General features: G+C 47.4%; 7 protein-coding genes and 1 long non-coding RNA gene across 10 annotated transcripts in view; 3 read left to right on the top strand and 5 right to left on the bottom strand.

The window, feature by feature from the left end:
* LOC119407113 (claspin) overlaps window positions 1-14,086 on the bottom strand; it is a 28,962-nt gene extending 14,876 nt beyond the window's left edge. Inside the window, exons 1-8 of the mRNA XM_037673971.2 lie at window positions 12,688-14,086; window positions 11,061-11,205; window positions 9,530-9,898; window positions 8,458-8,522; window positions 7,172-7,387; window positions 5,098-5,355; window positions 1,186-1,343; window positions 237-352 (exon numbers count right to left, since the gene is read on the bottom strand). Coding sequence (XP_037529899.1) covers window positions 237-352; window positions 1,186-1,343; window positions 5,098-5,355; window positions 7,172-7,387; window positions 8,458-8,522; window positions 9,530-9,898; window positions 11,061-11,205; window positions 12,688-13,786 — 2,426 coding nt within the window. The 5' untranslated portion in view covers window positions 13,787-14,086. The remainder of the gene's footprint in view (window positions 1-236; window positions 353-1,185; window positions 1,344-5,097; window positions 5,356-7,171; window positions 7,388-8,457; window positions 8,523-9,529; window positions 9,899-11,060; window positions 11,206-12,687) is intronic.
* Window positions 14,087-14,348: 262 nt separating this feature from the next.
* LOC119407112 (mRNA export factor) lies at window positions 14,349-23,010 on the top strand. The gene is made up of 9 exons (XM_037673969.2): window positions 14,349-14,731; window positions 14,854-14,946; window positions 15,663-15,749; window positions 15,832-15,918; window positions 18,356-18,427; window positions 18,595-18,702; window positions 18,941-19,117; window positions 19,875-20,069; window positions 22,714-23,010. The coding sequence occupies exons 1-9, from the start codon at window positions 14,534-14,536 to the stop codon at window positions 22,798-22,800; spliced, it is 1,104 nt and encodes a 367-aa protein (XP_037529897.1). The 5' UTR covers window positions 14,349-14,533; the 3' UTR covers window positions 22,801-23,010.
* LOC119407111 (serine/threonine-protein kinase Sgk2) lies at window positions 22,866-44,594 on the bottom strand. 3 transcript variants are annotated; one of them, XM_037673967.2, is made up of 17 exons: window positions 44,366-44,594; window positions 43,563-43,858; window positions 42,063-42,193; window positions 38,925-39,008; window positions 36,584-36,732; window positions 34,781-34,883; window positions 34,050-34,078; window positions 31,989-32,094; window positions 31,355-31,522; window positions 30,530-30,642; window positions 30,407-30,443; window positions 29,833-29,919; window positions 29,037-29,132; window positions 28,509-28,616; window positions 27,347-27,484; window positions 27,151-27,208; window positions 22,866-25,057 (listed from the first exon to the last, which is right to left on the bottom strand). In XM_037673967.2, exons 3-17 carry the CDS (start codon window positions 42,183-42,185, stop codon window positions 24,954-24,956), a joined length of 1,503 nt encoding a protein of 500 aa, XP_037529895.1. In that variant the 5' UTR covers window positions 42,186-42,193; window positions 43,563-43,858; window positions 44,366-44,594; the 3' UTR covers window positions 22,866-24,953. The 3 variants fall into 3 exon arrangements, with proteins under 3 accessions (XP_037529895.1, XP_049275723.1, XP_037529894.1); XM_049419766.1 differs by lacking the exon at window positions 44,366-44,594 and having other exon boundaries at window positions 43,563-44,015; XM_037673966.2 differs by lacking the exons at window positions 43,563-43,858; window positions 44,366-44,594 and adding an exon at window positions 43,309-43,422.
* A 38,678-nt stretch (window positions 44,595-83,272) lies between these two features.
* Window positions 83,273-215,469, top strand: LOC119407109 (homeobox protein TGIF2). Its single transcript, XM_037673965.2, has 4 exons — window positions 83,273-83,649; window positions 210,718-210,893; window positions 211,861-212,052; window positions 213,054-215,469. The coding sequence occupies exons 1-4, from the start codon at window positions 83,634-83,636 to the stop codon at window positions 213,585-213,587; spliced, it is 918 nt and encodes a 305-aa protein (XP_037529893.1). The 5' UTR covers window positions 83,273-83,633; the 3' UTR covers window positions 213,588-215,469.
* LOC119407110 (uncharacterized) lies at window positions 151,083-152,145 on the bottom strand. Its single transcript, XR_005186626.2, has 2 exons — window positions 151,985-152,145; window positions 151,083-151,390 (listed from the first exon to the last, which is right to left on the bottom strand). It is a non-coding gene; the product is annotated as an uncharacterized LOC119407110 (long non-coding RNA).
* A 13,528-nt stretch (window positions 215,470-228,997) lies between the features above and the next one.
* Window positions 228,998-251,828, top strand: LOC119407108 (neurofilament heavy polypeptide). The gene is made up of 9 exons (XM_037673964.2): window positions 228,998-229,312; window positions 232,597-232,722; window positions 234,054-234,177; window positions 237,616-237,732; window positions 239,718-239,851; window positions 242,128-242,224; window positions 244,330-244,464; window positions 247,935-248,039; window positions 249,764-251,828. The coding sequence occupies exons 1-9, from the start codon at window positions 229,130-229,132 to the stop codon at window positions 249,817-249,819; spliced, it is 1,077 nt and encodes a 358-aa protein (XP_037529892.1). The 5' UTR covers window positions 228,998-229,129; the 3' UTR covers window positions 249,820-251,828.
* On the bottom strand, window positions 251,589-264,615 carry LOC119407107 (intraflagellar transport protein 52 homolog). Its single transcript, XM_037673960.2, has 10 exons — window positions 264,459-264,615; window positions 264,267-264,354; window positions 262,928-263,057; window positions 262,478-262,613; window positions 262,014-262,143; window positions 259,685-259,771; window positions 259,043-259,266; window positions 256,468-256,555; window positions 252,725-252,967; window positions 251,589-251,978 (listed from the first exon to the last, which is right to left on the bottom strand). The coding sequence occupies exons 1-10, from the start codon at window positions 264,572-264,574 to the stop codon at window positions 251,913-251,915; spliced, it is 1,308 nt and encodes a 435-aa protein (XP_037529888.1). The 5' UTR covers window positions 264,575-264,615; the 3' UTR covers window positions 251,589-251,912.
* Window positions 264,616-268,667: 4,052 nt separating this feature from the next.
* Window positions 268,668-282,418, bottom strand: LOC119407106 (serine/threonine-protein phosphatase 4 regulatory subunit 2). The gene is made up of 8 exons (XM_037673958.2): window positions 282,170-282,418; window positions 281,865-281,946; window positions 280,516-280,686; window positions 278,538-278,672; window positions 275,472-275,689; window positions 273,318-273,740; window positions 272,033-272,322; window positions 268,668-270,232 (listed from the first exon to the last, which is right to left on the bottom strand). The coding sequence occupies exons 1-8, from the start codon at window positions 282,207-282,209 to the stop codon at window positions 270,086-270,088; spliced, it is 1,506 nt and encodes a 501-aa protein (XP_037529886.1). The 5' UTR covers window positions 282,210-282,418; the 3' UTR covers window positions 268,668-270,085.
* Between the last annotated feature and the right edge of the window lie 5,940 nt (window positions 282,419-288,358).

The following is a 288,358-nucleotide window of genomic DNA, read 5'->3' as shown; positions in this document are numbered from 1 at the left end:
TTTCAATTGTTGTGTTTAACAAAGATACGTGCCTTTGGAACATTCCCTTCTTTTGTACTTATGCAACCTTTTGCCCTTAAGAGACACACTTTGGTTTTTTCGCTAATCGTTTGCAGCTGCTGCTTTCAACATGCTCTGAAAGTGGCGGGCTTTTTGATGCATACCAATTGTTCATTTTAGCTGACCTTCAACAGATTCCTGTTTGAAGTAAAGAAATCACTTCAAGATCGGCTTACCCAGCAGTTCCAGCCAAGGGAGAAAAGGCCAGGGACAGTGGTCGTGAAATACTTGAGCCCATGGGACTCTCTTGAAAGCTGCTTGATGCCGAAGCACTTCCCTGCTGCGGAGTATTCTGCACAATTATGCGACAGTACTATTAGCATACACCACATAACCCATATAACAAAAGAAGTTTATGTAAAGTCATGCTTTCTATTATCCAAGCTGAACTGACCTTCTATAAAACCGAACGTCAAAGAAAACTTTAGCAAATAAAATTCTAAATGATGTACCAAACGTTACGTGCTAAGCAAACACAACATATAACCTGAAATCTTATGCCATCCTCTGGATGCTTTGCATTGTCTTTGGCATGGATTTCGCATCATCAGTAAGTTAGCTGAATTTGACCACATGTATCTCCTGCTCTTGACTTAGGATGATGTAGCATTTCAACTTTTCAAAGCTTCTGCAACTGCGGCATGTAGAACTTTTATTAAACATTGCCCCACACTTTCACAGCATCATAAGTTTGTTGCAGCGGTAATTTGCCGTGTTAAATTCTCTTGGACTTTGATGGGGAGTAAATAAAACTCCATTCTGGTTAAAATTTCATTGAACTGGTACTTTTCATGTAGCAATTTGAACAAAGATAAAAACAAGGCTTTGTCAGTGGCCGGTCCACAGATCTATGCTGGAAGTTCTTATAGCCACAGGCCTCATCGTCCACACTGCTTTAGTAGCAAGTTATAATATCAATCACACTGTTAACCTCCATTTTAGGCAGTGTTTGTGAGCTTGCTCCCCTTGCATCATATAATTTAGTGCTTCTTCAATAAGACATAACATGACGATGGTGTAATAATGACGATGGTGATACAACAGCCACTCTACAACTACGACAACAAAGCAACTACAGTGCTAATGAGTGAATGGCAGTTATAAACAGCCCATGACAGTGCTCACCATTTTTGACTGTGTCCTAGGAAGCCCCGTGAGGGGGCTGAACAGCTCCGCTTCGTCACACTGAAAACCGCGTACTGCCCTGCTTTTCTGAATCAGCGGTGTTCGTGCATTGCTCTGACTGTTTGCAACTTGCGAGGAATCCAAGAAGCTTTCAGCACCTTAAACGAGAATGCAAACACGCGAGCCAGTGTTGAGCACCTCAGCGAAATGCAAAAGGCAAAGGCATAAACTTGCTACAGGATTCAAAACTAAAAGCATATTCCTGTCTCAGAAACTTTGGCAGCTATGGTTAAGATAAGAAATAAAAATGCTTCCCTGCACAGGCATGTTTGCAACGGAAAGTGCACAGTTTAAATATTAACCTTAACCTGGTTGACTTTAGATGTAAAATGAAATCACATGACCAATACTAGTCTGCTGCCCATAGTTGTTTCGAAGTTATCACAATAAAATTCCTTAATATACATTATGCCATTGCATTATAGTTATCCTCTTTGAGCAACGTGTATACACGGATGTTTAAAGATTACACACTTAATACAGCACATAACACCAATGGTCGAAAGCTGAGAAGAATGCTAGGTAGTTGCTCAAATGCGCTGTACAAGTTGCGTTGCCCTGTAAAACCAATTAGAGTGCTAGCATACCCTAACAATTTTTGAAGAGGTACCAAAATGTATTCAAAACCTGAAATGTATCCAAAATGTAAAATAACTGACACATAAGATAGTAAGGCTTGTCGATTTGAGGTCATCTTCAAGAAGCCAAGTTAGCAGACAACTGCCACAAGAACAGCCATTTCACATTCTTTGGCTGTTAACTGGCTTACTTACGAAAAGTAACCAGCGCGAACATTATCTCTTGACCCCTTCTTGACTCAATTACCAGCTGTACTTTAAGATGATTGGGGGAAAAAAAGGCCTTATAGAAGTAACCCAAACTCGTTAAAAGCTTCTTGTACAAAATCATCATCATCAGCATGACCACGCCCAATGCAGGGCAAAGGCCTTTTTCAAGTTTGGCCAATCAACCCAGTCCTGCACTTGCTGTGGCCACGTTATTCCTGTGCACCTAACTTTCTGCCTCCCCTGCGCGTGTTTGCCTTCTCTTGGAATCCAGTCAGTCACTCTTAATGACCTGCGGTTATCTTGCCTATGCGCTATACATGCCCTGCTCATGCGCATTTCTCCTTCTTGATTTTTAAGGGAGTATAGTAGGGTACATTGACCAAAAAAGCGAGTTTTTTATTTGATTACTAAAAAATAATACGCACTGCAAGGCGCAAAATCTTGCCTTGGTGAGCGCCTAGGAGCTCTTGAAGCCATTTAGATATGGCGCCAAAAACTGTGCCTCCCGATGGATGCAAGGGTTTGTTTACATGTTGTTTTCCATCATTGTTTCTGCATGTATGCATTTTTTTATAATGAATATGGCTATACTGGTTAAATATATTCATTTCTTACCATTTTGATAAGTTGTGATTGCAAATTTTCCCAGCAGTAATGCTTTTGTAGCGTAGTCATTGGTTTATGTTGTGAGCGCTTTCCGCATGTGTTTTTAAACATAATGGCGCGTTTTTCTCACAATCAACTTTTTGATAATTTTCGAAACTTGGTGTACCTTTTCTTGAAAACTATCCGACCGATTTCACTGAAATTATCTCAGACTATACGTAAGTCCCTCCCAAATAGTCTGAATGTAAAATTTTGAAAATCCGTGTGAGTTATAATTAAAGGGGCCCTGCAACACTTTTTGAGCAGGGTCAAAAAGCGCTGCCAATCGGTAGTCGAGGCTCCCGAGAACACGCGAGCCAAATATTATAGCGAAGCGAGCGGCCTGGAATTCACAATAAATTCTCAAAGTCAGCTGAGAATCGCTCCCTCTTCTCTCGACAGATGATGTATTAGTCCGCAATATATGACGCGATTGTCGGCAGTTCCACCATTGGCTGATGTTATAATCACGATAACACCCTCATTATTACCTTAGTTGTTAATTTTGAGTTCAATAAGTAGATAATATGTATGTTTATATTGTGTTATGCCGTTAAAACACCGAACAAACATCATATTAGCACTTCCGGTCTCACCGACAGCTCGTCTGCTCGTAGTTGCGTGGTTGCGTTTTCTTCACCATGTGCAGTGCCAAAATCGTGAATATTTCTGTGCTTTTGACCATCGCCGGTTGCCGTTGAGAGTGGCAGCCGTTCGAGTGTTGCCTCGTCAGCTGGAAACTGCATCATCGGCACGTTCTCACGACCGACCGAGGCAGCGGTGCAGCATTTCTCCGATAACAATGCTGGCGCCGGCTAGCTTAGGACATTTGTGTTCGCTGTATGGCGAGAGTCCCGTTCGCTGTCTGTTCAGTATGCCATCGAGCCGTACCTCGGCGTATCCTCCCCGTAGTCTCAGGTTCCCGAGAAACCGCGACACAGCAACCAAGCAGACTCGCATTTTCACGGTAGCTGCAGACAGCCGGGGGATGGGTCCGCGCCGGCCCGATGCCCCACGATCCTTTCTTCTAGTCCTTAGTTCTTTGTTGTCAGCCCGCACTCGCTGTGCGCCCGCATTCGAAGAGCAAACAGCATCGAAGTACCGCCACTGGGAGAAGGGTGCACGCAGCTTTGCCGTGTTGAATACGATTCAAGCGTGAGCAGTGCGACGAGGCGGTGTATCGGAGTGTGGGTCGAAACCCATCTCAGCTGTCATTCGTTCCAAACACGCACGCAAGTTTGCGTCCATGGTTGGCAGAGCGATGAAAACACTACGGCAGTTCGAGGTGCACAACCAACATTACCAAACCGACTCGCAGTTTTCAAGCACGCGCGATACACGGTGCCATGGGCTCCGCCGCTCGACGACGACCGCGCGAGCCGACCGGAAGTGGCGCCACAGACCACGTGGTTGCGCCGAGGCGCCAGAGAGAAAAAAATGAAGAAGAAAAAATGCCGCCGGCGCTGACGTCGCCTCCTCGCACCTCCGCCCTCCCTCCCTTCATGCCGCGCGCAGCTTTCCGCGCGCTCGCTGCGTTGAGTTGAGGGAGAAAGCTGCGTAACGTGATCTCTATAATTTGGTAACACCACTTAGACTTGACGGATTTGAAATATTTTTGCGGCATATGACTCGTGAAGAGTCATACGTCAATAATGAGACTATTCCAATATAACTAAGAAAGGTTTTGCAGGGCCCCTTTAAGAAAAAAATGATTAATTGGAAAATCTCTCTTATGGCACGAGGCATGTGAGGACAATATATTTTTTTTTTCTTGTGAGGTAGACGTAGGAACCCGGTTTTAGAGCTAGGGGTCAATGCCACTACCATGTGGAATTAGCGCGGCAGATTTCACGGTCATACTGTTTTTCGTTTCTGAGAAAAGGTACATTTAATTTTACACCCGAGTATAAAATTTGGTACTTACGATATACAAAATAGTAACAAATGCTACAGGATTGAAATCACACAAAGTGAAGGCCAAAAACTTTCTTATAGAGCATGCAAAATTTCACAATAAAATATGGAAGTTTTTGAGATACAAAGCTGAAACCAAAATGACCCATTTACACTACCATACCCACTTAACACCCGTTTGTGCCCTGACCCACTCTGCTCTTTTCTTGTCCCTTAAGGTTACACCTATCATTTTTCCCTCCAAGGCTCGCTGCGTCGTCCCCAATTGAAGTGGAACCCTTTTCGTAAGCCTCAAGGTTTCTGCCCCGTAGGCAAGTACCGGTAAGCTGCAGCTGTGATATATACCTTTCTCTTGAGGAATAGTGTTAAACTAGCATTCATGATTTGAGAATGCCTGCCAAATGCCCTCCACCCCATTCTTATTCTTCTAGTTACTCCAGTCTCATAGTTCGGAATATTGCTCATAGAGAATATGAAGCCAACAACTCAAGAAAGTGTAACTCACCAGTCTCATCACCCATTTCCGGCTGGTCGAGGTTATCCTCGGTGTCGAGAAAGGCAGGCATCTCCAAATGGAGCTCTCCGATGGAGTCCTCGTCTTCATCTTCAACGATTCCCACTAAAGTCTTTTTAGTCTCTTCGGCATCTTCTGGATCTTCATCGTCGGAGAGTGGGTTTATTCTCTTTGCCCGCTTTTTGTGCTTGAGAACCACGTCGTCATCGTCCGAGTTGTTCCCATCTTCTTCTTTCTCTTCTTCCCCACCTGTTGAGTGAAGTATCATACTCAACTTGAAACAAAGTACACGACAAACTTAGATAACAAATTAATCAAATAACCTGAAAGGTATCTTTCAAGTGCGTGGCTTCTACAATGAAACAAAATGTAAAGTGTTAAATGAAATTTGAAGAGTTGCCAAAATTGACCAGCATTTTGATTAGTCAGATTAAAAAAGCTTTGCAGTTTAGGTGCACTGCACATAGATTTAGGTGCACGTTAAAGAACCCCAGGTGGTCGAAATTTCCGGAGCTCTCCGCTAGGGCGTCCCTCATAATCATATCGTGGTTTTGGGACGTTAAACCCCAGATATTATTACAGTAGAACCCCGCTGATACGTTTTTGAAGGGACCGTAGGAAATAAACGTAAGAGACGGGAAACGTAAGAGCCGAAAAACAGGAAAAACGGCAAAATATTTAGTGGTACAGAATTTTATTTCAATTCTTACGAGCAGCACGAAAATTGGCGCGCTCAGCCGCGATCTAGTCGATGGATAGAAACGCGGAGCTTAGGACGGCCTCATCCACAGAAATGTAATCAACGTATGTGATTTTTTTAACACCAACAGCTGTAGGTATGAAAGAACTAAGCACACGCAATCACGACCGGCGCGGCGAGTCCGACCGCGAGCCGCACGCACGACCATGCGAGCTCCAACCAGCTCGAACTCCTCCCGTTCTTTGACAAATAACGATGATGATGAGTCTACGCCAACGCGATGGCAGAAGTGAATGCCAATCTCGAAGGCCTTGCTTTCGCAAGCAATTACGTCATACACGCCATGTTTGTGCAATGCAAATCTCAGAGGCTATGCTTTTGTCAATAGTAAATGCCAATCTCGAAGGCCTTGCTTACGCGAGCAGTTACGTCATAGACGCCATGTTTGCAATTTGAATCTCGAAGGCCATGCTTTTGTTTGCATCAATTGAAAGATTCTGTTGTTTGCGCCTCTCATGCGGCTAATATTACGGTCAAACGAGGCCAAGCTGCGTGAAAATGCGCCATGGCCGCTCTCTTTGGTAGTCACTCGGTCGGCTCCGGGCGCACTTCGCGACGTATCATACGGGAACGGTCCGACAGTTACGACGAAACAGCGGGGTTCCCAATACATTGTATCCTATGGGAGCTATGCCGGGACCGGCGGAAAACGACGTAACAGCCGGGAAAACGCAGCAGTGAGGAACGTAACAGCGGGGTTCTACTGTATTATTAGGATCAGCCCAGAAGCAAGGTGCATGGTACATGACGTTTTGTCGAGTAAAACCCAATTGTGATGTTTACCATTCTGTTTCAACATGCATGCTACAAGAGGCACCACAGCGAAGGAGCACACTTCAAAAAGCGTGCTCCTCAACATCGTTGAAGTTTGGATGGATGTGATCATATGTCATGTCTGTTGCAATCACCACGGTGGGGTGCAATTCTAGTGGTTTTGAGCGGGTGCTTAGGAGGGACACCAGAGTCGATCATAACTATTGACACTAGTTATAATAATATGTCACTTTAGAGTATTTAAAGATTAATTTCGTGATTATCAGAAAGCATATAAGTCATCAACAAAAATTTTGGCTGTCTGTGGCTGTTTATTAAAGAAAGGAATTAAAATGAATTACAGTGGAACCTTGTTCATATGGTTAAAAAAAAAAACATAGTATAGGGAAGACGTACAATCCGAAATCACTAAGACATCGCAAACTAAAGCATTATAACGACATCACAAATATTGGCCCTAGGAAATTGTACAAAACGGGAACATATCAATTAGGTTATACTGTAATATGAAGAAGTAGCAATCACACAAACCAGATGACGTGTCGTTATCAGAGAAGTCATTCTCTTCTTCAAATTCATCAGCGAGTGCCAGTGGAGACTTCGGTGCGTCATCTGGCTGAATTGCGTCGGGCAGAAGTTCTTCGTTGTTGAGACATTGCTGTAGGTAGCGTTGCTCCCGAGAACGGTTGCGCTGCTCTCGAACTTTGGTCAAGAGCCTCTCCTTCAGGACAGAGAGTTGGCTTACACCTGAAAGAAATTTACAGGGCGTTAGATAAAAAATTAGGCTTTCTTTTTCTTTTCTTCTTTTATTATCATCTTTTTTTTAACTTGCTTTCACTAGGCCGAGGTCCAGACTCGAATTAATTACGCATTGTGCCGTTTTTTGTTAGAATGTGTATCGATGCTTGCAACAACGTATTTTTAACATGAAGAAAGTGTAGAGAGCACTTCCTGCCACAAACAGCTCGGGAAAGAGACGGGATACACAGAACAGTGGATAAGGTATAATCATCATCAAAAGTTTAGAGACCACGCGACACAAGAAAAAGCTGAATATTCCCGCTGCTTCGGAAGGCGGCCTTGATTTTAGAATTCCGGCCCGTTACAAAACGCGCTAACAACATGTACTGTGCATTTAGACCAAATACAGTCACAAATTGCTGAGAAATTCAGTTTTCTCAGACCTAGTGGTCTCTAAACTATTGACACCGACTGTACTTCCAGTCTGCTGACCTGGATGGGGGTAGGGGGGTGTTGGGATAAAATGAGAACAGAAGGGAAGAGAAAGAGGATGTGACAATGGTTTAGCTGTCATTATGTGGTATCCCCGTGCCCAAAATAGTGCAACGCGCTTGACAAGTCCAGTACGGTCCAATGCTAAAGAGAAGACTCGAATGAGCAAATTTCATATTACTGGCCCCCAAACTGCTAGTGCACGTGGATACATTCTTTCTGCATGGCACTAGTCTGCCAAAAGGAGTCAAAACTGTCAACCACCAGAAGTCTTATGCAAATCTAAGCCAGTACGCTTCTGCGAGAGAGAAAAATGTCGACATGCCCTGCGCGCAAGTGTTTCCTTTAACAGTGTAGCCGTCTGTACATGCAGACTTAGTGCAGAGTGCAGGATCTCTGCATAAGCATCTTAGCTGTACTTGCAAACTTGCAATATAGAATGAACATTAGCATGCAGATGCATTGTACTTCCCTGACATAGCAACTAAAAGACAAACTTTTCTCACTTTTTTTTAGTACAACTGTACATTGGTTATGCACCCTTGCTTGATCAGTAAATAAAGTGGGAGAGGCCAGGCACAAACCTTTCTGTGAAATTGGGCACTCCTCTATAATTCCAGGTACCACGATGGCAGTTGCTTTGATAGACCTGAAACCAGGAATCCATAACTGTCCCTCGAGAAACTCTCGTAAACAGTCATAACTTCAACAAGTGCTATTTGATTTTCACTGAGTAATTGAATGTGTTTTTTAACAATTTCGCTCTTGAATTCAGAACTGGCTATAGTCATGCAAAAGTTGTGTAGGTTAAAACAATAACGGTTATAACAAAAAAAATTTAAGCATGCAGCAAAATACCATAGAAGTGCATGCTATTTCTTTGCATGCTTAAATTTTTTTCATAACTTGATCACTGCTATAGCAGCTACATTTGCCTGGTTCAACTTTGCAAAACCACCATGGCTGTTTTTGTTTACACACCCGACAACCTCGTATTCCGCTAACACTATAAGGTTTGCGGACAGGCTAATACTCTCTGTTATCCCATTATCAACGATAAAAGACAACTCAAAAGATCCCCTACGCATTCGGCTAAGACGAATCGTAGGTGAAAGCCATCGTTTTTTGCTTTTTCTTCTTAGTAGACGCATTAATCCTTCCCCGCCCCCTTCCGAAAGCTCTCTGAACCTAACGTGGTTTTGCACTGTCTCCAGGATCAGAGGTCCATTGCAAGTTTTCTGCATCTCACCCAGTTTTGCACTGCCTCCGTGATCGACCCACCCTTGACCAAGTGACGAGTGTCATGTGATAACATCACCATGTGACGTCACAGTCACATCATGATGACATCCCAGATTTTAGTGCTATGTGACATCACGATGACGTCATTGATTTTGGTGCTATGTGACATCACGATGACGTCATTGATTTTGGTGCTATGTGACATCAAGATGACGTCATCATGAGATGATTTTTTGCATCACTCGTGTTGATTCCGATGCCACGGGACACCGACGGTCAATTTCAATTTTCGCACTTGATGAGGCATCTAAGGCTTTTGCCTTAATGAAGTGCTACACTCACTGCAGCTCAAGTGAATTGGAGGTGAAAAAAAAAAATGCTTCTTCAATCACGTCTCTTGGATAGAAAACTTACTCTTTCTTTTTCTTAGCGTCATCCACCTTGGCATGTTTCACCAGCCGTTCCAGCAAATGATCAACGCCCTTCGGATGGTCATTGCTGTCGTCTGCCAGGAGAATCACAGGTTCCTGGCTCAGACGGGGCACTACGCCGGCAGCGATGGCTTCCAAGTTCCGTCGTCGTCTGGCCGACAAATGTAGCAACTGTACTCTCTCACTGCCACTTGACAGTGAGCTGCTCTCGACAGGCTGTTTTTCAGCAGGCGGTGTCTCAGCAGGCGTCGTCTCTGTCATCACGGGTTCCCCGGAACATTTCTCATCATCTGCACTGTTGGGTGTATCGAGGACTGCCGGCAAGTCGTCAAGCAGCGGGTCCTTGCTGCTGCTGTCAAGAAGAATTAAGAAAGCGAAAGCACAAACATGGCACAGATGTGACGCTTATAATATTGCAAATTTGGGCTTGTTGGTTTAGCATTGTGAATCAAACAGTGCACATAAACGACCAGGACACAGCGAGTTTCAGTTTCAGTACTGACATATTCACTGAAGAATTGCGTGTACGTTGCTAGAAATAGCTGAAACTAATGCGCCAATGCTGCAACAAACAAATGCACTATCTTATTTGTTTGTCTCATCGATCTTTCAATAAAATTTACTGCAAGTTATGCAGATGTGGTGAAACAGTTTGCCAAGCTGTTCAGGTGAAGCGATGTGATAATACACATCATGCATCTATGAATGTTTATTTCGCATACTTACATGTAGGTTAATGAATGTTTACCTTTAGCCTTAACTGCATTTCTTAATACAAAAGCGAGTCTGCTGTGGACCATGTGGTTGAGTACGTTGTGTTGCTTGGCACAGCTCAATGCGTTTTGCTCCATCATGTGGCATTGACATTGCATTCCCGGAACATGTTGTGTGTTCCCATTCTGTGTCCTGGTCATTTACGTGCACTGTTTGATTTGTGGCGTAACGCTACAAAGTAAAAAACGCCAGGCCTGCGCGGAAAGCAAAGCACAGTCACAGCGAGAGCTGGAAGAGCGGCATTTCTGGAGGCCGTTGTAAACTTTCTTGGAGCTACCAATACAAGTACACTTGCAAGGTACCCACTACGCCATAAATCATAATTTTTGTCAAGTTGCGCTACCCACTCATAGCGCAATTCACATTGTGTGATGGCTGGTTATAGAATTCGCGCTGTGTGATGCCTGGTTGTTATTTTACTCTTCTACAACTAAACAAAGTAAAGTCTTAGTGAAATTGTAATTACTCTTCTGCGAACAGTTGCAGTGTTGCAATCCCAACAAAATTGCTTGTGCAACACCAAACGGACGTTGTCCGCTTGGTGTTGCCCACAATACCAAGCGGACAACCAAGTGCCCACAATACTTTGCTTCCTGCAATGCACAAGTTTGAGCTAACAGAAATAACACATTTCACTTAAGCGTTTCGTTAAGAATAGTGGCATTCTTCTATTCGTGTGAACTTTATTGGACTTTCCGAATAAACACTGAAGAACATTCAATGGCTGAAAGGAGGCATACCCTGAACTTGGAATCGGTGTAGCAGTAGTTTCTTCTTCCTTCTTGCAGGTTGAGCTAGACTGCGATCCAGCACTCCGTCTTTGCTGAAGAAAATCCTTCAAGCTCAGCCTCTCTGGCTCATGGTAAGGCAGTGACATTTGCCTTTCTGCAACAAAAGCAGCATAGCAGCCAGTTAAAGTACAAAGAAGCCTGGACGGAGTGGAACTCGGTAACTTCAAGGATGAATTATTGTTATGTGCATTAACAGCTGCATTGCCTCAATACGTACAGGGAACAAATATGGTAACAGAGATCACAAAATTTATGAGCCAGTTTCAATAAGAAATGTGCCTACGTACATGTGTACCCTTGCATACCTGACTGAACCCCGCGCGCAACGCAAGTCACACACTGTATCGTCAGACACTACTGTATTGTGCTGTCACGAATGCAGAACAAAACAAAACTGAAACAATTAACAGTGAAGAAATGGATGTACAATTAAAACAGAAAGTCATATTTTACGAGTGGTGTCGCAGTAAAGAAAAGAATAATTCTGACTAGTGAGTGTGAAACACAGTTTTAGAAGTTGATATTGAAAACATTGAAATGTTTATTAAAGCTGGTGTCACACAGGGGCTTACAATTGTGATCAGGGCCGATGCGGATCAAATAACTTCATCACAATCAACAATGGTTGCTGCTACACTGTCCAAACTAATCTGGATCGAGTTTGGCGCAGCCGTCAGCCAAATCGTGATCTGGGAGCCAGATTGAGATGTGCTGATCTTGATCCGATTTGATCCCGATCGGGCCTGACCAAAGATGACCGTGTAGCAGCACCTGATCCGGACCGAGCCTAATTCAGATCAGCCCTGATTGCAATCAAAAGCGCCCGTGTAACGTCAGCATAAGAACCAATAACACAAAATGACTAGTTATTGGAGGCACCTAGCCGCAAGGTGAGTGCAAGCACAGCCTGTCTAGTGGTAATTTTTAATGGTCAGCTACTCAGCAAAGTTCATCAGTAAATACTCCATTGTAGTAACCTCTTTCCAACGGTAGCATTTTGGTTCAATTGGTGAGGCATTATCAACCAAAGACAGCACAAAAAATTACAGGACTGGTAGACAATGCAGTAACTGTTGTGTCAACGTTGGCTCCAGCAACATTCCTTGTTTAACAATCTCTGATCACATATATGATCATGTCATTCTCCTGCGCTGTCACGTGAAGGCTTTCACGTGACGTCATGGACGCAGCTTCTGAATGTACTGGCTCTCCACAATGGTGGCTCTGACGACAAACAGGTTGCGGTTAACCTGCTTCAATAAGATAACGACAGGGCAGAAACGCCTCTGTGCATGAATAAAGAACGGACCTGCATGTGATGCTTTGGTAACGTTAATGTGACATTGCAAACATCGTGTCCCTCCATGCTGGTGCTCCAACACGGCGGTTTTCAGTGACGTTAATGCAAGCCATCAATGTCATCTCTGTTCTGAATGCTTGCCCAGAAACAGAGCTGCTTATTGTTCACTAAAATACTATATATAGCTCACTAAGTGTCCCACTAGAGTAACCATCTCTTTGTCACTATAAGAGGGATGCATTAGACAATAAACAAAAGGCAACAGGTGGCTCTTACCACGTGCCATTCTTTGACTCGTGCTGTAGATTTGCTTGAGTTCCTCCATCGCTTTCTTGGCCGACTTGCGACCTCCTCTCTCTTTCTTTTGGACGTCTTCTGTGGCCTCGCCGTCCCTTTCGGGTTCACAAGGACCGCTAGTGTTTTCATCGTCACCAATCGAGTCCCTACTGACATCATCCACTGCTTCGTCGTCTGAGCTGTCACAGATCCGGCGGCACGCTTCTAAGAGGGACTGTCCCGCCTCTGCTTCACTTTCGTCACCGCGCACAGCGTCCGAATTGGACGCGGGTTCGACACCCTGGGGTTTGGGCTCGCTCGTAGAGTCGTCTTCGTCGTCCGAGTCGTCTAGTACTCGTATCCTTCTAGGTTTTTTAGCGGTGTCATCCTCCGGCGCACTCGGTGGCACTTCGAGACTGTCCTCGTTTAGATTCGACGCGTCAGGGAAGGCACCGTCTCCTTCTTGTTGGACGTCGGTACGAGACTTGATCGACTCGGGAAGTTTCGAGTCACTCAGCGAATCTTCGTCGTCCGAATCGTCCAGCAATCGAACCCTCCTCCTTTGATGCGTGCTCTCACCTAGCGCGCTGCCAGGCAATTCGACGCTGTGGTTAGATGCGTCGTCGTCAATCAAGGTATTACTGTTTCGTCGTTTGGAATAAATATCAGAGTCTTCAGCGTTTATATCCGAATTATCATCGTTTACTTCGTGACACTCTGTGTCCTCTCTTGCGATGTTCTCGACGGTAGATTTGTCGCCCTCCCGCTCACTGCCGATAGCGAAGTCTCTTTGAACATCGGATGCAGCGCTGTCCGGGAGTTTAGATTGTGGGCTTTCGGGGACGCATGGTTCCGTTAATCCGCCTTCTTGAGGAGACGACTCTTCCGTTTCAGGGATTACCTGGAGGCGTTCGTCTGTAGTTTCGTCGATCAGGCGCTGCGAAGCTTGACTGGTGTGTACGAGTTTCTGCGTGGTCTCTCCGATGGATGGTGTATCCGCTGGCGAGCTTGTCGAGTACGCTTCTGAGATCGTGTCCGTTTTCTGCGAGAACAGAGACTGATCGGAGGCCTGTTCAGACTGACTGAAAAGCAAATCCATCGTGGAGTCAAGAAGTAGTGTTCTGAAAAGGTTACCCTACAAGCCCGCCTAACCTAAAGCACACGAAGAGAAGTTACGAGCGACTTCACCGCCCATTCTATCTGACCGACATTTCGAGGGGATTGTAGCGCACAGCTATGCAAGAAATTTGGCAAATCCCTGAAGGCTACACACTCCTCTAGCAGTAAGAGTTTGTATGCTTGCAATCTTAACAAGGGCCCAAGGACCACATGACGGATTAAAGTGCTCGCTTCACCAACTTTCCCGCGAAAACATTTCCCGCCATCTCCAGCTGACGAGAGCACGGAACACTTGAGACTGTAACTTGAGTGCGCTGCTAGCGCGTTGTTTTTAAAGTCCCTGAAATTAATTGTTTTATTCGTAAGAATCGCACCAGCGGTGCCTAGCAAGCTCACAATGACTTTCCTTTGCCTTACAGACAAATCTATCAAACGATGGTCCTACCGTAAATTATATGCGACAGAAGTTTTGTACAAAATCTTCACATGTGCAGTTGCTACCGCTAGACCACAAGCCGCACAATCACGGACATCACCACGTGTTTATTGCTTCGACAACATGGCGCTCTCCAATGCTATGTCAGTGTGTTGAAGCGATTAAACATTTTTTAGCTGTCAAAGCGTGATTCGCGCAACGTGTAGAAAGGAATCTGAGATCCGATTCGATAACCTTCGCTTACGATAGCCCTGCTTTATAGTAGGCCAAATCGCGGCGACATCGCGAGGCATGTTTGGGTCGGCAGGCACGTCAGTAAACTTCGGCGGCGGAGTCGGCATGTTTTCAGGAGCGGCGGCAACCGGCACGCACAATCCGATGAAGGATTTCGAAGTCGTCTCTCCTCCGGAGGACTCCATCAGTAGTATGGCGTTCAGTCCGGCATCCCTGCCTCAAAACTTCCTCGTTGCTGGGAGCTGGGACAATCAGGTTCATATTCCACTCTAAAATCCTCGATTCAAGTGTACCGCTCGCGCGTTAGCAGCGTTTTGGCTTTGTTACGATGTGTTCTTACGTGCGTTTCATTTTCTTTCTTTCTTACGTCGTGATAGATCAGGTGTTGGGAGGTGCAGAGCACGGGACAGACCATTCCCAAAGCACAACAGACGCATCAGGGACCCATTCTCGACGTAGCTTGGAGCGACGTAAGCATCACAACTTTCCTTTCCGCTTCGACGTTGACGTTCGGGCACGCAGTTAGAACGTATCAAAAGCGCAGATGAGTCATACTGGGCACTAGGAAGTTTATTTGCATCTCATGTTGTGCACCGTCCAGTAAATTACGGCTCCTTGTGGCGCCATGAGTGCATGAACGCCGGTGAGATTAATTTAATGCAATTTCTTTAATGTCACTCAGACGTTTTCCTGTGGTCTTCAGTATACCATCTAAACATCTTGTGCGCGGTTGATCTCATTTTCTCTGACCTTCTGCATTGGCTAGCACTAATTTTTCGCTCCAATGAACTGGCAGCCCGCATATGACAAATATTGGAAAGATTTAGTTTCATTACCGTTACTTTGAAAAAACACTTTGAAAGATATTAGTTCATTTGGCAATCAGTGGAATTCTCGAGACCCTACGCCAGCACCGTAGTTCAAAAGAAGCTGACTCTTTTTTTTTTCTTTCCTAGATACACTAGTTCCATGACTCGCATCCGTACTTCACCCCAGGAAATACCAGGATCTTAATGAGACTTGTTCTAGCTTTAAGGATAACATCTTTATCCTTGAAACTACATCTTGGTGCAATTGAAAAGTTACAGTTTAGTCTGTTGCTCCGTTGGTGTTTCTTATTTACACGCAATCGAGTGCCTTGCACGAGCACTCGCTCCAATCCCCTCTCTTTTTTTTTTTCTCTCAGGATGGAAGCAAGGTCTTCTCCGCCTCCTGTGACAAAACTGTCAAGATGTGGGATCTGAACAGCAATCAGGCCATGTCAATAGCTCAGGTCTGTGCAAATTACATGTGTTACAGGTTAAACGTGCTGGTACTTTGTGGCCAGATGTTGATAACTACAAACTTTCTTGCAGCACGATGCGCCGGTGAAAACGGTGCACTGGGTGAAAGCCCCGAATTACAGCTGCATCATGACAGGAAGCTGGGACAAGACGCTCAAGGTGAGAGCCATCATGCGATTCGCCATAGTCGGGTGCGACTCTAGAAGGCAGCGGCATTTCCACTTCAAAGGCGGATGCGCACAAACCTGCACCAGTGAGCACATACTTTAGACTGTTGTCATGCGTCGCACAGTTGGTGACCCCGCCGTAGGAAAAAGTCATCATCAGCCTGACTATTCTCACTGCAGGACAGAGGCCTCTCCCAGGTTTCTCCAGTTAACCCGGTCCTGTGCTTGCTGCAGCCATGTTGTCTCCACAGATTTCTGAATCTCACCTGCCCACCTAACTTTCTGCCTCCCCATCGCATGCTTGCCTTCTCTTGGAATCCATTTTGTTACTCTTAGCGACCCGCAGTTATCTTGCCTACGCGCCACATGCCCTGCCCGTGCCCATGCCAATTTCTTCTTGATTTCGACTTAAATGTCCTTAACACCCATTGGTTCCCCGACCCCCTCTGCTCTCTTCTTGTCGCTTAAGTTTACACCCATCGTTTTTCTTTACATGGCTCACCGTGTCATCCTCATTTTAAAGGAGCACTGACGTGAAAATTTTGCATCTTGTTTTATCTGTTGCAATAAGTAGCTAACGACCCACTTATCACGACTAGAAAGCTCGAGCGCGCGGCGGTTATTTATTTGGAGACGGTTTTATAGAGCCCAGGTGCAGTTTCGGTTTCATAAAGCACTGACTAAAGTGGGACCCAGAGTGGTTTTTGTGTAAACATAGCCAACTATGTGAACACACAAAAGCTCGTGCACATGAGCACCACGTTGACAACTCTTTTCAAAGAAGGCTTCCTGGGTGCTGCTATATTCCACTCTGAGGTGTTATAAAGATGCGCGACCCCCCTAAAAATGCTCTGCCGAGGCAAGGACCTTTGTACTCCTGTCTCTTTCTGTTGAAAAGGTCTGCTAGGAGAGAGCACTTCCAAGGATCGTGGCAACCAACATAAATTCGTGATGCAGGGGTGCGGTTAGTTGTTTACACGAAAACCGAAGGCGTATTTCGCGTGCAGTGGCGCGACACGCACTTTAAAGTTCATTTTAAATATGTTATAGGCTAATTACCTATTGATATTTTGTAGATGATGCGTGTGTGTCCACACTAATCTTTCCCACAAGTTATCTCGCTTTCAGAATTTTGTCAGTACTCTTTTAAGTTAGAGAACATCACCAAGTAAATGAGTAGGACTATTTCTCTAGTTGCGGAGGCACTCGGTTGCCATGCTTTGTTCATCTGAACGGTGCCTTTCTGGCCTTCTGAGGGGGACACTGAAACGGTTTTTGAAATTTTGTCAGCGTTTAGGGTACATCATCATCAAATCATTCGCACCACAAATTAAGCGACGCACCGTGTATCAAGGCAGCCATGGATAATTATATCTGTACCCTGCTTCTCACCACTGCCTTGCCTCCTCAACTCGTGAAACACACAGACGTCGCTGGCGACTGAAGTGCACTCGATCAAATGTGCTCGGCAGCGCACGCTGTCGGGCAACGGAGATACAGTGGCTGTAACAGAAATGAAGCGCGCGGAGTGATTGAGGTCTGCTTCGCCAGGGGCAGCCACTCCACCAGCCGTTCTTATTTCATTCTCCTGTATGGCAACAATCTGCAAAGGCATATGGACGAACAAAAAGGTATTTGCGAACGATCACCAATAAGTGTAAACTCAGTCATTGTGTCTTCAGGGGTGAAGTTAAAGCCGCAGACGCTGCAGACGCGTAGATCCTGGCGTTGACCGTATAGCGCAAACTCAACGCCTACTGCAACGATGAGCTGAAGTGACTCCGCTCGCCAGATACCTTACAAGCCTTACACGATGTCGCAGCTTTACAAGTCACCAATCGCTAGATTTGCGGCATACAACTCAGCAAGGAAAATTCATGTTGTCCGAGTAAAGAAACCCCGAGATAAACACTGTCGCGCAGCTCACGTCAGCACGGAGGACGTTGTGACACAGGCAGACGGCGCTCGCCGCCCATCAGAGGTGTAGTGATGTAGACTGGACAAATCCAATCAGATCAGTTGGCGGTGCTGTGCATAACATGGAACAGTGCTACATAGAAAGGGGGTGAGAAGTTGAAAACTCGTTTGGCTGTGCCGCTGCGATCTGTAGTGATCCACAATTTTAAAGTGTTGTAGTAAATTACACAGCTGACGCAGAGAGCTTAAATCGGTCTGCAAATGATTCTTGGGGCATGCTTCGCCGGCTCAGTACGTTTATACAAAATTGTCAAAACTATTTCAGGTCCCTTTAAGTTGTGTCCGACCATAATCTGGTGTTGTGATTGTTTGAGCACCACGGAAACAAACAAAAATAATGCAGGGCTTGTATTGAGATTTGTTGACTTGTGAAGTTGTGAAGGAGGTTTAAATCCTCTGCCTCTGCAAAATTAACGTTTTTTTCAAACAGTTTGTCTCCTCTTTCCTTGTAGTTCTGGGACACGAGGACGCCTACGCCAATGCTCACCATTAACCTTCCAGAACGTTGCTACTGCGCTGACGTTGTGAGTACACTAGCGACGCTGTCGGTCTCGGTCCTTTCTTCTGGCACTCTTGTGTAGTTAAGGCCCACGTTTTTGCATAACGGAGCCGTGATCATCCCCAACCAGGCAAGCGTTCATCAAACTCGGCTCGATGTGCTCCAATGCGAGTGCTTTGACGCTGTGCACAGGTGTACCCCATGGCTGTCGTCAGCACGGCGGGCAGGCACATCATAATCTACCAGCTCGAGGGCCAGCCCCAAGAGTACAAAAAGATCGAGTCGCCGCTCAAGTACCAGGTTCGTGTGTGACAATGTACTGCTCTTTTCTGCCTCTTCGGAAAAAGTACTAGTGAATGTATATGTTGGTGTTAGTAAATGGGAGTTAGTGCTAGTGAGCTTGAATGAGTGTTGCAGTAACTGGTGATGTTCCACGTGTTTGTATGTTTTCCGTACTGCCTACCCTCGACAGAACGTGCTTTGCCTCGTTAACGGATGGCTCGTGAATGCTAGATTGCATTTTTGCCTCTCTTTGCAGCATCGGTGTGTTTCCATATTCCAAGACAAAAAGGCTCAGCCCAATGGCTTCGCCCTTGGAAGTGTTGAGGGCCGCGTGGCCATTCAGTACGTGAACCCCCAGAACCCCAAGGACAACTTCACGTTCAAGTGTCACCGTGCCAACGGCACGACAAATGGCTTCCAGGAGATCTTTGCGGTAAGCCTGCAGTACATTTGCACAATTCTCTTAGATGTGGCTGGCAGTACGTTTGTACAGTCGTCGTCAAAAGTTTGAGACCACTAGGTCTGAGAAGATTTGAAATTTACCAGCAATTTATGACTGCATTTGGTTGAATTGCACAGTACATCTTGTTAGCACGTATGGGAACAGGCCCGAAATCTAAATTCAGGGCTTCCTGCTGAAGCAGCTGGAATATTCAACTTTTTTCTTGTATCTAGTGGTCCCTAAACCTGTGACGCTGACTGTCTCTTATAGGTAGTTGAAATGGCTGGTTAAGGACAACTTACATAAAATTCCACATTATCCTTGTTATAAACAAGCAGTATGCACTGTTAAAGGCCATTCTTCTTGTTAAAGGCCGTGTAAAACGCCCGTTCTTCCTATATTGCACAAACTACACAATTGGCTCAAGTTGTAACGAAACGCTCTTGCTGTGGTGTGTTAAATGAGTTGTCATACCCTGCATAACTATCGTAGTATGATAAGCTAGCTCTCATACCATCACCATACGATCTTCAAGGACTTGCTGCTTTGTCACACATGCCCTTGCGTCAAGTGCAAGTGTCTACTTTACGCAAGCGTTGTTAGTCTTTCTGGTAACGCTTGCAGAAACCAAAACGACGCCAGGTAGCCAGCTACACCTGCAAACTGCTTTACGTTACATCAGTTTCCACAGGTCATTGCATCCGCATAATTCTTTTAAGAATGTTTTCTCTTTCGTTGTTGTTAACAGGTCAATGACATCGCATTCCACCCCGTTCACATGACGCTAGCCACGGTAGGCTCAGACGGCAAGTTCAGCTTCTGGGACAAGGACGCCCGCACCAAGCTGAAGACGTCCGAACAGATGGAGCAGCCGATCACCCGCTGCTGCTTCAATGCGCGGGGTGAAATATTTGCCTACGCGGTCAGCTACGACTGGTCAAAGGTCAGTTCTTGTCACGTGGCAGATATGTATAACCTACTGTTTTACTTTCGTGAAAACAAGCTGATAATGAAGCCGAGGAAGGTTCATTGTAGTGTTTAAAGTCTATTGTAGTAATTGTGTTACAGATGTGAAGAAAGTCGAGTGGACGCAAAGACAACTTGCAGGTGGTAAATTGTCTTTTCGTCTACTTTTACATGAAGCATTAAAAAAATCATTGGCCTAAATTTAGTTAAATGGGGTTATATTTTAATAATATTACTGGCTCATTCAGAAAATCAACAGCAGAGCGAAACTGCTGTAAGCTCTGGTAAATGATGACCTTGAAGGAACCGTGAAGATGTGATCAGAATCGTATCTTGACAGCAGCAGTCCACAAAACTGCAGGCTCTCGTACTGGTGTGCCCTACATAGATGCAATGGAAAATAACTCAACAGCATTAAAACTCAAAATGCAGACCCGAGAAGGGACACTTCGTGGATTTGCACAATAGTGTACTGTCTTACGCACTTTTACCTCAGAAATTGTCACTGGTGCTCATCAAAGGTGGTTATTTCATCTAGCTTGCTTCAATCTTCTTCGGGGCCTTTGTAATGTTGGGGAAAAAAAAAGAAAGAGCTGCACCAAAGTGGTCAGCATTACCAGCCACATTATAAATACTGCTGGTCCTCATATCCACTGATCAAACTACAAGAGACACCTCTTAAAGCTTTCAGTACTGCCTGCTGTGCAGGTTTTTATGTAATAATCATCAATGCTGGCATGCCATTCATGTCCACAGAAACGTTTTGAGTCTTGTGCAGCTGGTAGGAGTGAGAGACTCAGTGGCAGGAATTGGAGGCAACTGTGCAAGTTTAGCATAACGCTATTGCCAGATTTTCGCTTGGTTTATGGGAAACCAATCAAATGTTTGCAGAGTTCCTAAAATCTGAAAATTCATGGTAACTGCAGTCATAGGCGGAGAGTACAGGGGGGCTGGGGGGCAGAGCCCCCCCCTGGCGCCGGCCCAGGGTATTTCTTAGAGCTTGGCTTAGGTCCCCGGGTCGTCCTGTCTGGCACCTATTTCACAGGAGGCTGTTTATGCCCGCTTCTTTTTCATTCAGCCATTTAAAGTTCGGCACATGGGCCAGTGACAAGTCAAACATTCAATGGAAAAATGCCCCTCAAACTGATTTTTACGTGCAGAATATGTTGTGCTGATGAACAACCGAAGCCACAACTTAAGCTATGACAAATTAAAAAATTCACTGGCGATTACGATACTGCCCAATTCGCTGAGCGCAGCCTCGTGTTCGGGCAACGCCAGCTTTGTTTGAAGTTTTGATTATCCGCAGTTGTAGCAATGTAACATTCGTTACATATTGCCACAGAAACTGCCAGCGCTCGAGTGCTATGCACACTATATACTCTGTGCATTGCAGCTGTCGCGAACCAAGTGAAACGCCCACAGCCCCGCTACGACAAGCGAAGCCAGCCGCAGTGCACGTGCCAGCCCTGCATGCACACGAGCGACAGAGGAAGAAAGCGAGGTTAGAGGCCAGTATCTCGCGATATCGACAGACTCCGCGTTCGCTCTCTTTCGTCCTCGTTCGCGCTATCGGTTACGCCGCCGACGCCAACGGCGATGCCACTCAACGCAGGAACGGACGCCTAAGAGCTGCGCTCTAATTGTCTTGAACCCCGTAGTGAATGGTTTTGAGAACACAAAAATGATACTGAGAATACAAGGCAATCCCGACAGTCAGTGAACGCTTTTGCACAAACTTACTCACCAATAAAAAAAACGGGTAATTTCTTGGTTGCCTACATATTGTACCCTTCGACATGCCTGCTTATAAAAGTGCCGAGAAAAGATTGTACGCAGTTTTGACTTAATAAAGGGTTTTACTAAAAGTTCGGCCACCAATGAGCAACTCCATTACTCGTCCAGATTCATAACCGCAGCTTCGCACAAGGTGTGGTAGCAAATGGTATTTGCTACCATCTCAGAATTACTTTCGGCCATCTTGAATTGAACTCACTGGCATATAATTAAAGCTTCCCGTGATAGCATTAGCCTACTCTCTCCTGTGTGACGCATGTTTTAACAAACTAAAGCCTAACCCCATATATATATATATATATATATATATATATATATATATATATATATATATATATATATATATATATATATGGGGTTAGGCTTTAGTTTGTTAAAACATGCGTCACACAGGAGAAAGTGGGCTATATATATATATATATATATATGGGGTTAGGCTTTAGTTTGTTAAAACATGCGTCACACAGGAGAAAGTGGGCTATATATATATATATATATATATATATATATATATATATATATATATATATATATGGAGAGTGAGAGAGAAATGTGGAAGAGCAAGTCAGGCCACCGCTCCCTCCGGTAAAATGAAAACTCTCCGCCTATGACTGCAGTAGATTCAGTGTTATAGGTAGTCGACGCATAACACTTGGAACTGCACCAGTTACGCGTCATGAAGGCAGGAATGTCTGTTCTTGTCTCGTGCATCAGCGTATGCACTGCTTTCATGATGAATCCCAACGAACTAGCTCGCCTTTGCGTTCCGAACCACTTGTGCAAGCCATAGCGGAGATGTTCAAATGACTGTTTTTTCTTTCTAGGGCTACGAATTTCACAACCCTCAGAAGAAAAACTATATTTTCCTGCATTCCTGCTTTGAGGAACTCAAGCCAAGGGTCAAAAAGTGATTGCCTTCAATCAGTCTCCCCGGCAAAACATGTGTTCTCAAATAAACAGTCCAATCAGACAAACCTGTGCTGACCGAAATTCACAACTTTTTAATAATCGTGTAAAAACAACAAAATACTTCACAGAAAAACAAGTTTCCAGCAATATAAAGGGTGTGTACATAATATATCTGTTCTGTGGTATCAAATAACTGTACAAAAATTTTTTTTCTCTCTCAACACAGCACAAACAAAAGAAACACAACTGCAACCAAATATGGCACTCCTTCCGCATACTCGATAAGAATGTAAGGCACGACGTGCACATTCTCGACGACAGCTTGAAACAGCGTCTGAGGCAGCAACAAGGTTCGTGTACGTACTAGATTCATCATTCACGGCAATGAAGCCTTCCAGACTGCATTGATTAAAAAAATTGTGCAGCTAACACATAGCACGGAAAATTTATCTGAAGTTGAAACGTCTTCAATACGCACAAAAAAAGTTGGAAAGACTCTAAGCATTTCATCGGTTCTTATCCTACTTGCCTCTAAGCACTGTTGCAAGTGCATGCCCAGAAGAAAAAAAAATCTGAGTAAAGATTTGTGTCAAGCTGAACAGGTAGTCTCCTGCGACTTTCTTCATGCGTTAGCAGAAACCTGCTCAATCAACTCGTAAATAACTTCGAACGAGTGAGGCACGGGCATTTCGAAGCAAAAAAAAAATGCTCGCCTTCCGAGGCTGTTCCACAGTCTAGTTCGAGGACAGACTAGTTCGCCTGCCACCCAATAGACTTGTGATGAAATATGAAATCAATCTGTAACAACTCCAATTGGGCACGGGCACGCAATGTTGCACTAAAGTTAACCGTTTCGTTAAAAACTGCAGCAAAATTCACCAAACGCGTTTCAGGCTGACATCTGAGGCCCAGAAAATTCAGGTATTGCCACCGCACTTGTAGGTGGATGTCAGGACAGACCCTCGCAAGGGCACGACATAAAAACAAATGATTCACTCTCAACACACAAGGAATATACTTAAATTAACAAAAGCTCGCGCCTTTGCATCCGACGGCCGATGCAAAACTCCATAAGTGAATGGAAGACTAGCCAAGGCTCTAAAGAAATAGATCACTAGCCAAGCACGGCTGCACGCAGACAGGCCGCCAAGGCGGACGATGCTGGTCCCCAACAATTTTGGTCAGTTAGATAGAAAAAAAATTCGTTGGTCCTTAAAGTACAGGTCGCCAGGCAAACTGCCCTTAAGACTGACACAGTAATCACAGCTTCAAAGGTGAGTGTTCCCAAAATGTCGCATGGGAACATGGCAGTTCGTCACCTCCTGGTTAATCAGATTCTGTGGAACATCTCGACGCTTGGTTGACGTAGTACTTTGATGTGACACGAAATGAAATACAACGAAAAAAAAATAATAAAGCAATGCAAGAGGGTGGCATGGCAGAGGCCAGGACCATCCTGGCCTTTTTTCTTTCGCCGCTCAATATCGCGTTGTGACGAACTTACGCTTTCTCAAATCTTTAAAAGCTGCGTTACACGTGAAACAACTGCTCACCCATACACGCACTGCAATCTATACCTATATAGATGCGAACAGTCGGCTGCTCTACTTGAAGAATATAGTGATGAAACATGTTTCTCAAAGCCTTGAGTATGACAGGAACATGGGTACAACATGAACATCAATGTGGTACAAGGAAGGCATAAGAAACGCACTCAACAGCCTTTCTGACCCGATGCATTATGTAAAAAAGACAAAAGGTGTTGGCAGCAGAATGACGCATCACGTTTCCGTGGGCTCGCAAAACGCACCACCCTTAAAGTCAGGAAAGCACTCGGGATTATACATTCTATCAGGACTGATAGCAATCAGCTGCTGATAACAGTGCAGTTGACAGTGCACAAAAGGCAGCGCCACCGACGCACTGCTATTTTCGCGCGTATTCGGCGCTACAACATTAAGTATTGCAAGAACGGCAGCAGTCTTTCGTGGCAGTCGAGCAAAGGCGGGGCACCGGGCGACGCAGCGGTGTGCATTTCGCAAACAAAATTGACGCGCAAGCGACGGAACGCAAGAGGAAGGCACTGCAAAGCACAACGGTAGGAATTCCGTTCGTCAAAGACGAGTCCTTGGCAGTCTGAGCGCACGACTCCCCTTCAGCAGGCGTTGATGTCCAACGGAGGTGCGTACGAGAAACCGATGAACGCTGTGTCCGCATCCTGGACACTGGCACTGAGCGTTTGAGACTTGCCGACGGAAGCTGAAAGCATAAAATTACGGCATTTTGTTAATGAACACACAACCACAGCACAGCAAGTGTTTGCCATGCGTTTTTGCCTTAGTGTAAATTTCATGTTGGAAAATTGCCTACGGCGCACGATTTTAACAAAATCGAGTTGTGAAATGCACTGTAGTGTAGGGCTACAAATTAAAACTGACTGACTGCCTGCAGTTCTTCAATGTTAACCTTAATCTATGGTAAGTTACAAGGCTTTCGCAGTTTGCCTTTGAAAGGTGGCCATCACGCTGGTGAGTCAAACCTACAACCTTGTCTTCAATAGAATGCTGTTATCTATTGAGTGGTTCGAGTACCAGTTACTGATAGATTGTGCACCTTGTCTCCAGGTGTCTATCGCAGTGTTCTCTGCTGGAAATCATTTTCATAATGTGCCCTCAACAAGCATTCTCAAATTGTTGCATAGTGCCAGTACACTGACTGCAGAATGTGCTGCAAATTGTTTGATCCATCAGACAAACCTGTCATTTTTCAAAGGCAAAATGCAGAAATGCTTGTTGTACTTTAAAATATATAGATGGCATTTAGGACTCGCTAGACATGAATTAGCAACATGGAACACCCTCTTCCGTACCTTTATACAAGGCCATACTTGAAGCATCCCACAGATATCTTGCTTGTGCTAAAGGCACTGTACTAAAACTACACACACTCGCAAATTTTACATTCGAGAGATTTGAGTGAAAGGTGGTTAAAAACTCGCGGCAATCTCAAGATGCATGAATGTGCATTGATTTACAGCACAGTAATCAGAGCCGATTTCATTGTCCAATTCTACTTGCGCACTATTGCCAGTACACACAATAAAAATGATGCTTCTATGCCATATGTCAACTACAGTAAAACCCCGTTAATTCGGACTTCACGGGACCAGAGAGAATGTCCGAATTAACCGAGGGTTCGAATTATCGCGAGTACGATCAAAACACTAGAAAAATGTTTCCGCCACCACCAGACTTTTATTTCTTAAAGAAGTCGGTGATCGCGGTTTGCTTCGCGGAGGCAACGTGCAAGGAAATCACAATTTTGCTAAGTTCCTGAAGATGGCTGTCCGCGCACACTGTGCCGCAAAGCGGCGGTCTAGCTGACGCAGCCAGGCTTGAAATATTTCGGCCGTCATCCAAGCCTTTCTATTAAAGCGGTAGTCGACAGGCAGCTGCTTAATGTTCTTAAAACATCTTGGCTTCGCAGCCTTTCCAATCACCAGCAGCGGCAGCTACTCTGTGCCGGTCATGTTCGTAACCAGAAGAACCGTCACCCGCTCTCTACTCCGTTTCCCGCCGACGCACGGGTCCCCCTTAAACACGATCGTCTTCTCAGGCAGAGCCTTAAAGAACAGCGCTGTCTCGTCAGTGTTGATAATGTTGCACGGCTCGTACGTAGAAAGGCGTGCGGAAAGTCCGGAACGCCAGGCCTGCACAACGCTTCACCGCGCACGTTGCGGAACACCAGGGGTGCTATCGCGGAACGATGCCTTATGCCATATTCTATGCTATTCTTATCATCCACCACTCGTGGCTAAAGCCCCTCGTGGCTGGCTGATCGCGTTGATAACGCGGACGGACCGTCGCCATGTTGCCTGTTGCTGATGACAGTAGCGATGCACTGCCTTTCATTGTGTATGTGCCTCCGAGATGCAAAGCTCGTTTTAAATCTCGGAGGCCATAATCCGATCTCGTTACCTCGTTTTAAATCTCGGGATCTGATCTCGAAGTGTTAGATGCGCCGTCGATTTCGGCTGCGAATCCGAATTATATCCGAACCGCGGCCGTGGTGGTATCCGCTGCTGCTTCCCCGTCTCGACCAGACCTCGGTCGGGAGTTCGAATTAACCGAAGCGCGGTCGAATCTGTCCAAATTAATGAGAGTTCTCAGCCATAGAACAATGCACATTTTGGACGGGACCAGACGCCGCGTCCGAATTAACGGGGGTCGAATTAACGAGATTTTACTGTACAACTGTGCACTGCAGTGCGTCATCAACGATGACAACAAACTTGGCAGCATTAGAAAAAACAGCCTTTCTTTGCATCTCAGAGAAGGCACGTCTAGGCTTACCAGGTATTGGCTCCTTGACAAAATCTGGATCAATGTTCTTCATGTCCATTATTCCAGACTGCAACAAAAAAAAAATGCAGGAACAGACGTTTACTGTGTGATCCAGTATTGAGAACGTTTATTGCGCACAACCAACAGTCGTGCACGTTAAGTGAACAAAAGAGAACGCAACGCGATGAAGAAACTGTTTGCCTACCAGACTCGGCTTGTAGGGAGGAGGTATTCGCTTGGCTTCCAAGTCCTGCCAGTTGATCGGGTTGAAGAAGTCGTGTCGCTTCACCTCGTTGCCGTCGTCCGCGTTACCCAGGCGCAACCGCTTCTCTTTCTGCAAAAGCTGAATGTGCAGAAGGAAGCAGTATAGCATTTGGCGCTGTTGTGTGTAATGCTTGAGATCGGCAATTAGTGCACAAAGGCTAGAATGAGCTGCTCAGGCATCCAAGGTATCAGATATTTCGAATATGGAACTTCCGTGCCGCAAGTACAATCACCAAGCGAAATTTCTGCAGCCTTTTCAATGTTGCCCTCTATGTATGAAATAAAGGTGAGCAGTGCAATATGATGTATTACCATTGTGCATACATACATATCACTAATTCAAGCGAAGCTTGTACTACCTCGCAAGTGTCGTTGGCATTGTAGGTGTGAAGACGAGAGAACCTGCCACCCGCGATTGTGCAGAAATGCGGGTGTACCCAAGTGAGCCCCACAAAGGTGCGCTGGTGACGTGCGTATTTGTATGCGCCGTTTTCCAATAATCGATGCTTTCTCAATCGTCGGCTTGTCAGTGATCAGCCGTTTCTGATATGGCAATCTGATCTTTTATCGAGGTTACTTTGTCATTTCACGTGGCAACGCTTCATTGTTGCCTGGGCATGAACACATGAATGTCGTTGTTGCCTGCAGCAAGTGAAGCGTTGCGCTGTTAAACACGTGAACGACAGTCCAATTCCCGACATGAAGGAAGGAAACAGGAGAGAGCATTGCACAATGCAAAAGAAAGAAAGGAAACTAGTGCATCAGACGTGCAAACGCCAAGCTTTGCTTGCCCCAATTTTCCCAATAGGAGAAGGGCTCCTCACTTCTATGTATAAAATAAAGTTGAGCAATGTAATATGGTGCATTACCATTGCGCATACGTACATATGGCTTCTCATTCTGTTTCTCATTTACTCTATTTACCCGAGTACATACAAGAAAGAACAGTGTGTGTACGTGCTGCATAAAAGCTGTGGCCGAGACACGGAGCACTTATTGCAGGACATATTCAAGTCACGTTGTCATGTTTGAGGCTAGAAAGAGAGCGCTGAATTACTTGAAAAATGTGGCTTTCGCCACAGCACGAAAATGCGCCAACTCACCTTTTCGAGGATGTCTCGCGCCGCTGCAGAGATGTTCGTACGCAGTCGCAACTGCTTGTGGAGGATGTTGTCGTACATTTCCACCGTATCCCGGCTGTAAAATGGTGGCTGCGTAGCACACATAGTAACGACTTTCAAACGTACGGCAAACAATTTCATCAAACAGCTTGACTTTCAAGAAATGCTGTTTACGCTGCTGGAAACTTCAGGTCATGTATACATACATGGCATACATGGCAAGTCAAGACTCAAAGAAAAAAGGTAACACATACTCTTTTTTTTTTTCTTGGAGAGTAGCGCACACTGAAATGCCTGTCACAATGACATGTCTATCAACAGTGTCTATAGACCTTTTGACAGGATAAGGCACACACACAAACACGGAAACTAGAAGAAAGATGCAAACAACAAATAGCGATGCTGCTGTCTATAGACCACGTAATATTTGCGGAAAGAAGTGCACAGAACACTAGCTGTAGTGCTTGCTGCAGTACCACAGAATCTCACACTCCTATTTGAACTACTCACCAGGCCGTAAAGCATTTCGTACAGCACGGCTCCCAAACACCACCAGTCTACTGTGCGGTCGTAAGCTTCCTTCCGTAGGACCTCCGGGGCCAGGTACTGCGCAGAAATTGTCACAACTGTTGCAGCTAGCTGCCCAAGTGATCAGAACAAATGATGTCACAGGTTCAACTAAACCAACCTACCGAGAAACAAAATGCTACATTCCCCATTCCGTTTCACAGTCGCATGAGATATTTAGCCGAACGTCTCTACAATGAAATGACCTGTATAACAGTACTATTACATAATTATATCCAATGTCCTATTGTTCGCATGTGTACTATGGAAACCTCTAAGGTGACAACAGCTACAACAAATTTGCCTTTGCAATGAAGGGGGTTAGATGTGGCTGAGAGCTATTCTATTGCATTACAATGAATGTAGAGGCTACAGTGCGAAGTTGAAACGATGGGACAGCACAGACAAAGACAAGCGGTCATACCTGTTGGCACTGTCCTGTCCTATATACTTTACCACCCTTACATACATCCTTACCTTTATACACCCCTATATACACCCTACATCTTTACACACCCTAACATACAATACATTACTAGCTATCCCAAGCTACCACATTTCTCATTAATGAACGCACGCAGTGATGCCATCGCTGCCCTTTGCAGCTACCACTAAGCTGTGGGACACATTAGGAACACAGGTCTACAGCATTGCGGTATGAAAACTGAGCAAGTCATTTATAGTAGTAATGGATACGACTTCAGAGTGGCTTGGCCCAGTGGATATGTGGGAAACTAACCTCGGGCGTTCCGCAGAACGTGTTCGTCGTCTCCTTTTCCCTGATACCTTCTTTGCAGAGGCCAAAGTCGGTGAGCACCACATGACCCTGAAAGTCAAAAGGCACGCACTCACATCAGTTGCCGTCTGAAAGCATCTCGCTATCTGTTTCTTTTTTCAGTGCATAAAAACCCAAGTGCATAAACACCCAACTAGTTGTTTTAAATGAACTAATTCAGAATGGTCATCAGCAAATGCCATTTGCTAACAATCATTGCAAGGCCTTTAGCTTGTTCTGAAGTTGTCTTATCTTCCATGTACTAATAAAATCAACTGATTGCATAGCTTTCGAAAACACAAAACAAGTGATGTTAGGTTAGGTTTGGCCAGGCTCAGGCCTCGAGTGCACCTTCCATATGCGCATCAAGTCATCTTTATTCACGCACATTTCAATACTAGTTAACGACATCAAACCCCATTAGCTGAACTAATCACAGTAAAACTGAGCAAGTAATTCCAGCACCTTTCACGCTTGTTGCAATCGCCACAATGCACACTTCCGATTTGCCGATCGTAACCAAGGAGGAGGGGCTTACCTGTGCGTCGAGCAAGATGTTTTCTGGTTTCAGATCTCTATAAAAACAGATAATCGCCACCAATTAACTGCTGGGCTACTGCATAACTATTAATGGCAATCAGCAACCTCTTGCCTTTCTTACCTGTACACTATACCTTGAGAATGTAAGTACGAAAGAGCACTCGTAATTTCGGCAGCGTAAAACCGAGCTCTGGGCTCTGCAAACGTCCTCTCCTTCTGAAGATGAAAGAAGAGCTGGAAGAAAGAAAAGCCGCATTTCAGAACCAAGTCTTTTGTGGCAGTGAGCATCTTCTTTGCAAAAAAAAATTAGATGCAAGCAAAAAATACAGCACCAACTGAATGTATTATGCTAATCCTCGCAACACGCAGCAGGAAAAAAATGTCAAAGTCATACAAGAACTGTGGTTGCAATAATGCGTTACTTTGTATACGTTTTGGTAGTGAAATGGCCTTTGACTTGCAAGGTCTTCCACAAGGTAGGCATTTAATATATTAGATGTATAACGCAGTATAGAGTTAATAAAAAGTTACTCAGCAGTGTCTAGTACGTATAAAGCAGAGTATATAATGATAACGAAAAAAACACGACTTGAAAAACACACACACAAAGAAAGAGAGACAGTAAAAACAACTCAGGCCTCTGGCCTTAATGCATGTACCAAGCAATGGCAGCAAGCAGGAACGCTGCAATCGCATGCTACCAACAGAAACGTGTTTGGTATTGTAGAAGGTGAATCAAATGGTTCTTTTGCTCGTTTCATATTCAATTCAGTGGCTTTTGAGAGTAGCTAACATGTTGATCTCATGATATTGCCATCTGTTAAAGGAATACTGAAGTGAAACAGTAAATCAGTTCAAAAAGATAAATTACTCTCCGAGTCGAGTCAAGTTTGGACGCAAACAACCAATTTCATCGCAATGAGAACGGGCGGAAGAGCAGGCCCACCTCTCCGCCGTTGACGTAATCCAGGACGAAGTAGAGTTTGACGGGCGTCTGGAAAGAGTAGTGCAGTCCCACGAGGAACGGGTGGTCCAGGTTCTTCAGGAGCACATTCCGCTCGGACATTATGTGGTTGCGTTCGTTTCGCTTGAGGATCATCTTCTTCTGCAGCACCTGGTTGGGACAAGATGAACGAGCATCAAGAGCAGGCGTTACACCCGGTCTATTTCAAAGGCTAGGAAAGGAAAATGATAGGTGTAACCTTAAGGGGCAAGAAGACAGCAAAGCGGGTCGGCGAACAAACCGATGTTAAGGATATCTCAGTCGAAATCAAGAAGAAATGGGCATAGGCAGGGCATGTAGCACGAAGGCAAGATAACCTTTGGTCATTAATAGAAATGGATTGGATTCCAAGAGAAGGCAAGCACGCAAGGGGGAGGCAGAAAGTTAAGGGGGCAGACGAGATTAAGAAGTTTGCAAAGATAGCGTGGCAGCAGCAAGCACAGGACCAGGTTGATTGGCAAACATGGGAGAGGCCTTTGCCCTGCAGTGGGCGTAGACAGGCTAATGATGACAACTTCACAGGGCCCCTCGCCACACCGCGAGCCCTGCAGTGTTATAAAAGTTCGGGACACTTTACCTTGATGGCGTAAAACTGCTTCTCCACTTTGTGCCTCGCCAACAGAACTCGCCCGAAGCTGCCTTTGCCGATCACTTTGAGGAATTCGAAATCGCTTGGCTTTACGCTGGAATGGAAGCAAACGCAACGTTAGGTCAACAGCACAACTACGATCCAACAATAGCAATGAATTAGCAGGGACAGTTGGGCGAGTTGGTTGAAGTTCATCTTTAAAAGGCGCGAAAAAAACCACAACGGACAGGTAGGAAGGAGACAGGACGACGCGCTTCTAGCAACTGAAGCTTTAATCAAAAAGCGAAAGAAGATATACACACACATTACAAAAACAAGAAAAAGAACCAGACCACCGCAGAATGAATATGCATATAAAAGATAAAACACCGGGCACGTTTTTTGTCACCAGCTTAAGTTATATCAAGGTAATCTACCTCTCGGCTTGATAGCGCTACGGACGGACAGCTTATGCAAGAAACACCCGATTTAGAAATATAGGCGGCTTCCACAATTTCACGAGTCCTTTGAACTCGGTTCGAAAACAAAATAGCTGCTTCTTTAAACAAAGGAAGACACCCACAAGCATGACAATGCGCAGATAAGTGTGAAAGCTTGTCGGTCTTCAACGACCTTTCATGTTCACGCAAGCGTATGTTTATACACCGTCCAGTTTGTCCTATGTATGTCCGTTTGCAAGTTGTAGGTATGTTATATACTACGCCAACGCGGCAGGGCACATAGGTATTCACATGTTTTACACGGCAACGACCGTATTCAGAGCATCTCCTATCAACCATCCTCTCCACAGCAGGGCAAACACGCGAGAGCTTGTTAGGCGCACTGAAAACAACGTCAACATCATAACGCTTCGCAACCTTTTTTAACCGGTGCGCGGTCTTGTGCATATAAGGCACAACTGCGACCTTCGCCTTTTCCGCCTTGTTACTGTGAGGCACTGAAGTGCACCCCGATTTAACCCATCTGACAAGCTTCTCGCAGGTAGAGCCCAACAGGTTATCAGGGAACCCTGCTGCTTTTAGCCTGCTGATCTGTAGAGCAAAGCTAGCTAGGTCTACTAAACCACTCCTCCAGTATGGATCAGCCCACTCGAGAATTGTAAAAAATGGCATAGCGCTTTCGTGTATTAAGTCTGCCCTCTCAAAATCATGTCCTCATTCTGTTAGTGCTAGCTTTGCTCTACAGATCAGCAGGCTAAAAGCAGCAGGGTTCCCTGATAACCTGTTGGGCTCTACCTGCGAGAAGCTTGTCAGATGGGTTAAATCGGGGTGCACTTCAGTGCCTCACAGTAACAAGGCGGAAAAGGCGAAGGTCGCAGTTGTGCCTTATATGCACAAGACCGCGCACCGGTTAAAAAAGGTTGCGAAGCGTTATGATGTTGACGTTGTTTTCAGTGCGCCTAACAAGCTCTCGCGTGTTTGCCCTGCTGTGGAGAGGATGGTTGATAGGAGATGCTCTGAATACGGTCGTTGCCGTGTAAAACATGTGAATACCTATGTGCCCTGCCGCGTTGGCGTAGTATATAACATACCTACAACTTGCAAACGGACATACATAGGACAAACTGGACGGTGTATAAACATACGCTTGCGTGAACATGAAAGGTCGTTGAAGACCGACAAGCTTTCACACTTATCTGCGCATTGTCATGCTTGTGGGTGTCTTCCTTTGTTTAAAGAAGCAGCTATTTTGTTTTCGAACCGAGTTCAAAGGACTCGTGAAATTGTGGAAGCCGCCTATATTTCTAAATCGGGTGTTTCTTGCATAAGCTGTCCGTCCGTAGCGCTATCAAGCCGAGAGGTAGATTACCTTGATATAACTTAAGCTGGTGACAAAAAACGTGCCCGGTGTTTTATCTTTTATATGCATATTCATTCTGCGGTGGTCTGGTTCTTTTTCTTGTTTTTGTAATGTGTGTGTATATCTTCTTTCGCTTTTTGATTAAAGCTTCAGTTGCTAGAAGCGCGTCGTCCTGTCTCCTTCCTACCTGTCCGTTGTGGTTTTTTTCGCGCCTTTTAAAGATGAATAGCAATGAAAGCAGAGACTTACTGAGGTTTTTCTGTAGAGCCAAGGTCAACCTGTAAGAAAAACATTTGGCAGATGACTTAAGTCAATGAATTGAGTGTCACTGAACACAATCTTGGCATTGTAACAGTAGAAAGCCAATGCTAGCCAACAGTTGGCCTGGTAGTACGCGAGTAAATACAGCGAATGAATATGGCAAGAAAATTATATTGTGGATACCATAGCACATAAAGAGCGTGGAACAGGTCCACATAGACACTACCTTCAAAAACAAACCAGTCACAGCAAATTTTTAAAGGGAAACTTAAAGGGAAATATTAAGTTGAGCTTGACTGAAAGATTAGGCCTGCGTAATAACTAATTCACCATTCCTGGCGAGAGCAGAGCATTTGGAAGCGAGGAAACAACGAAATTGAGAAACGCAGTGGCGCCCCCTGTCGTGCTCTGTGGGTACCTCAGTAAATGACGTCAGATCATCTATTTTGACTACTCAACAGCTCACAGATGAAAAGTGAATTGCATAAATTTTGATAATAAACAAGCGTGCAGTAATCCAGAGTTGCTGCTACATATGACGCTCATGGAGCTCTCAGACGCCCGCTGATTCACAGAAATAGTCAGTCGAGACGGTGACGTCACGTCCTCCATTTGGCATGGGACATTCAAATCGAGCAGTGGCATTATGGACTTTTGGCGGATTTTTTGACGCAACTGTGCGATAATGCATCGACTATAAAAGCGCCCTGACAACGTACCGGCTCGGGAGCCTCGGCACCTTGCCCACTGTTTTCCTCTTCCTCGGCCGCTTCTTTCATGCTCAAGTTCTTGTCAACATTGAGAAAGGCCCTGACGTCTTGGCTGAAAAGATATGGCAGGATGCCAGCAAGAAATCCTTGAGTATCCAGACACCTTGGCCCCACTACAGGCCGCGATAACAAAACGCTGAGCAATCGTGATAGCGGCGTCTGTCAGTCATTCTTCTCGAAATAAACACTACAGCAAAAACACAAGCTCATACTACTGCACGCAGCTTTACTACGGTAGGCTCTCAGTGAATTGAAATCCCTTAAATCAATCAATCAATCAAATCAATCAAATCAATCAAATCTTTATTTCCAACTAGAGTTGGGGGTCCCTCAGGCGAAAAGCGGTTAAAAAAACCACTTGAAAGTGCCTGAAAAACCACTTGAAAGTGCACTTGAAATGGAACAGCTGTCTCTAATATGATTGGTTTCGTACTTGTATTCTGCACCCCTGGTCATCTCTCAGTAAACGGAACTCCTGTTAAATGAAACAAACACCCGCATATAACCTGTATTTCCACTTAAATAGGCACATTTTCCCGTTTTTTGGTGCGGGATATATGCGAGAAAATACGGTATTTTCCTGGCCCCTTCAGGTTCCGTTTGATAAGAGTCTACCGTTTGATAAGAGAACCGCTAAAAGCACACTACAGCAGAGCGTATCAAGGATGGTGAACATTTGAGTGGAGGTCAAGTTTACAGAATATGGACTCTGCATGAGAACTCTTTGCAGGAATGTCAGGTATGAGGAAAAAAAAGTAATTGCCTGCCCAAAGTAGTTGGAAAGCACCAATTCAGACACCTGAAAAGTATGCCTGATGTAAAACGAGATCTGAACGAATGAAAAAAAAACTGACCCCATTACATGGCAACATACTGACACAGAGAATAAGTTCATACTTTAACCATCCAACTCCTTTCACTAGAAGACCTTGGAAACATTAAAAATTTCCAGCAAAGTCCGATCGGAAGTGCCTCAGGATCTCCTCAGTGTTGAGACCATTGGCGTGCATGCATTGTCGCGAAGAATTTTGAAAACTTCACAAATTTCTTTTTTGTAGAAAAGGGAACACTGGAAGACGTAAGCTGTTTAAAAAGCAGCCATTGATCCCTTCTTGGCATCCTTCGTAACTATTGCACTGATCACGCATTGATTATCTAAGCCTATTAAAACATTAACTAAACTAAAGTACTTCTCTAAAGTGAAGAAGGTAACTAATGTGACAATGCCCATAAACATACAGTGACTGTTGTCCATGTAATGCCATTTTATTATTATTTTTTTTAAGTTCTTGGTATCTTCAGCAATTTTTTGCTTCACAGCACAATTTTAAGAACAAGCAACATTTCTGAAAACCTTTTTTTCCCTATTCCATCAGGCAGTTAGCAGGCTATCAATGCAAGAAGCAACATTGCCTGGTGAAGGCATTGGGGATCTTTAACAAGCCCGGTATTCTGGTACATGCCAGGGCATTAGTACCATACCCGTTTATAGGCCACTGGTAGCAACACCTCACGATTCTTGACCTAACCAAAATCGTACTTCGTTTGTACATGTTTAAAGTGTTCCTTGCAAAAAAAAAAGAAAAAGATGTATACAAGGGCAACATGTTTACACCAGCAGCGAAGCAGTGTGCGCTTGGTTACAACAATAATGGCTGTGTTCAACTGGTTGAGCTTTCCGCCCCCAGGTGGTGCCACCACCTGCAGCTCTTTGCATTTACTTTTTGTTAACATCAGTCTCCGTCAACTCACTTCTGCATCAGCTTCTCATCTGTGACAAGCTTCTGGATGAACTCGTCCAGTCCTTGACGCCTGCTCCGGATGAAGTCGGGGCTGAAGTTGTTCCCAAAGAGCTTCTTGCCGGGAAGCTTGAGATGGCAGCCGGGAAACTGCTTCTTGATCTAAAAGGAGCATTTTGTACACGACTCTCGTAGCATTTATTTTCTACACAAAACCCAACTATGAAAGTGATGGATGACATAAAAGTTGTACGACAAGTATCGCGTTCTCGCAGCTTTACCATAAAAGTGTACCAACAAAATAGTTTGCTAGTTCTTTTGTATAGCAATACAGGTGTCGGGAAGAAACAGGCTAACTTGCATTCTTGAAGAAGCAAGAAATTGGTAGGGCTAATTAAAGCAGTGTTTGGCAGCATAGTCGTTGTATGACCCAGAACACTTCACTAGGCGGACTCACAGCCTCCTTAAAGGGACACTAAAGTCCAACAATAAATTAGTTCATACCGATAAATTATACTCTGAAAACTCCAGTGTCATTGATTTCACCACCATAGGTTTCTTAATGGATGAGAAAATTAATGTCAAATGTATCACTTTTAAATTTCCCACCGAAATCTTGGATGATGACATCACAGGTTTCAATGTGTTTCTTCATATTTCAGCCACATTTACTTCACGAAATTTTGTAAAACTTGTTATGTTAAGTCTCTGTCTTGCCTGGAAGACAACGTAGTTAATTTGTACCAATTAGGAACCACATAGGCCCTAGCAGACAATGTCAACATCTGTGACGTCGCACCGACTAGTGCGGGAGCTTCAAGGTGGTGTCGCCACACACATTTTGTTTTTGCCCGTTTTCTTACTTACCAAGGGTATCTGCGCGTCAAGTGTGGTATTTTTGGCATCGTGAAAGAGTAATTTACTGATACAAGGGAAATTTCTTCTCTCTTTAGTGTTCCTTTACGTTTCTCTCTAATGCCACGTGACTACCACTTCTGCTGATGTCATCAGTCTTATTTTTCATAGTTGAAGATAACAAGCTTACAATTCACTAGTGGAGCAATAGGAAAACTCTCGACAACTCCAAAATCCACCATCACGATTCAGTCCTGAAGAGCGAACACCACCCCCCCCCTCAAAAAAAAAAAAAAGAAAACTAGCAAGAAAGAGTCAAGACCAATAGCCAGCTCACCTTAAACTCCTAGCTACATGTCACACAGAACAACCGAGACGAACACTTCCCTTTACATTGCCCATACTAATAATAAAAAATCAGCTTCCGTACATTTACAACACAGATTCTACCAAACACCAACGAAAATATAACACATGCAAAAAAAGACACAAAGGCACAAATAATGGCACAATAGCTGTCGTTCATGCTTTCGTGTCTTTCTTTCGTGCCTCTTGTATTTTAACCACCGTCTACAATAATCGTGAACTGCCCCCGATTTAAACTCTTCTACGACATAGACTTGGCCTACTTCCCTACAGAATTCTCGACTCTTCCTGCATAAAAATCTGTTGCTGACATGCGACCAGTTTCCCTCCACATATTCTGTTAGGTGATGGAGCTTTGCATACGTACTTAAGCCATCACATACGTGCACCTTTTTTACGTTCACATCCATAAGCATAAATTGTTGTCAATTGCATCTACATTCACAAAACCTCCTGCGATACAGTTCCTGAATTTGTGGAACTGCTGACCAAAACTGCCTCTTGTGGGAGTAGCCACCCCCGTTAAGCTGTCTAGTTCAGCAGCTTTTGTGCTGTGCTCCTTCTTTTTTTAATGCAAATTTATTTAACCTGAACGTTAAAGGAAAGCTCTGTTTAGCAATTCGATACTGACAACAGCTGAATTTGTGCATGAATATACACTTTTCTTTTTATTAATACATGTCTGCCTAATGTATTCTTTCTCATTTATGCATTGACAAATTAGTAAAATTACTCTATTCACCATCAGCTAGGCAACTCCTTTAACAGTACTTCATACTCTAGTATGTTCTATCAAGCCCACGTCTACACTCAAACCTCGATATAACGAACATGGATATAACGAATTATCGGTTATAACGAAGTAAATGAAGAATAGTCTTGTCATAGCTACAGTGTTACAAATAAATGTCTATAACGAATTTTCGGATATAACGAAGTTATTTTTGTGGCAGATGTGACTTTGTTATAATGAGGTTTGAGTGTATTTCTAAATTATCATACAGCGCACTGTCTCTCTTCACGAAGCTTCTACATAATTTTCGAATGCAGCTGGATGAACCGTGTTCGTGAGGGCACGAACAATAATAAATTGAGAGCAAGCAGAGCAGCAGTAGTATGACATGTGGACTTACAATGTCCAGAAGCTTGCTGAAGTCATTGTACCTCCTGAGCACGAACCACGAATGCCCGTCGACGGTCACTACGACTTTGTACACCTGAAAAGTCGCACGTGATGCGAGGTCGCAAAAATTGGAGGCAACCTTAATTCTTGAAACAACAGAGAGCTGAGCTAGTTGGTACATATTCACGTTAAAGGACAGGGCGTGCAACCATGGACACAACAGAGAAGTCAAGAGACCACAAACGCGGACTAACAACTGAAAAGGCACACAGCGGCGGAAAAGAAATTGGGCACAAAAACTTATTTGCGCATGCCCAGGCAAGAGGCAATGCCTATCAATCCGGCACGCATGGGGGCATGCGGCATTTGTGGTGTCTAGACTTCTCTCTTGCCTCTGTGTTTGCACGCCCCGTCTTCTACTCCTTGACTTAAGTGTCTACCGTATTTATTCGAAAATAGGTCGGGCACGAATATAGGTCGACCCCTACTTATAGCACTCTACGAGAAATAAAAAAAAATATTCGAAAATAGGTCGACCCGTTTTTTTTTTTTAGAAACAGGAAAATTGAAACATAGCACACCTTTATTTACAATTAACTTAGCGCCCTAGTCGCTGCCGGGAGTGTCATGTTCGTCAGATGTGCAAGGAAGGTTGTCGGATTCTTCGCAGGCATCCTCGGCATCCCAAATGACGTCGACTTCGCTGCCATCGATTGCGTTGGAAATGCAGCACTTTTTAAAGCCATCCACGATAATTTCCGCTGGCAAGTCTTTCCGCGCGTCCTTCACCCACGTCGCAACTTCATTGAGGGAAGCCCTTCTCGCGGCGTCCCGTCGGTGTCATTGCAGCATCCTCCTTCAAGCCACTCTTTGTAACTCTTCGCCACCCGGTCCTTAATGTAGCCGGGACGTCATACCTAGCGGTATGACGACCAGGTCTGTTGGCCTTCTGCAGGGCCTCCTTGACGCCCGGAGCCTCAGTTCTTTTTCAAGGGCGTCATGCCTGCCAGTTGCTGGGCCGCGAAAAGCACGACGCTATCCATTGCACGCGAACAGTCGGTCCCGCTGCTTCCGCCAACCCCTAATCAACTTTTACGTCGAACTCACGCTGAGCGGCACAATTGCTGGAATTCTCGGCAAAAAGTATCACTTGACGCTTGCAGTCAGCTGTGTAGCTCTACCGACGTGACACCGTCGCAACCGTGCATTTGCAAATGCGAACCGTCACGTCAGATCAAACAACAAAGAGTGAGGCCTTAGGCCAGTGCCAGTGCGGCTGCGCGTCGGCAGGCAGCACGGCTAGGGGGCTAGGGACTTCACGGCCTACCTAGGGAAATCACGGGTTCCAGCGCAAACATGGCGGAGCGGCTGCATTTCGCGGGGGCTTTGAAAAGGCGGTGTGCAGCTATTGCACAAATAACTTTTTTTTTCTTAGTTACTTAGTCGGAAAAGGCGAACGGGTACGGTTTTTATACCAGATTTTATGGTATATAATGTGCGTATGTAGCAGGAACTGCTTGAAGAACAGCAGGCGCGGCAGTTGAACGCCATAGGTGCGGTGCTTTTGGTCGCCTTGATCGCAAATATAGGTCGAGATTCTTTGGTCACGAATATAGGTCGATAGCTGATTATGGGCAACATTTTTGGGAAAAAAAGGTCGACCTATATTCGAATAAATACGGTAGTAGTGGCTCGCGCGCGTCAACGTTTGCATGGCCTGGTGTGTTCCTCAGGTTAACACAGTGTTCCAACATGTTTCTGAAGGGGATCTCAGAGGCCAACTGTTAACTTGAACCAGAAGCATCGATATTGCACCAGTTCTTATTTTTTTTTAAGACAATTTTTTTTTAATATTTGGAAAATCGGAAGTAAGTGCTCAACTGTAAGTGCTTGGAATAGAAACAAGGAGTCACTTGGTGCTCGTGCCACTAAGACAGTTTAAATTACGCTAGCGCAAACAGGATCAGAAAATACAAAAACAACGAAGAGGATAGAAAACTGGGCCAGTTGGTATCGGTCCACGGCCAAAAAAAAAAAAAAGATTGCACACTGAGTCTGCGTCACGTCTACTCTGCCGTCTCCGTTGCCGGTGCGCTGTTTTTACTAGCCATGAACAAAAACAATTGTTTCAATGTTGGCTTTCGCAAATGTAACTCGTGAAATAAAACGCATTTTCCCGAAACCTTCAGGTTCCAATTAAAAAGAGTCTACCGTAGATGGAGTTCCACATTCCAGTAATGGACAGCACAACCACTAATTGAAGACACTGAAACCATCACTGAAATCGTATGTCTCATGCATTCATTTCCAATTAAAAATGCACAAAGACTTAATGGGCAGCAGCAAAATAATCATGGTTAAACAATAAGGCTAGAAGTAGTATAATGCAAGTCGAATAGACTTGGCACAAAGCCAAGTAACAGCATGGTAGCACAAAGCAGAAAAATTATGCCACATGCAAAAATATGAAGCACACACAGTTGAAAACTGTTACAACAATGTCGCATCCAACCCAAGACTGCCTTCCTTATATGCAATATTTCTTATATTCTCTATTCATGCTGTTCTTGAATATGTTACCGGCTCATAGCTGTTATAAACGTTTTACTTTTACTTTTCTACATGCCATAATTTGCTATACCTAGGTACAAGAGTACTACTACACCCTTGATGCTTGCAACAGGAAGTCTATTCACTACATTTTTCTGTAAGCAGATCCTAGAGGTACGATTTTAACAACTACATAGCCTTACATGACCCTGCACTTGGATGCTAAGCTGATTAGTACATTACAGTGGCAAGCCAATTGCTGCTGCAACCCACTAATCAGCATGAAAGTGTTTTATCACTCCGGGGAAGGCTAGATCATATCTAGGTAACGTCTAAGCATCACATCAGAATCACTTAAGTTCAGTGGAAATCTCTGCAAGCTTCCAGTAAACATGATGCCAAAAACCAGTCCGCCTCTATAACTTATAGACGACGTAAACCTTGAGGTGTATGCTCTATGCTGTTCACTTGCTTAACTTGACACCAAGTATATGCTAAAGAAAAGTGCCAGTATCAAAGATGCCCACAATCATGGTTTACGATGTCAGCATTGATAGTCAACAAACAAAAGTGCGCAGAGTGCAGAGTTTCGGCATACCGTGAATTTTTTGTTCTTTTCCTGTATCTCCGAGTTGGTGACCGAAGCAGTTGTGTGCGGTGGCGGCGTGGAACCGTTGTGGTGGATACGAAGCAGTTTTGGCTCCGCTAGCGCGTCCGACATTCTGTATCCTGCAACCACATCATTTTATTCTTTCCGTCACCACTAAGTAAGGCACGACACTGTCAACTAATGTGAAAACCAACACACGGGCAAAATGACACTTCACCAAACAGCATCCCAATGGAGACGACCACATGAAGCATGACTAATAGGCCCCATTATACGCCCAGTTATTCGACTATATAAACAACACATTTTTTATATAGTTTATATAGTTGATATAGTTGAAACAACACTTGATCAAGAACACTATACCTTATGCAGAAATGGCATACGGGTGGACAAGGAAAACATACTTTCATCAAAGATCATCAACTAATGCAACACAAGGTCAAGCTTATTAACAAAGAATTTTATCGTGGAAGTTTCTTATAATATTCCAGCAGCGTGCATTTGCTTTCAGATGGGATGCCCCTGTGGAAATTTTTCAACATAAGGAACAACAGCTGCAGATTAAAAGGAAAACAATGCACAGGATATCTTATCACACACGGTTCAGAACAAAATATTGCTTTGCTCTCTTTTTGTTCGCCGCGTGACGCCTTCGATAAACTGTAGAAAACGGGTTTGATAGGCTGAAGGTCAAAATTCAGCGAATTGCAAATCCGAATGAAACAGCCAGAATGGTAATGTATTACTTTTAGAAACTAAGGCTGACCAAATCAACTGTAAAATGGTAAAAACACAAACCACAGCCCGAACATCTTCTACCCGCAGTCATGTGCTTTCAAACAAGCTTCCTTAATGAGTGATGGGGTTCGATTCAGCGACAATTTGGTAACGAGTATTGACCCATCAGAGATAGAGACAAATTCAGAAGAGCACAAAGTTGGGCTACTTGGCTGACGTTCAGTTTGTAATGGTTTAACTGCCCTCTAACAAGGACAACAGAAGAAAAGAGGACAGCACGTGCACAAGCGCCGTCTTTTCTTTTGTTGCCATGGTTATAGCACATTTAAACCATTACAAATAGATATACAATTCACAGACCACAGCAACCATCATGTTGGCATGTCGTACAAATGGTGCTTCGCCTTTCACAAAGCGTCACAGTTAATGTGAAACAGCCAAAGTTCTCGTGTTTGTGCACAGGTCATCCATTGCGGCGGCCTGTCACACTTACTCCTGCCCGTCACTTCAACGCAACCACTCGTGGAAGTCCAGAATCGACCCATGTCAACTGTCTCGCGGAATATCTCCAACATGACTGGCGGAGGGGCTAGCCCGCCGACGGCACGCGAGCTTGAGACAACCCCCTCCAGTAAATTGCCGGCTGTAAAGGCATAAAAACCCTAACAGGCCACTGTGCCGGCGGCTTCCGTCATAATACTGGGGAGATTTTTCGTCGGACCACCGCAAGGAGGAGTTACTACCTACCGTGGTAATTAAGAAGTCTTCTGGGAGTCGCGGCCCTCTGAGAGAGTCCAGGGAAAGGGGCGAAGTAGACGTCGTCACTCGTAGCTTCGCCGTCACCGCACCGCAACAGTTGAGGTCTCCTCCGTGCCGCTCATGATGTCGGGGGGGTTGGTTTTCTGCGACGTAGGCCCGTTCGGCCGATAAGGTGGTCGCGCGCAGAGCTCGTGCCGATAAGACCGCACGGCCCTCTTCCCAAGGACAGAGGAGGCTGCCCGATGATCGAGGTCCTCTCTCTCTCAGGAGCACGACCGCTGCTGCTGCAATACGCGAGAGCGCACAGTGAATTCACGGCTTGCTACAGGGCGAGCGGGCAGGTTTCGAAAGCCAATGTCCCGCAAAGAAAAAAAGTGCATATCGTAAGAGCGGCGCAGCTGTCAAGGTGAAGCGCGTCGCAATCGGTTCGTCTGCCGACGAACGGGGAGTGACTGGCCTCCCGTGTCCGATGATTGATCTCTGCTCGCTCTTTACGGGGCAGTACTGAGGCGCGCGTGCTATTTGACTAGAGCAGCAGTTTCTACCCTCGGCTACGACTAGGCGCGTGCGAGTGAGTCCTTTCAAAACGCTGTGTCATCGACGTCCACCTCAGGTGCGGTCAGCGGATTCTTTCATTACTCAGCGTTGAGTAAGAGCGCGAAACGCACCTGCTGTGTGGTTACGTAGGCGCGCTGGTTTGTTCATGCTTCGCATTTTTTGTGTGCGAGTGCGCGTTTCGAAACCTCTGCGCTCGCGCGCTCGTTCCGATTGCTTTGAAAGAAGGAACTCACCATGTTCTTTTAGCTCTCGGACGCAGCGAATAAGTTCCTGTTCTTTGTTTCGCTTTTGAAGACCGATCCTGTGGCTTGGTCGTGTGGTTGTCAAAACGTTCCTTGGCGGGATCCCCTTGAGAGGGTCGTTCCACGGCCCCTTATTACTCACGCTGTGACGCCAACTTATTGTGTGCGCGCGAGCAATACGCCCCCCTCTGAAATCAAGTATCGCACAGAGCAAAACGGCGCAGAGGCACGTGCGAAAACAAAACAAACGAAGGCAAAAAAGAAAGGCAAAACAATCGCTGGTACGACGCTCCCGCCTAGCGGCGAACTGCGACGGCTGAAAAACAACTCGCAAAATATAGTATCTTTGCTTTAAACGTAAACCAATAAATACCTTGTTTTAAGCTCTGTTGTTTGAGTGGGTTCCATTGATTTAAAGCTTGATTTAAAACGTGTGGTTTCAGTTTCGGTATCTTGCTGTACCGTACATGTGGCAATTTATTTTTTATTTTATTGATTAGTTTGGTATTATTATTTTTCAGTTTTGCTTTCATACTTTCTCTGCCGAAGTGAAATTTGTACAAAAACAAACCGGGAAGCTTCATTTTTTGACGGCACAATGTAATAGCACAAACGGCGCGCAGATTTGAATCGAAGAGTTGAAGGCGACATCGCAGATCTATGTGCGGCATTTCGCGCTCGATGATCGAACCCTGAAGCTTGTGTTCACTGTTCAACAGCAGAAAGACGCAGAATCTGGACCACCTTTGTTGTTTTGTTTTTCTCTTCATCGCCATTGAACATATGTGGGTGAACGTCTAACCGAACAGGAATATATAAATGGTTTATCTATCCCGCTTGCTGCACATAACAAGCCGAGTTTAGACGAGACCACTTAGATGCTACCTCACTTTTTGTATTATTATCTCGTATAGCACCTCCGCAACATCAACAAACCGAGCGCGATACAGTCAGTGGTGTCATAACTGAGATAGATAGATAGATAGATAGATAGATAGATAGATAGATAGATAGATAGATAGATAGATAGATAGATAGATAGATAGATAGATAGATAGATAGATAGATAGATAGATAGATAGATAGATAGCAGGGGCGCAGCCAGGGGGGGTTGGGGGGTTCACCCCCCCCCCCCCCGAAGTTTTTCAGTTTTGCTTGCGTATATATACACGCGCACATACAAACGCACGCACGAACATGCATAAAGTATGGTTGACCCCCCCCCCCCCCCCCGGAAAAAAATTTCTGGCTACGCCCCTGATAGATAGATAGATTCGACTCGCTGTTATTCTGTGCCTCTCACGTGAGCATCTGTTAAAGGGCGTCGTGGTGCGCGCACTCTTCCGTCGTGTTCGGCAATGCGGATGCGTGATCATCGATCCGTGTACGTCATGGTCCCATTGACGAAGCCACACGTGCGCGTGCTCGCGATTGCAACATGCCCACTCGCGCGGACAATACGAGCCGCTTTAGTTTAGTTTTTTTTTTTTTCATCAAACATTTCGGGACAAACAAAGCAGCTAGGTAATGGGAAGCTGCTTTAGTGCAGCTTTTACTCGCCGCCATCATTCATGTACTAAACATGAAAATAAAGATTGAATTCACGTTTGAAGAGCTCTGCAATCTGCTATGTTACGATCTCGGCCGGCTTTGAAGCATCATTGGATTAGGCAGCGTTTGTGCAGGGGGTGGGGGGGCGGAGGGGGCGTCTAAGTGCATATCTCATATTTGTACACCGTGGTTCTAACATACGAAGCTGCAGCTCGGAAAGGTTGGCATATGACGCTGCAGTTTAGTTCACTGTAACTGCAGCTCGGGATGATCGGACCACGGTTTGTGCTCGTGTTGCGGCGCCGCCTGGCAAGCCAGACGCCGCAGTCAAAATGCATGTCAAAATGTTATGATGCTTCGAACCTCGGTCAACTATGGCTCAGCAGGCCTCGCTGCGTCGCCATGTTTTGTCGACGACAGACACTTTTGATTGGCTGCTTAAGATGACGTGAGCCGTAGAGTTGAGGGGAACGCGGGCTAGGAAATCGGAATTGTGCTTCTGTAGCTATTGAATGAACCCGGACGACGAAACGAGTCAAGTTATATTATTGAATGGATGGTCAGGATCCCGAATACACACGTAGTTGAAAATTCTAGGAAAACGTTTCGCGACTCCTTTAATGAGAACCAACAGACGATCAAGCCAAGGAAAGTATAGGGGACGTTATTTGTACTAGTTATGTTATAAATGTGAAGAAATTACTAAAGCGCGACGCTGACTAACACTCCCAGGTTTAAATGATTGATAGAACATCGGAAGAGTTATTCGAAGGCTGCAGATTCGGTCCCTGCCGGCGGCAATACCATAATTAATACAGATAATGCCCCTTTTACTTCTTTCATTCGCCTCTAAACGTCGTCACAGTTCGAATTCGAAGGAAGACCGCGGAGACATACGTGCCGTTACTACCGTAATGTGTCGTCCTTCGTAAGCTCCTAATATATTAGTCGATCGGGTGACTGGAATATACGCGTATATCGACCGCTTTGCGGGACAGACCTCACTATAACGAACTTTATGGAAGTTTATTCCTGTGTGTTTCCCTTTTCTTGCATGCAGGCGTTCTGTATTTTTCTTTTATTGTGTCTGATCAGCTTGCAGAAACAACTAGACAACGAAGCGTGCGACTTCGAAAAAAAAAAGTATCCGCGTGGTTCTATTCCTGCGAACACGAACGGCAGTAACACCGAGGGTTCGACCCGAGGGTCTACAATATATAGTGTGAAAGTCGTTTACGAAGAGTGGCAGAGCGAGCTTGGTAACGCGCTAGAATATGTTATCGCGCCGGAAGCTACATGGGAACAACGGAATGCACTGATAAGAGAAAACGCCCATTGAGAAATAGATCTTTTGTCGTCTCGCTCTCTAGAAACTGCGACATGTATTCTTCTGATAATTTATGCCTGAGGGCCGAGGCCCATATCTGTACGTACCAAGCCATTCACCTATGGAGTCAGAACGTTCGTCGCGGCCTTGTTGCCGTATTCGATTCCACCACGTTCCGTATGTGAGACGTTGAAGTAATGCTTTTAATTTTTCGAGTACTATGCAATCAATGCTCTTTCCATTTTTGTACATATGAGTTTACAGCTGATGGGAAGTGTGTGTGTGTGGAGGGGGGGGGTCAGCTTATCAGAGGACCTGATAGGCCCCCTTCCTAATATAATATCGTGGTTTTAGGTCCCAAAACCACGATATGATTATGAGAGACGCCGCAGTGGAGGGCTCCAGAAATTTTGACCACCCGGTGTTCTTTGACTTGCACTCACATCGCATAGTACACGGGCCTCTACCATGATTCGCCTCCGCCGAAATGCGACCGCCGCAGCCGGGATCGAACCGGCGACCTTCTAGTCAGCAGTCGAGAAACCACTGCTCCACCGCGGCGGACTATATAGGCCCTCTTCTTCGGGTTATACATTCAACCATCGTACACTTCCCGTTCACTGTAGTCCACTTTGTTTTGTTTTGCTTTGTTTTGTTTTGTCACCTAAAGGAGACTGGCTTCCACTGTTCACGGAGCAAGAAAGCGCACATCCTTCTCGTTTTGAATACCAGAGAACTGAGCTAGTTGGTAGGTATTCATGTTAAAAAGACAGGGCGCGCAAACACGGACACAAGAGAGAAGTGGACACCACAAACGCCGACTAACAACTGAAAAAGGCGCACAGCGGTGGAAAAGAAGGTAGAAACAAAACCTAATCTGCGCATGCCCATGCAAAGAGGCGATACCTACCAATCCGGCACGTGTGGTGGTCTACATGAGAGATAACTGTTCGGGTACTTGATTTCTTCTTTATGCGAGTTAATCGACGGTTGGCTCCCGCTTGCGTTACCACCAGGCCCGTAGCCCGGGGCGGGGGTGGGGGGCTAGGGGCCTGACCTTCCCCCCCCCCCCCCGCTCGCCGAAATTTTAATGGAGGGGGTGTATTACCGAACATAAATACTGGAAATAGGTGTTTTTCTCGAATAATGAAAGCCGTCAACCCGTGCCCGACCCCCCCCCCCCCTCCTCGCAAAAAATTCCTGGCTACGGGCCTGCACTATTTTCAATTTTTCAATATGCCTCGCCGCGACTTTCTTCATTCCTGTGCCTGTACAAAACTGCTCGTTCATCGAATTTTGGCGTGCACTTACACTCTCGACAATGTATAAAGATAGATTAGATGGTGAACCTGCGGTTAGCGATCTCTTATGTTTCATTAATCTCGTGTTAACACAGCGACCCATCTGCCCTACGTAGAAGCGGCCGCAGCTGAAAACGAAATCTTATACACCACACCCGTACGGCAATCAGTAAATTTGTTGGCATGTTTTACAAAACAGGTGTCAGTCCGTCTCTTGTGTATTACCCGCTCGCTCTTTCTCTGCACGACGGCACATATCTTACCCAGCTTATTGGCAGCCGTAAAAACAACATTAACACCGTATCTCTAAAAATTTCGTTATTTTAATATATTAGTAAGACATCATACAAATTGACGACTGCCGACAACAGGTAGATATTAACCTTGTCCTTCAAAGTAAACAGATTGAAATCGGTGCCGCGAAAACTGATCTTTCCCTGACTACGTATTCGGATATGAGCTCACGAAACTGAAGCCCCCTTTCAAGACCGACGCAGTTTTGAGTTCTGAATTACTTTATTAAATGACTCGAAATATATATATATATATATATATATATATATATATATATATATATATATCTCCCGACTAGCATAGACGTGCGCACGAGGGGGGCAGGGGGGTGGGCGACCGCACCCCCCCTCCCCCCGAGTCACATTATAGTGGTGCGCATAGTCTGCCCCATATTTCGGTTCAGTAGCACCTGTCCCGTCATAGTTTAAAGAGTAGGGTGATGGTCAGGCAGGTTTTTGACGATAGTGGCGGCCGATGGCCCTTGGTTGTATTCCAAGAACTGTTTACCTCCCATCTTTACTCCCAGAAAGCCAAGGACCAAAGACAGGCCATTGTAAGAAGGACATCATCTCTTAATTTTCATTTTTTTTTCATTCGTTTTTAAGCATGTTGTCTTTTGAATGGGGGGGGGGGGGGGTCAGATGAAACTTTGCCCCCACCCCCACCCCCCTTTTACGGGGAACCCTGCGCACGCCTATACCGACGTGCGATTCGGTGCGACATGTAATGGTAGAAGTCACCTTGCGGCACGTGTACTGGGACATCGACAGGTAGACCGTAGAACCCTCCCGCCACGCTGGTCGAGTCCACGGTGTAAGAAAAATACTCTTGCACCGTGCTCGAGTCCGAAATAAAACGAGCTCCGCAGTGAATGCAAAAACGAGAATGGAGCCATGACGCGCTTCTCACAAGGGCCTGCCATTGGTTCACGGCTTTCCGGGGTAAAGGCGGGAACTAAACAGATCTTGGAATACATCAGGGTTCCTCGGTCGCCAGTATTATCATAGGCGTGCGCAGGGGGGGGGGGGGCGAGAAGGGGGGGCGCAAGGTCAGCCCTATACATTGTAGGGGGGGGGGGGCGAGAAGAGGGGCGCAAAGGCAGCCGCATACTTTGACATAATAGGGAGGGGGGCGCTGAGACCAACCTTCGGCCCCCCTCAAGGGGAACCCTGCGCACGTTTATGAGTATTATATATATAAAAAAAAAACATGTGTTGCCATAACCCTGCGCATTAAGAAATGACATGAAAAGTCCGACTGAATAAAGGTATGGAGCAGAATTGGCGTCCCCTTTCGATGATTAGAGGGGAGCACCCCCCCCCCCCCCCTTTCCCCCTCGCGCGCACGCCTATGCAGACAGCGACCATACTCAAAGCTTCTTTCAACGTCCGTAAGACACATATGCAGTCAATAGATAGCAGAAAGAATATGCGTACAATATATTTCAGTGAAAAAAGAGCATGAGCGTAATCGTGTGTACGCTTTAAACTGCACATGACGCACGTTTTCTACCAGAAAACGTGTCGAGTAAACCTCCATCACAGCACGAAAGCTTTCATTTCATAATGAAACGACGTCTTCATGCGAAAACGACCGAAACTACATTCACCAACTTTCGCGTGCAGCCATTTCATTGAATGGCGTTATTTCGTTACATACGCATGTCAACCAAGCCGCGAATTTCAAACGAAACCCCTCAAAATCTTGATTACTAGCTCACGAACTCATCGAGGGTTACGTTTCGCGTTCAAGTGTCACTGACCCCTTTGTATGCCAATTGTGCGTATATGCGGTTATAGTATTTTCCATAACCATCACTCGACACACATGGAGCAGCGAGCCAGGCGATAAACCATGTCAAACATCTCCGAATTTATTATAAAAGTTTGCTAGCTATCTAAGCGCAGCAAGAATTTAAAATCGAAGCAGGGGCCAACGAAAGGACAACCGAACGAATCATTGGATAACCGTTGCCAAAAGTAGATACAAAATTTCCCTAGATTAATGCTTTCTTCAAAAAACAAAAGGCGGCGATCTCATTGGGTCTTGGGCTTTGGCCGTTATGCCTGCCTTGTACAGGTCCGGCACGGCGCCAGTCGGTTCGAGCCAAGCGAGTGAGGCGGGTGCGTTTTATTACGCTCAGTGTTTTTTTTTTTTTTTTTTTTTTCTTGATCAAGCCCTAATACCGTGCTTTAGCTTGTCAATCGGTGATCGCCGTGTTTCAAACGGAAAGCGCGAATCACGCAGTGTCATATTGAGGCGGCGCGCGCGTTAGTGACCGAGATAAGTTCGATGAGAGCAGTTAGCGCTGGCATCAAAAAGCGTCGCTTCCCGCCTTTTTCTCTATAGCCGGTGCGCGGATGTGATTGTAAGCTCCAGATATTCTTTCATCTCAGTGAGTGTTACTTCGGGTCACCGTGTTTGTGTTTTGTGCTCCACTTGACGACACGGAGTGGACAACTTCGTTGTGCTGCGCGGCAGGGCTGTGGTGATTGAACTGTGGTTTATTTCGTTCCTGCAATCGAAGCGACAAGCCTCGTCCGTCTGCTCTGGTCATGATGCCGCCATCTTTCGACGGGTGAGTGATGATACTTCGCGCTTCATGCTCTAATGCTCTAATCACACGCTACAATTCGTGCAAGTAATGTCTCCATCTGATCGTATACTTTGAACGCCATGCAGAATTCATAACGTCTCCGTAATTCTTGCGTGATTCGTTACGTTATGACGTTGAAAGGTTTTTTTTTTATGAATGTCGTTTATGCAGTGCGGGTCTTGGCGATTACGTAAGGTCAATGCCGGTAAGGTTCGCAGGCTTACGCTTGCTGTGCGCGTACTGGACTTTGCGTTCGCACCGTTACGTCGGGTATTCTTCCGCGAGTTTTACATGGTGTGTTCTGCGTGAATCGAATACGCGCAGTCGTGTAGCTTCCCGCGATCGTTTTTTGTCAACGATGTTCACTACTGTCGCGGCTTCAACAAGAAATCTTAGCAAAAAAAAAAAAAAAAAGAAAGGGAGGAACCAGCGCCAGCAGGGCGACGGTTCGCCACTTCTTCCCGCCAGCTTGTCGCACCATGTTTTCGCGCCAATTGTTTTTTCGGTCCATTTTCTCCGTATGTATGTATGTATGTATGTATGTATGTATGTATGTATGTATGTATGTATGTATGTATGTATGTATGTATGTATGTATGTATGTATGTATGTATGTATGTATGTATGTATGTATGTATGTATGTGTTACAGCATGTATTATAACACCAACTCACTCAACCAAGGTAGATTTCTGCAGCGTCATCAGAGCTCTACTGCGGGGAAATGAGTCTTCCTTGATGTCGATCATATCAAATGCACTCAGTAAAATTTTGAGATCGACGTCGTACTATCTTATTTAGATCCTTTAGCTGAATCGCTAGTTTTAAAGAAATTGTTTAATTATCGGGTTTATATCGTTCGCTACAGCCATTTATGACTATCTGCGAAATAGCTTAAAATAGGTAGACTGCATTATTTTTGCAGCTTCAGCTGCTGTTATCTACGAGATCATGGCAGGGTCCGTAAACAGGACTGGGACCCGTCGCGGTGGTCTAGTGATTACGGTGCTTGACTACTGGCCCGAAGGTCGCGGGATCGAATCCCGGCTGCATTTCGACGGAGGCAAAATGCTAGGGGCCTGTGTGGTTAGATTTAGATGCACGTTAAAAGAATCCCAGGTGGTGTAAATTTCCGGAGCCCTCCACTACGGCTTCTCTCATAATCATACCATGGTTTTGGGACATAAAACCTGACAATTATTATTATTAAACAGGACTGGGTTTAAGAAGGTGGAGGGGCAAGGCGTGCCCGATACCCGCTTTATGTGTCCACAACATGCTTGTCCTTTGATGTTTGAGTGCAGAAGCATTAGTTGAAGCGGGGGGGGGGGGGGGCTAGAATTCTGGGCTCACTACCCCACCCCCCACCCCTTAGCGGTGCGGGCGGTGCCCTGTACCTTAGCAGCCAGAATTACCGGTCGAATTTTGTCCTAGACGACAGTGGCGTAGCCAGGGTGGGGCACACCGGGCCTGTGCCCCCCCCCCCCCGAAATTTTTTTCTCCCATGGGATAGAGCACAAAATGACACTAGACCACACTTCCCTGCCTGACCCTCATTCAGATCAAGGAGGTGCCCCCCCCCCCCCGAAAAAAATTTCTGCCTACGCCCTGCTAGACGAGTATAGTATACCACTGGAATGAAGCTTACGTATACAAGGTTATAAAATTTTGGCTTCAACCATAACAGATCTATTTTGTGTACCTCAACCAACGGGCCTTTTTTGTTTGTATTTCTTCACGCGTCCACTGTGTCCATTTCTACTTCGTTCAAGTGTTTCTGTTTGTTTGTTTATTTATTTATTTATTTATTTATTTATTTATTTATTTATTTATTTATTTATTTTGCTGGAAGATGTATCATACCGCAATTCGAAACCAACTAGCCCAGTTGCCTGTGCTTCTGGACTCAAACTTATTTTCGACTTCGGAAATTGTTATAAATGTAACGCAATTAACCGCGGTGGTTAGGAACGTATACGTACTCAGCATATCACATTCTATTTTATATTAGTTTATGTTTCCTTATTTGTTCAGAATTTCACTTGCCAAATGAAGGGTTTGACGAACCGACTATCTGGCACAAGTTTATAGGCATAGGTGTGTGCACAGGGGGGGGGGGGTAGGGGGGGCGCCTCCCTTCCTCCCCCACCTTGCCGCCTAATAGGGGGGCGCGAAGTCTGCCCCATACTTTTACTCGACCTGTCACGTCATTGTTTAAGGCCACGCAGGATTGGCCACGCAGGCTTTTGACGATAATGGCGACCGAAGAAGGCCCTTGATCTTGGATTCCAAGAACTGTTTACTTCTCGCATTCTAGAAATTCCAGGGACTAAAGGCAAGCCATTGTGGGAAACATGTCGTCGCTTCATTTTCTTATTTTTATTTTCAATCATTGTGACGCATGTTGTCATTCGGACTCGACCAACGGAGTGAAGGGGGCGCTGTACCGATCCTTTCCCTATTGGGAAACCCTGCATAATGGGGAAGAAACAATAAAGAATTAGTGTCTGGTAGTGGCTGTCGCACGTCGGCGTTGCTGTGCCCTGGTGTATTCTTTTGGTCAGCTTTGTGTATCGTCGCGCTGTCGAAGCTGATCTCAGAGGCCACGTAAAAAGAAGCACGTGGTTGAGATCTGCTTCGCCAGGTGCCGCGACGATCCCAGCTGCTTGCAAGAACTGCTCTTTCAGTTCAATTCTTTCAATCCCCAGTTCAATTATTTTCGTTAACTACCCGGACAGTTCAGTGGCCCTTCAGTAACGTTACGCTGCGATATCGTATTCATCCGATATAACTCTTTACTTGAGCCGGAAGCGTCGATTTCGTGCAAGTTTTATTACTTATAAAACTTTTGCTAAATCAGGGGTCTCAAACAGGCTGCCCGCGCAACTTTCGCTAGCGGCCCGGCCACCACGCGACTGTGTCTTTGTCCCATATGTTTTTTTAACAAGTATGTTCATGAGCTACACAGACGTGACTGGTCTCAAGCATTTTTTTTCGTGACGCACCCCATCCACTCACCATGTGTTAAAACATAACTCACCATGTGTTAAACATAATAAAAGACGCTCCATATTTGAGAATCGGCGTCCTCACTTTAGTCGATCATTCGGGATATCAGTAGCGATATGTTTACAGAAGCGTGGTGTCAAATACCCTTCATATTTGAGATGTGGGAAATGCGCCTTCTAAATTGCAATGTCAGCTGAAATCTTGCTCATACTACCCCCCCCCCTTACAACCCCTCTAGCACCAACCTTCTTCACCACACCCTGCCCATCGGCAGACTAAATTTCGTGATGGCGGCCCATTAGCTGGGGTAGGGTCCCTAGATGGGGTGAGATTGAGACCCCTGCACCGGAAGTGCCTGGAAGAGAAAAGAAGAGCGTCACTCGGTGCCCGTGTCACTAAAAAAATTAAGGTACCTACGCACCAGGGGAGCCAAGCCTGAAGGAAGTGCGGAGGACATTCAGGACATTATGCATCCTTCAGGACATTATGCAGCCTGCAGTGGCGTCTGTGGTGTCGCACGTAACCAGGGGCGTAGCCAGAAATTTTTTTCGGGGGGGGGGGTGGGTTCAACCATACCTTATGTATGTTCGTGCGTGCGTTTGTATGTGTGCGTGTATATATAGGCAAGCAAAACTGAAAAATTTCGGGGAGGGGGGGGTTTGAACCCCCAACCCCCCCCCCCCCCCTTGGCTACGCCTCTGCACGTAACGGTTGAAACAACTTCGCACGAATCACCTGCAGCGGCGTTCTTCGCCGCCTGCATTTTACGGCGCTCAAACAGTACAGATTTTGTCGCTGATTGCTGCATAAAACCATGGCCCAATAACATGTTTGGCGCCCAGTCGGGGTTCGTTTCACCGAAAAACTAAGAGGGCCTCCCGAAAACCAACGCGCGATCGCTGTGGTCAATTCGGTGCTTCAGGTTTAGACAAAAATTGACCCTCGCGCATAACTCCGTGGTGATGCACTCGGCGAAAAGGTGAGGAGATACGGAAGCATAACTAACGACTTATCTTTTCGTCCACTCTACTTTCTTCACATTTATATCCCAATTATTACAAATAAAGTCTCTTATACTTTTCTTGGCATTATGTCTGTTAGTTCTCATTATTATTATGTCTAACAAAGAAAAACGAGCCCTGAAAAGTCATCTTGTTGCCTGTTACAGTGAAGCCTGTTATTAAGTTTTCTATTTTAAATGCGAAGCATTTCTTAGCGAACTTCTGCGACTTTGAGCGTATCTATCTATCTAGCCGCCTACGACTTTGGTCGTTTTTTATTGCGATAGCAATTATATGGACAGTCTCGGCTAGAAAATGTCCGTCCCCGTCGCTGTCATTCACCGCATATGTATAAGTATGTATATATATAGAAAAGCCATAAAGAAAAATATTTGAGAAATTCTTTCCGACGCGCGGAATCGAACGGGCGACCTCTCGCTTTGCAGCCGGCCGCGTTACACGTTAGGCCACGGCAGCACTTTTTTTTCCCTTTATTACCAATTAGGCCACGGCAGCACCGTCTTTCAGCCTGCTAACGGCGAGCTATTTATATACACCATGTAATTCAGCATGCTTTCTTAGTGGCCACATAGATGGCGCGACGAGCGCGCGTGTGGCGCGCTTTAAAGATCGTCGCCCCGCCCCTGCGAACGCCGTTGCTCTTCGCTCCACAGGGCGTGGTCGCTTTCGTGCGCTTATCTCGAGGAAAGAATGGGTGGCCGGTGGGGTGCTTCGCCTCGCTCGCTGCAGCGGCCGCGTTTGCGAAAGGAGCACGCTGTTCAAACAGAAATAAGTAACAACTGTGACAATTAGTTCGCGCTCGTCTTGTGTGTACCTGTTCGTTCGTTTCGTGCGTCCTGCTTTATGTTTGAGCAGTGCGCTTCAAGTGTCGAGCTGTGACGCATTAGTTCGCGCTCGTCCTGTGTGCGTTCTCTTCGTGCGTCCATTGGGCTCGAGCGACGCGCTGGCAATTTCGAGCTGCTTTCCGTTCTTCGCGTTACATTTCAATTTATTGCTATCGCATTCATTGCTTTTTTACTATTCATTTACACTACGCGTGCAGCAGCCAAATAACGCACAAATCGCCGTTGCGATGTGCAGCGTTGACGCAAAATGCGAGAGCCGCACAGCTTGAGTCGGTGTAGTCTGCTGCCATGTGCTCGGTAATGGCGGCGCACGCCGCGAAATCGTATTCCAAAGTTCCGTAGTGTGACGTACTTGCAAGTTATGTATACGTGGTTTTGCTTGCGTTACGCCAAGCGACGACAGCATATACGACAACCCTGGCCCCTAAAGCGATCCGCACTTGATATCATCGTGAAGGCGGCTCGAAGAACGGGAGGAAGAATACATTCCCTTGGCACAAATGCGCGCTCAATATGCTACAGATGGCCATGCTGTACGCGGTTGATATCATCATGAAGGCGCTCGAAGAACAGGAGGAAGAATACTTCTCCTTGGCGCGAGCGCACGCTGAATATGCTACAGATGGCCATGCTGTACGCGGTTGATATCATCATGAAGGCGCTCGAAGAACAAGAGGATGAAGACTTCTCCTTGGCGCGAGCGCGCGCTCAATATGCTACAGTGGGTCGCGCTGTACGCGGTTGATATGATCAAGGTACTCGAAGAGCAAGAGGAAGAAGACTTCTCTTTGGCGCGAGCGCGCGCTCACTATGCTATATACAGATGGCCATGCTGTACGCAGTTGATATTATCATGAAGGCGCTTTAAGAAGCAGGGGAAGAAGACCTCCCTGGCGCGAGCGCGCGCTCAATATGCTACAGTGGGTCGCGCTGTACGCGGTTGATATGATCAAGGTACTCGAAGAGCAAGAGGAAGAAGACTTCTCTTTGGCGCGAGCGCGCGCTCACTATGCTATATACAGATGGCCATGCTGTACGCAGTTGATATTATCATGAAGGCGCTTTAAGAAGCAGGGGAAGAAGACCTCCCTGGCGCGAGCGCGCGCTCGATATGCTACAGATGACCATGCTGTACGTGGTTGATATCATGAAGGCGCTCGAAGAACAAGAGGAAGAAGACTTCGCCTTGGCGCGAGCGCACGCTGAATATGCTACAGATGGCCATGCTGTACGCGGTTGATATCATCATGAAGGTGCTCGAAGAACAAGAGGATGAAGACTTCTCCTTGGCGCGAGCGCGCGCTCAATATACTACAGTGGGTCGCGCTGTACGCGGTTGATATGATCAAGGTACTCGAAGAGCAAGAGGAAGAAGACTTCTCTTTGGCGCGAGCGCGCGCTCACTATGCTATATACAGATGGCCATGCTGTACGCAGTTGATATTATCATGAAGGCGCTTTAAGAAGCAGGGGAAGAAGACCTCCCTGGCGCGAGCGCGCGCTCGATATGCTACAGATGACCATGCTGTACGTGGTTGATATCATGAAGGCACTCGAAGAACAAGAGGAAGAAGACTTCGCCTTGGCGCGAGCGCGCGCTCAATATAATACAGATGGCCATGCTGTATGCGAATGATATCATCATGAAGGCGCTCGAAGAACAAGAGGAAGACGACTTCTCGGCGCGAGCGCGCGCTCGATATTCTACAGATGGCCATGCTGTGCGCGGTTGATATCATCATTAAGGCGCTGGAAGAAGCAGCGGAAGACCTCCCTGGCGCGAGCGCGTGCTCAATATGCTACAGATGGCCATGCTGTACGTGGTTTATATCATCATGAAAGCACTCGAAGACCAAGAGGAAGAATACCTCCTTGGCGCGAGCGCGCGATCATTATGATACAGATGGCCATGCTGTACGTGGTTATATCATCATGAAGGTGCATAAAGAAGCAGAGGAAGAAGTCTTCTCCTTGGTGCGAGCGCGCGCTCGATATGCTACAGGTGGCCATGCTGTACGTGGTTTATATCATCATGAAAGCACTCGAAGACCAAGAGGAATACCTCCTTGGCGCGAGCGCGCGATCATTATGCTACAGATGGCCATGCTGTACGTGGTTATATCATCATGAAGGTGCATAAAGAAGCAGAGGAAGAAGTCTTCTCCTTGGTGCGAGCGCGCGCTCGATATGCTACAGGTGGCCATGCTGTACGTGGTTTATATCATCATGAAAGCACTCGAAGACCAAGAGGAAGAATACCTCCTTGGCGCGAGCGCGCGATCATTATGCTACAGATGGCCATGCTGTACGTGGTTATATCATCATGAAGGTGCATAAAGAAGCAGAGGAAGAAGTCTTCTCCTTGGTGCGAGCGCGCGCTCGATATGCTACAGGTGGCCATGCTGTACGTGGTTTATATCATCATGAAAGCACTCGAAGACCAAGAGGAATACCTCCTTGGCGCGAGCGCGCGATCATTATGCTACAGATGGCCATGCTGTACGTGGTTATATCATCATGAAGGTGCATAAAGAAGCAGAGGAAGAAGTCTTCTCCTTGGTGCGAGCGCGCGCTCGATATGCTACAGGTGGCCATGCTGTACGTGGTTTATATCATCATGAAAGCACTCGAAGACCAAGAGGAAGAATACCTCCTTGGCGCGAGCGCGCGATCATTATGCTACAGATGGCCATGCTGTACGTGGTTATATCATCATGAAGGTGCATAAAGAAGCAGAGGAAGAAGTCTTCTCCTTGGTGCGAGCGCGCGCTCGATATGCTACAGGTGGCCATGCTGTACGTGGTTTATATCATCATGAAAGCACTCGAAGACCAAGAGGAATACCTCCTTGGCGCGAGCGCGCGATCATTATGCTACAGATGGCCATGCTGTACGTGGTTATATCATCATGAAGGTGCATAAAGAAGCAGAGGAAGAAGTCTTCTCCTTGGTGCGAGCGCGCGCTCGATATGCTACAGGTGGCCATGCTGTACGTGGTTTATATCATCATGAAAGCACTCGAAGACCAAGAGGAAGAATACCTCCTTGGCGCGAGCGCGCGATCATTATGCTACAGATGGCCATGCTGTACGTGGTTATATCATCATGAAGGTGCATAAAGAAGCAGAGGAAGAAGTCTTCTCCTTGGTGCGAGCGCGCGCTCGATATGCTACAGGTGGCCATGCTGTACGTGGTTTATATCATCATGAAAGCACTCGAAGACCAAGAGGAAGAATACCTCCTTGGCGCGAGCGCGCGATCATTATGCTACAGATGGCCATGCTGTACGTGGTTATATCATCATGAAGGTGCATAAAGAAGCAGAGGAAGAAGTCTTCTCCTTGGTGCGAGCGCGCGCTCGATATGCTACAGGTGGCCATGCTGTACGTGGTTTATATCATCATGAAAGCACTCGAAGACCAAGAGGAATACCTCCTTGGCGCGAGCGCGCGATCATTATGCTACAGATGGCCATGCTGTATGCGAATGATATCATCATGAAGGCGCTCGAAGAACAAGAGGAAGACGACTTCTCGGCGCGAGCGCGCGCTCGATATTCTACAGATGGCCATGCTGTGCGCGGTTGATATCATCATTAAGGCGCTGGAAGAAGCAGCGGAAGACCTCCCTGGCGCGAGCGCGTGCTCAATATGCTACAGATGGCCATGCTGTACGTGGTTTATATCATCATGAAAGCACTCGAAGACCAAGAGGAAGAATACCTCCTTGGCGCGAGCGCGCGATCATTATGATACAGATGGCCATGCTGTACGTGGTTATATCATCATGAAGGTGCATAAAGAAGCAGAGGAAGAAGTCTTCTCCTTGGTGCGAGCGCGCGCTCGATATGCTACAGGTGGCCATGCTGTACGTGGTTTATATCATCATGAAAGCACTCGAAGACCAAGAGGAATACCTCCTTGGCGCGAGCGCGCGATCATTATGCTACAGATGGCCATGCTGTACGTGGTTATATCATCATGAAGGTGCATAAAGAAGCAGAGGAAGAAGTCTTCTCCTTGGTGCGAGCGCGCGCTCGATATGCTACAGGTGGCCATGCTGTACGTGGTTTATATCATCATGAAAGCACTCGAAGACCAAGAGGAATACCTCCTTGGCGCGAGCGCGCGATCATTATGCTACAGATGGCCATGCTGTACGTGGTTATATCATCATGAAGGTGCATAAAGAAGCAGAGGAAGAAGTCTTCTCCTTGGTGCGAGCGCGCGCTCGATATGCTACAGGTGGCCATGCTGTACGTGGTTTATATCATCATGAAAGCACTCGAAGACCAAGAGGAATACCTCCTTGGCGCGAGCGCGCGATCATTATGCTACAGATGGCCATGCTGTACGTGGTTATATCATCATGAAGGTGCATAAAGAAGCAGAGGAAGAAGTCTTCTCCTTGGTGCGAGCGCGCGCTCGATATGCTACAGGTGGCCATGCTGTACGTGGTTTATATCATCATGAAAGCACTCGAAGACCAAGAGGAATACCTCCTTGGCGCGAGCGCGCGATCATTATGCTACAGATGGCCATGCTGTACGTGGTTATATCATCATGAAGGTGCATAAAGAAGCAGAGGAAGAAGTCTTCTCCTTGGTGCGAGCGCGCGCTCGATATGCTACAGGTGGCCATGCTGTAGGTGGTTGATATGAAGTCGCTCGAAGTACAAGAGGAAGAAGACTTTTCCTTGGCACGAGCGCGTGCTCGATATGCTACAGATGGCCATGCTGTACGCGGTTGATATGAAGTCGCTCGAAGTACAAGAGGAAGAAGACTTTTCCTTGGCACGAGCGCGCGATCGATATGCTACAGATGGCCATGCTGTACGCGGTTGATATGAAGTCGCTCGAAGTACAAGAGGAAGAAGACTTTTCCTTGGCACGAGCGCGCGATCGTTATGCTGCAGATGGCCATGCTGTACGTGGTTGTTATCATCATGAAGGCGCTTGAAGAAGCAGAGGAAGAAGACTTCACCTTGGCGCGAGTGCGCGCTCGATATGCTACAGGTGGCCATGCTGTACGCTGTTGATATCATGAAGGCGCTCGAAGAACAAGAGGAAGAAGACTTCTTTCTGGCGCCAGCACGCGTTCGATATGCTACAGATGGCCATGCTGTACGCGGTTGATATCATCATGAAAGCGCTCGAAGAACAAGAGGAAGAGGCTTCTCCTTGGCGCGAGCGCGCGCGCATGTACTTCAGATGGCCCTACTGTACGTGGTTATCATGAAGGCGCTCGAAGAACAAGAGGAAGAAGTCTTTTCCTTGGCGCGAGCGCGGGATCATTATGCTACAGATGGCCATGCTGTACGTGGTTGTTATCATCATGAAGGCGTTCGAAGAACAAGAGGAAGAAGACCTCCTTGGCGCGAGCGCGCGCTCCATATGCTACAGATGGCCATGCTGTAGGCGAGTGGTATGAAGTCGCTCGAAGAACAAGAGGAAGGAGACTTCTCGGCGCGAGCGCGCGCTCAATATGCTACAGATGGCCATGCTGTACGAGGTTGATGTCATCATGAAGGCGCTCGAAGAACAAGAGGAAGAAGACTTCTCCTTGGCGCGAGCGCGCGCTCAGTATGCTACAGATGGTCATGCTGTACGCGGCTGATATCACGAAAGCGCTCGAAGAACAAGAGGAAGAAGCTTCTCCTTGGCTTGAGCGCCCGCTCAATATCCTACAGATGGCTATTCTTTACGCGGTTGATATCATCATGAAGGCGCTGGAAGAACAAGAGGAAGACGACTTCTCCTTGGCGCGAGCGCGCGCTAAATATGCTACAGATGGCCATGCTGTACACGGTTGATATCATGAAAGCGCTCGAAGAACAAGAGGAAGAAGACTTCTCCTTGGCGTGAGCGACCGCTCACTATGCTACAGATGGGCATGCGGTACGCGGTTGATATCATCATGAAAGCGCTCGAAGAACAAGAGGAAGAGGCTTCTCCTTGGCGCGAGCGCGCGCTCAATATGCTACAGATGGCCCTACTGTACGTGGTTATCATGAAGGCGCTCGAAGAACAAGAGGAAGAAGACTTTTCGTTGGCGCGAGCGCGCGCTCAATATGCTACAGATGGCCATGCTGTACACGGTTGATATCATGAAAGTGCTCGAAGAACAAGAGGAAGAAGACTTCTCCTTGGCGTGAGCGACCGCTCACTATGCTACAGATGGCCATGCGGTACGCGGTTGATATCATCATGAAAGCGCTCGAAGAACAAGAGGAAGAGGCTTCTCCTTGGCGCGAGCGCGCGCTCAATATGCTACAGATGGCCCTACTGTACGTGGTTATCATGAAGGCGCTCGAAGAACAAGAGGAAGAAGACTTTTCCTTGGCGCGAGCGCGCGCTCAATATGCTACAGATGGCCATGCTGTACGCGGTTGATATCATCATGAAGGCGCTGGAAGAAGCAGGGGAAGACCTCTTTGGCGCGAGCGCGCGTTCAGTATGCTACAGATGGCCATGCTGTACGCGGTTGATATCATGAAGGCGCTCGAAGAACAAGAGGAAGAAGTCTTTTCCTTGGCGCGAGCGCGCGATCATTATGCTACAGATGGTCATGGTGTACGTTGTTATATCATCATGAAGGCGTTGGAAGAAGCAGAGGAAGAAGACTTCTCCTTCGCGCGAGCGCGCGCTCAATATGCTACAGTATGGCCATGCTGTACGCTGTTGATATCATCATGAAGGGGCTTAAAGAAGCAGAGGAAGAAGACTTCTCGTTGGCGCGAGCGCTCCATATGCTACAGGTGGCCATGCTGTACGCGGTTGATATCATGAAGGCGCTCCAAGAACAAGAGGAAGAAGACTTCTTTTTGGCTCGAGCACGCGCTCAATGTGCTACAGATGACCACTCCGTATGCGTTTGATATAATCACGAAGGCGCTCCAAGAACAAGAGGAAGAAGACTTCTTTATGGCTCGAGCACGCGCTGAATATGCTACAGATGGCCATGCTGTACGCGGTTGATATAATGAAGGTGCTCGAAGAACAAGAGTAAGAAGGCTTTTTCTTGTCGCGAGCGCGCGATCATTATGCTACAGATGGCAATGATGTACGCGGTTGATATCATCATGAAAGCGCTCGAAGAACAAGAGGAAGGAGGCTTCTTGTTGGCGCGAGCGCGCGCTCAATATGCTACAGATGGCCCTGCTGTACGTGGTTATCATGAAGGCGCTCGAAGAACAAGAGGAGGAACACTTTTCCTTGGCGCGAGCGCGCGATCAGTATGACAGATGGCCATGCTGTACGCGGTTGATATCATCATGAAGGCGCGCGAAGAACAAGAGGAAGGAGGCTTCTTGTTGGCGCGAGCGCGCGCTCAATATGCTACAGATGGCCCTGCTGTACGCGGTTGATATAATGAAGGTGCTCGAAGAACAAGAGTAAGAAGGCTTTTTCTTGTTGCGAGCGCGCGATCATTATGCTACAGATGGCAATGATGTACGCGGTTGATATCATCATGAAAGCGCTCGAAGAACAAGAGGAATAAGACTTCTCCTTGGCGCGAGCGCGCGCTCAATATGCTACAGATGGCCATGCTGTACGCGGTTGATATCATGAAGGTGCTCGAAGAACAAGAGTAAGAAGGCTTTTTCTTGTCGCGAGCGCGCGATCATTATGCTACAGATGGCAATGATGTACGCGGTTGATATCAACATGAAAGCGCTCGAAGAACAAGAGGAATAAGACTTCTCCTTGGCGCGAGCGCGCGCTCAATATGCTACAGATGGCCATGCTGTACGCGGTTGATATCATGAAGGTGCTCGAAGAACAAGAGTAAGAAGGCTTTTTCTTGTCGCGAGCGCGCGATCATTATGCTACAGATGGCCATGCTGTACGCGGTTGATATCATCATGAAAGCGCTCGAAGAACAAGAGGAAGGAGGCTTCTTGTTGGCGCGAGCGTGCGCTCAATATGCTACAGATGGCCCTGCTGTACGTGGTTATCATGAAGGCGCTCGAAGAACAAGAGGAAAAAGACTTTTCCTTGGCGCGAGCGCGGGATCATTATGGCAATGCTGTACGCGGTTGATATCATCATGAAGGCGCTGGAAGAAGCAGGGGAATAAGACTTCTCCTTGGCGCGAGCGCGCGCTCAATATGCTACAGATGGCCATGCTGTACGCGGTTGATATAATGAAGGTGCTCGAAGAACAAGAGTAAGAAGGCTTTTTCTTGTCGCGAGCGCGCGATCATTATGCTACAGATGGCAATGATGTACGCGGTTGATATCATCATGAAGGCGCTGGAAGAAGCAGAGGAATAAGACTTCTCCTTGGCGCGAGCGCGCGCTCAATATGCTACAGATGGCCATGCTGTACGCGGTTGATATCATGAAGGTGCTCGAAGAACAAGAGTAAGAAGGCTTTTTCTTGTCGCGAGCGCGCGATCATTATGCTACAGATGGCCATGCTGTACGCGGTTGATATCATCATGAAAGCGCTCGAAGAACAAGAGGAAGGACGCTTCTTGTTGGCGCGAGCGCGCGCTCAATATGCTACAGATGGCCCTGCTGTACGTGGTTATCATGAAGGCGCTCGAAGAACAAGAGGAGGAACACTTTTCCTTGGCGCGAGCGCGCGATCAGTATGACAGATGGCCATGCTGTACGCGGTTGATATCATCATGAAGGCGCTGGAAGAAGCAGAGGAAGACTTCTCCTTGGAGCGAGCGCGCGCTCAATATGCTACAGATGGCCATGCTGTACGCAGTTGATAACCTCATGAAGGCGCTCGGAGAACAAGAGGAAGAAGGATTCTCCTATTGGCGCGAGCGCGCGCTCAGTAGGGTCCGGATGGCTATGTTCTACGTGGTTTTGGCTTTTGCACCGAGCTACATGAGACGACGACAGCATAGAGAGCCCGGTCCCCTAAGGTGCCCCGCACTTAAAGTAACGGTTGCCGAGAGATTTGAAGGTTGTAAGATGAGTCGTCGTTGAACGTAGAAAAGGTGAAGGCAGAGTCATGTTTGTCGAGGCGGGCGTAGAAGAGATACGAAGTACTGCGTTATTAAAAGGGGCTCACGAACTCTCTGAAAAATGACTCTTTCTGAGCCTTTCCCATAGCGGCTCATCTGTTCGCATATTTCAACGATGTGTGAACATGGAGCAGACGCCGCAAGGGCCTGCGCGGCGAGGTCATTTGTCATGCCTTGGACTTAAGCTGGAGACCTTACATTTTTTGGTGGTAATATTCAACATCCTTTCCTTTTATTAATTTAGTTTTTTTTTTAAACTTAACGTCTCGAGACAGCTTGAAGGCCTTGAGAGAAGCCATGCTTCCGCGGTCCGGACTAATTTTTGCTGAGCAACTTTATTATCTTTTTATCGCGAAAGAAAATTTAAGGCGAACGTGTTTTTTATTGCTTTTTTTTTCTAATTCGGTCACCGCGCCGGTCAACCAAAAAGCCCAAGCTACACGTGTTTTTTTTTTCTTTATTTGGAAAGTTTCATGTTCCTTAAACATGAAACATCTGCTATGTGAAATGAAATTGTGTGTTCTCTGTTATATTGTATTTTCTGTTTTTTTGCGCCGACTTGTAACCTTGGTTCTTAAGGATTTCTGTAAAAGCCCGATTTCTTCCGAAATATAAGCTCGAAAAAAAAAAAAAGATTGTTACAACTAACCCTTCCCCGCTTAAAAAAACAAGCAAAAGCGTTGTGTCCAATGTTTAATGAAAAATGTGCAATAGGGATGGTATTTCAATGCGAATTACATTATTAAGTAAAAAGAAATCCGCTTATTTGATGTTTGCTACGGTGTTTGCGATTCCGAGGATTAATTAAGCAAGTTGCCATGATTCTGTTCTTCGTAAAGCATCACTTCTGGAGCTTGGCCGGCTAATCTTCATTGCCGTGTCCCGCTGCGTGTCGTGCTCTAACACTTAATGCATTAAGTAGAGGTGGGCGAATCGTGAATTCTGGAACCGAATCGAATACAAATCGAATAGCGATGACACCGAATCGAATACGAATACTAATCGAATAGTTTTTCAGTAGTAAGACGATCATTTTCAAAAGAATCATAGAACTCCACAATATTTAATTTTAAATAAAAATTCACAGACTTGGAAAGAAAAGTACGGTTGCTTTTAACCGACTCAAAATACCGTAATTATAAAAAATTCACCGCCATATACACGAAGTGAATGATGTTAGAGGAGCTTGCTCGGAGATGATCGGGTAACCCGCGAATGCTCCGTGCACATTCCTCTACCATCATATATAGACGTGACAACGTTGTTATACATACATTACATCCACAGTTTTTTTTTTTTAAATTTACGGTTGGATGCACTATATACATTTTGATGAAGTATATATACATTTGGATGAACTATAAGCATTATATATACACAGGAGATGTTGTTTTACCTACCAAGTTCAAGAAGGGCGTCCCTCGATGAGTTGGGGGACTGGTTTCCCTTTAAAGATGATTGCTTTATGATGGTTGAACTATATGCATACATATACACAAGAGATGTTCTTTGTAAAGTACAAGAAGGGCGTCCCTCGATGAGCTTGGGGACTCGTTTCCCTTTAAAGATAATTGCTTTATGATCAGTAAAGTATGTTGCCAAGGGGTCATGGATGATGGGACGCAATGGAAATTTCTAGAAGGCAACATCGATACAAGTGCCCCTGATGGTGGTGGGACGTTTGCAGTCGTACGATACGCATCGGGGAGCGTAACGTGACATCATGTGTTGGCTAGTTATTGGCAAGGCGAAATCTTCCCGAGCTGCTGCTGCGTTGCGAGCCCGTCGCGCTGCTGCTGTTCATGCTGCGGAGCGGCAACGAAGAGAGTTCACTTAATGAGCTCCCGGCGAAGAGAAAGGAAGCCAGCGAAACGAGCGGTGCGGCCAGCGAGCAGTCACCTAACTAGCGCTTGCGCCGAGCGGTCTAGAGGCGCGCGCTCGCTCCTTAGCGAGCGAGCGCCTCCAGACCGGCCGTGGTGGTGTGTGCCGCCTTGAGCGGCGGCGCCATCTAGTGAGCATTCTTGAAATCACCGGAGAGAGCGCAGCTGCGCTGCTGCGCCGAGCATGGTGTGTGCCGCCGCGCCGACGGTCACAGAGGTGAGGACAAGGCGCGAGCATAAGAAGCTTGGCGAGCAAGCTCCTAAAACTGAGGCAAGCTCGTATACAGCAGGAACCAGTGCCTTCGAAATACCTTGCAACTGTAGGATGGAATACAGCAGTGACTAGAGTAATCGAGGTGACACCTTGTCACCTGCTTTTAAATAAAATTGAGACATAGAAACTAAACACTTTTGAAGCGCTCATACATACCGCTAAAGATGTAATGAAACAGATAAACCTGTCATCACAACATGGGCCTCGGCACCGAAAGCACGCAAACATCAGCGTTGAAACATCAGCTGTATCTGCCAGAACAATTTACACAAACACAACACTTGCGTCTGTTGTCAGTCGTGAAGATGAATGCTGTCGTAGTCCCCGCCTTGAGTTATGACAAAATGAAAACAGGAACTGATTGATGCGATACAACTTCAGCGTAGTAAAATCTAAGAGAGGAGTTTTCAAAATAAACGCCTTCATCCATTGATCAATATAATAATAATAATAATAATAATAATAATAATAATAATAATAATAATAATAATAATAATAATAATAATAATAATAATAATAATAATAATAATAATTTTATTCCCACCAATACAGTGTTGATGGACCGGATGGGAAAAAAAGTGACTAGCCGCTTGACCTCACCCTCCAGTTACATCAGGCAGAGGTAGTGGTGGCGATAGGACACACAATAAAATGGTTTCCACATGTTTACGGGAAAACGCTGCTGCAAGAACACCTGGGCGCTCGTAGCAACACTCCAGTTGGTGAAAGTCGCAAGTGGTGCGAGATGAAACTCGCTTTGGCGGGAAGTGATCGGAAGCAGGCTTCACGGCAGCGCACGAGTGCAAGTGGCAAATGCGCCTTACAAGCTCGCGTTCCGCTAATCACCTGGAGAGAAGTAGAGGTAGGCAGGTAGTGAACTTTATTCGGGTCCGGAAGAATCTTCACCCCGTTTCTGTAGGGGCAAGACTGCGGGCCGCTCCCACGTTGGGATATGGAGGAGACCAGGCCTCACCGCCGCGTCGTGGGCCTTCTGGACAGCCCGGAGTTGATCAAACCAGTGGTGGCTCTTAATTGAGCAGCGAATAAAATGCTTCCTTTAGGGAAAGGCTGCGATGTGTGCGATGTGTCAGCGGTTGGCTACCCTTTCTTTGTGGGTGGGGGTGGACAAGCCCACGCTCCCTTACGCATTTGCCTAAGCCGGTCGGAAGGCGAAAGCCCTCTTCTTCTTCTCAGTCGACTGTGTGATCGCGGCCGAAAGCATTCCGCAGAGAACGTGGTTTTGTACTGCCTCCGAGATCGGAGGAATTTAAAGCTTTCTGTACCTCACGTGGTTTCGCACTGCATCTGTGACCGGCCAACCTTTGACCAAGCGATTATGTCGTGTGATGACGTCATCATGTGACGTCACAGTGACGTCATGACGACGGGTCAGCGATTGGGGGATTGACGACGTCGTGATGACGTCATCACGCCATGATTATTTTTTGCATCACTCGTGTTGACGCGGACGGTCAATTTTCGCGTTTGATGAGGCATCTAAGGCTTACGCCTTAAAGGAGCCCTGCAACGCCTGCACAGGTAACCATCGACTGGCTTCATTACAGGAGTTTATTGCCACCGCAAAAATTTTCGGAATCCTTCAAGTACGAGCGGAGTCACGAAGATTTGTCGCACGCTGTAATTGCTTTCACTCTTCTCTCGTCCCGACGAGCGCGCTAAAAGCTAAGGATGGCACGGGGGAAATAAGTTACGTAACGCGCGCGTGTCATGACCCTGAGCACTCTTTTTTTTTCTTCGAACGCGCGGTTTACTTTCAGTGTGATCCCGAGCGGAGGCACGTGGCGGCCTCCCGCGGCGGTCGCGGTAACTACGCAGCTCACGATGCTCAAATCAGCCAATGGCCGTGTATTTGGGTATATGGCGCGGTCATTTGGGTATATGTCGTCATTTGTAGAAATAAGAGGGAACGATTTCTAGCTGAGTTTGAGAATTAACTGTGAATTCCAGGCCGCGTGCTGCGCTATAATGTTTGGCTCGCGTGTTCTCGGGAGCCTCGACTACCGATCGGCAGCGTTTTCTGACCTAGCTGAAAAAGTGTTGAAAGGTCCCTTTAATATTCCTCACGAACAAAAACACTTGCGAATTCGGCCCCTGGTTCTTTCTTGTGTCCACGCGTCCATATATATGCGTGCGGAGGGGGGGGGGAGGCAGAGGGGGGCGTAGTCATCTAAGAGGGTGGGGTGGCGCAAAGTCTGCCCCATACATTGACTTAATAGGGAGGGGGCCGCTGCGATAAACCTTCGCCCGCCTTCGCCCCCCCCCCCCCCCCCGCCTAAGGGGAACCCTGCGCACGCCCATGCACGTGTCGTACGCCTGCCTTCCGTGTATAGTACTACCACGAGGCTTCTGGGTCGTCAGGAAGACGCACCACCGTGGGGTACGCGTCGTCGCTGTCGTCAGGGCCGCATTCATCGTCGTCTTCGCAGCTGGAGACACTGCAGCGACGAACGGCGGCGTCGATCAACCTGCGTGCGCGCGACGGAAGAATGGGGGAGGAAGGTAGGCTGCATTGTTTGTGCCCGCTGCGAGAAGTCTTCGTTGTCGTCGAACCGCCTGTGACAAGCGCCATCGCGAACATCTGCTAATGGCGGTGCCGTCGTCGTCTGCTGCTGCTGCACGCCGTCTGCTCGCACACGCTGCCATGCCTCTGCGTAGCGCGCTAGGCCTAACGTGGCGGGAAACGTTGAAAGTGTTTCAGACGTATTCAACTCAGAAATATGGGTTGGTGGCAACTGAGCTTATACGTCTTAACAGCGCAAAGCAACAATCGCACAAGGAAGAGACCCGTCCTGTTTACGTGTCCCTGCCTTACACTGGCGTAGCCGGAATGGGGAGGGGTGTTAACCCCTCCCCCCCTAATAAAATTATGGCTACGCTACTGCTGCCATGTGTATAAGTTTGTGTGCTGCCTTGTGTGCCTTATGTATAAGTTTCGCTGATATGTATAAGGTGCATAAGTTCATACGTATCGACATGCGCAACGGTTCGACCATGGGGCCATGAGCCCTCCAGAGGAGTTCAGGGGGACAGGGGAGGGCCAATTCCGTCTTGCAACCTTTATCTTGCAATCAGCTCATGCAGGGAAGCGCAAATATCTCGGTTGGAATTATGTCGAAGAATCCCGAATGCATTTTAATTAAAATGTGCGAATGGTACCGCCAGCGGGAAATGTATGCGTCGGTTGGTTTTCGTGAGAAATACTAAACTGCGTGTCCAATTTCGTTACACACCTACTCAGAAAAGCGCTTAGCTGCAGCTTCGACTTCGGCACTGAATTTAGTGCCGAAGCCAAAGCTCATCAGGCATGAATCACTTTAGTGATTCGCGCCTGATGACGTCATCACGCCCCACATTGTCGTCATCGTTATCACCATCGTCCGTTTCTGCGATCGCTGCCTCAACGACAGGGTGAGTGCGTGAGCAGAAGATAACGCGGGCGACAGAAAGAAAACCTCACTTGCACAAACTGCGCAATCGATTCCCAGTGAAACATGGACATTAGCTCGCATATATCTTGCGGCCCTTAAAACGCTCTACTCGAAAACTGTGTATGGTTATGGACACTGCCAAATGCCGCGATCGTGTCACTTTGAGCCAGTTAGAGAGAGAGAGAGCCCTTAGCAGTCCACGTGAGTCAGCGAAGCCTATCAACATATGTCAGTATACAGGGTGTTTCAAGAAATGCGTCCAACCTTCTAAAAAAATCAGGAAAATGCGATGTTTGATTGCTGCCTTAAGAATTGGTTTTTCTGTAGTGGCAGAGATTTTAAGATGGTTAAAGAAATTATTTGGGACTGTAATTAAAAAAGTTAAATTAATTAACTTTTTAATTAGTGGAGTTAAGTGGTTGTGTCAAATGGGAGATTTGAAGTTCTTCATGCCAGAAACCCAACCCAACTTTGAGATTTCGAAAAAGTGGCATCTAGTAATAATTACGAAGTAATGAAATTCAACCAAATTCAATGGCGAAACCTAAACAGAAACATGGAAGAACGCAACTGCCATATTCCTCTGAAACGTCCAAAATGAGTGAATGACTTTTTCTGTAGCGCTAGCCATTTTAAGATGGTTAGAGGCATGACTTGAGACAGTAATTAAGAAAGTTACATTATTAACTTTTTAATTAGTGGAGATAAGTGACTGTGTCAAATTGGGGAATTGAAGTTCTTCTTGCCAGAAACCCATCCCAACTTTGAGATTTCGAAAAAGCGGCCTCTAGTAATAAATACGTAGTAATGAAATTCAACCGAGTTCGAAGGCTTTCGCTGTTGAAAGGCATTGCATTTCGTTGAATTTCATTACGCCACAACAATACTAGAGGACGCTTTTTCGAAATCTCAAAGCCCGGATGGGTTCCTCGCATGAAGAACTTCAATTCTCCCATTTGAAACAATCAGCTAACTCCACTAATTAAAAAGGTAATAAATGCAACTTCCTAATTACTGTCCTGAATGATGTCCTTAACTACCTTAAGACTCCTGCCGCTACAGAAAAAGCAATTCTGAAAGCCCCGAGCAAATATCGCATTTTCGTGATTTTTTTAGAAGGTTGGACACATTTCTTGAAACACCCTGTATATGTCAATCCGTCAGTATGGCGGAGTTGGGAAATATGCAAGAGACCGCCCTCGTTTCGCAAAAACAAGTGCAGTAGTGGATCTAGGGCTCTCTATTGGCAGATATGGCTTTTGTCGCTATGGCTCGGAGCGTATAGACCTACGTATGAAGTGAAAGGGAAGTTGAAAATGTCATGTGAGCAGTATTCTAAGGAATCTGTTCTCCTTTGCATAAATGACTTCTGCCGGGTCACTAACCTAAACTAACAGAACTACTGCCAATTTTTTTTTTTTTTTTTTGCTTAAGGAGAATGAGACTGACGTCTCTTCGCTGTTTCGAAAGAATCATGTGGGGGCTTTGAGAACGGTTTCTCAATGGAGTGTGGGTTGACACGTGCGTTAGAACAATGGGCTACTCCGGTATATATATTCATTTTATTTTATTTTTACTAGCTGTCTTCGACTTTTTTTGCCGCTTTTTATTTTTTTAAACATTTCTCGACCGTATGACTTGTCATTTTTATAATATTTGCATACCTTTGAAGTATTCGCTGCCTTGTGGCCTATCTATTCCGTTGTTGGCGATGTGCCCCAAATAACTATTTAAAACATTCGAAACAGTGTTTCCGAGGGGGGAAAAAAGTTTCTTTGGCCGAATACTCTCAGGTGCGGCTGAACATCCATAAATATTAAAATCTCGCGAACCAAAGGTTTCACTAATTAACTTGGTAATTAAGGCCTTTATAGCACACAATAAAATTTACGGTTCGTGTCCAGTAAGCTGGCGAGGACATCATCCTCGTAGACTACTCCTCTGGCGTGGGTTTATTTTGTTTTTTTCGCTTTCGTGCAGTTCCGTACACGGACGCACGCTATAGCCACATTTATACTCGTTTACCGTAAAGTTTATTTTTTATTGAAATGATGAACAAGAGAGCCGGTGCCACTATTGATGAACAATAGTGGCACCGGCTACTCCTTCTCTCTTGGCAGGCGAAATACGCATTAAAAATAATAACGGCACAATATGTGATACAATAAACACAAAATGTGCAAACACAGTACGATCGGACAGCACATGAGTCACACGGTGTTCTAGATTCCGTATAATCAAATTTCAACTCTGTCGCCATGCTCATAGTGGTATTTTAGAGAAGCGCACTTTATACCCTGCCCTACATGTTAGTGTACCATATATGCATATTGCTGGTCGAGTTTCGCTCTGCAAAGTTCAAAGTAGTCCTGCGACAGCGCTCGAATGTCAACGCCTAACATTTTTTATTCCACGACGCTTTCTTTAAACATCGTCACTTGCGCCCGTTCACATTTGGCCTCGAAGGGGGCGAAAGAGAATAAAACAAGTCACATGGTCTCATGTGCATTCGCCTAAAGGGCCAGACAGACGGTACGATTTTTCATGCGATTCGACGTCCGACACGGCGAAGGGGAAACCGGAATGGTGACCTTTCATAGCATCGCACAGCCACCATTCCCTCTCCCCCACCGCCGTGTCGGCCGTCGGATCGCATGGAAAATCGGACCGTCTGTCCCCCGCTTAAGACGACTCCAAGGCGGAAGCCATCTCCGTCTTGTTGTTGTTTTGCTTCTTTTTCTTGCTCTCAGTCGATTGTATTGATCCTCCCTCGGCGCCCTCCGAAAGCTATCTGCACCCAACGTGGCTTTGCACTGCCTTCAAGATTGGCTCACGTTTGACGAAGCGACTGTGTCGTGTGATGATACCATCATGCGACGTCGCGTTATCTGACGTCACAGCTACGTCTCGATGACGTCATAAGGACGTCATCACACGATGATTTTTTTTTGCATCACCTCGTCTTGACGCCAACGCCGCCGACGACGGTCACTTTTTGCATTTGCTGTGCTATTTAAGGCTTTCGCCATAAAAAAAAAAAAAACACTCACCAAAAATCCGCTTGCTTCGCCGCCTATGTAGGCGGAAAATCAGGCGGCGAGTTCGGTCGATCACGGTCCGATTTTTTTTCGCCAGAGCGAAAAGCGGAACGTTCCTCCACTTTACCGGAAGCTGCGCTTTGGCTGCACTAGGATGTAAACATCCGGTTGCAATTTCAAAGTGGCGGCCATAGAGTCGCTGTGAGTCTTATCGACGCAATCACAAATCACCCCCTGCTGCCCGACAAAACTCGTTCAAGAGCCTGATTTGTGTGAAGATCACCGAGGACGCCGTAATTCGACAAAGGTACGGCAGCAGTGCGTTAGCGCGTCCCTACATATCCCGCCTTTGCTGAGCCGAATACATCTATACCGCCGCCATCACCGGGATGTCCGCTTGTTTAGCTTCCAGTGTCGGTATACGTCTTCAGGACATGCTCAAAAAGAGCAAACATATTTCTTCTGTGTTCAGCTAAAATACGGTACTGAATGAGAAGCTGACAGAGGAGTCAAGGTGGCATGCATTCAGAGCAACCCAAGAAATACGAGCTATGCGCACGCATATTGGCGGTTCGCCCAGTGCTACAGCTCTCACTTTCGTTCGGAGCGCAAGTATTTGTCTTTTTCTGCGCTATAGTGTAGATATAAGGCACGTTGCAAAATAAGAGTACGTCGTTTCTGACCTAAATATTGTTTTTTCGCTGAGTAGTGATATCGGGATACTTGACAAAATTTTTGACGGACGCTCAGCTATATATATTGTATAAAACCAGCGACACACGCGCGTATCTGTCTGGCAAATATCTTAAACAGGCACAACTGATTGACATCACGCTGGTAAACATATTTCATGGTATATTTGGTGGAAAACAGCAGGGGCTGTTTGGGTTTAGTTTGCACACTTGGCCAGAAGCATAGGTCGGTAAAAAATGTTGGAGCTCACTCAGGCTCAATCAAGAAATATATTTTGCTCTGAGGGCTCACTCGAACTCAGACTCACCAAATTTTCCTCAACTGGACTCACTCGTACTCAAACTTTCCAAAATATTCCTCACCCGGACTCACTCAGAATCACTCACGGCCCGAGTTTGTCGACCTATGGTCACAAGTCAGCTTGCACGTATTGTGGCGACGAGCGACGCTGCTCAGCGCAAACGTGCCACCAGCATCAAAGAGCCACCTACCTCGCGCTCCAGAAAGAGCATCTCATTTCGTGGAGTTACCTTGATGAGAGACTGCAAAAACACGAAGAGGCTTTCCTTCGACGATGGCACACGCTTTTCCTTGGATTAAGGAAGGGATAGCGGGAGCCTCCAGGATCGGAGGCATTGCAAGCTTTCTGCACGTCACCTGGTTTTGCACTGCCTCCGTGATCGGCACACCTTACACCAAGCGACGTCATGTGACGTCTCGTTATGCAACGTCATGATGACGTCATCACGTGATGATTTCTTTGCACCACTCGTGCTGACACCGCTGACGGTCCATTTGTGCGTTTGGTGAGTCATCTAAGGCTTTCGCCTTCAATAATATATTATCTGCTGTTTTACGTGCCAAAACCACGATATGATTGAAGCACGCCGTAGTCGAGGGCTCCGGAAATTTTCACCATCTGGTGTTCTTTAGCGTGCACTGACGTCGCACAGTACATGATCCTCTAGCATATTGCCTGCATCAAAATGCAACCGCTGCGGCCGGGGTCCAACGCGCGACTTTCGGGTCAGCAGCCGAGCACCGTAACCACTGCTCCACCGCGGCGGACGGAACTACCAGCAGATCCGTACTAGGCATACGTTACAACTGACAATGTTCGATATGTGTATTTTTTGTTCCAGTTTATTGTTTCTTTAATTTGTCTGCTTCTGAATGTACAGTGGTTAACCAGTGTGTTAGTTTCCATCTGTTACACGTATACACTGCACCTCCTTTTTAACGCGATAGCGTTAAAGAGCTCGTATCGCAGAAATTGCGCTGTCGGCGTCGGGGCCGTTGGTTGTGAGCGAAAAATCATCATCATGTCCGTGACCGAAAAATCGAAAAAGCTGCAAATAAAATAAATAATAAAAATGTTGGGTCCGAATGAGAATCGAACCCAGGCCGTCTGCGCGGCAAGCAGGTGTTCACCACAGAGCCACGCCTCTGCTTGGAGCTGCACTGAAAGTAACTTTCATGCTTCCCAAAAATACGCGTCCTGTATACAGGTGTCACAGTACGAGATGTAATATGGCAGTAATATTGCGTGGTACAAGTGTACATTGCCATAGGGCGTCACACCATGCCAATATCATAACGACTTCGTGGTTTAAAGACAGCCACCCATTACAAAAGGCGCACACATTAGTGCGCGTATTCCCTTAAGACCACGTAGTGGATGCATCGCAACTTCGAAGAAGTTTCTCGCGCATAATTGCTCCTGGTTTAAAGCATGCTACCCATTACATAAGGCACACGCCTTAGTGGGCGCATTCTGTTAAACCCTCGTAGTGTTCGAACTGCGCAGTAGGAACAGAATATCGCTATCGCGTTCAGCTCTTAAAGGCGAAGCTTAAGCGTCCCCCAATTTTTTTTCATTGCTTGTTTGTTTGTGTACCAGTTACGCGTACAGTAAAACTGTCCCTTTTCATTGACGTCACGAAAACGAGCGAACGTAATTGAATGGAACGTATGCGTACAGCTCTCCCCATACTAGAATGCGTACTGTTGTTGCGTGAACGAAGCGCAAGCGCGCGACGGTTTTATGAGACGCTTCCGCACTCACTGCGATAGTAATGATGCTAAGATCCCGAAAAAACAATGGGAGGAAAATTTTTCGAACCTCTGCGAAACAACCTGAATCTAAACGCCGGTACTTTTAAGAAAAATAATGGCGACCCTCATCATTCACTGAGGTGTCTGGTAGTGGAATTCCTCGGGTTAACTTTGACGTAACCTTAACGAAAACCAGCAGATAACGAAGCCAAGGATGGTATAGGAGATGTTAATTGTGTTGTTTTAGGTGTAGTATAACAATTGTGATATAGATTTGAAGAAAGTAAAGTGGACGAAAAGGCAACTTGCCGCCGGTAGGGACTGAACCTGCATCCGAAGGTTGCAGGTTCGGTCCCTGCAGGCGGCAAGTCGTCCTTTCGTCCACTTTACTTTCTTCACGTCTGTATCACAATTAGTGCAATGCATTTAAAACATCATAATTAACATTCATTGGCTTCATTATCTACTGGTTTTTATTAAGGTTACGTCAAACAAAGTAAACGAGCCCTCAAAAATTCTCTTCCTTCATTCATTCGGGTAAACTTTGTTTCGTCGTGCTACCGACGTGGATCTCAGAGGCCACACAGAAAGGAGCGCGTGGTTGAGATTTGCTCCGCCAGGTGTCGCAACGATCCAAGCTCCTCACAAGAAAAGCGTCTGCTCTTTCAGTGAATTCGTTCAATTAATCTTCGTTAATTATCCCGACAGTTAATTGGCACTTATCCTAAGTAAACATCATACGTATCCACTCATAACTTGGACCACAACCGTCGATTTCGTACCAATCCTATTTTTCAAAACACATTTTCTGAATATATTTAAAACCGGAAGTAAGTTCTCGACCGGAAGTGCTTGACAAAGAAACAGGAGTGTCAGTAAGAGCTCGTGCCACGAAATAGAGCTACTCAACCACAAGTTGGCTTCCTTACGTGGCTGAGTTGCACGAGTGGTGGCATGCTTCTCATGTGGCAAAGCTCGCTTGCAGCTTCGCAGTTATGACTTGTCAAGTTGCCATTGGCGGTAAATGTTCTTTCTTTCTTTCTTTCTTTCTTTCTTTCTTTCTTTCTTTCTTTCTTTCTTTCTTTCTTTCTTTCTTTGTTTCTTTCTTTCTTTCTTTCTTTCTTTCTTTGTTTCTTTCTTTCTTTTTCTTTGTTTCTTTCTTTCTTTCTTTCTTTGTTTCTTTCTTTCTTTCTTTCTTTGTTTCTTTCTTTCTTTGTTTGTTTGTTTCTTTCTTTCTTTGTTTCTTTCTTTCTTTCTTTCTTTCTTTGTTTCTTTCTTTCTTTGTTTCTTTCTTTCTTTGTTTCTTTCTTTCTCTTTCTTTGTTTCTTTCTTTCACGGAAAAGCAAGTTGGCAAATAAGACGGCGCGTTCTTTGTTTCTTTGTTTCAGGAAAAGTTTCTCGCGAGAACGCGCGCTTTCTTTGTTTCTTTCTTTCTTTGCGAGACAACGCCTTTCTTTCTTTGTTTCTTTGTTTCTTTCTTCTTCAAGTTTCTTTCTTTGTTTCTTTCTTTCTTTGTTTCAAATAAGACGGCGCGTTCTTTGTTTCTTTCAGGAAAAGCTTTCTTTCTTTCTTTGTTTCTTTGTTTCTTTCTTTGTTTCTTTCTTTCTTTCTTTGTTTCTTCTTTCTTTCTTTGTTTCTTTCTTTCTTTAGCAATGAGAGGACTTTGCTTTCTTCTTTCTTTCATTGCTGTCGACGCGTCTTTCTTTCACTGGGACACACCGGTTTGCTTCGCACTTTCTTTCTTTCTTTCTTTCAGTTTTTTGTCAATGGAGCTTTCTTGTTTCATAGAGTTTCCTACAATTCTTTCTAGAGGGAACTTGTTTCTTTCTTTCTTTGTTTCTTTCTTTTGCTTTCTTTCTTCTTTCTTTCTTTGTTTCTTTGTTTCTGCAGCCAGCATTCTTTCTTTGTTTCTTTCTTTCTTTGTTTGTTCTTTCTTTCTTTCTTTCTTTGTTTCTTTCTTTCTTTGTTTGTTTCTTTCTTTCTTTGTTTCTTTCTTTGTTTCTTTCTTTCTTCGTTTCTTTCTTTGTTTCTTTCTTTCTTTGTTTCTTTCTTTCTTTCTTTCTTTGTTTCTTTGTTTCTTTCTTTCTTTCTTTGTTTCTTTCTTTCTTTCTTTCTTTCTTTGTTTCTTTCTTTGTTTCTTTGTTTCTTTCTTTGTTTCTTTCTTTCTTTCTTTGTTTCTTTCTTTCTTTCTTTCTTTCTTTGTGCGAAGCACCTTATGCGCTCGGGCTGTCGGCGTCTCCTGTCGTCGCAGCCCGTCACGGTGTCTCCTCTCGTCGCCCTTCACGGAAAAGCAAGTGGCAAATAAGACGACGCGTTCGCTCAGGAAAAGCCCCGTTTCTGCGACGCTGTCTGTAGCAATGAGAGGACGCTGTCCTCTCATTGCTATCGACGCGTCCCACTGGGACACACCGGTGCTTCGCACCTCCCCAGTTTTCATGTCAATGGAGCTGTCTTGTATAGTATAGTATAGTATAGTATAGTATAGTATAGTATAGTATAGTATAGTATAGTATAGTATAGTATAGTATAGTATAGTATAGTATAGTATAGTATAGTATAGTATAATATAGCAAGGGGCGGGAAAAGGAAGTGAGGGTGAGAAAGAGGCAAAGAGGAGGGCAGCGCCACCAGCTGCGCTGCTTCTTTAAGGATCATTCACACCTGCGACTAGCACCGGTAGCGCGACCATTTGCGACTGGAAGTCAAAAAGCGACTCAAAGCGACCGATGTTCACACCTGCGTGCGAGTTACAACCGTCGCCGTACAGAATTCACGTCTGCTCGCATCCTAGCTCGTATTGCCATTGCCCCGTAAAACAAGGTGACGTCCTGTTCCTGCGCATGTGATTGGCTCAGTGGTTGTCGCGCGACTGAAAGATCAAGCAGCGAGCGACTGAGCCACAGCAGTCGCTTTGCGACCAAAACGGCCATTTGCGACCATTTACGACCAGTCGCGCGACCGTTGCTAGTCACCGGTGTGAACGAGCCTTTAAGGCCTGAACACACGTACGCGTTGCAGCGTGTCAGCGCGTGACCTTCTGACGCGGCGCCGCACCCTTTCCCTATGGGGAGAGAGGGCGCGCAGCTTCGCGTAGCCGCACCCTCTCTTCCCATAGGGAGAGGGCGCGACGCCGCGTCAAAAGGTCACGCGCTGACACGCTGCAACGCGTACACACGTACCACGTACACACGTACACAGGCCTTTAGTCTTCGGCGTTACTAGTTCGTAGCTGCCCCAATTTTTTTTAAGTGACATGAGTATCCCTTGTACCTGGTCACCACAACGAAGAACTGCGCGAAAAAAACTGGGACAAGCAAGACACGAACTGAAGTAACGTAGCGTACTGGGCGAGTTGGTATAGATTCATGTCGACATGAAGTAAGACACGCGCACAAGCGCAGTCATTCTAAATTATATTGCCTGGTCATGGCTACATCATGTACCTGGTTAAGTCCTGGCGAATGTTGAAAGCAAGTTAACGGAAGCTAGTGGCAGTACCTGGAACATGTGTAATTAATACGCATTTATTTTTACCCCTAGAAAAGATTCTTAGGTAAATTTCGTTTTAGGGTAATTAAGGTAATTAAGGCTTACGTTCTTCGGAGCTGGAAAAAAACAGAAACTGTGTAATCCTGCGTAAAACCTGTCGCATTCATACCTTCCATCGCCACCGATCCAACGTTGTAGGTGGGCTTGTCCGCATAACATAACGGAACTTTTGTTGTGCGGAAAAGCCTTCTTGCGGTCAGCGTGCGGTGGCTGGGCCACTAAGCTGTCCCACAAAGCTTTGAACTTACTTCCCTGATCACTGCTAAGCTTAGGGTTACTATCCTCTCTCACGTTTTGCGCTCACGAGTCTTTCGATGACCTTGCACAGGCGCAGACTCCTTCCCCAAGCGTCATCAACTTTGAGGAAAGCCAAGTTTGTGCCCATTGCAGAAACCGCTGGGTGACCGGGTGCAGCGGGAACCGAACCCGCGACCTCCAACAGCCGGAGCAAGTATTTTACCGCGAGGTCACTACTGCGTGATAGCATTAATTACTAAGCAGATCGTGCTAATTTACTGGCTACTGTTTTATTTTGTTTAGGTATCGCTCGAATTACTTTGCTCGAAATTCTAGCATGCTCTCCTACTACTCGAGCTGCTCAGCGTTTCTTGAAGTTGCTCATGCGCAGTGACAGGTTAGATGATTGCACTGCTGAAAGACTACATGAGGAAGTGCGCCTTCGTTACTGTCATGTATGCATTGAGCTCAAGAAATATTGAATAGCTTCAGTGTTATTATGTTTATTGCACAGAACAAGGACTGCGTCATACAAAGTTCAAATCGGTTTGGCGACAACACTGATGATGACGCAGCGTTCCCTTTGAAACTAACAGTTAACGCTTTCAGCCCCTAATGTATTTGATGAAGACTTTCCAGATTAAACCTTTATATATCCATCTTGAACAAACGTGGCCGCCAGTCTATGTAAGCCCTAGCACAATGTTTAGAATGACGCAATACGTCGCTTGCAATTGTTACTACCGAGCTCTGGGAACACGTTGCTATACACTGCAGCGAACTATACCGATGTTTCGATTTATACGCTTTCATGTACTCTGAAACAGTGCAAAAGATTAATTGCAGTGCGCTCCGGCGCATAGTTTGAGTGTTTATTTCTCGAGCGACGTTCAAGACACACAGTTTATCGAAAATAAAATTGATATTTTCGTACAGGCTGATTCACTCGCGGTGGTGGCTTAGCTATAGGCTCGAGGACGCGGGTTCGATTCCCTGACACGGCGACCGGATTTAGATGGGGTAGACTTGCGAGAGGAACCTATATAGATTTAGGTCCTCGTTAAATAACCCCAGTGGTCAAAGTTAGTAATAACGTACTTATTATAGTTAAGAACTTAAAATATGGCTAAATAATATTCATATTCTCAGTTATCGTGACGATTGTGTGTGTGTGCGTGCGTGCGTGCGTGCGTGTGTGTGTGTGTGTGCGTGTGTGTGTGTGTGTGTGTGTGTGTGTGTGTGTGTGTGTGTGTGTGTGTGTGTGTGTGTGTGTGTGTGTGTGTGTGTGTGTGTGTTTTGACGTCACAAAGCTTGGTTAGTAAAAATTATCGTTGTGTCTCGAATGTTGTATTTTTAAGAATCTAAAACTGGTGTATGCAGCGTCTTAGTTTTGGTCGCGTTAATATTTTTGAAGTATTTCAAAATCTCACGCTTGCGCAATCAGTTTCGGTAACACACGGTAGAGAATACCAAAGTATTCGTATTTATTGGAAAGCTCTGCATAGGGAATCGCGCTTACATTTAAAAAGGCGCAGCGCTAACAAATCATAAGCGGACGTTACCCCAGTTACCATTATTGAGATTGTCTAAGCAAGCGTAGAATCACGATACCGGAATCTGCTGTCGTCCACTACTTTTTTCTTTTTATTGAACGGAGGAGATTATTTGTTCTGTATCCCCGACCAGGACAGCCTCCGGGAAATGCCGTGTCGGCCTTCCTAGCGAAGCGGTTATCTGACCTATATTATAGCACCGTGACGTCACAAATGTGAGCGAACAACTTTCACGTGGCGCGCACGCGACGCGAGAGCAAGCTAAGCGTGTCCGCTGACACACATAAAACGTTGGCGTTGGTTTGTCGTCTGCTTCATTGGTTTGTTGGTCTGTCGTCTGTCTTCGGTAGCGCGAAGCAGACGCCCATGTTGCTCAAGCAAGCGGGATGTGAGTTCCTGTTTTAGATAACCTTTTTTCACTTCCCTTCAAAGTATACGAGTGGGGAATACCGTACGTACACAATTCACAGTTTTTGTATTTAGTAAATAAATTTTGTCAAGGTGTTCTTACAGAATAAGGTGACAAGTTCTCTTGTTGCGTACACTCAAGTTTAACCATGGATACCGGACTATGCGAATGCGACAATTCTTGATGTTCGCAGCTGTGCTGTCATGACGCACGTCACATACGGAATGATTGTCTTAATGACACCGATACGTACAAATGGCAGGGCTAAAAATAACACATTATGTTTATACACTACCCGACGAAGTTCACAAATCATTTGACGTTATCTATAACGCACCTTTTTTTTTTTGGACCGCTGCCGCAGTTAGACAAGGTTGTCGCTGACGCGCGAACGTAACAACTCGGCTTCACTGATCGACTGTGATGACGTACGAAAAAGAGACACACAGAATGCCGTTGTTGTTGCCGCTGTCACGGTGTTTCGGTGATGAAAGCAACACTGTCGCAGTGGCGGTACGCAACGCTGCAGCGTGCATCGCCGACCTCGTTCAAAGCGTAACACGAGTAATACTAGATTCGCAGGCGAGAAGCGGATCCAGAAAGTAGGCTTTTCCGTCGGCATATTCCGTTGCCAACGGCGCAGGTAGGGGCGGCCGCGTCGTCTGCTACGTGCGCACCTGTTGCGAATCGTCTGCTGCCGCTGCGGCGGTGGCGCTGCAGGCGTCGTTAGGCTTCGCTGATGTCGTCTGCTTTCGCTGTCGTCTGCTGCAGCGGATGGGAGAGGCGAGGCGTTTTTTTCCCCCAGCAACGGTCTACTGGGACGCTGCAGCGAAGCCGGCTTCGCCGCTGGCGCTGTGTGTATGTGCGACGGCGCTCTCGGCGCTTGAAGCACGAGGGAAGCCGCGCGAACCGAGCCGCACTTTTGGCGCAACGCCGCCGCCGTTGCCGCTGCAACCGCCGCGAGCGCAGCAGACGACGCCAGGCGCCGCTCGACGACCGTTAACGCGCCCCGCGCTCTGAGATCTCGCGTGTGCCGCCCTGGATTGGCAGAAGAGTCGTCGCAGCGACAGCAGGAGCTGAGCAGCGCGCCACTTCAACATGGGAATAGTAGCTGGAACAACGAGCCCGTGACTCTTGTGTGGGGGAGTGTGCTTTTTTTTTTTTTTATTTGCCTCGACGACTGCACCCTGAGGATGAAGTCCAAGAGAGGTGAGTGAATCTTTTCGGCAAAAGAAGTGTTCTCGCGGAACTCCGGTCTGGCCTCGATGCGACCACGTGCTGCCGTGTCAAGTTCGAAACGTCGGCCGTCTGTTCTCGGGCTTTCCCGCGCGCTTCGAGATCAAAAAGGAACGAATACGTTTAAGCAGACGGCAGGTAATTCGTCTGCAACCGTCCTTCTGGATGTGGTCTGAGCAGACGAAACGTTATCGTCTGCAACCGTCCCTCTCTTAGTTGAAGCAGACGATATGTGTTCGTCTGCAACTGTCTCTCCTTATGTGCCTCTCTTTTGTTTTTCGAAATAACCGTGCCAACGTTGTAACAGTTAAGAGACAAATACATTGCCGAGCGGCCGCCAAATGTCAAACCGCCGTTTTGACACTTGACATTAGCGCGTTTGACGGCTGCTGTGGAGCCGCCACGAAGGAGGCAGCGGCGGCGTGTCGTTTTTGTTCTTCCTCCTAGCGACGAATATCGACAAAATGGCATGTCTCTACCTCAGATCCTCGGCAGTTCTGCTTCTGGCATTCAAATACGCTGCGTTCTTTTACCAACCTCTTCTCCTTATGTTCTCGTGCCCCCCCTTCCTGAGGCTTCATGCACACGTTTCTACTACTGCGCATTTCTTAACACGTGCTCGCAAGCGAGATACGGCAGTACCCGTTTGAATATGTATATAAACCATTAACACGTTCGCTTTTCTTACTTTGTCCGCTTCGTGATGACTTCCCGGTTTTGCGGCTAGGGAGGCGCTCGTTCAATAAATACCCGCCGTTTGCGAGTTGGATGAGCGCGTCGTTTGACGTATGTACCATAATACCGCCTCGTGCGCAAGAGATTCGCTTTCAAGGTCCTTTCCTTAGCGACGTTTCGGCAGCCAGAAAGAAAGAGAAAGGGGAAAAGCGGCGCGCTTTTCTTTTTGTGACCCCGATTTCTCTGTCGTCGATTCCGTTGCACACCAGGGAAGTTTGACACGCGGGAGACGAGAGCACTTCCCTTTTCCGCGTTTTAGCGTTTCTTTGCTTTTCCGCTCTGTCGGTTGGTACGAGTCGCGACCGCGTGCTGACATTCTGCCAGAACCTCCTACCCGCCCCCCCCCCCCCTCCGCCCCCAGCGTCGCCCTTGACAGCTCCAGTACACGCGGCATGGAGTGTCGGCCGGTGTCTGTGACGCAAAAAGGAGGGGAGTTCGCTATCTCCCGCCCCGACAGCGGCAGCCACAAAATGCCGGTGAATTTCGCGCCTCCTGTGAGCCAGAGACAGAGGGACATCTGTCGCACATGCGTCGTTCAGTCGTCACGATTTGACATAATTGCTTTCTGTACAGATTATTCATCTGCCACAGGGGGTGCGATAGTTCGCAGATCTATCTATCTATCTATCTATCTATCTATCTATCTATCTATCTATCTATCTATCTATCTATCTATCTATCTATCTATCTATCTATCTATCTATCTATCTATCTATCTATCTATCTATCTGTCTGTCTGTCTGTCTGTCTGTCTGTCTGTACTTGTCTGTCTGTATATGTCTGTGTCTGTCTGTCTGTACGGTCGCAACCGCGTGCTGACGTTCTGCCAGAAACCCCCGACCCCCCCTCCTAGCGTCGCCCTTGACAGCTCCAGTACACGCCGCGTGGAGTGTCGGTCGGTCGGTCGGTCGGCCGGTGCCTGTGACGCAAAGAGGAGAGTTCGCTATCTCCCGCGCCCGACAGCGGCAGCCACAAAATGCCGGCGTGCGCAACACTTATACTACGCCACCTAGATCCACTTTTTTCTGTGGCGCCGTCGCGCTGTTATCTCGTGCGAGCCGTTGCAGTTATTTAATGTAATGACACTGCGGCCGTCGCGAAAAACAGCTCGCGCTTCAAAACTCTGGCCCGACGGTTGTCTCTCTTCCACGGCGATCCCGTCATTCTTTTCTTTTTTTTTTTGCGTTTTCGTCATTTTATTGTGGCTTGCGGAAGTTCGCTCCTCGTGCGAGCGAAATACGAAAGAGGGGGCGGGGGGACATCTGTCGCGCATGCGTCGTTCAGTCGTGGCGATTTGACATCATTTGACAGTGCGTTCTATTAACCTTATTCATCTGCCACGCGAGGTGCTATAGCACGCATATCTATCTATCTATCTATCTATCTATCTATCTATCTATCTATCTATCTATCTATCTATCTATCTATCTATCTATCTATCTATCTATCTATCTATCTATCTATCTATCTATCTATCTATCTATCTATCTATCTATCTATCTATCTATCTGTCTGTCTGTCTGTCTGTCTGTCTGTCTGTCTGTCTGTCTGTCTGTCTGTCTGTCTGTCTGTCTGTCTGTCTGTCTGTCTGTCTGTTCATTTCTCAGTCTACTCACAGATCTACATACCGATCTACATATCTGTGTATATACCTGTATATCGTTCTGCACATCTATCTACCTTCATATATATCTACCTACGCACCTCTTTTTGTCTGGAAGATATAGCGTGGTTCTCTTTCCAAGCATGTCCTCTTCAAGATTTTTCACAACTGATAACGACGAGCGGATGATAACCCTGAGCAGGTAGCGTGGTTGAAGAGGCCGCCGTCTATTAAAACGGGAACGAGCGAATAACAGTGAAAAACGTCGACTCTTGAAAGTGCACGGCGGCGGTTTTGCGGCAACGAAACGTCCTTTATAAAATAAAATAGAAATAAAAAAGACTTGCCGAGTTAGTAGGAAACCGAAGACCCTTTTTCGTTGTCTTTTTATTCTCGTTAGAACCGGATAAAGTGACGGTGAAGTGAGGTTTGCATAAGCGTCGGACGGTAACGCAACGTTCGCAGAAACGGCGTGTCCTTGTGCTGGCGAGCGCCGCGGCACTGCACGCATCTTGCGAGGGGTCACGGTTGTTTACACTGTTACGCGTCGCCTCCTTTAAGCAGGAAGAAAGAACGAGTGGAGTGGACGAGGCAAAGAAAAAACGGTGCAGCGGTCATCGCTTCTGTAGTGTCTGCACTTGTTCCTTTCCCTTTTTCTCTTATGACGCGTTTGCGTTGACACCTTGAAAACGAAAGCATTCTTGCAATGTTCTTGACCGTCGGCAGTGACCGATGTTTTTATATGTATTTATTTTTACGGCTGCATTAGTTCGAGAAATAATACCACGATTGCTGAACGAAGCTGAGATCAATAAAATTTAGAAGCACTTAATTGTTCACAATTATTAATGACATCAGTGAGTACACTATAGTGCAAAATGTTTGAAATATTCGATGCGAAACCAATCAAGTAAACATTTCATTAAAATGCATGCAATTGAATGGGTTCTCGAACTATCTACGACTTAAACCTCTCCTCTGCTTATCGGAACTTCTGCTAAATGTTATAATTTCATTTCCCGGCGCTCAGATAAGAATTTTGATCTATATATAAGAAACCCACCGCAGCGTAATTGATACGTTGTACATGATTACGTATAGTTAACGTAGTGATCATAGTTAGCCGAGGGTGGTGATGAATGCTGGTTTGATTAGTGCGGTGGCTGTTCGCGACGTCGTGCAGTCGTTCGGTGCTTCCCGATTTAACCTTTCAAGTTCGCAGGAAATCGACCGTATTAAGGGAGGCTTACTTAAAATGTTCATCGGTTTTGATTAACTCCGGCTTTGCAAGGAAACACACGAAAGCCGTCGTCTGCACGTTTCTTCTACACTGCTGCTGTAGGTGTCGTTTGTTCAGTACCAAGATTGAAACGCGACGTTGTTTTTTTTTTTATTTTATTATAACGACTGCTATGAGCAATTGCTCGTGATAAGCGCGCCATGACGCTGCAAATATGGCCGCTAAAGGTAATGTTTGCTCTGAGGCAACTGTTCGAGTCAAAGTTACGACGATATAACACGAACTGTACACGCTAGAAACGAAAGTACGTGCATTACTTAGCCCTAATTTTTCACGTTTCAATCCATGAGTACTGTATGTGTTGTTTGCTAGCGTGTTACTATAGTACCTCCATATTTGTCCTGACACTAACAGTGATATAGTTTGCCTAACAATGAAGCTATAGTTTAACCGTTTCCATGGCGATCAGAGTTGTCTTTTCGGGAACTTGCGGGCAGTGCTGTTGTCGTCTGCTGCGACATTTTTTTTCCTTCTGTCTCGTAAAAACAGAAGGCTTTCAAGAGCTGTCGTCTGCAACCGCACTGCTCTTGTTCAATTCGATATTTTCGCGGTTTTCTGATTGTCTCGCTGGTTTTCGATGTTTCGGGCCATGAAGTTAGGATGCTTGAAGGACCTTTGGGCTGCTGTAGGCGTCTGCGTTGATAGTTAAGTCACTAAGAGTTAACGTTCTTGGCGTGATCGCAGTGACCTTCTTCAAGAAGTCGCGAGAGCTGCCGACGTCGTCTGCCGCGACTTCTGCTACACGACGCAACGCGACTCCGTTATTTTGTTGCCGATTAGTATGCAGAAAAAACAGCTTCTTCCGAAGCCCCATTGTTCGCATGCACCGCTTTTGTGCGGTATAATCAATAACAGGACAATGTTCGCAATGTTGTATGTGTGTGTGGAAGGGGCGCACACTATTTCTGGTTTTAAGTCGTGGCAGAATTCACTGCCGCTTTGTGTGTATATAATGCCTGTGGGGCGGCCGCAGCCGCCATTGCTCGGGTTGTTGTGACGTCCGTGTGCGCGACTCCGTGGCTTCTGTCTTTCTCGCCGGTCAGATCGCCGGCTTTCGCGACCGCCACGCCGCGGAGACTTTTCTGCTTTTTTTTTTCGTTTTCTTTTGTTTCGCGCTTCCGGCAAGGATTAGCCGATCTGCAAGCGACGCGCGCGCATCTGGACGTTTGTTTGTTGCGTGCACGTAAGGCTCGTTGACGCGTCCGCTCGGCCCACGCGCTCTTATACGGGAAGTGCGCTAGACTTGCCGAAGTCACCGATCTATAGACTTCCCCAAGCTTGATTTTATTGCCTGAGCTTAATTGTCTCAACGCCTGGTCGCTTTTGGGCCGCTGCTCTCTATTTTTCATGGTTTTCGTGCCGCCACTCTATTGCGTCGCTGTCGGTGCTGTTTATCATCGCTGTGTCACTTTATTCGAAGTCGTTGCTGCTGTCATTGATGTGTTTCACTGCTATCGGTGTCGTTGATATACAGAGCTGTCGCTGCGTATGTCGTTGTCGCAGCTTGTTGCTGACGTTATTACGTCTGTGACATTGCTGTCGTCGCTCCTGCTGCCATCCTTGCCGCTGTGTCAATGCAGTTGAAGTTGTTGCTAGTACCGTCGTTGCTCTAGTATTCGCTTCTCTCGATGTCGTTGTTACAGCCGCGCCACTGCAGATTACATTGCTGCATCCATCGCTTCGCTGTCATTGCTTATAGTTCTTCGACGAGGAGCAACTTTAGCGCCGGCCGAAAGAAAATCTTTTTTTTTTTCTGTACTCATTTAGAAGTTTGTTTACAACTGTCTCAGAGGAAACGCAGCTGTTATTACCGAGCGAAATATGTACGTGCGCGCCTTTCGCATAGCGTGACATTTCGCTCGATCCGCTGTCAATGCGCGAATGCGTGATTACGTTTCTCCGCTTGGTCTTTAGATGGACAACGCGAGCGCGTTTGTCCGGGGGAAAACGCTAAATCCACTTGACGATATGCGTGCGTCAGTGGGGTCGCGTGAGCACGCGGTTGGTGTGCCTTTCCCATTAGCTGTGTATTAGCGCGCAGTCCGTCATGGCCAGAAGTCGCCACGACTCTTTCAGTGATCCTGTACAAGGATTGCTGACGTCAGTGCCAATATCTTAGCCATGCTTCCGCTTTAGCAAAGCCGAAGGGTGGTTGTTTCGTACTGTGTAATATCAACACGAAAATACGAGTGGAAACGAGGGAAATGAAAAAGAAGGGGGAGGGGTGGGGTGGTATGCACTATGCAGCACTCAGAAAATTTCGGGGGGTGTTCTGACGCCGGCTAGAGGCCCGTGTGCTTAAGATTTAGGTGCGCGTAAAAAAGCACCAGGCGTTCGAAATTTCCGGAGACCTCCGCTATACGGCGTCTCTCATAATCTTCTTTTTATTGGCGCCATAATCATACAGGGTTTTGGGACGTAAAACCCCAGCAGTTATTATTATTATTATTATTATTATTATTATTATTATTATTATTATTATTATTATTATTATTATTATTATTATTATCATTATTATTATTATTATTATTACTATTATTATTATTATTATTATTATTATTATTATTATTAATCACATAGGCGTTCGCAGTGCTCCCCGCCCCCGATAATCGAGTCCAAAAGACAACATGCTTCACAGTGGATGGAAGAATGAAAACTGAAGCGTCACGACGTGCATCTCACGATGGCCTGCCTTTGGTCCCCGGCTGTCTGGAAGTCAACGCTGGAAGTAAACAGTTATAGGAATGCAACGCCAGAGGTATTCCGCCGCCATTATCGTCAAGATCCTCCGTTAACCCTGCTCTTGTTAAAATAATACGGGGCAGACTTCGTGCCCCCCCCCCCCCCCCCCATATGCACTAAGATTAATCATATCGTGGTTTTGACGCGTAAAATCCCGGATACTGTTACGATTACCCTTACTGTAAAATGTTTCAGGTTTCCGTCTGTGTAGCCTCCTATAGGTAGGTGTAGGCGAAATCTGGTTGGTCACTTTCCATATGCGCCGTCTGCATACGCCGACTGTCACGCATAGACAAGCGTCGTTCCCAAGAGGCCTCTCGGCGCACGCATACATGCGCTTGTTGCGGCTGCAGCGGCGCCGGCGGCTCTCTTGTGTGATACAAGTTGTCACGACGTGCATATTCTTCGGGCTCGCGGCTGCACCGTTTAGAAAAGGGCACGCCGCCTGCTTCTTCTTCTAAGGCCGCGTATTGACGTCTCGCGTGCGTTTGTTTCCGAGCGCCGCGCGTCGCCGAGGTGGCATTATATCGCCCGCGTTCCGAGGAACCTCGCGCGTGTCATGTGCGCGCGCCGGAACGTCGAAGGGCACTGCGTGGAGATTGTTGCTCCCGCAAGGAAAGAATTAAATAGAGAGGGAGAAAGAAAGAATGATTTCAACCCACAGATGGCCGAATAAAATGACAGAGAAATCGGTTTGCATGGCGGGAACCGAGTGTTCCTGTTAGTCAGTCCCCTCTGCGTCAGCAGCAGAAAAAAAATAACAAGAGAAAAAAAAAACACGAAAACCGATTCAAGCTGTTTCACACTCTGAAATGGCGACAGATGAATGTCGCCAACGGCGCGGAATGCGCAGTTGATTGTTTCAGTGTACCTGACACTTGGAAGCATTACAGGCGCTACATAGCTCGACCAATATTTCTGATAACAATTTGTGCTGTTTTACGCCCCAAAATCGCGATATGATCATGAGAGGCGCCGTAGTATAGACGCCGTCTATATTTACTCTTCCCGAGACGATAGCTTCTGGGCTTAAAAATTCTGACGCTTATTTATGAACGGCTCATTCCTAATGCATAATAATTATTTACGCATATAGTACATTCCAATAGCGTGCATGTAAAGAACGTATTTCACGGGGTACTTCGAGGCGCCTAAGCTTTGCGGTCGAGGGGGGGGGGGTGTTCTCGACCCCCCCCCCCCCCGCCCCAAGCTCGTTAATGATGACACTGCCTTAGCGGACACCGTTACTGTCTCCGTACCCAGTTTCGCGTCGTTGATGCTTTTCGGCACACATCTGAGCCAATAACGAGGCGAGGTGCACTCTGGATCGACGTTGCTCTGGATGACATAGCCTCGGAGACAAGCGCACTTGCGTGTTTACCGCACCTGAACAGCGTTACGGCTCTTTGCTGACGTCAACCGACAAACGTTGAACCAATCTGAGGAAGCGCTCTCTTTACGGACGGATGGATAGATGCTGTGAGCGTCCCCTTCATATCGGGGCGGCGACCTGTGCGCCAGCAAGCTGCTTGACAGGAGTGTTAGGCACGCCACCTGTAATTTGCTGCCCGTTCTGAACACGATAACGAAGACGCAGATGCCCGTGTGCTTAGATTTAGGTGCATGTTAAAGAACCCCAGGTGGTCGAAATTTCCGTAGCCCTCCACTCTACTATGGCATGTCTCATAATCGTGTCGTGGTTTTGGGACCTTAAACCCCAACGATTAAATCAATTAATAATAGAAGACGCAGTTGCTTCGGTGTGTATGCCCGAGAAAAACGGTGGCAGCGGTGTAAGTACGCAGTTCTCATGGTGGGTCTTGCAGAGAAGCAGCTACAAGCGCGCGCGTTATTTACAGCCCTAAGCGCTTATCTTTTCGGGCTTCCACTCGAGAAAGAGTTTAGCGATGTGGCGTGTATACTTCCCCCTCGGGTTCCTGGCATCCCTCCAGGTATGTCGAACCTCTTTTTTTTTCCGCGCTGGTTGTCCTCATGAAGCTGACGGGCAGGGAAAGGAGGCGAGGAAGGAGAGAGAGAAACTAGACTTGCAAACAAACCGTGGTATAGCTTACGGCTGGCCGCGAGTTTCTTTCGATATTGCGTGCGCGGGACATGCACAGGGTGGCGTTAGGACGGTCCTCCTCGTCATGCTTAAAGATAGCTCGCCTTAAAGATAGCCCGTCACGCTTAAAGTTAGCGGCCTTCGCCCTAGGCATGCGCGTACAGTGTGATACACTGTTGAGAGGGAACGAGTCTAACCTGAGAATAAATAGATTTTAGAGGAGGATACATTTCTTCGACTTTGTCGCTTAAAGAGGTACTGACACGAACATTTTCAGTTCTTTTCTTGCGTCAAATGAAATGTCATGCACTCGAGAGCCTAGAAAATGTACTGGTAAGCGTGAGTGCACCCTGCAATAAATAACTTGTTAAAAGCTAGTTTCAGTTACTCCCTGACGTCACAACGCGGTGTGACCTTCTCGTCACGTGCTCACGCGAGATATCGTGACGTTTCAGCGACCGCACCGCTCCGTGGCTCCGTTGGTGACGCACAAGCGGCCATATTAAATGTTTTGGTACCTGACGTCATCGCAACCAGTCATACTGGTGCCTGAAGTCAGCAGAGTTGATACTGCAGCCTGACTTCACGAAATTGTCGATGTCGGTAGGTGCGCCTCATGCGGACGTCGACTTTAATGTCAAAATGAAACATCATCATTTGCGGAGCTTCACATGTGTTCAAAGCTCTCTCTGTATTGAGATTTGTATGGCAAACTCGGCTTCGAAAATTGGTGTCAGTGCAGCTTTAAAAAAGGCGGCTCGTATATGTGACGCTTTAGGCTAAGATGTATGAACTGCAACAATTACAACGAGTAATAACAATAATACTGTACCCGAATTAAACGCATCCGCTTTGTGATGCGTCAACGAACAGCTCATGCACGCTGCGTTGAAAGTTACCGTGCATCTTCGATTCCAGGTTTGTGGGGATGAATACCACATTACGTGAACGACAGTTAGGTGTTCTCTTTAGGATTTGACAATAATGTATTTCAAAAAACTTGTGTTGAGAAGTTTATTCTAGACGGTCTGTAGGTTTCCTGAGGCATCAAGCACATTACTTCGTCCTTTGTGTAGCGTTGCCATTTATAAAATTTATGCCGAATACGTAGTCACAAGTGTTTAGAGTAAAAAAAATTTTTGGCCTTTAGACTCGCACTGGTTGTCTGCACAGAACGCTTGTAGCAATAAAAAAGTTTAAGTTCATGCTCACGCACAGGCTTTCTATTGGTGGTCTATACTGGTACAACAAAGAGAAAGAAAAAAGGTATATGGATCGCAGAATCCGCAAAAGCACGTCAAAGATGGCGACAGCATAAATGCGATGCAGCCGACGCAACAAGAGCGGTTTATCTAAGCCGAAAACATGCACTCATGTTCGCTCTGAATTACCTCTGGTCCCATTTTTTTTTTGCTTCTTCTTTACCGCACGTTTCAGTCGTTAAAGTAGATTACACTACGTATGGAGAACAAATGCGGACAAAGGTTTTAGAACATCCAGCTGTCATTCGTGTGAGCTCTCTCGCGTTGTTTTGTTCACCGATTTTATGTTCATCGTTTCCGTTTCCTCAGTTCGCTTCTTTTTCTGTGGCGCCAAGCCGTGGCGTGCTTCCACGGGGTTCATCGCGACAGGATATTTCAGCGAAGCTTTAGTATGGCCAGGTTTTGGCGGATGCGGACAAAATGACGCGTAGAACAACTTTCGCCGCCCTCAGCACCCCTCGCCACCGCCGTTGCCCCTTTCACAAGTGTCACGATACTCGGCGGCGGCACGTCCCTCCAACCGTTGTGCCCCGTTGTATCGTGACGTAGAGATCGCGTTAGCTCTGTTATCAGCAGTTGCCCTTCGTACTCGCTATGGCACAAAACGACGCGTAGAACAATTGTTGGCGCCCCTCGCCATCGCCGATGCCTTTTTCACAAGTGTCGCGATACTCGGCGGCGGCACTTCCCTCCAACCGTCGTGCCCCGTTGTATCGTGACGTAGAGATCGCGCTAGCTCTGTTGTCAACAGTTGCCCTTCAGACTCGCTATGGCACAAAACGACGCGTAGAACAATTTTTCGCGCCCCTCGCCACCTCACCACCGTCGATGTCTCTTTCACAAGTGTCGCGATACTCGGAGGTGGCATTTCCCACTCTCGTTGTGCCCCTTTGTCCTGTGACGTAGAGATCGCGCTAGCGCTGTTATCAGCAGTTGTCCTCTGGGCTCGCTGTGATTAGACGGACGCGTGTCGCTCGCTCGGAGGAAATGCGGGAAATGAAGGAATTGCTCCAAAGCGCGAATATGCGCAAGAACTAAATGGGGCGAAAGTATTTGAGGCCCGTGCACTAAGATTTAGGTGCACGTTAAAGAACCCCAGGTGGTCGAAATTTCCGGAGCCCTCCACTACGGCATCCCTCATAATCATATCGTGGTTTTGGGACGTAAAACCCCACATATTATTATTAGGAACGAAATCAAGCCGCTATCGCAGAACGTGCAGTCGCAGCCGCTGGCTTTCATCTTCACAGTAGTGAAGGGCTCTGAATTTTTAATGCGAAAGCGTTACGTGCCCCGTAAATCGGAAAATACGGCGTCCGTACGGCGCTGACATTGGATGGTAACGAAGCCCACGTGATCAAGTGATGACGTCACTTTGCAGTGTCAGCTAAAACCGACCGGACCCACACACGAAAATATGTGACTTGGCCCGATTCGAAGATGTTAGAACGGGGTAAATTCGATAATTCGAAGTCGGCAATGAAGTCGTGAGATATGAAGGCTATCTATTCTGCGGTCAAAAGCAAGATGGCAGCTCCTGGGCGCCGGCCTGAAAGCTGGTTCATAAGGTCGGGCGAGCGTAAGGAAATGTCACGCTTTGTTAGGCGCTTAATGCGGCCGCCGTTGCGTCTTTTCATAGGTTAACTCGCATAAATGTTAAAGTACCGAGATAACATTCAATGTTTCGCAGCTTTTCCTTGTTTATTATTTTTTCTTGTTGCTATGAGGTGAGGCCATGTTGCAGAGATGTACGTTCCAAGTGTACTTAACATCACTTTCCTGTCTTCGAGCTTTTATTCTCAGCCGTTAAGTTGGCTGCTGTCAGTACTGGCTAGAATTTGGAGCGCACTTATACTGTATCAAACAGTTTCACTTGGCACGTGATGATGATGTTGCGAAAGTCCCCCTTAAAACTTAGTCTCCTTCGAAACCTTATTGGTGTCGTCTTCGAATGCTCCATCCGCTGTTCTCCAATACAGGTGTTCTGGTCGAATGTTTCCTCTTTGCCTACGTAATATAGTCGCCAGTTTGTTTACACAAGCGTGCGATATTGTCTATTGAGCGAACCACAGTCGCCCTCAGCATTCTTAATTAGGGTGAGCACCTCCCTCCCCTGCCCCGGTCGACTGAAAGAAATCTAGCCTCGCGGTGTATGCGAAATCTAAAATGAAAGCCGCCATTATCGTCAAAAACCTGCGCGGCCATCACCCTGCGCTTTCCAGAGGGACTAGACAATACCGACTGCGTAAATGTATGGGCTAACTGGTGCTCCCCTCAGATGACCCAAAAGGGGGGGCCGCCTCCCCCCCCCCCTTCCATCGTGTGCACACCGCGGTCTTCAGAAAAGAACGAAGTGGTTTTCTGCGTGAGGTTGCGTACCCTTTAACTCATCCTTGTTCATTCAGGAACACGGTTCTATACCGTTCGATCCCTCTCAAGCGTACACGATTACGCGCGCGTTTACGAATTCCCCGTCTTTTGCGATCGGAGCTCCGTCCTTCAAGGGCCTGCCGCTTGCTTATCGCGGAGTGGGCATTAACGAGCTCCAACGCGCGGTCACGCATTCGAGTTCGCCGACGCTTATATCTATGGCTGTACTACCTATAATGCGAGGTTAGAATGGGGAAGGAACGGGGCTGGCGCTCGTCGTTAGTTGACAGGTATGCGCACCTGCACCCCTGCTCCCGAGGCCGCGTTTAGTCGTCTCTTCATGCGGCTGTCACACGCGCGGGAGATGATATGGCAGCCGGAGGACCGCATGTATTGCGGCAGGGCCATGCATGGAGCGCGTACGTTGCACGGACACGGCGCGGTGCTCAGTGTCAGACGATCTGTAAAGCCGCGTGTTTGCCTGTAACGCTTTCACAAAAAAAATGTTGTTATGCGTTCATGGTTGCATCTGTCTGTCTGTGCGTCTGTGTGCACGGGTTTGTGTCTATGTGTGCATGTGTGTATACATACATACATACATACATACATACATACATACATACATACATACATACATACATACATACATACATACATACATACATACATACATACATACATACATACATACATACATACATACCTTACTTACGGATTGAAACGCGACATCAGTTCTTTAGTTTAAAGATTGCTATGAGCAAATGCTCGCGATAAAACTTCTTTGCAGACTAGTTGGTTCATACTTGTAAACTCGACTTGCTGCGCAACCAGCAGGCACGTTTCTTGAAGAAGCCACAGGCTGCTATGGCTTGCATTGACGTTGTCGCACAGTCCATTTGCATGTCTCGATATCTCTCCTACTGCATGAAGAAGAAATTTGTACCTATCGAGGTGAGAGTTCTTTTCGGCGCTCTTGAGCCATCTTGGGGCCACGCCAAGAGAGTTTGCACTGTGCTCTTTCCTGTCTCCCTCCTTCATTCCTGCTGGTTGCGCAGCAAGTCGAGCTCGCGATAACCGCGTCGTGTCGATGCGAATCTGGCTGACGTAACGGTTCAAGTCAAAATTGCGCCGATATGACGCGAACTGCAGATACTAGAAACGAAATTACGAGCATTATACCTAGTCCTAAATTCTTTGCGTTTCAATCCGTGAGTACTGCACATACGTATAGTAAGCTTGATGCACCTATCTGTCTTCCTGTCTGCGTTGCGAATGACAGCAGCGTCAAAAGTGTGACGCCTCCTCATTCGAAGGCACATCGAGACCAGAATGCTGCACTATCGCTTATTGTGTGTGTGTGTGTGTGTGTGTGTGTGTGTGTGTGTGTGGTGTGTGTGTGTGTGTGTGTGTGTGTGTGTGTGTGTGTGTGTGTGTGTGTGTGTGTGTGTGTGTGTGTGTGTGTGTGTGTGTGTGTGTGTGTGTGTGTGTGTGTGTGTGTGTGTGTGTGTGTGTGTGTGTGTGTGTGTGTGTGTGTGTGTGTGTGTGTGTGTGTGTGTGTGTGTGTGTGTGTGTGTGTGTGTGTGTGTGTGTGTGTGTGTGTGTGTGTGTGTGTGTGTGTGTGTGTGTGTGTGTGTGTGAATCGCAGCAAGATCTGCGCACGGCCGCACATATACTCGGCATGGTACTGCAGCATCAACAGGATGTCGCAGGTGCGGTGTCAGGCAGGCAGCGCAGTCCCCCGAGGCCGTCTCGTTGTCACACACAGCAGACGTGTGTGTCAGCGGCGACGCGATCCCATCGAGGCCTACTTTTCTAAAATTATTTTATTTTTTCGTGCTCTTTTTCTTTTCTTCTCGTAGAATGACGCTTTGATTGCGTGTGCCTGAATGAGAGTTTATATCTGTTGCGATCGAGTGTGCGTTCACGTGCTCGACGTACTGTCGCTTTCATAACAGTCGCGTCCGGTTTGTTTCGATTGCAACATCGGCCCGGAGACGTTTATAGCAGGGCTGTTACGATTTTTGACGGGCCTCTTCGCAGTCACATCCCACCGCTGCTAGCATTCGTAACGACTTTCTGCGAGGCTCGGAGGGTCATCTCACGGCTGCGTTGCACCTCCAGTCGACAAAGTGACATTCCTCAACTCTCATCTGAAGAAAAGCAAGAAAATAGCGTTAGACCTCCCCAAACGTCATAGCAGTGCATATTCCCGCCGAGGGCAAGTTCTGTATGGCCAGATGTATAGTGGTGTGTAGTCATATGCGTGCGCATGGGGGAGGGGGGGCACTAATCATCTAGGGGAGTTGGGGGAGGGGGGCAGAGTGTGCCCCATGTCATTACTCTATCGGACCTGCCCCGCCATTGGTTGAAGATCATGGGTTGTATCCAGGCACGTTTTTGAAGATAATGGCCGGTGAAGACCAATCGTGTTAAATTCCAAGAACTCTTTTCTTCCTGTATTTACTCCAGGAAATCCACGTACGAAATGCGGGCGATTGTGAGAGAAGCATCTTCATGGCTTCATTTTCGTCTTTGCATCCGTTATGAAGACCTCCCCCCCCCCCCTCTTTAATGGAGAACTCTGCGCGCGCCTGTGTGTATAGGGGGAAGGGGGGCATCACTGACGTCATAGAAGGTGCCATATTGTTATTCATCCAGCACAGTGAAGAGAAGATATGCGTTTTATCTTGATCTGCTTATATACAGAAGCACGGTGGAAGCTGTGATTCCTACTATGACGTATACGTTGACGCCACGTGCATATATAGTCTATTCTCTGCTGCCTTAACAGCAGCGAAACCTTTTCTTCATTTCGCCCCCGCTGAAATGCATGGACGGGCATCGCACCCGCGTGCTCGATCTCAGCGGCGCAACATCTTTCAATGTTTCAAAATTTATTTAACGCGAGGCACGTGTATGATTACACAAAACGCAGGAACCCGACAAATCTCTTAAAGGGTTCCTACCGATTGTTATCAGGAAAAAACAAAAACAAACAAAAAAAGATTACCCGTTATGATGTATATACCACGGCCGGTATTGTGGCTCCGTAAAAAAAACCAGATTACAATTAATTTCGCTTTCTACGTGACACGCAGTGATTTCATTACCGACTCAACGATGGCGTCGGCAATGTTCGGCGCGTCGCGTGTCTTGCTGCTAGAAAGCCGGCGAAGGCATACGTGCGTTTGCCTCGAGAGCTTTGGAAACGGGTTAAATAAAGCAGAGAGAGAGGCGGGAGAGTGGAAAGGGTGTAAAAGCAGCGCGCGGGCATTGTTCGGAGCCTGCATGACGCCATGTGTCATACGGCGCGCACGTTCATCTGACAGCTGCTAGAAAGATATTCGCGCGATGCGTAATATATATATATATATATATATAGCGCGAGGGCCTTGGCGTGTGGGACCAGAGTTACGTAGAAGTCATGGCGTGAAACATCTAGAGCTATTCTTTTCGTTTCAAGATGTATGTTACAAATTTCGGCAGCAGCGGCGGCGGCGTTGTGCCGGTTGTACGCGAAAAACCCGGCACCGGCGAGCGCACGTGTGTGTGTGTGTGTGTGTGTGTGTGTGTGTGTGTGTGTGTGTGTGTGTGTGTGTGTGTGTGTGTGTGTGTGTGTGTGTGTGTGTGTGTGTGTGTGTGTGTGTGTGTGTGTGTGTGTGTGTGGCCCTCGAAGGTGCGCCGGTCACATGCATTTTTTTTTTGTATGCGCCGTTTTCCAATAATTGATGCTTCTCTCGATCGTTGGCTTGTCAGCGATCAGCCGTTTCTGATACGGCACTCTGCATTCCAAGTAAACACGGAGGCGTGGCGTTACATCCAGCCGCATGCGAATGGCCCATGTGAACCGCGACAGACGTCACGGCCCTGCATTGACCAATCGCGTGCGGTCACGTGCGGCTGGATGTAATGCCACGCCTCCGTGTTTATTTTGGAACGCGTACAAGATTGCAGCACTGACCTTTTATATCGAGGTCACTTGTAATTTGATGTTGCCACGTTTCATTGTTGACTGGGTGTGAACGCATGACCGTCGTTGTTGCCTGTGGCAACTGAAGTGTTGCGCTGCTGAGCACGAGGATGAAGGTCCGATTCCCGGCATGGAGGAAGGAAGCAGTTAGGAGGGAGCATTGCACAATGAGAAAGAAAGAAAGAAAGAAAGAAAGAAAGAAAGAAAGAAAGAAAGAAAGACGTATGTCAGACACGCACACGCCCAGCTTCGTTTACCCCCATTTTTCCGGTAGGGGAGAGTCTCCTGAATATTTTTCATAACTCGTAGCTTCATTTTTTCGCTGGTGTGTACGGTACGTAATCTTCTTCTTCTTCTTCTTCTTCTTCTTCTTATTATTATTAATATTATTATTATTATTATTATTATTATTATTATTATTATTATTATTATTATTATTATTATTATTTATTACGTGGCGAGAATACAATGAGAAATCCACTTACCAAGACAGTGAGACAGTTCGATAAAACTAGAAGACAATTGTCAAGATCATAACCAAGAGGGCAAAACTGTTGGCGTTACAAGGCAGATAGCCGGCATGACAAGAAGACTGTATACTTTGATTTGCTTCTCGACGCCTTCCTCAGAACTGATCTGCCTTAATCAGTGTCCCAGCTCTTGAGTTAAACTCGGCTGCTATGTAAGCGAAACCGCTACGCGGAGGCGTTGGCCCCGGGTTCGATCCCCTGAGCGGTATACGGATTTCTGTTGGAACTATGACGGGAGCCTTGTGGGAAACTTATATAATTCTAGTAGTATAATTCTAGTAGTATACTGGAAGTTGTCGTTTTCTCTACGACATTTATTCCCCTTCTTTCTTTCATTCTTTGCGGACAGCTAGAACTTCGGCTGTGGTTGTTGTATAGTTCAAAGCCTCACCTCGCACTGAAGAAAAAAAAAAAAAAACAGATGTGTGCACGCCTACAAGCAATTCGTTTACTTGCACCTTGCGGTTTGTTGCAACGTTCGAACAATGCAAGAGCCCTCGATGACGGAGCATTGGGAAAGCCTTTGTTGACAGGGCGCAGGCATCCGGTGTGCAGTGTTATGTGTTTGTACACACACACGCACGCATACGCGCGCACACCCTTTAGATACACTGTTGCATCGCGCTGCGAGCTGTCATGGAGGTGGCCTATCGGACTAAGGGTTGAGTCTGATTTTCTTTTTTTTTATGTTTGCGTGGTCGTTCGACCCGTTTCAAATCCTTTGTTGACGATGCACGCGGAAACATTTTTGTTGACAGCGTACACCTTTCTGCATCCTCCTCTATATATGCATACTTTATTTCCAGCTTGTATAGGCGTCTTGTATCCTCGTTTGTAGCGGGGTTTCTTTTAGGGCTTCGATTGTGGCGTCTTCGCCCATACATCGAGTCATCGTTAGCGATTTGTCGTTGCGGTGAAGGCGCGTCGGACTTTCAAGCATGGTCGCGCGCAGTCACATTTTAGCCGTTTTGCACGAATCCGACAAGAGTCGGGTCGAGTTGGCTTGTCGCGACGAAAACCGCATGACGTGAGGTTCCGTGTAAACTCCAGCGGGTCGGTTCGTGGGAGCTGAGGATTTTAGGCCCTTAGACAGCTGCTAAACATCATCACTAATTAATCACATCTGATATCATGACCTTGCGCTCTTTGGTCATCACTGGATCTTACGTCATAAATCACCATATATCATCATTATAATCAACATCATCGTCATCGAGGGAATCAGTTGAGTCAACTCGCCAGCAGTGACATGGGAATTGACATGCCACGAAACCCGTTTGAGTCGAGGCTACTTATAAACGCCCGTCGAATCGCGTTGAGGTTCGAATCGGCTTCCGATTCGACGCTCTGCAAACGAAGCTTCGGCCCCGTGAATTCAATTCGACAGGAAACACCTGCCGGCTGTTCAAAAAGGTCGCCCTTTTGGAAGGACGCGCTGAGACATGACAAATGCTGCACCTTAGCGTCGAGATTCCGCGTTATAGACTGTGGAATTCGTCTTGAAGTACAGACGTCTCCATCGTGCACATTTATTTTTTCTTCTTTTACATTTCTGTCATTGTTATTCCTGCTGTTTACGTCCCAAAACTACGATATGATTATGAGACTCCGCAGTGGAGAGCTCCTCAAATTTCAACCCCCCCCCCCCCCCCCCCCCCCCCCCCCCCCCCCGGTGTTCTTTAACGTGCACCTAAATCTAAGCTCACGGGCCTCTAGCATCTTGCCTCCACCGAAATGCTGCCGCCGCGACCGGGATCCGATACCACGACCAACAGTCGTGGTATCGCATGGTATTGCGTGGTCAGCAGTCGAGCTACCATTGTTATTCTGTGCATACGAACATAGTGACTCCGAATTTTTGAATCGACTCAACTCGGTCCTTTGAAGAGGATTCCATTCTCAAAGCCGTTCTATCTCAAAAGCATGATGTCTTAATTGAGCACATCGTTGTATACATACGCAGAAACGTCTCTCACATTGGGCTAAAGTACTAGCGTAAGATTTCTCTTTAGAGAGAGAGAGACTGAGAAAGAGAAGGCATTCATTGTTCAAATGCCCCCACCTCCCCGAAGGGAATCGTGAGGAAATGCGAATGCATTTCTTGCGCCGAGAGTACACGGCGCAGTAATTTTAATGGCGTAAATTAATGACGAGACGAGGATTTGTACCGTAACCATTTATTTACACATTCATCAGCACCTGTTTGTGTTGTCATTGTACCTGACGGCCATAATCTCAGCCTTGTGGTCGCCGTTGGCGTTTCACAGCGGCGTCTCGAGCACACATTTCGAGAGGCGCCCAGCCAGCGGACGGGAGAGTGGGGCGCAGGGAGGAGAGAGAGCGAACGGCGAGAGAAGGAGCGGCGAAGCACTGCACCCAATGCCACCTAGAAGAGCGGTGCGGAGCCGGCGCGCGCCCGCGCAAACCGCGGTGAGGAGGCGGAGCGCGCGCAGTCACGTGGGGTGTGACGTCGCTGCGCCGTTGCTACAGACGCTCCTCTCCTTTCCTCGCGCCGTTGCTATGGGACGGCGGATTCAGGGTCGCTTATAAAGTGCATTCGCACTTAAAAGGCTTACTGTGGCATGGCTGGACCCCGTTTAGTCAAATACCTCACTGCAGCCTAGACTGCGCGCTTGGCCTGGTTCACCAAAGACGCCAGCTCTTAGCTGTTTACCTGCGTCTTCCGTAGCTTCACCGAGTCGCGTGTTTCATCAAAACGGCTGCGATTCACATACATACATACATACATACATACATACATACATACATACATACATACATACATACATACATACATACATACATACATACATACATACATACATACATACATACATACAAAGAACTTCGTTGAAGTCCTGAGGGACAAGATTAGCTGAGGCCAAGAGACCTCCCCAGGCAAGTTGGGGGCCACAAAATTTTGTTTGAAAGAAAGCGTGCCTCCATCCGCTCTATAGCCGTCGCCGCACGCAGCCTCAGCGCTGCTCGTCTGCATTGCCTGCTATTTATTTGGAGCGGACGTGCACAGATGCCAGGACACTTGTCCGTGGAACACTTGCGCGCTCCGGCATGAGTGCGCTGGCGACACCTAGCGGGAACACGTGGCTTCGAACAAAAGACCGGCTGGATATACGCGAACATGCGCGCGGCATTTGTACGCGATGTCTTTTTCTCTCGCGCTCTTAACGCAGATCGCTTCGTGCTTCATAGACGATCTTATGCAAGACGTACGGGCGCCGCCACTTTCGGCTGTTAAACGAATGTTTCTTTTCTTAATTATTTTTGTACATCGCGACGTGAAATAATCAGGTCATGTAACGTCGAACGCACCAACGCAACCGTTTTCATGCGTACGCGTCTACCTCAGCACTGTTCGTTTAGTTGTTAACCCCCTCAGACTTGAGAGCAATGTCGCGCGTGACACCTGCTCGTGCGGATTGTCGGCATGCTGCTTTACAGTGGAAGCGAAAAAAAAAAAAACGCTACATGTTATGCTACACCGATGGTCCCACAATACTTGTCAGGACTCCGACAGGGACACCGGGTATATCGTCCATGAAACCCGGTTTTCATTCAGAACCTTAGAACCAATGTCTGGAGGGACAAGCAGTCCGAGGAAGTTGAAGATACAAAAGGACAAGGATAACAGCCCAATATGGCGGCACCGAAACACATCCGTGAAATAGTCTATACCTTTGGCCGACAGACCCGACCTCTGTGCTCGCCTGTCTCCCACAGATGACGTAACAATGACGTCGGAGGTCCGAGAGCGCACGCAAAACTCTCTAGCTGTTCTCCGCTATCCTCGCTCTATCAAAAGCGTTCTGAGTCGCGTGCGGAGAGATGTGGTGCGCACGGCGAGTGTTCCGAGTGCGCAGCCTGTATATGTGTGCTCTTCTACCTCTCTTCCTCTCCCTCCCAGCTGCGTCGTGCTGCTCCGTCGCTGCGCGGCAGGTTGAGCGTGTGCCCCTGGCTGCAGCTGTGCTCCGTTCGCTCCGACAATCTGCGGCAGCAGCCACGGAGGGCCGCGCCTGCCGTCGCTGCCGCCTTGCTAGACCCCTCGACACAGGCACCGCCACATCGTGCGTTGCAACGCGTGTGCCTCCTCTCGATTAAGTCGCGATGTCGTCTCGCGCCGGCTGCCTCTGATGGTGCGAGCATTCGGTGACCTGCACTGCCTTTTGTCCTTACCTTTTAGATGGAGTAATACAGTAATACGTTCTGGCAGGCTAGTTGGTTCTTTGGAGAGGTGTATATAAACTGAACACCCGTTGTGCCATGCTGGGAAATCTCTGTCCCATTTGCGCTTCGTGAAGCCACGGATGACACTTGGCAATCGCGCATGTTAGGAAATACGTGAAAAGATATTGAAGGAATGTTTTGTAACTCAGGAAAACTTGTAATTGGGCTAGTTGGTACATGCTTACACACACACACACACACACACACACACACACGCACACACACACACACACACGCACACACACACACCACACACACACACACACACAACACAACACAACACAACATACGCGTATTTTTCGCACTTCCGTAAGCTCTTATAAAAACTAGTACACTTCGGTGGCGGCGTCGTACGCGAAAAAACCCGGCGCCGGCAAACGTACAGAAATGCGGCCCTCGAATGTGCGCCGTTAACACGCGTATTTGGATGCGACGTTTTCCGATAATCGATGCTCTATCGATCGCCAGGGCTTGTCGGTGATCAGCCGTGTTTCTGATACGGCAATCTGGTCTTTTATCGAGGCGACTCGTCACTTCACGTTGCCACATTTCGTTGTTGCCTGGATATGCACGCGTGACCGTCGTTGTTGCCTGTAGCAACTGAAGTGTTGCGCTGCTGAGCTTGTGGGTGAAGGTACCGATTCCCGACATGGAGGATGGCAGCAGTTAGGAGGGAGCATTGCGCGATGTGATAGAAAGAAAGAAAGAAAGAAAGAAAGAAAGAAAGAAAGAAAGAAAGAAAGAAAGAAAGAAAGAAAGAAGGAAAGAGAGAAAGAAAGAAAGAAAGAAAGAAAGAAAGAAAGAAAGAAAGAAAGAAAGAAAGAAAGAAAGAAAGAAAGAAAGACGTATGTCAGACGCACACGCCAAGCTTATTATCTTGTTGCCACATTTCCCGATAGGGCAGGGGCTCCCGAATTTCTTCGTATTTGATGAGAGCCGAGGAGAGCTATAAGGTGAGCTAGTTTGGTGTTGATTCATATTCGAAAGTGCGCTTAGTGAACACAGACTCAAACGAAAAAGTACCGGACATAAGGCAAGGAGCGCATTTGCAACTTGCGCTTGTTGCAATTGCGCTCGTTGCCTTATGTCCTGTACTTTTTCGTTTGTGTATATGTTCACTAAGCGAACTTTTGAAGTATGAATCGTATTTGATACCACATATCTGAATCTCGAAACGCCGGACCTGGCGGGCGTCGTCCGTCGTTACTGTCGTGACTCAAATCAACGTTTTTGCGAAGTCTGCATATCGATAACGCTGCAGGTATACAACGACGTTAATTGCCGATTAAGAAAGAAAGAAAGAGTGCACAGAAGAAATGCCGCGCGATCCCTTCTTTATCTCTTGAACCCTGGCTGGGCGAAGTGACATCTCAGTACCTGGCGAAAAAATTCTCGCGACGACTCTTTGACGTCAGAAGGCGCTGCGTAAAACACGGGACCTTTTTGTCTCTCACCGTCCTCCTCTCCGCGTTGTTTTTCTTCAGAGTCTTAATGTCACGGATATTTCGCATACTTGTATATGTCAGTTTCGAGAACGTTATTTTCGCTCAGGATGATTCGACCAGGTGAACATTACTTCTCTCTCCTATTATTTTTTATTTTTACTTTTATTAAGGCGCAAACCACGGCTTCTGTGTTTTTGTACACATGGCCGGAACATCTATCAGCTTTGACCGATCTGTCAAACCTGTTTACCCAATATTTGACTTTGTTATTTACTTATTCGCTTCCGTCGGAATGTCAAGACGCGCCTCGCCTGTGATTCAGCGAGTCATCTTTTTTTAGGTGACAATTTGTCGCGAAGAGCCATGGTTCGGGGCGTTCTACACGGATAGTCTACGCTCAGTTAATTTCATTCACGCTGTTTATACGGTTACAAGCTGTAACTGCTCAACACCGCGACAACTAGTAAGCGTGGACAGGTGCCGTTCTTTTTCGTCATGGCTTGTTACTGTACATAGCGTTTCGCTCTTTCGTAACCACGAGCGTTCGAGTTTCGTATCAGCCCTGTATGCATGTTGTTGTTATCGTCATGTGGCATTTGCCTTTTCTTGCGCTTACTATATATACTGTTACGTGAGACGTGTGTAGTTCGCCGCCGGGAGAAACTGCGAACAGCTACACAGCTTGTCGTAATGCGTAGGCTATAAGTACAGCAAGACCAGAGCGAACCTGACTTTGTCGTAACTGGACCCTAACCTAACCCAACCCTACAGCCTAACCCTAAGCTGGCCCTTACCTAACGCTAGCCTAACCTAACCCTAACATTTAAGCTATGTAGCTCCGATGGAATTTTCGTGCCGCCCTTTTAAAGGGACACTAAAGAGAAAAACGATTTTTCTTGTATTAGTAAATTACTCTTTCTCGATACCAAAATCACCAACCTTGCATCGAGAAAACGTTTGGTAAGCCAGAAAATGAGCAAAAAAGAAAATGCGGGTGGCCAGGCACCTTGAAATTCCCGCGCCAAACGCCGCGACGTCCTAGATTTTGACGGCGTTTACTATGTCCTATGTATTTACTAATCGGTAGAAATGAAGTATATTGTCCTCTGATGAAGTCATAGAATTAACATACCAAGCTTGAGAAAATTTCGTTGAGCCAATGTCGCCAGAATACGAAAAAATCACACTGAAATCCGTGACGTCACGCGCAGAGACTTCGGTACGAAATTTAGAAACGACTTTGACCTTGATTTTTTCTTACTAATATGCCTATGATGGTGAAATTAACGACATCCGAGTTCTCAGAGTACAATTTGTCAATTTAAACCGATTCATTGTTTCACTTTGTCGTCCCTTTGAAAAAGTCAATCGCTTTACGAAACCCTAACCTAACCCTCACCTAACGCTAACTCAACCCTGACCTATAACCCAGCTTCGATTGACTTGGGGTGCCGCCCTCTGAAGGAAACCAACCGGCTTACGACTTTGTCACTGGTTACTAGTCTTCGTGAAGCTTGCAGTGGCCTAAATTAATTTAAACGTGGCTGTACCCAAGTCAAGGGTTAACGTCGCCTCCAATTTTTCTCTTTTTTTTTGCCATTGTTATTATTGACACGCATGCTTTATTGCAAGGCGCTACGCGTTAAGCCGTTTGTTGTTCATGCGCCGTCTGTTTCTATCTTCGTGCCTGCAATGGCGGCCGGCTGGCTGCGAAGGCGGGGGAAAAACAAAAGTTGATCGTAAAGCTCTCCGCCAATCACGATTGCCGGTTGCGCGCCGCTCGTTCGACAGATTGACCCCCCCCCCCTCTCTTTCTCTCTCTTTCTTCTTTCTCCTATTGTTTCTTTTTTTTTTTTCTTGGGCGCGCGGCTTCGCATTCGACTCGTCTTTATATGCGACGGCACGCGGCTGCAAGAGACGAAAAGAAAAAGACAAAAAAAAACCAGACGTCATTTTTTTGTCAAGCAGCACATATTGAACGCTACTACAGAGCGGCGGCAACTATATAGCGGGTTAAGTCAGCTTAGACGATTAAGGTGCATTCTTTCAAACACTCCTATTTCGCTTTCATACAGTGAATTAAAGTGCATCTAAACCACTCCGAGTTCAAGGACGAGAGAGTGGTTTGACTCCCGCCTTCACTACCTCTCACTACCCTTCCTACTGATGCTATCTCCTCCTCACCACTTATTTCTGCATAAAACGCGTGGACAGTGTCAGCACTAAGCGTTGAGCCTATCGTGATTTCGCACTTTTCGCCTACACGCTGTTACCTCCGCTTGCGCAGTCCAAAACGCACAAAACCAAGTGACGTCACGTGAACAGACTGCCTGCGCGTCACGAATTGTGCCGAAAAGACGGGAAACGCCGGGAGAGAATAACGCGCTCCTTCTTCGTATTTTCAGAGATTGTTTAGGGGCCAATGCAGGCCGAAGATTTAGCGGGTGCATCGCGAACGACACGTTGCAGGTGTTTATTCTCACGTGCGTCGAATTTATGTATAATCAGAGGCGGGCTGTCACGTGAGCACGCTTCGACGTCACACGTTTCATCCGCCACAGAACGCTAGCTGCGAAGTCTTTATGGAGTAGCCACGTTAGGTCGTGCACCAATCAATATACTTCTGGACTGTGCAACGTGGACTCCGAAAGATGCTGACTTAGCGCGTGCGCGCACAACTCGCGGCGTTGTCTGCCGTTCAAGGCAATTTCGGCTCCAGCTGGAGCTATAGTGAATTACAGCTCACTGTTTATAGCATCAGGCGAAGATTGAACGATGTGGTGCATCTTCCGTTCCATTGTGTTTCCCCCGCTTTGCAGGCGCGAAGCAAGTTTCTTGCTGGCTTCTTGAGGCGAGCAGCGTAATCTGCTGAGCTTCCTTCATCTTAACAGGGCAAATAATACAGAAATCAGCAGAAGATGAAGAAGTTTACGAAGATAAGAAGGCACACAGCGCTGTGCGTGCGTCTGTATCTTCTGTATGGAATAGAAAATTGGATGATTGGAAAATTGGATGGTAGAAAATTGGATGAAAACTTTGTTTGCCGCCCGTGTGTTATTCCCTTCTTCATATTTAACAGACCAGTGGTGGGTAGGGGGACTTTCCCAGTTTTCGCGGCACAGGAGTTCTTGCGCAAATGGAACGGACGAATTTATGTTTCGCCATGAAATAATGCAGAGAGAGATAAAGCGCCGCTTGCAATACGATTTCATAGCTCCATGCAAACTGAGTGTCCCCGTGAACTCTCCGTTGATCGAGAAGGCGAGTACTCGGCTTCCAATATTGAAATCTCCGTTACCCGAGATACACCTGGTAAGCCTTTAAAGAAAGAAACTAAGAAAGAAAGAGGAGCAATGCAAGGACATTAAGAGTACAGTAAAGGAGGGCGCGCGTTCCTTAAATACGGTCGGGGCCCTCTATAGCACAGAGACCGGCACGCACGTGCCGCGGCTCATTTGTAGCGCACCGGGGAAAGAGGGGAGAGAGTGAGAGAGAGCCGAGTGGGAGAGCGCGATCCGATGTATTATTAAGCTGGTGGCGCTTCTTCATCTGTGCCCAAGCTGTATGCATGCATACTGCGTCATGTGCTCGTATACATGGTACATCACAAAGCACCGTTTATATAGGTGAGGCGCTGGCACGAGCTGGCATTGAACGACGTCGCGGCGGTCACCGTCATCACACTTAAGGTATTCTGCAGGTCGAACGCCTCTCTCTCAACGAACTCTGATTACCGTTGTCTCGTCCATGCCAGCTGATCCCACGTTAAGCCCGCAAATTACCTACTTTAAGCGTATCACTGGGAGTCTTAGTCTGCAGATATATCCCCGGCTGCGCTTTCCTTGTAATCCATTCTGTAACGTAATAGCATAACCGCAGCGATTACATCCGCCCTGAGCACCACATGCCCTGCCTAGCTTAATTCTTCCTCCTCCGAGTTACATTACTATATTGTCGTTACAGAAGTGCAGAAGGAAAGACCGTAGTCCTAGAAATAGGGGGTTATACACTCCGCTACGCCGTACGTATATAGGTAATAATTGTAGAGCGAGGAATGCCGCTGAATCCAACTTATCGTTGCGCATGTGCGCGAAGCGCTACGTTTAGCGACAGCGGGAACCTGTCTTCGAACTGACATGTATGCCTTAAGCTCATCTTTGTGGTATAAACGTCGGCTCCTACGGCTACACGTCACAGCTAAGACGCATCAGCTCATATACACGTCACAGCTCACGCATGCAACTACGCAGCTGGTCAGCGCTGGTCCTGTGTGTGAGTGTTTTCTCGTGTTTTCGCTCTTTCGTGCTGTTTAACTTTGCAGATAGGCAGCTGCAGTAACGCGCACGTGATATTCTTCACTTACAAGTCTCAGCTACATGTCACAGATACACCTACACGCGCAATTACACAGCGTTTACATGCAGCTATACGGCCACAGCTTCACACATGTCATCTCCCACAGTTATACACGTTATTGCTGCATGTATACGCATGAACTACAGCTACATTTAAGTCGGCTCCGGCACCTACACATCACATCTATTCAGTTACAGCTACTTAGTTACAGCTACTCAGTTTCAGCTACTCAATTACAGCTCACAGCTACAGCTCATAGTTACAGCTCAGAGTTACAGCTCATAGTTACAGCTCATAGTTACAGAGTTACAGCTCACAGTTACAGCTCACAGTTTCAGCTCACAGTTCCAGCTACACAGTTGTCAACCTGCAGATACATGTAAGTGAGTTTAGGCACACAGGTACGCAGCCACACGCACGTCACTTTCTACACGTTGTAGCTACGCGTCTGCACAAAACCACAGAGGTGCATCTACACGCAGGTCTGTAGCCACAGTATATCCCAGAGCTGCATAGCTCTACAAACGTCAGTTCCTATTCGCTCTGCGAGTGCGTATACCGCCAGTGTCAGTCAGGACGGCGGCTCCGCGGTCGCACCGCGCTCTCTTCCGGGCTGTCGTGAGCGCGCGCCGCTATATTTGTTTACTTTTTTTCTTCTCCTTTCCGGTTCCAACGTTCTTCCGCCACTCCTCCGCCTTCGTCGATCCGCTCTCCCGGCCGACGAGTCCGGGGTTCGTGCCGGCCGCGCTCGCTTGTCGAAGGGGCTTCCGCGTATCGATCGGTCCAACCAAGCCGAATGCAGCGCCAGCGCTTTTCTCCCTTGTTTTTTCTTTTCTGTCCGGCGACCCGCACGCACACACAAACGCTCGAGGCACAGTGGCCTCGACGGGAGCGCTCCCTATACACAGTCCTCTCCTTCCCCTTTCCCTCTTCGTCTCCGGACCCGGGGCCCAGAGACCTATATTTATAACGCGGGGTGCTCCGGGACTCTGGCGTCAGAGCGGCGCGCGCTGGCGCGCGCTGCCTTCCGACGCTGCTGACGTTGACACGCGCCCGGTGATGTGTACAATGCGTACGCCATGGAGTTTCCTACGAGAACTACTATAGAGGGAGCTCCGCCGTTAGTGCCTAACGACATTAAAAAACTAAAATTTTAACGGCTTTAAAATAGACTTTAAGCGGGTAGAAATAACCGACTGGAGGTTATCTGATTGGTGACTGAAATCAAGACAGGAGTGACATTTCGTGTTTCACTACGTAGAGTCAGTACTTCATTATATTTTAAGGCTAGGGGGCGTGAGCTACTGCCTGATCAAAAGGGTACAGCCCCATCCATCCATCCTACCGAAACAGCAATCTGAAAGTACAATAAAGAAAGAGGGAATCATGAGGGAAAATCTGCGTGACAGCATACAAGGTGCAGCGCGTTTCCATTTGAAGCGCCAAGCCTGCCTGTGGATAAAAACGTGCGGGAGCTCCGACATGTCCGTATGCGACATGTGGTCGCTGAGTCGTGCTCCCGTGTCTACTGGACAGAGATATGATAGTACCATATTTTTTTTTTATAGCAAATCACCCCACCATCTACACCTGTAACGGAATACTGGGATTGTTCACTCGCTCGCTCGCTCGCTCGCTCACTCACTCACTCACTCACTCACTCACTCACTCACTCACTCACTCACTCACTCACTCACTCACTCACTCACTCACTCACTCACTCACTCACTCACTCACTCACTCACTCACTCACTCACTCACTCACTCACTCACTCACTCACTCACTCACTCACTCACTCACTCACTCACTCATTCATTCAGGCAAGCAAACGAAGAATCACTCAGTTTCCTTGTTATGTTTATTTATTTGTGTATGATACATTAATCTCTCGGAAAGCGGGCTGACGTGACGTAATTCATTAGTGAGCGCAAAATAGGGGGCTTGAACGTTTTTGTCTGGGGGAAATGAGCTAGTGCGCAATGGATTGCAGCGAAGCACGTCCGCCCACCACGCGTACGTTCCTCAATTTATTATAGTCAATACATTCTAATGTTCGCACATTGGATTAATGGGAAGTGGTTCAGCTTCGCGCGCTGTCACGACCACCTGTGTTTATACTATACAGAAGTACATTATATACCGCGCGCCGGCTTGGTTTTCTTTACGAAAAAAGAAAAAAAAAAGGTAGAGAGTATGAAAGAGCTAGGGAGCGCTCCCAGAATTTAAAAAAAAAAATACTCTTCTTTTCACTGGTATTGTGCTCTTCGCAAAGAAATAAGCGAGGCCGTTTGCGCTGCCTACATAGTTCCGAGCACGATGATTAGGCCAGGTCATATAATAAACTCTCGGTGAATAAAGGGTTGCCGTTGGTTCTTCTTAACCTTTCGGGACAAACCATTTCAGCGATAGCGCTTAATTAATCGTTTTGAGGTTGTAATTCTAAAGGCTTCTCACAATCGGATGAGACCTGGACAATGTAAAACCACTCCGGCAATTTTCGTAAGCGGCGATGGCGCGGATTTTATAACGCACCGAAGGCTTTGTTGATTGTTGGTGGCGCCCGCTGCAGGGGAATCGGCCAACAATCGTGAGTGTTAGGATAATTAGCCAGGCATGAAAGGCACCACTAATAAGACATTCCGAATAGATCGAAACAGCTGTAATGTAACAGAAAGGTTTTCATTATTTTACGAGAAAATCGTACCCGATTCAAATAAAAACCTTCTATTCAATAGCTCCGCAGATATACTCACACAGACGTACGTTTCTCACTTGCCCGAGGGGGGTACGGGGGGGGGGGGGGTCGGGGGGTCGGAAGGCCGGTCTTGCTGTGCATTCAGTGAGGCGCACACAATCAGCCCGTCATTCACTGTTGTGATCAAAGTTGGCGAGTTTGTTGGTGCAAGATTCATTCCGGCAGTGTACTACAAGTACACAACAAAATGCAGCTGCTAATTAGGGTAGCTAACGTATGCCTGATCTCGTCGTCACCTGCGATGGAAGACGAGGGTATAGAAGTCGATCCTTGCATTTATACTTCTGAAACTCGTAGCTTTGTAATCCAGTGCATTAGCTTAAACAACATTGCAACGAGCCAAAAGAGTGGTGCCGCGTGCGATCCGCAGCGGGAAGTTATCGCGAACTGACGAGCTGTTTCTTGAATAATAAGAGCGTGTTCCGCATTATATATGCGGGGGCAGCGTAAGAAACTCTGCTTTGCTTGAATGTGTTATGTTGAGCACTCTCAGCGGACGCCACACTACACCCTTTGCACCTGGGTTTGTGCACCGAGACACTTATTTTTATACTATTAGAGCTTGCTCCTAATGCGTATTTTCGGATGATATGTTTTATCTTACCGATTGTAATAATAATAATATCTGGGGTTTAACGTCCCAAAACCACGATATGATTATGAGAGACGACCACCTGGGGTTCTTTAACGTGCACCCAAATCTAAGTACACGGGCCTCAGACATTTACGCCTCCATCGAAAATGTAGCCTCCGCGGCCGGGATTCGATCCCGAGACCTTCGGGTCAGCAGTCGAGCGCCATAACCACTAGACCACCGTGATCTTATGGATTGTAGTTGGGTGTAAGGGGTGCAGTGTGTACATCACGAGGGGCGCTGATCGGTGTACTGTCTTTCCGTGTTTTTGCCTGTGTTAGATTCTCAAGCCAGACCAGCAACAATAACAACAATGACGTCACCATTTCGCTTCCGCCTTCTGCAGTTTGGCAGAGCATGGCCTTCGAGATTAATGATTACGACAAGGAGACTGCTATACGCGGCTGGTATCGTGGAACCGCTTGGATGAGCGCGGCTGCTTTCAATGACGGACCTGCATGGAGGTTGCAGCATGTATTAAAAAAAAAAAGCATAACCGCCTTCGAAAATTATGCAGTGCTGTTGTCTTCCGTACACGGTAGATGGCTGTCCTTGGAATGTCTCTTCGCTTTTTTGTTTGTTTGTTTGTTTGTTTTACTTTCGCGCATTACGCGCGCAACCGAGAAGACGGAAAGACGAAAAAGAGTGGAGGCAAAAGTCTCTTTATGCGGCTGTTGTTGGCAACAGATGCAAATTTCTTGCACAAAGTTACCTTTGACGCATCGCAACAGGCGCCATAAGGAAGTGGCATTTCGAATTACTAAAGTAACCAATAACGCACACCTCCTGAAGAAACACGAACAAACAAAACAAACGCCATGCACTCGCGCCAAGTACCATGCACTGTGTTTCAAAGCATTGCCGGTGGTTCTTTCTTTCTTTCTTTCTTTCTTTCTTTCTTTCTTTCTTTCTTTCTTTCTTTCTTTCTTTCTTTCTTTCTTTCTTTCTTTCTTTCTTTCTTTCTTTCTTTCTTTCTTTCTTTCTTTCTTTCTTTCTTTCTTTCTTTCTTTCTTTCTTTCTTTGTCTCAACCGTCCTTTCGCGCAGGCTTTATACAAACAAAGCGGAGAAATCAGCTCACAGAGGCGTGTAAGCAGTGATAACGTTCTGTGCAAAAGCCCATTTAGCAACATTTTTTCAAAGCATTGGAGTTAGCGAACCGTGTAATAATGCACGAAGCGTACAACTCGTGAAGTGGGCTCCAAGCGAAACGGCACGTGGCGGTAGCAGAGGAATAGATGCGATGGGAGATAAGAAAATTTGCGGACATAATAGTCGCTTAACATGGTAAAACTGGCTTAATCGGGTCGTCGTTCGCGGAGACTTTTGTTACTATACAAGCAGAAGGCGTAAACGAAGATGACGGTGATTATCAGAATGCTGTCCGAATAACGTGCGTTGACTCGCTGAAATGCATTACACTTCGTAACGGTGATTTATAAAGACCACGAGCATAGTATGCATTGTGTGAATGCTCGTGGGCTTTTGGCATTGTGATCAGACGAGAACCGACGTAATATGACCATCGGCCATCGTAATATGACCAATGACCATCGGCCATCGGTATGGCCGATGGTCATTGTGCTTTATAAAGCCCACGTGGTCTATATTGCGTGAATTTTTTTGCGAAACGCACGCATTGTCAAGCGTATCATGATCTCACTTAATATTCCGAGAAGCACAAAAAAAAAAAAAGCCTGGCTAGGTGCATACAATATTGTGCCTGTACCTATTCTTAGAGTTGCTGAATCGTTGATTTGCGTAAAAACTCGCTTCTTTTCTTTATTTGTACTGTACGCTAAAGTGGTAACATTTGTTGGCTTTGCCGATAAGTTTCTGGGACTTGCGAAATGCGGGGAGCAGGACCTCTCTCGTAATTTTTCATGAAAAAAATAGGGCCTTTTCACTCTTTGTTTGTTTGTTTGTTTGCTGTAGAGTGCGACTGAATCCCGTTTTTATAACGTAATCGGCTCTCTGTTACGATCGGCACATAGTGAACAATTAAAGAGACCTTTATACATCTTGAAACATCATTTTGTGTTCTTTGACGTCGGTCAAAAACTAGTCGCTCTGTCATGATTTGATTGACTGCTTGATCGATTGGTTACAAAGGTAAAAAGATATAATGCAATGACAATGTCACTAGGACGTTTGAGCCCACAGACCCGATTATTGTATAACTCTGCCTATACCATTATTATCGACGGTATCTGAACGGTCTCAGCGTCCGCCTCGGTGGTACAGTGGTTGCGGTCCTCGGCTGCCAGCTTGCCCGAAAGTCGCGGGTTCGATACCGGCCGCAGCGGTCGCATTTTGATGGAGGCAAAATGGTAGAGTCCTGTCTACTGCGCGATGTCGATGCACGTTACAGAACACCAGATGGTCATAATTTCCAGAGTCCACTATATACGGCGTGCCTGATAACCATATCGTGCTTTTGCCACTTCAAACCCAAGACATTATCATGAACGTCCTCAGCGTTAGATGTAACGCGGTAGTGATTTTGGTGGGATACTCAATGATTTAACGCGCACCATAAGGAGCTTACCGCAGGATAATCTGTTGCTGGGCCTGTTGGTACATGCTTGAAGAAACGATTGATTGATTATTTAGAAAAATATGGTTACTGATTCTCATTCTCTGTTTTTCTTTTTTTTTTTTGTGAATCACACGTGTTTTATGTACGACGCATGCGTGCTTGGCTTTCCTGGGAACGTTTTGTGTGATGGTTTCGTTAAACCTGTTGTTAGTCCCAGCGAGTGTCTGTCGTCTTCTCTTCTTGTGTACGCGTCCGTAAGCCGGTCTTTTTTTTTTTTTTTCGTTTTATAAGGAGCTTGTTTAATGTAAACTTGTCGATGTAACTCGTCGAAATGACTTGTCTTACTGTATAAGCTCTAAACAGCACAGTGTTTTGGCCGAAAGTATAGACACGGGGATACCCGAGAGACAACAGAGGCAAGTGTGAATAGCCACTCAAGAAGTTGTGTGTGTGCCCGTTCTTGTTTCGTATTTATTTATCTGCAGTCATACGGCGAGATGAAGCTCGGGATTGGAGGTTCACGCAGGCGTGACGTTCCGCCGAGCTGCGCATTCCTTGCGTGTACGCGGCCACGCAATATACTACCGTTGCAACCTTGTGGTGGTGTTCCCCGCGTACGTCTCCCCCCCCCCCCCCCGTTCCCGTAGGGGCTACATATACACAGACACGCTGCGCAGTCCCGCTGGACATAAACAGAGAGGCTTGAGTGAGCGCCGCCGGCGGAGGAGCAGGGGAGGCTGCTATTCCTGGAGTGGACGTCCGCCGTAGAAAGTGTACCTGCGTGCGCGTGTGTGGGATCATACGCGTGCGCAGGGTTCCCCATAAGGGGGGGGGGGGGCGAAGGTTCATCGCAGCGCCCCCCACCCTTACTAAGTCAATGTACGATACAGATTTTGCGCAACCCCCCTCTTAGGTGACTAGGGGAGTGAATGTATGGGGCTGATTTTGCGCCCCCCTCATGGGTGACTAGGGGGGGGGGGGGGGCGCCCACCTCACCCCTCTACGCACGCCTATGTGTGGTCGCGGGTTCGATCCCGGCCGCGGCGGCCGCATTTTCTATGGAGGCGAAATATAGAGGCCCGTGTACTGTGCGATGTCAGTTAACGAACACCTCCTTACGGCGTGTCTCGTAATCATATCGTGGCTTTGGCACGTAAAACCCCACATATTATTATTATTATTATTATTATTATTATTATTATTATTATTATTATTATTATTATTATTAGTAGTAGTAGTAGTAGTAGTAGTAGTAGTAGTAGTAGTACCAGTAGTATTATCCAAAACGTCATGGTTAAATGACGCGAGCGTCCGGTTAGCACTGTGTCCGACCACGGCTGCTCCTTCTGGCGCTGCAGTAGCATTGGAAAACGCCTCCGCACGGTAACTACAAATGAGTTTTGCAGTGTACTCAGTTGCACACTCCGCGATATGAAGCATCCGATTGCACTGTTTCGTGATGCTCGCATCGTTTCGACGCGTTTGCATCACTTTTTTTCTGCCTGAAACGGAAGACGATGAAGCGTAATCACCCGAGTGCCGCTAGCGCGCGAGAGGCGAGACATTACACAGCACCGCGTTACGTAAACGATCTTTCCGATGCTCTCCCATTGTTTTCACCCTTCGTCGCCGATCGCTGGCACGGCGCCAGGCGTTTGTCGTTACCACGTTACCACTATCGCGCCAGTCGATCGTTGTGATCGGTGACAGAAAAAACAATATCAGAATCGATGAAAGTGAATTCTAGCTGTATACTAGGCCGCTAATTTCTCTTTATTATATTCCTATATACGTGAATGATTTATTTATTCATTCATTCATTCATTCATTCATTCATTCATTCATTCATTCATTCATTCATTCACATACCCTAAGGTCCCATGTGGAACATTACATGGGGGGGGGGGGGGTGTAGTTACAATACTGTGGTGTTATGTTCACAAAAGAAATATTTACACAGACCATGAAAAATAAAAAAGGAAAATCCAGAAAGCACAAGAAGTCCGCGTACAAAGAAAACATGATAATACAATGTGGCACTCAGTAAGGCATGAAGCAAGGCATGCAATAATACAGGTAATATTGGAACTAAATAAACAAAAGAAAGCTACAAACTTTTACACTTATACATTCTACATCTCCTTTAATTTGCTAACAAATGTGTCGTGATCGCGCACAGTTACAGCATCGCTTAACTGTTTATTCCAATGAGAAATACCTAATTAGTGTACGCGTGCGTATTAACGCACTGCATCGCAGTATTGTTTAAGGTGCTGAATACTGAGATGTGAACATCATCTTATATTAAAAGCAAAGAAATGGCGGCTGTTCAAATATTTGAAAACCACTCGATATTCGATTCGATTCGCGATGCGCTTCTACCACTATTCGATTCGAATCGCAATTGGCTTCCACCAGTGATCTCAATTAGATCTCAAACACCTCTGCTATTCAAACACACATGGTCGTCAGGTGAACTGATGTGAATTAGTTTTTATTCAAGTGTGAAAAGTTACACCTAGGAAAGAGAGGGCAAAAGGCATTAACACCTGGCTGGATCCTCCCTCCTGAAATTTGGTGTAGATCGAATCCCGGTCGTATTTTGATGGATGCGAAATGATAGAGTCCCCTGTGCTTAGATTTAGGTCCACGTTAAAGAATCCCAGGTGGTCGAAATTTCCGAAGTCGTGCACTATGGCCTCCCTCGTAATCGTATCGTGGTTTTGGAACGCAAAACCCCAACAATTATTTTAGCTGTTAGGCTTTGAGTAGTATACATGGCGGTCAGCATCCACGTTCTTGTTAGCCTTCCTCAATGTTCTTTGATTTGTTTAAGTTCGGTGGACAACTTAAGTTCGGTGGACAGCCACGCGCGCACCTTTGACGGAATACCGCGCACATAATTGTTTACGCGGCCTATATACGCGCACTCTCAGCGCGCGCGCCATCTCTCTAGTCGGAGGCGTCCTCTAGCCGCTCGGCGATGTCGTTATGACGACAACGTCGACGTCGCGCCTCCCATAACAACGCGGCGGGCGGGAAGCCGCTTTTGCGATATCCTACATACACGATCCGGGAAAAGACCGCTCTCACTGCTCCCACCAAACGAGGAAGCTGCGCGTATACGCGGCAAGGACACACCCGCGCGCTTTCGCTCGCCGTTTTAGCGGCGTCATCGCTACCGCCGGCAGCTCCCCCTCGCGCCCTCCTTTCGAAGCTTCGTAGAAGGTTGCGTTAAGCAACCGGAGGAAAGAGAAAGGAAAGAGATGTTCTATAAAGGAATAAATGTAAAAAAGGAGCGGAGAAGTTTGGAGCCGTTCTCTTTTGCACCAGCGCGCCGTTTTAGCGTCATCGCTACCGCCGGCAACTCCCCCTCGCGTCCTTCTTACGAAGCTTCATAGAGGTTGCGTAAGCCAGCGACGGTAGCCACCCTAGCGACGGAGAGAGAAAGGAAAAAAGAAATGCTCTCTAAAGAAGAAGGGAGAAATTTGGAGTCGGTCTCTTCCTTTCCGCCGGAGCGCGTCATTATTATGTTATATAGAGACACGCTCCTTGATGTTTTTTGACGACACACGGCGGCGCGTCGTGCGTTCCGCGTAGCTTTCGCGCCTCGTTTGTTTACACGACACGCGTGACAAATCGATCCCTCCGCCTCCTCTTCTTCTTCCTCATCGCATTTTTTCTTTCGTATCGTGTCGCCTCCGACTGTGTTAGGGTCACGTGTATCAGTGCGGCGACGCGGTGAATGTCCAGGGCCGCGTGTGGCGCGGACAGGCGAAGTGTTTGCGTGTCGCGTTGCCTTATTTTATTCCGTAGTTGTTTTCGAACGGAGTAAGGTAGCCGCTGGAAGCTGGGGTATAAATAGCTTTGAACTCAAATTTCTTTCTTCCTTTCTTTCATAAAATACATTCTAAGAAATAATCTTTATATTTACAATCATGGACGTCCGCAGGACTTTGTCTTGGTGGGGGGGGGGGGGGGTGCAAAACCGTGTTACATCGCAGTGGAAGGGGGGGTGGGGGTAGAGTGCTGGTGTGGCTTGGGTGGGGGGGGGGGGGGGGAAGTAATTGGTGTGGCTTGTCGGCAGAAGTGCCCCTTTCGCGCCTACCTGCCGGCGCCCATGTCTACAATGCTAGAAAAGGAGTCGTTGTACACGGTCTGATATCTCGTTGTAGTGTGCTTTTAATCAAGTAACGTTAAACCAGTCCTCGCCACGAGCGAGAATACAATATACAATACATATTTTTTCCTGTGTAATATGTCAAACGCGCAAGACGACCAGGGTAATTAAGCTGACGTGCTTGACGGATCCTGTAGTATAAATCTCCTCGAGTAATCCAGGTGGTGTGAAAGAATAAACACCTTTCAAAGTTTCCAAACTAGCTTCCCTGCGATACAGTTTCGTTCAAATATAATGGCGGCGTAATCGTTTCTGCAAACAGCGTGTGCTGGGCGCTGTTTGCTTGCGCTAGAGATGACGTGGAAAAACGTTGACTCGGCCCTCATGATGTGGACGCATATGCATAAGAGACAAGCACCGGCACTTCTATAGCTAGAACTTTTTGTGTTCGTTTTGCACCGCAGACGACAGGTACCGCCATTAGTTTGGCGATTGTGCAGTGCTGAGGACCACACTTGTAAATTAAAAAATTACACCATCTCCCGCTAAAGGGGACCATGAGGCGATGCGAAGCCGGAGCACTTGCACGATCGCGTTCCGTTGGCGTTCGTTGGGCATGCTACCAACCTCGCGTCGTGGAACGCGAAGAGGGACGCTACGCGCGTCGTATCTTCCATCTAGCCTGGCCGTTAATTCTCACAGGGCGAGCGGGGAACGCGGTCGACAGGCGGGCGAGAGGGGGGCAGCGTATGAGATCAGGGAGATGGGGAGGGGACGCGCATGCGCTCGAGCTCATCGCGGCGTTGCGCAGGAGAGAATTTCGGCATGTCTAGCCCGCGTTTCAGAGGAATAGTGGAAAGAGGGAGGGGAGAGGGGGAGATTGAAAGTGGAGAGGGGAGAGGTGTATGGGAGAGGGAAAGTGGAGAGGGAAGGGGAGAGGGTGAGTGGAGAGGAGGTGTGTGGAGAGGGTATGCGCACGCGCAGTAAGGGTGGTCACACCGCACACCACCACCACCACCACCGGATCGAGCTCCGCCTTAAGATACTTCGCATCTAAAATACACACACACACCGCCTAGGCACTCCGAACAGATGATTAACCAGCGAAATCGAAACGTGTGGTCCCGGTGTTTATTGCGAGCTGGGATCTATCGAAGTGTCTTCTGTTGTATCTTTTGATTTCAAAAACGTACTGCCGAAGAAGTGACGTCAGCCTTTGCGTTCCCGTGCCACAGTCCAGAAAGGAGCAGTTTCTTCTCCCCTGTAAAAGGCCTATAGACCTTTTTTATCCGAAAGAGGGAGCACCTCGCTTCTGAACTGTTGCAAGGGGATACAAAGCCCGACGTTACTGCGTCGGCAGTGTGTTTTGCGGGGACACGCCTTTCTACCACAATATTTGAAATACGAGCGCGTAACTGCACATGGACGCAAGAAGACGGTGACAAGCATAGACAGGGGCAAGCGCACGCGAGCTTGTCCCTGTCTTCTTGTGTCCCTGTGCGTTAAAACGCTCCGCGCTCGTATTTCAAGTATCATGAATCACCAACTCGCCCAATCAGCCCTTCTAACTAAATACCACAGGCCCAGAGGGGATTATGGCGGTGCCCAGGAAGCCTTCTTTGGAAAGGTGTGTGATCCTTCCTGATCGTGGGATGGAGCACACCCTTTCTGTACTGTTGCAAGTTGTTACAGGGAGTATACATGGGCTGACGTCACTGCCTCGGCAGTGCGTTTTCTTTTTTTTTTTTGGGGGGGGGGGGGGACGTCACGCTTTCGTACAACAGTCGTCGGTCCCTGTCTCGTGTCTTCCCCTGCGCCGTAACCGCAATTTGAAATAGAGGGTTGGGCCCAGTGAGCCCAATAAACAAGGGCCCAATGAACCCTTGTTCGAAAGTTGCGTGCTGATCAGTGCGTCATCTTTTTTTGTGAGACTGCGGATATGGGGAGACCCTGCGTATAGGAAATACATATCGTCCTCCGCTCACTCCGACCTGCACGGCAGCAGCCTCCTGTTCCAACACCCCGTGCGCTTTTTCGCGATGCGTGCAAGCCGCGTTTGCTCAGCGAATATGACAGCGGCAACTTCCGCGCCCGGCGAACTTCTTTTTTTGTGTGCACAGAGGCGCAGCCGGTACGACTCAGCGCTTTTTTTTTCCTCCTTACATTCGCGAACGCGGCGACGTTCAATCGAGAATCTCTGTGTGGGTAGGCTGTCAAAGCGTGACCTCCGAGATCCGCTGGTAGATGTCACGTCGTGCCGGATTTCGGAGGCTGTGCGTAATAGTGTATATAGGTCTTTAACGAATATTACCGCAGTGAAATGCGGCGCTCGCGTCTGTGGGCGCTACGTACAAGTACGGCGGTTTAATAGCAGGGGAGCGATGACGAGTACTTCCCCGTACTTTGTGCGCATGCGCAAGCTGTAATAGGGAAACAAAACCCTTATGAGTCTTGCACTCCTGAAGGTAGACAGATCTGGCTGAACTTCGCTTTTCCGGCTTCCTTAATTCGACCGGTTTTGGGACCCTGGAAATCGGCAATTTTTCGGCAAAAACTTCGTGATGAATGCACCGATTGGCAGTGTATGCGAACGACGTGTGCTGAGACGACTTGCCTTGCTGAGTTAAGGAAATGAGTGCTTAAAAAAATTCAAAAGCATTAAGCGCGACAATATATGTCGCAACAATACATCTAATGTCATGGACAAGCGCGAAGCTTATAGGCAACTATACGTGTACCACGCGTGTTTGCAGTAAACACTGCGTTGAAAGGGAGAGGCAGAACCATTTGCGCTGTATTAGAGGTCATCATACTGAAACGCTAGTGGACACCTGTATTACTGTGAAAAGAGGCTTCGCGTGCCATAAAAAAAAAAAAAAAAAACGCGAACGGTGACAGTGAACGCATCAGGTTGTATATTCATTCGATAGCCATCGCCAGCCTGGTTTAGTCCACCGCAGTACGAAGGCCTCTCCTAATGGTCTCCAATTTACCCCCATCTTGCGCGAGCTGATTTCTTAATTTCATCACCCCACCTCACCTAACGCGCTGCTTTCCTTGGCACCCATTCCGTCGCCTTAACTGACTGTCGGTTAGTAGCGATATGCATAACTCGACCTGTCTTTGCCCTGACAGAGACAATAACGTTCACTTGACCAGAACGTTGGCACTAGCGGCATTCATCGCTCGATTACTTTCATCACTACGACGTAGGAACGGTAGTGACGTAACCTCGGCATGCGTGCGCGCAAAGGCATGCCCGTACGTAATTTTTTTCGCTCGCACTATGTATAAGCGTGTACGCTTGCCGTCACGTGTGGCGCGCAAGTCGTTTCCCCGGCGGAAGCAATTTCTCTATCGCAAAGAAGCAGCAACTAAAAAGCAATGAAATTAAATAAACAAAACGTATGTGCCGGTGGTTTGGAGGCGGTGACGTTGCGAAAAAAGGTGGTTCCCAGTATACAGCTCGCGCAGGTGTGCTGATGCACCGGTTGGCCTCGAAACTCACTCACCCGCTCTCCGGAACGAGATGATGGAGTGAGGACTAACGGCGCAGGAGGGGGAGGGGGGGTGAGCGTGGCTCAACGGTGACGTCACAACTTTCGTCATAATCCGTCATAACGCCTACTCCTCCTCCCTACGTCCGTCGCTGCTATGTCTGAGACCTGCAACTCGCCCCCTTTTACCGGAGAGGCAGAACACCGACCGTTGGTATAGAGCATAGGACAAGTGATTCAAAAATTGTGGGTTCAGATCCCACAGGCGGAAAGGGTGATTTTTCGTCCACTATTCTACACTACAGGTAATGACAATTAATGTCCCCTATGCTTTCCTCGGTCTAATTGTCCATTCATTTCCCTTGGCAGTGTCTATACAAAGAAACGAGCCCCTTGAAAAAAATTCCCCTTCTCTCTTTGACCCAATAGCTAGCTCCTTCAGGAACTAGCTTTTGGGTCACTTCCTTCGCGCCCAAGGCCCAGCGTCAATACATGATTAGGGCGTCAGATGATTCATTCATTCATTCATTCATTCATTCATTCATTCATTCATTCATTCATTCATTCATTCATTTATGGGCAGTTGTTGGCCATCGACTATTCCTAAGACTTCCGAAGTCTTAGTTTCAGCTCCTTTAAGATGCATTGTATTGTATTTATTAGGATGCCAATTCTGAAACTATCCGCATATTTCATCGCTAGTCAAACAATTATATGCACCGCTGCTGAGGTTTTGCTCGAGGAGAGAGGTGCAGACGCTTGGAAGTGCGGTTAGGTCAGCTTGCATCGAAAAGAAAAAGTATGGCCTTCTTGCTGCAGACACCGTTATCTTCGTTCAGTATCCTTCGCGCTGCCCTCGTGCAACTTTCACTTCAAGATTACCCTTTTCTTCTTATCTCCTCGGTTTCTAGGTAATCGTGCACCGCCTGCTGCAACATTTCACTGCCAGATAAAACGGGGCCCGATAGCATCCGACACCATTACCGCGCTTGAGGACCAGCCTCATACCCGTCTCGCGGAGTCCATGCGCGACTATTTCGGATAAATTGGCAGTAAATTATAATAGCGCCTTATTAACCTCGAATGGCATCAGTCACCCAGTTGTTATGTATATGCGAGTGTGGATACAGGGAAGAATATTGTTCTCCTAAAAAAGAAAGAAAAAAGAAGATGGAGAAGGCTGTGTGTAAAATGTATCGCGTGTATATAGTTCACCTGGTGACGTGTATTGTTACAACTTACATCATGTATTAAGCCATCCCCTACCAGCCTGCTGTGGTATGTCACGTTTCAATATTAACGAATCCGCTTTTTTTTATTTCCCTCTGCTGCCCTCTGTCGTTTCCGTAGAGGGGTGGAGCTTTGCGAGGTGATCCGGTATCGCCAGAACAAAAGCCTCCAAGATCGAAAGGTGCGCGCGGACCCTACCACAGTGTTTCGCGACCTTCCCGCTAGGGGAAGGGCGCATGCGCCGTAGCACCGTGAACAATGTCCTTGCACAACCACTTCGGATACAGTGCCAGTAAAATACAATAGCACCTCATTAACATCGAATGGCTTCAGTCGAAATAGTTGCTTCGTTTGCTAGCTTACTCACGTTCTGACGTGGGTCCGTTGCAGGGTTTCTCATGTTTCTCTCTCTCGTCGGGAAGGAGTGGCTGCATACAGGGACATATCTATCTATCTATCTATCTATCTATCTATCTATCTATCTATCTATCTATCTATCTATCTATCTATCTATCTATCTATCTATCTATCTATCTATCTATCTATCTATCTATCTATCTATCTATCTGTCTGTCTGTCTGTCTGTCTGTCTGTCTGTTACTACATGAAGCTTATTACTGACATAACTGCGAAGGAATACGGCACGTTTAACGGTTCCTCAGGTCACGTGATGGCCGTCAAAATTACCACGTCTCTGTTACGACCTCTTACGAGTCCCGTGACGCCCCGTCTAATAATGTCGCGTTCGTCCATTTTGTTCTTTCTTGTTTGTTCATTTGTTTGTTTGCTTCCACGTAGAAGAATCCCGAGGTGTGTGTGTGCGTGTGTGTGTGTGTGTGCGTGTGTGTGTGTGTGTGTGTGTGTGTGTGTGTGTGTGTGTGTGTGTGTGTGTGTGTGTGTGTGTGTGTGTGTGTGTGTGTGTGTGTTCAGGGCTGCTGCTGTTGCTGCTAGCAGCGCTCGTTCGACGCGAAGACAAGCGACCGCTTTTCGCGAACGTCTCGCCTATTCGTGCAGCTAGATTTACGAGCAGCCACTTCCTCCCCGCCCATTTTGTTTTCTTCTACGAAAGAGGGAGAGAGAGTTAAATAAAAAAACGGAACGAGCAAAGATGTCGCTAGAGGAAGTCTTCGCGTCGCTCGGAACATGGGCACCAGAAAATATACGAAGCCGCAGCGCTATAGTGGTCGAAGATTTGTGACGACGCTTGGCTGTCGATCCGTGGCAGCAGTGCAACAAATGAGCGAAAGAAACTGAAGTAAAATGAATAAAGAAAGAAAGAAAGAAAGAAAGAAAGAAAGAAAGAAAGAAAGAAAGAAAGAAAGAAAGAAAGAAAGAAAGAAATGGTGTCAACGCGACACGGAAGTTTCGTATTCTCCGTCGCGCGCGCCACTCCCAAGGCAATTTTTGGAAGAAAAGAAATAATAGAAGTTGTTCTAGCTCGTAAAAGCCGCCTGCGGTTTTGTGTGTTAGTATGTTTTGCGCATGTTTGTCTCTGCTTGCACGTACGCCTGTCGTGGGCTGCGTGCGTGCGCGCGTGTGTGTGTGCGTGCGGGAACGTTCTTCCTTGCGGACGACACGCCAACGACCGCGTGCGCATCACTTGGCTAAAGAAGGTGTTCCCAAGTCGGACTTGTCGACCGACCACGACCGCGCGTAGTAACCTCCCTCCCACTCTGCCTACCTCGCAGACCTTGAATTTTAGCGAGTTTCATCTTCATGAAGAGATGTCAGCTTTAATGATGCGCTGGTGGCTGATCGCCATGCTTGTTACTCTGAATGGGCCGTGTGGTAACTACGTGGCATGTGTACCAGTGACGACTTAAACTCGCACAAGCGCGCACTCACACACGCACGCACAAAATATAAGATAAAACAGAAAGGCGGGCTAGTTGGTTTAAATTCATGGTGGAAATCTTGCGCAGAATAAACATAGGCAGCACAAACACTGCACTGGTCGATGTGTTCCTTTTTTGTGTTGTCCTAATTCATTGTGCGTTCCCCCCCACCCTCCTACCCAAGCTTGGCAGATAAGCTTAGAATACAAGAGAGCTGAGTGCTACATAGTTCGTAAGTATTCATGGGGGTTAAAGAGACAGGGCGTACAAACACGGGAGAAGTCAAGTCACCACAAACGCCGGTCGGTCCGTGTTTGCACGCCCTGTCTCTTTAACATACAGGTAAGCAAGTGTATAAGTGAACTTGAGACAGAACGGTAGCGACCGCGAATGAAAACAAGGCAAACGTCAAAAGTATGTTGTCCTGAAAGTGGGCGGGGCCCTAAGAAGGAAAGGGAAGAAGGGGGAGAGAAAAAGGGAGTGAGTACGCGTGAGTTCCTCGGTCTCCTCCTCCTCCACTGAATCGAGCAGCAACATACAGCGGCTGTCACCTCGCGCTCACGTTGTTTCCTCCGCGTTACGCTCTTCTTCCTTTTTCGCGACGTCGTGTCCTTGCGCGCGCGAGAGAGTGGAGCTTACGAAACAGATTTCGTGTTTCCTTTCCTCGTGCATCGACAAGACGGTGCCGCCGCCGCTGCCGGCCCGCGCGCGCGCGAAGACGCCGGGAAGGCCATTGCGCGCTCGTCCGCGTGTGTGTACCGGAGGCTGTATCCACTTTCTCTCTCTCTCTCTCTCGCTGTGACGTGGTACGTCGTTTCCCGCCACTTCCTTCTGCGGCGGCGGAGGCCTGCAATTGGTTCGTTTACGGCGCTGCGTTTTATGAAGCGAAGCTTTTATAACTCACTGATTTCGGAGGGTGGCGATGGGCGCGCAATTCCCGGCGACCGCGAGCATACACAAATGAGTCGCTGACTTCGTTTCTTGAGTTGCAAAAAAAAAGGGGGGGTGGGGCAAAAGGATGTACCCGAATGGGTACCTCGCATGGAATCTATGTTGTATATGGAACAATCGTACACAGTATATATTTTCATGTCACTGTTGAAAACTGAATCCCTGCAATATAGAAAAGAGAAAAATGCTGCCCTTGAAGATGCTCCGGTCACACGCGTATTGGTGTGCGCCGTTTTCCCATAATTGATCTCTCGATCGTGGGTGTGTCGGCTATCGGCCGTTTTCGATACGGCAATCTGATCTTTTATCGAGGTGACTTGTCATTTCACGTTGCCGCGTTTCATTGTTGCCTGGATATGAATGCGTGATCGTCGTTGTTGCCCGTAGCAACTGAAGTGTTGCGCTGCTGAGCGCGTGAATGAAGGTCCGTTTCCTGGCAAGGAGGAAGGAAGTAGTCAGGAGGGAACGTTGCGCAATGAGAAAGAAGAAAGAAAGAAAGAAAGAAAGAAGAAAGAAAGAAAGAAAGAAAGAAAGAAAGAAAGAAAGAAAGAAAGTAGTTCGTTAGGCACGCACCAGTTAAGCATCGCTTGCCCCCATTTTCCCGATAGGCCAAGGGCTTCTAATTTTTTTTTTTTTAGTTTTCTTTTTTAATTTATTGTTTTTGAGCTCACACTCTTCCTGTAGACGTGTTTTACCCGTCTTCCTTAACGGGTGCGATGTCGATCGTACGGATGCGAAGTCGATCGTTTCTATGACGATGATAACCCCTTCTAAATTTTTAATTTGTGTATATGAACGCTCACACACATATGTACACTAACCCCCTCTCCCTACATGTCGTAATGAAATTCTGTTTGATAATCTCCTTCCGTCTTATCTGCTACTATCTTTTTTTTTTTTCTCGTCCGAGTTTCGCCACACTACGCAACGTGAGAACGACTCTAACGCCGGTGTACAGTTAAAGAAATTGACACCAGACGTCGCCGCAATCGGCGCTGTTGTCACTGTCATACACATGACGTCACCCGTAGCGGGCAACGCTATCTATAAAACGTGTGGCAAGCCGCGTGAATCTCGGTAATGTTCATCATTATCGATGTCGTACCGTGTTGAGAGTGTATCCGGGACAGAGACATCGCGTGAATGTTTTCCTCTTGCGCGCAGCGTACCTCTGGCTGGCTGCTGAACTGGCTAAACAGCCACTTATTAAGGTGTCCTGCTCCTTAGGCGGACAACGTGGCGCCTGCGGATAGCCGCCACCGCCCAAGACATTCTCGTCTTGCGGGAAGTATATAAACGGTGGCTAGCAGGAAAGAAAGGGCCAGATGGACACCAAAACACGCAGTACCAAAAAGAGGATAAAAAAACGCCTCTCACTTCTTTTCTGATCTTTTGTATTTCATTTTCTTACATTAGCCTCTCCCGCCGTGAGGACGAGAATGTTATAGCTATTGCCGCGGAGTGGCTGCGAGTCGCGTTTACATTGCGATGCAGCTGCCAAGGGGTCGAGCTGGCTGGATGGCGGGACGACTGAGGCGAACCAACGAAAGATGTTTGCGCACGCGCGTTGATAGCTGGCGTGCGCTTATGGACGTTGACACACACAGAAGAAATGTTTCTAGACGAATCAATTCATCATCAGCCTGTCTACGCCCACTGCAGGGCAAAGGCCTCTCCCATGTTCCGCCAATCAACCCGGTCCTGTGCTTTCTGCTGCCACGTGATACCTGCAAACTTCTTAATCTCATCTACCCACCTAATTTTCTCTCTCCCCCTCACGCGTTTGCCATCTCTTGGAATCCAGTCAGTTACCAGGGGCGTAGCCAGAATTTTTTTTCGGGGGGGGGGGGGGGTTCAACCGTACTTTATGTATGTTCGTGCGTGCGTTTGTATGTGTGCGTGTATATATGAGCAAGCAAAATTGAAAAAATTCGGGGGGGGGGGGTTGAATCCCCCCAACACCCCCCTTGGCTACGCCCCTGTCAGTTACCCTTAATGACCACCGGTTATCCTGCCGACGTGCTACGTGCCCGGCCCATATCCATTTCTTCTTGATTTCAACTATGTTGTCCTTAACACCCGTTTGCTCCCTGACCCACTCTGCTCTCTTCCTGTCTCTTAAGGTTACACCTATCATTTTCCTTTCCATCGCTCGCTGCGTCGTCCTCAATTTAAGTTGAACCCTCTTTGGAAGTCTCCAGGTTTCTGCTCTGTAGGTAAGCACCGGTAAGATGCAGCTGTTATATACCTTCCTCTTGAGGGATAGTGGTAGATTACCACTCATGATTTGATAATGCTTGCCGAATGAGCCCCAACCCATCCTTATTCTTCTAGTTATTTCACTCTCATGGTTCGGCTCCGCGGTTACTACCTGTCCTAAGTAGACGTACTCCTTTACAACTTCCAGTGTTTCGCCACCTATCGCAAAGCGCTGTTCTCTGCCAAGATTGTTCCACATTACTTTAGTTTTATGCATATTAATTTTCAGACCTAATCTTCTACTTTCCGTATCCAGTTCAGTAAACATGAGCTGCAATTCGTCTCCCGCTTTACTCATCAATGCAATGTCATCAGCGAATCGTAGGTTACTGAGATATTCTCCATTAACTCTTATCCCTGACTGTTCCCAATCTAGGGCCCTGAAAACCTCCTGTAAGCACGCGGTGAATAACATTGGAGAGATCGTGTCTCCCTGCCGTACGCCCTTCTTTACTGGGATTCTGTCGCTTTCTTATGTCGCTTTCATAGATTACGAGAAGGCATTTGATTCGGTGGAGACATCAGCAGTCATGCAGGCACTGCGGAATCAAGGCATCGACGAAGCCTATATAAACATAATGGAAGAAATCTACAGCGGATCCACAGCCACTATAGACGAATCAATTACCAGACTGTGATTGAGAGAGGACAGTGTTACCGATGTAACAGCGCATAGCCGACATTAGCCTACATTAGGCAAGAAGTTATCGTAGCCAACGGTAGGCAACACTGGCGATCATAGCCGATTGTTAGCCAACGTTAGCAATCATTTAGCCAGCAACAGCTAACACTATAAGCCAACATTGGTTACAGTTTCGCCAATGTTGGCGTAGTGTTTCGCCAACACGATGACCGCTGCTGGTAGTGTGAGAACAAACGCGGTAGTCGAGTTCGGTCAGAAATCGGCCTTGGAAAGGCTGAACTTTTTTAGAGCGAAAGCCTTGGATGCCCCATCAAACACGGCAAGCGACCGTCGTCGGCGGCATCAACACGAAGTGATGCAACATTTCGTCACGTGATGATGTCACAAAGCGGCAAAATTTGTGACGTCGCTATGACGTCATGTGTTGTTAGTCGGCGCTTGTGGTGTCCTGGACTTCTCTATTGTGTCCGTGTTTGCGCGCCCTATCTTTTTAGAATGAATACTTACCAACTAGCTCAGCTCTCTGTTATTCTAAGACGTCATATGACATGACGCCATCACGTGACACCTTCGCTTGGACATAGGTGGGCCGATCCCGGAGGCAGTGCAAAACCACGTTAGGTGCCGAAAGCGCTCGGGGAGGTCAATACAGTCGACTGCATGAAAAAGATGGCTTTTCGCCTTCGAGCCATCTCAGGCGAATGCACAAGGGAACGTGTTACGTTTTTTTTTTTTTTATTTTAATAACCGTACGCGGAACAGTGAAACGAAAGCTGATAGGCGTTATGTTTAGAGACTATAGAATGGTGTAATGGCGCTGATTAGACTGCGCTCAAAACGGAGGTGTGCAGCTGATATTAGATGCGAAGTATCTTAAGGCGGAGCTCAATCCGGTGGTGGTGGTGGTGGTGGTGGTGGTGGTGGTGGTGGTGGTGGTGTGCGGCGTGACCACCCTTACTGCGCATGCGCATACCCTCTCCACACACCCCCTCTCCATTCACCCTCTCCCATCCCCTCTCCACTTTCCCTTCCCCTTCTCCTCTCCACATTCCCTCTCCCCTCCCCCTCTCCCCTCCCCTTTCCACATTCCCTCTCCCCTCCCCCTCTCCGCTCTTCCTCTGAAACGCGGGCTAGACATGCCGAAATTCTCTCCTGCGCAACGCCGCGATGAGCTCGAGCGCATGCGCGTCCCCTCCGCTTCTCTCTCCTCTCCCACGCTGCCCCCCTCTCGCCCGCCTGTCGACCGCGTTCCCCGCTCGCCCTGCGAGAATTAACGGCCAGGCTAGATGGAAGATACGACGCGCGTAGCGTCCCTCTTCGCGTTCCACGACGCGAGGTCGGTAGCATGCCCAACGAACGCCAACGGAACGCGCTCGTGCAAGTGCTCCGGCTTCGCATCGCCTCATGGTCCCCTTTAGGGGGAGATGGCGTAATTTTTCTATAATCTAGCTTGAGAGGAATCTAGCTGCGCAGCCCGCGTAATGCGTATAACGGATAAGCGGTGGTCTTTATTAGAGCAACGTGATAGCTACCGCGGTATGGCAGATGGTTTCAGGTTGTGTGATGAAATTAGGAAATCTGCACGGTGGAGGTCAGCTGATGCAAGCGACCCGCGATCGCAGACGGCGCGGTGAGAGCCCTATACAATCTACGTAAAACAGCATCATGATAGTGACTACGATGTTGCATCATGGAGGGCTATGAGTGGATTGTCGTTTTTTACCCTCTTTCTTTTGATCCGTGGTCGCTTCAGTTCCCGCGTGCGTCTCCTTATGTCTTGCCGGCATGTGACGTTATCTTCAGAGAGGGCGTCTGGTTTCCCCACTCTTTCGTCATTTCTATCGTCCCTTGTGATAGGTCGAGAGAGAATGGTGCATTCTCATACCGATCGAGTGTAACGAATTCAGATAAAACGAATTAATCCCTATATCGAACACGCGAAATATATGCAATTACCATTAGACAGGTAGCTCCCGCATATAACGAAGTGGACTTTATAGAGACATTTGAACTGCGCGCATCCGCTCTCCTGCTGCCTCATAAGTAGCAGAGCTGTGGCACAGCGCAGTGCGCGTGCGCTCGCAATTTGAACTTCCACTGGGTTTTTTTCATAAATAGAGTATTTAGCCAAGGCTAGCCAATATATGAGCGAAGAGTTAGCCAAGAATTATTAGCGGACATGAACAAAATGGAATGCATAGCAACTGCGCTGCGCAGGCGGTACAGGAAGATACTCACGGAAGGCACAAGAACCCGTTCTTGTCGTGTTTTCTGTGCCTTCCGTGGGTGTCCTTCTGTACCGCCTGTGCAGCGCAATGTACCCCAAGCTTTGTTCAACATGTACCAGCCATCTCAAAGGAATGCTTTACTGATTAGCAATTGGGATCCGATTACTAATGTTGGCTAATAACTCTTGACTAACCGTTGGCGGCTAATAAAACTTGGAGGTATACGCGAGTAAACGTGGCATAGTTGCATTAGGTCAGAAACTGTTGCCACCACCATAACCCACAAAAACTGGCCACTAAACTAACCAAAATATTAGGTGTACAGACACTGACACAAGTTCATGACAACGGCCTTCAAGAACGCTTCCATTTTCTCGCACTTGAGTCCGTGTGGCTGCGTGCCTAACGTTATTCAAACATTGCGCGACGCTCGCGAAGCTGATGTCGGTGGTGAGGGAACGGGTTGCGCAGTACGGGGACCGGGCTTGTATATAGATAAGCGCGTGTATATACAAGGTTCGCGAGGGGTGGAGGGGGTGTAAAAAAAAAGCGATTGTCTCTAGTTCCTTCCCTCGCTCGCTGTCGCCTTTGGCACGATGTTTATCTCTCCCAGGTGTATCTGTAATCTGCAGAAGCGAGTCTGGCCCGTTTCCCAACCTCCTCAGCCCTTATCGCTCACTCTCTACAATGTCTTTCCCTTTCCTTATCTCCCTTTTTTTGTCTCTCTCTCACGGATGGCTTCTCGCTCTCAGTTACCTGCGCAAGCCTGACACATAGCGTACCTCAAAAATGACTACGTAACTATAGCGTAAATCTGTACTGATCAGGTGCTAAGTCAGAAATTTTTGTCGGGGGTAAGGGGGGGGGGGGGGGAGATGGCTTACCATACTTTATATTCGGGCGTGTATACGTTCACGTGCAAAATTGCAAAATTTATGAGTGGGGGTGGGGGGGGGGGGGGGTGAACATCTCCCAACCCCTGGCTACGCCAATGGTACTGATAATTCGGTTTCATTAGGTACTTATAACTATATATAACTAAGTTCGAACTAGGTAAATTAGGATATTAGATGCCAAGCCCACGATCCGATTATAACGCATCATCCAGTGTGGGGGCTCTCGATTAATTTTGACCATCTGTAGTTAATTAGCATGCTCCGAAATCTAAGCACATGAACGTCCATTCATGTCGCTCCATTCACAGTGCCCCTGAGACGCGGCCGGTAATCGAACCCACTACCAAGAGCACTGCGGTTCAATGACCTAGCTACTAAGCTATCCCGCAGCTGGCCGGTTACACGCCAGCTATAGCTCTTCTAGACGCTCTTGAACATTTTGTCACTCATCTAGGCTTGAATAGTTTTTCTATTCCCTAGTTCTTTCTGCCCTTTTTTGACCCGCCGAGGTTGCTCAGAGGCTAAGGTGCTGATGCGTATGCTAAGCCCGAGAACCCGGGTTCGATAACCCCTTTCGGTACAACAGGTGCACACTATTGATCTATCTCACCTTAGGGCTTATCTAATATTGTCCCCTAACTGCAGTCGTAGCTTATCTTGCGTGCGCGCTTCACATTTATAGACAGTGCGGATCGACGGCATCACTACAGTAATGTTGCAATGTTGCAACAGATATCTGCTGTGCTGCAACCATACTGTACCACATACTGAGCAAATGCATGCATCGGTGAGATCACGTAAAAGCTATCAGTGGCGCTGCGCGGCCGATACTGTCTTGTCATGATCGCTTCGTCACACTGACGCGAGCGTGCGCAGCTCAGGACCTATAAGTGTTGGAAGCGCCGTCTGTCGTGTTGCCTCGAAGGTGTCCCATGTATGTATTCTAAGGCTCTACACCGCATCCTCGTGATTACCAGCGCACGCGAAGTTCTGTCCGTGCATTGCGTCTTGTTTTTCCTTAGCGCTATAACTGTCGAAGCATAACATGTTGCGCAACGACAGTTTCTACGGAGGTGGAGATGAAGATATCCTCTCGCTATCATCTCCCTACGCTTATGCGCGCATGCGCCGTAGTCGATCTTTCGGGGACTCTTATTTGCCGCGATAGATATCTTCGCTAACAACATGCCCCTTGGCCCGTGTCCATGGCACGCACGTACGACGACCGCTTGCGAATGAACAGCTCGTTGTTGTCGGTGGGACCATTGGGTTGCGTCAGTCAGGCCTGGACCGTCCCTCGTGCTCACTCCTTCGCTCCCCCACCACCGCCTGCCCCCGCCTCACACCCTTCTCGAGGCTGTCCTTTGTTTTGCGGGGTCATATGCCAAGTTGCAGCAGGGAGTCGCAGCGAAATGGCAGCGTCCGTCTTTTTACCCGCTCTCGACTCGCAAGGGTGACGAAGGTCGGTGCTGTCTTTTTTCTCACAGCTTATTTAGGGCCGCGCAGAACGCTGACGCGCGAAGGGCGAGAGAGAAAGGAAGAAAAGAATAGTTGGGGCGATAGAGACCTGTCTACGCGTGCTCGCCTGCCCTGGCAGCAAAACAAGAAACAATGCCGCTATTCCTCGCTGCTTTTTCCGGCTTCGTTTGTGTGTTTGTGAAGGAAACCTGCAAATCGAGATTCTATGTGCAGCCATGTTATCTATGCTCTTGCATGATAGATGGCTTGGGCTGACGTCACTGAGACCGCCATGTTGGAGTGCCAACATAGTGGGACGCGATGTTTGCGATGTCACGATAATGCTGTCAGTACATGGCATGCAGGTTATTCGTTATTTTCATGCACAGAGGCCGGTAACGTTCCGGCCGCGTCGTTATCCCATTGAAGCATGTTTACCGCCACGTGATTATGCTGCCTTGTCGTCATCAAAGCCGCCACGTTGGGGTACGATTACGTCAAGAACCTGCGTCCGTGACGTCACGTGGAAGTTATCAATACTTGAAACCGCTAGGCGTTGGATATTGACGTGGAGGTTGATGTGCCCCCCTTTGAATGATAGGCAACCGTTTTGAATTTCCTGTTTCTTTTTTTATATCGTTTTGTCCTCATCCTTTCTTTCTCGAGCTTGTAAATAAAGCTCTCGAGACTCGGAAATAAAACTCACTTTTAGTTCGCGCATCGCCCCTTGTGTGTTTTATATCGTGGCCCTACCTGGCAGCGCGTCCTAAGTGTTTCTAATCACTTTACGACGACTTTCCGCACTCGACCGTGCATTTCACATCGCCCAAATTCATTTGGCAAAGGGCATATACTTCGCCTCACCCCCGCGCATGCGCGCTCGTGCCACGTGATTTTATTTCGAACGGAAAAGCGACGAGTGTCGAGTATGTGCGTTACGCAGCGAACGACCTTGCTGGTCACGTGACGCCAGCCGCCGGCGCGTCTGTTTCGCAATCTCTGGCAGACGCGGTTAAGACGCGAAGGACGTGTTTCGGTAAGGGTAAACCAAAGAGTAAGAATAAACTTAACGAGAGAAAAACCGGCAACGTCCGACCGTGGCATTGCGAGCGGTAACGCGCAAAATGCAAATTCGATCCATAGGATATATCGATGGCGTGCAGGAGGCTCTCGCTTACGTACATTTGTTTTTTTTTTTATTTGGCGCGCGCGTCGTTCGGCCGCGTGCTCGTTTGATGTGTCGCCTTGGAAGCCATTTCTTCGATGCCATGGCCACGTATGCATAGCTTCTTGGACGCACGCATGATCGACCAATGATATTCCGTCGCTGTCGCTTGCGTAATGCCTTATCGCTCGGTAAGGTTTTCTTTTCTTTTTTTTTGAAAGGGGTGTATGTACAGGGTCGTACACGTTTAAAGAAAACACCTCATTAGTATGCAAGAGCTCGTAGCCGCTGCTGCTTAGCGTAAAGTTGTGAAAGGTATTCGATGAACAATAAACACTATCGTCTAACCCCGCCACGGTGGTCTAAGGGTTATGGCGCTCGACTGCTGACCCGAAGGTCGCGGGATCGAATCCCGGCCTCGGCGGCCTCGTTTCGGGGAAGGCAAAATGCTAGACCCGTGTACTTAGATCTAGGTGTCAAAGAACCCTAGGTGGTCGAAACTTCCGAAGCCCCCCCCCCCCCCCCCCCCCCCCCACTACGGCGTGCCTCATGTTCATATCGTTGTTTTGGGGCGTAAATTCCCTACACTTATTATTCCTATCGTCTAATCATCATAAGGGCGCAATTTTCTGGTGAAGCGTATAGAAGGAATCTTGAAGTTGTTAGCGATTTCAATACTAATAAGGTCTGTCCGCCAAACGAGCCTGTACGACCCTGTACAACTCGCAGTATACGTTGCAGAAGAGGCATACTACGTCGCAAGAACCTGCGTAATGATGCTTTTTTAGGGGCGAAGCTCCTTAAGGCGGCACCCGTTCGTCCCTCGTAGTTGTCGTAGTCGTAGTGCGTAACCAGTCGTAACGCTAGTACCAGATCTTGACCTCCAAGGTGGTGCCGGTGGGAGATTTTTCCTGTGCGTTGTTGAACAATAAAAAATTCGCAGCGTGCGCGTTAACTAAAAGCCGAATTCTTCTGTCTCTCATTCCCCATTAGCAGCCATTGGCATGTTCCAGTAGGAAACGTTAGTAGAAGTAGAAGTGTAAGTGTTAGCTAAAAGCCGTCTTCTTCTGTCTCTCATTCCCATTAGCAGCCATTGTTTACCTCCAAGGTAGTGCCTGGTGAGATTTCTCCTGGTGCGTGATTAAACAATAAAAATTTTGTTCAAAACGCCGTTGATTGATGAAATAAACCAACGAAAGACGCCAGATGTTTTCTAAAAAGCAAAACGAAAGAACGCCCAGATGTTTCTAAGCAAAACGAAAAGACGCCAGCTTGCTTAACGAAAGACGCAGATTTTTTCTAAACAATGGTTTTTCTAAACAATGAAAATTCACAGCTGTACATGTAAAATTAAAGTGAGCTGCAAAGTCGTCATAACTCTCATCGAACCTTTAGTATAAAACGCGCCCGATCTCACGTCGGTGATGATGTACTGGGCAGAATTCACGGAAGATTCACGGTTTACCGATGAACCTCCGCAGCTTCGCCCACTCATCATCATTCACTCCGTGGATATGCTGGTGAGTTTTTTTTTTTTTTCGGTATAGGCGAGGTGTACAGCAAAGCTGTCGCAACATGGGGAAAAAAAAGCAATATATGTGCCATAGAAAAAAAAAGCTTCTAGTGTGTTCGCGTGGCATTATATTGAAATTCAATTGAAACACGCCTTTCTTGGGGTCATGGCTGCATCACTGCGCATCCTTTACAGGGTACTTTGAGCACACGGGGCTCCTTAATTGAAACGAGTTGTCCAAATTCTTATTGATTATCTAGACTGTTTGCAAACTGTTTGTAGCTTCCGAAGACTTCGAAGGGCTATCTAGCTATTGTAGAGGAGTCTTCGGTGGTAGAAAGAAGCCCTTGTTTACGGAGGGGCGGCCATATGCACCCCCCTCCCCTTTTCTCAGCTCTTGTACGCAGGCGGTGGTGCTAAAGTCTCGAAACAGCTACCGGCACATCTTCGTCGATCGTCGCCTCGCAACTGCCTTTCTGCGTCCAGCTTCCTCCTTGGCGGTATTTTCGTGTTGCTTGTGACGCCGGTCTTTCTTTCTTTCTTTCTTTCTTTCTTTCTTTCTTTCTTTCTTTCTTTATTTCCGGGTCGAGCGGGCGTGTTTTGATTACCCGCTTTCCTTTCCGTCTTCTCTTCGCTTTCACTTTCTTTCGGAGGAGAAAAAAAAAAAAAAAGCTTTCAGCGGCTCTCGATGGAGACGGAGGAGAAGGGGGGAAAGAGAGAGAGAGAGAGGCGATCTGTTTTTGGCGGGAATTGGTTGGGTGCGTGTTTTTGATAGACGCGCGCGCACGTAGCCAACGGAACGAGGTTCTTTTGGCGCTCTAAGAAAAAAATATGATCGATTACTCCGCCGTAACTCGGAGTATTTGCTGCGCCGTTTTTGTTCGGAACGTGAATGTACAATATACTACGTGACTAAACGCCGTTCGTTCAGTCTGTTCCTTTCTGCAAGCAGTCGCCCCGCGAAAGGGGCCTGTCGCTTAGAAGCGGAGCGCATACGCTTTAGGGTGTATAGAAACGGGAGGTCCTGGATTGGTGTGCTGCAGTTGATTGTCAGATTGCGCGATACTGAAGAGAGACAGTAGTTATTTAAAAAGGAAGAAGCGTGTTGCGTGTATGTTGTGTTCCAATTACCATTTCAAGCTATCAGCCAGCATGTGTCAGGGAGGCTCGGGTTTTCGTTGAATGACAAACGTCTCTTTTTTTCCCGAGAACCCTCATCCTTGAGATGAAATGAAAATTGAAATTGTCCAGAATAACGTTCGATAAACATACGCGCAGGAGAGCTGGTGCGATCATATATATTACTGCAACTTTACGTGACAGTGGTTTGAGGTTAGCAAAAACGCTAGTGCAACCTATGAGGCAACACGTCGCAGCGTTGTTTAGGAAGGGGGCGCTAGACATGTGCTTTTCGCTCTTTCACTTCCCTGTCCCCCACTACGCTGCGCCGTGCTCTCTTGTATGTGTTGCACAAATGAGCGTCTTTCCTAAACTCGAGCCACTCAGGGTAACTCTCTCCAATTCAGAAAAACCGGCGGGTAACCATCGGCGGCACAGGGAATCAAACCCAGCACCTTTCGCATCGGAGGTCGACTCTCCACCACTTCACCTCCGCTGCGGTTCGGTTTAGAAGTAGTGGCTTTGATGATAGAAAAGACGCTTCCTTCTGCAACCCATGAAAGAGCACAGCGCAGTGTCTTTGGGGGTAGGGAAGCAAAAGTGAAAGAAGAGAGGGTAACGGAGATGAGGAGAGGAGAGGCCACTTTCTCGAGAAAGATAAGTACCCGCGACACCGAGCACCAAGCAGGGATACATCTCTCCCCACCAGAAGAACCGACCGGGGGTACGAACCCACCTTCGGCACTGGGAACCGAACCCAGTACTTTCGCGTCGTAGGCGGTCGCTCGAACCACTTCACCTTCGTTGCGGTTTGGCAGAATGGCTGAAATTGGGCGAGTTGGTGATTCGTGATATTTGAAATACGAGCGCGCAACTACACAGGGACACAAGACATGGAGAAGCGCATTGTCCCTGTCTTCTTGTGTGCTTTTCTACTTCATCATCATCATCAACCTGACTTCGCCCTGTGCAGTGCAAGGGCCTCTCCCATGTTTCGCCAATCCTGTGCTTGCTGCGGCCACGTTATCCCCGCAAACCTAATCCCTGTCTATAGTTACGCGCTCCTATTTCAAGTTGCGGTTTCTGTTTACCTCCATATCCCGGAGTTGTTGCGCGTCCTCCTCCGTCGAATTCGATTCGCGACGGCGCTGCCGCCAACGCACCGCCGGCGGCGCGAGGGAAGAATAGCCGCCTATACGGCGATTACTTCGCACTCGTCGTGGCGTCCTTGCGCCGCGTTTTATATCGGCTCGTCCTCGACCGCTGAGAAGAAGCGAGATCGGGGCAGTCGGACAAGGAGGGAGAGGACTTCGAAGAGCGGTGAGGGGGGGGGGGAGGTCGTCCTTGTGGCACCGCGGTTGCATCCTTCTCAGACCGGCGGGCGCCTGGACAGCGTCCAGCGATCCTCGAGCGATGGTGATGATGGTCCGGTCGGGTCACCGCCGACGTGCATTGGTTGCGCGGCCGTTGTCGCCGACCACGTTTTTAGCGGCTAGTGCGCCTCCGGGCGCCCTGTGTCGCTTTGGGTATTCCTGCAAAACTTTCCACGGAGCTCGGGAGCTGTAACGACTGCGGAAGCTGCCGGTATGACACCTGGCCATAGGCGTGCGCACAGGGGGGGGGGGGCAGGGAGGGTGACCGCTCCCCCTAATCACCTAAGAGGCGGGGGGGGGGGGGCGCAACATCTGCCCCGTACATTGACCCTTCTAGTCACACAAGAGGGGGGGGGGCGAAATCTGCCCCATACATTGACTTAGTAGAATGGGGGGGGGGGCGCTGCGACGAACCTTTGCTCCCCCCCCCTAACTGGGAACCCTGCGCACGCCTATGCACCTGGCCACCGAGATCCGGTGGTACGCGGTGAAAGCGCACGACATGCAATCTCGTAGGCTGTGACGGTATAGCACATGAATTTTGGTGCTACCATCATACGTTGTTTTGAACCGCTGAGGTCTTACATTGAAGCTATACCGGAAACGACGGAACCCGATCTCGGAGTCAATGACAGTGTAGCATAGAGTTTCTGTATACTGCCACCATAAGTCGTTTTTGAGCCGCTGTTGGCACGGCTGCATTGCATTGTAGGTGCCAGAGCTGACAAGGTGGTAAACATGACTGCTTCAGTAGAACAGACTATAGTGGGCTGCTTCGCACTGCAGCTGCACGGCTCGTAGTGTATACAACGCACAACGGGCACGCGATGCGACAGAACAGATGAGACGAAGAAATGGTGCTGTAGTCGCGGTACTAGAACTTGACGATATCTGAAACAGTGCATCCCTAATTGATATCATCTGGCGCGATGTCGACGATAAATTTCTATAGCGCGCGGAGTTATACTGAGCGCCTCAGCGACATGCCGTGTAGAAAGGAATAACTTTCCATTCTCGGCATCGCTTCGTTGGCTACCATCCGTGGCCACGTGGCTGCTGGAAAACGGAAGGGGCTGTTTACGCATCATCTCGGGATCACGTGACCGGAGCAGAAACGTCACGTCCGACGTCGCTGGTTGAGCGCCATGACGCTGCCGGCTCTTGTTATGGCTGTAGTGGTGCTGGTAACACGGGCCAACCACTGACACTGGCAAAAAAGCGATACTTGCGCGTCGACATGCGGAACCGAGCATTTCATTCAAGCTGTGATGTGGTGGTATGACTTGACACGTGACTTTGCGCTCAGGCCACGTGACCCCGAGCTGTTGAGCTGAAAATAGACTCAGAAGAAATCGAATATTTGGGGAGTATTTCTGCCACACAACTATAATCACCTACCTCGCGTACTTTCCTTGCGTTATCACCGCGGTCCCTGCACTTCCCGGTCACGAACGGCGCGCGCGCTATAGATCAGCGTGACATAGCATTCTTAGATATGAAAGTGTCGAGAGCCGAGTTTTTAAGAGATAATAATAATAATATCTGGGCAGCTGCAATCTGTATAGGCGCTAAGCCGTGTTCCCACGCGGGTAGCAAAACACATCGCCTATTTTCCTCTCTTCAGTATTACACGTATAAGCTGCTGATGAGCCCTTTCCAGCGCAACAGCCGCTGCCAGTTCGACGGCAGCCACCGCTTTTGCGGAGACGATGACTGGGGAATCCCTCGCGTGACATGAACCGCAAATCCCGCGCAACACGGGGTCTTCAAGGTCGCTGATGCGCAAGTGTGAATCGCCGTGGTGGGGCGTGCAGCTGAGTGACAGCGGCGTGTGTTCTTGCCAGGTTTTATGGCTTCCGCCTTCGTGCTGTAGCCAGCATTCTCCTTTCACGAGGATATATATATATATATATATATATATATATATATATATATATATATATATATATATATATATATATATATATATTGTCGCGGTGCACCGTAAACGGACAACCAAGACGTTTTGTAGAAGAGCAAGCAGCCCGTTTTATGCAGCAGCATAGACAAGACCATAGACACAAAACACGTCTTCTTCTTCGGTCAGAGTCCCGTTCCGCGAGACTGTCCGAGCCCACATCATCTTCTTCGTTGTCTGCATTAGAGCGGGCGCGGCATTTGCCTCCCTCTAAAAGAGCATCGCCTCGATGCTATAGTCGGGTCAGTTGTACATAAAGGCGCTTTGTACAAGTGACAGTCGCTCGCAATGTCACTCGCTTACGTACGGCTTCATGCGCACTACGTGCACAAGTTCAGGTCGGTGCTGGCGACGCCTTGTACAGTGGGGATATCCGGGACGACCTCATAGGTGACGTCACTTAGTCGTCGCAGCACTCGATAAGGCCCGAAGTATCTTCTAAGCAGCTTTTCGGATAGTCCCCGTCTTCGTACAGGCGTCCACACCCATACCCTGTCGCCGGTTTCGTAGGTTACAGGCCTATGATGCAGATTATAGCGACCCGCGTCGTACTCTTGCTGTTGGTATATTCGCACACGTGCGAGCTGTCTGGCTTCCTCCCCGCGTTGAGTAAATACTTCGGCACTCGTTTCAACGTCGTCGCATTCGTGTGGCAGCATCGCATCCAACATTGTCCTTACTTCTCGTCCATGAACAAGACGGAATGGGGTCATCCGTGTCGTTTCTTGCTTAGCCGTGTTGTAAGCAAATGTTATATAAGGTAGAATCTCGTCCCAATTTTTGTGCTCGATGTCCACATACATTGAAAGCATGTCTTCCAGGGTTTTGTTCAGCCGCTCGGTCAGTCCGTTGGTTTGTGGATGGTAGGCTGTCGACTTACGATGAATCGTACCACTGAGCACCAACCATGATCTAAAAGCGCTGCTGTGAATGCGGTTCCGCGATCTGTTATAACGATCGATGGTGCGCCGTGTCTCAACACAATATTCTCGATGAAAAAGCGGGCCACCTCCTCTGCTGTGCCTCTCTGGATGGCTTTTGTCTCGGCGTAGCGAGTAAGGTAGTCGGTCGCCACAATAACCCAGCGGTTACCAGCACTAGAAGTAGGAAGTGGACCCAAAAGATCCATTCCGATCTGGCCAAACGGCGTTGGCGGGACCTGGACTGGTTTGTAACAAACCGGCTGGTTTCGTCGGAGGTGACTTGCGCCGCTGGCAATCGAGGCAGGTCCGAACGTGATGTTTCACGGCAGCGGCGAGTCCTGGCCAGTAGTACTTCTCCCGCACTCTGCTTAGTGTGCGCGTGTAGCCTAAATGCCCAGAGGTGACCTCGTTGTGGCACGCTTGCAATACTTCACAACGAAGGGCGGTAGGGACAACCAGCAGGTAAGTGGATCCGTCTGACGAGAAGTTCATTTTGTAAAGGACTTGGTTTCGTAGACAAAATGACGATAAGCCTCTTGCAAAGACTTTGGGCGCTTTCTGAGTTCGTCCTTCTAAATAATTTATTAGACCAAGCAGCTCAGGATCGTCATGTTGTTGGTCTGCAATAGCCGACGTGTCGAGAATCCCGAGGAATGCTGTGTCTTCGTCGAGAGTAGCAGCTGACTCTATCGGTGACCGAGACAGGCAGTCAGCGTCTGTGTGTAGTTTCCCCGACTTGTGCACAATCGTCATATCGAACTCTTGTAGTCTAAGGCTCCAGCGTGCCAATCGCCCGGAAGGATCTTTAAGATTTGTCAGCCAACACAGAGAATGGTGGTCACTGATCACCTTGAAAGAGCGGCCGTATGGGCGAAATTTCATAACCGCCCATACGACGGCGAGGCATTCTTTTTCAGTGGTTGAGTAGTTTGCCTCTGTGCGTGAAAGAGTTCTGCTTGCGTAGGCGATCACCTTTCCGTGTCTTCCTGGCACTGCACAAGCACGGCTCCAAGGCCAACATTGCTGGCGTCAGTATGCAGCATTGTAGGGGCTGTCTCGTCGAAGTGGGCAAGCACTGGAGGCGTGTGCAGGACGTTGCCGCAAGTCATTGAAAGCAGTTTCCTGTTCGTCTCCCCAAACAAAGGCAACGTCATCCCTCGTGAGGCGAGTTAACGGCGACGCAATGCGTGCAAAATCTGTATAAACCGCCGATAATATGCGCAGAGGCCCAGAAAACGCCTTACAGCCTTTTTATCTGATGGTATAGGGAACTGGGCGACGGCGGCAACTTTCTCAGGATCCGGACGAACTCCTGCGTAACTGACAACATGGCCAAGAAACTGTACTTCTTCGAAGCAAAAGTGGCACTTCTCCGGCTTCAGCGTCAGGCCAGCGGACCGTATGGCCTGCAGAACCACCTGCAGCCGTTGAAGGTGTTCGTCAAACGTTGCGGAAAACACAATGACGTCGTCAAGGTAGACTAGGCAGGTCTTCCACTTCAGCCCTGACAGCACGGTATCCATGAGGCGCTGAAACGTTGCAGGCGCGGAGCATAAGCCGAATGGTAAGACCTTAAATTCGTACAGCCCGTCTGGCGTCACAAACGCTGTTTTTTCGCGATCTCTGGGGTCTACTTCAATTTGCCAATATCCACTTTTTAAGTCCATCGAAGAGAAGTAACGTGCGTTTCGAAGCCTGTCGAGCGAATCATCTATACGGGGAAGCGGATATACGTCTTTCTTTGTCACTGATTTAGCTTTCGATAGTCCACACAGAAACGCAGGCTGCCGTCCTTCTTCTTGACTAGAACAACAGGTGACGCCCAGGGACTCTTTGACGGTTGAATCACATCGTCTTCAAGCATTTGGCTACCTGTTGTTCTATCGCTTCTCGTTCTTTGAAGCCACACGATACGGATTTTGATGGATTGGTCTCGCTGTGTCCTCTGTGATGATTCGATGCTTGGTCAGGGGTGTCCGGCCGACTTTTGAGGTCGATGCAAAGCAGTCGTGGAACTCGGCTAGCAGCGCTAGAAGGCGTTCTCGCTCCTGCTGAGGTAAAATAGGACTGACGTCAAGGATGGGTGCTAGGTCTTGGAGATTTGGTGCAGTCGTTGCTTCGAGTGCTGAAAAACAGTCGCGGACATCTACTACCTCATCGAAATAGGCCAAAGCTGTGCCCTTTGGAAGGTGCCGGCGGTCTGTGCTGAAATTGGTCAACAGCAAGTCCGTGCGCCCTTCGTTGACATGGACTATTCCTCGTGCGACTGAAATGCCGTGAGTGAAAAGCAGCGAGGTTATTCGGTCTGCCACTCCTTCACCGTCAAACGGTACGTCACAAACCACTGAAACAAGGACACACGATCGAGGCGGGACAGCTATGTCGTCGTCATTGAGGCGAAAGGAGATGTGTTGCGGCAATAAAGAATCAGTCAGACCAGGACTCTTGCAGAACAAAACCAGGCGGTCCGGGAAGTTGATTACAGCGCCGTGCTCCCTGAGAAAGTCCATTCCTATAATTAATCTTTGCAGCACGCTGGGAGAACGATGAAAGTCGCGACGAAAGAAGTACCTCCTATGCCGATTCTTGCTGTGCATCGTCCAGTAGGCTGCAGTAATTGACCGCCCGCAGTTCTTATATGCTGTCCCGTCCACGGCGTTTTCACTTTCCTGAGACGAGCGGCGAGGTCTTGACTTATTATGGAAAAGTCGGCACCTGTATCGACTAAGGCCATCACTTGCTGTCCATCAACAACACATCAAGGTCGGCGCTCACAATTTCGTCGCTGTTAAAGTTCGTCGGCGTCACGTCGTGCTGTAGCGGCAGTACTGGGGGCTTTTATCCTCGTGTTGTCGGCCTGCGACCTTACCCCGTGAGGTCGCCGCCTCTAGTTTCCCCGGCGTGGGCTGGGCGACCTCCTCCCACGAAGGTCAGCAAAGGTACGCCGATTCGGTGATGCCGACTGTGCAGGGGATGGAGAGCGTGACCGGTGGCCGAAGTCGGGCTGGTGATGGGGCAGCGACTCGTTATAGGAAGACCGCGTCATTGGAGGGCCTTGGAAATTAGCGTCGTCACGGCGAGCCATGTAGTCGGCGTTGGCGCGGCGACCGTCATACCACGGCCGAGGAGGGCGAAACGCTCTGTCACGGTGCCAGCAATAGCGAGCTATATGGCCTGCACCACCGCAGTTGAAGCAGAGGGGCCGGCGATCGACAGTGCGCCAAGCGTCCGTTTTCCGAAATTGCGGGCGTCCCATGGTGTCCTCTTGTGATGGTGATCGAGGCGCGACAAATGATGGCTGGCGGCGTGATGGCATCGGAGTCATAGGCAGACGTCTCAAGGCCTCTTGCTGAGGGTGTGACGAAGGTGCGGCTGTAGGCGGCTGGTAGTACGACGCGATAGCTGTGACGGGTGGTGGACGTCGGACAGCATCGGCATAAGTCATCTGACACTGGTCGTAACCAGGATCAGCAGCGGAGAAAGCATGCCTAAGTTCGTCACGAACGACTTCGGCAACGGCCGCCACGGGTGTATCCGTTGTGGGAGTCCAAAGCTTCTGAAGTTCTTCTCGAACAATCTCCCTGATCAGGTCACGCAGGGAGCTTGATTGTCCAGCGTCATGGAGGCGGCGTTGATTGGGGTGCTAGTGCACAGGCGATCGTACTGCCTGGATCTTTGGTGCAGAGCTCGCTCAATGGCAGTTGCTTCCCTTATAAAATCAGCCACAGTACTTGGGGCATTGCGCACAAGTCCGGCGAACAGTTGTTCTTTCACGCCGCGCATAAGGTAGCGTAACTTCTTATCCTCGGACATGTTGGGATCAGCCCTACGACACAGGCGTGTCATGTCCTCGGCAAACATTGCCACAGTTTCGTTAGGTTTCTGAATTCTTAAATCTAGTAACTGTTGAGCACGCTCTCGACGATCGACGCTAGCAAAGGTGTCAATGAGCTGCTGTCGAAAATCATTCCATGTCAAGATACAGCCTTCTCGATTCTCAAGCCACGTGTGAGCGCTGTCATCGAGAGTGAAATATGCGCGGGCAAGCTTTTGTTGAGCATTCCACTGATTGATGTCGGCAACGCGTTCATAGTGGTCAAGCCAATCTTCAACATCTTCATGTGGGGCACCACTGAAGCGATCAGGTACAAGTGGCTGAAGAAGAGTTACCTGTGGCGGATTGGGAGAAGAGGTGCCATGTGCAACCTGTGGCGGGCTGGTGTTGGCCATTGGCAGATGTACGAAAGGCCTGGTAGTCAATTCCTCGAAGGCGGTCAGCTCAGGAGAGAGGCCTAGCAACCGCCGACTGAAGCGGTGGACGGGAGTTGTAACAGGTGACGGCGCGTCAGGACTCGATGAACGGCTCCCAGATTGAGTGTGGAGCATCAGGCAGGGTTGCGGTCCAGCACCTCCACCAGTGTCGCGGTGCACCGTAAACGGACAACCAAGACGTTTTGTAGAAGAGCAAGCAGCCCGTTTTGATGATGATGATGATGATGATGTTCCTTGGATGATGGCACCTACCCACTCAGGGGGATCGGCCAAGAGTCGGGCGGATCATAAAGTCTGAAAATTTTAAGAGCTAATAGACGTTACTGTATCAATTAGAATGAAGCTTTTTTTTTTTCTTTTTTATTTTTTATTTTTTTTTAAATGAATTTATGCAGCAGCATAGACAAGACCATAGACACAAAACACGTCTTCTTCTTCGGTCAGAGTCCCGTTCCGCGAGACTGTCCGAGCCCACATCATCTTCTTCGTTGTCTGCATTAGAGCGGGCGCGGCAATATATATATATATATATATATATATATATATATATATATATATATATATTGCCACGCCCACTTCTTGTATTCGGGTTTGACCAGCGAGGACGGTTATCAACGCTCGACGCTGGCCGCGAAGCAGTGTTCGAGAAGCTTCGCGATTTTAGTATATAGATCGTTTTGTTAAGATTGCGCGCCGCACGCGAATGTTCCAGCTTTGTCGAGAGATAACGCCGCCGCCAGCGATATTGCTGGAAAGTTCGATAGCGCCTGTATAAAAGCCGACGCGCTTGACCGCTTGTCAGTTGATCGACGGTCGACGCTCTGTTCGCCGCTATTAGTGTATTGCTGTAGTTTGACTTTCAGTTTCTCGGCCACAAGTTCGGCCAAATAAAGTTTCATCTCGGACGTGCTGACTGTTGTCTTCGTCGACGTCACGACCACGCGACAATATATATATATATATATATATATATATATATATATATATATATATATATATATATATATATATATATATATATATATATATATATATATTGTACTTTGGATAAAATAGAATAAAATATCTATCTATCTATGGAATCTGACGACTTGTATGGATCTTTTTTGTAATGATATTGGCATTAAATCACCCTATGTGGTCGAAATTAATCCGGGGTCCCTCCCCTGCTACGGCGTTTCTCATATTCATATTGCGGTTTTGGCACGTAAAACCTAGCAATTATTATTAGTAACAAGCTTCGCCAATTTGTATACTCCCGAAGGGTCGCCTCCCTTAACGAAACGGGAACCATCAAGCCATATAGCTGTTCTCGCGTGTAACGGAGACGTTGAACTGTGACCAACAAAAGAAGTTTATCTCAAATATCTCGAGGTAATCTCAACTGTATAAACCGCGATTAACGTAACGCATAATCGAGACTTGGAAGACCTTGGTATCGCTTTATTTCCTTCGCTTCAACCTTGTATGCGTTTCTCTTTCGCGCGCGATTGTTCTGTTCACAGAAGCGACGGTTACATAATCCGCACGAGGCTGTTGCTTATCTAGGCGTCACTTCACGAGGCACCACGTGACGTCATACGCCCGCGATAACGCTAAAGTGGCGACCCAATCGAGGGCCGTCTTCTCACCGTCAATACATATATACGGGGCGATGCATGCGTCGAGATACGAGCAGATAAGGAACGCTCGTTCCGCAGCTATAGACTCTCTCGATCGCGTTGAGATATCCAGTGCCACAGCAGCGTCTCCATGAACGGTAAGCGTCGATGGGCTGGGCAAATGCTCGCCGGTTTCCGCGACACCTCTCGCAAGAGCACCGGTTTTTGTGCGCAGCGCTTCAGAATCGAAAGTCCTCAACGAGCGCCGATCGCCGTCGCAGTTGTCAGTTTTATCTGTCAGGCCATCGGTGTTCCGTATACGTCTGATCCACTATCTCCGATCTCGTTCTTTCTCTTCAAACGTTAATTCTGCGCACTGAAAAGGTTTTTATTGTCAAAGGTCTCACGCAAAGTTGTGGACTGTCGGCAGAAGTGGTTAGGCTGCAACGTGATACATTCACTCGTTCAACACTCTAAAAAATCCCATGCTTACCTAAGCGTGTGTTTTAAGGTGTTTTTACACGCCTAAAGTATGCGTGATATTTCTCCACGCTTACCGATCACGCCTACTAAGAGTGATGAGCGCCATACTCTTCACGCATAGCAGGCGTGACATATGAACCACTTTTCCCACGCTTTATCGTGGCGTGACGGCTGTACACGCTTAAAAACGGCGCCGATTATCCTCGCCAAAGGAGGAAAGAGACGGAGTGGTGGAGTGACGCCACTCCCTCTCCCGTCTCTCCCTTGCGGTCTGCTTCAAGCATCGGTCGATGCCGGCGAGGGCCACTTCTTCGAAGCAAGCTTTGCTCAGAAAGCTGTTCTTTCCTCTCCACCTTGTGAACTTGACAAGTGCTGAATGTTCTGCAGAGAAATTGCGCGAGATAATACCGCGAAGGATGCTGAAACTAACTTACTAACAAGCGCTTTTGGTAAGCCGTGGTCCATTTGAAGGATGCAAAACAATATAAGGTGTGAACAAGCCCCAACCTTTTTTTTTTTTGTCCGAAGGGGCGAATGCCCTCTCAAACATGTGCACGCTGTGACACGCTGCGCGTTCAAAGATAGCGAACCATGCACACTATGTCTCGGACGACATTACAGCATTTTTCCCATTAAACATTCAGTTTCTCGCGTTCTTGACTAAAAATACCTTTGGAAATTATTTTTCCCTGGTGTTTTCTTCAAAGAAACGCGAAAATTATGAACAACAGAAGAACTGCGTCCAATATATATATATATATATATATATATATATATATATATATATATATATATATATATATATATTTGTTTTTTTTTGTTCAAAAAATTTGATGTAACGAAACGATGGCTAAAACAAACGATGGCTCAAGTATAGTTAGAGGTGAGCGCTGAAACATTTTCATAATGTTGAGGATGCTGAAGTTGGCATACATCGTCTCTTTATATCTGCAATCAACGGCTGGAGCGACGCACCATGGCACCACCTCACCCAAAACTGAACAGAGAGCAGTCTAGAGACTGGCGCCGCCTGCAGACTAGCACATACCCCAACCTACACACACTTTCGAAGATACAACTCTCTGAATATCGCGACGAGTGCCCCTGGTGCGGAGGGATACCAATCACTCAAGCATATTACATACAGCTGTCCCTCGCGTCCTGCTGCGGCGAACTCTGCACTCATAAAAACACACACATTACCATACTGGTCGTGGGAGGCGCGACTCTCGGATCAGGCCTTGGGAAGCCAACTGGCAACCCTGGACCAGGCCCGGCGAGCCGCTATAGCCAGTGGAGCCCTGGACGAAGGGCACCACCCAATTTAGTTAAATTTAGGAACAGTTAATAAACGTTTATTCTCTCTCTTATATCTTCAACGAAGTGAACAAACTTCTCAATCTTGTGTTGGCCCATGACATTTCCTTGCTGCAGCCCGGCTTAATGATCGATTGGACGAATCCAAGCAGTTGGCCATACACAGCTGGATATGTGAGGTCTTTTATAGTAAATGCAAAGGCACATCACAAGTGCCTTCTCTAGAGACGTGTCTTTACTCATTTCAATGGTTTCCTTCTCTCTGCCACAAATGAGGAGTCTCCTTTCCCCCCAGACTATGCACGGTCCAATATAATCACTTGGAGATGGCTGTAAGAAAATATCCCATTAAACAAACAATAATGCTTCATAGGTGGCAAACACATCTCAATTACGCAGTAAATGAAACTACTGATCGCTAGGTTTTACGGTAGAGCTGTTATGGTCGAGGTTTGCTGTCTGTCGTACAGAAATTGATAATTATCATGAACCGGCATGCGCTAAACCCCCACCCAAGCAATTTGTGCAGTTGGTAATAAGAGAAGCTGCAAAGCCACCCTCTAATCGCTTTGCGCCGCCCGTATGTTCCCTGGTTAAATTCTAGTGTACCAGTGCGGTGAGGGAAGGTATTCCCGCAATATCTGTGGCACATACGCGCTATAGCAGTTTTACACAAGGCTGTTATGGTCGAGGTTTGCATTCAGGCACAACAGAGAAATACATAGAAAGACACAGACAAAAAATAAAGATAATAAAGAGCTATGCTATGACACAATCTTACGGGACTTGGTGCAAGCTGTGCCAACTTTTTTGACCGCATTAACGTTGAATCCGTTTCTCGAATTTCTGCTGGTAACTGCTTTGACAATGTTTCAGTTCGGAAGCTTTTAAAGGTAACCAGTATAGAGAATGAGCTCGACTCACCGTAGCCATGAGAGCACGCTTCGCAAACCTGGGTCGCAGGTACGTGTCTAAAGAGACGTATGATGGCTCAGTAAATTTTAGTACTTTTGATGCGACCTCAAGGAACCTTTTCAATTTTTGCTCATTTTCTTCAATCCTGCGTCCAAACATCAATTCGCTTTCAAATGCAACCTGAAAAAGAAAAGAACAGTGCACGAAATGCATATAGCTGAGACAAAAAGCAGCTGGTGATTTCAGTTCATGTGTGCCTTAAAAACGAAGGTTAAAGGTACAAACATAACCGACCACGTATTGAACAAAACGTTTTCACTTCAAGCGGGAATGCGCTAAAATACATATGCTCAGTTCTTAACGCAATGAAGAAGGAAACTTATAATTTGACCGCAATGTTATCCTGCATGCATTTATCTGGGCACAATCAGCTACGAATAAAAAGTAATTGCGTCTACATTTTGTAATAGGCTATGTGCGAAAACCGCAGTAAGCCTGAAAAAATGTTTTAGGTGGCATGCTGAAGCAGAATGTTTGTATGAATTCCGAACATGAGATGTGTTTTCTGTGTACCATGTTGCCCGTCACAAGCTGTGAACGCTATCACATATCGGCTACATAAGGTGTCCCAAACGATATAAATGTTTTCCGTACCAATTCTTCGTGTAGCATACATGTGGGCATCACTCTCAGTGCTTCCTGACGTCGGACGGTAAAGGATGCCTTCATCAGCATTTTTATACGCTCAATGGATATATCTGTATCAGAAGCAGCTTCTCTTTCTAAGGTCTGTTAAAGAAAAAAATAAACAGAAGTGAAGGGAAATCCAAAACGAACCTCTGCAATAAAGTTGTACAGTGAAGGTCACATTTTCAACGCCTTCTACGTTCAGCTATAGAGGACATCAAACCATGGAATTCCTTTTTTGCAATGAACAGGGGAAAATTGCAATCTGATTTTTTTCTGTGAATTAAGAAAATTGTACGAAGTTGCCCAAAACGTATTAAAATTACTTAGCTTTTGAAGCTTTACTCTTAAATAGTGTTGTTTGGCGAGAAAACATGTGTTTGATCTTTGAAATAACTACTTGCTCCACGGGTAAAAGAGCTAAAAATAACAGACTCCAGTAACTCATAACGAGCTACTACTGTACACAAGTATACTTGTGTACAGTAGTAGCCATTTGTTCTATAGGACAAATGGCATCCAGAGTGAGACTGGATGCCTTCACACCCCTCAAACATACGCTGCCTTGCAACTGATACATGCAAGCAGTTGTAAAAGCTCTTGAAATGCTTTTTACAAAGAAAAATATACAATATTATAATAAGGCATAATTAGTCTTAGAAATATTACAAATATAGTTTATAGCAACTCAGCCTCATATGTACCATTTTACTTGCCTGCAAAATCAGAACTGCAGATTCCGAAGAATACTCTTCAGCTCTCGTTTCTGCTCTAGCTTTGGTGCTTAGCTGCTTCAGTTTCTCCGCGGCCTGTCGTTGCCTGTACGTCAGTCCTCGCCTCGCCTCTGACAGGCGAGAGATAAACGTGCCCTAAAAAGCGGATAAAAAGACGAAAGTTGCGAGCAGTTCTATACGTGTGCTATATTGCTTACCCATTTATTCCTTCCACTGAACCGAAGACGTGTTCCAGGGCTTGCAACGTCCCACGCCATGTCTGGATATTTTTCAGCAATGCACCTACCGAGATCGTTGTACTTCCATCGCCGGACAGCGTCTGATGCGTCAGTGATCAATTTTTGTGAACTGCATAGACACATAGCATAGCTTCTGTAAATGCAAACCGGATAATGTGCTGCGCAAAAAATTTCTCAAATAACCTCGCGTTGTAATCGTGACAGTTGGGTTCTTGAACAGGACGGAACGTTGAGCCTGTTGCATGCTATACCATAGTGAAACCTAATAAGACAAGGCACGAACTACAAAGAAAAATATACCTTAAGTGCTGCCTTCCAAAAGACAACTTGTTATTAAATCGCAGATATCAATGAGCTAGGAGGCAAGTGACATGTGCGCAACACAATACTGACAGAAAGAAAAAAGAAAAAAAAAGCACGCGTTTTCGGAAATAAAGTGCCTTAACGCGCTGTTTTCTTACTTTTCCGTTCGGTACTTGACCACAACAAACACACCTCTGAGGAATTCACTGGTTCCGCCTTGAAACTGTTTACAAAAGCATGATGACGATTATAATTTTTGTTTCGAACACAGTTATTGCTTCCATAGGAAGTTCTCGCCCCCCGCTAAACAAAATAGGCACATTTTGGCAGATAGGCATTAAACAAAAAAATGCACATTTCGCACAACCCATGTGATAAGCTGACACAAGAAACCGTTGCAAATCCTTAATGTTTGCTGTCATTGAGTACGACAGAAAGATAACTAACGTTCTCACCTATATACTCCAACCGTCCGTGAATCGCAGGTGAGTGGCCGCAGTATACACACCATCCGTGGGGAATGGCTGCTCCAGAACCATCAGACCGTGGCGGTTTTCTCGCATGAACTCGGCACAATCACAATCCGTGTGCTTGCAACGCCCGCGTTGCACGACAGGAATGTCTATGGAAGTAAACATGGCAGAAATATCTGCCTTGCAGTGCCTGAACAGTGTTACAACCCAAAGAACCCGCAACAAACGCAGTCTTTCAGAAGCGCGCCCTTCGAGAGCCTTCCGAAGTAAAGTCCCGTATTCGCCGCAACAGGAGCGGGAAGAAGGCGAGGCGAATGCGCATGCGCCTCGTCATGTTCATCGTTGAGAACGCTCGCCCTTCGGGCAGACGGCGCCGCTTATCGCGGCTCCCATATTAGAATTTCTATATGCGTGACGGCAAATGTTTACGCGTGTTCGCCGCGGGATATTAAGCGTGTGATATCCGTTGCACACGCGTACACGGCTGGCCCACGCTTGCACATGACAGAATCACGGCACGCAGCCTTGCCCTCACGCTGACCTGAAGGAACCGCACGCTTACTTTTGGTCACGTGGGGCTTGAAACGTCATCCACGGCTCATTTACATGTGCATCACGCTTAAATTCACAGTTTAGCGTGATATTAAGCATGGTATTTTTTAGAGTGAACAGACAAGCTGTTGTAACGACCGCGGTGTTAGTATCAGTTGAACACACGCGCACAAAAGACCCAGACAGGGCAGTAGACAAAAGAGCAGGCCGACAAAGAAAGGCACAGCAGCGCCAGTGGAAACACAACAAACACGCCTGGACAGAATAGATATGGTATTCAGGGGCGTAGCCAAGGGGGAGGGGGTTCAACACCCCCCCCCCCCCCGGAATTTTTCACTTTTGCTTGCGTATATATATATGCACGCACACATGCAAACGCACACACGAACATATATAAGGTATGGGTGAACCCCCCCCTCCCCCCCCCCCCCCCGAAAAAAGTTTCTGGCTACGCCTCTGATGGTATTCCAGCAGGGATTATTGGACTTGCCACTTGCCGAGACAAAACTAACCCTCCAAAACTAAGGGCAGTGCGAAGGTCACAACTCCGCGTGGCATCAACCCCATGGCACTAACTTTACCACGTGGTCGTGATGGTAAATATCAGACGAATCAGAGCTGTTCACCGGGGCGAGCGGAATTTAACCAATCGGTTGCCGCCGCTGAGTCGAGTGTTGTTTTTTCTCTCTCAATGTACGGTTTGCGAGCGCACACTCTTTAACAACCCCTAACTACTTATAACGAGGTCAGTTACCTCGGCTCGACGCGTCCGTTACGATGATAGTCTATTGTATTATAATTGGCGGGAGCTTTGTGTATGTATGTGTATAGCATAAGCGAGAGCTTGTGAACAGACAGGTCGGGACAAGCGCGTGGATGACATGGTGGTGAAGCCGTGCCAGAGCGAAAAGGCGGGGAGAGGGGCAGACGGCGCATGCGCACGCCTTCCATCTCCGACGTGGGCAGGCAGGTCTGGTCTGGTCTGTGTGTACGTCGAGAGGGGGGTTGCGGGGGGGGGGGGGGGGGGGGGGGCTCTCTGCCAAGGTTGAGCGGCGCGGCACCACCACCTTCCTTGGCAGGGCTCCCGATCGGCCAGCGTGTTACGAAAGCGCATCACCCCCCCCCCCCTCCCCCCTCTCTCTCCTAGCATTCTCAATTTTTCGCGTCTTTCCACCACCAGCTGTGACGTTCGCGGGCATGAGTTTGGTGATCTTCTCCTCACATCCCTCGCGTTCGCAGACATCGAAACATGGAAAGGCGGTGATGACCATGTGCATACGCAGCCGTTGCGCACGACGACTGCCCGTCTTAATAAAATGGCCCACAAGACCAGATGACAGGGCAGACAGGTTTGTCCCGTCGTCTTGTTTCCCGCCATGTGCCAAGATGAACATGTACCAACACTCTTTTAAAAAGAAAGAAGAAGAGCACGTGTTACTTTTTTCCGGCGAGTGCTTACTTGCAACGTATGTGACTCGCTTTAAAGAGTCTTTTGTGTCCCACGGCTCTCCGACGAGATTATAATGGTCTCCTAAGAGAGTTCACGTGTCTCTTCTTTAAGGAGGTTCACATACGTGGCTTGTCAGAACTCACAAGAAAGAGTCAAAGAACCTTTTTCTTTTAAAGAGAACTATGCCAGCGGCTATTGGCTGAAAGCAGATGAACCGTTTGAAAGCAGACAAGACGTGTCCTGTCGTATGCTTTCTTAATGAAAGAACGAAATAAGGGAAGCAAATCAAGGACTCGTCTCCTCGTTAGACACAACCTGAGGATTGTCTGTTCGCTTCAATAGGCTTTCGTAATGAAGACATACCAATTAGCTGAAGTCCAGGTGCTTCTAATATAGCCGTCTGACTTGCTTGAGCTCATTACGTTTTTTTGCTGTACCTATTAATGCATCGAATTTTATCTAGCTGTAAGTATACTTGAAAACTACCTATGTGCCTCTCAGGTGCCCGCCTAAATCCGTTCCTTATATTTCTTCTCCTTTTCGTTTTCTTCCTTTTTTTATTTTTTTAAATATTATTTTTACAGATACTCTAAACGTCTCTTGCTTACCACGGCCGTTGACGAGCTGACGCTTGCACGACCTTCAATCTCCCTGTGTCCCTTAAATTTGGGCGACGTCTTCTTTGCTGTTGCGGAGAGTGAGTGAGTGAGTGAGTGACAACTCCAACGAATAAAGGTGGAGGGGAGGCTGTGTGCTCTAACCTGCTACTTCAGTCAGTGGTTTCAGGAAACGGCAGATAGGTTCGATAAATATCTTGGCATTCAATTACAATGCGCCAAGTCGTCTCCAGCTGTGATGCGCCCACTTACATATACAATGTTATACAGAGCTCGCTACATATCCCGTATGGGGGGCACGTATGGCCTTCTCGATAAGGCTCCTGCCGGTTCGGTTAACAACGTTCCGGAATATATTATCGGGGCGGCCTACATAATCTGCGGCAGCGGATTTGAATGCCCCGGCTAGCTACATTTAAACGTAAAACACAGAAAAATTTATTCAACCTTTGGAAAGAGTCTTCTTCTTCTTTTCTTTCTCTTTTTCTTTTTTGTTGATATAGAAAAGTGCACCTAAAACGGCAGCTTCCTTGCCGCATAATACATAAACATTTCGCATTAAAAAAAATCGTACAATCCCTTATGCATTTGACTAAGAGGACTCGGAGCTTGCTTTTTTACTTCTCAGTTGACTTATCCTGCCCCCCCCCCCCCCCCCGAAGCTTTTTTTTCACCTCACGTGATTTAGCATTGCCTCCGCGATCGGAGACATTGGAGGCTTTCTTCACTTCACATGGTTTTTGCCCACTTTTGACAAAGTGGTGATGTCGTGTGATGACGTCATTATGTGACGTCATGAAGACGTCACAAATCTTGGCGACATGTGACGTCACAATGACGTATACGGTGGGATCATCACGTGATTTTTTTTTTTTTTTTGCATCACTCGTGTTGAGGCCGCCGACGGGCACTTTTCGTGTTTGATGAGGCACCTAAGGCTTTCGCCTTAATATAGAAAGCGATATAAAGTAATCTGCGCACAAATGCACTCGATGGCAGATACGGCTTCAGCGGCGGCAGGTGTCTTCCCTCCAAAAGTGAAACTCTAAACCTGACAACTCCGTTAGAGCGAGCATGAGAGGGGAAAGGGCCTTCTCTCTCATCCGGTCCCGCACGAGCACCACAGGGCCAAACGCAGTGCGTTTATAAGCACGCAATGCAGGCGCACGCGACTGCTGCCTCGTCGCTACGTCATCCTCGACTGCACTACCACGGCTGCAGCTGCAAGGCCTGACCCCCCAACCTGACCGCACCCGCAGTGCTGTCGCGAAGAACTGTCCCAGCTGGCGCTTATAGCGCGTGTGCCATTTCCGGAGTGGCGCGTTTCACAAGCAGCGTACACGTAGCCGCTGCACGCTGAGGATTTGTCCAACGGATCGAGTTGGTTGGTGTCAATGGACCCTTTGAGGAGGAACGCTTTGTGCCCTTCACGGTGAACAGCACGCGACAACGCCATGTCCTGATAAGAGCGCACATGCAAGGCTGTGCTGCCGTTGTCCATGAGGATGACATTGTCCGTCCTAGCTTGCACGTGACGTGACATACGCAGCTTCTGAACGTATACTGGTACTCCACGATGGCGGCTTTGTTGACAAAAGTTACGGTTAACCTGCTTCAGTGTGATAACGACGTGACAGGAATGCCTCTGTGCATGAATAGCGAAAGAACCTGCATGTTATGTTCAGATAACATTAATGTGACATCGCAAACGTCACGTCACCCCATGCTGGTGCTCCAACACTGCGGCTTCAGCGACGTCAATGCACGCCATCGGTATCCAGTGGAGGCATGACGCGGAGGCCTTATTACTTTGTTTCCGTTCGAAACGCATTGTCACTCTCTTTTTCTTGTTTTCTCTCCGTCTCTCTCTTGTCCAGCTGTCAAATGTTCGCAAAAGCATGTGTTCCCAACTTTGTTGGTGCTTTCTACGAGGCATAATTGCCGTTTAGAAGATGCGTATAAACTATACATGCCGTTTCCCGTTTCTTTTGCGTGCATCGCTTTAGCGTCAATTATGTCTCGTATCAAATGATTGCTATGGGCTGCCGTCTCAGTCTGAAGGTTGCTTAAATGATTCCTTTAGGGCCTCATTCATTTACTTCGCTAAATGCGTGAGGCCTGTCTGGACCTTGTGTTGTGTTGTACTCTAAGAGTTCTAGCGTATCTAGTAATAGACTAGCCTGCTGCAAGAAGGCAGAGTGGAGTGATTCTATAGACAATGTGTAGAATACCATAAACCACTTCTATATAACCTACAGACTCTGAGACTTGATTCTGGGGGCCCAGCTTTTCTCCCCCCCCCCCCCCCTGTCTCTCTCTCTCTCGTATCGCATAGGCCGCGCGCGAGAACGACGCGCAAAACCTGCTGACGCCGAAAGCTCGCGGATAGCTTTTGCCGGGGAATGTCGCGGAGTCGGCACGCTGTCTCGAAAAGCCGCGCTGCGGTTCGCGTCGCCTGCAATGTGGGCTGCAGGACGCGAGCTCAAGAAGCGCGCTCGAGGGTTTCGCTCTGACTCAGCGTCCGCTGGCCATCGAGGTCGTCCTCTTCGCTGCAGCCTCAAGAAGAAGAACAAGAATAAGAAAGGCGCGACTCCGTGGCAGCTATAGTCGGCGCGCGGCGACTCCTTGGTCGACGACAAGTCGGCGAAAAACACCGAGCGTGCACTCCGCTACTGTCCGAACCCCCCTCCTCATTTTCCTCCTCCTCCTCTGCTTTCAACCGGCTGCTGCACGTCTTTTCGAATCGCTCCGGTGCTCGCTCCTTTCGCATCTAGAGTGTCTAAGCTTGCCGCCTTTGCTGCTGCTGCTGCTGCTGCTGCTGCTACTGCTGCAAATATAGCGCACGCGAGCAAGCGTGCGCGAGCAACTGACGCAACGGTCCTTCTCTCTCCCCCTCGTTTTGCGCCCGCGGTCTTCCTGACTCGCGTGCCCGACCCAACGAGTCAGCTGCTGCGACCGAAAAGAACAGAGCGGTTGCCGTGTTCGGAGTAGCGCGAGCGGCAGGGCAACCCCGCCGCCGCGCGGGAAAACGTTTAACGCCGCTGGCAGTCTCACTTCAGCGGGTGCGTGATATATGCAATTTTCGATGTATGTAGGAGACTCTGTACAACAAATTATCTAGACAGTCTATAATATGTTGTCCTATATAACAAGTCTAATTCCCAGAGACATACGCAGTTACAATATGGCGGCCAAAACAACAATGCCAATTGTTGTTGTGGCGACCATGACAAGTGAGTTCTTTCGGTGGAAGCAGGGAAGCGGGGAGCGTATGCCTTGTTTTTACTGTTCGCTCCCGGGTGGGAGGGGGGGGGGGGGCTACACCCCGGTTACAAGCTTGCCGAGTTGGTTCTTCCTGATTTTTCTTTATGCTAATCGTCCATGCATCCGTCTATGCCATCATCATCAGCCTAACTACGCCCACTGCAGGGCAAACGCCTCTCCCATGTTCCACCAATCAACCCCGGGTCCTGCGCTTGCTGCTGCCACGTTTATACCCGCAAGCACGGCAAATACCCGCAAATACCCGTCTATGTATCCACTCGCTATCCATTCATCAATCTATGACTGGTGTCCCGGAGGAGGAGACTCAATGGCGCGGGGTCTTATTTTGAATACGGGGACACCAAGAGGACGCGCCCGACTCGTGTCTCTCCTACGGGACCTTGCGGCCCCTTGTTGTTCAGAACTGTCAGCGTTCCACTTTCTCCCTCTCTCTCTTTGTGGACCGAGTCCTCTCAACCAAGACGAACGAGAGGGACAAACCCCGAGCCCGACTCGGCCTCTGGCACGCAAGGACCTGTGTTCAGACATGCCCGCGACCAGGAGGAGGGCACGTCTGTGGAGGGGGGAGAAGGGGAAGACCACGGAATTGGCACAGGTGCTGGCGTCCCCTGCTGTGTGCGCTTCGCGCTGCTTATTATAGCGATCCTCTTATGCGTATGCCCGGCCGCGAGCATTTGTGTATTGCTCGCACAGGTGCGTCTTGCTTACGTCACACGTCGCATTGTTATCTCCTCGTCGTGCACTGTGGGTGGGCTCGATCGCCGAGTCTGTGTTGCCGCCGCACAAGGCTTTGCCACGGCTCGGATCTCGACTATATAAACGCCTCGGGACAGTGTCGTTCAGGCACGCACGTACTCGAATCGACAGGGGTGCTTGCACGTGTGTGATAGCAGGGCCGCTTGGCGATGAAGACACATCCCCTACACGGGACGACGGCAAATAGACACACGTAGGCTCATTGTATATGGCTGCCTTCAGCCGGCTACCGTATAGGGGCACATGTGCATGTTGGAGTTACTGTGCAGTGTCTGTTATATGCAAGACTTTCTGCATGTAGTCTGTATAGACTCTTACATGCGTTAGATTTACCTTGTAGAGTATGTAAAGAATCTACATATCTTAAAGTTACTGTACAGAGACTATATGTACTGGGGTGATATGCCATGATTACAAAATAGAGAATGTATGGAGTATAGAGTTCCTCTATAAGGTAGCTCTACACACTGCAGGGTTAGCTAAATTTTGTCTGACGACCACCGTATGTGTATCGGGTGCTTGGAGATTGAATACAGACGAGGTATTTTTCTTTTGTCGCTATTGGTGTTGCAAGCTCAACCTTGGCAGATGATATAGGTTTGTTCATGAGCTGGATTAATGAGAGTCACGTTGTTTGCGCGGTAAATTGAAATGCATAAATGGCTAATTTAGGCGATGTTGTTAATGAGGTTACACCTAAATACTCTACATGCACGTATTGTCATTTGCGACTTGTAGCCAATGGGGTTGCGAAGTATATTTGCTGACAGAATTCTGATCTGCCAGTATCTCAGAGTGAGGAATCAAGATACGGGAGGAAAGAAAGGCAGGAAGGTGAAGTAGGTGTTGTCCAGTCGAGTGTCTCGGGCTAGATATAATAATAAAAAAAAAGCGACAGGAAGTGTAAGATGGAAGCTTGCGATGAAAAAATCCGTAAACAGGGGGGTGGGTGCTCGAGCCGACGTTTCGACAAGTGGACTTGTCAAAACGTCGGCTCGAGCACCCACCTCCTGTTTACGGATTTTTTCGTCGGGCTAGATATAAGGAACGCGTGGCACCGTAAACTGATTTATAATCCCATTTAAAACTGCATCTCCCGTAGCCAACGAGCTGATACTGACCCGTTGAAGGCGTTGGTCGGCAGAATTACTGGACACTCATTCACACTCACCTCCAACAGATCTTTACCTGAAAAAAACATTTCGGGGGGCGAGTTTCACCGCAATGACCCCCCCTCCCCCAACCTATTGGTCGAGTCCAAAAAAATACACGCTTCGCATAGATTCAATAACGAAAATGAAGCGATGACATGTTGCTCACAGCCGTCTGCCTTTGGTCCACGGCTTTCCGGGACTAAAGGCAGGAAGTAAACAGTTTTGGAACAACATGTGGGGTCTATGACAGCCATTATCGTCAAAAACCTGCACGGCCATAGCAATGTGGCGCACGCCTTAAAGACGTGGCCAGGCGCACGCCTGGCCACGTCTTAAAAGCTCGCGGATTGGCAAATGTCACCGTCCACATTAAGCAAGTGCGCTGAGGATTGCGTTCCGTTCGCGTCATCATCTAACCGATTCTTCCGTGCGCAAAAGGTGAGGGACACACAGGAGAGGGAGGAGGAAATTAAACAAAGGTTGCGATATGGTGAGAGGGACGTGAGTAGAGAGGGAGAGGAGACAGGGGGACGCGAATAGAGCCGCGGCGGAAATCCCGCGGCCTGCATACACACGGTGCATGCAGCATGCAACAGCTACTAGAGAAAGTCTCGGGAAAGGGTGAAAAGGGCATTCCTACTGCTGCGCAAGGATAGAAAAATAGACGCTGAGGAGGAGGTCGGAGAGGCACACAAGGATGCACGCATTGCATGCTCGCTCTTTGCGAGCTCTCCCCCCTCCTCCCCCTCCCATCTACCTCTCGAGTTCGTCAGAGGAGGGCCGCGCGGAGCTTCCACCCCCAGGGCCACACGCGGTTCTAAATTTAGGCTTTCGCTTCGTTTTATTTCCGGACGGTGTGGTGCACCCGGCTACTGCGTCGCCACCTTTTCTCATGCCTCGACTCGCTTTTCTGACTCTTCGCTCTGCATAACTCCTCCATCCCCTTTCCCCCTCCCCTCCAACTTCTCTCTTGTGCGGAGCCGGCCCGTGGTCGAGGCTTCGAAGACACGAAGGAGCTCCGAGAGCAAGAGACTTTCGCCCCGGGACTCTTTCTTCTCTCCCCCCCCCCCCCGGGACTCTTTCTGTTCTACCTCTCGCCTTCTCTCTCTCTCTCTCTAGTTCTCTTCCTCAGTCCCCTCTCCCTCTGATCTCGTGCTCTCTGCACTACGCCCACTTCTGTCATCCCCGGTCGAGGCCGCGCACAGTGACAATTTCGAAATGAAGAAAATTTCTCTCTTCTTTCTCGCTATGACTACTAACCCCCGTCTTCCTGCTCGCCTTCAATCGCTGCGTCATCATTCCCCCTCTCCGCAAGCTGTAAAAGGAGGAGGAGGAAGATAGGAAAGGAGGAAGGATTCCTCCTCTCCACTCTCCTTCTCCACACCGTGGCTGGTGAGCCGCGGGTCTGGACGCCGACGCGCGGGGAGACGTGTATTTACGTCGGCGACTGTGGTGCCGCGGTGTTTGTCTCCGGCTGCATGCATCACTGGAGTCACACTGCGTGTGTCCCGACCTTCCCTCGGCCTCCTCCATCTAGCCGAGGTTGATTCTTCGCTCTCTCACCCTTTCGCAGCGCTTTTATCTTCCTCTACCGTTGTGCATCCCTACGTATATACTGCACCCTTCGTTGTCTTTGGACGGACGACCTGGCTGGAACCCCGAGAACCCTCCCCCAGCTGCTCTTCGAATTCGCGCACGCTTTGGGACGAGGACGCGGTGACCTACGCTATATGCGTGTACGTGCAGGACTCCGAGTCTCGGGGGAGCGTTTCCGGGTGGAGCGAGAATCAGGCTGGGACCGCACGGTCCTCGTTTTGGGACTTGTCCGTGAGCTTGATACGGAAGGCGGGCTGCTATTACTTCCGCTGCTGCTACGATATTCACCCAGCGAAAACCATGTAAAGCGTGCATCTTTCGGAGACTTTGTATTCCAGAGACCAGAGTGGACGGAAGTATTAACGGATCAGCTGTTGAGATTAGCCAGAGTCGTTTAGAGTGTTGGTGAAAAACGCACTGGGGCCTCTGTGCATTCGCGTGAGACGACTCGAAGGCGAAAGCCATCTTTTTTCTCATTCGATGTACTGACCCACCCCTCTTTCCCCCGAACGCTTTCTGCACTTCACGTTGTTTTGCAGTGCCTCCGTGATCGGCCCACCCTTGACCAAGCAACGATGTCGTGTGATGACGTCACGATGACGTCGTCATGGGTCACAAATTTTGGCGACATTTACGTCATGATGACATCGTAGGGTGATGTCATCACAATTGCAATTTTTTCGCTTCACTCGTGCTAACGCCACCGAAGGCGACGGTCACTCTTCGCGTTCGATTAGGCTTGTCGGTCGCGTCTGAACAAAGCTAAGCCACCAACGCTGAGCCACCAGTCTTAGACACCTGACGACGGGTCAGAAGTCTCGTAAAGGACTTCATGTAGACGTCCTTCCTGGGTCTTGCTAAGAAGAAAAAAATATATATAACTAAAGACGACGTTGGGTCGATTGTCAATGCTATGCCTACCCGGATGGAAGAGTAGTCACGTGATTAGGGCAGCACTTGAGAGATAACGGGGTACAGAAGCGAGTCGATTGTTCTTGCTCCCTCTCTGCGACGGTTAGGAGAATGAGGAAAGATAAGGACTTGGTCTTCGTTCTTTTTATTTATTATCTACGCTGTTTCGTATCTCTTCACCCTTGCATTCTGTTCTTCTTCAATACAGGCTTTCGCCGACCTCCGTTTTGCTTCGTTCCTGCCGTATATATTAATACGCGACACGGACGATACCGGAATTCGTTGCGGAGGCATGATTGCGTTCGCTGTCAGTAAGCGCGCACAGATGCAGGAGCAGGGCACCCTTGGCTGGGCCCCCAAGTCGTGCGTGTATGCGGCGATCAGGAATGGTAATTTAAGCGGACAGCAAGGCCGCCGGTGGGTCTCGTCACGCTAGTTGACTTGCAGAGTTATCATATTACTAACAAAAGGTAAATTAGCGCAACAAATCACAATTGAAACAAGAGAGACAGGGACAGTGAGTCAGCTGTCTTTTTATCTTGTAATTGGTCTTTCCTTATTGCTCTAATTGACATTTTTTTAATTAATTTGAAAACAAACTGGCGAAACGATTCATTCTTCCGGCGTCCTGTACGCACCGCATTACTCGAATGAACGATGGATTGATTGAAGGTTGAGTGCTCACTTGAGCCTCAAACCCGACAGATTTCCTTCATTGGTTGATCGGTTGATTGATTTACTGATTCCAAATTGAGTGCTTACTTCGGTCATGATATCCTACCGAATTTCATTGTTTGGTTAATTAAAGGCAGAATGCTTACCTCGATCACGAAATCTTCGTGAATTTGATTGATTGATTGATTGATTGATTGATTGATTGATTGATTGATTGATTGATTGATTGATTGATTGATTGATTGATTGATTGATTGCAATGTGGGTGTCCAAAATGATCCGCAACGAAACCCGTCATGCAGGCGTATACGCGACTTATTGTAGAGCTTGCCATTCCATCTGGAACAGCGATGTTTTCTGCGATAGTATAATAATACCTAAGAAGAATACTTTTAACGTTACGCCTACACTGTCCCGTTCCGCCGCTTCTTGCGTTAACTGGCGCGTACGCTTGCCGTCCTTGGAAGAAGACGTTAATGGGTCGCGTCGAAAAGGTCAGTATCGTTCCGCGCGCTTTGTCCGTCAAAGGGTTGACCGGCACGGATCGATACGTACGCGGTCGCCGCGAGTGTACGGGCAGTGGACGTTCGTCGTCGTCACCACCATGTGTCGGGGCACGCCCAACTTTCTGCCTTTGTTTCCTTTTTGTTCGGTGGGGATATTTGCATACCAGCGTGTGATTTTGATGCTGTTTTACTCATGGGACCTGGCCAGGAGCCAAGATGGTATTACACTTTTCCATTTTAGTGCAAAAAAAAAAACCCTGTGTGCCTTTGTTATACATTTCCTCAGAATGTGACCAAAAAAAACGAAGCCTGGTCCAGCATTGGCCCGGAGCCAAGAGCATTATTTTGTTTTTCGCAGTAGTGTTTAGAAAGAAAAGCATTCCTGCGCAACTGTGATGCATTGGCTCTAGAACACGATCAAACGTGGTAAGAAGTCGCTGGCAAAAAAAAAAAAAAAAATAGAAAGAAGTTGAGACCTTTTTTTTTTTTATGGCGGTGTAGACTTGCCCTTAAGACATTAACACTTTGCTTGTATATGTGTATTAGACGTGTTCTGTAAGACTGGTGCTGTGTAGGAAATTAAGTGGTGTCTTGTGTAATCTGTTATCATGTATCGAGCGGTCATATATAGCTGGTCGTGTCACAGTATAGCGAAGGCCGGCTTGCAGTAGTTGACGGGAGCGTTCCGATTGCAACCCTTGGCATGCCCATATGCATCGGCTCGCTATTGGTTCTGCACAGTATGACGTATTGGCCGCAATAGCGAACAAGCCCGCGTTGTATCCAAGCACCGAAGCTTCGCAGGGCCGCAGTGCACCCCTTTCATCACGTTTCTTCATTTTTGACTCGCGCAGTGCTCTAACTGGGTTTACGTTTGGGAGACTTCGTATTGCTTTCGCACATTCACATTTAAAAGTCATTAAAATAGTTAGTGTTCTATTCGACTACCTCCTTACGTGTCGCTCGATCTTTCTGCTATTGTGTCGGATACGCTCCAGCTATCGTGCCTGACGCTGTAGCCAGTAGCGACGTTTTCAGCCTGCAACACGTGTTCCGCACGCGGCGTCACGTAGCGTTAGGTCTTCATTCTCTCTTCAAATCCATGCAGTACACAGAAGGCTAGAACTCGTGTCAACCAATGAGCGAAAATAGCCTATTGTCTGTTTTGAAAAGGGACCAAACGTTCGCCCGTCGTGAGCTGCTGATCCTTCCCAGCAAGTGTTTCATTCAGTCGTGTGTCGCCCGGAGGGTGATTACAGGCAGACAATGGGGCAGCCTTTCTTTTTCTCTGTCCTAAGTTGGCAGACGCGACCCGTAAGTATTCCTGCGCTGCACGGAACTGATGAAACGGAGATCGCGCGAGCGGCCTGCCCGCGGTACCTCCGTGGAGCATTCGTTTGAGTGCGAGCATCAATATCAGAGGAGGGAATGCCGGCGTAAGTTTATGCACTTATGTGCTTCGTAGCGACGGTTGCTGTCTCAGCGGTAACGCTTTCCGTTAGTAGTTCAGCGATAAGGCATTCTGTGCGCTGTCATTCGGTGAAATGTAATGAATCTCATTGCGGAAGCGGGCTTCCCCACATAAAAGCTTCCGTTGCGGAAAAGCCAGCTTTCAAGGCACCTACTACTTACGTGCAGACCGACACTTTGTCACGGTTTCGTTATGGAGGGTTAAATCCCTGGTGATACACATCACGGGTGATTTCTAGCAAGCGGAGATGATTGAACAACTAAATAATTTAATAGCAGCCGCGGGATGCTGTATGGATAGCGCCGCCTGGTCAAGCGCTCATTTGCCTACGGCGGTTGTGGTGGAATTCTGACGGCGTCGGCATGCGAAAACTCTGGTGAACTTTTCAGGTACACGTTATAGAACCCGAAGGTTCGAAATTGATGCTATTCGGATACCACGCGATGTGGCTGCATGAGTGTAGTTCACTCGAGACGCTTGCACGCCATGCGCTTTCTACGTGGTCCCCGAGATTATCGGTGTGACCACGTGCGCACCGCGGATCTCTCAAGTCACACGCCGTGACTATTAAAGTTAAACATGAATGTAATCAACTCAGTCATGGGATAGAGAATACAATGCTGCTGTTGTAAGAGCGGATAGACAGTTTAGACTACACTAGCCCGCTCGAGCCAATATTTTCTACCATTTAGCCAACAGTAAACATCGTTGTAATTGAGCAATACTAGTAGGCACTTACGTATGATGGCCAACTCTAGCAATCACTTAGCCATCCTCAGCCAACACAAGCCTACGCGAATGCTGATAGCAGGCGAGTTAATACCGTAGTCGAAATCGGTCAGAACTTTTCGTCGCACCCAGTTATAAAATGTGGCTGCAACAAGCCCTATAAAACATTAGGGAATTTTATAATTGGGTACGTAGGGTTCGCGTTGCTTGGGTACGCACGCTATTTTCTAAATATAACGTGAACGAAAATAACATAACGAGATAAAACCCTAGAGGTTAGTACATGACGCATGCAGAGTGGCAACAAACGGAAAGTTTTTGGTACCCTCTTTAAATCTGCCTATGTCTTCAGTATAATTTCGTCGACGATGCTCCGAGGCCGCGGGAGGTACAACGTGCCCCCCTCCCCCCTCCTTTTCTTTCGTCCTGCTTGTCTCGTTTTATATGCATGAACACATAAACGCTGGCTGCGGCGGGCAAGCCCAACGTAGTACCCGACACAGACATATGTCGCAACCGAGTAGTGAGCAGCCAAATGAAAAAAAAAAGAAAGAAAAGAAAGAAAGAATAGGTAAAGCGTATGCAAAGATTAAGCCGTGGTAGACACGTGGGTAGAGCGTGACCCCCCGCCGGGGAGGTCTTTCGACAACAACACGTGCCTCCCGTGCAAGCGACACATGTCTGACGTCGCAGCGTGCTTCGCGTGAGGTCCGCTCGGGTGGGATAGCGGCGGATTGCAGACCGCTTGACGTCTACATTGTAGATCGTCCAGAGGTTCAGTGCTCCTTGCTCGTAGTAGCGAGGCAGCTGAATCCGCGGTTTCGGACTCTGTGCTTGTGCTGCTGAGCTCTAAGCAAGGACTCCGGGCGGCAGAGTTGTATTCTCGCTCGCGTACTGGAGTGCCTTCAGTGCTGGTTCCGTCGAGCTGACACATACCATCAAGTCCTGATGGAGCCGACGATCGGAGGGCAACAACAGTCGGCGATGCACCTCCTGGTAAGGCGGCGCAGCGCCTGTTGTTTAAAGGGGCCACGACAAGGTCACCCAAAGAATTTGCGGTTTTCGGCGAAAAATAGAAGTAGAGGGTCTATTGTGTCTGTTGAAAATAGAATAGTGGGGCATAGTCTTGGGGGTAGGGACAGGGAGGAAACGAGGAGGAGAACGAAGGGGGAATTCGGAGCTAGCCCTTGCACAGTAAAGACGTCTATGACCACGGGTCCTCGTTATTTACATTTTGGTGCCGTGAAACCCGGGAACTGGTCAGTGCTGGACAACGATGTCTTCGACCGAGCGTCTTCGGAAGGTGCGTGGAACTGTCAGGGCCAGCTCTCCCGGAATATTACGCTCCTGACAGGACTGCTGCAGAACCCCGACACCGAGGCGCGTGAGGTCAATAGGCAAGTCGCCGTTTTAAAGACGAAAGAAGCTGAGCTCCGCCAGCTAGACAAGGACATTCTCGATCTCACGGAAGACGAGGCTATTGAAGGAGAAGTCGAGGGCGCAAACGAATACCACGAGAAGATTCTGTACGCGATTGCTGATGCGCAGTTCTTCCTGTCACAGCGTCAACAGGCGACCGGTCTCAGTGGCCTGTCTAGGAGTGAACCCAATGACGACCGGGTAGCAGCCACCCAGAGCAACATCGGATCAAAATGTAAATAACGAGGACCCGTGGTCCTAGACGTCTTTACTGTGCAAGGGCTAGCTCCGAATTCCCCCTTCGTTCTCCTCCTCGTTTCCTCCCTGTCCCTACCCCCAAGACTATGCCCCACTATTCTATTTTCAACATCCTCCGAGGGGGAGAGGACGAAGGGGGAATTTGGAGCTAGCCCTTGCACAGTAAAGACGTCTAGGACCACGGGTCCTCGTTATTTACAGTGTCTATACATATACGAAAAATGGACTGTAAGAGAATATTTCAGTGCAAAATAAGCCCTATAGAAGTCGCCAGCTATAAACCCCGTCCACCGCCGGCAACCGCCACAACCGCCATTCGTAATATATCTAATACTCTATCGTAATATATATGTTATATATTGTAATATGTCTTATCTATCGTATTATATCAGGCTATCTATCTATCTATCTATCTATCTATCTATCTATCTATCTATCTATCTATCTATCTATCTATCTATCTATCTATCTATCTATCTATCTATCTATCTATCTATCTATCTATCTATCTATCTATCTATCTATCTATCTATCTATCTATCTATCTATCTATCTAATTTGTCGGTCTGTCTATACGCTCTGTCCTCCGCCTAACATGGGGTAATCAACCGCGACGACGCTATTCTAATCGATGTCCTTTATTACTTCCTACCCTCTCCATCCATCGCTATGGCGAGAAGTCCCGAAGCCGCCGCATACTGAGACCGCTGCGAAGGAACCCAACTCGAGCTTAGCGTCGTCAGCGTGCGTCTGTCTCTTGCGTGTCGATGGCGGACGCAGAGCAGTGTCCCTTTGTGCAGACCGCTTGTGTTATTATTGTCATTGTCGTTCCCGGCACTGATTTCTTCTCTCTTTGTTTTCTTTGCGGAGTCCGGCGTCTCGTGTAAGCCCACACCGGATGTCCGTGCCGTCTGCCCCCCTTGTGCTTCGCATATCCAACTGCTCTTTGCGGGTGCGTATTGCCGCGCGCTCACCGCAGTGCTGCTCGCACGCAGGCAGCGTGTTAGCCCTCCCTTTCTCCTTCCCTTCCCCTCTCGCGTCCCCGCCTGACGTCCATAGAGTGTGTGTGTGCCTTATATTATGCGTGCTACGCGAAAGCGGCACTTGGGTTTCGACATTGCCGCAGGGCTCCCCTTACCGTGATTGAAGTGCGTATACTCCGGTTGCAGTGCAATACCGCTGTGTCCCATGCGGGCAGACCTTAGTGACACTTTGACCTTTGCTAGCCTGTTGTCGTGATTTTGTTACACACCGAATATGGAATAATGAATCCAGCTCGAGAGGAACAAATCTTAATTACGTCATGCGGTTTTCTCGCTAAAAGCCCTCATCGTGTCGCCACTTACGTTAAGGGGACACTGAAGAGAAAGGCGACTTTTCTCGTATTAGCAAATCACTCGTTCACGATAGCGTGGTGATCTTGGCATTGTGGAATGGCATAACAGTAATTTTTTATGTTTGTAGCTCGCATGCAAACAGTTCTGATTGCAATTCGAACGCTTTTCTGAAAGATACAAAAAAAAAGATAAAATAAAAAACCAAGTGTAATTTCCGCGGCGTCCTGCTAGACGAAGAAAGAAATGTCGTTTGAACTTGATGGCACTGTCAGGCCGGTGAACGCACGCTTATGCATTATGAAATTTTATGTAACGTACGATGTGCCATGATGTATTGATCGTTTTAGTCTGTATTTGCGAGATAGCATTAATGTGTACAATCAGTCGATACGAGCTAGGAAAAAACTATATATCGCTTGCAACCCGCCCGAGCGAGTTCGCACGCTTTACGAAAATTTTTTTCGTTAATAGAGGAAGAACGGCGCCTTATTGTTGCGTTGCATGAGGTAATTAGTTGTTTTTGAATGATCACTTCGCAAAGTCACAAAGCCATTTGCAAGGCAGCCGGAAGGACGAACTATATTTAGGCTAATTTAAGTACGTACTAATCATTCTCGCGCTGCCTGGACTACAACGCTTCCAGCAGCTCCCAGAGACGCTGGCACAGCAGAGTTGCCTCTATATATTTTTCATATGTGAACATTACTTTAAATGGGGCACTAATGTAGCGACGATTATTAGCGAATGGCCGCGCGCTCTCTCTGGTCACTGGCGCATGCGTCGTCGTCGTCTCTATACTGCCGCCACCGTGGCAGCGATTAGCGCCGAGTCAGCGACGCGCAACCACTCCCCCTTTCTCCTCCCCTCCTTAACTCCCCCCTGCGGCTCATTCGTTCCCATGGCGGCAAGGTAGGCAGCCCCCCCCCCCCTCCCCCTTCTTCTTCAGCTCTGCTTCTACTACGCTCGGCTGACTACGGCAGGGACGTCCTCGATGCTTCCGAAGCCTAGCGACGCGACGCTCGCCTTGACGGAACGCTGACACGCGTCACGCCGCTAACGAGCGCGCTGCGCGGTAGCGTCACTCCCCGCCGCGACGCCAACGTCGCCGGCGCAGCAGCGCTCGCGCAACGGGGAGAGAAATCACTGTGAACGGCGGCGGCGTTAGCGCTACGCTGCTACTCGGAAGCTACCCTCCTAACCCCCCCCCCCTCCTTCTCTTCCCACAGCCCCTCCTAACCCCCCCCCTCCTTCTCTTCCCACAGCCAGTGTCTTTCCTTCTCCCTTCAGAAACCCCTTCCATCACTCTTCCTCAGTCGCTCCCTATCCACCTCAACTCAGTGGTTCTTAATGGTTTTCTATTCTTTTGTTTTCTCGAGCAACCCTTCCCGTGCGATGCTCTTGAAGTGTCCTCTGCATGAGATAGACTAAGAGAGAGAGAGAGAGGGCCAGTTACGGCTTCGCACTTCTCTAGTTTCCTCCTTTAAAAGTCGCACTCTCAATGGCTCCAACCCTCAGCCAATTCTGCTGATTCTGCTACTACACAGCCAACGGTACCGGCGCACGCTACGACAACGTCGCGTCCTTTCTCTCCAGCACTCATACCCACTAAGAGCGTGCACGGTCGCCCGTGTGCTCGCTTGACTCGTATATGTCTTTCTACGTGCAACACGCAACCATTCACGTACTCCCAACACGCAACCTCGGTCGTGCGTACACACTCCTTCCGAACTCTCCGTCCTTTTTCAATGGACTCCCGCGCGTTGTCTGACGGCACGCACCGCACACGCACATACACACACTGCGGTGGTTGACGAGCTTCAAAACGTCGTCGACGACGCAGAAAGGACCGGTCGTCGTCGCGTGGTTTCCAATGCGTGTGCGGCCTGGAGTCGGGTCAAACGGTTATAAAGAAATTAGACATACACTTTTTACAGGGAAATGGAGAAAATCGTTTATTGTAAAAGGAAAAGGGTTAGGGAAGCAGGTGGGTAAGGACCCTAGTCCGGGGCTCAAGGGTAGCAGCCCACCATGCTTGGTCGAGGGTAGTCACTTGCACCTGCATAGCCAGGGAAGGAGGGAGGTGTTCGAGGGGGTTCAATCTCCCGAACACTTGCGCTCCGAGGGCCGCATTTCTGTGCACTCGTCGGGTTTTTCGCGTACTATGCCGCCGCCACCAAAATCTGTTACAATAATCTTCGCTTTATAAAAAAATGTCCTTTTTCTTAGTTTCTAATAAACGCTGATTGTGACCAGCGCGTTGAATGTGAAGTAATCAATAACTCTCTCTCTCTCTCTTTCTCCTTGTAAGCTTTTTCTGCTTCCTCTGTCATCACTTGAATACAACACACGCAGCAGCTCGTCGGCAGTTAGTTTCTTGTCCTCGGGGTGTTTTGTGTCGCGCCCTTGCGGGCTTGAAAGTCGCTCAGCCTTCATTTCGTGTCTAGCCTTCATTTCGTGTCTCTCTGAGTCTTCCTCTTCTCTCGTCGTCGTCCTTAATCACCGTTGACTCTGGAGGTGTGCACCCCCCCCCCCTTCCCTCCACCACTTTATTTAATGCACGCACAAACACTCGTACACACACGGTTAGTTCATCGGTTTTGCTGGCCGGCCGCAGGAAGGTGAAGGGAAACAACTTGGCCGGAAAAGCCGGTGGTGACCCTGACATCAAACGAGTCAACGCACGTGACGGGACTGCCGACTCCGGGAAAGACGGCCGCCTTACGCGCACTACGCGCATGCGCTGTAGGAAGAAAACTGGCGAATACGGGAAGGAAACAAGAAACGCACGTACGAGGAAATTAATTTTGGGAGGGAAAGTTTTGTGCATGCTTGGAAGGGAGGGGGGGGGGTAAGATTGAAAGGGTAGGAAACAGTGGGTTTGTTTCTTAATTGTTTCTCAAGGACAGCGAAAAAAACATTGGCAACTAAAAAAAGAAAAAAAAAAACAAAGAGCATTTGTTTGCAAGGCGACGTTAGCGATGTTTGTTGTTTGCAAAGCGATGTAAAGCTTTTATTTTACAGATTAGTTTTATTTTTCTCCTATAAGATATACGAAAAAATTTTGAACATTAGTCTCGATGTGCGACTCTCCTATATATTTTATTTGAAATACGTACAAGAGGGACTTCCTGTGCGCTAACGCAATTTGAACAAAGACTCCCTTTCTTTCGGCATATTAGAACAGATGGTATACGCGACCGGATGTTTCTGAGGAGCTGCAGTCTCTCTGCTTGCGTGACCAGAGCCATCAGGATAGCGCGTCGTGCGGTCGAACCCGGACTCTTGTACTGCGGGCAAGTCGCGCGTTGCGAGGGAGCCAGCTTGCAGAGTTGCCTCTCTTCCGCTGACTACGACCACGAGACGACGCTGCGCATGCCCAAATACACTTCGACACCGCGCTCTAACATGCGAGAACATCACGTTACCCTCGCGATCTGTGAACGGTGAGCGGTGGTGCCTCGGCTTCGCCGCATTTACTAACATACTGGCTGCGCTGCTTTGCACCATAGCTATTGTTGGCTAAATGATGGCTAAATTATGGCTAAAAGTCGCAGGGTCCCTTATGCATTCGCCTAAGACGACACGAAGGCGAAAGCCATCTTCTTTTTATTCTCAGTCTGTGTATTGACCCCCCCCCCCCCATGCGAAAGCTTTATGCACCTAATGTGGTTCTTGCACTGCCTCCGGGATCGGCCCATCTTTGATCAAGCAACGATGTCATGTGATGACGCCATCACGCGACGTCACGTTATGTGACTCCCTAGTGACGTCATAATAAATTTTCGTTTATGTGACGTCACGATGACTTCATCACGTGATGATTTCTTTTTTTTGCATCACTTCGTGTCAACGACGCCGATGGTCACCTTTCACGTTTGACGAGGCGTCTGAAGCTTTCTCCTTAATGTTGAATCGAACCCGCAACCTCGCGCTTAGAAGGTCAGGCTCAACGTCTCAGCTGCTAAGCTGTACCACGGGGCGGATGGGGCCCTATCTGCCGCTCTATGTGTACGCGGCATAGGAAACGCTCCACTTGCGTGTGGGCACCTTTCCAAGACGAGACTCTTAGTCGCTAGGGCTTTTGGAGAAGGCTAGCACATTGCAACAATGCAATACCCGTGTGGTGACCTGAAGCACCTCTCGAAGACAGCGAGAGAGTCAGAAAGAAAAAGAAGTGATTGTGTCGACGGGGGGAGCTGAGACAGCACGAGATAAAAGAGCAGGAGGAACTGGCGTTGCTGGAAGAATACTAAAGCAATTTGTCGCAGTCGTCACCGTGCTATCGTGTTTTTTTTTTTTTTTTTTTTTTTTTTTTTTTTTTTTTTTTGTCGCGTAGCTTCCTCCTCGAAGACGGCTCTGCTGTCACACATGTCGAAACAGCTACAGTTTGTGGGTTATTGGAGTTGAACGAAGGGAGACTAACTGGAGATGTTTGAAATGGTGCGCCTGAGGTTACTCCGCTTTTACGGCAATGCAGAACAACAAAAAAAAAAATTGCGGGTGTGGAGACGAACGTTTGTTTTGAATGTAAAGAAAAAAAAGGAAGGTATGTTGATTAAAGAAAACACTTTAGCACTCGCGAAGGAGGAGGAAGAGAGAGAGAAAAAAGAGAAAGAAAGAAAGAAAGAAAGAAAGAAAGAAAGAAAGAAAGAAAGAAAGAAAGAAAGAAAGAAAGAAAGAAAGAAAGGCGAGGAAGTGTATAAAATCACTCCCGCTATTTAGAACACGAGTTTATACTTAGTGTATATAAATTCTTTCATTGCACTTGGAGGTGTCGTTTTCGAGGACACTGTATGGCCGTGGTCCGAGTATTGTCTCTGGTGACACTGGATGATTGCGCGCAGCTCTGAAGTTTTTCGTGACTCTGTGTACCTTCAACGGGGTACATTATCTTTTTCAACATTTCAACACCTCCCATCTGTTTACATTACGGGATAAAGAAATCGTTTTGCCCGACATCTACGGCACCCAATTCGACGTCGTATATTCAATTTTTTTAAGTGAAGTTTACCGACTGGGAAGTAGGTTTTTGTGTATACGTCGGGAAAACGGGGTAATATTTCAATGATAAGGTGTGACAGCATGCACCGGTGAAGTGACCTCAACGCATGAGGTAGATTCGTGGCCGTGGAGAGTCTTTATGCTGTAGTTTTATCACGGCGGGGACACACTGTGACACTGCGCAGGACTGTCTGTGGAAAGTACTTAGATGGAACGGATTTTGCGAGACCTTTCGCGAAGGCGACCGACTCAGGAGTCAATTCCTTGGCTCTGTTCTAGTTGCGCCAAGGTGACGGAGCGCAGCGTTTCCTAGACGTGCTTTCCGCTAGCGACGATGCGGGGTACGTTGTTTGAAGACGTGTAATCGCAGTGACGGGGGTCTTCTTTCGTTACGTAACCCCGAAAGTCGTTCAGTGGGAGATTGACTTGCTGCTTCTGTATCGCTGAGTAGTCTGCTTGCTTGTCGGGATGCTTGCTCATTGAGTGTCTGATGCGTTATATCACTCACTCAATCACTGACGTACTCAACTCATTCACTCAACACTCTAGCCCACTCACTCGCTCGCTCGCTCGCTCGCTTACTCACTCACTCACTCACTCACTCACTCACTCACTCACTCACTCACTCACTCACTCACTCACTCACTCACTCACTCACTCACTCACTCACTCACTCACTCACTCACTCACTCACTCACTCACTCACTCACTCACTCACTCACTCACTCACTCACTCACTCACTCACTCACTCACTCACTCGCACAAGTCAATCAGGTCGTCCGGTCCGCTTACTCAAAAAACTCACAGGGGTACGACTCGAAGACGAAAGTGGTCGTCTTTTTCTTCTCAGTAGATGCACTTATCCTCCCCCGCACCCCTCCAAAAGCTTTCTGCCCCTAACGTGGTTTTGCACTGCCTCCGGGATCAGAGGCCATGCGGGCCTTCGGCACGTCACCTGGCTTTGCACTGCCTCCGTAATCGGCTCACCTTTGACTAAGCGACGATGTCGTGTGATGACGTCATCATGGGACGTCATGTTGGCGTCATATGGGAGCCAGATCGCGATCAGAAGTGGCCTCGGGACGCCGATATAAGATAGTAGTTACCTTGAGGTGAGGATACGTAAATATAATTTGTTGTTTTCATTGCTTAATTGCATAGAGAACACAGCCTGCCCCGACAAAACTTTAAGCTTTCACGAAAACGACGGGGACAGCAGGAGCCCTGGAGTGTTCTCAAAGAGGGCTCCTTGTACCCACAGGAGCAGGTCACGACCTTACAGGGAAGTACCGGGAGAAAGAGGAAGAATATGAGTGGGTCGGTTGACCTGACCGCAATCTTCTTCAGATCAGGCGATAGGGGGGATAAAGGAAAAAGATGAACCATTCAAAAGTACGGCACAAGCCCGGCAGCCCCTCGCCGTGCTATCTCTGGCTGCATTCTCTTGATAGTCGTGTACACACGCGCGGGACCGGCCATCCGTGGCATGGGCAAGCGATAAAGGGCGCTCCGAGTGCATGTTTCGCGTCGTGTTTACATCCGGGTATAATACACACTACCCCGGATATTTGCCCAGCGGCGGCGCCACGCGCACACAGTGGTTTTCGTGCACGAGGTTTAGATAAGGACGACCTGCGCGAGAGGGTGATGGCGCGGGTGTATGCGTCGCGGGTTCGACTCCCGCGCGTTGGAGATGCCAGTGCGAAAGACGTATGAGATTATCAAAAAATTTTTTTTAAGTGTATCTCCTTAACGGCTGAAGTACTCCACTGCTCGAAAAAGTGCAGCTTCTTGCCCATGGTGACCATACACTACATAAATTGCCATATTTTATTAGAGAGTTTTGGTTCCGGGAACCCCTAGCTATTAGATCCTCGCGTTCTTTTGCACTCTTCGCACTTCTTTCTGTTCACAGCCGCCCCCAAGGGGAGTACTAAAGAACGCAAGAGCTTGGGTGAGCAATGCGCTTGGGAACCTGTGCACTAAAACTTGTATTTATTTATGAATGAAAGAAGGGACATTTAAGGGGCTCGTCTTTCTTCGTTAGACACAACATTAATGAGGACCCACAGACAATCAAGCCAAGGAAACTATAGGGGACGTTATTTGGGGTAATTATGGTACAAACGTGAGGAAATTGAAGTGGACGAAAAGAGAGCTTGCCGGCGGCGGGCACCCAACCTGCAACCTTCGAATAACGCGTCCGGTTCTCTACCACGGGCTGTGCCTTAGGTTTCGTTTACGCCCACGTCTGCTATAATTAAGGCGAACGCCTTATATGCCTGATCAAACGCGAAAATTGACCGTCGGCGGCGTCAACGCGAGTGATGCAAAAGGTCATCACGTGATGACGTCTTAATGACGTCGCTGATCGTCAAAGTTTGTGACGTATTCACGTCGCCACTATGACGTCACGTATCGTGACGCCATCACATGACATCGTCATTGGGTCAAAGGCGGACCGATCACGGAGGCAGTGCATGCAAAACCAGCTGAGGTGCAGAAACTTTGCAATGCCTCCGATCCTGGAGGCAGCGCAAAAACGACGTTAGGTGCAGAACGCCTTCGAAGAGGGGCAGGGGAGGATGAATACATCGACTGAGAAAAAAAAAAGATGGCTTTCGCCTTCGAGTAGTCTTACGCGAACGCGTAAGGAACCCTGTGAATTTTTTTTATTTCATCCTCGGTGTTGTCACGTTATCTGTCGTCATTGCCCTCTTCTGACAGTACGACATGCACACTAGGACGTACTAAAGACAAGCCCGTCATTACACGTCTTTCAGACGCTGCGCACGGATCTCCAAGCTCCACTCCTTGGCTCCGAGCGCGGGCCAACTCACAAAGAGTCTCCATCGCCCAGAAGCTCGCGTTTAACAACATTGTCACTATTAATTAGACCGAGGAATCCTAGCTCTGAGCCGCGCTTCCGTTGACGGCCGGCAAATAAATCAGCGTGCTTCGCTTTGGGTTCCACGAGGAGCTTGCCTTCTTCCTCTAGCGACGATCCAGAAATACGGTGAAAAGAACGCCAGAGGCAAGCAAGTCTCGCAAGCTTAGCCTCAAAAGTAGCAGCAGCGGCGGCAGTGTCAGAAGCCAGCGGTGTATATATAAATTGCATAGAACGCGGGGCGCGTTATCCTTTCGACGCTCTACCGTGAATCATTTATGAATGCGCCACATTCGTTGGCTAGCCTCCCAGGGGTGTTGCGAGGTTGGGTCGACCGAAGTATTTGCGTTTCGCGAATGTGTTTAGAAAACACACTGAAATGTTTCTCTATGTACTTTACCACGGTAGATCTGTAAGCTGCCCCTATGCGAACAAAACATTATAGAACATGGACCTTTGGTTGCACGTGTTTAGCAAAACAAATAAATAAATAAAATAAAATCGGGAACCATTGCCCTATCGGGAAAACTCGGGCAAGCGAAGGTTTGCATCAATTATCAATTTCAGTCAACTAATTACGCTGTCTGCCAAATTCGTGCTGTATAATCACGAACCTTCAACAGCAGCGTTTCGCTACTCTGGCGTCCCGCGTCGGCAGCGTCAACGCGAGTGTTGCAGAAAAACCATCACGTGATGACGCCATCATGACGTCACAGATCGTCAAAATTTGTGACATTATCATGCCGTCACATTATGACGTCACCACATGACAATTCGTCGCTTGGTCAAAGGTGGGCCGATCACGGAGGCTGGGCAAAACCAGGTGAGGTGCAGAAATATTTCGGAGGGGGGCGGGGGAGGATCAGTGCATTGACTGAGAAGAAAAAGATGGCTTTCGCCTTCGAGCCGTCTTAGGCGAATGCATATTAGGCTCTTTAGATTTTTTTAAATCAGTTTTAGCCAAGTGATTACGTTGTCTGCCAAGTGTGTGGTGGCCAATCCCGGATCTTCAACGGCAGCGTTTTCTGGCGTCGAACTTTTCGTCCTTGGGTCCGAAACGGCACAATCGTTCGAAGTCCTATAGCTCTTCCGGTGTTGGCAGCCACGATGGGAGAGGCTATCGACCTCCTCCTGCGGCAACCAACGCGCGCGCCCGTGCACGGTGGAAGGATCGATGTTGGTCGACCTGGAGAGCGCAGTCCGCACGGTGAAGGCGTTTCGCGTTGCGTGCTCCGTGACTTTTTCCGGCCGAGTCCGATAATGCCGGCCGACTGCGCGCTGTCTCCCATACATCAGCCAAACAAAGCTCGCGCGCGTCCGTCATTTTCCTTTTGTTGATGTCGTTGTCGCTCGCTACAGCAGCGATTTTTTTTTTTATTCCTTATTCTCATTGCACATTATATATGCATCTGCTTAGGCTGGATGTCTAGAAGTAGGACTAGTGAAAGACACAAAACAAAAAAACAAAAAACAAAAAAAAAACGAGAGAGAGAAAGAGAGAGAGAGAGAGCGAAAGGCAAGGAAATGTAGGCAGGCTAACCATAGTTCGCTGCAGTGTAGTATTAATAGAGTAATGGTACACTCAGGGTGCATTTAGTGTACACTACTGTTTTGGTCGCTGTTTCGTACTTTGTTGACTGGGTCAGTGATCAGAAGTGTCTGTGTGTGTTCGAGAGAGAAAAGCAAAGAAAAGAAAATAGCGTGGGGGTAGCCCGCACCATTTAGAGGTACAGCGGGCTTAGGCCAATTAAAAATAAATTAATAGGGCGAATTTTCCCGAAGTACATTTTAGGAAAAGTCAATTAAAAATGTTTAGAGGCGACTGAGCACGGTCGAAAGGTTGCAGATGCGAAACGTTAGGCTTATTAAATGTAAGAAAGTAGGTTGTAAATAACAACTATCATCTACGTGCCCCAAAACTGTAAATGTAGTTTGTTAGTGTTAAGACAATGGTAAAGTAGTGTATTGTGTATTAGTGTATTTGTACCGAGGTATAGAAGCTTGTGTGTCCTAAGTTGAATGCCCGAGGCAAACTAGGCAAACGATGAGTCCGTGAAACTTCTAACACCGTGGTCCGTGCAGACGCCGCATGATGCCCGTTGTTGTTGAAGGTGGTAGTGGTGTGTGTGTTTGTGTGTGTGCGCGCGCGCGTGCGCGTGTTTTAGGTGGTATGAGCAGTAATAATAGCGCAAGTTGTCATGAAACGGAAAAAGGTCGCACTCGCGTGGTCGCCTTCGCGAGACCGCCGCCGAACACGTGACCTGGGCGCTGCGATGAAACAATGCCCCCTGCCCCCCCCCCCCCCCCTCCTCCCCTAAATGGGAAGGAACCCTGCGCACGCCCATATGTGCGCGTGAAGGGACTCGAGGCGTACGGCTTGCGCGCGCGCCTCGCGTGGCCAGGCGACGATACGAGGTTAGCGGCACTTCAGTCTGAACGCGATTCGACGTCGCGTGCGCCTCGGGAGACGACGGTATCGAGAGATACGCATCGCCCCGACGCGCCGGCCGGTTACGAACACCGCGTACGGTGCGCTGAGGGCACTGCAGGCCTCGTACGATGAAAAAGAAATAAACGCATCAATAAGTAATGCAAATAACGAGTGCTGCTGTACTGCGCTTGCAGGCAGCGTCGCGCTGCGAGCGAGGCGCACGGTCTTCTCCGAAGAAACGAGCCTAGACGAGATAATAGCCGGGATAATAACCCGGGGCTCGGCCGTGTAGAAAGTATGGGGCAATATATACATACGCGGGAAAATAGTGGTCACCGAGCTTGCGCTCGCCCTGTAATCATTCTCGAATACGTTTCTTCTTTTCTTTTTTTTTTCTCACGTCCCTCGGTGGTTCTTTATTAGGCGTTCTCGGAGACGACCGTGAGGTTGCGGGTTCGGTTTCTGACCGCGCTGCAGCCACGCATGCGACGACGTTATGGGCGAAGCGCCAGACGGCACGCACGTGCGCTGAGACTTTGTGACGCGAGTTAGTCGAATCCATGAGTGATGGGAAACGTAAATCTTCCACGCGACGTCGACTGTAAGAGATCCGATGCGCGGCCTCATCACAGTGAAGTGGTGGAAATGCCGTGTAACGCGAATGTTTCTGCAGAGAATTCGTACTTGAATGTGTTATAGCGGGGAAACGTTTGACAGGAAGTTGTCGAAAAAGTGCCTCCCCCTACGAAATTTGTCTCCTTGTCGAAACGTCGACTTCACCTACATTCCTTGTTTGACGAATTCGCATCACAATTGACGCCTTTATCTGAGCGTCTGTCCCGTTTACAAATTCTTGTTGCACGAAATAGTAATTAGTAGTAGCGAGGGCCTCGCCCCGGCAGGCGTAATGCCTGAGGTTAGCATACGAGGGTTTATATCGGTTAGCTACTGCCTCGTACAGAGATCACGGTTGGCGTGACGCCCTCTGGTGAACAGTGTTCGCGCGTCCCCTCCCCCCCTCTTTCTCCTCTCCCTACTGCCCCTCTCTCGCGCGCCTGTCGACCGCGTTCCTCGCTCGCCCTGTGAGAATTTTACGGCCAGGCTAGAGGGAAGACACGACGCGCGTAGTGTTCCTCTTCGCGTTCCACGACGCGAGGTCGGTAGCATGCCCAACGAACGCCAACGGAACGTGATCGTGCAAGTGCTCCTGCTTCGCATCGCCTCATGGTCCCCTTTAGCGGGAGATGGTGTAATTTTTTTCTTTCACATCATTTCAATTTACGTCATAGTTATTACACTACAATTAGAGACCAATTAATGTCCCCCATACCTTCGCTGGCCTAATTGTCTGTTCGATCCATTCGTCTGTGTCTAACAAACAAACGAGCCCCTCGAAAAATTCCCCTTGCTTCGTTCACGCTGTAGTAACGTTACTTCGACATGACGCGGCCATGTACGGCGAGTGTATTCATGACTGTCCTGCGCAAACTTCTTTAACCATACTGTGCGATATAGTTCCATAGTCTCGCTTCATAGTTTGGGAATGCCCAGTGAACATTTAGGCTTAGAGGTTATAGACACTATAGGAAGTAACTCATTGAAGAGATAAAAGGCCCTGAAGCGGATGCAACTTCTTGACTGGACGAAAGCGTCGCTCTGGAGTATAAACCTATACGCTTCGCCCATCTTTCTCCCGCTATATCTCGGCAATACAAAGGTATAGAAAAAAAAACTCTCAAGACAAAGAAATGTCTGCAGCCTTTGAAGCTTACCTTTGTCTCTAAGCGATAACCATTATCTGCCTTGCACTTCCTTTCTTCAACACTGCGCGCCCGGTATATTTCCAGGTAGCTAACGGCACGCACGTTGTGAGCGTGACTTACCGTTCTTGACAGGAAAGTCAAGGGTGACAGTATTTTTTTTTTTTTTTGCGAAAGGAAATGAAAGCAATAAGAATAACCATCATTTCGCTGAGGATCAAGACACGCCCAAAATTTATCGTAATTTATATTTTTCAAAAGTGCTTCATGCGAAAGCGTTATGCGCTGAAAGAAGTTCAAGGCAACCGCTTGTGACAGAAGTTTCACTTGTCACGGATTTGACCTACTTCATATGAACTTGTTGAAGAGCGGTACACATGTGCCAAGGTTATTGGTAATATCTGGGGTTTTACGTTCCAAAACCGCGATATGATTGTGAGGCACGCCGCAGTGGAGGGCTCCGGAAATTTTGACCATCTGGTGCTCTTTAACGTGCACTGACATCGCACAGTGAACGGGCCTCTATAGCATTTCGCATCCATCGAAATGCGACCGCCGCTGCCGGGGCCGAACCCGCGACTTTCGGGACAGCAGCTGAGCACCGTAACCGCTACACCACCGCGGCGTGCGCATGTGCCAAGATTATCACTGACTTTACTGTGTACTGCACCACCGTATAAGCCCTTATATGCATGATGTGCGCGCACATATAAGCACTCTCCTCATATGGTACGTGCACTCGCTTACAGGACGAGCTGTTCAATCGTGCCAACCGACTCCTCCCCCCTCCTCCCCCCTCAGCCCACTACGTCGCGTCCATATATGACAGCGTTGGCTCGCGCACTCTCCATGGAATTAACAATGGAAAAGATGTCGAAACGAAAGGTGAAGACAAAAGCGAGGAACACTCGAAATCGCTCGTCTCTCCGCTATGTAGTTATGACGTGCTGTAGGCCGCGATAGGGCGATTTCTTTACTCTTACCGTCGAGATAAGATTAAAAAGGCGGGATAGTTGACGCCACGTCTCGGAGAGAGAGGGATGATAAGGCGCATGCGCCAGGATGGGTTGTATAAGCGTCGGCGGGCCACTTGTCGTCGTGCACCTCGTTAACCTATAGTCGTAAAACACGGAGTCGAATATACCGAGGTGGCGCAATTAAACCCTCTTCGCAACCCCCCTCCCCTCGCCCCCCCTTAACGCATAACACCGAGCGTCATTCCTATTTAGGCTGTGCTCATCGCTACCGCGCCAGAGCACAACCTCTGCGCTGCAGATGCCCGGATGGTTATCTGTGCCAAAAAGTACAAACACGAACGCGCTACCGGAAGGTATACACGTTTTGCGTCAATTAATCTGGCGTACCCTACTAAGGCCTGCCTCATAATTGCATAGTGGTTTTGGCAAGCGCAGAATTTCATTTGATGGAGACGTTTAGGGCTGAGCAAAAACGTGACTACCGGCGGGGCGCGTTTCATGGCACGGAACGGAGGGCTTCCGCCATATAACGTGTAGTATCGTTGGCAGGTCGCGAGAGAACTGCGGGAGAGATTGTCGCCGCGGCGCGTAGTAGACTCGTTCGTGTCTTTTCGTCTCGTATCTTGTATAAGATTGTTCCAACGGTTCTGTTAGGCTTACCTCAAGCGGCGCCTCACACGCCTTCAGACTATGTAGGCATTCTTTCACTTGCGGCCTCCGTCTCGACCACGGTGGTTTCGACCGAGATCTGTTGCGCAGACGTCTGTCCGTCTTATCTTTTCTTATGTATTTCCTATCTATCTATCTATCTATCTATCTATCTATCTATCTATCTATCTATCTATCTATCTATCTATCTATCTATCTATCTATCTATCTATCTATCTATCTATCTATCTATCTATCTATCTATCGATCTATCTATCTATCTATCTATCTATCTATCTATCTATCTATCTATCTATCTATCTATCTATCTATCTATCTATCTATCTATCTATCTATCTAATCTGTCTGTCTGTCTGTCTGTCTGCCTGCCTATCTATCTATCTATCTATCTATCTATCTATCTATCTATCTATCTATCTATCTATCTATCTATCTATCTATCTATCTATCTATCTATCTATCTATCTATTCTGTCTGTCTGTCTGTCTGTCTGTCTGTCTTCCTATCTATCTATCTATCTATCTATCTATCTATCTATCTATCTATCTATCTATCTATCTATCTATCTATCTATCTATCTATCTCTCTCTCTGTCTGTCTGTCTGTCTGTCTGTCTGTCTGTCTGTCTGTCTGTCTGTCTGTGTCACTGAGATGTAACGGTCACGTAGGGGTGCCTTGGTTCTGTGCGTGACGCTGACGTCAGAAAGGTAACTAATAAGACAACGTGATTATCTATAATTATTTATTGTGTGTGTGTGTGTGTGTGTGTGTGTGTGTGTGTGTGTGTGTGTGTGTGTGTGGCGATGACTCGGTTGATTTAAGTGCGCACAACTGGTGCTACTGAGTGCGCAGCGATTTCTCATCATACGACTGTCATCTCTTCCTCTGCATATTACTGTGAAGATGGTATACATATATAGTGAATGCTTCCCGGACGTGTCAGTCAACGACCTCTGTGAATTGCCACGTCCGACGTTTATCTGTCTCGATTGACGTTACTGGACTACGTGGTGACATCTGTACGGGGCACAGTTCTGACTTTGCACACCGTTTCCACGTACTTGAAAATAAGATGGCGTTTCTTCCCATAGATTAGTTATTCTTCGATTGTACTCGTTGTCGATATTATTTTAATTACCCGTGATAGAAATCGCAAAATTGTAAACATGACGCCGTCACTAATAAGAATATCTGGATTTTAACGTGTGAAAACCACGATATGATTATGAGGCACGCCGTCGTGGAGGGCTCCGGAAATTTTGACCACCTGATGTTTTTGAACGTGCACTGACATCGCACAGTACGCGGGCCTCTGGCATTTCGCCTCGATCGAAACGCGACCGCCGCAGCAGGAATCGAATTCGCGACTTTCGAGTCAGCTGCCGAGCACCGTAACCGCTGTACCATCTCGGTGGACATGGCGTCATCACTACATCGTAGCTTAAGACAACGCCGTAAATGATAAATATGTAATTGCAAATGGACGTTTAATTAAGGTTCTGATTGAGACTTGCTAGGCAATGAAATAGGGTCGGGCGTGGGGGCGGGGGGGGGGGGGGGGGGAGGGAGCATGTAACATCAGTACAGACAACGCACGGTCACTTAGTCATTGATTCAGTGCCAAAGGAAGACAAGCGCGCGCAGTCCAATCATGCCGATCTACAGAGCCCGATGCGTATGTGGCGTGATTTAATGGAGAATATTTTACAAGGTGTTGTCAGTTGACGCATGGCGGGAGTAACTGGAGGTTCGATTTGGACGTGCACGATCTGCCGTTGCCCGGTCGCGAGTTCAATTTGTCCTCCTCTCCCTCCTTCTCACTCTCCCACTCTCCATCCACGTGATCGAGCTCATGCCAATCGATGAAGCGTCTCTAAATATACGTGTCACGGGCCTCAGTAGCCTGGCCACCAACCCTTGCCCTTCCCCCACGTCCTTTCTTTCATATCGTCGGGGACCTCTATTTCGCGTGACTCCATGAGTTCTCCATTGTACCAGTTTTGCCTGTTGTATGAAAGACGTGATGATCCCCCTTCGTCGTTAGCGAGCTGTGTGTACATTTGAACGTGCGCACGCGCGATTCTCCGCGCCAGAATAGGTGTAGCATTCATTTCGTTATACAAGAGCTATACAAACAGGCTAATCTGCAAGAAAAAAATCGATTATTCGGGGAGTATTTCTGCAACAAAACTATAATCGTTATCTATCTTGCGCACTTTTCTTTCGTTATCACCGCGGCCCCGGCTCTTCCCGGTCACGAACGGCGCGCGCGCTATCAGCGTGACATAGCATTCTTTGATAGGATAGTGCCGAGAGCCGGGTTTTCAAGAGAGGAAACGCGAGTGAGCCAGGTGACGATTATATTTTTGCTGCAGAAATACTCCCCAAATACTCGATTGTGTCTTAAGAGTGTGGAGCTGCGATTACTCCGTTACCACGGTAATTATATAACAAGGATTTGCCTGTAATCTTCGTGCTTGCGAATTCGAACGCCAGATGCGCACTGTGGTACTGTAGATGCGCACTGTAGAGACGCTCTGATCTTGTACCGAAGAGTAGGCGAGAGTGGAAATTTTTCCAGTGAAGCCGTACCCACGCTAAGATGGCACCCGCGGCCGCCATCTTAGTAGGGGCAGGATGTAACGTCAGCGTACAAGGGGAAGTTTTAATGTACATGTAACGTATACATGTGTCCAGCTGTGGAAAGGGAGCGTTTTTTTTTTCCTCCCACGACACACGGATTTAATATGGAAAAATTTTTCGTACTGGTACTGCTCATTGTGTGTCATTTTGTTACTGGTTTCTACAAGAAACCTCGAAGTGTTGGCAAGTGTTATTTCAGATCGAGTAATCAATACTCAACTCGACATCTTATTTTCCTAGGGAACAACGATCTCTTATTTGAGAATTAACCTAGCTTTTACGCTAACAGAGCGAAACAACTTTATCTCTAAGCGGGCACCACCTGAAAAGAGTCATGTCTCCTAGGTGAAGTGCGGGCATGCGCTGGCTTCAACGGAAGCAGACGACGCCTTCGCGAAAACCAGAAGTTCAAAAACGCGATAGTTATGTCGATACTTAGAAAGAAACGTCATGTTATAATATTAATGTACTCTAGATATTGTGGACGTTGTTGCTCTTGCAGACACTGTTGTATCCGTTCACGAATTTCTATTACCGATATTGATGTTGTTCAGTGGCCTTTGAGACAAGCAGCGGTGCGTTGCCGGAGCGAATCGCGGAGGCCACGGTTGTTCATGTAGGTAGCGCGAGGGGGCTCTTATTTCGTGAACGTCAGCACTTCAGACCGCGTGAACGCTTAATAACAGTGGAGATCTGAGATGGATGATCCGCTGGGAATCACGGCCGATCTCGGCAGCGACCTTAGAAGATCCCCGCCGCTCGAAAGTGAGTACAATTTGATTCGGTTCGCGAAAGCATTGTGTCGCGTCTAAGCGTGATTTGTGTCGCACACTTTAAAAAGTTTGCAGGGGACATTTTAGCCGCCTCAGATCGGAGGCGACGCGTCGACCATTTGGCTCCTTCCTCGATTTGGAGCCAAGCGCGCGTCGCTCGTGCCTCTCTGCACGCAAGGCACGCTTTTTTGAAGCCCTGTCAAGTGTATACGAAATGGAACTATCCGCAGTATCCGAGAACGCAGGGGAATACGTGAGCAGACGCCTTCATCTAAAGCGCTCACAGGCGACGCGGAAGCGGTAGCATGCACGTTGCCGTTTACTTACTTAAATTGGGTCATGGCCGATGCGAGGGAAACCAGGAGATCGAAAAATGAGAGTTGTCTGTAGCGTCGTAAGAGACGCAAGAAGCTAAAAAACACAAACAAAAAGAGCAATACCGTGTCCCGTTATAACGCAGCGTTTTCTAGCAGGTTTTGCTCCTTTTATGTATTGAATTTTATTTCTCCCATGATCAAGTGATACAGATGTTTTATTTGTGGGCGGTAGGGTGTGGGTGGGTTAGGGATTGGTTTTTAGGGTGGTGTTTTTGGGGTGTTATTGGGGCGGAGGGTGTATGACTGTTATGATCTTAAGTCAACCAATGTTACAGTGGTTGCATTTTAGAGAAAAGTCAGGCTACAAAGCCGTGCCTCAACATAACGCCTGCTGTCTGAATAGCGGTGAACGCGGGTGTTTCACAGCTGTGGGAATGTCAGCCGCATATATAATGTATTGTTTATTGTTTACTGGACACCGATTCCGATGCAAATGTGGATGAGGTGAAACGCGGGCTTCACTACAAACACGACTTTCTGCTGAGTTAGTGCATGACGCTTCTAATCGAGTTGGTAGCTGTATTGGTCGCATGAACTGGCACATGCTACAACAATAATCTGGAGGCTCCAGATAAAGTGGGAATATTGCCTTCTCGAAGATTTAGTGTTGCGCAAACCTTTTGCTGGAGGGTGCATACATCTGTGTGACATATACCACTTCAGTCGTGGATATATCCGTCTTTCTCCTTTGACATTGCTTCCGTTGTTGGCAATAATGATTATCGGCCGATGATGACTGATGATGTTGATAATGATCCTTCTTTTCTATAACGAACCACTTACGGTGGATAGGCCACGAGCCGCGTGGCATTATTGGTGTTATCGTTGCCTTAATAACCGACTCATATCCACGAGAGGGATTTGCCCCACAATACAGTTCCTGTCAAAACAAAGCGAGCGGCGTGCCAAACTTCCTCGTTCCGTCTTTTCTTATCTGTGACCCACAAATTGACGCCGCCTGTCATATTGCTTGTCATTCTGTGTTTGCCGAGGACATTTAGCCGCGAGTTCCGTACTCAGAAACTCAAACCAAACAAGAAAAAGATAGGGGGGGGGGGGGGATTGTTTCTGGTGTGTTGCCGCTGTAGGTGACACTCGTCCGCAAAGTGTTAGCAGTGGAACTACCTGCGCGGCCACTGATAAGAAGCGCCGGCCCCCGAACGCCGCGAAATCGCTTCGTTTTATTTATTTTTTATTTATCTACCTCTCCTGAGATAACGCTGTTCGGCGAGGGTTTTCTTTTCTGCCCAGCTGGGGGGGTCAAAGCGTCTGTTGGACGGAGTCTCACGCTCGATGCTTAGAGCTAACATAGCTCAGCATCCTTCTTGGCGGCAACGCGCCTTCCTTTTGTAACTTAACTTGTGTGTCTTTTAGTTTTGAGAGTCGTCTTCCAGACTGATCTTCTTCTAGATTTTTTTTACATTCGTCTTCGTTCCCTCGTCGTCGTTTGAGGGCAAGCTCCTTCTTTTTTAGCGCTTACGCCATGTCTGCGGCTGGACGACGAAGTGTGGCGGCGCGATAAAAAAAAAAGTAGAAAAAGACAAAAAAAAAAAAAAAGACGCGCACAACTGGACTCGTGGCAGCTGCGTGCAAGTCTTTCCTCAATGTGGGCACAGTCACACGCCTGCCTCCGAAGCATTCAACGGGAGCACAAAGAGACCAAAAGGCTAAGCATATGTATGTACATAACTATTTGGTGCTCATATGAACAGTTTCAGTCGTTTAATTGGGTACATTACGTTGACCGTGCATTAGTACAAGGCAGTGCAGAAGGTGGGCATATAAGAACTCAACCTATCGTTTGTCTGTTGTGTTAGTTCATCTTCCTTGTCTGTGTCGTTTCTGCGATGTTCTGTGGTTGCGTCAAGCCAGCTCATGTTGCTTGAGCCGCTTGCGTTATCCATTTCGCAGCTTCTCTCCATTTTTGCTGCACCAAAGTTTAGTAACAAAGCGTTTTCCCTTTGTTTTCACCCCTTAGTTACACGATTGCGCATCCTAGCCCCCCCCCCCCTGTTTTTTTTCTTGTTCGAATGTTTAAAAATCCGAACACGGCTAACACAAAGTGCGCAAAAATGCGTCTACTTGTGGGCAGCCGACGGTCCAAGCATTCCACACTGCCGCCATCTTGTTTGGACAGTAAAGTAGCCCGCATCGTATTTGCCTCCGAAGCCGTCTTCTTGGAGCTGTCTATTTTGCTGGCTGCGTGAGAAGTGGAAGGAGACTTAAGATGGCCGCTGTCCGCTTAGCGGTCTTTTTTTCCGTCTACAGCTGGTATTGTAACGCTCCTATAAGTGTTGGTCATAGACCTTTTCACAGAAGGCTCCCCATGGGCGTCGCCATAATACCCTCTGGACTGTGGTAAACAGACTTGAGCCCCCCCCCCCCCCCCCTCTCTCTCTCTCTCTCGCCATATATGCACTGCCAAGGCAGTGACGTCAGCTTTTGTACTCTAGTGCCACAGTCCAAAATGGAGATGTTTCTTCTCTCCTATGAAAAGGTCTAAATGATGGCTTGCGTTGGCTGCACGACGGCAAGTGTTGGCTCATATACAGGCCATCCACAGCCATTTAGTATCGGTCCGGTGATTGTCTCGTATACATAGATAAGAACGCGAGTTCATCGTGTCGGAAGTTTATTTTTGCGTTGATATAAAGCGCTCTCTCGGGTTCGCTTGCACGACGCGCACGTACGCGTTATGCAAACGAGCTCTCGCTGAGATGTTGGCGCGCTCTTGCGCCCGCTATTCTGCGTGCGAACAAAAAGATAAGGAGGTTTACACTTTCACAAACAGCCCGATAATGCAGATCATTGACGGCGCTGCGACGATAGCGAGCTCCCTGGCGACACTCGCAGTCAACAAAAAAGCACGCACTGATTTAACAGGAGTGACATGCACGGAGGGAGATAAGATGAATATGACAGGGGATACGTTGCGGTGGAAGTCTTGCAGTAAGCTGATATTAATGCGAAAGCCTTAGCTGCCTCATCGAACGCGCAAAGTCACCGCCGGCCCTACCGTCGGTGTCAACACGGGTGATGCGAAAAATCACCATCGTCTGATAACATTCCCCTTGCCGTCACGTGTTGCCGAAATTTGTGACTTCATCGCGGTGTCGCATAACATTACGTCATATGACGACGTCACAGAATAACATCGTCACTTGGTCAAAGGTGGGCCGATCCCGGAGGCACTGCAGTACCACGTGAGGTGCAGAAAGCTTCCCATGTCTCCGATCCCGGAGGCATTGTGCAAAAACCTATCGGAAGGGGGACCATTACAATCAACTGATAAGAGAAAGAAGAAAAGTTTCGCCTTTCGAGTCGTCTTAGGCGAATCCAAAAGGGACCGCAGGATATTTGTACAATACTCATAAATTAGTTGTATTCGTATTTCGGAACGGCGTATTACAATACGATTTCGCCCACATTGTATGTAGTGATATAGGCGTAGTACACAAAACTGATATTTTTTTTTTGTTGCTTAAGTTTGCCGTGGTCAGTGCTTCAGTTCGTTTAGTACGTTACTATATTACTATATTTCTTGCGACCCTCGGCAGTTTTGTGTAAAGATCAAAGATTGATTGCATCAGAAATCAAGGATCTAGAAGGCAAATATAAACTCGGCTCTTTTGGATGCAACGAACCTCGACTGACCGAGAGATTGCCAACCATATTGATTGCTAGTCATTTGTTAGAGATGGTAGGTTAGATTAGGGGGTTTCGCTCAAATGGGGGGTTTATCGCTAATACGTTATTGCAGACATAGCTGTTCCTAAAACTCCAGTTTCACTTAGTCAACGATCGTGAACTGCGCACAATTAGGAATTCGTGTTGCCATTTTTCCTAATTGGGCGCAGTTCACTATCGTTTACTGGAACGCATAAACTAGCCCCTCAAGATGTTTCTAATTAATTAGTGTCACGTCGCATAGAATTCTTAATTCGCGTTCAATTTGTGCGCCAGCACGTTTGGGTGCTCCAGCCGGCCGTCGCAGTAACGGCAGAAGTTCTCGCCTTCTACGAGTCCACGAAATATCGGCCATCTCGACTTCTCCGCCTCCCCTTCGTCTTTTCCCTGTCTCTGCAGCAGTGGAAGGTTTCCGTGCGCGTGACGGAGAGTGGAGCGCATCTTGAGCTTCTTCCTGGCAAGTCGACGCTGTCGTCGGTTGTTTCAGCGAGCACAGCCGTGTTGTCCACTACTCCCCCTTCTTCTCAAGAACCACAGTTCTTCCCTTTCCCCTTCTTCTTTCTCGGTGCACTGAAAGGGGAAAAGAAAGTAGTAAAGATAAAAACGAGACCAGAATGTTACGATAAGCGCGAAATCGAGATCGTAACAGCTCCGGCAGCCATTTCCGTGCTCTCACCCGCGGCGACTCCGGTATCTTATCTCCAAACAGAGGATCTTACGAAGAGAGTGCGATAGCGTAACCGAGACAAGCGTAGACTTTCTTGCAAAAAATTGCTGGCAGAGAACATCGAGGTTAGTGGAATAAAAACTCGCAGGGTCCCCTTGAGCATTCACGTAATACGACTCGAAGGCGAAAGCCATCTTTTTCAATTGTCAGTCGCTTGTATTAACCCCCCCTCCCCTTGTGCTCTTAACTCTGTGACAATTAGTTTCCTGAGATTGGTCCTTTTTGGCTTCAGGTGACCCTGTGGCTTTTCAGTGTAGTCACTCCATGTTCAAAATAGATTGCACTGTAAATGCGCAAGCTTACGAGTATCGTGCATTCGCGCGGAGCCTTGTTGCTTTCTGCGTGGCTCCCCGACCCCCCCCCCCCCCTCCAACGCCCCCAAGAGGATCCCCCCTTACACATACACACACACACACACACACACACACACACACACACACACACACACACACACACACACACACACACAAAATCGAAATTCTGGATAAACCCCTGCGTGGCAGAAGATATATAAAGGGTTGCTCGAAAATTGAAGTCCTGTACACAAAGATCGCACCGGCTCGTGTTCGCTCAGCTGCATTCACTCAAGCTCCAGATATGTTCAGAGTGAAGTGCCTTCGCTGTTTTTCGAAGGTGATCGCGTACATCGGTGTGTTGCGAGCTGCTTTCCGCGAGCAGGAAAGACCGCCACCGCCGCGCGCACGTACACACGGCGACTCAAAGACCGTAATCCACTTTGACGTAAGCCCCTCCTTGTTGCACACAACTGCGTCGTCGTCGTCGTCGACGACGACGTATGGCGAATGAGGAAGGAACCAACGACACTCGCTTTTGGGTCTCGCTCGCTGCCGGTATCTTTTTTTCTGAGAGAACGCGGGGGAGGTTGTCGTCGCGTCGACGCCGTCGTTCGCGACGCGCAGCCCAGCTAGCGCCGAGGACGCCCCCTATGTGAGTGAGATAAAGACGAGCCGATAAGCGTTAGGGACACGCGGATGAGGCGACGTTGTCGTCGCTTCGAGACGAGCTGGCTGCTGCTGCGCTGGCGATATTGCGAGACGGACTCGTGGCGCCCAGCAGAAGCCTTTTGCGTGTGCTTGTTTTCTCGGCAGTACCGTGCAGTACACAAGCAGGTGGTGGACTCGCTTCGGTCAGTCAGTCAGTCAGTCGGGAGAGAGAGAGCGCGGTGCACGTGTTACTACGCGAAGTGCAGTCAGGTATTTAAGCACCCCCCTCCCCCGGCACCCCCTAAGACTGCCCCATGAAAATGCCGTAAAATGCCGGTATAGGCGTCATGTCCTAAACAGCTTAGTGCTTACCACAGTTATTATGTCAGTTACTAGCACACGAGCCTCCTCTGGTATGTTTTTTTTTCAATGAAACTCCATGCTGTCCGAACGGTTCTTGCGAATGACCGCCTTGTAACCGCCGTTTCTCGGCTACCGCTTGCTAACTTCTTTTTTTTTTTTTTTTACTTTTACCCCGCCCATCTGATAAGGAGCTGCAGGCGCGCCTTATCGCATGGACTCCCGGCTACGCGCCTCCAAGGACAGGCGACCGCGTTTGTCCAAGCAGCTATGGGCCACTCGTGTCGAGTCGCTCGTGGATTTCCTACGAAGACCACTAGGGGGAACTGGCGTTGCGATTGTCGTGGACGTTGAGAGGACCGTTTGCCTAACGCCAAATGTTGTATATAGGTTGTGCCAGCTAAGTTAGCCAACCCGTTTGTTCATCGAAGCCGTATATCACTGGGATTGTGGGATTCTCTTCGCCTCCGCTGACGTCGACAGAAAACCTCTCCGCGAAGCTGCATTGAAATCACGCGCTCAAGATTAGCTGACTCCGAACGACCAGCGTGTTCAAGAAGTACAGATGACGCGATATTTTCGGCACTCCCTCTCTCTCTCTCTCTCTGAAGACAATTAAAACAACACTCTGACCATGATTAAAAGCAAATAAAAGCACGACGTTTCGGCCCCCGTACGGGGGGAGCCTTGTTCACAAGTGAAAAATGACAGTGTGAGTGGTCCGGTTATGTATACATAGATACATAACCATAGATACATAGATACGTAACCGGACCGCTCACACACTCATTTTTCACTTGTGAACAGGGCTCCCGTACGGGGGCCGAAACGTCGTGCTTTTATTTGCTTTTAATCATGGTCAGAGTGTTGTTTTAATTCTCTTCATGTCTGTTCCAGGCCAGACGGGTTTCCGTCCAACTATCGATTTCACTCTCTCTCTCTTTAAATCTCGTCATATTGAAGGTCTGGGAGATCGACACCGTATGGAAGTAAAATGTTTGCAAGGCACAGAGTGTCCTGAGTAATTTAATACATAGCTACTTAGGCGTACGCACGGGGGAGGGGGGGTGCTGTAGACACCTCCCCCTCCTCCCATTGGAGACACTGCGCTCATCTATGCATAGCGGTCCTACAGCAATTTAGGTTTCTTTTTCCAGGAAATTATAGACACATTCTGGGGCTCGCGCCAGATCGCTGTTTCATCTCACACCGGTTGCCGATCGTTGCGCGGCCCGATGTATGTAGCAGCACAAGTAAGATGAATCAACAGTATTACATCAGTATACTATATCAAAGGAAAGAACGGACCCCGTGGAACATGGAATCTTCAAACCCTTTTACGGACATTTTCAAGTGCTACTTATTGAACTGTCGCGACTTCACGGAAGCAAGTACGAACAGAGCTGCGTAGGAATAAGTTTCCAACTCTCCGCTTGCTCCAGCTGAACAAGGCTTCGTCTTCGCTCGAGACTTTCGCTGTTCACATTTGACATTATCTTCGCTCGCTACCGCGCAGCGCACGCCGTGAGGCGGCTTGGCGCCCTCCTGCGCTGACTTTGCGCTGACATTGAATTGTTTGCCGCTCTGGCAAAGGCCGCGTCTCGCCCGCTGCGTCACGCGCGACATTCTAACATTCCCGCTCGCGTTTGCACAGCGCCGACTCGCTAATATAAATCAGCCGCCTGCGATATGACATTCCCCTATAGTACATGCTTTGCCTGCAAATGCTCAAACTGATACGCGCATGCGCCGCCGGGTCTTCGAACGTAGCCATGGTTGAATTGAATGTAGAGGTATAGTTTGGTTTTGCTGGTTCCACGAGTCGCAGCTGCAGTATTTCATCTTTCAGTTCTTCTGTAAGCATGTGGCAAGTAGGCTTATTACACTGAGATTGTTTCGAGAGACGTGTGTAATCATAGGCGTGCGCAGGGTTCCCCACTAGGGGGCAAGGTTCATCGCAGCCCCCCCCCCCCACCCTACTAAGTCAGTGTATGGGGCAGATGTTGCCACCCCCCCCCCCCCTCTTAGGTGACTAGAAGGGTCAATGTACGGGGCAGATTTTGCGCCCCCCCTCCTAGGTGACTAGGGGGGGCGCCCCCCCCCCCCTGTGCGCACGCCTATGTGTGTAATAGGTTATTAATGTGATAACCGCAGTGTCCCCCCCGCCCCCCCTTTACGGGGAACCCTGCGTACGGCTATGTCAATGAGGAAGAACACAAGGTCCAGATAAATGATATGCCCTTTTGACATGGCTAATGAGAGCGGTTGGCTTAGTATTGGAAATTAATGGGTTTACGCTGGGAAGTACCCTTTCAAAATCGTAACTTGTGTGAGCGCTAGATGAGTGATTGTTGCTGGATGTAGTTACGTAATTCACGTGACGAAAATCAGACAGTACTTTCGAAGAGCGCGGCGGTGGAAGCCATCAATACTTACAGCGACGTGATCACGTGTTGGGCCTGTAATCGGCTTCGGCAGTTGTTACGCGATGATCCCGCCTATGCGGTTATTTCCTTCCTCCGTGCCCGCACATAGCTGTATTCTCTTCGACAGCCACCGCAGAACATTCATTCCGCGTGTATCGCTCTGGCTGTGTGCCGTAGCTGCACGCGCGTGAACGACGCAACGCCAGCTGTGGCGGCGGCGTCAACACGTGGCCGCCATCTTTTGGCCGCCGCATGTCTCTGCGCTTCAGTCGCATCACCCACTGCGCTCTTCTGGCGCACGTGGTACCGCGCCGGTTGCAGTTCCATGCACCGGATGCGCCCCGCACTCGTCGCAGCTGTGGCCGCCGACGCAGGAATGGTCGTGTTTTAAAACTTCAATAAGCCTCGTTTGTCACCGAGGTGGGGCAGTTTATCGGTTTGGGGAGCTATAGGGGCGCTGGCCATGGGATGCTACATTTCAATGCCTTCAATGCCCGAATGCGTTCAGGAGGGAGTGGTGAGTGAGAACAAAGCAATAAAATCACAGCATATCCACGGAGTGAATGATGATGAGTGGGCGAAGCTGCGGAGGTTCATCGGTAAACCGTGAATCTTCCGTGAATTCTGCCCAGTACATCATCACCGACGTGAGATCGGGCGCGTTTATACTAAAGGTTCGATGAGTTATGACGACTTGCAGCTCACTTTAATTTTACATGTACGCTGTGAATTTTCATTTTTAGAAAACCATTGCTTTAGAAAACATCTGGCGTCTTTCGTTAAGCAGCTGGCGTCTTTTCGTTTTGCTTTAGAAACATCTGGCGTTCTTCCGTTTTGCTTTTACAAAACATCTGGCGTCTTTCGTTGGTTTATTTCATCAATCAACGGCGTTTTGAACAAAATTTTTATTGTTTAATCACGCACAGGAGAAATCTCATCAGGCACTACCTTGGAGGTAAAGAATGGCTGCTAATGGGAATGAGAGACAGAAGAAGTCGGCTTTTAGCTACCGCTGCGAATTTTTTATTGTTCAACAACGCACAGGAAAAATCTCCCACCGGCACCACCTTGGAGGTCAAAGCGTAAGACTGGTTACGCACTACGACTACGACTACGAGGGACGAACGGGTGCCGCCTTAAGGAGCTTCACCCCTAATACGTGCTCTATAGCAGGAATCTCAAAACACGCGGCCCGCGCACCTTCCGCTATAGCGACCCGGGCCGTACATTTCCGTTCGTTTAGCCAGCGCCACTCTCAGCCACGCGCCACGCTTCTTGTTGGAGGCGGCCGCGTAGCACGTGATCTTTGCACGAGATGGCGGCTGACTATTCTAGGTCACTATACAGCTGACCAATAAACCCTCGCACGCTAACTACGGCGTCAAATCTGCCAGAACGAGGCCCTCTCGCTCCATAGTTGCCTTTCGATATGAGCTATTTGCTATAACTATACGTAGTGTAGCTCAACTCCTTTCAAGTTCTCTGCAGCTGGTGAACGTATATTTATCGCTCGCATTGTGCCTAGCACACGTTAACCTCTGCGAGTCGATCCATCGCGCGCGTGCACGCAGCAGCTTCAGTGTGTGAGAGGACAAAGGAAGATTAAGATGAGGCACGGGAAATGAAAGCGCACTCGAAGGGTTGTACGCGTAGGCGTGCGCAGGCTTCCCCGTTATGGGGGGTCAAGTTGAACCCCCCATCCCCCGTTGGTCGAGTCAGAAAAAAAAAAAGAAAAAAAGACTAGCTCCACAACGGATGCAAAAATGACCATGAAGCTATGACGTGCTTCTCACAAACGTCTGCCAGTGGTCCCCGGCTTTCCGGGAGTAAAGATATGGGAAGTGAACACTTCTTTGAATGCAACATCGGGATTCCTTGGTGGCCATTATCGTCAAAAAGCGTGCGTACCCATAACTCAAAAATGACGTGAAAGGTTCCACTGACCAAAGGTATGGGGTGGAATTGACGCCCCCCAGGTGCGTTGCCGGGGGGGGGGGGGGGGAGTTTTTCGATTTTGAATGTGTATATATACACACCAGGCCCGTAGCCAGGGGCGGGGGTGCCTAGGGGCCCGGGCTCCCCCCGAAATTTTGGTGAAGTAGGTGTTTTTACCAAAAATAAATAATGAAAAATAGACGTTTTTCTCAAATAGTCAAGGTTTTCAGCAAGTGCCCCCGCCCCCCGAAAAAAAGTCCTGGCTACGGGCCTGATATACGCACTCATACAAACGAACGCACGAACAAAATAAGGATGGCTGTAACCCCCCCCCCCCGAAAAAAAATTTCCGGCTACGCTTCCCCCCCTTTAGAGAAATGGCAGGGGGGGGAGGTGCCCCCCTCCCCCTGCCCTTCCCTTGCACACACCTATGGTTATAAACTCGACTTACTGCGCAACCAGCAGGAAAGAAGAAGGGAGACAGGAAAGAGCGCAGACTACCAACTGTTTATTCTCAGTTCACGAAGCCAATATATAGGCATGCCACGCTGCGCCATCACGATGCGCACGACACCAAGATTTATTTACAGCATTGTACCGCGGACAGAGCTGTGAAAAACACCTCATTTTTACCGGGCGCCACGTTTTTTTGTTGTCACATAATCACAGGGTGTACACCTCAACTTTTATCTATTTACTATTTAATCTTTTTACAACTCTAAGATGGCGCGGACAACACATGAAAAGCCACAGTGAAAATTGTAAAGGCCATGGAAAATGACTAAAACTGTACAACCACACTGCTCGTATGATTCAAAGCAATCTACAAAAGAGCAACAACGATGATACACACCAATGAGGCAAAACACCAAGGTTCGCAACTTAAAACCGTCTAAAAACTTTACAAAGCGTCAAAGGAAAAAAAACGAAAAAAGCGCCCGGTAAAAATGAGGTGTTTTTCACAGCTCTGTCCGCGGTACAATGCTGTAAATAAATCTTGGTGTCGTGCGCATCGTGATGGCGCAGCGTGGCATGCCTATATATTGGCTTCGTGAACTGAGAATAAACAGTTGGTAGTCTGCGCTCTTTCCTGTCTCCCTTCTTCTTTCCTGCTGGTTGCGCAGTAAGTCGAGTTTACAAGTATGAACCAACTAGTCTGCAAAGAAGTTTTGCTGCAACAAATACCTATGGTTATATGTACGCCCGACGACGGCAGTGACTTAGGCGGACGACCGAAAGCAAACGCACCGCTTATCGATTGCGCGCGAAAACCTTTAACCTAACCCTCTCATCCATAACTATAACGGAGTCTTTTCGCTTAAGCGGAGCGGGCTGTTTAACTCAACGTCGTTGTTAGCATACCGGTATACCCGTCCTGGTTTATCTTAGCGCCTATATAAGAAGCTGCGTTGCTAAGGGCAGCGGCCCGTGATCGGTTGCCGGCCATTCATGCACGCCCGCATTTTCCGATGGGGGCACAGTGCAAGAAGAAAACTCGCTTAAGTGTTTGTGGATTTGGGCGCGCGTGAGAGAAACCCCGAAGTCGTCAAACTCAATCTGGAGTCCCCCTCCACGGCGGACCTCGTAATCATATCGTGGTTCACGTAAAACCACACAATTTAAGACAGAGTTTTAGTGCCGGGGGCCCCAAGCGACTTGCGTACGCACGCTCATGCGTTCCTTTGTACAGTCGCACCCATGGAGAATACAAAGGAACTCAAGTCCTTAGGTACGCAAGCCACTAAAACTTTCTATTGAAGAGTTTTAGCGCCGGGGCGCCGAAGGCGCTCGCTTACGCAAGCCTTTGCGTTCCCTTGTGCTCTTTTTGGGTGCGGCTGTCGAACAGAAGAAAGTGGGGAGATGTACAGTAGAACGCAAGAACGCGCGGACCAAACGGATAGGGGTCACCGGCACTAAAACTCTCTAATAGAGAGTTTTAGTTCCGGGGCCCCAAAGCGGCTTACGTACGCAAATCCTAGTGTTCCTTTGTATTCTTCTTGAGTGTGGCTGGAAGTACAAAGGAACACCAGAGCGTGCGTACGCAAGCGGCTTGGCGTCCCCGGCGCTAAAACTCTCTAATATTTGAAATATACCGGTAAGCGTATTGGCCCCGGCGCTTCAGAGCTGCAAGCGCTGGCGCAAGTTTGCGCATTCACTTTCTGGCCACCGTCTTATATCATCTTAAATAATAATAATAATTGATGGGGTTTTCAAGTCCCAAAACCACGATATGATAACGAGGGACGCCGTAGTGGAGGCCTCCGGAAATTTTGATCATCTGGTGTTCTTTAACGTACACCTAAATCTAAGTACATGGTCAAGCATTTCGCCGCCATCGAAATGCGGCCGCCACGCACGACCGGGATTCGATCCCGTGACCTTCGGGTCAGCAGTCGAGCACCATCCACTAGACCACCGTGGCAGGGTTTATATCGTCTACATAGCGTGGTAAGGGGAGACCACTGACAACGCTTCAGTACTCCCTGAATATAATGACGTTTGTTCGTTCACTCTCATGATGAAGGCGAAAGGGGGTGGGTTAGGCCGGCCGGTATACAAATGCGTTCGCGCAGCAAGCGCACCTTTACGAGTCTGCGGTTCCTTGTGTGACGTGAAACACGATAAGCGGGATTGGTACACAGACAGAGCAACAAAAGTAGCTTTTATATTGTTCCATGTGCGAGTTGCACCGGGATGCCGTTAGGCCGGACCACGCCCATTTTTCGGTTTCCCGCGTCGTTCCGTCAGTGTCAACGGCGCGCCTTCCTCGTGTGCAGACTTTCCCCGACACGTGTCCGGGGCCTTTTTATCTCGCCTTCCCGCTCTGTCCAAAGGCCGGTCGGCATGCCGCCTCATTGATCAGTACAGCGTCTCGCGCACTGCGAAACTTTCCCGGTCGCCATGTGCCGTTCCCCTATAAACACGCAGGGTCCATGGATGCGCCCGGCGCTTGCATGTAGTTGTGTGCCGTTGCGTAACGGGCGCTGCGATGGTGTAGTTCCACTCTTGGGGCAAAGCTTTTGTTGTGAGACATATATCGTCTCGCGAGGGTTCACGCGACACGCCCATTACGTGTACGACATTTCTGAGACAAGAAATTCAGGGAAAATGAATGCGTGCGCATCTATCTATAGGTTGCAAAGGTCTATGGCGCGTTCACATCCAGCGATTTTCAGAGGTGGCATGGACATGTCGCGCTAAAGAAAGTCAAAAGTTTTTGCGACAGCAACGCAGTATTAGCCGAGCCGAAAAGTCACGTGGTCCCTAATCCATTCGCCTTAGACGACATGAAAGCGGAAGCCATCTTTTTTTAAGGCGAAAGCCTTAGAGGCCTCCTCAAACGCGAACTTTGACAGCGACGTCGGGGACGAGTGATGCAAAAAAAAATCATCACGTGATGACGCAACCGTAACACGTCATCACGACGTCACAAATCACCAAAATGTTGTGACGTCATTATGGCGGGATCATGTCACCGTGACGTCTTGACACGTGACGTAACGTCGTATGATGGCGTCGTCACATGAAATCGTAGCTTGGTCAAAGGTGGGTAAATCACGGAGGCAGTGCAAAACCACGCTATAAGTGCACAGAGCTTTCAGAGGGTGGCTGGGCAGAATCTACTCAACGGCTGAGAAAAAGAAAAGAAGATGGCTTTCGCTTTCGAGTCAGCTTACAAGAACGTATAAGGGACCCTGTGAGTTTCTTCGCAGTCGATCGTTTGATCCGCCGTCATTGACGTCATAATTACGTCACAAATTTTCGCGATCTGTGCTTTCACGATGACGTCATCACATGATTTCTTTTCTTTTTTTTGCATAACTTCGTGTTGCCGACGCCGACGGCCGCTCTTCGCGTTGATGAGGCGTCTAAGGCTTTCAGCTTAAAAATCGCTTTTCTCTTCGGTGGTTGTTCTCAGTACTGCGGCGGCAGCCACTCTAAACCTCCCGTTCATATATAGCTCTTGGTTTCGTTTATATTAGCTGCTTATGCATTTTTTTTTTCTTTCGTGCAAGCGTAGACTACACAGCAGCGCTCCCCAATGTTTCCGTGTTAATATAAGGTATTATACACAGGCACGTGTCCCACCGTCTTGGGCTGTAATCTCGTTATCGTACATCCCGCTGTTCTCGTAACCGTTTTGTATGCATGCGTGCGTGTGTGTGTGTGTGTGTCTGTGAGATTGAGTGTTTATAAGAGGCGGAGAGAAGTACACCGCCTTTCCCGTATTCTGCAGGCAGTTTAATCAGGAAAGCGGCGTCTGGCATACATATTCTTGCGTCGACACATGCATTACGGACTACACTGTTTCGTAACCATGTATATGCAACTTCGTTCATTTCGTCTCACTGTTTCGTATCACTTTGGGCCTCGAACAGCGGAACGCTTCTGTAGGTTCACTCGAGATCAATACCTCGTACGGAGAGCCACTGACGAAGAGCCCCTTTTCTTCCTGCGTGTGTAGACTCTAGCATGTATGTATAGACTCGCAGCTATCTTGTCGGTGTTGTGTCCCGCATTGGAAACGAAGTCGGGACAGATAAGGGGAATATGTTATGGGATAGGAAACGACTGTGTGTGATTGAGTGGCCGACTACGAGATCGATATGGCTTGGAAAGCCCAGCGGCGCTAAGTAAAGTATTAGTCGGCGTTCGTGGTGTCCTGACTTCTTTCTTGTGTCCGTGTTTGCACGCCCTGCCTTTTTAGAATAAATACTTACCAACTAGCTCAGCTCTCTGTTATTCTAAGCTAATTAAAGAGCTTGCGAGAGGTATAGCACTTTTAACGAATAAATGCGCTTTTTTGAGGGTTTTCGTGACACTTCGAAAACCGCCACGATTATACGTGCAAAGTGTAATGGCCAATATTATGAAAATTAATGACGGGAAAGCACCGACAATATCAGAATCGGGGGCCACCTATAGGGTACCGTTACAGTGAAGGTCTGCGCGTTCTCCGTTGGCGTATCTGTTGAAAAACCCACCAGAGTGAAATCGGTGTGTCCTGGTGTGTTTTGGTGTTCACATCAGACTATACTGGTGTCTTCTGGTGCCTCTCCCCCCTAAGAAGGAAAATTCTGGCTACCACCCTCACGTTCTTTATATGAATTTCTACCACGTGCGTCTTCAATAACAGTAATATTTACTGGCCTGCGGGGAACGACCTTTAGCTGTCCCTGGAAAAAAAGAAAATGTGGTGCTTTTACAAATGTATACCAGTATCAAATTAGCCACATTTGCAATCCCGACAACGAAGTTGTTCCAAAGATGGTTTTCTTCGAACTCTTCACTTTCGGATGAAGCGCTAGTCTCCGTTTACCCTTCAGTCTTTGTGTGTTCCTTTCCTTTTTTTTTTTTTTTTGCGCCAGTTCCTCGCGTCATTCATATACATGTACCGAGTACCCCCGCCGTTCGTGCTTCTGAAGTGCCTTGTCATCGGAGTCTGCTAATGCCAGAAAGGGGAGGGAAAGGCGGTAGAGTGGATGATAAAATGCATTTTATTCGCAAGTTTTAGAAATAGTGCACCCAAGCGTATTTTGTTACACCCAAAGTACCACGATCTATTCTTGAGTTTTTTTTGTACGCCCGGCGGTTTGCGTCCCCAAACTTTGGGCAAGGAAACGAATTTTAAAAAATTATGTTGTTTAGGAGACGTTAGCGCTTTTATGTAGCACCCGTTACTCATTTTCACATATAACAAATTCGTGAAGATAACAGCTAAGAAAAAAGGTTACATAAAAGAGCATCTAAGGACTGCTACGGAAAATTTAAAAGCACTTTTTCATCTCTTAAGTGCGAACTGATATTCTTTCTATAAATGGCCGAGACGTAAGTTCGGGTTTCACTGCGCGGCGCGGGTGGGAGCCGATCCGTGGTGGATCGTGACGAAACCACGCCACTGTAAAAATACCGTTCCGCGTATGGGTAACGCTGGAACCGTTTTAGAATGGTCGCCTGGCCGCCCCCTCAAGCGGGCCGCATTTGGAGAGGGGCGAACGCATTTAGAAGGCGAAGCATCCCTTCCGTAAGCGGATTGCATGACGGAGCTGCAAATTCACCCCCACCCCTGCCCTCCACCTCGCTCCCCACTTCGGCTCGACTGCATTGCGACAAAGCCGAACCGACGACGGCATGCCGTGGGTTGATGCGGCGAAGCCGACCCGACGGACGGAAGGATCTTCCCAGTGCGGCGAAGGCGTCGAGTGTGTATTCAGGAACTGTGCCACGAGCCAGGCACGTAGGCAAGGGGGGGGGGGGGGGGTGGAATAATCTTTTGGGGGATGTCGGGATCCTTCTGGACGGTTGTCGGATGTTGTAATCCTTTTGGGGGAGATGTTAGGGTGGTGGTTGTGGGGCGTGCATAAATCATTGCACGGTTGTACTTGCCCATGCTCATTGAACCCAGCTGCCAGGAGTGCGCTTGCGATGTTTCGATGGGGGGGGGGGAATTACGAGCATGTTCAAGGACCCCCCAGCCGGTCATCATAAAAGCGTATAGAATTCCGTTTCCACTTGGAAAACTCTCTCCCACAAGCGCTGTCGCAAGCGGCGCTGAAGCACCGAGGCAGCCCGAGCTTCAGCAACTGACGTAAGCCGCGCTGGCACGTGTCCCGAGAATGACTTAATGACAAGAAAGTAAACAACTTCAAAAGAAACATTAAATAAATGAGGCGAGTGACCATGGGGCCTTTTGCTGAGGGATCACAGCACTAACGAAGGTGCCGCAATACTGCTATTCTCGGTTGTAGAATGCTTGCACTTGACGTCATGCACGCATGCTGGTACTCCAACATGGCGACTGTGATGGCGTCTAGACAGCATAATCGCTTTGCGGTTAACCTGGTTCAAATGCGATAACGTTGTTGGTTTCTGTGCATAAATAACAAAAGAACCTGCATGCGATGTATTTGATAACGTTAACGTGACGTCACAAACTTCGCATCCCACCATGCTGTGCTACAACATGGCGGTTTCGGTGACGATAAGTCCAATTTGTCCATAGTAGCACGCGAATGCGACCTGCGTGGATAACTTCGGATGGATGGATGGATGTATACGGCTGTGCCCTTTAGATCGGGCGGCGGCTCACGCCACCTAGCCATAAAGTTAAGTCATGGTTAAGTACTATCACTATGTATTCAAGGCTTGCAATTCACTCGTGCCTTGATTGTAGCCACCAATCGGTTAGCCTCCTCCTGGTTATTTCTACTCGTTTAAAGTCTATTTTGCCTTCACTGTCCCTAAACCCCAATGCTTTGAAATATTCCGCGCCATTATCTTGGACTGTAGGGTGAAGCCCTTTACGGAACATTATCAAATGTTCAGCCGTTTCCTCCTCCTCTCCACACGCACTACATAACGTGTCTGTGCCTTCGTATTTGGCTCGGTACGTCTTGGTCCGCAATACTCCCGTCCTGGCCTCAAACAGCAGAGAACTACCCCGAGAATTATCGTAGATCTTTTCTTTTGCAATTTCCTGCTTGAAAGTTCGGTAGGTCTCCAGTGATGATTTCGTAAGCATCCCCATTTTCCACATGTCCCTCTCTGTTTCCTTCACCTTCTTCTTAACCGATGTTTCCTTTTGGCTTGGTATTCTGCTGTTGTCTAAATACTTGCTTGACAATTTTCGAGTTCGCTTCCTCCATTTAGTATCAACATTCTTCATGTACAAGTAGCTGAAAACTTTCCTAGCCCAACGCTCCTCTCCCATTTTTATCAATCGCTCCTGAAATTCTATCTTGCTGCTAGCCTCCCTGCCCTCGAACGATGTCCATCCCATGTCACCCTGTACCCCCTGATTTGGGGTATTCCCGTGTGCTCCCAAAGCAAGCCTACCTATGCCACGTTGTTTAATTTCCAATCTTGCTTGAACCTCTGATCTCATGCACAAGACCGCATTGCCGAACGTCAAACCTGGGACCATTACCCCTTTCCAAATCCCTCTCACAACGTCATACCTATTGTAGTTCCACAGTGCCCTATTTTTCATTACAGCTGCATTCCTGTTGCCCTTAGTCATTACGTATCTTTCGTGCTCCCTTAGGTACTCATCCCCGTTGTTTATCCATACGCCCAGATATTTGTATTTATCCACTATCTCCAGCGTGACTTCCTGTATCTTATGCTCACTGCCTTCATTATCATTAAGAATCATGATTGCCGATTTTTCCCTACTGAACTTCAAATTTAACCTATCTCCTTCATTACCGCAGATGTCTATCAATCCCTGCAGATCTTCCTTGTTGTCGGCCATTAATACTATATCATCTGCATACATCAACGCCGGTAATGACTGTTCAACGTGTTTTCCTTGCTTGGCAAAAGAGAGGCTGAAGCCGAGTCCACTCCCCTCTAATTTAGCTTCTAATCCTTGTAGATACACCATAAATAACAGAGGTGACAAGGAACACCCCTGTCGAAGCCCGCGTTGTATCTCTATAGGTTTGGATACCTGTTGTTCCCATTTTATAACTACCCTGTTACTTTTATAGATGTCCTTTAAAAGATTAGTTATTCCATCTTCCACATCTAGTGTGTCCAGTATTCTCCACAAGTCTTCCTGAATCACACTATCGTAAGCTCCCTTGATATCTAGAAATGCCAGCCACAGGAGCCTGTGTTCTTTTTCCGCTATTTCAATACACTGCGTCAATGAGAACAGATTATCCTCCAACCTCCTTCGTTTACGGAACCCATTTTGTAGTTCCCCCAGCACCCCCTCATTCTCCACCCATGTCTGTAGTCTTTCCTTTACGATCGGCCGTTACAGCTCCCCCTACGAATGTTTCCGCATCTATTACTGATTGTAGCAAAACGCTTGTAACTTGGATCTTCACGTAAATAGGTATCATTTCGAACAAGCTGTACACCCATTGCATTTGATTTTTTTTTTTTTTTGTGAACGACTCCAAGCTATTCCTATTCGCTAGTTTGTAAGACAAAGCACCTTGTAAAACCTCAGTGATTTTTTTTTTCGCCTGCAACGTGACAGAATGTAACCGACTAATAATGCGACACTTGCGTAGTGTAGTGTAATGGAAGCCTTTTATCTATTTACACTGAGAGGTGTGGTGGGGGGAGTTGGAAAGGCTCACCCCTCACAAATACTAGGAAGGATTCCCTAGTCTGGGATCCCTGTGGCTTCCGCCTCAGCCCGGGCTCCAGCCTTGTTGGGCTTGGAGGTCGGAGTAGCCGAGCAGCACAGCTCTTCTCCCGTTCTCTCGGTTGGGGTGTGGGCGAGGTGGGTAGGCAGGATTGGAAGGACATGCCCACACCACGTGACAGGTGTCGGAAAACTCCTCACACTGCGGGCACGCGTCCGAGAAAGCAGCGAGTGTCAATTCATTTTTACCCAGTGCTCTGGAAGTGTATAATATTTATGCTTGTAAACTGCTGTAAGGCATTCCTGCATTTGTGTATTATGTACGTTTCCTGCGATTGGTTTGTGCCTACGGCGTCATGTGTGTAGCTGCGCAGCTGCTGTCCTATGGATGCCTATGGCTTTCACCGAGTTGATATTCTGGTCAGCTTTTTGCGCAGGCCTCCAGCACCATGTAAGCTTTGATCGTACGTATGAAGTTGAATTGAACGCGCATATCTCGCTTTGTACGTTTTTTTTTTTTCTGTCGCTAGCACGAACGAAAAGATATAGAAAAAGAGAATGAAATGGGCGCGTAGGAAGCGGCGTGTCGTCCTCCCAGTTGAAGCGCGTCGTGAGCCAAGGCCGCACCTGTCAAATCGCTGCCGCCGCGGGGCGCCCAGTCGCCGCCGCCGCCGCCGCCATGCGGCTTTTTTCGGGACACAACGCGGGTAGGCCGCGCCGAGCGGGGTTGGAATACCCAAACATGGGGACCCACACCTTGCTCGGAACGCCCTCACCCCCTATCTCTCTCTCCTTGATGGGGGGGGGGGGGAGGGAAGAGCAGGAGAGAAGCGCGACCGCGAGGCGTAATTTGCCGACTATCTTTAGCCGCCTAACCGATTAACCCTTTCCCCGAGAGACCCAACAACTGGGCGATGGAAAACGCTGAAAATTGTCTCAGTGCTGCCACTTCGCCGCACGTTGTTCTCTTATTTTCCGTTCGCCGGTAGAGGGCATCAGCTAAGGACGAAGTGCTCTGTGGCTTGTGCGACCGCTGCGCCACCCTGCGACTTAGCGGAGAAGTTTTATTCGCCACTCATGCCTGCTAGATTGCGCGCTGGCAAGCGTTTGGCACGCAATCTCGGACGCCGTCGGCGTGGGACGTAGCTGAAGGCGATAATCTCGGAGGTCATGCCGCATTACCCACTTTCTACACCCAGCAGGCGCCTTGGCCATCGTTACTAGACTATAAACTTAGTAACGCTGGCCTTGGCAAGGTCGTGTCGTTGGGAGAAGCGCTCGCGAAGGCGCGCCATTTCGAAAATGCCCGCGCGGAGACGGCGGCGTCGATGTGACTTGAGCGTTCCAGTAGTAATTCATCGCGAAAGAAAAACAGTTCTTTATAGGGTTTAACGTCTCAAAGCGAGTGCGAATCCGAATGCGACGACAGCCGTGGCCGGGATCGAACTCGCATCTTTCCGGTCAGCAGCTGAGCACTGTAACCACTGACCCCCCCCCCCCCCCCCGCCCCCCTCGAAAAAGAGAGAGCGTCAAGCCAAATTTTTAAAGCTCCTTGCTTGTTTTGATGTTGCTTTCTTACAGAACACGGTTTCGTGTGGTAAAGCCTAACCTGATTCATGGAGAATCGTTTATGATCGTAACGTGCACGCAAATTTGTTGTATTTTTTCAGTGGAAAATTGAAATATTATTTGTCGCTTCCAGCCAAGGACTTTCCCTCCTCCTCTAAAAGTGGTTTGCTTGTATGACGTTGCGGTTTGCCGGAGAGTCATCTTTACGATGCGTGCAGTGGTGAAGCAAAGCATGTTTTCAGTGCATACGCGTGCCCTGTTCGTATGGGGTATCCGTTAGCTTATTCTTGAACGCTTCTTCTTTCTTTTTTTTTTGTTTTTTCTGTCTAATAATTTTCTTTATGTACGTGCCATATCTGACTTTAATTACTCATATTTCGTTTGTTTGCATTGGCCGATAGTGCGACCAATCAGCGTTAAAGAGAACTTTAGCGCTCGCAGCTCACTTCAAAGAAAAGCTCTGTGTACATGGCAAAATCACGATATGAATGCTAGGCACATCGTACTTAGGTGACTGAGCTTCGCCCCCCATCGACGTGCGGCTGCAGTTGCCGGGAATCGAACCCGCGTCCTCGTGCTTAGCAGCGCAACGCCATTACCGTTAAGCCACCATGGCGGAACTCGAGGCTAACTTCAATTACTCTATTTTAATGCATATAAGGCGCACAAATTAGAGTCTGGCATGCGTCCTGTGTCATGGGTCTGATGCACGTGGCTGTATTATTAGTTTTCTAGAGTCACTTTCTCCTCAGTATAGTTGTGCTGTGCAGTGAAGTGTACGCATGTGTTGCGGTGAGTCAAGAGTTGGGGAGTCGCGGCCCTTTTCACTTTGATGTGCTTCACTGCAAAACATTGTGTATGTTTCACTGCGTATCACTACTGTACTGCGGCAAAGCTACCTTTAAAAGATTGACTGTTGCTTTACCGTAATCACTTAAAGACGTAAAGAAGTGTGGGAATTAGCGCGTGATTAATGTAAACAGCATAACATTATTTGCAAACTAGTGTACTCCCATGCACGTTCATACAGTTTCATACTACTACTACTACTACTACTACTACTACTACTACTACTACTACTACTACTACTACTACTACTACTACTACTACTACTACTACTACTACTACTTCAACAAACACTATTACTGAGGATAGGGACTCGCTGGGACTCCAAAAGACGCGTTGTTCTGGTTCCAGCTTTCAAGTAGAGACACTTTTACCATCGTTGCGGCGTGTTGTTTCAGTTCGAATGCTCGCATTTTCGCCAGCGAACTGACTGTAGTTCACACTGTAAACACCTTGTGTTCTCCCCTGTTCAGGTCGGGACCGGCTGAAACTGCAGCTGTGCTCTGGCGATGAGTCCCTTCCGTATCCGCGAGGGGCGCTGGGAGAGCTGTCTCCGCGCAAGCGCCGTGGCAACCTTCCCAAGGAGTCGGTCAAGATACTGCGCATGTGGCTGTACGAGCACCGGTACAACGCGTACCCTTCGGACCAGGTGGGTGCGTTTAGGTGCTTTTGGGCGAAGCATAGTATTTGGGATGTACACTGGGATGTACATCTTCAAGGCTAACTACACTGCCTAATGCTGACTAAAGTTGTCACCACCCCCCCTCACCCTGAAAGGAGAACCTTACTAAAACAGCTGAAAATTTTGCCGCATACTATCACTTCTGGCTTATGTTCACAATATCTGGGCTATTGTTGGCTAATGAGGGCAACTATTGGCTCACGTTGTCCATCCACGCAGCACCGTTGTCTTCATTTATCTCGGCTCCAAATGTTTGAGTTTTCGGTCAGCAGTTGATGATCGGTCACGTATGCGCACGAAGTGCGATAGTCGTGTGCGGTTATCAGGCCCGTTGGATGGATGGATGAGGCTGTCCCGTTTTGGTCGGGCGGCGGCTCACGCCACATAGCCGTAACTCATAACGTAGTACTAACTGTGTGTAGTGAAACACTAAATGTTACTCCTGCCTTGATTTTATCCACCAATCAGATAACCCCATCTTGGTTATTTCTACCTGCTTGAAGTCTATTTTGCCTTCACTGTCCCTAAACCCCCATGCTTTGAAAAATTAAGCCCCACTGCCTTGGACTGTAGGGTGAAAACAGAAAAGTAACGTGTTCAGCCGTTTCCTCATCTCCACAGGCACCGCATAGTTTGTCTACCCCTTTGTACTTGGCTCGGTGCGTCCGCAATACTCCCGTCCTGGCTTCAAACAAAAGGGAGTTTCTGCGAGAGTTATTGCGGATCTTTGGCAATTTACTGCTTGAAAGTTCTGTACGTTTCCAGCAGTGCTGATTTCGTAAGCATCCCTGTTTTCCACGGGCCCCTCTCCGTTTCTTTATCCTTTATCTTAACCGACGATTCTTTTTCGGTTGGTCTCCTGCTGTTGTCTAAGTATTTACTTAATAATTTTCTGGTTCGCTTGACGACGGTGCTGCCGCCCTGTGTCTCGCAGGAGAAGCTTCACCTGTCTCGGGAGGCGAACCTGTCGGTGCTGCAGGTGTGCAACTGGTTCATCAACGCCCGCCGGCGCATCCTGCCGGACATGATCCGCAAGGAGGGCCACGATCCCCATCAGTACACCATCACCCGAAAGTCCTCCTCATCGTCATCCTCCTCTTCATCCGGCAGGTCGCCGCCAAGCCAGGTGGGTGGTGGAGGTCATGTGCGCGTGTACAGGGTCGTACACATCTAACGTGAACACCTCATTAGTAGTATTCAAGACATCGTAGAAGCTGGTGTTTATAACATAATTAGGAAAATTATTATTGCGTTTATCGACACCATCATTAGAAGTCGTATAACGGACATTTTCCTCGTGAAGCAGAATAAACCTTCTAGTTTCACCGGCTTGAATACTAATGATGTGTTCACTTTAGATGTGGTCGACCCTGTACATTCGCGCAGGCGCGATACAGAACGAGAAGCTAGACAGAAAGAAACATAACACTCCTTAGCACAGGCCTTCTGGTGCTTGTTCGTACAAGAAGCGCACCGTGCCTGTGGCGTGAAGAGCAGAAACAGGCGCTTTTTCGATTCGCTCCAAAATCAACATGGTGAAGCCATCCGTGCCTCCTTTGTTCCGTAGAGATGAAAAATTCTTAAACAAGAGATGTCGCTGGAGCCAACATTTCCACAAGTGGTCTTGTATTCTCTAAGGCTGCAGCCTTGTAGTCTCATCGAACTCCCATCTTAATTCTTCTAAACTTGTGACCTATAGTTCCGTACGTGTTGCACACCCTTGGCCATGTGCTCCGGCTGTGCTCTGTGAGTTGTGTAAGCTGGAGAAGTTGAGCAGATCATGTCCCAGAGCTGTGATTCTCATAACACATTCGGCTAAGCTGTTTAGTTCATGGCTTATAGGCGAGTTTGGACAGCTCACCTAAAACGAGAGACAGAGGACGATGGCGACATTGTACGACTCCCTTTTGTCGCGTATTCCAGTTCAGCTTTTATTTCATTTCATTTTTAGTTCCTTGAAAAAGCGCTGTGAAGTTCCTTAAAGACCTCCGAGGGGGTAGGTATTAGGGGTTGGGTATTATATAGCATGAATAAGGTTGTCACAATGATGAATGTCAAATCTCGCTTGATATTTGAGCTGTTCGAATTCGACTCGAGCTCCGGTTCGTTTCCTTTGTCATGACGCAGGCGTCCCTGCCTCCACCTTCTCTGCCGCCCCTGGTTCACCACGGCGGCGGCAACCACCACCAGCAGCCGCCGCACTTGGCGCCCGCGCACAGGCACCACGGCGTGCCGCCGTTCGGCGCGTCAGCCGCGCCCTCGTCGGTGCCTCTGAAGGCCGTTAAGGACGAGGACCTCAACAGCGACGACTCCGAGGGCGCCGCCAGCCTCGGCTCGCCGCGCTCGCCGCTCAAGCTGACCAAGCGCTGGCAGCGGAGCCACGAGCGGGACCTCAAGGAGGACCCGTCGCCTTCGTCTTGGGACGAAGACGACGACGACGAGGACGACGAGGAAGGCGATGAGGACGACGACGAAGGTGACGACGAAGAAGGCGACGACGAGGAGGAGGACGACGAGGAAGAAGACGGCTCGCCCTGGTTTCGCGAGGACGTCAAGGTCGCCGAGAAGTCTCCGGCGGACGACGGCGACCCCTTCAGCTGTCTCTACCTGCTAGTGGACGTTGCCCTGAGTGAACTGGAGAAGCGAGCCGCGTCCAGCTGATAGCGGACCACGGCCGCCCCGTCCCATCTCTCTTAGGCGCGGGGTTCCAGCAGCGGACGTCGTGTAACAGCCGTCGCCGGAAGTTTTGGGGGGCCAGGGCACGGGCGCGTCCGCCCTGGAGGAACAGTGAACGTCGCACGCCGGTGCTTCGACGGCGGCTCCCGCAACGCAGCGTGAGTGGTAGAAGACGAGAGGGTAAACGTTCCGTAGTCCTGGACCGCCGAAGTGTGCCGTGCTGGGAATCCAGGAGCGATTCGTTCGCGGCCGTGCCTTTGACTCCCGGGCTTTCGAAAACAACCCCCGAAGACGGGTGCGCGCCCGTGCGTGGTGTGTGCGTGTGTGTGTGCCTCTGTGTTTTCCATGCTCTCCTTATGACTACTCGCTTTACCTTCCCCGAGTGACAATTCATCCGAACTCTCGTTTCGCTCTCTTCATCTTTTTTTTTCGTTCCGGGGGCGGCGTGTCGAACATTAGGAGTGCACCCGCCCCTTCGTCCTCACCACTTCCTCACCTCGTCGCGCCCACCTACATCGCTACCACACGACAAGCACCGCCACCACTACCACCACCACTACCACCGCCAACAGCCCCAGCACCATGCACCGGTATCGCCACAAGCAGCACACACACAGACACCGGCATTTTCTCTCTTTCACTCGACAAAGACACTTAACTTATTCGGAGCGAGCCGGATGGGGACCGAACCGAAACGTCCTCGAGTTCGTGCTTTAAACGGGGATCTGCTGCTGTCGTAGAGCTTCGCGGCGTTCCCGTGCACCACGGACGCTTCGCGTAAACCAATCGATTTGTGCGCGTTGCTCGATCTATCGGCGCAGCGGGGAGCATCCCACTTCGTCGGTGTCTCAACGGGACACGTATAATCATAACGCTGTCTACGCTCGACCAGCGTCAAACGAGACACGTGACCTCCCGTTTCATTCTCAGCGAGCATATGTTACTGGATTGTCATCTTATTTTTTATTTTCTTCTTCTTCTTCTCTTCTTTCGGTTTGTGGAAAAAAAGTGCGTGTGCTTCCTTTGTCCGAAATATCGATATTGTAAGCCGAGAGTCAGATATAAGCGAGAATGTCCCCTTCCCTGGAATGTCGACGCCAATATGCCTGTTGTTGCTAAGTGCTGTTTCTGGACATCGTCAAATTCGGTCGTGTTGCGGAATCTGCCATATTGTCAGTTCTGATTGGTCTCGATGACTGCTTCGGGCTTTTTCGATTGACTCAGAATGCCGCCGTCTTTCGGAATTTTTCAGTGTGGCGTAGTCCATCTAGGCCGTGTCCAGAATGAGCACCCCTGGCTACGGGGTGGCGACGTCGAGGAGGAGAAACCCTTTATAAACGCTAGTGCGAGCAGCGTTTTCAAATTTCGTAACAGCCGAAGTTGACAAGTCATCAGGCATCGTAAATTACGTCATCGATATCACATGACAACATCGGAGTCGGTATTTTGTAGCGATGGCCTTTTTTCTTCGACGTTGCGTGGTACTATACCTTTTCATGGTTTTTGCGCTTGACCAGTGGCTAGAACGACGGTACCCCTGCGTTATCGACGGGATCAGTTAGATACGGCAGATTTGAGACTATCGCAGAATCGAGCATAACGCATATCGCTACATTAAACCGGCCTAGATGACGTCATCGTGAGCACCCGGCTCAAAATGGCGTTCAGGTTGTCTGGACCCATGCACAGCATAGAGTTTCTCCTCCCGACGTTTGTTGCGTCACCGTAACGCAGAAAAACAAAAATACACTGCATCAGGAGTGATGTACATTCAAAAACGCACTTGTTTGCGCGTATTGCTTGTGCGATTGTAAAAAGAGGCGGTGTCGTCGCAATCGTGAACCGAGCAACGCCTTCCGCTGCAGCAACGTACCGTCGCGGCTACTCTGATTGGTTGAAAAAGTCCATAGCTGTTTTAGCTTTCGCTCATTTGTTCGTAAAGAAGCGCCGATGACGTCAAACTCCGTTCGCGCCGGTCCAAACGCTCAGGCGATCACGGCTCACACTTGCGACGACATCGGCTCGGTAAGGCCGGTTTTCACACTTAGTGGTTGCAACCTTCTTTTTTTTTGTAACGCGTGACGGCATCGCTTGCGTTGGCCGGTAGGAATTTCCGATTGTTTGTCCGATTCGGCATGTGTGTTTCTTGCGACTTCAGTGTAAACAGGCTTGAACGCATGCGCGTCGCAGAGCGATGGTTGCGGTCACGTTCTTTGTGACGTCACAGATCCCTCACTGAAAAGGTGGCGCTTCGGTCGCTAGGTTTCGACGCGTTGCCCTTCTGTGGCGACGCGGGGATAAAAAAAAACGAAAAAAAAAATGAGTTGAGAGAGTTTCAGCTGTAGCGTTGTTCTCAGATTGATCCTGTCTTGTTTGTGCGTTGTTTTGTATCTTAAGAAAGCACGCAAGGCATTGTCAGTATCCTGTTTGGCGGTCCCCATTAGGAAAGCATGTGTGTTATGTAGGTGTTTCGTATATGAAGTTTGCCGCACATGTCATAATATATATATATATACATACATGCATAAAAAAAAAATGCGCGGATCGGCGTTCAGCTGTTTCCTCGTTACTAGTCGCCGCATTGCTGAAGAAAAAAAAAAGCTAAAACAAAATGGTCCGTCCGTGAGTCAGTCCGTCCGCACGTTCGTTTTTTCGTCGAGTCTTTATTCTTTCGGCCGCTGCGTCCGTTAAATCTTAAAAAACAAGTTGTTTGTACATTACATAGTTTAAAAGAGAGTTTACCCACATTATTATAAGTGTGTACATCACCTCGTGCCCAACATCAACCTAGTCTACTGACAAAGAGTCGCGCGACGTTCTCTCCGCATATTATCACACATCTAGAGGCATATATACTATACAGATATGTACGCAGTATACATATAAACACCAGACCTGTTTATTATATATAGTGTCGCTAGTTCACAGGAGTGTGTATTTGACGTAGCGAATTAACGGCAGTCTGGTAGCAAGGTGGCGGTTGTGTTCTCACACTGGGCAGTCGATTCGGAAACTTTTGCTCTTGAGATTGCATGAACATATATATATACAGATTCATTCGAATAGCCCTGCCATTCTTGAACTCGCTGGCTGCAGTTCAGATGTTCTAGTTCTGTGTTCATGCGGAACGAGTCAGCCCGGCAAAATTCAACGTTATTACAAGAGTGGTTGTTCTTGCGTGCCTAAGTTGTTTTTTTTTTAACCTTTCGAAAGAGATATATTGTTTACTTGAAATCACACTCCCTGTGAGGCGACCGGTGATCATATTTTTCGAGTTTAACTCCGTGTGTGTGTATAGAAACTTAAAACTTTTGAGCACGCAGTTCCAATATATATTGTGACCCTTGGTCGTAAATCTTCATACTATCTGGCAGCCCTTACTGTCTAATTAGCTGCATTTCTTCAGACACGCAGTATATAGAGTCGGATTATATAGAAGACAGCGGCATGCATGTGTATACGGCAAGTGTCCGCAAATCTAACGCAGATGAGGCAAGCAGGCACTCGGGAGTTGAGGAATATACCGAAACGACGCGTCGATTTTATGCGCATACTTTTCATACTCCGCATGTTTTGTTGTATAGGTTCAGTTGCACAAGGTATCGTGATCGGTGCTTCTATCACATGCCTGGAGATATACCGTGACGTTTAAGTCTGTTTGCACAAGCGTCAGCAACGACATTCGTCCGTCAGCTGTAGATTTAAATGGCTCTTGACAATGTACTGAGTAAGACTGTATACACTGTACTGACTTACTGACTGCATACTGACTGCATGTCGGGCAGACGACTCGCCGCTGATCCCGGTGCGACGCGTTCAGTGTGTGGGCGTTTCGAGTGGTGGGAACTTGATGGAACCTGTTGGAACTCGATGGAACAGATGGTCAAATTGCAGAGTGCGACCTTTTTTTTTTTTGCGCCGAATGGCACCGAGTGATTCCCTCGAACATGGGCACCTTCGAAGTTTGTAAACGCATGTGCATGCATGCCGTTCGGAAACATTAACAGAAATGGGTTCGTGGTGCGGGACCAGCTTGGTCCTCAAGTCTCATCTAGAAGTAATGGCTGCCCTCAGTCCATGGTGCCACAGGCAGTTGCCGCTCTGCATACCCTGTCGATCAAACTGATCTGGTCGTGAAGGCTATTGCTGACCAGCAACTCCTCCCGCCGCTCCACACTACCTTGGTGGCGACCGAGTCAGAAAAGATGGCGGCTTCAACCGTTACGAAAGGCCTGCTGGAACATCGTTGTATATGTTGTTTGTCGTCAGTAAGGCAGTGCAACGCATTCGGTAGCTTTTAGGCGCACGTGTTCTCCAGCGCTCTCTATGCGTCGGTGACGCCTAATGTGGTTCCTCTTTGCGTCGTTGACGACGACGACGCGTAACCCTAATGAAGGGGCTGCGCTGCGGCGCGCAAAACACTTGCCGCCAGCGAAGCGACACGTACGTTGACTCCTGCTGGTGGAGTTTGCTCTTTCGATGAAGACACCTGCGAAAAGCTTTTCTGCGCGGCTGAATAGTTGCGGCGATGGCCCTGAATTAATTGCCCGCCGAGGCATCGCGGACTCGCATGGACGAACGCGCGCGTTGTTGATGACATAATTGCCACTTCGCTCCCGGCGCCACCTAACTGAACGGACATGCAAAGCAGTTTTTAAACAGAACCGTATCTGTCCAAAATGGGAGGAGGGGGGAGGGGCTGCCCCCCTCTTGTGTGCACTCCTATGGTCATCAGTTAGGATTGGATCTACATTCAAGGGAGAATCATTTGGGAACGTATTCTTGAAGGCTGAAGTTTATTTGCTTCCATTACAAGCACAAGGAGCAGGAGCGAAAGGCTACGAAGGCCTGACAAATGGCTCCCCGCTCCTACTGGCATTCAACAATAGCGGTACAAGTTAATACATGATTTATTATACACTTCATATCAGATTAATGCCTCATGAGCAGCATAGAAGTAGACACACCCTGAAACTTCGATCCCCGGGGTATAATATGGTGGAATCTCGTTGACACGATCTTCACGGAAACCGGAAAACAAAGGGTATCATCCAAAGATTCGTATTATCCGGAGCAACCTCCGTAATGTATGCATACAGGAGTCGACAAACGCAATAGCAGAGGCTTGCGGGGCATCGTGTGATAACGCTCCGCATAACACGTTATGTGGACCAGCGTCATTCGACGTCGCACGAACCGCAGCCAATTAACGCACTTTTATTAACCAACGTTTGAAATAGCTCATTAGTCTGGCTTTATAGCTTTCTTCTGCAAAGTGTGCACAGCTGCGAGCTTGTAACACGTCGTGTGGGTCGTTGGAATGATATTTAAGCTAGTTTACAGTGAAATATAAAAGCTTTGAGCTTTAGAAATACCGGCCACTACTGCCGTTGTGCTATCCAACGTCACGTGAAAACGCGACCGTATTAACCGCATGAAAATAGATAATTCCTATGGGACGCTGGCCGCGGAAAAGAAAAAGGCACGTGATATACGGGAAAACGTATTATGCAGAGTAGTGTCAACGAGGTTCCACGTGAAGCTGTAGGTTTCTGAACAGCTAGGTGGTTTCAATTGCACTTCACTGAAGTAATCACTCTGTTCAGGAAATTCCATTCTCTGTCCGTGTCCTTGTAATCGGTTTAGGCGCTTTGGACGCCAGCTGATTAGCATGCTCTAACCTGGTGAGCGGTTGTCTACTGAAAATGAACACGCTTCAAGCTTATGTGAAGGCTTTTAAAAAGAACTCGTCAGCTGTTTTGGTAGACGTTATTGTAATTGTTTGAAAGCGTCGAAATTGATTTTCGCCCTGTGCCCTTTGCAAGAGGAACGATCGCCTATTGTGAACCGCTGTTTAATTGAGCACCATGGTCGTCGCTGATGCACATGAGACCCCCCCCCCCCCCCCCCGGAGTACCTAGCGTATGTGTTGTACATTTAAATGAGGATGGATTTTCTGGGCTGTTGTCACCCATTGATAGAACGGAAACGTAAAGTTCAAATGCGCGCTTACGCGCAAGAGACGTTTCGCTTTGTGCCACGACGTCCTTCACTTTAAAACTCACTTGATGGTGCCGAATGATTTAGTATTTCCTTCTTTTGCTTCTTCATGCGAAGTGTGGATATCATAGGAGAATAACCAGGTCTACACACTTCGTGTGACATTTTCAAGACACGGAATAACATGACAAGATCTTTCATGTTGCACAGTCATAGGCATATAAACCATGCCCGAAAGTGCGCTCTTATGACATGCTTTTGTGGCACTGTAATAACCAGTTGGGAGTATGTTACTTCTGGAAACCCATATGTCAAAAAAAGAGAGAGAGCAACTTCCTCAGGATTACAAGCCTCTGTGCGACTTTTCATCGCTGTTTGTGACGTCACTAATGCCGCATCGATATATGCCCGGCATGCTTCCCTATGGGAGAAGTAGCCAATCGTAGCGAGCGAGCGACCGCGTGACGTCAAAAGGGGTGGCGCGACGGCACATTGATCTCCTCTTTCTGTGACGTCATGATGCACTGGGGCGATATCTGTCGCGTTTTTGTAGTAACTTACCGGTAGGCAGGTTCGCGCTCGGAATTGTGATTCAGTACGCATTGAGTCGATTGCATTTGTCCAGTCTCCATGCTGGAAAAAGAAAGCAGTTGCCTCAGGTGCAATATGTTTGTTCGTACATCACACTTCGTGGTTCGCCGAATACAAAAAAAAGAAAGTGTGAGTAGTACAAATGCCACTTAATTTCACTGTTCGCTGCCATTGAGTCGAATAGAGCCTCGATCATGGAGAGTGACACTATATGTGACTGGGTTGCCAGACGAACCGTTTGTCCCCCTTTCTCTTTCTCTGAGTTTTGCGTTTCTGTAGTTCGACTCTGCCACATGGAAAACAGCGTGGCAATTCTTCTTTCCATGTATTTACCAGTGCATTCTTACGCATAAGAAAGACATTATCAAATACTAATGTGCTATTCGCGTCATATTTGGAGACGTGTAGCTGTTGTCACGACATGAATTATTGCTCTACACCAACATGCATCTATGTAGTACGAACTGATGTACCTTGTCGACGATGGAATACTTTGTTCTGTCTTAGCCAACGCTAATTGCGTCGCGCGTAGGCGACGTTGGACATTTAATGACCACAAGGCCAGGAAGTAGTTCACGTGTTCTCAGTCCATCAGTTCGCAAATTCAACTTCCGGTGTGCCGGAAGTGGAAATGAAACATAGCGGAAGTTGTCAGGAGCGTTGAAGGTTTTTTTCCAGCTCTCTTCGACGTTATTTTTCATGCCACTCAATCGAACGTGATGAAGAAAAAAAATTGTTAGCGTTATTTTAAGCGTTATTTTTAAGAGTTATTTTTAGCGGTACCTTTAAGCGTTATTTTCGAGTTTGCCCAGCTCTCCAACACATCGCCAGGATGTGCTCGTCGCTCCATCGAGGAGTCGCACTGGAGATTGCGTCACGCTTAAGTTAAAAATACCCCCTCCCCCCTACCGGAAGTAATCGACAAAAGCGTCTTTTGTGACGTATGGGAAATATTGTGCGCATTTAGAGACATCGTCTGCCGGTCATTTTTGACGTGGTTCAACTCGTGTAGTGTGTAGCTTTTATTTGTAGCGTGCCTGATTAGGGGACGTTTTTTTTGTGTGTTGATTGTTATATGCCTTTATTTTTTTCCCTCTATTTCTTGTCTTATAGTGCAATGAGAGTATAAGTCCAGGATTTTATACTGCATGAGAGTGCTTTTTTGTTATTGTTGTTGTTCTTGTTGTCGTCGCGGCAATAATGAGGACACCCCACACGTGTGTGTAAAAAAAAAAGCGTGCGTATTCACCACAACCCCAATGTCATTGTCGTTGAGAAGCAGCATATTGAATGAACTGCCATATTCCTTTATTGCCTTTTATTTTTTTCAAGAGTGCAATAAAAATTGACGAGAGAGTTACCTTCTAGAAGCGGTCTGCATCTCCATTTTCTTTTTCTTCCCTGTTACGCAAACAGCGTGAACGTGACGTCACAAACGCCCCAATGCTGGCGCGCTCGCATGTATCGAAGGCTGGTGTTTAAACGGCCCCTGACACCAAAATCAATACCTCGAGATATTCGTGTTGTTTGATTGTCCTGTAGGCGTGGGCGCTTCTGGCCGATTATTAGTGGCGAACGTTACCTTTAAAGGGGCCCTGCGACAGTTTTGCGACTGCCTTATTTAGCACCGCAGATGCGTGTAGTTATGAATGCCGAGACGAACGCAAAAAGAATTATGCAAATTGGTACACGAGAAGTGAAGTTATTAGTCCTCAAAGTTCAAAACTCAAGCAGACGACGACGAGAAACGTTTTTTTTTTTTCGGATTTCACTCTCCCGCTGACGTCAAAGACCGGTTCCAATCACCGCGCACGTCTTATAAAGACATACCGGAAATGTCACCTCATGGTGGCCTTCACACAGTACATTGCTACCGCTCTTTTTGACGGCGTTGTTACCATGCTTACGACAAACCACGTGCGCCAGTTAGCAGACGCTCCCATGATTTGTCGTGTAGTGCTCAAAATGAGTCTGGAAAACCTAACAGACCTCGAGCGCGAGCTCTTGCGACGAAGTGATTGCTTGCATGTCGTGCACGCCATTGCAAATTGAAAGTGCGTCGCTGAGCCCCGCGCAACGCGAGGATGGATCCATGGGCCCAGACGAAACGCTAACGCCCGATGACGCGGAAGGCGTCGGCCGGTAAGCGTTTAGATTTTTTTTTTTCGTTGACAGCATCGTGCCGAACTGAGCGTTGCGTGTTTTGCAGGTGCCGGTGTCGCTTGATGCCGCAAAAGACAAAACGCGGAAGAGTATCGTTTGATTACCATTCCACAGCGCATCTAGCGTCGTGTTCGTTGTTTTGAAAATATGTCAGTTAGAAACGGGAATCATTTGTTTCTGAGAAAGCATAAAAAGGGGTTTTGTTCCTCTTAGGCCTCCGTAATATGGCCAAGCTTCCACCATATGAATATTGCACGTCACGTGTCGCGTCAAGCCAATCAAAAACGAACGGTCTTTGTCGTCACTGTCACATGATATCACGTCACTTCCTGTAACAGAAATAGCCGATGTGTGTCACCATAGTGCGAAATCAAGGTAGTTTATCCCGTGAATTAAAATTATAACCGCTTCGATTTCGGCGTTGCCACTTGCGCAACAATATCGGTGCATTCCACAGTACCAGAAGAATCGATGAAAAAGACATGCTCAAATTGTGTCGCAGGGCCCCTTTAAAGGGGTACTGACAAAAAATTTCGCGGCCGAGATAGCTTTCGGGATCGATTGCCGGGAACATGCGTATATCTGCAAAATATCAACAGTTAATATAGCTTGGAAGGTGTTTTAAACGAATTTTGAAGTTTGCGTGAGCGCTCGACATCCTCGCTCTATTGACACCCTCAAAGGTGACCCTCGGTGACCCCTACCCCCCTTTATTTCCCTCACGTGACCACACTGCAATAAATTATGATGATGTCATAGCCGCCATTTTTTGGCCACGTTCGCTTCAGCAGCCTACTTCTCGGCGGCTGCACGCGAACCGCGCGGAACTGCGTCACAGTTCTGTGTGCTGGCGTGATCGAGCGCTGCACCCGCTATAGGTGGTGATAGTTGCACCCGGAGTCTTGTCGTTTTTGAAACCGAAACTGACACTGGTCGGTAATGAGGAACCTGTAATTAATTGCATGTGTGTCGCGCGCTGCAGCAAACGATGTGCCGTGTTATGACTAACAGGCCGCCAGCAACGCAGTGCAGCAAAAAAAAAAAAACGCGAGGCCGGAATTTGTGTGTCAGTACCCCTTTAAGATATTTTAATTTGGTTTTAAAGTAAGCGTGAGTGCTCATCTGAGTTGGCAGCACCTCGCAACATCGCCACTAGTATGACGTAGACGTAGACGAAGGCCCCGTGTGACGTTTCACAAGAAAAGCGAGGACGCGAGTTTGTGTGCGCAGTGTCACGCAGACTGCAACATTTTCATCACGGCCCCATGGACAGGTTCGGGAGGGGGAGGGGGGGGGGGGGGAGTGGAGTTTGTGTTTATTGGTGACATAAGGGTTAGTTACATAATACGCGTATACAGATGAGTGTCCCAGAGTATAAATACTGAAAACGGGACCCTCAGTTAAGAAATACAAAAGTGGATTTTAAAAATTAGCAGAATATTAGCAGGTGGTAAACAAGCGAGAACAGTTAAAATAGGAGATGAAATAACAGGAAATCAATAACATAGAATGCAGAATGCTAAATACAATATTCGGAAGCAATAATAATAATACTACTATACAAGGCAAAAAATAGCAACAGGCAAGAACAGTTGAAATACAAGATGAAGTGAAAGGAATAGGACAAAATAAAGAGCCAATTGCGAAATGCAATATACAAAGCAATGCAAAGCAAAGTCAAATACAATACAATGCAAAAATAAAAAACGGAATGAAAGTAGGAAAAGGCAAAAAAAATAAAAGTGAAGAAATAAAAATGAAAAGGAATGAAAACAACTTATAGAAGAAACAAGAAAATCGCAAATAAAAGGAATGAGGACAAGACCAAAAAATTATATACGTTAACTGAGGTGAGCAATCAGCAGTTAAAAGAAAAGATTTTATTGATGCTTTGAAATGTGAAAATGAGGGCGCAGTTTTAACTTCAATAGGTAAACTATTCCAAAGTTGAATGGTAGAGAATTTAGATGTTTTCTTACCGTAGTTAGTGCGAATGAATGGTAGCAAGTAATTATAATTAGAAGCAAATCTGGTGGGGCTAGTATTCTTGAGAGAGCTACAATCAATGTATTCAAAGGAAAGCTGGGAATGAAGTAATTTATAAAACATTATAGCTAAGTTGTACTGAAGCAACTTTTTAACAGATAATATTTTGTGCTCATCAAGCAGGCTAAAAGCACCTGAACGCGAGGAACTGTAAGTTATGATGCGTATTGCTTGATTTTGTATATGCTGGATGGAATGAAGATAACAGGAATATGTATTATCCAAGCGATTACGCCATAGTTAATATGAGAATGAATAAATGCAAAGTAGAGTGAAAGCAACGCAGGAGGTGAAAAATACTGGCGTGCCTTGATCAACGCACGAATACCGAAGGCCGACTTTTTTTAAGTATGATTGATGTGAAGATGAAACTTCAGATGGTTGTCCAATGTCACACCTAGAAATACCGCAGAGTCGTTCACGGGAACAAGATGATTTCCTAATGATAAGACAGGATAAATAATTAAAGGCTTTTGATGTGGATGAAAAACCAAAAACGGAGCGGAGGCGTATTCTTGGTTTCCGACGCTCTTCTAACATGACCCCTATAAAATCACGACAAGAACTTGAAACAAAGCTGCCAGATTCAGATTCATGTCTCCGATCGGGGCATGGAATCAGAAAAGAGCTGTAGAACCAGCTAGCACTGCCATAATAAGGATCTTTGCTATCTAACTTCAGACGACAGGGGCGTAGCAGGCATTTTTTTTTTTTTCACATGGAGGGAAGGGGGTTCAACCATCCTTTGTGCATGTGTGCGTGCGCGTTTAATTGTATGTCTGCGTACGTATATGAATTGAAGTCACAGTGAAAAAAATTCGGCAGATCGCACGCCTTGAGGGAATCGGTATCATGCGAAGCAGTTAGCGAGTAGTTCTATGGTGCATTTTTTGGCTTCGAGCCAAGCGTTACGAGGTGGATCGACGTGTTTTTATAATTGCTGTAGTTGTGTGCACATCATGGGCTTACCAGGCACGTCGACAACACTGGCGTTTAAATGGTAACTTAGGGTGTGACGTAAGGTCAGCGCTCACGGTAGAGCGCATACGTCAGTATTATCGAAAAGAAGTGCACTTTACGGTGCGATGATATCAATATCATATTATATCATGCTAACCTAGGCCAATCGCCTGCTGTAATTATGCGCCATCAGTAATGAAAAGCGAAACATGTCCATCCAGGGGCGTATCCAGGGGTGGGGGGGGCACACCGGGCCCGTGCCACCCCCCCCCCCAACTTTTTTTTTGCCACCATGGTACACAGAGCACATAATGACACTCGACCACACTTACCTGGCCGGACCCCACGTCAAATCAAGGGCGTGCCCCCCCCCCCCTCCCCCCGAGTAGTTCTATGGTGCATGGTGCTCTTCTGTTCTATGGTGCTCTTCTGTCTACGCCACTGTCATTCTCTGAGGCAAATAATTTGACCTGAGAAGGAACGCTCGGGCGCTTTTTGAATGAATGAATGAATGAATTAATTAATTAAACCTTTATTTCGCAGAAGAGGAAGGCTCTCGGCCGCAGTTTTGAATAGGTGGGGAACGGATTGTTGGGTGAACAGCATAAGCACAATAAACTAACACCAGTTGATGTGAATCCGTTTTTGGTATAGAGCTTCAATGGAGTCGCTCTCGCGCGAGGTGGTCGACCTCTTCTACACCACTCGAAACGGTTTTATTTTTCCGGAGGGGGCGTGGGGCCGACTTGCTCTTCCACATTTCTCTCGAACTCTCCTCGAACTCTCCCCATTGATATATATATATATATATATATATATATATATATATATATATATATATATATATATATATATATATATATATATATATATATATATATATATATATATATATATATATATATATATATATATATATATATATTATCCTAGGTGCCGACACCACGATATTACTGTGAAGATCTCTGGTGGAAGACTCGAGATTTATTTTTCAATGTACACAAAGACATTGATCGACCATGCAACGCTTGTCTCAAAGAGAATAAGGCCGCATAGGCTGCTACTCGCTGACTGAGCAAGCCCATTTCCTTTTCCATTGCTTTATAGACAGTACCATGTTTGACGTCTGCATCCCAGGTCAGTGGGCATGGACTGAAGATTGCCGTTGTGAGTGCTTCATGCCGCTTGAGTTACGTCGGCGAAAAGCTGGTGGAGATACAAAATTTCAAAAAAAAATATTTCTCAAGTTAAAAAAATAATACCCTTTTGTAACTTTGCCTATGTTCAGCTAATACATAGAGCTTTCAAAAGAAATACGTGCATATTTTTAGTCCGACCATCAAGGCAAGTTTTTTGATGCTGAATACAGAGCCTTTGTCAAAAAAAGTGAAATTCGCAATTTTTTTTCAGACGATCTGCTGCACCTTCAGCGACTAAATTATTTTTCTTTTGTAGTATGTCGAACAGGCCACCAGTACATAATTCATTTGTACCCTTTGAGTTTGTCTTGTTCCTGTAAAAAAATATCAAACTTTACAACTTTATTCAATTTTGCTCGTGCGAAAAGCCCTCGAAGAATCGATATACATAAATAAGTCATTATTTTTACAGTTACATCACTTCATTAGCTTGCCGGCAATACCATTTTATCGAGTGCATCCCATAAACGTCCTTTAAAAAAAATTGTTGTTTGATGCCCTTTAGCTCAGTCGGCGCAAAACTACACTCTCACAAATAGGCGGGAAAACTTTTGGCAACAGAAATAAACGAGCAGGACGAGTTTCGGACTTCAAGAAAAACGTGGAAATTTATTCAGCCATATTTGTGGTGGTCGGAAAATCGCTGGATGATTTGGCATGGAATGACCCAGGCACGTAGCCAGGATTTTTTTTCGGGGGGGGGGGGGGGGGGCAAGGCCTAATTGTTCGAAAGAAAGTATTTCTATGGCAAAAATAAAACAAAAGTTGCCCGGGAATATAGAAGGCCGGACGAATTTCGGGGGGGGGGGGGGGGCCGGGCCCCCCGGGCCCCCCCCCCTTGCCTACGTGCCTGGAATGACCCTAAAACATGCACCAGCCAGGAGAAAGTAGGCTAATGCTGGCACAGGAAGCTTTAATTATGCCAGCGAATTCAACTTAAGATGGCCGAAAATAATTCTCGGGAGGTATAGCAAATACCATATGTTACCACAACATCTTGTTCGAAAGTGAGCTTACAAATTTTTCCGCCAAAGGTTGTTTTCTGGACGAGGATTTGAGTTGCTCTTCGGTCACCGAACTGGTAGTAAAACCCTTTGCTGATAAATCAAAAATGCGTACCATCTTGGCACTTTTATAGGCAGGCATATCGAAGGGTACCCATTTTTAGACTACCAAGAAATTAACCTTTTTTTATTGGCGAGCAAGTCTGCGTGAAAGAATTCACTGGCTGACTGAATTTTTGTGTTCTGAAAACCAGTCGCTACGCGGTTCACTTGCCTAGCTTAAGTCTTCGCTTCAGTTGTTTATCAGCACAACATATTCTGCACATACAAATTCGTTTGAAGGGCATTTTGCACTAAATATTTGACGTAAAATTGTCACTGGCCCATGACCCGAATTTTAAAATCGTGAAATGAAGAAGAAGCGGGCATAAACAGCCCTCTTAGAAATAGCTACTGGACAGGACGGCCAACAGTCCATTGTCAGAGGACGAGGGCCTAAGCCAATTGCTTAAAAATTATCCAGGGCCGGCGCTAGCAGGGGCTGTGCCCCCCATGAAGCAGTCCGGGGGGGTGGGGGGATCCCTCCAGCCTCCCCCCCCCCCCCCGTACTCTCCGCCTATATATACTAGCATAGTTCGCAAGTGCTTTTTGTGCTTCATAATTCGACTGTAGTACGTTTCCTACAGTTCTTATGTCGTCGCGTGGCAAGTGTTGGATGTGTGTTCTTCCTCGCGACAAAGCTGACCAAATCCAAATGAGGTGGTGTAAATCTGCTCTGCATGATTTTTGACAGTGTTAGGGTACAGTGAGGGCATCGTGGAGAAGTGTTTGCAATTGCTTGTCTTGGTCCAATCCATTTTTCAAGTACATGTGGTGAGTATGCTGCATTGGCGATAACCTTATTCAGAAACATCTCTTGCTGGCGAGTAAGTCCGCCCTTCGTTTACTGTCGGTTTTCAATTTTACGCGAATATAATGCATAAATGCTCTGCTAGGGGAGCCTTCGCGCAACATTTCTAGGTAGGGATTGAGGTCCACAAGGTTTAAAATTATTTTTGGTGGTTTCTATGCCCTCGTAAACGAACATATCAACCGATCATCGTGTCCGGCTGAGCTCAGTGCGGACTCAACAGCATTTGAAGCGCAATGTAAAAATAGACATACTCACGTAGCGCATTTGTACGGCGTGCGTATATTGCCCACACATTATTCGGCTAAACGGATGCTGCAGAGGAAAAATTTGTGGTTCCAACGTTTGGTCAAAAGTGTGACTAGGGTGCCTTGATGCGCGTTTTGTTGCGCGTTTTGTAGCGCACACATCGAGGCCAGTGATCGAGGCACACTAAGTGTGACCGGCAGCTAGCGCCCTCTTCTCGTATCGAGCGAGAATCGATACTTTCGCGCTTGCGGACCGCCTTGACTCACTCTGAGGGGGCGCCGACGTCGCTGCGTTGGCTTCGTGGCCGATGGTCGCTGCTGACGTTGGAGGAGCTGTCGGAGCCGCGTTAGTAGCGTGTATGCGGGTCGTTGCCGGTCGTGTCCGCAGGACTGAAGGTGCCTCAGCATGGAGCTGCCGCTCGGAACGGTCGTGAACCCGCACTACGCATTCCCCATCGTCGGCGTCATTCTGTGCGCCCTGCTGGTTTTCGCCTTCGGTTTCAAGTCGCCCTGCCAGCCTCCCAGCTTTGGAAGCATCGACGATGAGAGCGACAAGAAGAAGAAGCGAAAGGCCAAGGAGTCTCAGAAGGTAGTAACGCCGTTCACTTCCCCGAACGGGGCCACCACCACGGTAGTGCAATTAATTAGCGCAGACCTCAGAGGTTCCCGCAGCTGCGGCGAGGGGCCAATCTGTCCAAAAAGCGCATGTGCCCTCCGGGGGTCAACGTGCATTGCGCCTAGCGATCCCGATCAAGCGGTGAAAACGAGTTCCCTCGCGTACATGTCCCCCCCTCTTCTTGAGAGCTTCCTGCCATATGCGAGCTTCTGAAACCGGATCACCGTTCGAACCGCGGATTTTTCCGTGCTGCCGGGTTTTCAGCGCCCTAAATGTCAATCGAACAGCCAACGTCTCGTCGCGTAGTCGCCGTAGTGTTTCGTTTTCCGAGCGCATCTATCAAAAATAGGAGCCGTTACCGACCGCATGGATTTCGCACCACGCTTTCGTTTCCTGTTCTCTTTTTTTTCCTGTGGACGGCTTTGCGATTTCTCGCACGGACTATCGCAAGTGCCCGGCCGGATCGTATCACAAAAATTGATAACGTGATCGCATGCGTGCTACGATTGCAAATCGCCGCTTGCGAGCGTGTCCGCGTTTCCTGCTGCCACAGCTGTGTCACTTTCGCCCAATGGTCATTCGTCAAGAGATAGGCAAGTCCGCAAATGTTGGCTGTGCCTGCCGGCGCGCGTCAGCTGTCTCGGGTTCGACTCCCGCTCGAGGCACGCGATGCACGGATTTGTGAGCTATTGGTCATCGCTACGACACGGCTGGACCAGGGCCTCTGTGGGAATGGCCATGGGGCGCATGACGCAAGACCCGTTGATGTTCCTGGCAGACTTGGCAGCTCTGCACCATGTGAGCGATGTCCTGGTCCAGTCCAGGCCAGCTCAATTCTTTGCTGCGGCGTATGTTCCAGGCTCCTGTGGCACTGCTGCCGTACTTAGCTTTGCTGGTTTAATTATTTTTAATTGCGAAAGCGCAGAAAGCTGATAGGATGTGCCGTCGATCTGGGCACCGTCGATTGCCTATGCCGCGTGTTTGAAGTTTTGTCCAATATTTAGTGCAGATACAGAATTATAGACGTTATAGTGCAGAAAAAGATCCCATGGTGTAAGGGGGACATAATGTTCAAACAACAAGTACTACTTCGACCAAACCCGATGCCGCCGCCAGTACCGAGACAGAAAGGGGGGGGGGGGGGGAAGACGATAGCAGTGTTGAAGATGCTTTCCATATCGCGACCTCAAATCTTGCACATGCGCGCCTCTTTTGCTGCGGGCACCGACCGACCGTAGCGCGTGAGATTAGATGCCAGGCTCGGACCACTTGGCCGGCGACACTGGACGTTTGCGCGTTTTTATCGTGATGGTGCGCTTCGTTTCGCTTTCTCCGCGGGTTTTAAGGCTTCGAAAAACACGCTGACACGCCGAGACTGGTGTGTGTGCCCCCCCCCCCTTCTCCTCCTTCAACTTTCCTGCGATCGTGCAGAGCTCTGCCACTTGAATCTTCGAGGTGGCAGACTTCGCGGGAAGTGAATGACATTGCAAAGCTCTTGCTTGATCATTTTGAAGTCGTTAATAACGAAATATGGGTAGTGCAGAACACGACGTTCAGCTTGCATTTTCACAAATGACGATGATTGAGAGTTGGTTCTCAGATATTTTGATGCCACTGAAAGTAGAACGGTATGACGAAGACGTCATGCTGAATTTCACCTAATTTCTTGCAATGCCACGATGAAGAGTAAAGAACTTCACACCTTGAAGCATGCTGCATTGGCTTAGTTGTTATGGCATTGCTTTGATAAGCACGAGGACACAAGTTCAATTCCTTGCCACAGCAGCCACATTTCAATAACGATGACACGCGAAAAGGCCTGTGTACTTAAATTTAGGTGCATGTTGAAAAACTCTAGGTGGTCATAATTGATCCAGAATCTCTCACTATGCCATGCCTCATAATCATATGTTGTTCTGGCACATAAAACCCCAGAATGTATTTTTGATGCACCGTTCTCTCTTAGCCATCCGTGACCATTCGGCCAATACCGAGGCAGTCTTCACCTAATACACATCGAATGGCTTCTCTCTCATTGCTGCGTTTTTTAGCAGCGGTGCTGTTTAAGCTCGGAGAATCCCCGATAGTCACGAACAAAAATTATTGGGAACCAGCACGCACTCACTTCGTCCTGTTCTTCATCTTCTGCTTTGCTTCAAAACATGTGCGTCGATTTGTCCGGCATGGGATGCACAACTGATGGGCGAGACGACGAGTGCAGAGAGATATAAAGAAAGGAAGATAGGCAGAGAAAGAAATACACGCAAAAAAGAGAAAGAGAAAACAGAGCAAGGCAGAAAGAGAAAGAAGGATAGAGAGAGGGAGAATCAAAGAAAGAGAAGGAAAGAAATAGAGAAAGAGTTAGAAAGGGGAAGCGATAAATTGAGAAAGAAAGAGATAGAGCAAGAAAGAAATAGAAATAAACAGACAAAAAGAGAAAGGGGATGAAAGGAAGAGGAAAAAAATGTTGCGGTGGCTTAGCTCGGCTATGCCAGGATAACGTAGCGTTAGCAAAGGTTCAGCTAATTATTCTTAGCTTTCCTGATTGTCTAGGATTAGCTTGATTATCATGCTTACTGCTGCTCCAATGACACACACACGGTATACGTATTATGTGGCACATGTATATTTATTTTGCCAGGCAACTACTTCGGCATCCGATGAGTTAAGCTTCTCTGCTCTTCTGCGCCGTTGAGCAGCATTTGCGCTCTCCTTTTCCATGGCTAAACCACGCTGGCAAACGCCAGTCAGAGGCACTATCAAGTGGCTCCAGCGCAGTGTCAGACGGCGACTGCACAGCGAAGGCGAATAGCTGCGCGCGCGCACTGGCGCCAGTAAGTCTACCTCGGCTACGACATCACTCCTCTGTAAAGCGCAGACCGGCGGCTGCGAGTCGCGAGCGGCAGCGGCGGAGTGCGCGGGAGGTGCCGGCTTCGATGCGCCAGCTGTGTGACATCACTGATCCTCGTGCATGCGCAGCACGGCTCTTGAGGGGCCATGCAAAACTGGCTCGGCTGGCCCAGTGTAGCTAACGCTACAAAAGCAGAGATACACGGAAGGCTGCCCAGTTCCACACATCCTTCAGACTTGGCACCAGTAGTGCAGAGGTGCCTTAATTTATTGTGTATCTAGAACCGACTTGTGCTGCAAACACATATGTGCTTTCTTTAACAGAATTTCTGTATTGTGTATTTTGAATTTCTGTGTGTATTGTGTTAATATTCGCATTCTCAATTGAAGCGTGTTCTCATTTCTAGAGCAAAGCCCAAGCTAATGGCCATGCACCAACTGCATCCCCGAAAGTCGTTAGCCAAGCCAAGCCCAAGGTAGAGAAGGCGCCCGCTGCTCCTACGAAACAGAAGACTGAGAAAACCGATGCGAAGGTATGACACTAATCTGTCACCTCACATCAGCTCGATTACTTGAACACTGAGATTGCACCACTGTGTACTTGCATTTTCCATAGGAAAATGAAGTGTTCAATTGCGTGCAGATCTGTCTGCACCTGTGGTATTGCATGATACCTAATGGGACAGTAAAGAAGGAATGTTTTTGAGCCAATGTTTTAGACGACAATCTTGAAAGTCTTCTTGTGTTTATTTGGTGTTACACAACACCTCAATTCTGACTGCACCGCCTTGAAACAGGGTGTGCTCTCATGTTAGAAACTCTGTGCACTAGACACACAAGACAGCCTGTAATGCTGAGCATTCTAAAAAGCTTTAATAATGGTCACAGCAACCATTTCTGAGACCCTTAAATTTGTAGTCAATGCTGCCACAAAAATGAAAAACCAAACATTACTTGGCTGTATGCCGCAAGAAGCCCACAATTTTCGTGTAAGAGACGGCTAGCTCTCTTTTGTTGCTGAAGCCCCCCTTATTGTGCCATCAAGGGCTCACAAATACTAGTCAGTGGGCAACTATTCACGATTGTGAGTTCCTCACACTCGGAAGCATCTACATGTTCAACGCTCAAACCTTCTGGCAGACAGGTGAGGTATGGTTGTTACATGTCCCACTCCGGTTGTCAGGTGCCAACTTTGAAGGGTTACAATATGTGCATCACAAAAATGAGAAAATGTGAAGGAAAGGGTAATACATGGGGCATTGAAAACAGCAACGAAGAAACATTGACTAGGGGAGGAACCAGGAAAGTAAACATTGCGGATTTTGTATGTTCGCTATTTTTAAGGTCCTCTGCAAAGCTTTTTGCAAGAATATATATACATTTTAAGGCATCACACCAATTTAATTTGTTTTCAGTGAAGAATAAATAGGTGGGATGCAGGCCTTCCGACTCAAAAATTCCAAAGAGATTGTTTAAAACTTACCGTTTGTTTTTGATACTTGCAAAAGATTCCGCCTTGAATTCTCATAAAAAAATATTTTAAGTGTGTGGCATATCTCGTATGCCCTGAAGTGTCAGTAAGAGGCATCTGCTTTGAAGAAGACTTTCTTTGAAGAAGGCATACTTTGACATTCTAGCGTAATGACCTGAAAAGATGATGAGGGGTGGAATCTTGAGGATTTAAGAATATCCTCAAGTGTGAAACTTGGACGTGCATGACTTCGACTGGCTTGACAAGCTTCGCTCGTCTTTAGGGATATTGGTACAAACAATGAGTATAGCTCAGGCGTGGCAGTCGACTGGTTAAAGGACGACATGGGTACCATTTCGTGCTCCGAGAACATTGTTGTTGCAACCTCTGTAGGCTGCCCAGCACAAAAAGCCCGCCCAAGCCCAGGAGAAGCGGCAAGTCAGTGCCAAGGGAAAGAAAGAAGCCGCTGCGAAAGTGGCAGAGGAGCCTGCACCGCAGGCTGCCGAGGACGCTGGAGGTACGTTGCAGACACAGTGGAACTCCACTTATATGTTCCTCGCTTATACGTTTTCGGGTATAAGTGTTTCTGGCATCCGGCCCCAACAAAGAATCTAGAGGCATCTATGTACAGTAAAAGCTCGTTAATATGGCCCTCGTTAATTCAGAAAATCTGATAATTCGGATGTGTTCTCTTCTCCCAGCAAGCATATGCATTGTTTAATGGTATCAAATTATCATTCATTTGGTCATATTTGGCTGCAACCTGATCAGTTTGGATGATTCTCGGAGTGTGCCAAAAGATAAGTCAATTTCAATTTCAGGGCCAAGAAATGAAAGTTTACTTACTTCTCCGGACTTGTCACTTTAGCTATCGTGAAAGCGTCGTCTTCAAAGGGAAATCAGCGTGACGTTTAAGCCAGTAGTGACAACCACCGTTTCAGAATGTTTGCACACGTATTATTTTAGAATGCTGCTTGGCATTTTCAGCATCTCCCAGTGAGTCCTCGCATCATCAACAAGGTCGCAGGCGTGGAATAAGCTGACAGCGGATGAGCTCATTGCTGCCAACGTTTTTTGCGGATTGTGTGATCTCCGGGACCTAGGTCACGTTTGATTTACGTCATTGAAGAGTTGTCCACTCATGTTGGTCGGAATACTTAAATGAAAAGCTGTCGTATAGAAGTTGCAGTGTATTAAATTACTGGAAAGACCACCGTGTGTATTTAATGCCATTAGTTTCATCCTTAAAGGAACACTAAAGGCAAATAACAATTTATGTCAGAGTGAAAGCCCAATGTATGACAACTTCTAAAACGGCAATATTATCAACAGCAGTGCCCTACTTACCGAGAAATTAAGCTAAATGTATCACATGATGAGCGCCACGAGTGGGACATTTTCGAAGTGATCCCGATGACGTAGGGAAGTCGGCCTACAATAAATCACTAGTAATCAAACTAGCAGCAGTAAAAAAAGAACATTCCGAGCAACAAAAGACGTAATAAAATGCTGTTTGTTCGTTTCCGCTTGATTCATGGAAAACAAAACCTCCGTGGCGTTGCCACGGGGAACGGCGCGCGTGGTTCAAACATGGTTCAAAGGTTCAGTTTTCGCCGAACTGTGCCTCGCCCGTCTCAGTGGTAGTTTCGGGATCGCGTACTGCCGTGCGTGTTTTGCGCGCTCGTGAAAGTCGCTCTGACAGAAAGTTCGACAAAATGCCGCATGCGTGTGATATTGCCGGATGCCCGAATGGTGCACAACGCCAGTGCTGCAGCAAGGAAACCGGTGTGTCTTTTCACTGGGTGCCGCGGAATGAACCCTTACGCTCGAAGTGGCTTAGTGTCATGCCATTGCGCCAGTGTGCTAAACAGTCAAAACCTCTGCGTGTGTGCTCGCTGCACTTTCGTACTGAGGATTACGAGACCAACCGCAACTTGGTGACGGCTTTGAATGTGCCCATCCAAGCAAGTCTTTGCCGCAGCGCCCGTTGTTGCTACTGTGGGTCCCGCTACTTCCGCTCGGCTGCTACTAGTGTCGGCGGCCGCGCAGTAAAAGCGGGCAACGTTGGGCACGGCAGCAGTGACGTATGAGAGTCGTATTTTCAGGCGGGAGATTTGAAGCGCGCTAACGCGATGCGGACCACTAAAAACGTGATTTTATTTCAAAATAAGCAGTTCCTTGGCACAAAAGCAGCACTACGAGGTTTCTGGACCGCTATTTCAACAATCAACGCCGACTTAATATTTGCCTTTAGTGTCCCTTTAAGAAGCTCTGGAGTACTCAAGATGAGAAATATCAACCAAGAATTGGGTGTCCACGATCCTTTAAAATGACCCGTTCGTTTATTTTTGTAGCGTCATTCTACTAGTTGTTGTAGTTGGTCCTTTGTTGCCTGGGCATAGCTTATACGAGGGGCGTTCAATAAAGATTTCCCCTGACCAACTTCCATTTATCGCAGGATGCTGAAACTGCGCATGTGTAATGACATAAGTAACTGTAGGTCACGTGCCAATTTGCAACTCTAAACTAATAACGGTCTTTCATTTAGAGGTGCTGAAGTGGTGTGAGGTGTGATAATGGATGCAGTGGAATACAGAGCAGCAGTCAAGTTCCCGTACTTGAAAGGCCGCACTCCAAGGAAGACGTTCGATGAGATAAAAGAAGTTTATGGGGAAGATTCCCCATCATATGATGTAGTGAATAACTGGCATCTCCAATTCAAATATCGTGTGATTTCCGTGGAAGCGGCTCCGATTGCAGGGCGACCCCACTACGCTGTCAATGAACACACCATCCAGCAAGTGAAGGCCGCCATTTTGGAACATCGCCGCATTAGCGTTCGAGACCTAGCCCAACATGTCAAGATTAGTGTGGGGTCCATGGAAAAAATCATTCAGGACCATCTTCATATGCGTAAGGTATCCAATCGCTGGGTTCGCCGGCTGCTCACACCTTTCCAAAAGCAGGTACGAGTCGAATGCTCCCAGGCTCTTTTGACCATGTGTCATGGAAACCAGCAGGACTTTTTCAACAGACTGATTACACAGGATGAATGCTGGGTCCATCACTATGATCCAGAGACTAAAGTCCAGTCGATGCAATGGAAGCACTTGGACCCACCGCCTCCAAAGAAAGCACGCACCCAGCCCTCGACGGGCAAGGTCATGCTCACAGTCTTTTGGGACCAGCACGGAGTAGTCTTGATGGATTTCCTAGCAAAGGGTGCCACGATTACTGGGGCATACTATGCTTCACTGCTGCGGAAATTGCGAGAGCCCATCAAAAACAAGAGACGTGGCATGCTCACCAAAGGCGTCCGCCTTCTGCGAGACCATACCCCAGTTCACAACTCACATGTTGCCCAGACGGAAGCACGCTCCTGCGGCTTTGAAATTCTACCGCATTCCCCTTATTCACCCGACCTCGCACCATCGGTCTTCCACTTCGTTCCAACATTGAAGTCATATTTGAAGGGCAAGCATTTTCCAGATGATGAGACTCTGATTTGTGAAGTTACAACATGGCTTTTGGAGCAACCTGTCGACTTCTACAAGTGAGGTGTTTATAGTTGCATAAAAAGATGGGAGAAGTGTGTGTCCCGGGGTGTCACCTATGTAGAGAAGGACTAATAAATCTGCAAAGTTTCGTTGCTCTCCGTCCAGAGGAAGTGGGTCAGGGGAAATCTTTATTGAACGCCCCTCGTAGTTCACCCATAACCTTGTTGCGGCTTGAAACAGTAGTCTGAAATTTTGTGCGACTGTCTTCAGGGGCAGTAGATTTCGTTTCCTGCAGCTCTTGCATTGAAGTACTCAGTGGCAGCATTTGCACCAACGGTCACAAGTTTCCTTAAACTGCTGTTTCTTCTTTTAGTGAAAAATTTCGTTCTCCGTCAGTTGTTACTTGAGTGTTGAGTCACTGCCATTTGTGCCTAATGCAAGCTCCTCTTTCAAAACAGACGGATGGGTGCAGAAGCTGAGCAAGAAGGAAAAGAAGATACGCCGCAAAGAGGAGGAAAAGACGGAGAAGACTGAGAAGATCGGCGCCTCAGCTGACAAGGCCAAAGCGTTGGCCAGTAAGTATGCCTCAGTCACTTGTCTCTATAGTACATATAGTGCAAGCACAGTGATTGGAAGCGGAGCGTGATGTAGATTTTTCCGACGGTATATTACGGGCCCTCCATTCCTGGTCATCAGCTGTCTCATAACCATGAAAAGCACTAACCTAAGTGGTAGGTTCTCATGCATCTCAAGTGGGGAACACTTGTGATTTCAGGACGTGGGTGGTTGGTTGCATAAAGATGGCAATTGCGAACTCAAGTAGCAGACATTGCAATGTCTCAACTTTAAAGAAGTGAAGGCAGAAGTATTTCAACCAGACTTTGAACTCCTATGTTTTAGCTTAGAGATGCAGGTTTTGCAGAGGCGTAGCTGAAAGTCTTTTTCCTTTGGGGGAGGGGGGAGGTCAGCCACTCTTTTGTATGTGTGCGTGTACACACGCAAAATTTCAAATTTTCAGGGGGAGGGTTTTGCACCACCACCCCGGCTGTGCCACTGATCGTTAAGGAATGAACGCACTCATATGTGACAGACAGGTCTGATTAATCAGACTTTGAACTCTTCTATGTTTTAGCTTAGAGATGCAGGTTTTGCAGAGGCGTAGCTGAAAGTCTTTTCCTTTGGGGGAGGGGGGAGGTAAACCACTCTTTTGTATGTGTGCGTGTACACACGCAAAATTTCAAATTTTCAGGGGGAGGGTTTTGCACCCCCACCCCGGCTGCGCCACTGATCGTTAAGGAATGAACGCACTCATATGTGACAGACAGGTCTGATTAGTTTATTTGTGCTCATTGTTAATAAGTGTTAGCTGCCATTGTAACGCTTTAATGCGTTCTCACTGCAAAACTTGCAGCTTTTGAAATTTTACTCTATTGTCGCAAATATGGTTGAGAAAAGCCATGTCTGATCGGATTGGGTATGCATTATTAATGGTATTGAATGCTCCCATACATATGCTAGTACCGGAGATATTTCAGGACGTTTGTGTAAATATCAGATGCTTTTTACCAGTGAGATTAACCTTGACAGCTGGTGACTATCCGTTGCAGTCGTTCACCTGCTGTGGTGGTTTAGCGGCTATCGCATTATGCTGCTAAGCACAGGGGCACATGTTTAGTTCCCAGCCATGGTGGCTTTCACTTCAATGGCGCCGAAATACAGTGACAATGACTCTCATTTACATGCTTGTATTTAGGTGATCGTTAAAGAACCCCAGGTGGTCAAAGTTAGTCCAGAGCCCCTCACAACGGCGTGCCTCACAATCACATAATGGTTTTTAGCACATAAAACTTCTGAATTTAATTTCAGCGGTCGTCATGATTCGAGCGTTGCTTGCCTTTCTGGGCACAAGTTCTCCTAAACTAAAATAGTTTGCATCTTAACTCGCAGTCTTAGCTCCGTTTTTCTGTCCTTCAGTGTGGCACTGTTGTGCATCGTGCATGCCATCAAATTCTGAGCAAGTGCCCCCTCCCCTTTTCTCTCGCACTTATCACACACAGAGTCCAGGCCCGATATTGAAGTGCCTGCGCCAGAAATTTGTCATCAAAATTTAATTTCTTTCCTTTGCCGCATAATGATTGCACCCAGAACAGGGCACCCAATAGTGTCGCCTTCGAGATCTGTATTTGCAATTTGATGATCGTGCCTGTGACACACTAGTTAGCAAAAGTAAGGCCTTCGAGATCTGTGTCTGTTGCCCAGAGCTGTTGCATGGGCTCATCGACACAGGTGCTTCCATGCCATGATTCTCGCGGTCTGATTGCGTTGCCTTCGTGTTTGTCATGTTTGAAGCATTGTAATGCACCGTGCCATAAACCAGAGCCAGGAGACTTCTGAGAAAGTTCATGTGCACTTTTTCTTCGGGTGGGATGATCTTCCAGGAAAGCCCTCCCCCCTCCACTTTGCCGGTAATTTGAAGTTGTTGAAGCGAGGGGCACTTGCTCAGAATTTTATGGTACTACTATTACGTCTCATTGATGAATTGCATTGACGACGCTTGCAGCTGAAGAATCCAAGAGCCCTGCCCCGAAGCGCAAGAAGCAGGCCAAGGAAGCTGAGGCTAAAAAGGCTGAGCCGGCTGCTGATATACCAGCGGAACCTGTCGCCGCTGAGGCAGTCACTGCTGCTGATCCTGAGGCGAGTCGTGTTCTGTAATGCCACAAGGCGTAGTAGACGACAGCATCTGAGCAGACGATACATGCCACTAGTGGCTGTTGCACGGCGCAAGTGCTAACACGCAGACTCTGAGATGTTACAACACCTGTTTATTTCGGAGGTCATGCTGAGGAATTCTGCATTCTAAGTCATGCCCTTGTCGTGTGTCACTACCGGCAAGTGGCAGTGGCACTGTCTGCTTTCTGTTTCGTATCGAAACCTGCTATTTTCACGAGTTGCTCGTGATGCTTCCAATAGTATTTTAAACTTCAAATTTGTAGGCTTGTGAGAACAGTAAATTTTAGGTTTGAAGCGAATTTGAAGCGAATGATGATTTGGTCAAATAATTTCGAATCGAATTTGAATAGTATATATCGCATATTATAAAGAAAAATGAGCATATTTGTCGTGACCCAACTGACCTGCACAATATATTTTTTTAATTGAAACAAGGCATTTGCTAATGTCATTCTTTTTGGTTCAAAGGGAAGTGGAAACAACTTTGAAGAGTATCAGGATTTGACTTTCGGTAGAATGGAAGTGATAACCGGTAAAATATGTTATGTTTTAAAATTTACTATACTTAAAGCATATAAGCTGGTATAACACGCTTTTAAACTTAAGAAATGATGAATCGATGTGAGGTTAATATGTTCATTTAACCTTGAAGTGGGGCTTCGTGGCAGTGCGGATTTCCCCTGGATAGGTGTTGTCACGGCATAGTAATCCTGCACTGCAGTGAAGCCACCTTTACAGGGGGTCAGGCTGTTTATATATGTTTATTGTTCATTTCAAGTACTTCGAAATTTAGAATAATTTAAATTGGTTTTGAAGTGAATTCGAATACTGTAATATTCGTTCGAATATTCGAACTGCTCGAATAGTCGCACAAGCCTACAAATTTGCCATGGAGGCTCCTCTGTAGTGTCTACACTATCTGAAGCTAGGCCTTCTACGAAGTCTATATTTCTGTTGCAGTTTGCCCTTATCGTTTCATGTGTTAGCTTTCACATCACCTGTCGTTGGTGCAACGCACTTAGCAGCGAACCTTGAAGGGGTCTCGGGGGGTTTTCTGAAAGCTGTGTGTAAGGAGTTATAAGTATCACAGAGCATGATAGGCTCGCTTAGGAGAACATCCATTCAAACGCATCCTGTCATGCGTGCCTATATGCATTCCAAATGTGTGTGTGTGTGTGCGTGTACTCGGCTTTTAATAGGTTGCGCTTTCTCTTCGCAGCTCACGCTTTGTCGAGACATTGTAAACAAGGCAAGTGACAGTTTTATCTGTCATCAAAACAGTTCTGAGGCAAACCTGCGTACTGCGTTCTATGAAATGCACTTTTACACAGCCCTTGCATGGGATGGGTTTGTCTTGTAGATCTGCAAGCAAGTTCCTTTTGTGTGTGCATGTGTTTGGATGGTTATGATTTGGACTTGTTTATTTGTACGTTTTTCCCTTCATGTGGTGTGTCCTGGCATTGAGAGTGTCCGCGGTTTCCAAGCACCTTGTCTTCGGATGACATGATTTCCAATGCCTTGCAGTCTTATTTATCGTCACTTTCTTTTGAAATGTTGCTGTCATGATTTTCTTTTTTTGTGTCCCCGTCCTCTTTTTTTGAAGGGACACTGAAGAGAAAAACAGTTTCTCTTGTATTAGTAGTAAGCTACCCTTCAGCAGTACTTAAAGCACCACTCTTGCTGCAAAAAGGCATTTGGTGAACCAGAAAACATACAGAAACTAATATACATACAGGTGGTGACACCGCTGTAAGGTTGCTGCACCGACCCTCTGTGATGTCGCACGTTTCGAAGGCCTTTGTAATTCCTTGCTGGCAAAAGTAGATTACACTGTGTTCTAAATGAGCTAGATATTTAACATGTCAAGTTTCGAGAGCATACGTTGAGCCATCGTGGGCAAAATACGGAAAAAACATGCTTTTAATTTCATGACGTCACAGCGATGTACCGGCATAGGAGTTTCGGTGCAAAATTCGAACGGAGCAATGGCCTTGCCTTTTTCTTCCCATAATGAACCCGCAAATGCAAAACTAGTGAAAATAGAATCCTGAAAGAATAATTTATCAGTCTATACCGGTTCAGTGCTTCGCTTTAGTGTCCCTTTAAGCTTGGCTTGCAATTTTCGCAACCCTCTGTGATACAGATCATTTATTAAATTTCATTCGCTTTAACGGCGAGACGAAAACCTGCTATTGGTGGCTGCAGTGAACAACAACACTGTTCTCTTGTTCCACATCTAGGAACATCCCAAGGATCAAAGGAACAAGAAGAAGCCCAAGTCTCCTCCCACTGAGCCGGAGCCCGTGAAGAGCCCGACTAAAAAGGAGTCTGCTAAGAGTAAGAAACCGGCAACACTTATACAAAATTTGTCCTGCTTCTAACGCCCACCATGTTATTTGCGGGTTAAGAATAACAAGCTGATGTGTGCTAGCTATAACATGGTGCAGCTTTCACAATTAAGACTGCATAGTACTTTCAATTTCCGAGGAAAAAAAAAAAACCTTGTGGAATTCACCTAACGGAGGGAAACTTGTTTGCTCTTGGCATTCATCATCACCACTGCCACGTACATAACTCTAACATTGTCTTATCAACTGCAACATATTTTTTCAGTTCCTATAATTTTTGTAATTCTGCCTTGTCACAAGGCTCTCTATGGGTTCAAAGCCCACACATCAACTACATTGGAACCCGCATATATGGAACCCACATGTAACGAATTATTGTGTATATTGAACAGTTGTAAAATCACTTTGAATATATCTTCAATGTAAGATATTTTATGCATCCTTGTTCGAATGTAGTCGTACGTCAGTTTGTCCTGTAGCATACACCATCCTATGAAAAGCCAAATAAGCATATCGCATGGCTTAAGTCACTGTTCTACATGGGCCGCTTAGTGATCAGTGTACAACTACGCTAAATCAAGCTGCTTCTTTCTCACCTCTTTTTTACCCGATTTCATGGTCAGTGGTCAAACTTTCATCGATGATACGAAGGTTACCATACTAACGGCATGTGCGCTCATAATAGTGTTGCGAGGCACATTCGTTGGCAAACATCAATTATCAATGTGGCTCATTGCGTCTCGCATGCTGTGCTGCAGTGACTGGGAAGGACATCACTCCGCTTTCCCCGTCAGGCTCTGTCGTTTTGCCATCTTTGCGACGGTTGATGTACCGGTGCAGCGGCTGCATTGTTGTTGCACGAAAAACACGCACCATGGATTCTATGAATGTCTCTGTTTAATGGACAGCAATGCGGAACACGTTCTTAAGCCTGTATAACCCCTTCAGGTGTGAAATATGATCGACTGTCTGCATATGTGTCAAATTTGCACGACATAAATCTCAGGCACTTGATATTACATTTCAAAGAAGAAGGTGATGTAATATGTTTTATGCGAGTTTTAGTAATTAGTCCTAATTAGCTTGTAATTAAATAGTTCGCAGTCAGTCATGTTCCATTTTTACATAAAAAGGATCAAACCGTAGGCTCAAAATGCATGTGCAATTTGTTTTTGGTTGTATTCGTTTAGAGCTGACGTTGTTGGAACGCAGCACGTCAACCGAGCCATCGAATATCATATTGCCTATACTGAAGTGGTCAGCTGCTCTTGTATGCAGCCCTTTGAGGTTAAGGAAAGATGCAGTGAATATGCAGAACGTTCTATTCATCCTACGTGCAGTGCACATTGCTCTTCTTTGGCCACTAGTACGCAGAACTGTTTAAAACGAAGTTGCATCCTCATAAGCAAAAATTGCGCCTTATGGAAGATAACTACGCGGTTGCATTTAACTAGGCTTGTGCGAATATTCAAGCACTTCGAATATCCAGACGAATAGTACAGTATTTGAATTCGCTTCGACACGAATTTAAATTACCCGAAATTTCGAAGTATTCGAAATGAACGAATAGACATATATAAACAGCATGAAATCCCCTGTAAAGGCGGTTTCACTGCAGTGGAGAGGTGCTGTACCGTGAGTACACCTATCCAAGAGAAGTCAGTACTCCCGCAAAGCCCCACTTCAAGGTTAAATTAACATATTACTCTCACATTGATTCATCATTTCTTATGCTTAAAATATCGTTATACCGGCTCATATGCTCTAAGTATAGTAAATTTAAAACTTAACATATTTTACTGGTTATCACTTGCATTCTACTGAAAGTCAAATCCTACTACTATTCAAAGTTGCTTCCACTTCTCTTTGAACCAAAAAGAATGACATTTGCACATGCCTTTTTCCAAATTCCAAATTTAATGTGCAGGTTAGTTGGGTCACGACAAATATGCTCATGTTTCTTTATAATATGTGATATATATACTATTCAAGTTTGATTCGAAATTATTCGACCAAATCACTATTTGCTTCGAACCTAAAAATTACTGTTTGCACAAGCCTATATTTAACGCATTATTTTGCTCATTATTTTAGAGGACACTGCCAAGTCCGAGGATGCTGCAACAAAAGCCAAGGCCAAGAGTGGCAAGACTGAGAAGAAGCAGGTCGAGGATTCAAAGCCCAGCGATACCGCCAAGAAGGCGGCACCACAGGAGAGCTCACCCGCAGGTATTTTCTCGCACGCTTGTTCTTGCATATCAGGCACAGTAACCTCAAGAAAGCTGGACATGAAAACCTAGAGGCCCGTGTGCCGTGCAACGTCAGTGCATGTTGAAGAACACTCGATAGTTGAAATTTCCGGAGCCCTCAACTACGGCGTGCCTCAATCATATCGTGCTTTTGGCACGTAAAACCCCAGATATTATTGTTAACCCCTAGAAAGTGCAGTGGACTCCAGTGGCAAACGGTTAATGATGGCGACACAAGAGTTTTCACGCCTCAAGGCTTGCATGCACACCGAAACAGTCCAAGGTGGCACACGGACTTTTCGGAGAAAGCGTGGCTTGTTGTTACAGCTTCGGGCTGTCTACGTACTGTTGTCTTGCACAGAATATATACAGCTCAGACCACTTTGTGATGGGATTCTCGAGAATGAGCAAGAGACAAGAGTACGTTGCGTCGAAGACAGTAACGTTCTCCAGAAAAAAGGCGAGGCTCTTTTCTGTTTTTTTTTTTTCGCTTTATGGAGAAACTCACGAACATAACACACACAACATCGAACACTAATAGTAAGACGACACTTTACAACCTATGAAACCAAAGAAGACATGAACAAGTTTAGTCCTAGCGTGAACGAAAGTCTCACCGGTGAGATCTATGCGCCGACGCGGGTCACGTCGACGTGGAAGATATGTCAGCGCGGGACTGCCGTTGTCGTCGGAGTTCGGTGAAGAGCAGGGCACCGCTCACGTGGATGCCTAGACGGAGATGGCGTGGAACGAAGACCGTGGACACCCAAGTCACGCAGTCTTGTACACGAACGTGTGGATAAGGGACCGCAACCAAACACTCGGGCCTACACCCGACGGTGTTACTGGTGGCTGCGGTAACTCCCGGCTGGCTCCATGGACTCGCCGTCGAAGTTGAGGCCAAGTGAAGCAGGCCACTCGGACCCTTGAGCTCTGCCAGGCACTCGGGACTACACCCGACCGTGACGCTGACGACCAGCCTCCACGTTCCTTCCGCCCGATCGAACGGCTTCGCACATCACGCGCCCGCTTCTCGTGCCCACCTTCAGCTACGTCATTCGGCCCGCCAATTCTTTTTCACTCGTGGCCTCGTGGCACAACCCATCGTCATCTTCGTCTTCGCGCAAGTCTTGCCGCTGCGCTTCTTCCCCTGTCGCTCTGTCCAAGTCGGCTCCGTCACACCACACACAATATTCGCGCACTTACAATATTCACGCACTTCTCCCATCACACACTTATAACGTAACCGCTTACAGTGCAGTACCGGCTATAATGCGTTTTTTTCTGACTCCCGTTTACTCTCCCATAGAACTCCATGTATACGCATACCGCTTATTGTGCAGACCCCCGAGATGAAAGACCGGTTATAATGCGGCTGCCGGAACATTGTCAGAGATGCGAGGGTGCGAGCGTGCTTCTCAGCGGAGATGCGCCGGCGGGGGAGAGAGCGGCGACGGCATTACAAAGGTGGAGGGGACGCGGAACGAACGAACAAGGAGCGGGGGGAGAAAAAAAAAAAGGGATGGCTGTGGGGGACAGCAGCCCGGCGCAGGTGCGTGGTGTGAGGAGGGGGAGCGGTTGCGCGGCCGACGGAGAAGCCTTTGCCCCCTTCGGCCGCTTGACATGCGCGCTTCGTCGTTGCTTCGTCGTAGAGCGCAGATATCGCGCGTGCAACCTCGATTCCCCCGCAAGTAACAATGCTTTGAGACGCGATTGAGCTTTCGCCTTTGCCACCAACAGGCGGACTTACAAGCTTGAAAGACTTTTTCAGGATAGTTGCCGCGGCTGTTCTCCCGATCGCGAACCGAAACTTCGTTTCACGCGTGATGCCCTCGGTTTAGCTCGCGAGTGCGATCTCTTCTACTCCCGATCTCCGTGTTGCCTAGGGCAAGCTTCTCGCGGTGGCATGCCAAGTTGCAACGCGCACGCTAGGCCTAACGAGCGCTAGCTGCCATGTCGGCGGCCGCGGACTACAGAAGTTGCGGTTTGGTGCCGAGTCAATGAAACATTTTGCAATTGTTGCATTTAGAAGGGGTGACTTACATCTTTTACGAAAACGCGGGCGCGCGTGTGAAACACTCGAGTGGTGGTTTGTGGTCGCCACCGTTTTCGACATCGCGGACGCGCAGTGTGTTACCGCGGCGACTTCCCGTGACGGCGCATTGTTTCCGCGTTCGTTATGTCGGCACCGCAGGTCCGGGGACGCTAACAGTTCAACATTTTCAAATGTAAGCAGATGCAAACTTACGCCCCAGTCGCATGCCGCGATAGTCGGAATCGCGCGCCTGCCTGTTGGTCATGTTTTGTACACGTGCAACCTTTAAAAAATGTTGTTTTGGTTATAGTGCGGTACCGCTTATAGTGCGGATATTCGCGACTCCGGCGACTTACGTTATAAGCGGTCTATGCTGTACCAGAAATGGGGAAGCACGTGCAATGGCAGTGACTTGAATGGATACTTTGTGACACATTAGAAATATTAGACAATTTTAGTTTAGTGTTAGTGGGATAGCGGGGGTTAAAGGAATAGCATTACCATGCCGCAAACGTTCGTTACAAACAGCGTGTTTTAGTGTAACGGAAAAGCGGTATAGAGTTTACGTGCCCGAGCTGTGACTGCAGCACCACCTAGCAGACGATGAATGCGTTAAAAAGAGTGAAAAGAAAAAAAAAATGGAAAGTTCTCGCCTGTATCCCTGCATGCAGCAATAATACTCCTTTTTTTTAGTATTAATAAAAGTAAATAAATACGAACCACGTGCCAAAAGCGAAAATTCGTATGTTGCAGATTTGTTGACACCGATCTTGTTAGGCCTAGAAACATTCGAAATGGGAAGTGATCTCGAAAACTTCGCCAAGTTATCGTCGAAGCTACAGTCATTTGCTGCGGACCAAGTCATTTAGCACAGTCATTTGCCGCGAACAAAGTGAATACTTCAACAGCAATGCCAACTTCAGTTTGAAGCAGCAGTCCGAGACCGCTGCCATGTTTTACGTGCACTATGTAAACCCCGCTAACATGGTAACGCTAAATCTGAACAATAGCGTGCATACGGTAAACGCTATGGGTCGTTTAGTGTACTGGGCATGTGCATTTCGATACCTTTATGGCATTAGCTAAGAAGTGCGTAGCGTGGTGTTGCACATGTCCTGCTGGTCCTGTGTTGCAATGTTGTCATTGTCTGCTCAAAGTTCTCGGTAGCAGCATGTCGGAAAGTTTTAATTGACGTAGACAGCTCTGATGTAGGTGGCTGAGTTGCACATTTCTCAAATTATTTTCTTGCCACAGTTTTACGCAGCAAGTTTTGTCGATTTCGAATTGTCTGGCCGTTTTTGTGGTGTTTGATAGAACGTTTAACTATTTGCTCAGGAGCCTGGTTTTGTGCACCATTCCACTTGGGATTGGAAGTGTAGTGAGCTAGTATTGATTGTGTGTGTTACTGTGTGCAGCGGAACCTTCTGTGAAGCCAGCAAGCAGCCCAGAGACTGCAGAATCAAAAAGCTCAGAAGTTGTCCCGCCTGCGGAGTCCAATGTGGCTTTTGACGAACTCGGTGGTAAGTCTGTGGAAAGCTTCTAGGCGATTCTATCTCATGATAATTGACTTTTGGCCTGAAAGGAAGCGTTAGCTTGGTAGCTCCCATCTTGAATGCACAAGGACGAAGAAATACTGTGTTTGCATGATTCTAATGCGCACTTTTTTTTAATAAATGTAGGCCTCAACTCTGTGTGGCGTTACAATCGGGCTCAAAAGTGAAAATTGCCATCAAGTTTTGTTTTTGTTTTCAATTTTCCTGATGTAAAGCTACTTGCATGTTACAATTGAGGGCATGCCAGAACCATGCAAATATGGTAGTTTTTCTCGGGAACTGCTGTATGGATCTTGGTTTTTTTTTTTTTTCATTTAATACAAGTAGTTAAAATCTAGCAACTCTAGGTAGTGCTTCAACGCACATGATTTTCTAAAAAAACAATATTGCAAAACTGAAATTTCAGGGTACTCAACTTTGTAGGACTCTAAAGCAACAATAAAAAATAATATCCCAGTTTTGTAATGTATACCAAATGATACACCAGTGGTGGACAAAAGTGATGTGTTACGGCTTTAACATATACCACTACTTCATGAGTATGGCCTTTGGAAGACTCGTGTAACCGTTGTAACAATTGTAACAGAATTGGGTTATACTTATGTCTATTCCCAAGTTAGGGGGGAAGCTTTGATACTTCCGTTTTCAACGATTATTGCACAAATGTGGTTGAAATAAAAACAACTGCTTTCTGCAGAGTGCGGATTTTGTTTTAAGTGCAACAAATCTAATAAAATTCAGTACAGTGAACATTGTGGAAAAAAGTGCTTTTTCCAATTACATGATCTTTCACAGTGTGACGTTTCAGGGTTTGTCTTGATCACACTGCTGTAGCTGGAGCTAATGATTTCCTCTTTGCTTCTTGCGTCCACCTGGTGGAATCGCAGGTTGTTCTAGGCCGTCTTCAAGGCTGATATCTTCATACCTTACATGACTGCAAGGTGCCAATGAAATCGTGAAAGTGCCGTCATTTGGCATTGTTGACTAGTTGTCACTTGGCACTAGCACAGTTCACCAACTGTAAGATCAATACTAACTCACCCATTACATCACAAATAGCACTTGTGATGTGCACCGACATGAACTCAAGCTGTAAGATCTTTATTCTGTTTCGATTTTGATTGATTTGTTGATTACTTTGTTTACATATACAGAACCGTAGCCTTATTGAGTTAATCTTTCTTTAGTTGTCTGTCACGGTGGATCAGTGGTTACGGTGCTCGGCTGCTGACCTGAAGGTTGCAGGTTCGATCCCGGCCGCGGCGGTCGCATTTCAGTGGAGGCGAAATGGTAGAGGCCCTTGTACTGTGCTCTGTCAGTGCACGTTAAAGAACACCAGATGATCGAAATTTCCAGAGCCCTCCACTACGGCATCCCTCCTAATCATATTGTGGTTTTGGGACGTAAAACTTCAGATATTATTATTACTATTCTTTAATAAGTTGAGTACGTCAGAGAAGTGGACAATGTGATGAAATATGGAAGTTTTCAGGTGTAAGATGAGTGAGCTCGTGCAAAATGGGGCCAAGTGAAGATTGTTGGGAGAGGCCTCCAATCAATCAATCAATCAATCAATCAATCAATCAATCAATCAATCAATCAATCAATCAATCAATCAAAATTGTGCAGCAGTGGACATAAATAGGATGGCAATAATGATACAATTACATTTTGTTCGGATACTTGTGTAGATGCCTGGACGGAGGCCAAGCCCCAGAAGAAAAAGAAGAAGGCCCGCAAAGACTGAGAGCTGTGCCCTGCCTTCTTGCCTAGTCGCCCTGGAATCCAGGTGAAGCGACCGTCTGCTTCGACGGGACCAAACTGCTGCCACTGCGTCGAAAAAAAAGTGTCCCCGTGGCTCCCACTGCGCGTTCGCTAGCTCCAGCAGCGAGACTGACGCAGCTGGCATTGATGTCCCCGAGCCATCGTCCCTTTCAGTCTTGCGTGCAACAAGTGACTCTTTCTTAACTTTCTCTCGCTCGTGCAGTGATGGCTTGTGCAGTGACGACTCGCGAGCCAGGCGATGCGTCGGAGCTGCCGTCGTCAGCTGTGTCGCCACGGGGACGGCACGTGCCAGAAGTATGCAATGCGCGCTGCCACCACACCCTCAGCAGCTGTGTCCTTTTATTCACAGTCCTTGCATTCTTCCTTTTTTTCTCCTGCTGCGTGGTGTGGTAGTGGACACAAGAGAAGACTTGCTGCGTGGCCCCTCCCCTCTCCTCGTTTTGCCGTTGACGTGAACGAATGCAAGCGCGTCGAACGCGTCCCCGCCGTGCGTTGCAAGGGAGTGAGAAATCGTGGCTTTGCCCTTGCACCGGTGGGGAGATGCTTGGGGGTCCGCACATTGTGCGAACGTGTAACACATAGAAGGAGGGCGGTGACCACTGTGTCAATGTGTTTTGTTTGTTTTCCTCTCGACATTTTTGTTATTCCGAAGAGTTTTTATTTACTCTGAGCAGGCCACTATACATCCCTGAACGGTTAACAGCCTTTACCAGTCGTCGTCGTCTTCAAAGGTCCCCGTGAGCGAATGGATCTCTGTGCACCATTTGCAAAGGTCAACTCTGCTCAACATTTTTTTCCTTCTTACACATCCTCTTTTTACTTTCTTATTCTCTCTCTCTCTCTCTCTCGCTTACTTTACACTCAGGCCTTTCCTTTTTTGTTTTTTGTTGTTGTTTTTTTAATCTTGGGAGAGTAAATGCTATATTTCATATTACGGTTGGTGGGTTGCATTAAGAGTTTTTACTTTTGCTGGTGTTTATATGGGCACTGCCTTTTGCCACTAGTTTTTTTACTCTGACCTCCGTGAGAGCAGGGTTACGTGGCGGCTTCCACATTTTACGTGCCACACTTTATTCACAGACACGTGCATATTTTTTGTGCAGTCTCGTATATCTTTTCTTTTGTCCAGGAAGTTCTTGCTGAACATATATACATACATAGTACTGGAGGAATGACGGAAGGAGCGATGGTTTTTATGCATTCCCTATTGTTTTTTTCCGGTACGACTTGAGGTGAGAACATTCTACATGTACCTTGTCCCGGCCTTTTTTAAACACTTCGTCTTCCTTTCTTAGATCGTATCGCACTGACGTCCCTTCCCTCATCGCCTTGGGAGTGTTGTTTTGGGGTGCTGTACAAGTTGTTAGTTAAGAGAGTTTATAAATGCAAGAGCACGCTATGTTTCGAGATGGCTGCGTTATGTCAAAGCGAATGTGCAGCAGTCGAAAAATGATCGAAAATTTCCTTTTATGTCTGCGTTTGCTGAAAGGTGTTCGCTGCGAAACTGGACGCTTTTCGAAGCGCACAGGCGGGGAAATGTCGCCGACAACGCCGCCGCCTGCATTGCTGCGGACGTTTCCTTATTTCTGCCTGTGTGCATTTATTTTGCAGCAAGCACGCCTTTCAGCGAAAAGTGAGAGGGCGATACAGTCGCCCACGCTTTTTCTTTTGTACGTTTGTTTTTTTACACTATCAAACCTTATTCCGACACATTGCATGGGTTTTCCGTCATTTGTCGTCTCGTTTCACTCTTCCGTATCAGTTTTGCAAGGAGTTGTGATAAATGCAGGGAACGAATGGCGTTTTTTGAAGTTGCCTCGCACTTTGCCCTGTTGTTAAAGAGCAACTTGTTATTATATAATAATTATTGAACACAAAACTGTGTACATAAGGGCCAAATGTCCGTGCAAGGACAGTTCCCACTGTTGTCTGCTCTCTTTGTAATAAAATGAAGAAACTTCACTCGGAAAATGGCATTGTCATTTATTTCATAATTAATTTCACATTCGTTACCATTTGCTTGAACGCAAGTTCAGGGCGTGAGGCTGCCAGCCATCACAAGTTATCCTGTTCAGTTATGATGTCGTGCTCTTCTAACGTCCCCGGCACTGGGTCTCCACACTGCACGGGACATAGTAAAGAGAACATGCACAGATGTCAGAATTCACAATGTTTGTGTACCGCATATGTGTGCAGCGATGTGAGTTGTCGTGCGACTGTGTGTTACACAACCTAGTCTTGGCTGTTGGAGGAATGTCACCACCGGATTGAAGTACCTGTTTCCTCCCAACAGCTTGTCCATGTCATTGTTGCCTTTGGGACTTTGTCACACTTGGCATCACTGTGCAATATTTTACACATCTCAATAGCCTCTGGTTGCATCATTCACATGGGATACAAAAACAGCTGAACGAAACATTAAGTGCATGCCGGTGTGAATATTTATTTGTATTTTTGTGACAACCAAATCTACACAAGCCACAAGTTTGATGGACAATGCTGTTTGCAGAAATTATGCTCCCAGAATGGCCCTAATTATGCAGCAAGCCCGATCTTAAAAAAAAAAAAAGCGCTAAAGCTTTTTTATATTGTTTAACTAAGGTGGTTGGCAATTTTGGCCTCAATTCCTTGAACACGAGAAAAACTGTGCATTGGGGATGAATTCAAAATTTACGCCAAATAAAGCAATGCTGTAGGTACCCATACGTCTCATCAATGATCAGCTTTGCAAGAATTCAGGATATCCCAGCCATTTTACCAAACTGTTGTGCACAGCTGTGGGTGTGGCTTGCTGAAGAATAAACTTGCATGTGCAAGCTGCAGCACTCTCATGTCCGCTATGTCGAGAATTCCCTCGGAGCACTTGCCTGATTTAGCTTTCGAAACTCGACGAGGCGCGTGAGCACGTGCTCCACGATCTGTTTTGGGTTGCCCACGGCACTGCCAATGCCCAGCACTTGTCCGCACTGCAGCAAGAAATAGTGCAGGTCCTCGTCGGTGCACTTGTTGGCAAGCTGGGCCAGGCGGCGGCTCTCCGAGCTCAGCTCTTCGTCCAGGTCGAACAACTCGAGTGGCGGCCCACTGGGTTCTCTGAAGCATGGTGGGAAGACCTGCACAAGTTTGAAACAATTTTGAAGTTTGAAACCGAGACAACATATGAGCACTGGTATGTCGTCCACAAGAAACATGGACACAAAAGAAGACGAGACTACATACGAGTGCTCGTATGTCATCTCTTATCTTTTGTGTTTTTGTTTTTTGCGTTACGAATTGTTTCTACGCACAACCAACAGGCTCACATCACCACAATTCTGTAGAAGTTTGCAGTGGTTCCACTCCTGCGCCAACTGCGCCAAAGTGCGCCAAATTGTATTTACTGCGCCATCCTGATAATATCGACGAAATTTGCGCCAAACTACGCCAAAGTCTCGGGTTTGGAGGCGTCTATCACCGGCAATCGCACCGCCGGCGCGTCAGAACATGTGCAGCTCGATCTTGGGGAAGTCGCAATCATGGACCAAGAATTATTCCGCTGAATAAATAGCGCTCGCGCGTGCGTTCCGAGTAAGCCACGATGCCATGCACGGTGCCGATGCAGCTTCTGTTCTGCAAGTCGGCTCGACAGCAAAACGCGCTCTCCGCAGAGGCTCGTGACGTCTAGGCCTATCGGTAGCGAGAAAGTGCGACGGCGATTCATCGGCGGACGTCGTCTGTTCCAGAAACGCTGCTGATAGCTCGTTTCAAGCGTCGCACGGCACGTAAGGAAAGCAATGTTAAGTAATAACTACATGAGTGCCGCTAAAATGTCTGTCACTTCTGTTTCCGGACATCGCGGAATAAAAATCTGGGATCGCTCGCAGTAGATATATGGGACAATATAGAATTTTCCTTGCTTCGCGTTTATGGAAGAGCACACGAACGGTGGAAACGCGTTGACACTTTTCCTCAGGTATCCATCAGAACAGCTTTTTCGTAATTCCTTCCGCCAGCACGTCCGAGTTTGTATTCCAGGGGCGTAGCCAAGGGGGGGGGGGGTGGGGGGGGTTCAACCCCCCCCCCGAAATTTTTCAATTTTGCTTGCGTATATAGGCGCGCACACATACAAACGCACGCACGAACATACATAAAGTATGGTTGAACCCCCCCCCCCCCCCCCCCCGAAAAAAATTTCTCGCTACGCCCCTGTTGTATTCACTGCGGTAAATACCCCCTAAAAGGCCCTGCCGTTTCGAGCTCACGTGCTAGGGTTCCAATTCGAATTTTTTGCTTGCTTTTTTAAAAATGTCATCTCATTAGTAAAGTGATATCTCCTGGTCGGAGCAGCCGCAAATGCACAGCTGTCAGTAGCGGGCCCGTCGCTGACGGCCCACAGTGAAGCGGCTACGCCATGTTACACGTCCGCCCCTCGCTTTCGGGGGTCAATAGCTAACGGTTAAAAAAAACTCAGTTTCGCTTAAGAGTGAAGCCATGAATGCGATACCAAAAAATTGTATTGTGAAACGAAGTAATACTAGCTAACTCTTTTGGATCCGATCTCGCGTAACTCAACAAAACGCTGGTTTAAGGGAATATGGCCCCTCCAGGAACCGAAGCGTTTCCTTGCTCTGAGTTCTCTAAACGCGAAGTAAGCGTTGAGAGCACAGCAAGTTTACGAGCCGTCTCCTGATGCCTCGAGATAGCGCGCGCGCAAGCGACTGCGCCCTTCGAACGATGCGCCCCCCCCCCCTTCCTCTCCCCTGGCGTCCCTTCATGCTCCTTACGAAAGACGGGCGGGGCGTTTCCTCTCTGTTTGATGAGCAATCGACGGCAGGCCCGCACGCGGGAAGATGTTATCGCATGCGCTGTCCGTGCGGCGGGTACAGACGGCCGGCTAGTTTAATCTCCGCTTCAGCCGCGTTCGTCGCCAGCGCTCGCGAGCTTTTACCCGCGGCTAGAATGCGCGTGGTGATGTTATTAATTTGGACTTTATACGGAAAATTACGGCGACGGCAAAAATCCGCCGAGAGTGTCCATATAATTGCTATCGCAAGGGTCAATGTACGGGGCTGATTTTGCGCCCCCCCTCTTAGGTGATTAAGGGGGGGGGGGCGCCCCCTGCCCCCCCTGTGCGCACGCCTATGCTCCTGGGATGATTTTTTCCATGAGATTTGCAATGAATCGAAATATTTCTAGCCTTCATAAGAGCCCCATAATAATACTGAGGTGCTTGAATGTTAATGCAATATGCTTCTGTATTGCACTCCAGGATGTAAAATTCGCTGCTCCAAAGTGCTCCCAGATGCAAAATTATCTGCTCCAAAGTGCTCCAAGGTGAAAATTTTGCTGCTCCAAAGTGCTCCAAAACGGAAATTTTGCTGCTCCAAAAATTGCTCCAAATCAGAAGTCCTCGGTAGCATCACTGAGTGTGCCATGAGGGAGCATTTAGCAAAGTCATCCGAGACGTAAAAAAACTCGCAGGGTCCCTTACGCATTCGCCTAAGACAGCTCGAAGGCCATCTGGTGCAGCTATTTTACCGTGCACTTTATATCGATGCCCAACGTTCAGTTATTACTATTAACTAATTAACTCGCCAAGTGAATTTGTGTTATCATTACATAATTAGCTTTCACTACTCACTTGTAATCTGCTTCGATTATCATCACCATGTATATGCACGGTCACGTTTTCACTCGCCTTTGTGTGGCTTTCACTCCCCTGGACTTAACATCATCTTTTTTGCCTCACTTCTCTCACTGGCCTTTCATTCAAGTTCACGTTTGCATGAGACATGTAAAGCTTTCGCCTTGGCAAAGTATTAATTAAAGGGAGAGAGAACTCCAGAATCGGTGCTCCGGTCTGGTAAAGGATCCACAACAGGGGCGTAGCCACGTTAGGGCACACCGGGCCCGTGCCCCCCCCCCCGAATTTTTTTTTTTGCCATAGCATACATAGCAGAAAATGACGCTCGACCACATCTGCCTGCTCGTCCCCACTACAGATCAAGGAGGTGCCCCCCCCGAAAAAAATTTCTGCCTACGCCCCTGATCCACAATGCTCATTGATGAGCAGTACTACAATACGTGACCTAACATGCATAGGAAAAAGTTTGGGCATCTAGTGCAATACAGTCTAAACTCACTATAATAAGCACTGATATAAAATAGTATTATCGGAAATAACAAACCAAGTTTGAAATGTCCCTCAACGATATTGGCAGTCGAAGGGTCTAGGTTTGGGCATCACGCACAGGCGAGTGCGACGCATAAGTCATGTGCTGATGACTGTCTGCAAAAGTGTCAAATTTTAACTGTGGAAAAGCAGCTAATATTTTAAACGCCTGTGCACTCTCTCTCTTGAAGTCCTGCTTGCTACTTGTATAGACACCTTTATGTACTAGTACAGTGCGTTGTCACCGGCCATGACATGTGGCTATCGTAGTACACCATGCAATGTGGAATATTCAAAACCCCGGTGGAAGTGTCATAGCGTGAAAGGAAAAGAAAATAATAATGGGTTGGGCTTGTGATATGAGCATGGCCCTATTGTGGGAGAAACCAGGGAAGGTCGAGGCAAGGGCTGGTGAGAACTTTGAAATTTCAGCTTCACAAATATGGACGACTGGCAACTTACCGCAGGTTGTAGTGGCGGCAGTGGGCATTCGAACTGTGGACTTATAAGCCGCAGTGGCTCGTGGGGCACACCGAGCTCTTCATAGGCACTAGGAAGAACATGTGAAACCTCGCATAAATGCATGCGCTGCACTAGGTACTTACAAAGTCTTCAGTGTATAATGCTAACTCGCGCTGTACATGCAATCATTCACTTCGACAAAAGTAACCGATTTGACGTGTACATAAAAAAAATGCCTGGCCTGTCCGAGAAGCGCAGCACAGTCACAGCAAAAGCTGGAAAAGTGGCATTTCTAGAGTCCGTTATAAATTCTCTTTGGGGTACTAATACAAGTACACTAGCAAGGTACCCACTACGCTATAAATCATAATTTTTGTGAAGTTGGGAAGCACCCAATACTCCATTATTAGTCATTCTGCGGAGAAGCGAGGTACCAGCTACACATCTGTAAGGCATTATGTGCACTTTGCTGATGCAGCGGCTGATGACAAAGAATTACAGCTGAGCCCTTTGTTATGGGTTGGAAGCTTTAAACGACTCACTAGTTACATAATTCGCATTGTGTGACGCCCGGTCATTATTTTACTCTCCCATCACGCTATATAACATACGTTAGCGTGAGAAAGAGAGAGAGAGAGAGGGAAAAATTTTTATTGAGAACCTGAGGAAATGGATTATGGGGTCCTTATGGGCTTCCTTGGCAACCAATAGAAACGCACTTGCGAGGAACCCACTACGCTATAAATCATAATTTTTGTGAAGTAGCGAAGCAGCCACTATGCCATTCTTCGTCATTCTGTGGAGAACCGTGGTACCTGCTAAACACCTGCAAGGCATTATGTGCACTTTGTTGATGCTGTGCCAGATGACGATGAATTATGGCAGAGCCCTTTGTAGTGCGTTGGAAGGATTCAACAACCCACTCATAGCGCAATTCACATTGTGTGACGCCTGGTTACAGAATTCGTGTTGTGTGACGTCTGGTTGTTATTTTACTCTTCTACCATGCCATGTTATATATGTTAACTTGGTTCCTTCCCAACATGAAGCCTGCACAGGGTCTTTTTGCAAAGCATGTTTCAAGCACCGGCATGGCTCTGAGGTAGAATACTGGGCTCCCACGCAGAGGGCCCAGGTTCGATCCCACTTCCATCCTGGATATTCTTGTTATTTCGCACGACAGTGGTTATGGACACCGGCGACGGCGGTGGACAACTGCCGTTGCTGTGATCTCATAATAGCTCTCGCTGTAAAAGAGAATGCAGACATGCACAGAGTAGCACTCGTCTTTGTTCGTTGCTCTTATCACCAAGGTTATCATTGTTTTGAATTTGAGCTCGGCATTTGTTCAAAAAGCAAAATGCTACGTAGACTTGACTGTTGTTGAGTTAAAGGAACACAACGTAGTTTTGCACAGACAACTGTATACAATATTATTGCAACTTGGTATAAGAACGTGACATCAAGAGCACATACGTAGTTAGCCCTTTCTCATATCAGTACATCACCCTTTCACAATGTCAAAAGCACCACTCCAGCTGTTAAAAGATTCTTGCAAGCTGAAGATGTGCAAAAAGAAAATGCAGATGGCGAAACCACCTTGACATTAGCTGCACCCACGACATCACATTTTGGAGGTGCCTGCTAGAGCCTACATTGTACCTCCCCTGCTCCCCCTATGCACACGCCTATGTCTTTGTTCCTCCGTAGCTTCAGCTTAAAGGGACACTAAAGGCAAATATTAAGTCGACCTTGATTGTTGAAATAGCGGTCCAGAAACCTCATAGTGCTACTTTTATGCCAAGGAAGTGCTTACTTTGAAATAAAATAACGTTTTAGTGGTCCGCATCGTGTTAGCGCACTTCAAATCACCTGCCTGAAAGCGGTATTTCGCACGTCACTGTTGCTGTGCCCAATGTTGCCCGCCTTTAATTACTGTGCGGCAGCGTGCACCATTCGGGCATCCGGCAACATCACATGCATGTGGTATTTTGTCGAACTTTCTGTCAGAGCGACTTTCTCGAGCGTGCAAAACACATGCGGCAGTACGCGATACTGAAACTACCACCACTGAGACGCGACTGCGTGAGCAAAGCAGGGCGCCGGGCGAAGCGCAGTTCGGCAAAAACAGAACTTTTGAACCATGCGCGCTGTTCCCCATAGAATTGCCAAAGAGGTTCTTTTTTCCATGAATCAAACAGAAACGAACAAGCAGCATTTTATTACTTCTCTTGATGCATGGAAGGTTCTTTTTTATTGCAGCTAGTTTGATTACTAGTGATTAATTGTATTCAGACCCTCTCACGTCATCAGGATCACTTCCAAAATGTCTCACTCGTGGCGCTCATCGTGTGATACATTTAGCTAGGGTAATTTAGCTTAATTTCTCAGTAAGTAGGGCACTGCTGTTGATAATACTGCCCTTTTAGACATTGTCATACATTGAGCTTTCACTCTGACATAAATTGTTATTTGCCTTTAGTGTCCCTTTAAACACAGTCTTGTGTGAGTCACTGTTACATAAACCTAGCAGCTAGCCAGTTGCTGTTTACACGTCCATAAACTGTTGGCTCACTTGATGACCGCTGGGAGCATCGAGTTGTCGAGGGTGTAGAGCTGTTTGCGGAAGAGCTCCATGTGGTCGTTGGGCAGTTCCTCTCCCTCTTGTAGGCAGCAGAACGGTGCATCAGCAATCGTGGCCAGTGACGGAATGGGGTTGTAGTCAAACACCTCGGGATCTCCAGCATCAATGGCATTCAGCTGCACTTGGTCGCTGGTCAGGAAATGGAACAACACATCCTGCAACGTTCAGAGAAAAGTCGTACTTTAGTTTGAAAAACTTTGTTGAGTGTTGTGGGTAGGCGACAATCGTTGAACCTCTATCATCACAATGAAAAAAAAAAAGGCATGCAATGAAGCACAAATCTCAGGTCAATTTCACAGAGATTCTGTTTGATTGGGACTAAGTATTTGTGACTGGCCAACTGTCTTCACAGATAGGTAGTATGTTTGCCATCACAACAGTTTGATCGAGACACTTCGTGGAGCATAATTTTGAAGACTTTCGATTTCAGTTTTCGCTATTGTTGCCTTCGTGTATACATGCACATCAGTTTTCTTGTAGGCCTAAGAGCAAAGCACGTTAGTGGCAATGCTGGCAATGTAAAATTGAAATAACGACAATTTTAAGAGATTAGTGCAACACCAGCCGACACACCTTGATCTTGCTGTTGTCTTCCTTGTCCAAGTAGTGGTCCGAGAGAAGATGGCATGAGCCAAGGACCACTATTCTTCCAGACACACCCTGCATTTTGACAGCCCAAGTTCAACATTTCTTTTTTCTCACACATGACCCAGAATGCTGAACTCTTTCTCCTTTTGCGTCTGTTCTTTTATGGTCACAATTTCACGTATCTGTTGTAGTTACAGCACCATCAACCTGTTCTTGTTCCATTATGTTCCAACATGTTCTTGTTTCCATTATGATTCTTAGTAATTCCTCAGCCAAATGACTCCAATAAACAATTAGGCCGAAGAAAGCATAGGGACATTAAGTGTTGACTTTAGCTGTAGTGTAGTAATTATGATGTAAGTTGAAATTAATTAAAGTGGACGAGAAACTGCCCTTCCTATCAGTATGGACCGAACCTACAACCTTTGAATGTGAGATTTTTTTGTCCACTTTTTCATTTCAATTTACGTTATAATTATAACGCTACAGTTAAAGACAATATATGTAGTCCCCTATGCTTTCCTTGACCCAACTGTCAGTTTAGATTCATTTGGTTGTGTTGAACAAAGAAACGAACCACTTGGAAAAAATTATCCTTCATTCGTTTAGTAATTCCTCGCATCAACGTGAGTGGTGATACACTCTTTTTTTTGCATAGCTGAAAGACAAGCAAGCATAGATTGCGTATTAAACCTCGTACAGGTCATCTTGAGGCTAGAAGATCTGGAAATCATCGCTATATGCACAGAACACGCTTATACGCAAAACTACTTTCTAGACATTGCCACATAATGCCTTCTGGACTGTCACAAATCCATGACAGCTCCCGCTCAGAAGTGCTGCAAAAAGTGGCAGCTCATGCTTTTTGTGGGCGCACAGTCAGTCTAGACATGGGAGGTGCTTTCATCCTCCGATGGGCTGCCTAAAGGTGCAACGAGAGACGGCTCACTAGCGACGAGAAGCACGAACACGCAACCAATTCATTCAACCAATGGTAGTCGTCATAAGTATAGAGTAAAGGAAATAAGTAGGGATGGGCGAATAGTGAATTTGAGGTTGGAAGCGAATCCGAAGCGAATAGTGATTTGGTCGAATAATTTCGAATCGAATAGTTCGAATAGTATTTACTGCATATTATTAGGAAAAATGAGCATTTTTGTCATGACCCTTGCACAATATTTTTAAGGATTGGAACTAGGCATGAGTGAATGTCACTTTTTTGTTTTGAAATGAAGTGGAAGCAGCCTTGAATAGTATCGAGTTTTGAATAGCAGTAGGGTGCAAGTTATAAGTGATGCAATACGTTGCAATTTAAAAATTACTATACTTAGCGCATATAAGCCCATATAACACGCTTTTAAACTTAAAAAAATATGTGCATTTAACCTTGAAGTGTGGCTTCGCGGCAGTGCAGATTTCCCCTGGATAAGTTGTTTCACGGCACAGCAAGCAGACGCCGCAGTGAAACCACCTTTACAGGGGGCTATGTGCGGTCAAATGTATACATATATTCGTTCATTTCGAATACTTCGAAATTTCGAATAATCTAAATTCGTATCGAAGCGAATTCGAATAGTGTAATATTCGTTCGAATATTCGAAAAGCCCGAATATTCGCCCATCCCCAGAAATAAGACAACATAGCAGCAAACAAGTCGCGTGGGAAAAGAGAGGAATTCTGTATCTATACTACTCGCTTCCATTGTCATCATTTTTCATTTTTCTCTGTTTCTTCTTTACAACATATGCTGCATTCGATAATTTGATGAACTTTTAGTCAATGCCATCGATGGCATACTTCCTCATGTACCGATACGGTGTGTTTCAAATGCCTTGATAATGTCTCTTTCCATCTTGGTCGTAAGAATGTTTGCACATGACTTCACCTATCTAACCTGTCTGCTGCTATGCCTTTAAGCAGCACTTTTAGCCATGCTGTTTTATCAACTAGCTCCTATTGTCTCATTATCTCCGTTGGAATGACTGACAATGGGCAGTGTGGAAAATTCCAGTATGCCTGCATCATCTGCATGCCCGAACTTTACACCATCCTACCGTCTTTTTTTTCGCAACAAATATAACAGCAAACTGAGGTCAACACCGATTAACCCTTTCTCAACTTCTTTTCATCCTTGCCTGTTTGAGTGGAGCATAGATAACCCTGCTCTATGTCTACATCTATGTGGTGTTCTACGTCTATGTGGTGTTCCACATGTACGAGGTGTTGTATGTCTAGAGGGTGTTCTACGTCCACGTCGTGTTCTATGTCTAATGTGGTAACTCTGTGTTATATGTCTGCAAATCAATTAACATACCTTCTGTCCGATGTACAGTGCGCAGATCGGACGCGCCACAGGAAAAGAGCAGCCCCCCGTAGACAGGAGAGCTACTGCAGGCTTAGCAACATTGAGTGTTGCACCAAAAGGGTAGACAAACGTCAGTCCTCTGCAGGAACAACATTCAAGCACAAACTTTAGCACGAGATTTATTTACTCCATATGAGCACTCACTCACGCATGCACAAGGAACCGTTTTAGCATCCTTTCTTTGAACGGAGTCTGCAGCACCTTCGAATAGCATTACCAATCTTTTAAATAAGACAGAAGTTCCAAATGAGATGGAGACTTGAAGTGATAAGACGTCATTGAAGAAAGAATGTTGCTGGCATTCTCGTTACTCATCATTTACATGACAATTTCTCATTACTCATCATTTACATGCGTATGGCTGTATGTACATAAATTGTAACTGAAGGGTATAATGTTTGTGATGCTCTCACCGGCTGTCACCACTCACGGAGGAGTCAAGCGCCATCTCCTCAAGAGCCCTGTTCACAGCTCTGTTGAGGATTCCGTCTGAGATCAACGCTTCTTTTGGATGTGGATACTTGTGATAGACTGTCCTCACAACAGCATCTGTTGAACCAAGTAAACCATCTCCAGTTTTCATTCTTTTTTTTCACGACATGCTTGTCAAACACTGCTACGCCATATCAAGACGTGCAAACATACCTCCACAACAAATTAGAGGGTAAAACTAGTCGGGGGTTCAAGCTAACCTAATTACACGAGTGGTTTGAGCAACAATTTTTTTCTGAAATAAAAGCAAGAAGGTTCATCTTGTGCCAGTAAAACATTATTATTAACTTGACGTTCAAGTTTTGCACACGGTTTGTAAAACGGCGACACACTGAAATGCCCCATCTCTTTTTATGAAATGGCGTGCTTACCGCTGTTGACAACAATGCCGTATTCTTCGAGTAAGAAATTTATGTTGGTCTGGAAGCGGCGTTCCCCGCCTTCACCAACCAAGACCAGCAGCCTGCCCCCTTGAGTCACAAAATCTCGTAAGGCTGAAAACTACAAAGGCATAATTATTAGCACTTTGTCAGTTTATCTCTTTTAGTATGTACGTCCCGCGACAAAAGTCTACAGGACAAGTATGAGCCCATTGGCAAATATGAACTTCTGGTCAGTTAATTTATATATGACGCCACTTCTAATAATTTCAAGTGTCGTGTAAAGTTTGTTTGCTGAGTGTACATCTCATTCACTCTCAATAGCAAAGTATCATTGCCATTGGGAACAGGTGCATGATCTAGGAATGAGCTCATGAACCACATTTACTTTGTAAGTTTTTATACTGACAGTTAACTGTATTGCACAATGTTTTAAACACCTCAGACCAACAAAATCACGATTTTGCTCCGACATGGTGGGCCCTTACACTGCTTTACGTATACAGTACTGTAAATATTGACTAATCAATTGTGAATAATTAGTCAATTATGACACAACTCGATTTCTGTGTGGGTTCATGTATGATAAAATTGTGTCTCTTATGACAATAAATGTTTGAATTAAATAATGACAATATCTAAACTCAATGTGGTGAACATTTATTAATTGCTATCTTAAATGCCAGCCCTCAAACGCTTCCTTGAAACCACGATATCGCGTGACTGTTTATTTTTCTTTCTCAGGGCCTATAGATTGTTTGTTTATGAAGCGAGAGTTACGAAAAACAAAACAAATTACGCGTTCTGTTTGTTTGAATCACACGTACGGTCCACAACGGTGACAAATTTTTCTGGCATAATTTGCAAGAACGGTGTCCGGTGCGTTTGTGTGTTTCATAAAATAACAATTTGGCAAGTTGTGTAAACCACGTGATGTAAACATTTCCAGTGAGCGTCACGTGACCGTCCATATTTTTGTGACGTCGCTACGCCATGTCTATCACCCTAGGGTGCCTAGGGTGGCTAGCCACCCTATCACCAACCCTATCCTTACCACTATGTCCATAGCATTCATATGGCATGCGTCGATACGGCCCCTTTTGTAGCGTAGATATTAAAGCGATATATGAATTAAGCTCTCGGCGCATTTCGTGAAGCTCGCGGGGAGCTTATGTTGAATTGTTTTTATTTAAGAGTATTTCGAGACGATTCTGGACCAGTTTTCGGCGCTACAGAAGCGTAACTCAGCTTGCGCTCTGGGGTGAATTGGGTACGTAAAGTAATTATGCTGCTAATTTAACCAATCGATCCGTACATTTATATATCTTACCTCCGTCTCTGTAAATTTTTGTCGCGGACCGCCGAGCACCAGGACATCGGCACCGGACAACACATCGGGCGATATCTGCGCATTTCCGCTGGCGCGGCAGGTTTTGTATCGCTTTAGTTAAGGCCGGCGTGCTTTGGAGATATTTGCGGCAATTTAATGCGCACAGATGAAGGATACTAGCATATTCCTCACCTGTGGACTTGCCACATGCTTTTGAGCCGCCTCTGCAGCACCTTGTAACCATCGCTGACGCCGAACAGCTCGTGCTTAGACGAGTCGAACAGTATCGTGAAAACTTTGTCGCCCATTGATTGCCAGCGCACATGCTCCGAGCGTTCCAACGTTTGCGAGCTTGGGAAGTTTGTTTACACGCCGCAGCTGTCGCCATGACAACGCTTTCTGACATGTTTCTGACTATTTCTGACCTGCGCACGGACCTGCGACGACAGCAGCGCCGCACGGGCAGCGCCAAAACTACAGTGTACTAGAATGGGGCAGTGGGCTCACTGCCGTATCCCTGCGCCGCGCCGCCATGGCCCTCTCCGCGTCGACAGCCTGGGCGCCCGCCAGGGGCGCTGCCGCCAGTATCTCCTGAAAAATTCTCTCGCGGGGTGCGAAGCGCGTCCCCTGGTCGGGGTTACGCTGGTTACGATGTAGTTCCAGGGGGATCAACAAACGCGGAGTTGAAGGCGGTAAGAGGGCCACCACAATGACACTTAAAAGAGACCACAAAAAAAAAAATGGAGGGAGGAGGGGGTCGAGCATTTTATTCTTCTTTTAAGCTGATTTCCCTGCAGCGCATGTTCACGCCATTCATTCGTTTGAAAGACCTTTGTCGATCGGCACCACTGCGTGCTTTTTCTGCTGCTTGCTGCTTGTTTTTCTGAAGGATCGGCATTTGTGTCTGTCCGCAAACTGCAACTGTCTCAAAGACGGTCCGCCGCGGCATCTGGACGGGAGGGACGCGCTGAAATTGCTGGGGCAGCGTTTGACAACAAAAACAGCTGGACCCAACGAAGCTAGGAGTGACCGCGTAGTCAAGTGCGGTAACAATAAAAGCAAAAAAAAAACAAAAAAAAACAGGAGGGTGGTTACAGCAAAACCATACTCGTGTACAGAAAAAGGAGATGTAGAGGGAAGACTGAAGTAGCTGTAATTAGGAAGCGGGAGACCGTAGGGATTGGGCTCCTTTTGGGACGCCCCAGTGCCTGTTAGATCAACGTCGTCATCGGCTGTTTATTGGTCGTGACCATTTCTGCATTGTTAATCATATGGCAAGCATTTGCGCATACATAGGCAGGGGTTTGTGTAAATAAAATCAGATCAGACGTCTATCAGGTCAGGAGGAGGAGCCAATCTGCCTGCTCATTCAGTGCCGGGTGTGCGGCTGTTCTCCTGATCTGAAAGACACGCAAATTATTGGTAAGGGAACCATGCAATTAATACGAACGTGAACTGATTGAAGCGCAAATCTGGAAACATATGGTTCGAACAAATTAGTGTATCTGTCACTATAAAAGAAAGAGATTGCTTATTTAAAAAAATGTGGTTACTGATGTCATTCTCTCTTATTGTGAATCACACGTGTTTTATGTACGACGCATGCGCGCTTGGCTTTTCAGGGAACGTTATGTGGTTTCATTAAACCTGTTGCTATAGTTCCAGCGAGTGTCTTCTCTTCTTGTGTAAGCGTCCGTAAGCTGGTTTTTTCGTTTCTTCAAGTATGTATACCAACAGGCCCAGCAACAGATTCTCCTATTACGCAGACCAGCTCATATATGCGAATAAAAAAAACGAAAAAAAAAGTGAGGCGTTGTTGTGGGGCTCGAAAGGCGAGAGTGAAGTCGCTATGATCGTTGCAGTGGCTAAAGGGCATTGAAAATCGTATCGATCAGCAGGACAAAAAAAAAAAAACTTCAACCCCCCAACTACACGCCCTATCTGTTACTGCAGCGGCTACGTGGAGGAGCATTCATCTCTGCAATAGCCGCTTAAAACATCGCCCGCCCTTCGTAAATCAGTCACAACGACAGTAATTTATTTCACAACTCACAGAAAACTTGCATCAAAAGAAGCTCCGTGTGTTGCGCACCGTAACTTTAACTTTTCTTGCGCGCAAAACAGCAACGCGCGCTAGCCGCGCCCAGCAATCCGCCGGAAAGTTTCAGGTGACGCTGCGAGCCGCGCCGCCTGTCGGCGGCGACATGAAGTGCGTCACGCTCCGCCGCTCAGTGAGCGCACTAAGCCAAAACTCTATGGCCTGCGTTCAAAGCCGGTGGCACCAAACGAGTGATGTAACTGTACGCCTGTGACGAATGAATTAGGCGGGATTTCTGTGGGTGATTTGAAGCCCTGGTATAGATGTCTTTCTGAGTTTGTTTTTTATGCAGCAAGAAACATCTTGTTCGTGCTGCTTGGTGCTCTGGCAACACTGGGCGCATTGTCTATTTTTTGTTGGGCGCTGTCGCGGCGGAATCGTCTGCTAGCGTCTCTATAAGGAGAGGCTGAACCACCGTCGTTGGCGGAGCTTTCGGACCAAGAAAATACGACCGTTTCTTTCGTCATTCAGCGCCGAACGGTCAGTGAACCTCACTGTGCTGCCACAAATCGACGATAACGCAATATCGGAGCTCTGCGCGCTTCTAAACTCATCCGGACGGCAGGTGCACGAGGCGCATCGCTTCGCAAAGCCGAACTGCTGTTCTCTGGTGGTTTGTGCTTCCGACCTGAGGTAAGCGTTCAAGAACAGTGTTCATTGCAGAATAGATGTGACTGTCAAGCTTCTAATATAACCTTTCACAGCAGTACGTCTCCGTTGTACTACCCACTGCGATTATAAACATGCGTCAGAAATCGAAACTACGTTGTTTCATCGCGACCTGTGCAACGCTGTGCTGCATTCCTCGACTCATTTTCGTAGCCACAGCTATCCCTACACCATTAGCAATAGCGTGTGTCGTAGTTTTCCGAAATGAACAAGGCATGGACATGTGCACGAGCGGTGCGCCGCAAACCAAACAAAAGTACTGATTGCGCATTTGGACAGCTGTAGAGAGCGGCCCGAGTAATGCTCTTTTAATGCACACTGGTTGTTTCACATGCCTTGTCGTCGTAACCTGTCGCGCGAATTTAGTATTGTCGTTCTGGTCTTCTTGAACGTTTTATACGTGTGCATTCATTGTCTTTTTTTTTAATTTTGCGCTCTTTGCTTTCGCATATGCCACGGAGGCGTGCAGCACACAAGCGAAGGGATAAGGTAGTGTAAAGCAAAGGGTAGACGCGGCGTGCGGACTATGTACCGGCGCACACTGCATTGCGAGGCTGTGTGGATCTTTGCGATCGGGTCACGAGTGGCGGCTCTGATTTACTGCGGACGCGCGCAGCAGCGTCTGTGGCACTCTGCAACACCAACAAAAGCTAATGTTAATCAATCATGCTCTCTCGCGCGTGTGCGACGTCTGTCGTCTGTTTTATTTTATTTATTCAATACTGCGGACTCATGGTCCATGCATGGTGGTTAATACAAATACAAAAGAAGTAGCAATGACACAACAACAATAAAGGGTGAAGAACGTTATTTTGCAGTTTGATCACATGTATCGGTAATGCACTTCCATTCACTAATGGTCCTCCGAAAATATGAAAACTTAAATAGGTCAGTGCGAGCAAAATATGGGTTAAGGCGTTTGGGTGCTGGTGTCGATCGAGTGGGCCGTCAAGATCTATAGAGCTAGTTTTTTGTTCCAAAGTTGATAAAGAAATTCTAATCTAGCTTTTTGCCTTCGTGCCTCTAATAATGGAATGTCATTGGTTGCATATGCATATATCGCAATATGTTGTTCTGTAAGTCTAGCTTATGTTGCAGGAGAGCAACTTAATTGCACGGAGAAATAACAACCGAGGTTGAAGAGCGCTTCTGCGCGCGCCGGTCATTTCCGAACCTAAACACAGTGCCGATCTTGTTGACGAAACAAGTTCGCGTCGGTATTTTCTTTTTCATCGTCCAGGTAACTGATAAATTCGATTAAAATTGGTGCTACCTTGTTCCCGGCATTGCCAGGGCTCCCTCGTTGCCTAAATAGCGCACGAAGCATTGGGAAGTCATCGCAGAACGAAGATAAATAATCAGCAACTAGCACCTGAAAGGCCGCGATATGCGACTGGTTTCGTTTTCGCGCCCAATAAAACATGGCGGATCGAGCTTACGGGATTGTCGACAGATGGCGCTGTACATTTTGAATATCCCAATTGAACAATGGCTTCTTGATTCATCTAAATCTTGTTCCACACCATCTAGTGAATGAAGCCGTTGGTGAACTACATCCACAAAAAGTTTACCTTGGCAACTACAATGCTTTTTTGCTACCAAGGAACAGACAGAAAGTAGCATGAACAAAAAAGTTTATTTGAAAATGAAGATGAGCTGCTCGTTGCATACACTCGTGAGCAGATGCAGTCCCAATGCACTGCTGCCTTGTGCTAATGAAACAAGTACTCTACACAGCGCCTGTTACAACAAATATGCACATTTTTTTTTTAATCCCCCAGAAACGGAAGTACAGGCGATAACTTAAGCTGGACAGAATCGACAAAGTAGCAGCCATAGCAGCCAGACATGCTGCATAACAGAAGCAAACTTTCTGACCTGATGAATCTCGACGTTAATCTACATACACCGGGCAACAGCAAAACAAGTAAGAGGCCACACATAAAGCAGACCTTCGGATACACGTGGCACGACAACTTTCATACCCTCTTGGATGGATGGATGGATGAATAAACTTTATTTCGGTCCCTCGGAACGCGCCCTAGCACGTTGCGGGCCGCTCCCACGTCGGAACAGAAAGACCAAGTCTCTCTGCTGCGTCGCGGGCCCGTTGGACTGCCCATAGTTGTGCTTCGAGTCCGGAGCTTGTAATAGCTTGGAGTCCGAACAAATTTCAAGACTTTAGGGAAGCATGGTTATACTTTGAACTGCCTTATGTGATGCGGCAATTGTTTGAAATGCATTTGGGGGTCACTGCCAGTGTTCAAATTAACTTATTGCAGCATTAAAGCCATCAATTGATTGACGCACAATCACACGTGGGTGCGGACAATAACTCCGACCATTGTGCCACCCAAAGTGGGGTGATGGCAATCGAAATTTACACGAAGCGCGTTAATGTGCGTTTACCTAATGCATAGTTGCCAATATCCTTTGTCGTTGACATTTTGACGAAAGGATGTATTGGTGCAACCCTGCCATCTTTGCAAACCTTACCACACATACATGCTGCTGACACATTACCTGCGCGTTTTACAAGGTAGTGAAGTTGTTCAAGTGCATTCCTGCAGGACAGTTAAATATGACTTTAGAATATTGAGTGGGGACAAATACCACACAACAATACTGGCTAGAGACTACTGCCAATGGATTTGGTACCATTTGCAAAGCATATGGGTGGTCAAAAGTTCACAGGCCGCCATCCCATGTAATCCTATGGCAGAGTGGCCTGCAAACTTTTGACCACCCCTGTGCCTCTGGTGTCGATGTTTTTTCACAGTTAATGCTGTTTTAGTTACAAACTTAGCTGCACAAGGCTTTGTTGCTCATTTCTGGATGAAAGAAGTGAGAAATCTTGTTGTGAAGCAGGACCAAAAAGAATAAGGACAGAAAAAAACGATCATGCACAACATCTTTTCTTTTCTTGAAGTTCTATGAAAAATCGAGATCAATTCACGTCTTTGAATTGTTGGGAGGGGGTGGAGCAATGGCTGAAGTACACAGTGAGATAGGGGTGGGGTAAGCACAGTAGCCGGCACTGTCAACAGCAGGTTCAGTCCTGATCCATAGCGGACTCGTCGGGACTTGCGGCCAGCTCCTCCTCGATTGGAGAGTCCTTCTGGGCAGAACTGTCGGCCGTCGTGTCCATGGCCTCCGCCTGGCCGTCTTCCACTGGTGACCCATCGAGCTTTGAACTTTCCTGCATAGACAGAGCGCAATCCTGAATGAAAGACATTCCTTTTCTCTGTTAGACATAACACCATTTGAAGCCAAAAGGAAAACATGGGGGGGGGGGACTTTCTTTAACCCTTTGAGACGTTTTGTACACAATTGTGTACATCACTTGTTTTTGCTGGTTGTGTCAACTAGTGGCTAAGAAAGAATATACATTCAGGTTTGGATCAATTGGACCTCCTGCGTAATGAATGTGCCTTGATTGAACTTCATCTTGTGGTGTACCATTGCATATGATCACTTTGCTGAAGGCACTACAATGTCCGATGAGTCATTCGACGGGCCACTTCCCGCGAGCCACGTTAAAAGTATAATTTTTATTTGCTCGAAATAAACCTAACAGAAAATCAATTGGCACTATATTTCTCCATTAATGCACATTCCATTAATTTTCCATTAATGCACAGCCATAACATGAATGACTTCAGGATCAATAAAGGAAAGAACATTATCTTTAAGGGCTCGTTTTTCTTTGTTAGACGCAATATTAATGAGAACTAACAGACAGCAATGCCACGGAAAGTATTTAATTTAATTACAATTTAGTTAAGATTAACTACAATAACACATGAAAATCGATGTATTATGACATAATTTTTATTGCAATAGAAGGTCGAGTACCTTGATATAATGTTGTGTAAATTTGACACATTCACAGGGTTTTTTATAGGTGGCGCTTGAAAAGGTCAAAGTTTCTGACTGAAACGTAGTTGAAGTTGTGGGTTTGGTTTCTTCCACTGGCAAGCTTTGTTTTTCATCCATTTTCATTTCCATTCATCTCATAATTACTAAACTTCAGAACTGCGATTGATTGGTGGCTACAGGTCTATCGCTTCCACAAGCAGAACACCAGGGTGACAGAGTATTCAAAGATAGCAAGGTTTCATACAGTAACTACCAGGAGGAGCACCACATAGGTACATTCAAGTGCAGAATTATAAAGAACACGGGAGTGCGTATCATCGGTGCACCTTCAGATGACTTCGCGGCTAAGTTCGAGAGCATGTAAAGTACACATGCGTTGTTTTATACCTGCCAGTCTGCTCATACTATCTTTTCAACCACCACATGCACGCCAGAATGTGGAAAGAAGCACAAGGTGTCACTTTTACAGTTGCTGTGGAAGTGGGCGAGCGACGATATCGTGAAGAAAATACCTCGTTTGTACAACTGAAATGCTTCGTCATGACAACATTGCTTGGCGCTTCCACATTGAGTGCACAAGTGGCATCTTGAGTTGTCTTCCGATGCACACGCATGTATAGCGAGTGAATGAGCAGACTGACAGCTATAAAAGGACGTGTGTGCCCAGCACACATTCTCGAGTATAGTAGCCATAAACTTGTCACAAAGCACTTCGATAGTTTGGCATGCACTCCTGTGGTGTCTAGAATTTCGCACTCGATTGAAGAACTGCTTTCTAAGGCCAAAGCGTTTGTGAACCGAGCGGGGAACTTTTGACAAGTCCCGGACTGTGACAAACTTTTTTGCCAGTTGGGAAGCTTTACTTTGACAAATTCGTATGGATTTCCTTTGTGGCTTCTTCGATACAAGTTGGCAGATGAAAAATTTTTCATTTCACCAACCTTACAGGCTTTTGCAAAATTGACTTGCCATATACTTTCGACAATCATTCTGTTTCAGCCATGTAACACCGGCTCCACCTTTTTCCAGCGACAATGTAATTGAAGGACAGTTTATCGCACACATTACGTCGTGTAAACAGCATCAGGTAATATACCAGGTTACGAAGCCTTCTGCTTACCATAGCTTCCTCCTCAACGGTATCATCCATTGACACCGACGTTGAAGATGGCTGTTCCTGCTCTTCTATTTCTTGGTCTTCGGTGCGTGTTTCGGGTTCAGGGTGAAACTTCTTCCGCGGGGGCTCCTTCAGTTCTTCATTTTCCGGCATTTCGGAAATGCTCGAATCGCAGCAGTCCGCTTCCACCGAGGCTTCCTCAGCTTCATTTGAAGTTTCTGTTGGTTTTGGCTCGGAAGCGTCAAGCGGCAAAGCGTCGGCTTCAGAGTGCTCCTCTGCTGGCACGGATGGCTCTGTAAATTAAAAAAAAAAAGTGCATTTACGGAGTGGTTTAGCGTACACTAACGACACTATTTTAAAGTGCTAGCTGCAATGAAATTTCAGGTAGTGTATGAAATATAAACTTTGGCTTCAGATAGCGTAGCCATATACTTGCCTCTATGCAAAATTCAAAATTTCAAGTATCAATGGATGTGTCAGGAAAACTTGGCAAGAGAAATGGTTCTGATGCCAAAATTGGTTGCTGAAACTGTCCCTTGAAAACAGCTCATAATCAACATCACAGTCCTTTAATCTGAGTTTATCAGAAGTTCTCGAATTTCTTTGTGATGCCAGCTTTGCACAGATGTGGCATGTCGGAAAAATAACACGCAAGCACCACCAATATTTTTTCAAACCTTGTCACACCTTCTGTCTTAAAGAACAAAGTTTGCCATAAAGCTTAACCAATTAACAAGTCTGTGGTGAAACTTGTCTACCAACTTTTGAAGGCACAATAAAGAGAAAAATAATTGTACTTGCACTAGTAATTTGCTCCTTCATAACACCCAAAAACAACTTTTGTCACAAATAGACATTTGGTAACACAGAAACCGTGCAAAAAGAAAATGCAGGTGGTGACGCCACCCTTGAGATTTCCGCACCAACATGACGTGACGGCATAGGTTCGTGGACTGGCGAGACCTACATAGTTCTTTATCGGGAGAAATTAATTACACTCTCTTCTAAGGGGGCCAGAGTCTTAACATGGGATATTTGGGGAAGTTTTACTGAGTCAATGCAGTCAAAATACGAGAAAAAAATACTGAAGTCAGCAACATCACACTGGCACTGAGATACTGGGGTTTCAACGCGAAATTCAAATATATGAAGCTTTGAGCTTCCTTTTGTGTTACAGTAATTAACATATTATGGTACAATTAACAACGATAGAATTGTCAAACAGTAATTTATCAGTTTGAAAGCATTCATGGTAACATTCAAAAGCTGCTGCAGAGACGGCACCCACCTTCTGCTGCGGGTTCAGATGATGGCTCCTCCAGAGTGCCAGATACGTCTTCCGCACCACTTTCACTCGACGCTTCGGCAACCTCCTCAGTCACGTCTTTGTCAACGACACTTTCTTCTGCGGGAGTTTCCTTCTCAGGTTTTTCTTCCGCTTGTGTCACACTTTCCTCGTCGTTTGAGGGCGGCACGCACTCGCTGCTTTCTGTCGGTGTTTCCGCTGCAACTTCTTCCGCAGCTTCTTCCACAGCTGGCGGCTGCTCTTCTTTCTCAATTTCGGCCTCCTGTTCCCCTGGCGCTGAAGGTTCGGCCTCTTCTTCCTTTTCGCACTTGGACGACAACTCCGTGGTGGTCTGCTCAGTAACAGCCGATGCCTCAACTTCTTGCTCTTCGACAACTTCTTCTGTGACCGGCTGAGGCGCTTCACCTAAAACGAGAAAAGAGACCAATGAATTAAAGAAAAGTCTTTCTAAACTCCACTCCGTGCGATATTGCGGAACGAACCTTTACTACACCACCGAATCGGAATGGGACAGTTACAGTAGAACCTTGGTGATATAATTTCAGGGCGATACAATTTTTCTGTGGTCCCAGCCAAGGCCCACTGAGCCTGCATTGTAATGGAGTACAGTTGTTGTGAACCAATTTTTACCTTGCGATGTTTGATGATACGAACGTAGGCTACCATGCAGGTACGAACAGGTGCTGGCTGTGCTGTCACGGAAGACGCGGCAATCATGCACAGGTGCAGGAGCCCAAGCACGGGCATGCGCGTCGCACCGCCAGTTTGTTAGAATAGGCCAGCCATCAGCGGCGCATAGCCTCCGAGATTGTGCGCGCGAACCTCCCCAAATATCCCATGTTAAGACTCTGGCCCCCTTAGAAATGAGTGTAATTAATTTCTTTTTTTCTGTTTCTTTAACGCGTCGACGCATGCTGCTGTGCTCAAGGTAGCGTCGTCGTACTGTGTTTACACGTGCCTGCCCCATTGATGCAAGCCATGTCCTTGCAATCAGACATCCTAAGAAAGCTGGAAGAGGACTGAAAGAGGAAGCGAACGGTCTTGGCAAAGGAGCGAGGTCTCTAAACATAAACACGCACGAGTGTTGGGGGTGCGCACACCTGCCAACTCTCCGATTTGCACGGGAGACTCCTGAACTTAGAGCAAGCCTCCCGACTGTCCAGGCATCGCTGTAAATCTCCCACAAACATCCCCAACACCACCACAATATGAAAATAATAACAAAAGACAGTGGTTCTAAAACTTTCTGGCCTTCATCTATCATGTGCAAATCGCTCAAGTCACTTTTGCTGCAGTACTCCGGTGTCATGCGGACAAGTGCGCTAAGATTGGGAAGGGGCTACTAGCTGTCGCGGATCACAACACAGCTAGTTCATTAATTACACATGTGCGCACGCATCATATATTTACAAGTACAAGTATGATCGTTGACGTCTAAAAACATTCCTGGCAATCATTCAGAGCTGTTTATGACGTTGCTGCGGCCCTGAGAAACAATAAATGAAAATGTACGCCAGCCTTCTTTTGTTGCATACTAATTTTCCATCTTTTCAGGTGACACGAATTTTGGATGATACAAATATTTTCGGCGACCCCGCGAGATTCATATCACCGAGGTTTGACTGCAATGGGGTACTGCTACACACTTTCCTAACACCAAAAGAAGGTGTTCTCCGCGTATGTATTGTTGCCATGAGCATGCAATACGAAACAATATTCCGCTTCAAGCAGCGAGAAACCCACAATCTTGCATAACAGATAGCTTCTGCTCTATCATGCGACTCATCCATGCGCATGGCTTGATCACCATGGAAAAAAAAAAGATACATGTACGAACAATCAAGTAAGTTAAGCAAAGGGCATTTCTGTGGTTCAGTTAGGAATACAGCAAAATTTGAAGCGCTGTGAGCGACCAAATGTGTTAGGTTCAAGAGTGCTATGAGAGGGAGTAGTTGATGGCTCTTCATACCTGCATATGCGCTAACGTGTTACTGAAGAAACAGACTAGAAAGACTTACAGGTGCACCCTGTCAGTCCATACACGATTCTCATCTGTTTTGTCAGTACCGTGCTAGCGCATGAGCAAGCATCAATATGATAAGGACAAAGTGCCAATGCAAAGCATTTCACACACACCCAAGCTTGCGTCATCAGCAGCGGAAGAAGGGACCTCGACGTTGGTACCTGGGTCGTCGGCACAGATGCCCTCATCCTCACAATGACCATTTTCACCGTCGAGGCGATTAAGTGAGTCCTCTGTGGTGTCGGCGAAATGGCCGTTGATTCCGCCATCTTCCGCTCCGGGAATACCGTTGACCATGGGCATTGCGGCGGCGTTAGCTTGCTGCAGTGCACTGTGATAAAGTAAGAAAGGATAAAGCTCTAACTATGGTATTACAACAACAAACAAAAAAAGCTTAGAAGACAGGTTGCATGCTGATAGGTTGAGCAGCAATTTCAACAGTTAAAAGACAACTTGTAAAAACATAAAAAAAAGTCAAGCACTATTAGTGCCTCCATTTGTAACAAGCATATGAATGAAAAGCAGCATGTGGCTTTTACTGAACTATCGTTACAGTTTGCCTTGAATTCCAACCAGCTGGGCTATGTTTGAAGACAAATATGCTCAAGCCATGGGTAATTTTTATATGCAATGGAAAACAACAACATACAGGGTCTGTCCTGAAAGTAAGAAGACAAGGAACCGGAGGCAGAAGAACCCTTGACTTCACAACGTGATGAGCTCGGTTGGCTTTGAAACTGAGAGGACATGCTTGAGCATCTACGCTCGTTTTGTCGCTGTGTGACGGAAAGAACAGAGGCGACATTGGAAAAGCGCTATGCAGTGATGTTTTGCATTAACAGAAGAAGTCTCTTGCAAAGACTTTCGGCATATTCGAAAAGCATACAGCAGTGACACAATGTGCAGATTGCAACTGTTCACTTAGCACAAAGCCTCTGTAGACAGCCAAAAAGACGTAAACAAAAAGCGACTCTCTGGGCGCTTGTCAATGACAATTACAGATGCTAATATTTGTTGCATGCATACTTTGTCGAACATTGATCGGCATTTAGGTATCAGTATAGACACTTTTAGCTGAGCGTCGCTTATGGTCAGCCCTACGCAGATGTAGCGTTCAGAGACAGTGCAGGGAACTGCCTAGATTTCACATTTTTGATGAGCGTGTCTTGCCAAGACGCGTTCAGCTTGGCTGCAAAATGACGGCGAAGTACTAATGCAGAACTATCAGCAAATCGACTATCGACAGCATCGATAGTTTTGTTTGAATTATCGATAGAATTACCGATAGTGCAATCAACAGTACAGTCGGCAGTATTATTTGCGTCATAACTGGGCCTATTCGATTTTCCACTTCTGGCTACATCTGTCTACCCGCGGGCTGCCAGAGACAGCCAGAACGCATTCGTTTTTTCTCGGGTTGCTCCGCCCACCGCGCGCGCACTTCCGGTGGGCATTCGTTTTTCGCCGTCTGGCTGCATCTGGCGACCCGCGGGTCGCCAGAACTCGCCAGGACGATTTTGGTCTGGCGGCTCTCTGGCCGTTTTCTGGCTAGCAGACGCCAAAAGGGACGATGAGCGCTCGCGACCATCTTTGCGTGGACTCCGCGGAATGCAAACGCCTCGGGATCCTCGGCGGCTCTCGGCCAGTGCGACAAGATGCGTCTTTTCGGCCGAAATCTTCGGTCGTCCTCGGAGGCCTTGAGGATAAAATGCCGAAGCTTCAAGCTCCTCAACCAGGGCTGCACAAGTAATTCTAGACAGTCGGGATAGCTTTTTAAATTTAAAGTCCATTTACGCTGGCCCGACCTTCTCAACATACAGCGGAACTCTATGCCGTCCTTCTCGTTGCAGTCTGCTTATCAGCATACACACAACGAGATCTTCGACATTTTCATTCTCGCACACAACGGTTTGGTGACGCCTGCGAGCGTGCAGCAAGGCGAACAGCCGAGCGATCGTCGCTAACAAAATTTGTACTAGCATGTTGGAGCAGACGACGCAGTTGTGAGCCGCCCAGCCGCGAGCCCGAAATTCGATTTTACTTCTCCCGACCACTTTCTGGTTGCCAGAAGTTTTTAGGCCACGTGATATAACGTCATTTCCTGTCAGAACCGGAACCCGCTGGCTGGTTTCTGGCAGCCAGCGGGCTGCCAGAAAATGGAAAATCGAAGAGCCCCACTATCGTTACTATACCGTGAATAAATACGCTGTTGCTGGCCGACGATATTGCCAAAAAGCATTTGCAATACCCTACTATCAGCAATACTCAGCTTACTTAATTTATGATCAATTTTCTGGCAAAATAAAAATTATTTCATGAGTGAAAATGCAGGGATATATCCATCAATAAATTCATATTCAAAAGTAACCACTTACACCTCACAGTTAACGAACCTAGATATTTTTATTTTGAAATGACGAAATGCAACATAGATTTGAAGCCGCACAGTACCGTCAAATGCAACGATCTCGTTTCCTGTACATCAGAACAATTCAACTTAAAGGGGCCCTGCAACTCTTTTTCAGCATGGTCGGAAAACGCTGCCCATAGGTTGTCGAGGCTCCGGAGAACACGCGAGCCAAACACTGTAGCGCAGCACGCGAACTGGAATTTACAATTAATTCTCAAAATCAGCTAGAAATCGTTCCCTATAATTTCTACAAATGATGCCATATACCCAAATGACCACACCATATACCCAAATTTACGGCCATTGGCTGATTTGAGCATCGTGAGCTGCATAGTCACTGTGGTGGCTGCGGAATGCCGCCACGTGCTTGCTCGCAGGTTTGCGATCACACTGAAAGTAAGACGCGCGTTTGAAGAAAAAAAAAAAGAAGAAGTCCTCAAGGACATGATGCACGTGTGATGTTAACTTTTCCCCCTCGCTATCCCTCCCTGCTTAGCTTCCAGCGTGCCCGTCGGGACGAGAGAACAGAGAAAGCAGTTATAGCGTGCAACAACTCTCTGTACCTTTGCTCATACCTGACGGATTTAAAAAATTTTTGCGGTGGTCGATTCTTGAGGCAATAAACTCCTTTAATGAAGCCATTCGATGGTTATTATGGTTAAAAATAAGTATGTACAGTAAATCTAAGCATATATTTAAGCAATCTAAGCCCAAGAAGTTCAATAGGAATGAAAGCTCGCGGCAAGCCTTCAGACAAAAGTGAACTTACACAAGAGACCTTGGTTCAATGGTGCTCACAACCAGGACGTTCTTCTCAAGGCCTCGCATAAACTTGTCCGTGCGCTTGTAGTGCTTCCTAGGGTCAACCACAAGCTCGCACAACCGCTGGATGGTGAATGGCGCACTGCAGTGACACATGAAACAGATAGTGAGAACAAACAGCCTCTTTAGCAAGAACACGGAAATCAGCACTATGCAAGTTTGCAACATTAATGAGAGGACCAAGTGTCATCCACCAAGTATAAAGCTTCAAGGCATTAACTTGATTTCACCCTGTGAACTGCTAGCCTTCTCATTAGCTCATACAGTAAAGAAAAACTTTTGTGGGGAGTATCATCCCCATCTGGTGATGCATTAGAGGGTATCCATTGCGCTGCTAGGCACGAAGGTGCAAGTTCCATTTCCAACAGACAAGCTGCATTTTGGTTGAGGTGAAATAAAAAACAAAAAGAAAATCGCCAGGCCTGTGCAGAACATGCAGCACAGTCACAGCAAAAGCTGGAAGAGCGGCCTCTCCAGAGCCCGTTGTAGACTCTTTTGGGGCAACTAATACAAGTACACATGCAGGGTACCCATTATGCCATAAATCACCGCAACTTTCGTGAAGTAGGGAAGCACCCACTATGCCATTATATGTCATTCTGCGGATAAGTGAGGTACCCGCTACACACATCTGTAAGGCATTATGCATACTTTGTTTGTGCTGTGGCTGATGACAAAGAATTATGGCTGAGCCTCTTAAATGGGCGCAACGACCCACTCATTGTGCAATTTGCATTGTGCGACGCCTGGTTGTTATTTTACTCTTCTACGATGCTGTATTACATATTTTAACATGATTCCTTGCCGTACATGATACCTGTACAGGGTGTTTGCAAAGGAGTTTCAAGCACCAGGGTGGCTCTGTCGTAGAATACTCAACTGCCACGCAGAAGGCCCGGGTTCAAATCCCATCTGTTCCTAGAAATTTTTTCTGATTTCATTTTCTGTTATTTCTAGCGATATTGGTTACGGACACCAGCGGTGGCGGCGGCGTATAACTACGACATCAAAATTGGATCTTGTTGTGATCTCATAACAGCTTTCGCTGTAATATATAAGGGCCTTAAACACAATCACTGTCACCATAGCCATGGCCGAGAGCACAGAGTGGCTGCTTATGAAATTGCTAGGTAGGTGATGGGTGGAAGCAAAGAATAACAGCCACCACCGGTGGTATATGTCACCCAAGATGATGCCATTGCTTCATCTTGAAAAGTGAGGGTCAAGGCACAGAACCTTACCCGCTGTTAGAGGTGCTAATACTTGGTTGATGCTTGAAGGGTGGCCGACATTTCTAGAATTTTTTTTTCTCGTTTCATTTTCTTTCTTATTTCACGCAATAGCGGTTACGGACACCGGCAGCGGCAGAAAACTACCCCACTGCTATTGTGATCTGATAACAGTTTTTGCTGTAAAAGAAAAGCCCCTGTGCTCCTAGATTTAGATGTATGTTAAGAAACACCAAGAGATCAAAATTAATCTGGAGTCCTCCGCTATAGTGTGCCTCATGATCATATCCTAGTTTTGACACACAAAACCCCGGAGTTTAATTTTTGCTAGTTAAGAGTTGTTAACTTAGCCCCACCCTGCAATCCGCTAGCCTCCCAGTAGGCTCAAATGGTAGAGGGACCACCTCAGAAAGACCTTGATATCAGTTCTAACCCATGGACCGAGATATCCTTTCGAAATGAAAGCTTTCAAGAGAAAAAGTGTTTCTTTTGTAGCTTCAAGCGATAGTTGAGTGGCTCAATCACAGTATTTCCTGTAATCTCCGGAAAGAATATAAAGAATGGGAAAACAAAGAAAAGAGTGCAATATCAATTAGAGAACATACAGAATGCACTGCGCTACAACACTACAATGGAGAATGCTTTGGTAACAACAGAAAGAAGTGTTGCGAATGAGAGCATCCTGTCTTTACCCACCTGTTGAAGCAATTGACAGCCTCCAATACTTTTTCCTTCATTTCCTCGTACTTGAACGCCTCCACGTTAGGTAAGGCGGGTAAGTCGTCTGTCGGCGAAACCTTGTGGAATTCGTTCATGACGAGCTCCAGCTTTCGACATAGCAGCGGCTTCAGCTTGTGCCACGAGAACCTGAAGCAGAACAACCGCAGATCTGTCGCAACCACACTGCCTGCTGTACTGTGAATGTGGTGGAACAAACCACACCTCCACCATTGACACTGTAGGCTGCAGTCATAGGCAGTAATTAGTTATTAAGGCAAAAGAGCCTTAGATGCTTCATCAAACGTGAAAATTGATTGGCATCCCGCGTCAGCATTTCAAGTTGGCAGCGTCAACACGAGTGATGCAAAAAAAAAAAATCATCGTCATGTGATGATGTCTCAGATCGCCAAAATTTGTGACGTCATCACATGACATCATTGCTTGGTCAAAGGTGGGCCAAATCGATTCCGGAGACAGTGCAATACCATGTCAGTTGCAGAAACCTTTCGGAGCGAGGTTCAATAAATCGACTTAGAAGAAGAAGAAGAATGTGACTTTCGCCTTCGAGTCAACTGAGGCGGATGAGTTTTTAATAATGCCAGTTAATTTTTCATGTAGCTTTTAAATGTAAGTCATTACTTCATTTAAGCAACTTGTAATACACGGCAATTCTCTGTCCAGTTGCTAAAGCTCATATAGTAGTGCCTAAATTAATGTGAAGGAAAGAGTAATAACAGAGGTGACCAACACTGATGCAGATATTCATGAAAGATTTCTGTTTATGACGCGGACAACAGTGATACGTAAGTTTATCACAGAGAGGTGGCGATACCTTTGCCATGAATCATTTGTGTTTTGTGACATTTTCGTTACTGTTCTTAACGTAATCGGAAAATAATGACCTCATTTCACCGGCACCAACTGTAACAAGCTACTTTGTTGAAACTTGTAACTGTGACAAAGTCACTTTTCTGCTCCAAGTGACTCCAACTGTAACAGCGCAACTTTTTTGCTGGTGAGGGGCCTATGTCTGGCAGGCTGTTAGAATCAATTAAAGCAAAACCGAAACGCCTGCGCAACAGACCAGTTGATCATGAAGTCACTTTAAAAGCAGATCAATAAGCACGGGGATGCAGTTACATGACACTGGGTAATTGCTTTCCGACAACGCCAAGTCAGTGCGTTCAAATGCGCTGCCTTTGGCGATACATTGGTAGCAGCTTGAACAACGAGTTGAAACGCAACGCGAACGAAATAGGCGAACACACTTCCGTGGCGAATAGCTCGGTACTGTTGACAAAACAGTCTGAAAGGCCTGCACTTACAGAGTGTCGCCAGTCTTCGCGATGTGGCACAGGTATTCGTCGAGGACCGATGGAATTTCAGCGGGCTTTTGGCTCGCGAAATCTGTCAAGCAGAGGAAGAGGAGACGGGAACACGATTACATGGAAAGTTGAATGACATCGGGCGTGGGCCAACGCGAGCGTGGCGCACCCGATGAACTCGACACGGTAACACAGTGGGTCATCGCCACGCGAACGCGAAAGCCCCAATGCAAAGCCCATCAAACATGGAAATGACAGCCTCCGGTCACGAACGGAGGGGGGGGATCCCGCTGCGACACACTCACCGGTGAGCTCGTCTAACAGTGCCTCTTTGCTGCAGTTCATCTTGCAGCGGATCGGTCCCTGTTTCGCCTAACAGTGCAAGCTTCCAGGTTCACGGGGAAACACACGCACATGCACGCGCACACATACACACCGCCGGCAGCTGGGTGCCTCTCGACGACAACAAAAAATATGGCTGCCGCACCACAGTCGTGACGTCACTTCGAGGCAAGTGCCCCTGGTGTCGATAAGAGAAGTCGGAGCAGCGCGCCTTTTTGAGGCCAAGCGAGACACAAAACTGAAAGTAGGTTGTATGTGGTGCTACTGGTCTGACAAAGAGCGTTGAGGTGGATAAAATTCACGAGCACTTCGGTGGAAGCTAGTGTTCGCAGCGCCGTATTTGACATTAGTTGTACTGCTTCTCGGCGTGGTTTCGAAATTGTTTGTTTTTGGCTCCAGAAATCCACTGCATTTTTTCAAAATTGCGGAATGGCGTGCCCAGCACATAGCTTTTTTTTTAAAGGGACACGTCATTTTGAGCTCATTCTTAAATAAATCACTCTCCAGCTTCTGCAGCTAACTAGTCATGTGACCATTGACTACTTCAGGGTTGTTTGTCTGAATCAGTTTCATTGTAACCGCATAGCTGTAGCGTAACTAAAATGACGTCGTTTATTAAGCACGGTAAATAAAGTTGCCCAAGTTGTACCGCGATAACGCTTGCAGCGCCCCTAGTGCTCATTAATGCCTTTAGTGTTTGGTTTAGTTTCTTCAGGCCTATCGACTACCTGTGTATTGCGATGCCACTAGAAGGCCGCAGGATTCATCTTCCTGAAATCAAATGAAGAGTCCAGTGTACGCTTTGTCTGAGCAGTGATTATCGCTAAAGCACTGTCGTTGAGTTAATACAATTGCTTTTATATTGTTGGCTTTCATAACTTTCGTACAGCGAGGAGTAGGACACACGCGTACAGGCGTTTCGTATTATGTAGTGCAAACACTCGCCAACGCAAACAACCTGCACAAAAATGGGGGAAGCGTTCGCAGCGCCATTCCTGGCATTATACGGAGTTGTGTTCGTTTTGTTATGGCCTCCGAGATGGCGGACGCCGCGCGCCTGTTATCTCGGAGGCCATAATTTTGTTTACATACCGTGCAGACTAGAACCAGCTTCTTAGTGGTGCGAACGGGAGGGTTCAGGCGTTTCTCTTGGCGAAGCAAAATCCAGGTGACGCCAGTGCAACATTTTCTAGTCGCATCGCCCCTTCTGCTGTAGGCGCTTGCGCGCGTTTCTTGTGTGAATTTCTCCGCGTTCCGCGTCGTTGTAGCGGTGCCGTGCATTGATAGACGGTTTAGTTCAGCGCCCGCTACCTATATGTGGACGCAGCCTGTCATTGGGAATGGCTGGCAGGCTGCGTCCGCAGAGCTGCTGCGGATGCCCAAGTAAAACCAGGTAAAACCATGGTAAAACTGTCTAACGCGTTTAACAGAGAACGTGTATGTCTTGATGCGCGCTTTCTTCGCTTTCGGGTGAGCACGTACAACTGCGGTGTCTAAGCGGCGTCTCTAGTGAACTGGAATCGTTATCATATATTATCATACTCTTATATTTTTCTTCATATTTCACTACAGCTGCTTCGACTAAGGCGCAGCTACCATATTTCAGACGCTAGTGATACACCAGCTCACGGCGTCTCACCGTTCTTCAACGGCGGCGCCGAGCAGTGCTGTCAGCACTGGACGCCTGTAACAAAATATATAATACCTGCGGGGTGGCAACAAAAAGAGCAACGCATAGTCGAACGCATCGGAGCGCTAGAAAAAAATGCAGCCGCGATCCTTGTGGCGAGGAGACGCGTTAGGTTTCAGCCGCTGCATTGCCATTGGGCGCGAGGCCCACCACTGGAAGAATTGGCGCTACCGCCGGCGTAACGTCTAGGCAACCAGCATGCTAGGTAGGATCACGGCCGGTCTGGAGGCGCGCTCTAGACCGGCCGTGGTAGGATCCAACGTTTATAGATATATAAACGTTGGTAGGATCAGCAGTTGCATCGTCTGCTTCGGTAGCACCGACGCAAGCTCAAAACGAAATTTTAGAATGCCACCTGCGCTGTAATACTGTTTAAATGAGGAGGTTTTCTCGCTTAGGCTGTGCGCTTGAAAACACTTGAGAGCACATGCATTCGCAGTTTTTGAAGGCGTTTTATATGGTAGCCCAGTTCTTGGTGCCGCAGTGCAGGACGCACGCAACGGAGCTCGGTGTCAGCCTTCACACGTGCTGTCAGGGTAAGAAGCTGCGTGAAGCTTGGATTGTGAAACTTAGAAATGGTGAACAGCCGTTGGCTACAACATGCGCGTGCAGCCAGCACTTCCGCGAGCCAGCACTTCTGCTTCGGTGTGGGATATAAGTTCGTTTAGTAACAGAAAGCGCTCACTCAGACGCTCGTGTAAGCTGGCCCATATGTGGCCCATCTCCATATCGACCCCAAAATTAGGTTTATTCAGTCCCAGTTCAAGTTGGCCCATGCCAACCTTTGTTTTCTCTGGAGCCGTATGTATTCTTGTCGCAAAGGTGCCATGCCTTTTGCGTTATAGACTCAATTTTCCCACCAAAATTTCTGCAGAACTTACCAACAATATTGAGCATCAAAACTTTACATTGTGGTCTCGACCTACACCGTGTTTTTACCCCCGCTGCAGCTACTTGCTGCAATATAACTTAATTCTACGCAGTGTTTTTTTCACTGCGCGATTCCTATATAGCTCATGCGGGACCTTGGGGACCTAATCTAGCGAACATTGTTATGCGATATTTATTCGCCTTCGCGTTGCACGATGTTACATGTTTCGCCTCGTAGCTCTGCTTCTATACTTCTAACAGCAGTCGCGAAGCCCATATATATCGCCTTAAGGTGCGGGTTTTTAAATGCGAAGCATTTCTTTGCGAACTTTTGCGACTTTGAGCGTATCTATCTATCTATCTATCTATCTATCTATCTATCTATCTATCTATCTATCTATCTATCTATCTATCTATCTATCTATCTATCTATCTATCTATGTAGATTAGATAGATAGATAGATAGATAGATAGATAGATAGATAGATAGATAGATAGTCTGTCCGTCTCTTCGTGAGTGGCTCAGTTACTTCGTGATTGGCTCAGATTTACTACTATGTAATTTAGCACACTATATATATATATATATATATATATATATATATATATATATATATATATATATATATATATATGTGTGTGTGTGTGTGTGTGTGTGTGTGTGTGTGTGTGCACATGTGCACATTCTTTCAGCGTGCATTCGCTTCATCATCCGGGGTAGCGCACATTTCGACTCGTACTGAAGTCAAGTGCAGATACTGTTATTCGTGCTCTCAATTTGTCCCGACTGGCAGAACTTTGTTTACTATTGTCGTAATGTAGGCAATATTACTGCATATACCGATTAACAAGAGCAGACAAAACACCTGTCATGTATTAAGTGTCCTTCTCCTCTTGTAACTCGCCAGGAAACAAGACCCCTCTGTTCTTGCAATTGGTTTTGCGAGAAAGAGCTGGGTTGTTTCGCATATACCTCGTTGCATCTTGGCACTTACGAAAGAATGTGCTGGACGGAAACTCTTGACCTACTGCTCGCTACTCCATCAGCTACGAGCAATGGAGGAAGAAGGCACTGATGGATGCACGAAATAAAGGAGGTGATGATGATGAGGAGGGAGAGTGCTGGCAGTGGCACTGCCTTGCAAAGCAGAAAGCTTCAACGTGCGGTAAGTGGTTTTGTTATGTCACGCCGCTGACCAGCATCGTCCGCGTTATACAATGGTATAGTATAGTCATGGGAACGTTTCAGTCACACTTGTGTTGCCATCACCACATAGCATCATCATGTGGTAGTGGTGACGGTCAAATTAAGTCATGCCATGCCCCTGTTAAAACGTTATGGTCGAGTTGCAACTTTTTCTCACCGCAGTGTCAGTGTATGTCGCATATTTTTCACCTCTTACAAAACTTGTTCTGCGCCGGACCTTGTATATTTTCGTTAGTGAAAACATACCAGGGAAGTGAAAAGGTAATTATGTGACATGACAACGCTCGATTAACAATGTCACTGAGACTCGCCACACCTTGTGTTTTTGCAGCCTCTTCTAAAGTTAAGCGGTGCCTCCACTGTACTGTGCCGACCAAGGTCATGTCAAGCAGAGCAGGCAGCACAGTTAGCAAGAATCGTTGTCTGCTACATGATTGGAGAAATGACACGCGACTTCCATAACAATTTTTGTTGTTACCTGCTCTGCCCCCATGCCTGCCACTGTTGTTCCAGCCATGCGTGCCCTTAGCATCGTACCAACCAAGGCTACGTCAAAGAGCGCCAGACCATGGCAATTTTGTACCGTGCATAAGGGCAGATAAAAATTAATTGTGCATCCTTCCTGGGGTCAAGGGAGTTCAGCGCAAACAGCCCCGCATGCATTGTATTCTTGTGGGATTAACATATCACTATACCAAACTTTGCAATGAAAAGTGGCAGACATCTGCAGGGGGATTGTCGGAGCCCTTTCTCAAATCGGTACTACCTGTCGTGGTGGGTTTTTTGGGTGCCTGCCAATTTTCGCAACACGTATTTGTTGTTAACAAAGAACTACAAAGACCAAATGTAAAGTGCGCTACAGGTACACACCGAATGCCGAAACACTGGTTTGCTGTAGCGAGCAGTGACTTCAATAACATATAGCCCGGTGGCATGAGAGAACGTCTGCGCATGACATTTTTTTTTTTCGAAGTGTCAGTGCACCAAATACGTGTTAACAGAATGCGCGCACTAAGGTGCACCGTGTGGTGCCTATGAGGTAATGGGTAGCATGCTTTAAACCAGGAGCATTTATGCGCGAGAAACTTTTTCGAAGTTGCGATGCACCCACTACGTGGTCTTAACGGAATACGCGCAGTAATGTGTGCGCCTTTCGCAATGGGTGGCTGGATTTAAACCACGAAGTCGTTATAATATTTACATCGTGTGACGCCCGATGGCAATGTGCGCTTGTATCACGCAATAATAGGGACTCTTTACCGGATACCGGATGGACTCTGCGCCGCATGCGCGAACCTTTACGGAACGTAAACTACTCGCCTGTTAGGCTTTACGTTTATGGCCATATCTCGCAAATCCACCTTCGTTCGTGGCTACTCGCGATATGCGCTTTGCGGAGACTCCAGCCGCCGAGTCAAAATAAGCCGAAGTGCGAGCGCCACTTACGATCACCTTGTTTCAGCCGGAAGCCGTAAACGTGAGAGGCCCTCTGACAGGCTGGATAGGTGGCGCCATCTAGCGGGGCCAGGGTGAACCAGGCAAGCACATCGGGCATTCTATCTTCCAATGTAAATGCCTTGCAGCGACATAATTACGAATGGGTTGCCTTTTTAATAATTTTTTTCCTCAAAAACACTAGGCGAAAACAAACGTGTCCATGACTGTGGTTGCACGAAGCGTCTCAAGATGTCGATTCCATCGTCCGGTAACCTGGTATTGCTAAACCATTTTGCGTATGGGAGACCAGCGCTGGATAGGTGGCGCGCCGAAAAAGGGCGCCTGGCGGGGAGTCGCGGCATAACTCAGCCGCTCGCATGGCCTCCGCGCGGCAGGCTAATCTCGGAGGCCATGCCACTCGCGCTCAGACGACCGCACCGTACCGCGATGAGCGCACGCGCGTGCGCCGTTCCCGTGCTTCATTCTGGCGCGAACAGCTCGAGCAGCCATTGCGCCAGCAATACTGCTCTATGGTTTAGAAAAAAAATCACTTTGTCTGAAGGCTTTCTCAGGAAAGCACTGGGAAACGGAGAGAAGTCCTGCAAAGCAGACTACGTCTGTGCATACGGCGTCGAAAAGACAGTGCTGTGCCATGGTGGCGACTCCGTCGTCACCATGTTTTGGTTGCGTCCTGGGATTTTTTGTCAAGCTAGTGCAGGCTCACAAGCCTCCATTGATAAGTACGTGCTGCGTCGATACCAGCTGCCCACTACTGCAGTAAAAAAAAGTAAGAGGCAAGGGGTAGCTGCGCCAACGCTTTTCTGCCGTGGTATGTATGCCCAGCCCGCGGTATGTATGCACGCGGACGTTGATCAAGCAAACCACCATGCTAGCATAGCATGTATGGTGTCGCGATGCTATGCTCGAGGGCGCGGGATAGATTTCCGG

Source organism: Rhipicephalus sanguineus, chromosome 10 (assembly GCF_013339695.2).
Source record: "Rhipicephalus sanguineus isolate Rsan-2018 chromosome 10, BIME_Rsan_1.4, whole genome shotgun sequence".
NCBI classification, from domain to species: domain Eukaryota; kingdom Metazoa; phylum Arthropoda; class Arachnida; order Ixodida; family Ixodidae; genus Rhipicephalus; species Rhipicephalus sanguineus.
Note: the sequence above shows the minus strand (reverse complement) of the source record. Positions and strands in the feature narration are given on the sequence as shown.

Excerpts from the sequence above, each read along its gene's own strand:
- LOC119407112 (XM_037673969.2), top strand. The coding sequence starts at position 14,534 with ATGTTTGGGTCGGCAGGCACGTCAGTAAACTTCGGCGGCGGAGTCGGC. Across the intron at positions 14,732-14,853 it reads CTGGGAGCTGGGACAATCAG|ATCAGGTGTTGGGAGGTGCA; the intron begins GTTCATATTCCA and ends ACGTCGTGATAG. Across the intron at positions 20,070-22,713 it reads TCAGCTACGACTGGTCAAAG|GGCTACGAATTTCACAACCC; the intron begins GTCAGTTCTTGT and ends TTTTCTTTCTAG.
- LOC119407109 (XM_037673965.2), top strand. Across the intron at positions 210,894-211,860 it reads ACGCGTACCCTTCGGACCAG|GAGAAGCTTCACCTGTCTCG; the intron begins GTGGGTGCGTTT and ends TGTGTCTCGCAG. Across the intron at positions 212,053-213,053 it reads GCAGGTCGCCGCCAAGCCAG|GCGTCCCTGCCTCCACCTTC; the intron begins GTGGGTGGTGGA and ends GTCATGACGCAG.
- LOC119407108 (XM_037673964.2), top strand. The coding sequence starts at position 229,130 with ATGGAGCTGCCGCTCGGAACGGTCGTGAACCCGCACTACGCATTCCCC. Across the intron at positions 229,313-232,596 it reads AGGCCAAGGAGTCTCAGAAG|AGCAAAGCCCAAGCTAATGG; the intron begins GTAGTAACGCCG and ends TCTCATTTCTAG. Across the intron at positions 248,040-249,763 it reads GGCTTTTGACGAACTCGGTG|ATGCCTGGACGGAGGCCAAG; the intron begins GTAAGTCTGTGG and ends ATACTTGTGTAG.
- LOC119407111 (XM_037673966.2), bottom strand. The coding sequence starts at position 43,390 with ATGTTGGAGATATTCCGCGAGACAGTTGACATGGGTCGATTCTGGACT. Across the intron at positions 34,884-36,583 it reads GATGAGAAGCTGATGCAGAA|CCAAGACGTCAGGGCCTTTC; the intron begins GTGAGTTGACGG and ends ATATCTTTTCAG. Across the intron at positions 34,079-34,780 it reads GTGCCGAGGCTCCCGAGCCG|GTTGACCTTGGCTCTACAGA; the intron begins GTACGTTGTCAG and ends TTTTTCTTACAG.
- LOC119407106 (XM_037673958.2), bottom strand. The coding sequence starts at position 282,209 with ATGAACTGCAGCAAAGAGGCACTGTTAGACGAGCTCACCG. Across the intron at positions 280,687-281,864 it reads GCGAAGACTGGCGACACTCT|GTTCTCGTGGCACAAGCTGA; the intron begins GTAAGTGCAGGC and ends GTTCTGCTTCAG. Across the intron at positions 270,233-272,032 it reads CCGTTGAGGAGGAAGCTATG|GAAAGTTCAAAGCTCGATGG; the intron begins GTAAGCAGAAGG and ends CTGTCTATGCAG.
- LOC119407107 (XM_037673960.2), bottom strand. The coding sequence starts at position 264,574 with ATGGGCGACAAAGTTTTCACGATACTGTTCGACTCGTCTAAGCACGAG. Across the intron at positions 263,058-264,266 it reads AAAAATTTACAGAGACGGAG|TTTTCAGCCTTACGAGATTT; the intron begins GTAAGATATATA and ends ATGCCTTTGTAG. Across the intron at positions 259,267-259,684 it reads AAGACAACAGCAAGATCAAG|GATGTGTTGTTCCATTTCCT; the intron begins GTGTGTCGGCTG and ends TGAACGTTGCAG.